This window comes from Anomalospiza imberbis, chromosome 1 (genome assembly GCF_031753505.1).
Source record: "Anomalospiza imberbis isolate Cuckoo-Finch-1a 21T00152 chromosome 1, ASM3175350v1, whole genome shotgun sequence".
Lineage (NCBI taxonomy): Eukaryota > Metazoa > Chordata > Aves > Passeriformes > Viduidae > Anomalospiza > Anomalospiza imberbis.
In genome coordinates this window covers 375,939-664,296 of record NC_089681.1, presented here as the reverse complement: position 1 = coordinate 664,296, position 288,358 = coordinate 375,939, and the positions used below count along the sequence as shown (strand labels likewise).

Here is a 288,358-nt window from a genome sequence, read left to right as displayed (position 1 = left end):
ATCCCTTTTTATAATTACACACGGTGTCGATTTCAAATCCAGTTAAAAATGTGCAAACGGAGTCAATTTTTACGCCGTAATTTTGGGTGATATAAAGTCCAACATCCAGACCCCCCTTCCTTGTGCTCCTTATCCCTGATCCCGACATTAAACTGCTCCACTTAGTCCGGGCACCTGGAGCCAGGCGGGCTGACCTCATTAAAATGGATTAGTGCAGGAGTAAAATCTAAAAGGTAATAAAAATTGCTAATATTTTTTATCAGGACACACATGGATTTTCTTTTTTTTTTCTTCTTTTTTTTTTTTTTTTTTCTCAGTGGATAAAGCTCATCCTCAGGTATCCAAATATCCTGCAAATATCCACATTTTTGGTATTTCCCTATTTCCCTCCAGGCAAGATGTTAGGAGTGAGCTGGAGAAGTGAGGATGCTTTGCTTTTTACTTCTTCTGCTGTTCCAGGAAATTCCTCAGGCAATGGAGTGATGTGAGATGAGCTAAAGCTTATGAAAAGGTGGAATTCCTATGGTCACTCCATTAAAATGTTCCTGGTTTTATTAATTATATCAAGTCCATATAAAAAACTTCTAATTCTCAAAATACCTGGATGAAAGACAGGCAGGAATTTTTAATTTGCCTCATTGTTTTTTTCTTTCTTTCTATCAGAAATGGGTCCTGTGGGGTAATTTCCAGGGATATGTACAAGGAGTTTTGCTTCTTGAATCATAACCACAGGTGATGGAGCAGAAAAGGAACAAGGAAATGTGGGAATTTAAGGCCACATCCAGAGGCACTTGAGCCAGGAGAATCCTGGAAACACCAGTAGGAAGGCGATCAGTGTTCCCACAGGGAAGAAGATGAACAAGCTCCACCTCAACCATTCCAAGCTAATTTAAGCTTGGAATGCCATGCCCACCAAATTCTGTCCAGCAGGATCAGGCTCTTCCAGATTTCTTTTTTGATAAATCCTTCTTGCAGACTTGTGGAGTTAGAAGGGATCTCAAAGCTCATACAGTTCCAAACCCTGCCATCAGCAAATTTCCACAATCTCAGGTTGCTCCAAAACCCATCCACCCTGGCCTTGAGCACTTCCAGGGATGTGAACACTCCTTGGTGAGCTCCTGGACAACCTTAGGAGGTGGGAATGCAGCTGGAATGTGGCTCCAGATTTCCTTAACCACCCCAGAAGCCGAACTGTGGGGTTTGGTTGATGCCAGCAGCCTGGAGGTGGCTTGTAAATCCATGGAGTGGGAAAGAATCCCACCTTAAACCAGAAGTGGGAAGTGGAGGCCAAGTGTGCCAAGGGTTTTTTGGATGGGCTCAGAGAGGATCTCTACGATCCCGGTGGATTTTATCTGCCCTTTCTGGGAAGAAAACACGGATTGACTTACACCAGGCATGTGGGATGTGATTCTGTCCCTGGGAATGGGTAAAGGGAAGGAACAAAAGCCACAATGAGATGGCCTTATCCCAGGGAAAATTCCTGAAGGGATCAGGATTCACATCCCAGCTAGAGTTCACATTGCCATATCACCACAAAATGGGGACAAAACTGGAATTTGCAGACAGAAAAAAAAACAGATTCAGCTGATTTAGCGGAATCAAAACTAGGGCCAGGGAGGGAAGCCTTCATCCTCTTTTCCCAGCTTTCCAAAACAGGAAAATAATGAGGAATATGGGATTTTGAAGTCCCTCAGAAGGAAGGTCTGGCTGTGGGTGACCTGCACCCCCAGGCTTACCCCATTCCCAGCTCCTCCAGAAGGAATTAAAAATCACATCCTCCCTTGCCCCCGGCGCTCTGGGAAGCCCTGGGAATGATTTACTCAGCGCAGGGGAAGGATTTATCAGTTCTTGGAACCGGTGTTTATGAATATTCCTAAAGAGGAAAATCAATCCCTTCTATCATAACATTGCCATTTTTCTAAATGATAGAACAAGCATTTTTATCCACCTCGTGCTGCCTGCTGGAGAATCGATAGGAATTACGAGCTTCTCCCTGGATTTACTCATGTCCTGGCATCGGCCCCTCCTGGCCCTGGAGCCAAGGCAGGGAAGGTGCTCAGGGACCTGGATGCGCTTCTTGTATCTCTCCCCTTTTTCCTCCCTGTTTATCCCACTTTTACCTCCTTGATTCTCCAGCTCAGTCTTCCCAGTCTACTCAAAGTGAGGAGAAAAGGCTCTGGGAAGCATCAGGAGGTTCAAACAGAAAGAATTCCCCTCTCATGCATGCCCAGCTTGGATTAAATACCTGGAGGCACAACATATCTGTGGAAAAAGTTTTCCCTTTTTTTTTTTTCTCTCACCAGTGAATCCAGTTGAAATGAAATCTGGTATCCCTGAAACCAACCAAATCCCTTAAAATTTCCAAGAATATGTCACACTTTTGGTAAACTTTGCATATTTTTTTAAAGTATGTCTCTGGAAGAGATTTTTTTCCCTATACTTTTCTGAACCCAAGCAAAAACAATCCAAGGGGAAAAGCCATAACAGTATCTCCAAAATCCTCTCTCCTCTCAGGTCTGAGCCCTGTGCTGCTGGATATCCATCAATCCATCCCTGAAAAGATTATTCCCCTCTCCTGTGCATGTCTCCATGTTTAGGAAGTTCACCACTCTGTGCCTCTGCTCCTGGAATGACACCCTGTGCCAGGAAGCTCCTTCCTGCTGCTCTGATCCATCCTGCTCTGATTAACTGGATGCTTTTCTTCCTTCCCCATGGAATTATCACCTTATGTATGGAATCATTGAATCCCAGAATGGTTTGGGTTGGGATATAAGGATCATCTTATTCCCACTCCCTGCCATGGGCAGGGACACCTTCCACTGTCCCAGGTTGCTCAAAGCCCTATCCAGCCTGAACTTGGATACGTCCAAGGACGTGATCCCACAATTTTGTGCATCTCTTGCACATTTCACACCAGGATATAAAACAAATCCTTGGATTCAAGCAGGGATCAACCCTGGAAGAAATGCTCCGAATCCTCCCCCATTAATATTCACTTGTTCTGTCCTCACCTCTATATTTTTATAACCTCAGGAGCACCTTTTTCCCATTCCTGAGCATTCCTGGTTCCTACCTCTTCCTGGAGAGCCTGGCTTAGGGATGTTTCACATCTCCCTTAGGATTTCTGTCCCCATAAACCAGATCTACTCCCTCTCAAACCCAGATATTCCCTTTGAATTCACTCGGGGTCACCTCCATGGGGAGAAGAGGAGAGTTCAGAGCCTCCAGCCCTGAGTTGAGCCACTTGGAATTTTTTTTTTTTTTTTCCTTCTTGGCAGCCATGGATCTTCGCAATAAGGGCCGGCAGGGTAGCCATAAATCCCACTAAAGGTAAAAGTGATTGATTTTAGAAGACACTGTTTAAGAATTTGTTTTTCTAATGGATCCTAAAGTCCTGTCATCAATTTTGCCAAGCTCAGCGGTGCCAGGAGGCTGCTGAATCCCGGCCGGAGAGGAGGAGGGGGATGCAGAAAAGAAGGAAAGATGGAGTGGGTAAAACAGGGATGGAGGAGGAGGAGGGGGGCTGCAAGAAAAAAACTGAGTTCATCATCTGTCCCTTTCCAGCTGCAATATCCTAAAATGTGGATTAAACCCAACCATAAATACTAATCCATTAGTTGCTCTTTCACACGCTCCTGGCTGGAATGCTGCTTCCATGAGAATCTATTTGAATATCAATGTGGCTCCATGTAAAACTGCTTCCCTTGGAGTTGCAGATGAAGGGCAGGCGTGGAGGGCCTGCGCTTTAGGGATAGGACACCGTATCCAGGGCGGAATCAGGAGGTAATTATTGAAATCCCTCCTCACTCCCAAACCTTCCTCAGAGCCAACCAAAAAGCTAAAAAAAAAAAAAAAAAATAGGAGCAAATCAGGTAATGTTGCTTCAGTCTTTAATGGGACATTAAAAGAAACCTCTCTGTTATTTTTAATTCCATCCAGGGATTGCATTGATTTGCTTCCTTCCCAATGATGGGAATGGCAAATACAGCCAAGGGATGCATCCCAGGGGCTGCACTGAGGGAAGGGAATTGTTCTAAATAAATAAAACCCACCCCCCCTCCCCTCCCAGCTGTAGAAGAGCCTAGAAGGTTCCCCACAAACCTCCTGCAATCCCGATCCCATCCCTTCCTGCTGTCCCTTACAGGGATTGGTTTTGTTTTGTGGGGTCTGGGAACACAGACAGAGAGAACTGACAAAATCCCAGAATCAGAAGGAAAATTGTCCTTGTTTATCAGGGCACAGAGACCTCGTCTGCCCAAGGCAGCACAAGGATCTGTGAAACCCTTGAAATTATCTATAAAACTGAGATTTCTGGCCAAAGTCTCATTGTGGATGAATTTTATAGAATCCTGGGATGGTTTGAGTTGGAATGGACCTTCAGGATCATCTTGGTCCAACTCATCCCTGCCATGGGCAGGGATGCCCCACATGTTGCTCCAAGCCCTGTCCAACCTGGCCTTGGACTCTTTCAGGGATGGAACAGCCACAGCTTCTCTGGGAAACCCCTGCCAGGGCCTCAGCACCCTCACAGGGAAGAATTTCTTCCCAATTTCCCATCTAACTCTGCCCTCTGGAAGTTTGAAGCCTTTCCCCCTTTACCCATCATTCCATCTCTTTTCCAAAATCCCTCCCCATCTTTCTTGCAGGATCCCTTCAGGCCCTGGAAGGCCACAGTTAGGTGACGCCAAACCTTCTATTTTCCAGGCTGAACAATCACAATTCTCCCAGCTCTTCCTCACAGCAGAGCTGCTCCATCCCTCTCATCACCTTGGTGCCTCCTTTGAGCTCTCTCCAACAGCTCCATGTCCTTCTTGTGAAGGGAATCCCAGAGCTGGATGCAGCATTCCTAGTGAGATCTCACCAGAGAAGGTTGGAGGGGCAGAATCAGCTCATCCTCAACTGCATTAAAGCCAAAATTGGGTGGAAAAAGCTGAAGATTTTGGGTGACTGACAAAAAACAGGGAGTGTAGATCCCTAGAAGTGTTCAAGGTCAGGCTGGATGGGAATTGGAGCATCCTGGTCTAGTGAAAGTTGTCCCTGCCCATGGTTGAAACCAGATGATCTTTAAGATCCATTCCAACCCAAACTATTGCAGGAGTTTATGAACATGGACACAGATAAAAGAGTCTCTTCTTAGCTGGCATTAAGGTGATGGGTGAAATCCTCATGGAATTTTCCAGACAGACCTTTTTTATGCATCCCAAGCCTTTTGTAGAACCATGGAAGGGACCTCAAAGACCATTTCATTCCAAGCCTCCTGCCATGGAGGAGGTCAAGTAGTCTCGGAGCTGTAGCCACGTTCCTTTTCTTCTCCTTCCTGCCTTCCTCCAGTCCCTGCTCCATTCCTGGATTTCTGGGGGATTGCTCCTCATTTTCCAGTTTTAAACTCTTCACCACAGGCCAGTAGCCCATTCCTAGGTCAAGCAGATTTTGGACCTCCAAGGATTTTTGGAGAGCAAGGACTCCAAACAGCTCAAAAATATGTTGGGAGATTGGGGATTAAAGAATGGTAGGAATCAAATGGCAGATGAGCTGAGCTCTGGAAAAGCCTGGATAAGAGGAATATCCACAAAAAGCACAGGAGATTTAAGGACTTTCAGGGATCTGTCTCTTTTGTTTTCCCAGCAGACAGGAGATTCAACAGAGCACTTTTTTTTTTTTTTTTTTCACGGGAGTTTCACAAAATGTATGGGAAAGAAAGGAATTTTAGTGGATAAAGGGTTCTGGGATGCAGCAAAGATGTAGGAAAACCCAGCTCCCTGGCAGCATGGATGCTGCTTCTGGCTCCGAGGATCCTTGCAGCTCAGACCTGACTCTGCAAGGAATCTTTGGGAATGACAAGGACTTGATTCCTGGGCTCTGCTTCTGCACCAGCTGCTCCCATTTCCACGGAGCTGATGGAGGCCGGGAAGGAGAAAGGCCCCCCAGTGCCAAGCACAGAGTTCTCCCCACTGCATCCCTGCATCCCTGCCCTGCTGCCTCCTGCCTCCCTCCTCTCCGAGGCCTGGCAGAGGCTCCTTCCCTCTCCACGCCTCATCCATCAAGCCGGATTTGCTGGTTGCCCACCCCACCTTCCCGGGCCCGTCAGTGTCCGGGGAAAACAATGATAAATAAACTGGCACTGGAGGGATTCTCTCCTGCTGCTTGATTTATCTTTTATTTGTGTTGCAATCTCAGCCCCTTCTCCTCTCCCCCTGCACCCCCATCCTTAACTCTTCCCCCTCTGCCTCAGGCTGTTTTCCTACCTGTAGCTCCCAGAGACAGCATGTGGATTTTTCCAGGTTTTTTTCTTTCATCCTGGCTGGATTAGGCTCCTGAAGAAAATCAGATGTACCCACAAAGCCCTGGTGCAGGGTTAAAGAGGGGACATTGCAGGACCTAGGACCGGTTTTAAGCCCAGCCCTCCTGGCTCCAAAGTGTCTTTCCAAGTGCAGAGCAGTCTCCAAGAAAGTTTTTGGAGAATTTTGGTACGGAAAGAGCAAAAAAATCCATGTGCCACACAGAAATTGCACTGTGCCAGGCAGATCTGAGCCTGCCTGGATCCACATCCAGGGGAGGGTTTCCCTAATTCTCACCTGGACTAATGAATTCTGTCCCTTTGGACCTCTCGCACTTGATGGTGTGAGAAGATTCCAGGGAAATATTCCCTGCTACTTCTTTATTACCTCTTTATAGGATCATGGAATCATAAAAAGGTTGGAATTAGAAGGGACTTTTGACCAGTTGCCTCCACTATCCCAGGTTGCTCCAAGCTCCATCCAACCAGGACTTAGACACTTCCAGGGATGGGGCAGCCACAGCTCCTCTGGGAATTCCATTCCAGGGCGTCACCACCCTCACATGGAATAATTATTTCCCAATATCCCATCTAACCCTGCCCTCTGGAAATAGGATTTTTGAACACTCTCAGGATGGTGATTCCAGCACTTCTAATGTTTGACCACTTTTCCAGTGAGGAAATCTTTCCCAATGTCCAACCTGAACCTCCCCTGGTGCAACTTGAGTCCATTTCCCCTTGACCCACCACTGTTTTCCTGGGAAAAGAGGAATGCCAGGAGCCATGAATTACATAGTTACCTGTGCAGGGCAGTTACAGGTGAGACTTCAGCTCCTCTGCCACCACAGCAAGGATCAGAAACAAGCCAGAAAATTCCTACGGACATTCCAGCCCTACAGACATGTTGGAAGCTGACTCAGACCAGAATTGCCCTGTCCTCTGAATGTGTTTGGAAGCATTGGAATGTGGGACTGCAATGACACCTTTATGGCTCCTCTTTTCCATCATCACCAACTGGTCCAAGGCTGGATCCTTCTCTCTCCAGGTGTGGACACCGAGGACCTGAGGGGATTTTTTAAATTAATTCTTAATTTTTTTTTTTTTTTTTTTTTTTTTTTTTTTTTTTTTTTTTTTTTTTTTTTTGAGATCCATATAGTCATTGAAATTCACCACAGGATTCACCTGTGGCCTGTTGAAGTCAACTGGAGAGTCTCAAGATGGAAAGTTTTATGTTAAGGCATGGAGAAATCCCATCTGTGCTCTCCAAACCCTATCCCTGCCCCTGCCTGGTCTAGGAAAAATCCTATTTTCTGGATTCATCCTAATTTCCAGTTTTGGTGTTCTCCAGATTCACGAAATTATTCTGGACATGCCCAGGAATCCTTCAGCCTTAATTAGTTTGCACTGATGAAGTCCAAGCTTTGCTGTCACGTCTGTCACCATCCCTGAAAGAGTCCAAGGCCAGGTTGGACAGGGCTTGGAGCAACCTGGGATAGTGGAAGGTGTCCCTAGTGGAATGAGATGATCCTCAAGGTCCCTCCCAACCAAAACTATTCCGTGATTCCATGATTTACAGTTTCTCATCAAAGCAGGGCCACTTTACCCCAAATATTCAAAAATTCCTTGGCCAATATTCCATACTTTTTTTGTCCAATATTCAGGAAACCTTGTTCAGGACACTCCACAGGGCATCCAGCTGCCAAATTCTGGGCTGGAGCCACCACTGTTGGGAGCCAGGCTTTGGAATGTTACCTGTAACATGGAATCACATCCTGCTCCAAGCTTCATTTTTCACAGCTTATCTGGGCTAGAGAGGGATTTAAAATATTCCTCATAATCACCCCTTCTTCCCTTGACCACCTTGCTCATGGAAAGCTCCAGGAAAACCTTGGCTGTTATTAAGATGTTTCCTCCTAAGGAAGGCACTTCCATAAAACCCAAAGCGATAAAAATCTATGGAATGTTTAATCAAACATTCCCCTCCTTTATTTGCCTCTCGATTGCTGGTTATTGCATCATCTCTATCCTTCCCTTTTTTTTTTTTTTTTTTGAAGTGCCATAAAATTAAGTCTGGCTATGGCAGTCTAGGAGTTTATGATTAATCAATTACTTAATCAATTACTTAGAGGAGTTATCTATTAAAAATCCAAATGTGACACTCGCTGCACTTCCAATAAAGCCTCATCTAGCCAGAGATTCCTGGGCTAATCCTTTCCTCCTTATTCCCAGTAATTGTGTTCACAGGATCACAGGAGTCATTAAATAAACAGGGTGTGTTAAAAGTGTGCGCAGCTTAACGAGGAAAATTACTTAATTAATGATAGATGGGGCTGGAACAGATTAATTGAGGAGCACTTTCCACCAACTTTCTTCAGCTTGATCTATTTCTTGCTTGGAAAATCAAGGCCAGGTTGGATGGGGCTCGGAGCAGCCTGGAAGGGGGTGGAAAAAGATGATCTTTAATCCTTCCAATCCAGTCCATTCCATGATTCCAGGATGATCTGTGGGTCTGCAGAAGTGAGTTGGACCATGAACAGCAGAGGATGAGGATAGAACATGGCTCTGGGATCTGCACTAGGAGCACAAGAGCTCAGAATCTCGTTTTAGGGAAAGAGTGGGTGGTTATGCTCACCTTGCCAGAAAACAGATCCCTCTTCCACATAATCGTGTCCAGGAGGGGATTCCAACCCTTCCCACAGCCTGTGGAGTCATCACCTCCAGGATCCCAAGGAGAGCTCATGACTGGAGTTGGCTGGATGTCATCACATCCCAGCCCCTGTTGTCAGCAGCACAGCAAGGAGCAGACAGGGCCTGGTGCCTTAATTAGCAAAGACAGCCCCAAATTAACAAGAATGGTTGGAATTCCCCCCCTGCCAGACATTCCCCCTTTTCCCACATTTTGACAGCACAGCAGGTGGGAAGGGCTGGGGCCTCTCCTAGGCTCCACATTCCCACTCCCAGTTCATGCAGCGGAGTTGTCACTTTGCAGAGCTCATTGTCACTTTGCAGAGCTCATAGAGGCACCGAGCAATTAAAGATCCCACAGAATTTCTGTCCCCCTAGGAGCCTGACATCTCGGGAGAGACAGGGACCGCACTGCAGCTCTGTCCCCAGCTCGTCCCTGTCTTGGCCCACGCAGGCAGTGCTCAGTGGGGCTCATTTGTTTGCATTTGCCTGGTGCCTTGACATGATGAAGTAAAAAGTTTTAATATTCCAGCTCCATGAATTTTTAATGCCTGGCTCCTGCTCCCGTGTCATTATTTGCCTGCGCTTCAGCACTTTCCGAGCGCGTTTGTTTGGATAATGTTCCCTTAAAGGGAAAAGGGAATGGGGGGAGCCTGTACCTCTTTCCCCATAGTGACCATTAAATTCCACACCTGGTGTTCCACAGGTGCTGGCGATGCAAATTCCCCTCAGCCACCCTATTTGGAGCAAAAGGAATGGGAGAAATCTGGCCTGGAGGTTGGAAATGAGATTCCAAGGAGATTTGGGGTGGAGAGAACATTTCTGTTTTTCCCAGCTCTTCCTCACCATTCCTCACACTCCTCCTGCCCTATGGCATGGGAAAGAGAGGATGAGAGTGACAAGGAGGAAGAAAGGGAGGGAAAAGAGGGGTGTGTAGGATTTTAGGATGAGTGGAAAATGGAACAGCACTGGCAGATGGCACCGACCTAAGCACTGGTCTGGGGTCTCTTCCTGCAGTCCCACTGACAGAGAAGTGGGAAAAATGGGATAGACAGGATAGATCAGGTGGAGAAATGAACGGATCAGTGCTGCATCAGACAGGAGAGGAATGGGGTGGGTCCAGGAATCATAAAATAGTTTGTGTTGGAAAGGACCTTCAAGATCATGGAATTCCAACTCCCTACCACCATGTGCAGAAACATCTTCCACTATCCCAGGTTGCTCCAAGCCCAGTCCAACCTGGTCTTGGACACTTCCAGGGATGGGGCAGCCACAGCTTCTCTGGAAAACCTGTGCCAGGGCCTCACCTCCCTCACAGGGAAGAATTTCTTCCCAATATCCCACCTAAACTTTGAGATCAACTTTAATGTCCTGTCCAACTCAAACCATTCCATGGTAAGAATTAAGCTTCACCTTTCCCTTAAACATTTGACTCCCACTCCTGAATCTTCCCACCAGCCAGCTGTGGTCACACAAGCCTCCTACTCATTTATCCTTTCAAAATCCCTGAGGGAACTGTTGATGAGGGACTACAGAATCATCAAGGTTGGAAAAGACCATGAGGATCATCAAGTCCAAGGTTCAGGAGATGTCACCTCCACTCCCTAAACTTCTAGCTGGCAGCTCTGAGCCAAGCTGGGGTAAGAATGAAGGATCTGAAGGTGATCTGGACAATGGACTTTTGAGGGAAAAGCAGCTCTCACTTTAATCCCATCTTTAATTCATCTTCCCAGCACAGTGGCTGAGAAAAGAGTCAGGAAGGTCGAGTCCAAAGTGCTGGAAACAGACCTGAGGCTCTTCCACATGGATTTTCAGAGCCTCTCTCTGCATCTGGAGACTCCAGAATCCCTGGGATTCATCGTGGGGCTGTAAAGGGGATCAGTCCCATGGTGTGCTTGGAACAGGGAGCAGGGAACTCACTGAGTGAATTTCCTCTTCATTTCCAGGCTTGGAAAAGGCCAAGTTGCCTTTCCTAATGCTGGATTTCAGCACCAATCAAACATTAAATGTTTTTAATGGATTTTAGCAGGCTGGAGGTGAGCTTTTAGAAGGGCTCCAGGTTTTCTGAAAGCAATTCATGGTTGGACAATGATCTCCACAATTCTTGTGGGAACAGGTGGAATCCAAAGTTCATGGGATAATCACCCCCCTTTACCTCCCAAAAATGGGGTGTCCACAAGATAAATCAGACACTTGAGGACACATCAGAGAATCACAAAATCAGGGAATTATGGAACAGTTTGAGTTGGAAGGAACCTTAAAGGTCATTCAATTCCAACCCCTTTCCATGGGCTGGGATACCTTCCACTATCCCAGGTTGCTCCAAGCCCTGCCCAGCCTGGCCTTGGACACTTGCAGGGATGGGGCAGCCACAGCTTCTCTGGGAATTCCATTAGAGGGCCTCACCACCCTCCCAGGGAGGAATTTCTTCCCAATATCCCATCTAAACTTGACCTCTCTCAGTTTGAAATTATTCCCCCTTGTCCTGTCACTCCATGCTCTCATCCAAAGTCCTTCCCATGTTTCTTGTTGGCACCTTCAATCATTGGAAGGCCACCATTAGGTCACCTCAAAGACTTCCCTTCTACGGGCTGAACAATCCCAATTCTCTCAGCCTTTCCCCTTTTCCTCTCTTTTTCAGAGATCCCAGGTCAACCAGTCCTCTGTATTTCCACACAGCTCTCCCTGCACCAACAACGAATTATCCCAGCAAGGGTGTCCTTTAGGAGAGCTCTGGGCTTGGAAAACAGGTCAAAAACACCAGCTGGCTTCATTTCCCTGCGACCTGAGCCTGAGGGAGCTGTTTTCACTTTGTGGTCCTTTAAAAGCTGGAGACAGCTCCAAATTGGGATGCCCTTGGCTCTTGTGTGTGTCAGCAATTTCCTGCCGCCACCAGCCCTGTCATACCCAGGGTCTGGTCACACTGGCGGCAAACTGGGAATTGCATTTCATCCCTCTCCCTCCTTTATCACAGGGAGATAAGGAAAACACAGGGTCCATTATGGAACATTCTTAAGTTACCCCTGTCTCGGCTCTGGATGTGTAATCCAAGGAAAAGCAGGTGCTGGAGAGGAGCACGTCCAGTTGGCTTCTCTTTCAAGCCCAGGGATGAGCTAAGGATAGAGGAGGAAAAATAAGGAGGGGAGTTTTACCTCTCAGAGGGAATTAGCACCCTCTGAGTGCTGTTAAAGGATCCACAATCCATGGGCATGTCAGGAGCAACCTCAGCTCTGATCCCTTTCCCAGGGACTGGCATCAGCTTCCTTTCCTGCTCTTACCAGCTTCTAATCCTGCAGAGAAACAGGGAGGATGCACTAAAGAGAGGTTTGAGCTGTGTGATCCAGATAAAAGAGAGATTTCCTTTGCTGGAGGAAATCTCTTCTCTTTGGATGCTGTTTGGATTTGCCTTTCTTAATTTTCAGAATACAAGCACCCACCTCCAACTGAGTGGTCTGGATTCCCAGGATAGTCAGTGGAATATGGTCAGGGCTCCTCTGATCCAAGGAGGCACCTTGGGATGAGACCGTCACATCCCAATTCCCACTGAGAACTCAGACCAAAGAGTTTAACTCATGGATTAATCCATTAATCCATGTTAGTGGATCGCTGAGCACCTAAAATTAAGGAAGTTTAACTCCACACCTCAGAAAAAAGGGAAAGCGGTCTTGGATGAGACCCAGCAAGTTCCTAGAGGCAACTTCCTGCTTTACCAAGAATTTGGAATACAAAGCCTGGAATTTATGGATAACTAGGAGAGTGAAGAATTCTACTGCAGGACATTCCACATATTAGGCAGCTTTTTCCAAGTCTGTTTCTTGGCCTGCTTACATCCACAGAACTTCATCCCAGAGCTCCACAAGGAATAAAAAACTGCTGGGAATCTTTCATCTGGGAATTTGATTTCTCCACTCTTCACCTTCACAATTCCCACTTTATTAAATCCATCAACCCCCTCCCCCCCCCCCCCAATAAATACCCTGGGAATGGTACAGTGGCCCTTCTTTAATAGACAGCAAGCAGCCTGAGACATCTCCATGAAGACATTTCCCACAAAGCCGCTGTTTCCACAGCATTTCCGCCCTTCGGATACTTTGGGAGCTGTCACATCATGTCTGGATCTCAGCTGTCCTGATTCAGCTCTTTTCCTCCTGCCCTTGGAAATCAATCCCCGCAGCCTTCAGTCATTTGTTCTGAGATGAACTCGCTGCCGTCTGACAAAATCTGTCCGGGAAGGAAAAGGCCAGGAACAAGCGCAACTTTCCATGTGCATTAACGTTGGAGCTGTGTTGTCCCTCCAGGATTTTGGATCTTTTTGCTGTCCATTGTTTCCAGGAGGCTGTGGGAGGTGGCTCTGCCTTGAAGTGGGAGCTGAGATTGAAAAAAAAAAGAAAAAAAAAAAAAAAAAAAAAAAAAAAAAAAAAAAAAAAAAGGAAACAGGGGCTTTTCCCAGATTTTCAGTCTGTTTTACACAATAATACACAATAAATGTGCCTGGATCGTTCCCTTGTTCCCAAGGGGGAACCAGCACTGAACAACCCCAGCTGCACTTTTGAAATCCCTGCCCAAAATGTCCACGGCATGGGTTTGGAATTCCATGATCTAAAGGTTTCTTCCAACCCAAACCACTCCAAAAAATTCTACATACTCTGTGGTGGTAATAGCTGGTACTTGGTCACATTTCCTCATTCCTAGGAAGCATTTGAGAAAGGGCTGATTATCCTGAGTTTTTAGGATGATGTGTAGGCTATGATGGGTTAGTGTGGATCTGAATTTGGTTTTACCAGGGAGACCCCATCAAAGACCTTACAGAATTCCAGATAAAGGAATAAATATGGGCCATTCCCTTGTTCCTTGTGGTCACTCCACTGGGTTGGTTAATCAACGTTTCCCTTTTTCCGGCCACAAGGAATTTCACCTCCCTCCTGTGACTCTTCCAATATCATGGAACCTGGCCTGACAGCAACATCAGCCAGTTCCTTCAGGATTCTGGGATGCATCCCATCAAGTCCCACAGACTTATGAACATCCAGGTTCCTCAGGGGTTTTGGAACCTACTGTTCTTTTATGGTGGGAAATATTTTGCTCCTCTTGTCCCCACCTCATTGTCCATCCCTGGGAGAGGTATGGGAAGAGAGGTTTCCATAAAAACTGTGGCAAAAAAAGTTGATTATTTCATCCTTCATCCATTGTTATCAGTTTTCCAGTTTTGCTTTTTAGGGGGAAAGAGTTCCTTTGACCTTTTCCTGGCTTCTTATTATTCCCTCCATCTCTTGCCACGTTCAGCTCCAGCTGCACCTCAGCATTCCTGACCACATCCCTACAAAACCAGGCAACTTCCCAATATTTCTTCCATCCCCAGGCTGAATCTGAGTCTCTGGCTGATGTCAGCTGCTGATGTCGACCCTGCTCTGCTGACTCCACATGCAGCAGAAGGGTGTTAACGCCCAAAAAATCTGGGAATTAAGGGCAAAACTCCTATCTCCGTTAGTAAAGCTGCTTTCCCTGGGAGCCATATCCCTCTCTCCTCCCGGAGACGTGGGAAGGGACAATGAATTCATCAATCTGTCATTTAAGATTGTTCGCTTGACAGCTCCAAAATGCATCTTCAAAAAAAGCCCTGAACATTAAGGGCTTGAATAATTTAAGTTCCTCTTAAATACAAATCCTCGGAGTGGTTTAAACATTGGGAAGGAGTTCAACGTGGACAGCGATTTAAAGGGAAGATGGATGAGCTCAATTTGGCTGCGCACTGCAGACCTGGAGGGCTGAGGACCTGACATCACTTTGCACTGAGAATCTCCAGGGATATCTGGATGAAACAGGGATTAAGTGGAGTGGGATGCAAGGATATTGACAGGGATAACTCCAGACTGGGTAAGCAGAGACTAAGAGGTGTCAGGATTAGTTTTGGTTGCTGCTTCACCTAAAATCTGACAAATCTGAGCTTCCTCTGCTGGGAAAAATGACTTTGTGGTTTTCTAAACCCGAGTGGCTTCAGTGGTTCAGGAACACCTCAGAGGTGATTTGTTAAAATCAGAGAGTAATTTAGGTTAGGAAAAACCACTAAGATCGTTGAGTACAATTGTCACCCCAGCACTGCCAAGGCCATCGCTAAAGAATGTCCCCAAGTGCCACATGCACAGGGATATCAAATCCCTTCAGGGATGGGGACTCCACCTGTGTCCCGGGCTGGACAAATCTTTCAGTGAAGGAATTTTTCCTGGTATCCAACTAAACCTCCCCTGGTGCAACTTGAGGCAGTTTTGTCATCCTGTCCCTTGTTCCCTGGAAGCAGAGCCCAACCCTCATCTGGATCCTGTCACAGAGGTGAGGAGAGTGAGGAGGTCCCCCTCCAGGATGAGCCCCTTTCCCAGCTCAGCCCAGCCTGGTGCCCCAGATCCTTCATGTGTGACAAGATATTCCATCAAAATTCCAGTTTTCTCCCCATTAACTCTAAGAGAAATGAGCTCTTGAATTTGTCGTTGTCACCAAATCTTTTCAACACTCAAAAATGTGGTTACACCTGCAATGAAATTCCAAAGGGAAAGAGCAGATTTTTCTATGGCAGGAGCAGATTTTCCAGCACATAGGCAAAGTTTTGGGATCATGAAGTGGTGAAGATGAAGAAATCAAGTCTGTGGTTCTCCCACTACAATTGATATAAAGATAATTTTACAAAATAAGTAAAAATGTGCAAGTCATTTCCATAGAACAAAAAACACTTGGAAATGCTCACATTGAAAATCCATGTTGGAATCAATTAAAACACGGGATGCATTTGTGTGTGTAGGGAATTTGGGATTGGGAATAAAGGATTTCAAGAGTGTTCCTGAGGCCATGAAACCCTGCAGATCCCAGTATCCCCACCCCACATATCCCAAATTATATCAAGAGACCTAGAACACTTCCCTCCCCCACCCCCCCCCACCCCCCCCCCCCCATTCCCTCCTAGATTAAGACTGGAAAAGTGATCAGTTTGGAGTCAAATTGCAAATTAGGATCTTCATCCCAGTTCACGGAAAGTCATCAAGGATCCCCCAAAAGCTTTGTGGAGGTGAAGAGCCCCAACACAGAACTGACATCATGAGCTGCCACCTTCCCTGAATTTTATCCCTGAGGATTACACTTGATCCAGCCCTGCACGTTCCAGAGTCATTCCCAGCTAACAGGAAGCTGCTCCATCACTGACTGGAAATTAAATTATCAACAAATCCAATTCCTTTCCCCCCATTCCCAGCAGTTTCATTACTCTCTGTAATCAGACACCAACTCCCATTCATCCTGATCTCGCCTCCCATATTTCTCCATCAAAATTGCAGGTGAAGCCACGTCCCTGGGAATTAATTTTGGTAAGACAATGTTTGGATGAACCATTCCCTTATTGACTTCTGTTTGCTGGGTCAGTTTGGAAATTTATGCTCCCGTGGGATACTCACATTGACCTCGGTTTCATCCCAGGTCAATATTCCCTTCCCGTGTCAATAAATCTCCAAACTGACTGGAGCAGAAGTCAATAAAATCTGCATATTCGGATATTATCTGAATGTTGGGAATGCACAATTTTGTGTCGGAGAGGTGAGGAAGCACCAGAGACACCCAGAATTATTGGATGAGGGATTAAAATGGAATTCTTGCTCAATATTTCTCCTCACATCCATCTCTGGAGTCCGAGCTGCCAACAGCAGAGAAAATCATTGGTGATGTTATTTATTTGGCTCTAAACATGGGAATATTCCAGCATGGAGAGACACCCTGGGAGCAAAGAGGAAATGCAGGACTGTATGTTCTGGCCCTAAAAAAATTCCAGGTGGGAAAGGTCAAAGCAACAGCATAAAAACATGGAGTATAAAGACCACAAATAATCAGGGAAGTCTCAAAATATCCCATCAAAGGAAAAATTGATGCTGGGATGAAAAGGATATGAAGAGGCCACTTTGGAGGAGCTCCTCTGAGGTTTAATCCAAGTCTGGGAAAGCATCAATCTGTCTGCATGGAAAACTGCTCCGTGAGCAATAACATCCCACTCCTGGGTCCATCGGAGATGGGAACTTCTAGCTGTGATTGAGAGATGGAGACAGACAGAGCTCAGACAGACAAAACCAGGAGCTGATGCAGCAAATGGATCCCAAATAAAGCAGGAAAACTCTGTCCAGAGGCTCCAGGACCAGGATGCCTTTGTGGAAAGAGTCACTTATTGACAGACAGCCCCACAATTTCTGTTTTCTGTGGTGTCTTTCCTTCTGCTGGGGTTTTTGGAAGCCTGGAATATCCTTGTGGCTGTGGGTGTCCCTCTGCTTTCCAACCTCCTCCTCCCCATCCCTTTCTGCCCAGCCTTTGCTCCATGGAGAACTCCAGATTATTTTACCCTGCTTTGTGTCTTCACAAATTTTTCAGAAATTTAATTATTTAGATCCCACTTTTCCTGTCAGACCTGATGAAGTTCAGAGCTGACAGGTGCTGGGAGTGGCCAACAGGGAAATAAGTCCAAATAAACAAGCAGTTCCTGTTCATCTACAAACTCTGCTGGGAATGAAACTCCTCCCTCCTTCTGGGTATGCCAAGAACCCTCCTGAATCTCTACATGAAGATGGTTTTTGTCCCAAAAGACCTGAAGCCCAACTTTAAGGATTGTTCTGCTTCCCAGCCTTTCCTTGAAATCAGTGTTTTGTCTGGAAAAGTGTATCTGGAATGGGATTTCCCTCTGGCATTCCCCAAGCCCTCGTGATGGGCAATATTCACCTGGCCTGTTAAACAGTGATCACAGCTGGGTTTTTCCAGGAAGTTTGTAGGAAAAAGCTCTTATCCAAGGAAATATTGGCAGCACACAGATAAAAGAATAGGAATATTTGACATTAAATAGCAATCCTGAAGGATTTTGAACCTTATTCCAAGTCATCCCTCCAAATTATCCAGAGACGTTATACCTGATGTGCTGGCTGATGCCAGTGTCTTGTGGAAAATATTCCTGGAATGAGGAGACGGAGAACCAGGAGAGTGTGGATACACTGGCAGAGGGATCAGAGGGATCCATGGAGCATGGCAGGATCAGTGTCAGGGTGCTGCCAATCCTGGTTTGGGAATTGTGCCATGCTGGTATCAGCTGTGCCAGTCTGAGGATGGAATTCCCACCAGTGTAGGGAGAGAGGATAAACACCATATCCGCTGAAAAGCTGGGAACAGAATTTGGAAAATTCCTGAACAATCCTCTTTGATAAATTCCCCGTGTCCTGAAAGTGCCTGGAAATTTTATCCAAGCCTCAAAAATCTTCAAGAATTGGAATTCCCTTGAAGCCACACATTTTTCCCCTCCAACCAGGAGATCCAAGCTCTGTTTCCCAGGTGTTTTCCAGGCTGGAGTTTTTTCCTGATCCAGTCCCTGTCTCCCTCATCCCTGATGCTGTTGAGCTTTCATCCCAAGGACTTTTTTGGGATGCAGCTATCCCTGGATAAGGAATACAAGTGGTTTTCAAGCAAGTCCTCTTCCAGTCCTCTGGCTGAGAAAGCCCAGCTGTTTCCTGTTGTCTCTTCCTCCACAGCTCCAGAGCAGGATCTTGGATCCATCCACCAATCTTCCCTGCTCCAGGGCTTTCCTGACAGATCCAATGATCCACCAGCCCCAGTTAATGGAATTGTAATTGCCAATTAAAATCTGTCCTGTTAATTGCAGCAGCTGGAGGGTTTGAGTGGGGGTTGAATTGAGCTTTTTTGAGTGGGGGTAGGTGAGAGCTCCTGACGTCTCTCCTGATGGAATGGATGAGCTCCTTCCAAGGAGGTGAATTTGGGAATTCCAGGTGTCTTGTGATATTTGCTGCCATTGAAATCCTACACAGAATTCCCCTCTGGATTGTACAAGTTAAGGAACCAACTAAAAACAGGAGAGGAGGATGGAAAGGGGAGAACTTGGGGGAAACAAACAGGAGGAGCCATCCAATATTCCATCAGTCCAGAGGGGGATCTTGATGGATACTTGGGAAAAGCCCTGCAGATTTACTAATGCAAATAATGGATTGCCCAGTGAGGTTTGATAATTTATTTGTCCACACTTGTCCTGTCAATCCAAGGCACTTTTCCACTTCGGGGAAAAGAAAACACCTGAACAGAGAAAAGAAATGGAATGTGCTTCCTTGCAAAGGAGAGTGGAAGCCATCCTTTTTTTGTTTCAGGAACAAAGTGGTTTTGAACTCTGCAGAATTCCAGCCAATCTCCACACTTCCCTTGGAATCCCGATTTCCTGTTGCTCTTTGTATTTCTCCCTGTGCCAATAAGGTGTTTGGCTGTCCAATTCCGCAGGGAATTTCCCCTCTCCCACTGTTCCCTGGGTAAAAACCAAACCCTTTCTTCAAATCCAAAATATTCCATGGTGAAGGGTCTGAAGAGTGAGTCCTATGAGGAGCAGCTGAGGGAGCTGGGAATGTTTAGCCTGGAAAAAAGGAGACTCAGGAGGACCTTCTCTCTCTCTCTCTCTCTCTCCATAATTCCCTGAAAAGAGGGTGGTGCCGGGTAGGGGTAAGGCTCTTCTCCCAAGTAACAAGGGACAGGACGAAAATGGCCTCAAGTTGTGCCAGGGGAGGTTCAGGTTGGACATCAGGAAGAATTTCTCCATGGAAGGGGTGGTCAGGCATTGAAAGGAAATGCCCAGAGAAGTGGTGGAGACCCCATCCCTGGAAGAGTCCAAGGAATGCCTGGATGGGGCACTCAGTCATAAGTTTGACTCGAAGATCTTGGAGGTCTTGTCCAACCTCAGTGGTTCCACGACTCTGTGATTTATGGAGGTATGGATAGCTCGAACACACAGATCCTTATGGAATCAGCTCCCACCATTTTGCCTTCCCTGCTTTCCTCCTTCTGTAGGCTGTAATGAATGGGGTCTCCTTGCATGAGTTTGGATGAAGAGTGCAGGCCCATTCCCAGGGGGAAAGGCTTTTCATGTTGACCACTTGGATTCCTTCCAGATCCATCGCTGCTTTCCCATGGGAGCATCCTGAGTGCCTCCCCTCCACCCCAGCCAGCCCAGGACCCTGCTGAGTGCACTTATCCTTCTCCGCTGCCAGGAGCCTCCAGGATCTATAGCAGAAGGAAATGAGCTCTTTGGCTGGGACTGGGAGACATCCATCTGCCGGAATGGCTCCGGACTAGCTGGGTCCGAGGGGCCCATTTATCAGGGGAATAACCCCATTTATCAGGGGAGCTGGAGACATGGAATTCTGTCAGGGGACAGGTCACCAGTGTGGGATTTGTCTTCCTTTGCTCATGGTTTGTGGCTTCTCATCCCATTTTGAGCAGTGTCTACAGCATGGAATTACTGCATCTCTGCTCTGCTTGGAATGCTCTTCCAAGGAATGGATCCTTCTGCCACTTCCCTAGTTTTATCCTGCTTTTCTCACCCCATCCCAGGAGAAGGGTATCCATATCAAGCCACCAAGGAGGACAGAAGTCCTTCCACAAGGTGGAGCTTTTCTTGCCTCAGTATTCCTCTCCAACTTTCTTCTGGTCACCTCTATCTCCAGACATCGAACTGAGCCAGGAAGAGCTTCCCAAAATCCCAGACTAATTTCAGTTGGAAAAGACCTCCAAGGTCATCAAGTCCAGCTTGTGACTGATCCCAAACTTGTCACCCAGACTAGTCCATTGAGTGCCACCTCCAGGCATTCCTTGGACACTTCCAGGGATAGTGACTCCACCACCTCTCCAGGCAGCCACTTCCAATGTCTAATCACCCTTTCCATGAAGGAATTCTTCCTCATGTCCAACCTGAATCTCCCCTGGAGTAGCTTAAGCCAATGTCCCCTCATCCTGTCCCTTGTTCCCTGTGAGCAGATCCCAACCTCCACCTGACTCCACCCTTCTTCCAGAGCTTTTTCATCCAGAGCTTCCCTGGAAAAAATTTGGATATTTCCCTCCTGAATCCACATTTTCTGATACAAATCCAAACGTATCCTAGAATGGTTGGAGTTGGAAGGGACCTTAAAGATACTCTAATTCCAAACAAAGTGCATGAAAATAAATCCATGGAAGTGGGGTCAGTTCCCTTTCTGAGTCCTTTTTCCTTTGCCTGACCACTCGTGGGGCTTTTGTTTTCCTTTTTCCTTTATATAATTGGAATATCCCTTCCTGCAAATTTCAGCTGCAGAGATCCCAAATGCCATCATGGCCATTCCCTGAGTTTTCCACCATAAAACCGGGGAAGGGGGGATGCTTTCACACTTAGGATTCCTGATACAACCTGCCTTTGCTTCCAGCAGTTCTCCCAGTCTCTGCCCTGCCCTGATTACCAGGATCTGAGACACTGGGATATTTTTGGGGATAACACCATCCCAAGCTACCAATCAATCCAACAAAGAGTCCTGACAATCCAACCAATGGCCCCAAATCAATGAATGAGTTGTTCATATCACAAATCTAGCTAAAAAACTAGGACATTTTCCAAAGAAAACAAATACTGGGCTCATTTTTATTTTATTCCCTGACTTTGAGTCTGGACATTCTGTATTTTAATGTGTTTATTCCAAATTAGGTCAATTAAACAATGGGGTTTGGAACACAAAACTTACAAAAATCATCAGAATTTTTAAAATTTTCCAATAAAGACAAAGAAGATCGTGACGCTGTAGGATTGATTCCCAAGGGATGTTGTGGATTCAGTTTTAAGAGGAGGCTGAGCACATCCTTGGAAAAGAGATTTGCTGGATGTTATTTCATAGACAAGCGAGAGCAGGCTCAGGAAGTTCCCTGTGATAAGAGCAGCTGGAGCTTGGGAGATTCTTAGGAGAGGTTTGGCCTCTCCTTAATCTTTCCACTGAAAGAGCTTCAGGACACCATTGGAACTCTCTCCACTCTGGTGAGATTCTACCTGGAATTTTGCATCCAGCTCTGGGATTCCCAGCACAGGAAGGATGTGGAGCTGTTGGAGCAAGTCCAGAGGAGGCACCAAGATGATCAGAGGGATGAAGCAGCTCTGCTGTGAGGAAAGGCTGAGAATTGGGAATGTCCAGCCTGGAAAAGAGAGGCTTTGGGGTGACCTAATTGTGGCCTTCCCTGAAGGGATCCTGCAAGAAAGATGGACAGAAACTTTGGACAAGGGATGGAGTGGCAGGACAAGGGGAAATGGCTTCAAACATCCAGAGGGAAGGGTAAGATGAGATATTGGGAACAAATCCTTCCCTCTGAGATCGGTAAGGCCCTGGCACAGGTTTCCCAGAGAAGATGTGGCTGCCCCATCCCTGCAAGTGTCCAAGGCCAGGTTGGATGAGGCTTGGATAAACCTGGAATAGTGGAAGGTATCCCTGCCCATGGCAGGGGGTTGGAATGAGACGGTCTTGAAAGCCCCTTCCAACCCGAATCATTCATGTTTTTTGGGAATCTCTCTCATAAAGCAGTGATGTTGTAAGGCCATGGATTAGTGTCAGGATTGGCCACGTTGCCTTTGTCCCTCGGACATCATTTCCTCATCCACTTAAAACTGGTTTTAACGAGAGTTAGAGTGCTTTGGATTTGGGAGTTGGGAATCTGAGTCAGCAAAGCAGAACTGCTTTAGTCTTGTTAAATCAAGAAAGCCCCAGCCCAAGGCATTCAAAGGTATTTGTTTCCCTTCTGTGTCAGCTCCAGGCAGGATCTCCTCTGCCTGATTCCCCTTTCCCAAAGTTATTTGGTGGGTGACTGGATCAACAAGGCCATAGAAAGTGTTTGCTTTTTGGTAATTTGAATTGTTTAAACTATTTCTGTCTCCTCTTCTTTGTTCAAATGGATCTTAGAGCTCTAGAGATGCTCCACAAGGAAAATTCCCAGGCTCTGGAATGCCCTGGTGCTGGTGGTGGGCCTCAAGTTTACATCATTCCCATCACCCACAACTCCCTGCCTGCATCCAAAATGGATCCTGGGTTTCCCTCTTTTTCCTCCTTCCATATGACCATCCCACATCCTTGCCAGCCTCTGTCAAGGAAAAATCCCATGGGATGATTGAAACTAGAGGAAAAAATTGTTCCACCTTCCTAGGGATGCTTGGTGACCCTGGTGGGTGGAAAAGGAAAATTCCTACGGACAATATCAATCCTTGAGCCTCTCCTGGGTGCTTGGGAAGGCAAAGGGAGTGAGGAATGCTTGGGAACTGGGTCAGGAACACCACTACAAACAAAAAAAAAGCCTCCTGCAGGGCTCTCCTGGCTCCAGACAGGGCACAGGTGTGTCCATACGGTGCTGTCCCAATCCCATAAACCCCTCTGGATTGAAGCAGCAGCTGCCTTGCCCTGTGATCTCCCGAGAAGATTCCACAGGGATCATCTCAGCCTCAAAAAAAAAAAAAAAAAAAAAAAAAAAAAAAAAAAAAAAAAAATCCTTCTTCCAGGCATTACATCCCCCAGAATCCCAGACATCCCTCCTGCTCATCAGCACTGAACTGGAATACCTGACTCCAAAGTCTTTTTGCCCTCAGCTGATTTTATATCCGAGGGAGAGGGTCAGGCAGGGAGCCAGAACATCCTGCAGTGTCCCGGTTATAGGGGATGCTCCCAGCAGCTTTGGGTGACCTGGATCTGCTGCCTGATTGTCCCTGTCCCCAAAAAAAGGGTCCCCAGGTTTGTAGAGAGGTGTCTGGAGGGCACTGGTCTCGTTAGAACATGATAAAAGCTCGGATACAAGCATCCCTGAGGATTCCAGCGATCCCGACCTGCTCCCTCTCCCCGGCTCAGGTCTGTGTCAGCTTTTTCTTTGTTGTTCCTTTAAGCAGCTTTTCCAACAGATGCTACTGAGGGAAAAAAAAAAAAAAAAAAAAAAAAAAAGAAAAAAAAAGAAAGAAAAAAAAAAAGAACAGGCTAAAAAAATCCCAGGAAAGGTTTGCAAGGCCTGTGGGGACTGTCCCAAAGCAGTCTGGACTCTGCCGTGGGATGAGATCCCAGAGCATCTGCAGAGAATTCGCTGTTTCCATATATCCAGCCCTGCCTTGTGTTCCCAGCCCCAGGCAGGTCTTGTCCCGAGATCTCTCCTTTCCTGGGATCCCACAGACCTGTACAGCCCCAAAGGGACAGATTTGCCATCCTATGGATCCTGGCAGGAGCCTCCACTCCCACACACACAAACACACAGCGTTTCCCGTAAGGAAAACTCACCCCAAATCCTCTCCTAGCGGGAACCAAGCGGGAGAGGATCCCACCCCGCATCCCACCCTCATTCCTCAAAATTCCACCCTCAAAATTCCCTCTCCATTCGTTCTCTTCCCGTGCAGCCGCTAGACGGCAGATGAGGCTCGCGGAAAGGCTCTTCCCAAGCCGGGAAGAGCCCATTCCAGTCGATTGGGATCATTTGTCCCAGCTCCCCCAAGTCGATGGAGCTGACACTTGGCAGTCAAAGGCTCTGATTAAGATGCCACAGTTGAGTTAAAGCGCTCATTAAGATTTGATGAGTAATTGATCAGCACATCAACAGGGAAGCAGGACTGGAAAAGAGGCTGAAAACACCTGGAAAAAGCTCCACGGGCTCCTTCCTTAAATAAAACTTAGGCTGGAGTTGGAATCTTAAAGGGATAATGTGGGGTTTGGAGGAGATAGGAGCACTCCGGAGCTGCTGAGTGCAAAAAACTTGATTTAATAGAAACGGCGGTTTAAAATTCCGGCTCCCTCGGCATTCCAGGGGCACATCCAGAGGGAGCGGGAGCGGGAGAGAGGGGGCTGGGCTGGGGCTGAGCCGGATCCCTCTATAGGGATGGGAAAGTGCTGACATTGATGGATTCGTTCCCGATCTTCCCCCATCGTAGCTGGGTGTCTCTCACCGGTCCAGGAGGGATATTTGGGAATGGGACGCTGATATCCAGCATTTCCCTCTGCCTTTTAAATCATGGAATATTTCGTGGCTGGGGGAAAAAGAAAGGAGAAGTGGCTGGAAATTGGGAATCACTCCCCGATTCCATCAAAGCCACACTCGTAGAAACAGGGATTCACTGCCAGGAAAACACTTCCCTTTAAATTCTGCTGTCATAGGAAGGGAATTTGGGAGACAAACTTTAAAAAAATACGCAATTCCTGCAGAGAAATCCTGATTTTCTTATTCCACACATCCCCACACCCTGGATAACAGACATGCACATGAAAACCTGGGATAAATCTCAAGCATAACAGTTAAAAGGAAAATCTGTCCTAAATCTTTGTCTCTTCCTCATTTTTAATGAAGGTGGGAAAAATCCTGCTCCACACCCTGCACTGAAATAATAAAATTATCCCTGCCTTAGGAATAAGTCCTGGTATTCCCTCCTCCAAAAAAACAAAGTTCTGGGGTCTGACATTCCATCACTGGAACCAGATTTTCCAGAGGACTTTATGATCAGCATTCAAAGAATATCTTTATTTTGGGGCTCATTTAATTGAATCCACAGCATCCTTCTCCCATCTGCATTTGGGGACTTTCTGTGACAATCCTGGGAAGAGCCATCGGATTTGTTCTGCCAAGGAGGGAAATAATGCCAGTGACAATCGATTCTTGGGAATTGAGGCAGGGTCTGGCTCTTATTTTCCATTCCCTCAGCGGGTTTGGCTCCAGAGGACATTGGGATAAGAGCATGGAGAGAGGGACGCATCCTGAAGGTGTTCCCTTCCTTCAGCTCCAGCTCTTTTAGATGCAGAATCCCGGGAGATTTTATTTTCTTATGGAGTTCTGGGCTGGTTTCTGTCTGTGCTTCCCAAATTCTCCTTTAGCACAAGCAGGGATAACCAGCAAACCTCTGGAAAACTGGAATTTAGATAATACTAGGCGAAAGAAAAAAAAAATCCTGACATCCCCTGTGAAGGAATATGAAAGGATTAATTTCTTTTTGCAAGGCAGGATGACTCCAAACCCTCTGGAATGTGAAGTCCTTTTACTTCTACCCAGGAATTTTGGTGGCCAAGATCCCCAGGACAGCAACTATAGGATCCAGCTGAGATTCTCAAGAAGCAGGGATGTGTTTCTACCCAATTAACCCATTCAATGATCATAAATCACATTTCCTTGGGATTATTTTCCTATCCCTAAGTGAACGTGGGGAAAAAAATCCTAAAAAAAGAAATCCTGTTAAAAGAAAAGTGGAAAAACTCTCACATAAACCTGAAATTATTTTTGGAGTTGCTGTCTAAGTGTGAAACCCATCATTTTGCTGAAAAATGACATTTTCCTCTGCCTGAAAATACTGATGTCTGGAAATGGGGTTGGAATTCCAACATCAAAAATACAGGGAAGAATTTGGGATTTGTCCTCTGAACAAAATCCACCTGGAAAATTTTCATCTGATGTTACACTGGTTTAATTCAGTCAAATCAAAATATTCCATCTCCTGAGCAACAAAACACAGCAGGAACCTCAACTTCCTAGTCCAATAAATTGCCAAATCCAAGATTTAACTCTGAACACTGGGAAAATCCAGGCAGAGCAGCAGCAGGAAGTTTACCCCTGGAATTACAAAATATTTTACTGTGGCACATTTGAAACAACTCATTTTTAATCCCAAAAGCAAAACCGCCTAAAAATCCTGCAAGCAGCCTGATCCCAATTTTTTTGTTGTCATTGTTTTGTTTTGTTTTTTGTTTTTTGGACAAGGAAATGTTTTCCTATAGAAAATTTCACTCTCCAGAAAGTGCTGACCAGCGTTTTGTGGGATTATCCCAAAGGCACAGCTTCAAATAACACGGGGCTGGGGCTAATTCCCAACTGCAAGATATTCCCAGGTTTTGCTCCAGGGGAGGAAATGGTACCTGAGAGGGATTTAGGGCATGGAGAGATCAGAGCCAGGCAAAGTCTTGGGATCTGACTGAGGAGCAGCAGCAGCAGAAAAAGCTGCTTAAAATAAAGGAATTTTTAAATCTAAAATTAAGGAGGAAAATGAATTTGTGGGAAGGGGAGGGTGAGAGACTGAGCTGGGACAGATCTCCAGGGATATTCCAGATGAGCCAAAACCATGGATGAGCAAAAACCAAGGATCCCTGCCCGTGCTGTGGGTTCCCAGCTGCAGAGATTCCCGGGATGTTCCCAACCCAGCCTCAGTTTCCCTGTTGCTCTTTATTTTCTGGGTGCAAATGCCAGGGATGCATCTGAATTCGGGGTTGGAAAAGCAAGGGCAGGGAAGGAAACTGTGCTGGGAGAAGGGAATTTTTGGCTCTTTGAAGGGAGGTCAGCAGACAAAATAAATAGGAAAAAGGGAATTGTGCATGGTCTGGCAGTTCTGGCACGGGATCATCCAATCCACCTGGAAAAAAAAAAAAAAAAAAAAGGATATTAGGGTAAAAATTGCAGGAAAGCTCTGCAATCGCAAATGTTCCAATCCCATCTTGCTGACAGTTTTTGCTGCTGGCAGGGAAGCTAACAACAAACAGAGGCAGGAGGTCTGGGAAACACAAGGAAAATACCAATATTCCAGAAGCTGAGTTTGAAGCTGAAAAGCTGATGGAAGGTAAATTTTGATGGCATATTGGGAAAAGTTCTTCCCTGTGAGGGCAGGGAGGCCCTGGAATGGAATTCCCAGAGAAGCTGTGACTTCGCCATCCCTGGAAGTGTCCAAGGTCAACTTGGATCAACCTGGGATAGTGGGAGCTGTCCCTGCTCCTGACAGGAATAAGATGATCTTTAAGCCGCTTCCAACCCAAATCATTCCATGATTTTATGATTCCTCTAGGAAAAAAAAAAATCATAAAATATTAAACACCCTGAGTTCAGCCAAGATTTTTATTCCACTTTTTTTTTTTTTAATCTCATCCCAAGGCAGGATGGATCCAGGAAATTTGGTGGAGCTCCCTGGGGCTGCGGTAGGGAATTCCGCAGCGGAAATTGGAGGTGGAGTGTGCAATTCCGCGCATCCTTTCTTTTCCCATCTTCTTTCAATCCCACTGCTCCCGCTTCTCTTTCCTGCTGAGGGCGGCTGAATTCCGCACGCCGCCTGCCTGGCCTGGATTTCATCCCACACAGGCACAGACAAGGAGCATTCCCACCTCCAGCTGAATGCAGAGGTGGGAAAATAAATAAATTAATGGATGGATAAATAGATAAATAAATTCCAAACCCTTTGTTTTCCAGACATCCCTGTTTATTCCTCAGGAGGAAAACTGAGGAGAGGAAAAAAAAAATAAAAGGAGGAATAGGGGCAAAAAAAGGCTAAAAGCTGACTTATTTCACGTGAATATTCCTGGGGTTTTTCCTTCTTTTGGGATTTTTCCTTCTTCCCAGGTTTTTTCCTTCCTGTTAACTCCAGCCCTGCCTGCTCCAGTGGAAATTCCTGCTGTGGAAAGGTGGATTTGTTTTGTTTTCCTGGATTTTTTTGTGCCTGCACAGGAGTAATTTTAATTCCCTGGAGGCCACTGGATCCTCCCCACACCTGGGATGTCTCCAAGTGCCCTCTCAGTGCCCTTCGATTCTCCTTCTTGTGTCCCAAATCCCTTTTTTTTTTTCCAACTCTGCAGAAAAAATCATTCCCTTCCCTGCAATTCCCACCCCTTTTACCTGGATTTGGTAGAAATCCATCAATGCATTAATTTTGGGATATTTGAATGTCCTGGGGAAGACAGGTTTATAGACAAGGTGGGTCAGGAAAAAATTCCTCTTTCCATGATTTCTCCTGGATTTTTAGGATACTTCATCATCACCTTGGAAGGGTCCAATGCCTTGAGCTCCACATGGGTGTGGGATCATCCCAGATTCCTGCTGTTCTCCTGGAATGGGATTTTCTCACCATTCCAGCTCCATTACCAAGAAGATCAGGCAGAAAGAGCCAAAAAATTTTAAAATAGGGAGAAGGGACCTTTAAAATGATAATTTAAAAAGCCAATCCCATCGAGGAAGTTTTTTAAATTCCATGGATTCTCCATTCTTTAGCAACTCATAATGACTGCAGCAACATCCCCTTCTCCCAAGAACATTCCTTTAGGATGAAGGGGATGGAGGGGGGACAACATGTCTTGGTTTGGTCAGTGCTGGGCATCACATCCCAAATCCAGGTAAGCCCAGACTGAGGTGGATGTGCTTCCCCCCCTTTCCCACAGCAATCCAAGCTAAAGGACAGAGCAAGGGTTGGAGCTTTTCCAGGTTTCTCCTTGCACAGCAAAATGGTGGCTCCAAGCTCTGGCTCCTTTCCAGCATCCTTTGGATTTTTTCCTCTGTTTTGGATTTAAAATGTGACTTTGTCTTTCAAGTTTGAGGGAAGAGAATCCAGAGGTGACATTTGGGTCAATCCAATAAAACATCAGGATTTGCCATTGTTTCTGCTGCTGCTTTTTAAGTGGGAACAAAACCCTTTTTAACACTCAGGGCTGGGGATTCCTGTCTTTCCCAAAGCTCCTCTACAGCAAAACTTCCTGCTCACATTCCCTGCAAGGATTTAGATTGGTGGGACCTCTGGAAATCTCTGCTGCACTGCCCCCTCTCCTCAAAAAGGGGCAGCTTCAAAGAATTTTTTTTGTACTTGGGAAACAACAAAGAAAAAAGGAATTTTCACTTTAAGAAAGAAATTCAGTGGTTTTTTAGTTGTAATTTTCACAGGAAAAACTCTTCCAGTCCTGCTTTAGTTTTTGGTTTTCTGTTGTGGTGGGATTTTTTTGGTTTTTTGTGGGTTTGGTTTTGTTTTTTGGTTTTGTTTTTTTTTTTTTTTTTTGTTTTTTGTTTTTTTGTTTTGTGTGTGTGTTTGTGTGTGGGTTTTATTGTTTGTTGGGGTTTTTTTTATGCATCCCAATATTTTCAAGCATCTGAAAGTTATCCTGGTGAGGATTTCCATGAACGACCATCCTGGATAACTTTGAGGAAGCAGCTGGAGCTGTGTCAGGGGAGGTTTATGTTGGGTATCAGGAAAAAGCTCTTTCTCCAGAGGCTGGGCACTGGAACAGGATCCCCAGGGAATCATCACATCCCCAAGGCTGCTAGAGCTCCAAGAATGTTTGGAAAACACTCTCAGGCACAGGGTGTGATTTTTTGGGATGCCCTGTGCAGGGCTTGGGGTGGGACTCGCTGATCCTTGTTGATCCCTTCCATCCAGGATGTTTTATAATTCCAGGATTCACACACTCATCCGTGTCATTCCCGATCTCCCTCAGACTTTTCTGGGAATCATTTAGAAAACGAATTTACATTTCTCCTCTCACAAATAACATTTTCTAATCCCAAAAGGAGTCCTGAGGATGTGCCTTAAGTGCATCCCTGCTGTGTTTACAAACACATCCTAGCAGCCCTGGGAATGCCGGTGGATGCAAATTGGATAAACTCAGTCAATGAAGCCGGAGGGTTTCCCAGCAGCCCCAGGACCTGCACATTCCAGCGTGTATTTATCCAACTAATCTTCAAGATATTAGGGATAATCTTTGCCGTTTTCCTTTAATGAACGGCCGACACGCTCGCCTGGAAGCTGTTCCTGCAGGGACCACCAGAGAGAAGGAATCCGATATCCCAGCTCCAATCGTTTATCACCATCAGATCAGGGACGGAGCTTTTTCCCAGGTCTCTTCCCTCAATAATTCCCAACATGTTCGGTTGTTAACCTCACTTAGCCTCCAGCAGAGCCTGGGAGACCAAACCGGGAAGGTTCACTTGTTATTCCCCGGCTGCTCCATGTTGGGAATTTCAGGGCAGAGAGAGATAAGGAGGGAGGGCAAAGCAGGACGGGGGAATCCTTAAAAATCTTGGCCACAAACGGGATTTTCCTTGAACTGTGTCGCTCTCCCAGTGACACCAAGCTCTGCTGAGTCGGGATCCAAGGAATTTCACGCTCGTTATCAGCTCCCCCACTAAGGGCTGTGACCTCATTAGCATCCCCAGACTAAGGGAAAAGGGATGCCAGCCAAGGATGCTGCAGAAGTGAGAAGTTTGTGGAGCAAGGATAATGCCATGAGCAAGACAGAATTCCCAGCGAGGGAACTCTGCTCCCTCCAGCAGCCAGGTTTTCCCCACACCCATCCCGTTGCTCACTCAGAGGGTGTCTCCTTTCAGAGCACTCCTATCCAAGCCTGCATCCCACAGGGTTCCTAAAATCCCTGAGTTAGCAGGAGCCGGTGCCATGGAGCTGACCAAATTCTGTGTCCATTAACTACTTAACAAAATTCCCTGTGCCAGCCCCCACCTCCAACACATCCAAGTTAATTCCCTTCCTCATTTTCAGGCCCAAAGCCAAGGCACATATTTGTTTTCCCTCCTATCCTTGGAGGATTTGGGTTGAGAAAGGCTGCAGGATGAGCACTGCAGCATCCTGAGCTTTCTTAACCCCACACCTGCATCACACTCCAGCTAAAAATATCCAGGAATATCCACAACAATATAATTCCATGACCAAAACAAATCCTCTGTGAAAAAATTCCACCTGCTGTGCTGAGCCAACACTTTCTTGCTGCTTTTGGATTGCTCTTCCCCTTCCAGATTCAATCTGAGATCTTCAGTTATTCCTAATCTGTGGGATATGGGAATTCTTGAAGCTCCCAAACCTTGTCACACCCCGTTCCCTGTTTTAGGGTGAATCCTAGCAAACGTTCCACCTGTGCTCTGCACCCTGGATTTACTGTTATCCAGCTGGAAATCCAGTTGCTGGAAACCAGCACATCCCTCAGAAAGGTCAGATTAGCAGACAAATGAGATGGCAATTTTTGGGATACTTCACCTGGACACGTAAAATGAGCATTCCTAGAGGTCCGTTCCTGCTGTCACCATCCCAGAAGCCACCATCTCACTCAAACTGGAACCATAAGGAAACTTCCCAAAACCAGTTGCCCCAGATCCACCCACCCCAAATGTGCCCTCCCTGGAATTTCCAGCCACATCCACTGTATTTTGGGAACACCAAAAACATTAATTTGGGTACTGAAGGGGGTCTTGGAGGAGTTTGGACTGCCAAGATTAGAAACCACCTCAAATCCTATGAGCAGGTGAAGTGACAGCGAAGGGTCTTCAATGGATCTTGACAGCTTGTCCAGTTTGTCACTGACAAGATGTGAGTGACAGCTTTTCGCTCTTTCCCAGGATTGGGTGGATATGGAGATTGAATTCCATGTGTCTGAATTAAACTCCTTGGGATAATCATGTCATTTTTCTGTCATTTTTGTACCAAAAATAGCATGGCCAGGATGACCGGGGAAGGGATCATCCCCCAGTGCTGGCACTACTGAGGGACCGCAAATCCTGGGATCAGTTTTGGACTCCTCATGACAAGAATGGTGTTGAGGGGCTGGAGCAGGTCCAGAGAAGGGAACAGAGATGGAAAAGGGGCTGGAGCACCAGGAGCAGCTGAGGGATCTGAGGGAGCTCAGCCTCGAGAAAAGGAGGCTCAAGGGGGACCTTCTGGATCTCCACAACTCCCTGACAGGAGGGGACAGCCAGGGGGAGGTCAGGCTCTGCTCCCAGGGAACAAGGGATAGGATGAGAGGAAACAATCTCAAGTTGTGCCAGGAGAGGTTCAGGTTGGACATCAGGATGAATTTCTTCATGGAAAAGGTGCTCAAGATTTGGAATAGGCCCAGGGAGGTGTTGGAGTCCCCATCCATGGAGGTGTCCAAGGAAGGACTGGATGTGACACTCAGTGCTCTGGGCTGGTGACAAGGTGGGGGTCAGTCACAGGTTGGACTCGAAGATCTTGGAGGTCTCTCCCAGCCTGAATGATTCCACTCCATTATTGTATTCAATGACCTCCTGGAATCCTGTGGCCTGTTTTGCTTCTTGGGATCAGGAATTCAAATTCCAAAGGCTGGTGGACCTGTGTGTCAGTGACCCTGGGCATGGCATGGCAGGGGTGGCAGAGACACTTTAGTCCTTTGCAGACATCCAGGTGAGCTGGTTTCAAACTTCATAAAGATTCATCCATTCCATTTGCATCCCATTTTGAAGTGGATCCTGGTTGAGGCTCCTGTCTCACCTGAAAAATGGGTTTAAATCCTGCTTTGGATCCAACACTTGCAACACTGGGTTAATTGGAGTCCTTGAATGAAGGCATGCAATGCTTGTTCTGCTCCAAGAAAAGAAGAAATCCTCGGGAATCCATGAAAGAGGAATTTCACAACTTCACAGGATCTTTCTTGGAACAGCTGGAGTCAGTCATTGTGCTCTGGAACCAAATGAGAGACAATCCCTTCACCTTTTAACCTGGAGTGTCTTCTGTTAAAATTAAATTGAATTTTCGTGTTGTTCTCACTCCGTGAATCCCTCTTGGTCCCCTGTCTTTGGTTCTGAGGTGCCCTTCCCTCTGCTTTGCCCCTCTATGGCTGGAATGTTCTGATCCATGGGGATTTCCCTCCCACTTTTTACCATTCTTCCAACTGATTTTACCACATCTCCCTGTCAGACTTTCCTCTGGGAACCTGGCAGGGAGGATCCCAAAGAGTTAACCCTCCTCCGTGGTTATCCAGGTGCTTCTCTGGGTGCAGCTACCTTGGAGCCAGGAATACTGCTGAGGTTTCCCGTGGGGCGACAGAGTCACTTAGTCTGCGCCACTGTCGGGAACAGGGATGGGGCTGAAAGCAGATCCCCGCTTTCAGGTGACACTGAGGAGGCCAGATTGGGTTTCTCCCGGGAGAGGAGGAGGTGAGGAGCAGCCCAAGGAGAAGGTGGATCCAGAGGGCTGGGAGGGACAAGGTGGCATCAGCACGGTCACGCATCCTCTGGCCATTCGTTTGACCCATTTCTGGATGAACCCACCAGCCTGAAAAGTGGCCAAGCAGGACCAGAGCAGTGATGGTCCTGTGCTGGCACTGCTGGGGCTCCTCCAATCCTGGGGTCACTTGTGGGTCCCTCACAACGAGACATTGAGGAGCTGGAGCGTTTCCAGGGAAGGGAATGGAGCTGAGGAAGGGTCTGGAGCACCAGGAGCAGCTGAAGGAACTGGGTGGGGCTTAGGCTGGAGAAAAGGAGGCTCAGGGGGACTCTGTCTCTCCACAATTCCCTGACAGGATGGGGGAGCCAGGTGGGAGTTGGACTCTGCTCCCAAGGAACAAGGGACAGGATGAGAGGGAACGGCCTCAAGTTTCCCTACAGGAAGTTTAGGATGCATATTGGAAAAATTCCTTCACAGGAAGGATGGTTAATCACGGGAACAGTATTGAAGTCACCATTCCCTGCAGATATTTAAAAGCTGTGCGGATGTGACACTTGGGGACAAGGTTTGGTGGTGGCCTTGGCAGTGCTGGGGGAGGGCTGTACCCTATGACCTTGGAGGGTTTTTCCAACCTAAACAATCCCACGATTCCAAAGCATCTCCTGGCAAAGAGCATTGTATTCAGACAAGGACTGATGCCAACCACGTTGATCCCGTAGACACGTCAGTGTCACATGGAGACCTCAAGGACAGGTCCATCTACACCCAAAAACCCCATCCAATGAGTTTTCAGTGGTGAAGAACATCGAGCCAGAGGAAGAGCAATCCAGCAGGCAAAGCGTTAAGAGAAGACACCCCATTCCAGAAGGGAAAGAGGGCGAGGAGATTGAAGTCTGGATTGAAGTCTTGGCTGGACTCTCCTCTATCCCCCCGGATTGATTTTATGGGCTCTGAAATGTTGCCCATCTGCCCTCGGTGGCTGCTGCTCTTTTTTAATTGGAAGGGACAGAGGGTATTGACGACCTATCAAAATTCATATCTCGGCAACATTTCATTCCCAGTGGCCTCAGCACTCTGCCTTTTCCCCCCTCCTTCCCAGATAAAGGAACTGTCACTTCGATAAACGGCCCCTAATGGTGGGCAGGGAAGGTGGAACAAAAAGCTTTCAGATCCTACCAGAAAACTTCATCAGGAAAGCAGAAAAAAAAAAAATCCCTCCACAGGCTTTTTATTTTTTTAAATAACTGGGAGATTTCATTAATTGATTGACTATTAAGGCTAATATAATTTTGATGATGTCGCCTATCTTTTCTATCATTGATTTTAAGTCAGGGTCCCTTTCTCACCTTTCGGTTGTATTTTTGGGAATGGGGCACGTTGTTATTAAAATCCAATTGAATTTTCACTATCTTTGCACCATAAGCTGGAGAAGCCAAAAAAGAAGGAGTGTTATTGGTATTTATTCAATTGAACATTAATTTCTGCTGCTTGGGCTCTTCCTTTTTTTACAGATAGCAAAAAAAAAAAAAAAAAAAAGTGCCCTCGCTGTTTATTCAATTGAATTTTCACTTTCTTTCCCTCCACATTAAGTGACTTCTGTAATGGGAGAATTTCTTAATCCAATGGAAAACAAAGAAAAAGGGAAATCGGATCCATAGGAAAGCTGACAGCAAACACGCAGAGGTCACCAGAAGGCAAAGAGCTCAGGCTTAATTTCCAGTAATTAATTTATTGGTGCCCAGGTGGGGCCTTGGGCATGGGGTCCAGCTGTGCCACCTGAAAAATTGACACAACCCCTTTTTTGCGGTGTCACATCTTCAGGTGCTCAGACACCTGCACTCCTGTCACACCCCCCTCTGTAGCCTCATGCACTTTCTGTCCCCACAGCAGCAAATAAATGAGGCCAGGTAAAGTCTTTGAAGCAGGTGACATGCTCAGGTCATATCCAGGTTGCTCAGTGTTGTTCCTAGCATCCTGTGAGCAGGAAAAGAGTGGAACAGTGGATACCATACCTAGTCTCATGACTGAGGGTGTCAGGGCAAGATGGATTCCCAAAAACACCACAGGTGTATAGGTTCCTCCCTACTCCCAGGCCAGACTGTCTGCGTTGTCCTTGATGGAATTAAAATCCAGGCTTGGTTTGGAGGCACAGGAAGGTCGTCTTCAGCCTGATCATTGGGTGACAATGGGCAGGCAGGAGCTCTCCTTGCCGCCGGGGCTGTCCCTGTGATACATCAGGATGGCGTTTTGCTGCCACTGCAGCTTTAGGACCTTTGTTCCCTGCATCAGCAACTTCCTAGTTCCTGTCAGAGCAATCCAATCATCCCCAGCAGCAGTTCCAGAGAAGATCGTTGGGTCAAGCCACTAAAGGTGAACGGGTCTTGTTGTCACCAACCAACACCTCCAGTGCTGATCCCATTCCCCAGCCCAGCAACTCCATGCTTTGCCCCAGCTGTGCCTTGAACCACATATTTCATGGAATGTCCTGAGCTGGAAGGATATGAGTCCAGCTCCTGGCCCTGCACAGGACACCCAGAAAATCCCAACATGTGCCTGAGATCCAAAGGCTTCCTGAGCTCTGCCAGGCTTGGAGCTGTGACCACTTCCTTGGGGAGCTTGTTCCAGTGCCCAACCACCCTCTGAATGAAAAACCTTACCCTAAAATCCCATCTAACCTAACCCCAAACTTTATCCCATTCTGCAGCATGTCTGTCAGTCCAGAAATATGGATATTGATGCACAACTCAACAGCTACTGAATGTAGAGTTTCTCCTTGACCTCAGATTTCCTTTCTTGGTGTTCAGGTGGTACAGAACATCCAGGAGTTTTGGTTCCACTCATCCCACCTATGCCACAGGGAGACCAGAACTTTCCAGCTCTGCCTGACTGTGCTGGTCCCACCTTTGCCGTGGTGCTGCCCATGGAGACCAGACCCTCCCTCCATCCCATAAACCTAACAGTAGCAGATTTGGGAAAGACCTTCCTGTTTCCAAGTGTTTTCCATATCTCCAGCTGGGATGGGTTGCCCTCCCACATCCTAAACTACATCCCCACTCCAGTTTGGCCTTGGAGCTTTGCCAGGTTTTGGAGCTGCATTCCCCTGGAAGAGGTTGGAAGGCATCAAGAGAGACTCAGGAGAAGTTGGATCTGTGCCATCAGGGCTTCACTGACACCTTGAATTCTGGGATCAGTTTTGTCTCCTCATGACAAGAATGACATTGAGGGGCTGGAATATGTTCAGGGAAGGGAACAGGGTCTGGGAAGGGTCTGGAGAACCAGGAATGGCTGAGGGAGCTGGGGAGCTCAGCTAGAGAAAAGGAGGCTCAGGGGGAACCCTTTTGACTCTTCACAAGTCCCTGACAGGAGGGGTTCAGGCTCTGCTGGGGAACAAGGGACAGGACAAGAGGACAAGGCCTCAAGTTTCACCAGGGGAGTTTTACATTGGATGCCGGGAAAATTTCTTCATGGAAAGAGTTGTCCAGCCTTGACACAGCTGCCCAGAGCAGTACTGAAGTCGCTATCCCTGGAGGGATTTAAAAGATATAAACATGGCACTTGTGGACATGGTTTAGTAGTGGCCTTGGCAGTGGTGGCTTAACAGTTGGACTCAATGATTTTAGAGTGCTTTTCCAACCTAAATGATCCTATAATCCCATGATTCTGTTTTCCCCCATATGACTGCTCTTGCATTAAACGCATCATCATCCTTTTTCAAAGCCTTGGATACCTCCTCAGGAAAATCAGCACTTTTCCTTCTCCAGCTTGGGTTCAGGAATCTGCTCTTCCTACCAAACACCAGGAGAGACATTGCCACCAGCCACGGATTTCCTCCTACCCCCACATGCTTCCAGGAGCTGCCTTAGCAGGAATAAATCCCACAATTAAAGGAGCATTAGGACATTAGCTTTTAAAACCCTCGTCCTAGGAAATAATGTCCCCGTGTTAGCACAGAAAGCACTGGGGATGTAAAACTTTTATTATTAAAATTAACATTTCAAACCCGTACCATGAAGTAATGGGGGAGGTGAGGGTGGATAAATCAGATACTTAAACCAGGAATGTAACATTAGCACTTGGAATTGCGACCAGGAAATAAAGTCAAGGTGAGGAGATGGATAAATCAGACAACTCAACCAGAGTCTCTTTGTGTTAACACTTGGAATCCTTGAGGAAAAAAAGGAAGTCAAGAAATTAAGTGGGGAAAAATGAAATGTGCAGGCCTTGATTCCAAACCAGGAGACACTCAGGAGAGGAATAACATGGGATAAGAGAAGATTACGGATGTTCAGCTGGTTTGGAAGAGGGGTAGAGACAGTTCATGGCAGAGGTCCAGAAAAGCCCTTTTTCCCTTAATAAAGCTTCAAATAAAGGAATTTGGGGAAGGAATGGATGAAGATATTTATTGGAAGTTCCAAACCCTTTTGCAAATCCAGACAAATTCCCCATCCATATTTTTATAATACAAACGGAGACATTGCAGCAACTGAAGTCCCCATCATCCCTCAACCATGGGTGATTTGGGTATGTGGGGATGAGCACACCTCATGCTCATGGTGGAGTTGGCTCAAATCTCTCCTTCAGGTCCATCTCCTGGGGCAAATCCAGTTGTTGGGAATTTCTAAGTGACAGAATGGCTTAGGTTGAAATTTCTGTGGGGTGGTTACATTGGGACTGAACTGACCTGGGTTGATCCCAAAGCTCCCTGGGAAAGATTCCATATGAAAAATGCACTTTGCAGAGAGGAAAAAAAAAAAAAAGGAAGAAAGGAAAATAAGGAGCATAAAACTTGGGTATCTGTGTGTCCCAAAAAATGCAGGAAGGGTTCCACAAGTCATACACAGGAGGACTTTTGTCCTCCTCCCAGGAAAGCTGTTGTTCCCTCCTTGTTGTGTTTCTCACACAATCCTGGCAAAGTATCCAGAAAATATTTAGACATCTAAAGAGGTGTCCAAGACTGTGTTAAAGAGGGCTCCTGATCTAGTGGAAGGTCCCCTGTTCATGGAGAGAGTTGGAATTAGGCAACTCGTAAGGTCCCTTCCAACTCAACCCATTCTATGATTCCATGATCTATTGATTTCTCTGGATCCTTCCAAGATATTTTCCAACCCCTGTCTCCCTTCAGTACTGCCAATACCACCGCAAGGGTGGACTTGGACACCAAAGGTGATGAATTTCACTGTGGAAGAGGGGCCATTGCGGGGATGCTCACAAAAAAAGCCTCAGGTTTTTTTGCACAGATGGCTGAGCTCCAGGACTGAAGAAAAGGAGGACCTGAAGGAAAGGATTCCTTCAATGGTAACAGGTGTCACCCTCACAGTAACAATCTCCACCTCCACAACCACAGCCACGACCTGTATTCCCACCATGAACCAGCAGGAAAAAATTCCAGCACTATTCCACACTGCAGGATCCTTCTTTGCCAATTGTCTGTGAAACTCAGGCTTTTTTCTTATACTCAGAATTTTTCTAGGACTTTTCTCTATTTTTTCCCTATAGCCCTTCCCAAAAGGAGATGACACCAAACTGGTCTCACCAACTCGGTAAAACTATCCTGGAATGACCAAACTCCCCAGGGAAAGGCTGGAGGCAAAAAATTATTCCCAGTGTTTATTCTCCTCCCCTGGGTGGCTGAAGCAGACCAAACCTCTGGCAAACAAGGACTGGGAATTCTACTTCTAGGAAACGTGGTCTTTGGGGGTAACACAACATGGTGCCAAGGTATCCCCAACTCTTTGGATGCAGAGGAATGATGGGAAAGAGGGAAGGGAAAGGCAGGGTGGCAATGAGAAAAGGGTGGGATATGATGTCATCCTCCCGCCCCCAGGGGATCCCTGAATTATTAATGGGAACAGAAAGCCGTCCCTGCAACCCAAGCTGGGCCAGCTCTGATTTCATCTCTCAACAGCTCTGGCGCTCGGCTGCGCCGGCCGGTCCCGCATCCGGAAGGGAATGAGCCTCACGGGGAGGAACGGCGGCACCAGGACGGGAATTCAGAGCTCTGTGGCATCAGCACCAGGATCAGCCGTGACCTCCAACCACACCCTCAGCACCCCTTGGATGCTGGATGGAAAAACATGGATGACTTGCTCCATCCTTGTCACCTACCAAGGTTTCTTGGCATGGATGGAGGTTGATGGATGAATCCCACCGAGTCAGGAGGAGCTGTCAGAGGTGCTGACGATACGGTTAATTAGGGATACACCAGGAATTTCCTTCATCCTAGGGCCATCCAGCTATTTTTTGATTAATTATATGCAATGAGCTGTGTGGGTCTGAGCCCAGAGGCAGAAAATACAGCAGAATTCAGCACATTCTTTTTGCCCAATTTCCTCACCCTGGACCTGTTCTCTCACTGCCATCTTTTCCTTTTCCTCCTTCTCTTTCCATCCATGGATTTCTCAGGCCAGAATCCTCCTGAAGACCTTATCCTTTCCCACTGGGTTTCCTTTTCCCTCTATCCCTTAAAATGACAATTCTGGAATATTTAGTGGCACTTGTGGTTCCCTGGGGCAAAATCCTGCCCTTACCATTGCTTTGAGAATTCCAGAGGCAGGAACGGCATTTCTATCCCTTGGTATCCAGAGGGAAAATAGATGAGGAAGCCCAGAATTGAATTGCAGCATCTCCAAAAACACCTTGCCAGCAATTTGTCTATTTGAGGATATGAACTACTATTATTATTATTCATATAAATTATTAATTTAAATTTATTTCATTTCTAACCAATGAAAGGCTAATGAATATTGGGAGGGAGTGGGAAGCTGGGTTTGGAAATAATTTCTACTTATAGAAGGAAGTGTAATTTCCCCCAGAACTCTGATTTTTCCAGCTTGGAGGGTGTCCAAACCTCGGATATCTCTCTTTGCCCCAGTCCTGCAGACCAAAGTAGGAGTCCCATCCTTACTTTGGAATTAAACCAGGGAAGAGGGACAATGAGGAATTCTGATTTCCCTGCTGAGCTGTTCCTGCAGGTCAGTGGTTGATCCTCTATTCCAAAATTAGGATCCCTGATGAGGAATAAAACTCTTCATCTCTGCCACTACAGCAGTGAAACAGAGCCTTGGGAATTATCCAAGCACATCAGGAAAGTTATTTTCCATTTCAACACTCATATCCAGGATTTTCTTGCAGGGAGCAGGGACTGTGACGAGCCAACAAGCTAGTTTCTCCATAAACACCATTTTCAAGGAAAAATGAGCCATTTGGATAAGTGGGAGTCTGGAGAGAGAAATCCACATTGTTTTCACTCTTCAGGCTACTATTGCCTGATATTTTTTCCATTTTTATCCCTTGGGATTCCACCCATGGAGCATCCAATATTCCTTGCCATGTTTCACATCTCCACAAAAGCTCTGAAGGACATGGAACACTTCCAAAATATATGAGGTCTTCATATCCCACAAAATTTTAATCCAAAACATCTCTTGGCCTTTAAGCACCTGACAAGGTCTTTTTCCCTGTGTTGCATACATGGAAAATGTGGCTGGAAGTGAGGAGGGTTCTCTGGGTTGATCCAAGTGCTTTGTGCTTTGTGTGTAAATCCCAATTTGGCTCCCAAATTCTAGAAGAGTGTGAGTGGAGTTATTCAAACTGCAATCATAGAAACATACCTGAAATTCCCAGGAATGTGTTGGGAGACTGGTACAGAGCATGTGAAACAGTGGACAATTCCAGCAAAAATCAAATAGTTCAGCGTCTGCACCAGGCAATGGCCAAAAGGATATTTTCTTGGAAGTTTCAGTGGGAATTAAGAGATAAAATTGTGGAAGTGGTGGAAAAGGAGCTGATTTTTATATATGGGATTACAGGAACAGAAATGGGGACACAACAAGAAACAAGAGCAACTTAACTGTTATGTCCATGCATATTTGTCATTCCAAAAGGATATTAAAATTATTGGAATCCTCTGGGAAACTGAAAACTGTTTTAAAATTACCAAAAATCCCAATAAAATTCTTGCAATGATCTCCATCTTTCCATGTTTCACTTTAAACAGCCATTTCAGCTTCATTTTACACAGCCTTGGAATGGAGCTTCCTGCCTCCACCTCACCACATTCCTCTGCATTCCTTCTTCATCTTCACTTTCTTATCTCCTGATTCTTGATCTTCATGGAGTCGTAAAATCATAGAATGGTTTTGGTTGGAAGGGTACTTAAAGACCATCCAATCACATTCCCTGCCATGGGCAGGGACACCTTCCACTATCCCAGGTTGCTCCAAGCCCTGTCCAACCTGGACTTCAACACTTCCAGGAATGGGGCAGCCACAGCTTCTCTGGGAAATCTATTCTTGTGCCTCAGCACCCTCCTAGGGAAAAATTTCTTCCCAATATTCCTTTCAAACCCACAGTGTTGCTGTGACCTTGCCATGAGATTTGGAGCAATATCCATCCCTTATTCCCATCTCCTCCTCTCTTTGAGCCACTTCCTTGCAGCTTCTCCCCTCGCACAGTGGGATGCTCATCCATGAATTTGGGGTATCTGGCAGGAAAAAGCTCTTTGAGCATTTTTATTGCCTCCAACTGCATGTTTGGGGCATGAACTCGGAATATGTGGACACACATCGGGACACAGAGGTGGGATCCTGCGGAAGTTTCTGGATAAATGGATACCCATGTGTGTCTCTCCAATAAATTCCCTGTGCATATCTGAACTTTTAATGCTTATTTAATCCAGACCCTGAAGCCCAGCTGGGACCTCTCGCAGTTCCTACCACGGATGGCTACTCTGAAAGGCTGATGGAAGCACTTGGATTCCTGGGAGACCTTTCTCTCTCTGCCTCATAAGCAAAGTGGTTTTCCCGAGGGATTTGAGCATGCAGAAGGGAGCTGCTCGCTCAGCAGCTGAGCTACAGGGAGTGTATCCTAAAGGAGCACTTCCAACAGGACCGATGGATCTGCCTCTGGAGGGGAGAGATTTAGGGAATCTTGCCTGGTTTTAGGGGATCCCAGTGCAGCTTTAGGAATGTTGGGGTTTTTTTGGAGCTGGATTCTTCCAATAAAAAACCTGTCCTGGATGTGATCATGGAAAATCATGGAATCTTAGAATGGTTTGTGTGGAAAGGATCTCAAAGATCAATTCATTCTAACCCTCTGCCATGGGCAGGAACACCTTCCACTATCCCAAATTGCTCCAAGCCTTATCCAACCTGGCCTTGAACACTTCCAGTGATGAGGAGTAAACAGATTCTCTGGGAAGATACTTGGAATATTACCCTACCTATGACGAGCCTCAGATTGAAGGCAGTAAATTCCTTACAAATTGTGCTTCCCAGAAGTAAAAAAAAAAAAAGGAAAAGAGGAAATGGCCTCAGCTTGCACCAGGGGAGGTTTAGGTGGGATATCAGGAAGAATTCCTTCAATGAAAGGATTATCAAGTTCTGGAACAGGGCAGTGGTTGAGTCACCATTCCTGGAGGAATTTAAAAGCCATGTGGATGTGGCACTTGGGGACATGCTTTAGTGGTGGCTTTAGCAGTGCCAGGGAACAGTTGGACTTGAGGGCTTTTCCTACCTAAGCAATTCCATTATTCTAAGAGCCAGAAGGAGAACTGGATGCACCTGAGTTTCCATGTTAAATTCAAACACGTAGAGGCAATATTTAGGAAAACTGAATTCTCCCTAAATGAGAACTTTCCCAAGCCAGCAGGACTCCACAATCTTCTCCCAAGCTCCACGACTGGGGCAGTGAACGGGAGATTTAAAGTTCTTGGATCTGCAGTTTAACCCGCAGATTTTCCAAGTAACATTTGCTCAGTAAAACATTTCCAAGAGTGGGATTTACTGTCATAATTAATAGGTTATGATTAGGTCAATAACTTTCATCAACCTCGCCGGGAGAGAACCTATTAATGAAGCTGTAAAACAACGTAAACTCCATGGAAAAGATGGGAGGGAGGATTTACAACTTCCCAGAAGCCTCAGTAACTAAAGGGACGATTTACAGGAAGGAAAATGATCTGGGTGCCCATAAAACACAATCCAAATGATGCCCATATCCAAACAAGACAAATTAAAAAGGTTTAAGTAGATTTCACAGCCCAAATAAACCAGAGCATCTCAATTGAGAGGACGCGTTTTATGGAGTGCAGGAGGGTAAGATGCATGGGAATGGGAGAGGGGATGGAGCAGGGTGATCAGAAATCAAGGACACGGCCTGGCATTCCTGATTTCCCCATGAGGATCATCCCTGAGGATGTGGTCCAGCAGTCACATCCAATTCTAGAGAAATTCTGGTGTCCCTGCCCATGGCAAGGGGTTGGAACTTGATGATCCTTAAAGTCCCTTCCAATCCAAACTGTTCCATGATTCCAAGAAGGAAGCACAATCCACAGCTGCTTCTCCCCACAGTCAAAATTCAGAGGTCTGAGGTTAAAATTCATGGAATGTGTTCATCCTGCAGCCTGGGGAAAGGAGGCTGTTGCATTTGGGGTGGTTGGGGAGGACATTGCCCAACACCACAGAGGTGACCCCACCATGAGTCACCACCCAAAGTAGACTCCAACAGCTCAGTCATAGAATCATGGAATCATGGAATGGTTTGAATTGGAAGGACCTTAAAAATCATCCGGTTCCACCTCCCTGCCAAGGGCAGGGACACCTTCCACTATCCCCGGTTGCTCCAAGCCACATCTGACCTGGAGTTGAACATTTCCAGGAATGGGGTAGCCGCAGCCTTTCTGGGAAACCTGTGCCAGGGCCTCACCACTCCCACAGGGAAGAATTCCTTCCCAAAATCCCATCTAACTTTTCCATATGGCAGTGGGAAGCCATTCCCCCTTGTCCCACTCTCCATCCCTTGTCCATAGTTCCTCTCCAGCTCTCTAGGAGCCCCTTTAGGCACAGGAAGGTCTCCTTGGAGCCTTTCTGTCTCCAGGCTGGACATTCCCAACTCTCTCAGAAGAGCAGAGGGGCTGCAGTCCTTTGATCAACTGAGTGACCTCCTCTGGACTTGGGACAACAGGGAGAGGAAGGCAACACAAAACCAATTAATCCTAAATTTATTTAGGTGCAAATCTACAATACCAAAACATGTGCCATTTGTCCCTTTTAGTGACAAGACACAGCCATCTTCTGCCTTCATTTTGAGGAGCCACCTTGGAGTTTATGTCTTTATCAGTGTATGGACTTGAGTGCCACAAACCATTAACTTTTCCAAGCTTTTGGATCTCACAGCCTGCATGGATGTTACTTGGATATCGTTGTGCTGTGTGAATGTTGTGGTTAAAGGGTTGGGGTTCCAGGAATGGATACAACTCCCATTGTTCCTCCCACTTCCCAAATGCTGCTTTTTGAACCAAAACTTCTGGATTTCAACATCTCCCCCAGCAACTCAATCCCAGCCCTCTGCAAGTTCATTAATTATCCTCCCTCTTCTAATTGCGTTTATAAAAGCTGCTTAATTTGACAAGACCGATTTCCCATAACCCCCTGCTGATTAGCATCATGTTCCTGTAATTCCTTATTAATCGAGTCCTGGTGAGGTGTTCCCTCATTTTGCCTGGAATCAATGGCAGGCAATAATTAACCAAGTCATTCCCATTCCTGAACAGACTGACATGACATCAGATTTCCTCTTGTCCCTTGGATTTCCCTGCCTTGGGATCTTGAAAACCAACCCTGATTCTTCTTGGCCACATCTTAGAAAACACTTGGATAGAGTTAATCCCTGTTTTTAGCACGTTGAGTGTTTTTTAAGAGGGGATATTTGGAATGTTCCCCACTAAATGCCAGCTTGTAAACCATCCCTTCCCTTTAATCAGGAACAAATCTGCTTTTCCCTCCAAATACAAAACAAATATCCCTGGAAAATGCCTGCTTTGCACATTTCCCTTCCAAGGAGGAATCGATACCGGGGTTATTATAGCTCCTTCTGTTCCCAAAGTATTTCAACTCTTTGCTGGCCTCAGCTCTACTGGCCAGAGCCTCTCCTGGCTTTTTGCTCATCTCACTGATTTTCTCAATTTTTGTGCAAATCCAATGTCCTTTATTCCTTTTTTTCCCCATTTGATGCGTCCCTTGTCACTGTCCCTTTGCCTCTAAGACAGTTTTTCAAACCAGTGTCACTCTTGGTAGGGGGGAATTACCCTTTTGGGGGCACTTTTGTTGTTTTTTTAACCATCCCCGCTCATCATTTTCATTTTACCATTCCCTATTTTTTTTTCTTTTACCAGCTGAATTGTCCTTCAGGAGATTTCAGTTTTCCAAGAACTTTGAAAAATAATCAAGGAGTTGTTCTGAGCTAACTCTAAGGATGGTGAGGCCCTGGAATGGAATTCCCAGAGAAGCTGTGGCTGCCCCATCCTTGGAAGTGTTCCAGAATAGGGCTTGGAGCAACCTGGGGTTGTGGAATGTATCCCTGCCCATGGCAGGGAGTTGGAATGAGATTATTTTTAGAGTGGTTTGCAGGTAAATCATGAGGTTGCTTCTCTGCCCTTTTGTTTGGGAAGTGTTGTCAAGTGCAGACACCACCCACCAGTAGAATTCTCGCCCCCTCTATTGGGACATAGATCCATAACCATTTTGGATCATTTTTCCATAGGATTTCCCAATGGCATGACACTTCCACCAATTTTTTTCCCATTTTCCTAGCTCAAAATACCCCATAACCAGACTCTTGAAAGATTCATGGTCAAAGCTGGTGAAACTGGATCCTTCAAACAAGCTTCCATGGAAGCATTTTTTTTCTTGAAGAAATATAAACTTTGGATGAAAAGAAATTTTTCCACTTCCTCCAGCATCAGGCTTCCACTGAACATTTATGAACTCAAAACCAAATTCTTTTTCAGAACTGGGATTTCTCCAAGGGGAAGTGTTTCAGTTTGTGCTGTTTTGTTACATTTGACCATCTACATTCCTCTTTTCCTTCCCTCCTCTTCTAGATTGTCCAAAGAAAAGGTCCTGTAAACCTCTTTTTTTCCTAGTCTGGGGACTATTATTTTTATTTCCAGTCCCTTCCACCTCTTCTTCCCTGGAATCCGCCAGGTTTGCAGTAATTTGAGATTCCCACTCAAAGTAACTGAGTCACCACTGGCAAAGACTCAGCGTGACCAGGAGAGCCCTGCTTGGAGGTGACCCTCTGGCCTGAGCTGGGGCGTTTAATCCACCAGATTCCAGAATATTGGGAAGCATTTCTTAATTTATTCAGTCCCTTTATTCCTTCAGATCAGCCTGGAATTGGCTATGGGCAGTGAATTTGCCTGTTCACTGCAGCAGAGGGTTTTCCATGGAGATGAAGCCTCAGGGACAACAAGGAGATATTTTCCTTTCTATTCAACTTCCTGGAGATTAATAATCCATCCTGGATAGCGGGCTCTGAAGTGTATCCCGCTTAAATATGGAATTAAATATGCAAGAAAAACTGAGGGAACACAGACCCCTAACCTTGCGCTGTCTAATCAAAAGATTCACCTGAGAAATGGAAGTTCCAACCTCTTCTGATTTGGCCAAGTGAAGAGATTAATGGAAAAAAAAATATGGAAGCAGGTCTGAGGTCTCTGAACAAAATTTTTCCATTGATCCTTCAGCAGCTGGAATTTCTCGTGGCCTTATCTCTTTTTTTCTGAGCCATATGGACCCTTTCAAGTCTTTAAATTGTTCTTGCAATTGCTCAGCTCCACTGATGGAAAATCTCACCACTACAGCTTCAGACTGAAAGATGGGACATTGGGAAGAAATTTTTCCATGTGAAGGTGAGTGAGGCCCTGGAATGGAATTGCCAGAGAAGCTGTGGCTGCCCCATCTCTGGAAGTGTTTGAGGTCATGCTGGGCAGGGCTTGGAGCAACCCGGGATAGTGGAAGGTGTCCCTGCCCATGGATTAGATGACCCTGGAAATCCCTTCTAAGTCAAACCATTCCACGATTCCACGATTCTATAAATGTTTTCTCATCCCTTCCTGCTGGGGCTGATATTCCTCCCTTAGGTTCAGGAAGCTGATCAGAATAGATGATGGGGAAAAACAAGTGATAATCCACGTGATGTGGCACTCACATCCCTTTCCAATGGACCATGGAGCTGCTCCTACTTCCCGCGAGGGTGAACTGGAAAAGAATCAGGTGCAGCACATGGAACCAGCTGGAAAAGCAACAATAATCTTGCACAAAAGTGTTAATGTTAAGCCTGAGTGAAGTTTTACTCCAAAACAAATCCTTCAGGATTGGTGGGAGGGATGTTTAACACCCAGGTTTTTAATTGGTCGGCTTTTATCCATAAAAATGAATGATTCCATGTGTAAAAACATCATTGCACGTGTAAAAGTAAATTATTGTGCATATAAAATCTTTACTGCACATCTAAAAGTAAATTATTGTGCATGTGAAATAGATTCCGGCATTTTTTTCCCCTTGTACCTCCCAGTCATTATTTTGGGAACACTTGCAATCCCTCACTTTGAACATGTGGAAGTTCCACTAAAGATTCCTTTTGAAACAGATTCCCATCTGCGCTCTCCAGAGGAATATCTCAAATATGGGTCAAAATCTGTACAGCTACATGGAAATTCCTGGCAATGACATGTATTAATTATGCTCACAAAAATGCCAAACTGCTGGAATCCAATTCTTTCCCATTCCTGCCACAGCTTGAGCTCCGGGGTTAAGATTGATGGGGAATATCTTTGGCCTCTCTCTCACACTGAGTATAAAAGCTTTGGCCTCAAGGGCAGGCCAAGCTCCTGTCACATTTGGCATTGCTGGACCAGCACAAAACAGCTCCTAGGCACAGCACAGCTCATCCATATCCCGTCCCCGTGGCAGCCAGGTGCAGCAGGAATGTGGGAATGTGGTGGCATGTCCTATGGGATCATTGATCCCACCAGAGATCCAAGAGGTCTCGTTCAGAGCATGGCTTTGTAGCTTTAATCATGCAGATCCAGGGGTTGGGACGGTCCCAGACAATTTCAGCATCAACAAAGAACCACTGAATCCCAGAATCTGTGAGGCTGGAAAACACCTCCAAGATCACTGAGTACAAACTGTGACTGATTCCAAATTTGTCAACCAATTCAGAGCACTGTGTCCCTTGGGGATGGGGATTCCACCACCTCCCTGAGAATCCCCTTCCAATGCTCAGCAACATTTTCAATTAAGAAATTCCTTCTGGTGTCCAACCTGACCCTCCCCTGGCACAATTTGAGGCCATTTCCTCTTGTCCTGTCCCTTGTTCCCTGGGAGTAGAGACCTACCCCCCAGGTCGCTGCACCCTCTTTTTGGGGAATTGTGGAGAGTGAGAAGGTCCCTCCTGAGCCTCCTTTTCTCCAGGCTGAGGCCCTCCAGCTCCCTCAGTTGCTCTTGGAAGGACTTACAGTATCCCACTGGAATTTCTTTACCCCATCCCTGACTTGTGTTGCTGATGTTTCCATCATCCAGCCTTCACAGGAGTAGGTGTTCCTGCAGATTCCACGTCTGTGGTGCTCCAGTGACGCCCCAGACGGCTGTAAAGCTGCATTCCGTGTTTGAACTTCTGGGATCAGAAGGGTCTCAGACTCACTTTCACGAGGAGAAGGATCCACAGAGAAAGTCTCCATCAGAAGTTGGTTCAGTTTCCCATGACTGAACTGGGGAAATGCTGAACTGGACACGGAGTCACTTCACATCCAGCCCCAGTTTTTAGTCCATCCATCCTATTTCAAGGAATGGCAAGCTCTTAGTCATGGAAATTTGGGTTGTGCAGAATGCCATCACTTTACCACAAATTATGGGATATCCAGATACCCCACAAATTATGGGATAGCCAGGTATCCCACCAAAAGTTATTCCAGTCCTATCCCTGACCAAATCCTTCATCCAATCAGGATGCAAACCTCTGCACAGCAAGGCACAGCAAAATAAGGCTGAAACTTGCTGAGATACCCAAGGATATCACCAGCTTGGGACAGAAGCCTTGACATACCCAGCAGGAATGTTGTGAGGCCAAAAGGATTGGAGATATGGAGATATCAGTGTGCTAAGGAAATGTAGTACAGCCTGTCCCTTGAGTGCTTCCCAGTGATCCTATGCAACATTCCAGGGCAATATTGCCCTGAGGATGTTTCTCATTCCCAGGAGTTAATTTGGTGTTTTGTCAGTGCCTGGAACTGCAGTGTCACCAAACTGGATTGAATCATGACCATTTCTGGAAGGTCTCCAGTATTAGATTCCAACGCTGGAGATCTTTGATTCTCTCTGGGAAGGAATTCTTCACTGGGAGGGTGGTGAGGCCCTAGCATAAGCTGCCCAGAGAAACTGTGGCTGCCCCATCCTTGGAAGAGTTCAAGGCCAGGTTGGACAGAACTTGGAGCAACCTGGTCCAGTGGAAGGGTTGAAATGAGATAATCTTTAAGGTCCCTTCCCACCCAAATTATTTCATGATTCCATGATTCTCACCACCCAAATCAGGGAAGAATGTCTCCCAATATCCCATCTAAACCTACTTTCTATCAGTTTGAAGCCATTCCCCCTTTTCCTGTCACTCCATCCCTTGTAAAAAGTCCCTCTCCATCTTTTTTTCAGCTCCTTCTGGTTTTGGAAGGCCACAATTAAGTGCCTCCAAGCCTTTTATTTTCCAAGCTGAACAATCCCAATCCTCTCAGCCTTTCCTCACAGCAGAGCTGCTCCATCCCTCTGATCATCCTGGTGCCTCCTCTGGTCTTGTTCCAACAGCTCCATGTCCTTCCTGTGCTTGGATCCAGGGCTGGATACAACATTCCAGGTGGGATATCACCCAAGCTGGGCAGAAAGGTAGAATTCCCCACTCTCCTGCTGCCAACAGTGTGGGATCAGCCCAGAATACAATTGGATTGGAGAACACATTGCTGGGTCACATCCAGCCTCTCACCCAACAGCACTTCCAAGTCCTTCTCCCTAAGGCTGCTCCATCTGCTCCTTCCCAGCCTGGATTGATCCTGGGACTGACTCTCTCTCCCTCAGTTGCAGCACCAGCACTTGGTTCTGTTAAACCTCATGAGATTCCCATGGCCCCGCTTCTCAAGATTGTCCAGGTCCCTCTGGATGCATCCAAAACTGGGAATTCTCATTGGCTCGTGCATCACCTGCAACCTGACAGTGTCTCCACCCCTGGTGACACGTCCACACTTCAGCAGATGACTCAGGTGACACAAACCACTGCTGCCAATGGAGCATCCCATGGTGGGTCCATCTCCTCTCTTCACCCCCTGCATCCTCTCCGATAAATCCCAGGACAGTTCGATAACCTGTATTCCCAACCTTTATTACCAGAGTGTGTAATCCATAGGGAGCAGGTGATTTGTGTCCTATCCATAAAATCTTTGGCACTCCTGATGAATGACCTGCAATAGTACAAACCAGGACAATGTAATCCCTCGTGTCCTGCTCACTCCCTGCCTGCAGATCCCTCCCTCTCCTCTCCTCCCCCTCCTCCCTTCACCCTTTATTCCTTATCTGACGAAATCATCAAATTTATGGCCAAATTGAAATGAAATGCAATTTAATTCCCGTTCTGCTTTCTGTCCATCACCTCGCCAGCCGCTCCCAGAGGATCTCCTAACCCAATAACCGGATGGCCGTAACTTCATTAGTGCTGCCAGCAATTCCCTGCTTTCTGCTGCGTGTGGCTCCTAGAAATCATGGCTGACACCCCTCCCTGGGAATTACTGGAAGCGAGAGCTGTCTCAAGTTTTTGCTGGGTTATTTCCGACTTCTGCTCCATCAGCGGATTTACTTCTGTGGGGTGATGGGATTACTTTGGCTTGGCTGGATGATTCCTACCAAAAAAACATTTCCAAGGTGGAAAGATGGGAAAGAGGCTGAGATGCAATGCCCAGAAAGCTGTGGACACCCCATCCCTGGAAGTGCCTAAGGCCTTGATTGGAAGACACTTGGAGCCACCTGGGATAGTGGAAGTTGTCCCTGGCCATGACAGGGGGTTGGAATTGGATGATCTTCCAAGTCCCTTCCAACAATAACCATTCCAGGATTCAATGAACACACATCCCAGGTCACCTTGGGATCTGTGGAGCTGGGAAAAGTGATGGCAGGGAAAGGCAGCTCCATGTGGCACCACGTGGCTCATTCCAAGGAATGAGCAGGAGCCTCATGGAGGAGAAACTCCCAAACTGTCAAATCCCCCATCCCACTCTGGAAATCCCAGAATTCATTCCTGTTGCCTTGTGAGCCACCTGAAACACTGGAAAAACATCCAGGAGGATGTTTATCTTCCCTGCCTCCTGTCCTGTGGATGAATCCACTCTCTTTAAGCCCTTCTTGACACATTTGTCCTCCAAACTCCATCCCTGGAGATCCCACCCTTCCCCTCCTCCCAGCAATTAATCCCAGCCCTCCTCTATCCCACAGCTCTAAATCTCCTTTGCTGGTTTTTAAGCTCCTTATTCCCTGTCCTATACACAGGGAAACGTGTCCCTCCCCTTCCTGCAGCAGACTTTTACATAATTGCCGGCTGTTATCCCATCTCCCTTCATTCTTTGGGATAAACAATCTCCTGTTTTTCCCAGTCATTCCTCACAGACTGCATTCAATCCATAGGGATGCCACATTTGGGTTTTTTCCCCCCAGTGGAAAGATCTGGTGCCCCTCAGCTTTACGTGGGACATGAAACAGAAAATAATGCTGAGGACTGACAAAGATCTCCTCATTCCCACTTCCCACCAAGTTCTTCCTGGGATATCCACAGTGTTGAGACCTTTGGAAGCAGTTGAGGGGACTTAGGGGTTTTAAATCTTTACAAAATATCCTGTGCCAATTCCCCACCCAATTCCCTTGGGAGAAGCACAAACACTTTTATGGTTCAAACAAAAAAAACAAACAGGATGAAATAACAAGAGGACATTTAATGAGTCTAATTTGGCATTGGATGCTAATGAAGGGCTTTGGGATAACACGGCTGAGGTCTTATCCTTTAAAAGTTGGATCATCTCCCAGTTAAAAATGTTCAGGGAACCCCAGAGTGGGTTTCTCTGTGTTTTTCCCAATCTGTTTTCCAGGAATTCTTCAGTGTTTAATCAGTATTAAAAGGGTTGTGCCAGGGTGGGAACTGAACCCAGATGTGAAAGTCTCCAGCTAATTCCCTATATCCTTGGCCAAAACACATCCAGAGAATGTTCTTACATATGGACACCCACATATGGAAAAATCCATCCAGAGGAATATATTCCTGCATCTATTTCTGCTTTAGCAAATTCTTCAATATTTAGCTTAAATTCCGATTTTGAGGCAAAATTTACCTAATTTATTTTGTTTCCCACACTTCTTCTAAGAGAAAACCTGGATCTGGGGAGACATCAGGTTGGAGGTGCTGTTAATTCCCGAAGGCAGGAAGCAGAAAGACCCCAAGGAAGTCTCATTAACACAGGAAAATCAGAGCTAGCAGAAACGTCTGGAGAGATCAGAAGGGTTCCTTGGAGTTAAACGTGTTCCTGCCTTTCTCAGGGAGAAGCAAAGAACACAAATAGGAATAAAATGGATTGAGGAAAAAAAAAAAGAAAGGAAGAAGTGAGGGAGACTCAGTAGGTGGTGCTCTTCCCTCTGGATCCGCACAGGGCATGGGAAGAGGGCGATTGAGAATGCCCAGGTGGAACAGCTCCAAACCCAGCTCCTGGTCCCAACTCCTGGCCCCAGGGTGAATGACCCACCTCAGCACTATCCTGAGAGCAGCTAGATTTTGGGATGTGATGAATTTCCAGCACAGTCCAGATTTTGGCTGCTCATAATCCCTAAATCTACTTAAATCTTAAATGAAATAAATGTCAGCAAGTGGCTCCAGTCAGGAGTTGAGGTCCCAAGAGGAATTCAGCCTCCACCTTGTTTGGCTTAGTGGGTGTTTTATCCCATCTCCAGCACATCCGAGGATAAAATCCTGGCAGGAATGGGAAATGTTGATGAATGTGGTGTTTTAAGAGGAGGGAGTCAAGTATGGCCAGCCCTGGATCCCACAACCCCCACGCTAGAAAGGGAAGAGCTGGATTGATCCTGGAACAGGGAGCCATAGATCAGCACAGCCTCTCCCATAATTTTCCCTGATGGATTCCCATCCGATGGACTGATCTGAAAGTGATAAAGGGAAGACTGGAGCGTTTTCAACACCCCACTAACTCCCAAACTGGGCTCAATAATCCTGGAGATTGATGGCTCCTAAGGAATGGGGAGGGAGGGGCAGACTGGGAGGGGAGTTTATTTGATCCAGAACATTTATCGGGATAAATGAGGGAGTAGGACAGGCACCAGTGCCAAGGAAATGTCTCTCCTGGGAAAAAAACAACAATTTGGAGATTTCAGGTGTGGTCCTGGGGCTGGTGAGTTCTGTACCCAGGAATGGAGGACCCAGGATAGGAAACTGGAATTTGCCTGCAGAAATAAGAGCTTTCCCACAATTCCCTTTTTTTTCCCCTTCTTCCTCGGTTTCCATGTCCTGTGGGGAATCTCCTGGTCACCTCAAACACCTTCAGTCCAAACAACAATGCCCTGGGAAGTGCTGGGACCTTGTTTTCTTGTTCTCCTTGAGGAAGGAATTTCCATTCCCACTTGTTCTCAGGTTGAGAGTGGACCAAATATTCCCTGAGAGGTTTCACATAGAACATGTTTTCCATCCAAATCTCAGAATCATGGAATCCTTTAGGTTGGAAAAGACCTTGAAGATCATCGAGTAAAATTAATCCAACACTGCCAATTCCAGTATCCCTGAATCCCACCTCTCTGTGGCTTTGAAATTCCTCATGGGATGGGAACTCTACCACTTCTCCGGGCAGCCTTTTCCAGGGCTTGACAACCTTTTCCATGATATTTTTTTCCAAATATCCAACCTAAATCTGCCCAGGTGTAACCCGAGGTCATTCCCTCTCATTTCTCCCCAGCTGAAAGCCACTCCCTGATCCTTCAACCAGGAAAAGGAGACTTCCCACTCCTCTCCATGGATTTCACAAATCCCTGGAATACACAATGCCAATCCCAGCTGGCATCCTCATCCTCCATTTTTCCACTCCCATCCTCCTCAAGACCTGGAGCCAGCCGGGATTTCGATCTCAGGAGGCAGCTATTGTGCTGTAATTAAACAGCAATTGATTGCAAACAGGGTTCTTTTGTGTTTGGGATTAATGAGAGGCGAGAAGATAAATTTGGTCACCAGTAATTAACCCCAATTACAGAAGCAATAAATTAGGAGCTCAGTGGTATCCACAGCCTTTGGAAGGCTCTGGATCCTTCCCCTTTCCTTGATTCTTTTCCTACAATCCTATGGGGTTTTCAGAAGTGAAATGAATCTCAGTAAGGGCTGTGGGGAGTGGTGGATACACTGGGATGTAATAAAAAGTTGGGATTTTGGCTGTGGAGAGGGCATGAGGATGCTGCCGTGACAAAAACAGGCTGGGAGAACCTTTCTGATCCCTAATTCCCAACAGGGAATCGATGATTTCACTGAATTGAAGCCCTAATCCCTGGGAGTTTTTCCAAGCTTTGATTTTGCAGGCTGGGTGAGCAGGAGCACAGTTTTTGGGTGGGCAAGCTGGGTGAGCTCAGTCCAGGGAGTGTGGAATGCCTACTGCACCCTGGGGGTGAAATCCATGGATAGGAAGTGGGGTTGTCCCCTGGAGCAATGCACAAGGCTGGAATTCCAAAGATTTTCTTCTGTTTGTTTCAACCCTTGGGTAGAAACACCACAGTGTAGTACCCCAATATCCCAATCCCAGCATCATTCCCCAGACAGGCAGGGATCACTCCCTACTGCTTCTCTCTGGCTTGTGTGATTCCAGCTCCATCCTGCCTGGTATCCAAAAACATTTCCAAAGGATTTCTGGCTTTAACCTCAGCTGTTTTCATGGTTCAACAGTTTTGGGGCCAAGCCATTGACCCCTGCACCAACAAAGCATTAAAGCAGATGCTTAAGGGTTTCCCGGGGCATTCCAAGCTTTTCTTTGCTTGTAAGGCTTGGAACTGCAGAAAGGATTCAGACCTAGCCCATAGAGGTGCAAACCCCCCAGTCCTTCACCAGTGCCAAGGACATCACAGTAAATTTGGGATTCAGAGACTTCCAGAAAGTGCCTCAGGTGTGGGGAAAGCAGTAAGAAAAAATCCCTGCAGTGGCCCAGACTTTAGCAGCCTCCAGAGGAAGTCAATTCCTAAACCCTAACTTTTTTGTCAGTACTATCCGTGGAAAACTGTGACAGGCTGAGCCTCACTTGGAGATTTAATCCAGGTTTAATTCGTGAGTGGTGAGACCCCCAGCCCTGTCTCAGCTGGGGATAGGAGGTGATGATGTCCTTGTCCCCTCAGCTTGTCCCCTTGCCTCTCCTATCCTGTATCCCTGGGTGGATCCAAGACCCTGATGTGGGGAGCCAAGTGTGAGACATGGAGTGGGAATTTGGGGATGTAGAAAAATGGGGGCACTGGGGAGATTTGGGGACATGGCAGTTTGGAATGGAATTTGGGGATGAGGGAGAGATTCGGGAAGATGGAGATTTGGGGACATTGGGGGGATTTGGGGACATTTCCTAAAATTCCCTCCGTATTTCCAGATTCCCAGCCCATGCCTGGGATTGCCACGCTCTTTCCCAGTGGAAGGAAGAGCAAAATGTTGAATTCCATCCTCTATCCCACTTTTCCCTCTCGCTGTGCCCTCTCCGGGGGTGCGGCCACATCCCCAGAAGGGTCAGCGGGTGCCAGGGCAGATCTCCATGGCTAATTCCATAATCCTCTCCTCTTTCAGGCAGCAGGAAAGGCCCGGCCAGCAGGATCCCTGTGCAGACAGGGTGTAAAAATCCATGGCAGCTCCAAAGCAAACACTCCCACATCTTCATTCCTTCCACCCTATTGGCCATTGATTCCAGATAAATTTCCGGGAGGCCCTGACAGGGCTCAATTCTCCTAATTATGGCCCTATTGACATGTGATCTTTGGCTTCTCAGCTTGTCAGGAGCCATCCATCAGGCAGACAGATTTCTTTGGCTCCCGAGGAAATGAGATGGGAAGGGGGGGAGAAAGGAGGAGCAGGGAAACGGCTGGAATGGTGCACCAAAAAAATCCTCTGGCCCGAATTTTATTTATTCCCAAATATGTTGTGGAAGATCCAAAACACCAACATTTAGAGAAAGAGTTAAGAGATCCGAATTTGGGAAGAGCCTGTGTGAATCACTCTCGATGATTGTTGGGATAAACAACTTGGATTTTACAGCTCTTTCCTTTTCACAACAGAACTGATTTTTCCAGGTCTCAGCAAAGACCCTCCCTTTTGGTTGTTGGGTTCCACACCCAGGGAATTCCGTGCTCCAGGATGTTAAAATTTTGCATGGATAGCAGGCACATTGTAAGGGAAAAACCCATACTATAATAGATATGGAAAAACACTGGTTCAAGAGTACGAATTGTTGGCAAGAGGGAAAAACTCTGGGAATTCTCTGCTGGTCCATCCTGCCTTGCATTTCTCCTGGTCAGAGACAGGACACAGATACAGGCCCAAAATCCAGCTGTTTTCTTCTCCCAATCCCAGCTTGGACTGGTTACACAGGGCTAGGGCTGATACCCGAACTGCAGTCACTGGGAAGCATGGGAATGTGGCCAGGAGACCTGGATGGGGCATAACTGGGGAACACAAACCTTTTCCAGCTTTCTTTGGATTTTATTGGGCAAAAACCAGTTGGGTCTTTCCAGTTTCTTCTCCTCTTCTATGGATTTCACGGATAAAGCCAGAAGCTCTGTGGACGAGAAAAATTGTTTGAGTCACCCTCAGAGCCCAGAAATCAAGGAGTAAATCCACGTGCCTTTTCCCTGGCTGTTTTCCTCATAGCTTTGGGATGAGCACACTATGTGTCTGCAGTTCCGGATGGGATGCAGGCGAAATCAGGAAGGATGAGTAGGGATGGACTCCCTGGCTGGTCCTTTTCCCCAAAAGAGGTGTCACCCACACCAGGCAGCGTCAGCCAACAGCGCAAAGCGGTGTTGGGCCGGATCAGGAAGAGATCCCTGCGAGCTGACTCATATCCTGGTTGGAATGTCTCTGTATTGTGAGAGGATCCAGACAGCCGGGAATGTCTGGAGATAAAGGCCTTTACTGGGAGCCCTGGGAGCTCAGGCTTCACTTAAAAGCTCGGCTTATTCCAGCTCTCTCCGTATCCGTATTGATCCGCTCCCCCCTGCCCGGCCCGGCTGCAGGATCAGCCCATCCAAGGAAAAGCTGTCTGCTCCCACCCGGCTCGGGTATCCAACACATCCTCACTCCCACAGCACTTTACCAGCTCCAAGGACTGGCTCAGCAGAAGTGCTGAGCTCGGAAAATCCAGCCCTGGCCAAAGAAGCAAAGCCCGAGCAATTCCAGTCTCCCCCGTTGGGGGGAAAGGAAGAACAGCTCCTGCTGCTGGGGAAACTGAGGTACAGAAAGGAGTGAATTCCAAGCGGCACCTCCCGAATTTCATAGCCACAGAGAGCTTTGAGTTGAAGAGATCTCAAAGTCCACCTCATTTCATTCCCTGCCACGACCAGACACAACTTCCACCATTCCCAGGTTGTTCAAGCCCCATCCAACCCAGCCTTGAACACTTCCAGGGATGGGACAGATTCTCTGGATAACCTCATCCAGTCCCTCACAGGGAAGAATTTCTTCCTAGAAAGCAACATCAGAAATCCCTGGAAATATCGCAGCATCCCTGGCTGCGTTATCCATAATTACCCTGCATGCAGCGGGGGCATCAGAGCCTTTCCCTGCCTCCTGATTCACCAGAACCCCCCAGAAATCCTCATCCCTAGGTCCTACAGGTAAGGAACAGGAATGTTTAAGGACAGATTCCCTAATTTTTCAGTGTCCAAGCCCAAGCAATTTTTCACCCCGAGCAGAAAGAAAATGACACACTTCTCCTCAAATCAAGTAGTGTGTAAATTTGAATTTCTTTGACTCCTCAGTTAAGCATAAAATTCAGGAAAAGGAGGAGGCTTTGGCTCAGCCCTGGGAGAGCTGCTGGCAAATCCAGAGCCGCATTGCTGCATCCTTTGAGTCCCCACAGTCTGAACTTTGCTGGGATTCAGGTGATCCGCTCCGGGCTATGGTTCCAGGCGGTGCCTGCCTCTCCAAGGGGTTAATCCCAGCGGGAAAACCTTATTCAAGCCTGGAAATCTGGGCAAAATCATGCTAGCTCCAGGCACAAGCCCAGGCAGGGATAAAACAATTTGAGGGCTCCAGTGGGAGGCAAAGGAGATTCAGAGGAATGGGAATGCGGGGTCACAGCTGGCTCATCCTGCTGTAAGCTGTCCCTCAGCTCCCTGATCTCTCCCTCCATCCTCATTGCGGGAATAAATGAGGATTTTCACCCTGGGAAGTTAAAATCCAATTCAGAGTTGTTACACAGAGGGAATGGCAACTTAAATATAGGGGTGAGGGATTTAAAGTGGGATTTAAGGAGGAGTTCTCTTCTTGTACCAATTTGACACCACTTTAATATCATTAAATCCTAGAACTCTTTGGGATGGACGGGATTTTATGTCATTTCAAACCCCTGCCATGTGCAGGGACATCTCCCACTAGACCAGGATACTCCAAGCCTAATCCAAGTTGACCTTGAAGCCATCCCTGACTCCAGGGTCAATTAGCATGATTTATGCACAATCTGCATGATAAAAGCCAGGCCCAGGCACAAATTCCTGTCACGTCGCTCAGCCTGGATCGGGATCAGCGCCTGGGGGGGAAGGGGGGGTGGGGAGGAGCGGCAAAGGAAGCTCGGCACAGCCCCACAGCGCAAAACGCGATGCTCCAAACGCCGTTCCGCGTCTTTCCAGGCAATGGAGCGGCGGCTGCTGAGTCAGCATCGCCATCCCGCCCTCCCTGAGCCGGTGACATCCATCCCGGGAAAAGGCAAACCCCCTCCCGCGGAGCCGACACGCGTCTGACTGCAGAGAAAAGCGCATCCGCTCCCCTCTGCCCCCGGCAGAAGCACCGGCAGATCCTTCACTTTAATGTTAACTGAGGATTTTAGCCCTGGCCCCGGGCTCTGCCATTCTCTCCAAGGCTCGGGAAAGCGGGAGAGCGGAGTTCATCAATCCGCTCGTGTGTCGCCTGGAATCAGAGCTGGGAATGAAGTGGAGCTGTCAGGGAACGGCGACCTGTGCCAGAGGGCTCCTCACCACCCCGGCGGCTCCCGCGTGGCGTGTCCGAGCTGTCCTGGCCACATGGAGCAGGGTGCGATACCCAGCTCCAGCTGCCCCGCCTGGATGCTCTTTCCAGGGTGGGAATATTGTTTCTTCCTATGCTGGCTCAAGTTCCAAGTGGTTTAAGGACAAACAACAGAGGTGGGAACAGCAAAGCACCTCCAAGGGCAGGTTGGATGAGGCTCGGAGAAAACTGGGATAGTGGGAAGTATCCCTGCCCGTGGCAGGAGGTTGGAAGGAGGTGATCTTTAAGGTCCCTTCCAACCCAAACCATTCCAGAATTCCATGAAAAATGCAGATTTACTGTCTCAGAGAGCTCTGGAATCACCCATTAAACACTCCTACCTTCTCCTGAGACTTCTCAGTGGGAGATTCCAACCTCTCCCACGAGACACTCAGATACCTCCAAACAGCACCCAAATCTGGGAGGGGAAAACAAGGCATAGCAAGGAGGGAAGCAGCACTCCAAGGTCGCTTAGTTAATCCATGGCAGGATCCCAACGGCAGCTTCCTGCGGCTGCAGGCAGAGGGGAATTGATTCCAACCAAATCCCCCAGCAGGCACGAGGAGCTTCGGCAAGGGAAGATTTCCTGTAAGACTGGAAGTTTTCCTCCCTGCTCTCCCTGATCTGCTCCATCTCCGGGAGGCAATCCAAGCACTGCATATCTTTAATTATTAAGGAATCACCCATTGTAGTTACTTATGTGCTGCTGAGGCTCGCCAGGACATTCCTGCCGTCAGTGCAGGAGCGAAAAGAATCCCTGGATGCTTCCCCGGCAGCAGCTGAATCTCCCGGCTCCATTAACTTCCATCCACAACAACCTCACACCAGGAAAATCCCCACCACCACCACCCCCTCCTCTTCATCCCCATCGACCCCCTGGGAGACCCCCGGACATGGCTTCCAATGGCAAAGCAATTCCAGGAAGTCAGACAGAGGTTCAAACTCATCCATCATGGCCATGAGGATGGCGAGCATCCTGAAAATCAGCAAATTGTGGTGGATCTGGGGAAGGGGACAAGGAAAATTTCCTTGTCCCTTCCTCATGTTTGTCAGCTGGATTTGCCTGAATTTCTCTTCTCTTTCCTCACAAAAAAAGGAAATTACTAAACTGGAGTCACCAGTTGTTTTGGGGAAGCTCTGCAATGGTTGCTCATCATGGAATTGTGGAATTGTTTGGGTGGGAAGGACTTTCAAGATCATGTCATTCCACTCCTTGCTGTAGGAAAGGAGAACTTCCACTATCCCAGTCCTGTCCCGCCTGGTCTTGGACACTTCCAGGGATGGGGCAACCACAGCTTCCCTGGGAACTCCATTCCAGCGCCTTACCACCCTCACAGGGAAGAATTTCTTCCCAATATCCCATCTAGCCCTTCTCTCCTTAAATTTGAAGCAATGCCTCTTGTCCTTGCTGCAGGAAAGGACTCCCTAGATTGTCCTGGTGTCACTTTCAGGAAAGATTTATTGGAAGCAGCTCTGAGGTCCAACAGCAGAAGGATGTGGAGTTGCTGGAGTAGATCCAGAGGAGGCCATGGAGATGCTCCAAGGGATGGAGCTCCTCTCCTCTGAAGCCAGGCTGGGAGAGCTGGGAATGCTCACTCGGAGAAGGGAAGGCTCCAGGGAGACCTCAGAGCCCCTTCCAGTGCCTGAAGGGGCTCCAGGAGAGCTGGAGAGGGACTTGGGACAAGGGATGGAGGGACAGGACACAGGGAATGGCTTCCCATTGCCAGAGGGCAGGGTTAGATGGGATTTTGGGAAGGAAGTCTTCCCTGTGAGGGTGGTGAGGGGCTGAGATGGAATTCCCAGAGAAACTGTGGCTGTCCCATCCCTGGAAGTGTTCCAGGGCAGGTTGGATGGGGCTTGGAGCAACCTGGGATAGTGGACAGTGTCCCTGCCCATGGCAGGGGGTGGAATGAGATGATCATTAAGGTCCCTTCCCACCCAAACCATTCCATGATTCCACAATAAGAGGGTCAGTGGTACCCCTTGACCTTTGTCCACCACTGCTGGCACAACGTGGGACCAATTCTAGAGCTCTCCACCTCCTTTCCTCCATCCTCCCTTCCCTCCTCTCCATCCCTTAAATCTCCCCTCCACCGAATTACTGGGAAAGATGCTGTGCTCAGACCATGGGACGGAGACAACCCATGTGCCAAATTCTACTGTCATTCCACAATGTCTATGACCTTTACTGGGCTCCTACCCTGCTGATCTCCCTCTTTTCCAGCATAAGCTGTGGAGCAAAGCAATTTCCAGCAGCCCAGGGCAAGGTGAATCCCTTGCCTTGAACTTCCTGGGAGCTTGTGATTTCCAGAAGAGCTGAGCAAATATTTTTCATGGAGCATCAGGAAAATGCTGTTTGGACAAGCTCTGAATGCTTCCAGGGAACATGGAACAAAGGAGACGTCTTCGGAGCTTTTCAGGTAAACTGGGAAGTTGGGATTTGGGTTATTTATGATCACAGCAGGAATCCCTGACACAAACATGATTCCCGTTTAGCTTGGAGCCAGGAAACCTGCTTGTTCCTGGAGGAATTATGGTCTTCCCATAGCCCCAGACTGTGCAGCTTTCCCAGATTTTGGGAATGTTTTGATCTTTGTTAAACACTATTTAAATATCAGGTTTTTTTCAGAGGGTCTGGATTCTGCTTCTCATGCACTGAGCAGGCAGAGTATGGAAAAACACGGATTCACCCTGCTGTCCTGAGCTGTTTATCCCACTATTCAGGTGCATGGGGTAGTTCAGGAAAAGTTGGAGTATAAGAGTGTTGGGAACAGCAAAGCATTTTTGGATACTCCCAAATATCCAAATATATTTTCCAGGTTGTTTTTCCAATGGATTTGCTGTTTGGTGCAAATCCTTCAGCAATAGTGGGACAAGTTCAGCATTCCCAACCTGGAATTCCTTCATCCCTTTTTGTTCCCCTGGCCAAACGGATTTTCCCCCTTCCACCACTCTTTTTATTATGTAAATCCAGGATTTCTATCAGCACCAAGTTAAATTCCCAGACCTGGGAAAAAAAATTGTTCTTTTGCTGAGCTTTTAATCGATGCCATTGGGCAGCTTAGATGGGCTTGGATTATGCAGAAGGAAAAGTGGCTGCTCCCAAAACACACCATTCCCTGGATTGTGACGACTCCACAGAGCCAAGTAGAGCTCCCACAGCCACTAAATATATGGATATGATCCCTAAACAAGAAAGAAGGAAAAGGTTTTTTTACAACGAAGGTGGAGAAACACTGGACCAGGTTTCCCAGAGAAGCTGTGGGTGCTCCATCCCTGGAAATATTCCAGGCCAGGTTGAACAGGGCTTGGAGCAACCTGGGCTGGTAGAAGGTGTCCCTGTCCATGGATTAGATGGGCTTTAAGATCCTTTCCAACCAAATCCATTCCATGATACAATTTTAAGTCTCTGGATGTGTTTCCACTCAGCTGTGCCTGATATAATCCAGTTTTTAGATGCAACACTGGCACCTCCAGTGGGACAGCCACAGGTCCGGGATGGGGCATCCACAATTTCTCTAGAGAGGGAGTTTGTCATGTCTCATTGACATCCCCTGGCTTTGCCATTTCCTGGCTCTGCCAGCCAATCCTTAAGGAAAATGTATTGTTCCTCCAGGCCATCCAGAGCAGATTCCCACCAGTCTGCAGAGAGGAGCTCACCATCATTAAACAGGTGGGAAAACTGGGATTCAAGGGTGGCTTGACCAAGGACTCAAACAGCAGAACCAGCATATCCCAAATCCTATTCCCTCATCCCTCATTTTTCCTGTCCCTCAGTCTCCCCACCTTTCCCAAAGAGCTGTGTTTGAAGAAATCCCCCCACCCCCAATCCTCAGGAGTCCTCCTACCTCTCCAAAAGCTTGATTAGCTGGACTTGCACTTCCAAGGGTTTTGTTGGACTCCTCCAGCTCAGGAGGGAGCCCAGACCACTCCACAGCCTCAAACAACTTCTTGATGTTCAATTCCCCAATTTCCCAGGGCTGAATCCACCTTGAAATTGGTGTCTAAAACCTCTCTTTGCAAGCAGCCAGGAAGGGGCTTAGGAGGAGGAGGGGAGGTGGAAGGGAAAAGAAATTAGATCCATTTTCCACAAGGAGAAGAATTAAAAGGAAAATTTCAGCCTCCGGAGCAGAATAATGGAGCTGTGGCTGGCAAATGCTCCGTTGTGATGGAGCAGGGAGGAGAGGTAAAACAGGGAGCAGGGATGTGAGATATGCTGGGATTAGGGAAAGGACTCCAGCAGGAAACTTGGCATCTTCCAAGGTCAACCCTGGCCAAAGTCAAAATCCAAAACCCAGGGGGAGAATCTGGTGAGGTTTCCTGGCAGGGAGTGCAGAAATTTGTGAGAAATTTAACCACAGCTGCAAGAAATATTAAAAAGCTGCTTTTTCCACCTTTTCCCACTATGTGGGCATCTGGGGATGGGCTCTTCCATGGAGATGGTCACAACCTCTCCTGGGATGAGGGGTACTCCTATTTCAAGCTCTAAGGATGAGGTTTCCATGAAATGGTGGGGGGGAAGAAACAGGATTTTATGCAAAGTGATTGCTCTCCTCAAGGATAACTCTGTCACTGAAGGAGACAATTTCAGCTCTGTCCAGAGATAAACAAAAGCAACATCCCCTAAAATCAGAGCTGGACTGACAATGAATCACGGAATAGTTTGGATTGGGAGGGGCCTTAAAGATCATCTAATTCCAAGGCCTCTGCTATAGGCGGGATAATAGATCAGGAAGGGGATTCTTTGCTGGTGGGACTTAGGGACATTAATGTCACTGCCAGGCCATGGCTTTCCTCAATTCTCATTGAAAAACCCTGGCAGAAAGGGTGGATTGGCAGCATCTTCAAAGCTGAGAGCTTGTCCTTCATCCAGCCCTGCCGAAGGCAGGGAAAACACCCAATTTCTGCGTTCCCAGAAAGGGCAGATTCCAAATCTTTTGGGATTTATAGACTGATTTGAGGTGATAATTGGAAAGGATCTGAGCTGGATACCAGCACTGCCTGGTTTTCATGGCAATCACCCCATTTCAAAGGAAAAGCTGCTTCTCCCTCCTCTTTTCTCCCCCTTCCTTCCTTCCCCCCCCCCCCCCCAGCTGCTCCAAGCTTGACAGGGACAGGTCAGTCCGTCCATCACCACTAATCTTTGGATACTTTTAGTGTCATTCTGATGACAGCACCTCTGCCAAGCCAAGGAGCCTCGGCAATAAAAGCCTCTTAAGGGCAGCAGCCTCTCTGAGCAAAGTGGTTTGTCCGTTCCTGGGGTTCTTCCTTCCCCCTAGAAATGGCATCTCTCCGATCAGTCCTGCTGCCCGTGACAAGAATCAGATGGGAAACCTTCCACTTTCTGATGCATTAAAGCCCTTCCTGGGAAGCGCAGAGCTTACCCCCGTCATCCTCCCTCCCTCCCTCCCTGCTCCCACCTTTCCTCTCCACTCCACTCGGGAGATACTCTCCAGAGCATCCAGATTTGATTCTTTCCCCACACGTTTCTGTGGGTTTTGGGATGTGTTTCCTCTCCGTTAAGATGTTGGGGATCTGTGGTGCTTCGCACCATGCAAATCCAGCCGTAGCTTCCGTAAATGAGACTCCAGCTCCATCCAGATTGGGAAGTTGGATTGTCTAATTGGGAATTGGACTGTCTAATCGTTTTACCCTGTTTTACAGGGTAAAAGGATTAGACAGTGCAAAATATCCATTTCTTGCCCAATGGCCTTGGGAGAAGGAACTGGGAATGTTTAATGGAGAAATACCTGGAGTGACTGTTAGCCCCAAATACAATCTTCTTGCCACCCATATTCCCAAGGAAAATGGAGTCAGACGGCAACTGTTTTTCCAAACCTCTGTCTCCACTGGGATTTGGCTGTTTCAGTGCTCAGTTTCCCCCTATCAGAAGACATATGTGAGTGAGAGACAGCAGAAAATCATGGAATCATGGAATGGTTTGTATTGGAAAAGACCCTAAAGATGACCCCATTCCAACTCCTGCTGTGGGCAGGGACACCTTCCCATATCCCAGGTTGCTCCAAGCCTTGTCCAGCCTAGCCTGGAACATTTCCAGGCATGAGGAATACACAAAGAATCCTCTTGGACTGGATGTGAAACACACACAAAGATGTTTCTGTGCCTGGGGTGACAGTCCAGGGCTTCCAATGAGTTGTCCCATCCTAATTCGACGCCAAGCCCTCTACTCCTTCCTCAAGGGAGCCAGGATGCCATTCCCACTCTGAAGCTGCACTGCTGCCCTGGGATTGAGTTGATGAATGAAGTGTGCAATGCAATTAATAATTAATGAGCTCGTCTGTGGATTTAGAAGATTCTGTTCTGCTGCAGGCATCATGGCATCCGTCGGGACCTGTTGCATCCAAAGGCAGCATTGCATCCCTAAATCATTCCACCATCTCCACAGCACAGCACAAATCCCAGCTCTCATCATCCTGAGATGCAGGGAGGCAGCACAAGCTCTGGAATAACTCCATGGCAGCACAGCTCTTCTAGCGTTTCCCCTCATTTTCCCTAAATTTGGGGGCGAGGGGAAAAGGTTGAGAGCTCCGTGTGGTGCTGCTCAGCTCAGCAATTCCAAGAATTGCACCCTGGGGAACATGGGATGCGCAATTCCCATGCCCTGGCGCATGTCCCAGGCACTGGAGAGATGAAGTCAGCGGGGGCAGATGGATGTGTTGAGAGCTGGAGGCAGCCGAAATGAACTGGAGCGTGGATGAGCCAGAACCAAGAGGCAGGAAGTCCCCAGGAGTCGGGAAGGGCACAGTGGGAAGCTGGGATTGCATGAGGCAGACCCAGCCGGGCAGGGAATTGCGACGGGATGTGCAACTCATTCATTCGGCTCCATGCAAGGCTTTGGGAAGGTTTCAGGCTCTCCCACTGGAAAATAATTTCACCAAACTTCCTGAGGCACTGGGCTGTGTCAGGATTCAGGCAGTGGCAGGGAATGGGTTCAGGATTTGGGATCTAATCGCTGTTCAGTCATCAGTGCGTCCCTGGGAAGTCACGGAGGAGCCCAGTGAGCTGATTCCCAAATGTTCTTAAGAATAGTTTTGCATAAATCATGGGACAAGAGGGCGTTCTCAATAGTTGTGGAATCATTGAATAATTTCCATTAGAAAAGATCCCGAAGATCCAACTGATCCCCCAGCACTGCCAAGGCCACCACTAAACCATGTCCCCAAGTGCCGCATCAGCACGAGTGTTAAATCCAGCCAGGAACTCCACCACTGCCCTGGGAAGATGTGCCAAGGCTGGACCACCCTTTCCAATGAAGAAAGGGTGAATGAAGAATTTTTTCCTGATATCTAAATTAAACTTCCCTTGGCACAACTTGAGGCCATTTCCTATTGTCCTGTCCCTTGTTCCCTGGGAGCAGACCCCTGCCTGGCTCCACCCTCCTCTCAGGGAGTTGTGCAGAGCCACAAGTTCCCCCTTAGCCTCCTTTTCTCCAGGCTGAGTTCCCCCAGCTCCCTCAGCCTTTCCTGGTTCTCCAGACCCTTTCCCAACTCTGTTGCATTCCCTGGACACGCTCCAGCTCCTCAATGGCTTTCTTGTCCTAAGAAGCCCAAAACTGATCCCAAGACTTGAGGTGTGGCCTCAGCAGTGCCAGCACAGGAGGGACAGTCCTTGGTTCTCTTGTCACCCTGTGGCTGATACAAGACAGGTGCCACTGGCCTTCTTGGTCACTACTTTGGGAGGACTCCAGGAAGGATCTGTCCCAGGAAACTGACACCAAGCAATCCAAGCAATCCAATCTTTGTGGGGTTGAAGGAAACTCAGGAGCCAAAGGGGGAATGAGGAATTCAAGGTGATGCAGGATAAGCAGCAGGTCTGGCTTGGGGATCACCACAAGGACCAGGGGGAGGAAAGTACAGAGCTTTTGTTTCAGCAGTGGATGGAAATTCCCATGTCTCGGAAACTATCCCATCTTCCCCACACACACAAGCTCCCCTCAACACATCCAGGAAACCCCCAGATTTCCTTGGATCCTGCTTTTGTTTCTGACTCTCTCTGCATGGTGTGTCTCCCATGCAGTCAATTAGATCTGTGGATCAATTAAGCATTAATGGGCAACAAAGATAAATGGCTCAGATGGGCAACCCCAGTGTTTGGAAGTGAAAATTCCCTGGTGATGATTCACATGGATTCTCCTCTTTTTCATGCCTGACTGGATGCTCCTTCAGCTCCCAGCCTCACCTAGGTCCAAGGTGCTGAGGAATTTGCAGTGGGGCTGATTTTCCCTGATTTCCCTGATTTTCATTCAGATTCCACAAGGAGACACATTTGATTCCTTCTCTCCTCTTCCACATCCTACCTAACTCATTCCCAGCAATTTTTTTTTTTTTGGATCAGAAAAAGCTTTATGAGGTGAAAAGAAGCTGAACCCATTCCTGCTTTTCTGACCCCAAAAGACAAGGATTTGGAGATGATCTTCCCAATGAAAGCCCAGGCAAGGAAATGTGTGTTTGCATTTCCACATGGATATTTGGGTATTACCAGTCCTTTCCTGGCTGGAATGAGTTTGCACTTTTGGATTCCTTGCTAACTGGGAGAATGAGGGGGGAAGGTCAGGTGGAAGGGAGAAAAGAATTCTCCATCAGGAATTCCACTCCTGGCACAAATCCCTGTGCTTTGCTGCCTTTTCCCACCTCGTGGAATCATCACTGCTCCAAGCCTGTGCAGACACAGATCCCCAGGATTGGGACAGGAAAACCAACTCTTGATTCCTTTTGGGGACAAATTTTGCAGCTCTAGTGACCCCATAGCTCAACTACATCAATTTCAACGAGGTGTCCTGCTCAGGGGCCTTTTTGGGTGTCTGATATCACTCCTGAGTTTTAGCAGTTTCTGACCACCTTTTTTCTGTTGAAGGTCCTAATTTTGGCCCTAAATTTATTCCCAAAATAAGAGGATTTAAAATATCTGTGATTTTTAATAATTTGGTGCTTTATTTATCCACATTTCCCTTGTTTGGGGGCACCTGGACATTTAATTTGCAGCCTGGGCAGGCAAGACAAGACAGTGAAAGGAAAATCCTGTTCTGCTTCATCCCCGTTTTTCCATTCCCTTAAACCCTCATGCAGAAACTCTTCCTTCCCCTCCACATTCCTCCTTCTCCTTCTCCTCCTCCTCCTCCTCCTCTTTCTCCCCCTCCAGCTGCTTGAGAAATTCAAACCTTCTTCCTATTAGGAAGAAAAAAGGGTTTGCTCTCAGGTTGAAAGGAAAAGCAAAGGAACGGGTTAAAGGGGTTTAAATTGGAGTTTTATGGATATTTCTCCCTCTCCCTCCTTTGTGAGAGCATTAAACTTTTCTTTCGTTAAAAACCAAGAGGATGGGAACGGGAAAGGAGAGGGGAGAAGGGAAAGAGAAGGTGGAGGGGGGGAAAAAAGCCCTCAGATATTCATGTGTGACACAGCTCAAGGCGGCGAGACGTGCGGCTGATTTGCTTAATGCTGACAGGTCTTTCTTCTTCTTGGAAAGAAAACACAGCGGGGATCCTAAAATGTGCCGTGTAAAGGTCCATGGCAGGAGCATTTCCAGCATTTCCAGCATTTCCAATCTTCCGCGGTGACGCTGCGGGCCAGGTAATTCACACAGGGAAAATAACACAAAAAGTTCTTCGCTAAGCACCCATTAAGCCGCTGCCTATGGAAATGCGGAGGCCAAAGCTGGTACAAAGCGTCGGGAATGTGTGAGCTGGGCGTGATTCCATCTGAATTCCGAGCCTGCCCGAGCAGGTCAGGAAAAAAAGGAGAAAAGAGGGAGAAATAGGAGTGGCAAAGCCAGGAGGGGTGGAGAGAAAGGAAAGACAAAGAGAGAGGGAGGGAGGCCGAAAGCAGGGAGAGAAAATAAAGGTGAGGGTTGGGATGAAGGGTGATTCCCATAGTCCTGGGCACGGAGAATTGGGAGAATCTGGGAGGTGGGATTCTTTGTGACCCCCATCCTCCGGCCAGCCTGATCGTGCTCCCTGTCCTGAATGGTTATGCCAAGGGATTGCACATCTGCCTTTCCCACTCAGCCAACAGTGGGATGTGTCCTAAGGACATCAACACACAAAGTGACACAGCTGATGGTCCCTGGTGCCGGGGTGGCTGAGATGTTCTCCAGGGAGAGGCTCCAGGGCACCCTCCCAGCTGCAGGTGGGGCAGTGGCGGTGGCTGGAATGTCACCTGTCCTAGGGGAATGTCCTTCCCTCTATTCCCCTCTCCATATCTGTCGGCAGCTCCCAGTTGTAGGGTCAGCACCTGCATCAGGTTCCAGGTGTTCAATCTCTGCTCTGAGAGATAAAAAAGGAGTCAAAAATAGGTCAGATCTCAGGGTGATACAAAAGCAGCACTCGGGGACACTTTAGGGCATTGGATCTGTCCTTCCCAGAGCCACCAAAGAAACAGAAGCATTAAAAATCCTGGTTTTCATGGAATTTGAAAAACCATGTTCAGTGTTCACCATGTGAACATTGCTTCTGAAGCATCTTTACAGGCACCCCAAGTCCCTTTTTTCTTCCTAACAAGCCCAGAAAAAGAAATCTGGGGTCTTAAAGGGAAATGTGTTCAGACAAATCTTCCCTACCTGTCATCAACTGTCCCACTTCTCATACTGTTCCCAATGGAAAAGCGGAGGAGCTTTTCCAGACCCATCTCCAGCAGCTCCTGCACATGGGATCCAGGGCTCACAGGCCTTGGGCTAGGTGACATTCAGATGCCACCAGCAAAGGATCCATGAAGGATCCAAAGAGCAGGTCCTGGAATTAGCAACCAGGTCTCTTTTGGGAGGGTCTGGACCGACCAGGACAAGCAAGAAGTTCTGGAAGATGTCCCACCATGGGGATATTGTGGTGGGTCCTATATTTGACCCCACATTCTCTCATTCCTCAAAGAGACATGAAGCAGAAAATTCCAGAGACCACCATGGCCATTTCCTTCCTGGATGCCACTCTTCATCAGCAATGCCTGATGAAGCCCCTGGTTCTCCAAACACTTTTACTCCCCAAGGGAGGGGACATGGATTTCAGTCCAGGATTAAAAGAGAGGATTCTGCGCCTCTGCCCTGCTCAGGTGAGACCCCACCTGCAGAGCTGCATCCCGCTCTGGGTTCCCCAGCACAGGAAGGACATGGAGCTGCCAGAGTGAGTCCAGAGGAGGCACCAAGGTGATCAGAGGGATGGAGCATCTCTGCTGCGAGGAAAGGCTGAGAGAGATGGGATTGTTCATCCTGGAGAAGAGAAGGCTAGGAGTGATGTAATTGTGGCTTTCTAGTACCCAAAGAAGCCAAGAAAGATGGGAAAAGATGATTTTCAGGAGCATGGATTGACAGGACAGCGGGAATACCTTCAAACTGAAAGAGGAGAAATTTAGGTTCAATTAACTGAAGGAATTCTTCCCTGTGAGGGTGCTGAGGCCCTGGCACAGGTTTGCCAGAGAAGCTGTGGCTGCCCCATCCTTGGCAGTGTCCAAGTCCAGGTTGGATGGGGCTTGGAGCAACCTGGGTTAGTGGAAGGTGTCCCTGCCAATGGTAGGGGAGCTTGAACTGCAGGATCCTTAAGGTCTCTTTCACCCCAAACCATTCCATGATAAACCCCAGGGATCACAAAGCGGAGATGGGGACACAACAGGTCCCTGAAGGAAAGTGAGGAAGTCCCACCCTTGTTCCTCCTCTTCCAATGACTTATTTTTCCATGTCTTCATTCCCAGTTCCTCTAAAATGGGGGTTATGGTGTTGATCTCTTTCATCCAGTGCTTGGAAATGATGGGAAGGTGGATGGTGGCTCCTGCTTGATGCATATGCAGAGGGTTAAATGGTGAAATCTCAGGATTCAGGAATGTGGCCATGTGGCCATTCACAACTGTTTGGTTAATGCTTCCCAAATTTTTTGTGCCACTCATTTAATATTTGGAGGGAGAGAGTAGGGGAGAGAAAGGCAGATTCGTCTTGAAGTGTCACAGTGGGAGGACAAAAGGGACAATCTGGAATATGGGAAGTCATGGCTGATAAGGTGAATTTCTTCCCCATGAGCAGGATCCCAGAGAGGCTGAGGAGTCTCTTCTCCTTGGAGACAACCTGAGTACAACAAGACAAGGTTGGAATTAACTGCTTGGAAAACAGCTCCCTGTGTTTCCCAGGATCTTTTGCCAAGCTCTGGGTTCCTCCTATTTCCCTTCTTGGAAAGCCAAACTTTCTGTTACATATGGGACACTGAAGAGCTTCCAGATTTTTTTTTTCCCCTTGGAATTATCCAAGACTGCAGTATCCTGATCCTATTTTGGCCTGGGTCTGTCCCATCCTTCCCTCACACCATCTTTGACAGACAGAGATGAGGTTAAGGCAGAAACATTCAGGGAAAAAACTCTCCTCCAACGTTATTTTATTTATTAGGTCCACTTAAAGCTCTTCCTGTGGGGAATCTCACCTGGAAAATTTAAGAGCAAGATGAAGGGAGGAACAGAGGGTTTCTACAGAGTATAATTAAATCCTGGAGCAGCCTTGGAGCTGGGGTACACCCTGGGCTGGCCACACCTCATGTCCTTGCAGGGTTTGGATAGAGGAGACACAGCCCAACAGTCCTTGCTGGCATTTTCCCAGTCTTCCCAGTTTCATGGCATGAAGACTGGGAGCAAGAAGGTGGTTTTGCCAAGTGTCCTTATCCCCATTTTTCCTGGGAATCCTGTCAAGCACAGAAGTCCAACCTCCCTTTCCTGGTACCAATAGGCACAGAAGCAGCTTAGAGAAGGACTTGGTCCCTCAGCTCTGCTGCCCTTCCTCCACCTGCCACCTTCCCTGCTCCCAGCTCACTGGTAATCAGGGAAACTTCCCATCACTATGGAATCAGGTCTCTGGCTGCATCCTATGCCGGTGTCCCCCTCCCCAGTCTCTGAGCCCTTCTTTTGAGTAGGAATCCTGGGAGAGGGGAGGGAAATGCCCCTTTTGGCTCAATCCTTCCTCCTCCTCCCGGATAAAGCAGAGTCCCATGTGGAAATGAGCTCTGCTGCTCCCTCCTTTCTTCCCCTTTTCCCTCCTCCCCTCCCCATCACTCCAGTTGTTTCATCCTTTGAGAACTCTCTGCTTCTCCCTATGGGACCCACTTTAAAAAACAAGGAAGGGGGGGATTGGGGGGAGACAGAAAGAAAACTCCATTGTCTTGTCAAAGGGAATAAGTGAAAAGTTGCAAGTGTCTCTCCGCAGGTTTTGGCTCCTGTGTGTTCTCCTTTCAAACCCTGCCAGCCTCAGGGGCTGTCATTCCTCCTTCATCTCCTTACGGATCGCCCCGTGGATTCCCACCGCTTCCCCTCCCCATCCTCACGGAGCAGGAGCTGCCAGGCTTTTCACGGCCACCGCTGGCTTGATCCCATTGACAGGTCCCTTCTCATCGCCTGCCTTTCAAAGCGGGGCTCGGGGTCGCTTCCTTCCACCCTTCCCTTTCCCGTCCTCCCCTCCCTCCTTTGCTTTTCCCGATTTTTTCTTTTCTTTCCCGAGGAGTGCCACTGAGGTGCTTGACAAGGCCACACGCGGCGGAGTCGGGGCCCAATTAAAAAAAAAAACCCTCTTTAAGAGCAGCCTTCATTTAGAAAGTGACATCGGAGCTGTCGGAATATTAACGAGCTCTTGCCACTGGAATCCGGCAGCCGTATCAGGAAGCTCCGTGTGGTGGAGGGCTGCAGGTTTTGGGATGGTGCCTTGGGCAAGCCCTTCCAGGGTTTGTGTGAAGCTGGTGTGCCAAGCAGGGTATGGGTTAAACCAGCTTATCCCAGCCAGGATGGATAGATTTATGTGGGAATGCCAAGGATATGTCACCCCCCTTCCGAACAGGCATCACCCATCCGTAGGGAGGCATCCTGGTTTTGTGTTTACAGGAGGAAAGGGCAGTTATGCCACCAACACTGAGGGTAGGGTTTGTCCTCTGGGTGTCCCAGGGTGTTGCAAAGTCACAATGCCATCACCTTTCCTCATCCCTGCTGCCAGAAGGGGATTTTTTGGGATGACCAACAGCAAAGTTTTTTTTTGTTTTTTTTTTTTTTCCCATGGCTGATGTTCACCTAGCATTGCTATGGGTGATTCCAAGGATTGGCTTCAAAGCCAATTGAGGGTTCGGAGGGGAATGAGACAAGATTTGGGGCCAGAAAGATCATGGGATCCCAGAACGGTTTGGGTTGGAAAGGACCTTAAAGCTCATCTCATTCCAAACCCACTTCCTGGCACACATTCCACTATCCCAGGTTGCTCCAAGCTCCATCCAACCTGACCTTGGACACTTTCAGGGATGGGGCAGCCACAACTTCCCTGGGCAACTTCTGTCACCCCCTGGCCACCTCCAAGGTCCCTTTTATCCTTCCTGTGTCACTGAGCCACCCAAGAAGTGCAGGGGTTGGGGGGATGGAGGGGCCCGCCCAAGTTACTTTACAGGGGAGCTTCCATCCACAGATGATTCCCAATCACTGGAGAGAAGAGGTGGAGTGGGAAGGAGATGGGAAATCCCCACCATGGGAGAGGGAAGGGAAGGGAAGGGAAGGGAAGGGAAGGGAAGGGAAGGGAAGGGAAGGGAAGGGAAGGGAAGGGAAGGGAAGGGAAGGGAAGGGAAGGGAAGGGAAGGGAAGGGAAGGGAAGGGAAGGGAAGGGAAGGGAAGGGAAGGGAAGGGAAGGGAAGGGAAGGGAAGGGAAGGGAAGGGAAGGGAAGGGAAGGGAAGGGAAGGGAAGGGAAGGGAAGGGAAGGGAAGGGAAGGGTCTCTCCCTCCCAAAGTTATTTCTTCTACTCCAGAATTTTGTCAATGTTGAACTCAGGCAGGCTCTTCCACAAACACATCTCAACTCTCTACTGGGAGCATTCACATTCCTTGCCTGACTCAAAGAATCCACTTCATTTTTTCCCATGGATTTCAAGACAAAAAATCTGGGATGAACATCTACCTCAGAGCCATATTTTCCACCCCGAAATCCCCCTGGGCTTCTCAGGAGCCTGGAGCACATTCCAGGATTGCAATGACCTGGAGTGAGGCTCCAGGTCAGGAACCCTGAGGATGTGGTGGGCACAGGCACCAAGCAAGCCCCAAAATCCATGGAAAATCCCCTTCCCTATGCTTCCAGCACTTTCTGAGCTCTGAGCAGAAGCTGAAATCCAGTCTCCAGCTGGGTTAATGTCATCCAGCAGTTGCCTCCCAACATGACAGACTGCAAGGAAGCAGGAAAAGGCACTTATCCATGTGTTGGAGATGGATTCATCCCACCAGTTCCTGCAGGGATTCCAGCCCTCTCCATTCATACTGGGAAACAGGTTTTCTCCCTAAAGAATTCCAAACTTCTTTGTGCATTCAGGCATTCCATGAGTTAATTTTGGGAAAAACAGAGCTGGGATGTGTCTGCTTCCAAAGGCTGAGGTAAGGACAGGGAAGGAAAAGTAAACTGAGGAATGATTAGAGGTTTTGGGATGAGTTACTTGTGCAAAACCTTCCATCCAGGAACCCTGGGAAGGTGCTCCGCTGGATATTTTGGGATGGCAATATCTGGGCCTGAACTACACAGCAACAACATCCCCAGGGATCCATCCCTTGCAGCAGAAAACTGGGAAAGGCTGGAGAAGAAAGGTGTGGTCAGACCCAAGGGAAAGCAATCACAGCATCCACAGGGAGCAGAGAACAGGAATCAGATGATGCTGGAAGAAGGAGCAGCTTCCAAAACCCCACATATTGGTTGTGCAAGGCTCTTAGAGCCAGGTAGTCCTTTGGAGGCTTTTTAATCCCATTTGTATTGTGGTGCTGCTGTTCTCTTTTTCCAGCTACCAAAAGGCCCAGGAACTCTGGGTCAGTAAAATTCCCTCTTGGAAAAAGACTGAGTTAGGAGATCAGTGGAAGTCCAGCCCTTCTCTTCCCTTATTTTTCTGGAGGTAAATCACCAGGATTATGAACTCCAAGGGATCCAACACCTCTGTTTTCCAGTCACAGTGAAATTTACAATGAGCCATTGGTTCTCTTTGAGTATTTTGGGAGATGGGATGACCCAGGACAGGGCAGGCAGGATGAGGGAATCCACACACAAAGATTCAAGGCTGCATCCCTCCCCTTCCCATCCACACATTCCAGAGAAACAGGGAGGAAGAGAGCAAGTTGCAGCCCCAGCCCCACCAGCTCAGCGCTTTTGTGCTTTTCTGTCAGGGGAAAAAAAAAGAAAAAAAAACCCTAAAAAGCCCCTTTTTGTTTTGTTCCCATTTTTTGTTTGTTAATTTATTGTTTTGTCCTGAGCTCGAGCTTCTGAAATCCCTTGTTCTTGGCACTCATTAAAATATTTGGGACTTGCTCTGGTGCTGCTGTGCTCTTCTGGTGTTTATTTTTCCCTCCTCCCCAGACACCCCCCTCTCAACAACCCCGCGGTCAAAACGTCCCTGTGTTTTCCATGTGCTGATTATCCTGAGAATCAAGGCTCCTGAGCAATTTGTGAGTCACTCCAAAGCAATCAATTATGCATCAAATGACTTTTTGATTCTTTACCTTGTGAGCAGAGAGCTGGAAGAAGAGACTGCTTTTTATTCTCTTCCCCTCCTCTATATTATTGTTATTATTATTATTCCCCACTATCTCTCCTTTTTTTTTCCCCTCCCTTCCTGTGCTCCAACAGCTCTGCCTGCTGGCATTGGGATTATGGCATGATCAAATGGTTTGCTCTTAATTGGCAACAGCTCCAAGATGGGAAGAAGGCAGGAAGATTAAAAGGAAAAGGCCACAGGAGCTGAAGCAGATTCTTGGGGATGAGGTGGGAGAACAGGGCTGAGCCACGGAGGTTTTGATGTAAAAATGATTCCCTGTCTCCACCAGCAGGGATGACCAAGGAAATCTGGGGACAGGAAATGGGCTGGAAGGTGCAGAGGTCAAAATCAGTGGAGTTTTCCTGGGGAAAACTCTTGTCCCCCTCCCTCAGTTTAAAAGCTCAGTGACAAGGACATCCAAGTCCTCACCTTCAGGCAGGGCTGCAGTGCAGGGATTCCAGCAGGGAAGAGACATAAATGGGATCTAAAACACCTTGAGGAGTTCCTCCAGCATGGTGCACAGTGCTGGACTGTCCAAGGTCCTGGATTTATCCATGTCCTGCTCTAAAGGAGGGAAAGGTGCCCATATCCAGCCACCAGCCACCAGCAGGTGACAGTTTTTTACCTGCAAATCCAGAGGTTGTCCCTCAGCTGGAGCCACATCCTTGACTCCTTTTCCATTTCAGTATCCCTGGATATGTTTGTCACAATGAGTGACACTGGCCCAGGCAGTGGAGGAGGCAGGAAGAGATTCCCACAACTGGATTAAAATAAATAAACAGTTCAGTGTGTCTAAATGTCCCTCTTGTCTCCACACTTGCAGCTGCAGCTTGACACCTTCTGGATCCAGTTCTTATAATAGAGGTGATTATCCTGGGATTATCCATTTGCCAGGACATAGGAGCTGTTCATACTCGCAATCAAAAATATAATAATTAAAAATTAAAAAAAAAAAGCCAAACACAAACACAAACAAATGAACAAAACCCCCAAAACAAAAATGCCAAAACACAAACAGAAAAGGTAAAACTTGTGTTTTACCTTTGGATTTTTCCATCACATCCCAAAAGGGATTTTCTTCAAGTTAGGAAAGGTGATCTTAACATTCCCTCCTCCTCTGGTCTTGAAGATGAGGCTGACAGAGCATTGCCCAATAACTGAGTTCTTCACAAGCACCAGCTGAACAAAACTTGGGAATGCACCTCCTTTCCTGTCCATAAATAACACTACAGATATGACAACCACCTTCGCCATGATCTCAAAAATCCCTGAGGGCATTCCCCACAGTAAAATCCTCCATTCGCCACCCATTTCCATGGCTCCTCATTCCAGATGTTAACAAGGTGATGCCCCAAGCTGTGAATTCCCCTCGGAGCATACAATAAGGATCCAGCTTGGATCAATTGCCTCCATCAGCTCCACCCCTCTCAGCAACTGCATCCCAGGTTTTATTTGCAAGGGAGGGAGAGGGATTTTTCCCCTGGATGTGATACTTGGGAGGACAAACCTGGAGTAATGAGGTCCAAATTAGTGACAAAATACAGCAAATCTGGTAGGGGACACCAAGATGGGTTTTGGGAGGACACCAAGATGGGTTTTGGGGCGACGCCAAGATGGGTTTGGGAATAAAGTGTATAAAGTGACTGAGCTCAGCTGCAAAGAGGGAAGTAAAGGAACATTCCTTTTTCCACCTTTTTCACAGGAGATGTTGATGGAGAGGATGAAGTCAGGTTTTTCTCTGAGTACCACAGCAAAAGGATGAGTGGGGACAATCACAGAGGGCACCAAGGGAAAATTCCCAACATGAGGGTGGGAAGAGGCTGTGGAATCGCCATCCTCAGCTCAACAAGATCCCAAGGAGCCTAGCCTGGTCTAACTTTGAGGTTGGCCATGCAAGGGGCTGAAATGGAAATACCAGCACTCTTTTCTATCCTAAATTATTCCATGACTTGGATCAACTCCCAGCCACACAGATCCCACCCAGGCTATGATCAAGATTTATCCTGATGTCCCAAAAACAGTCACTCCCAGCTCTGTATTCCTCCCATCCCTCCCACTTCGTTTGGAGAAGAGGGGATTGTACATTTTGGGATGTGAGTTGGGAAAAAGCCTCCATAGGAAATCAGTGGAACAACTGAGAAGATCCAGATGTTTGGAAGACTTCCTCAGCTTATAACGAAAGGGGTTTTTTGGGAAGAGCAAGAGGAGAGAAATTCATCCTGAGGTAGTTCTGTCTGCTCAAAGACTGGTGGCACCATCAAGCTGGATTATCACTAATCTTCAACCATTTTGGCAAAGCCTCCAAGCTGCATTCCCTGCACCACATGAGGAACTCCAGGATAACGCAAGACTCAGGGTAGAGCCAGCAGAGCATCCCTTGGCAGCCTGGAATAGGAAGGAAGCAGGGGGATGAAGGGATCATAAACTACAGCTGCTGTCAGTGACACCTGCAACATCCCAATGGTCTCACCCACGACCTGGAGAGGCAGGAAAAAGGAATGTAGCACTGCTGAAATTTGTGGATGATCAGGGTGGGAATAGGAAAGGTGATGAAGAGGTGAGCTGAAGAGAGCAGAAGCAAAATCCAGCAGGAAAGCCAAGGCTCTTTCCGAGGAAGGACATTGTCCAGTCCAGCTGCTGAGGACACACTAAGGAGAGCATGTCCATGGCTTTTTGGCAGCATCATGGGAGCATTTCAATACCCCTGGAATAGTCTTTGTCTGGGAATGATGTAACAACACACATGGCCCTTACTTCCAAGGTGAAGGAATCAGGTTTGGTTGAAATCAGGCAGCGTGGAAAAGATCCGGTTGCGGATTTCTTGGTTGAGTGGATGAATCCAGCTGAATCCCTCTCCATACACTCTCCACAGAGTCAGAGCAATGATAGAAGCAGTTTTAGGGAATGATTCATCCCAGCCAAAGGATCTTAAACTTCCTGCAGGAATCTCTTTATCTCCAGTGACTACCAAGTATCAGAGAATCATGGAAGGGTTTGGGCTGGAAGATGCCGTAAAGATGACCTTGTTCTACCCCCTGCCATGAACAGGGACACCTTCCACTATCCCAGGTTGCTCCAAGCCCTCTCCAACCTGGCCTTGGACACTTCCAGGGATGGGACATCCACAGCATCTCTGGGAAACCTCCTCCAGGGCCTCACCATCCCTGAGGCACATTTTCCTTGAAGGGACAGGAGTTTCATTCACTGGTGGAGAATGAAGATCCCTTGACTGCATACCATGAAGAAATATTCCCTGGGAATATCACACTGGAAGCAAAAGTTACTTGAAACTGGTATTAAAATTAAAAAAAAAAAAAAAAAAAAAAAAAAAGAATTCTTGATTCCTGCATTTTCCCAGGAATTCTTTGGGCTGCTGGGGTGAAGGGCTCAGCCATGCAGGAAGCAGCTGTCCAAACTCACGTGGTGGGAGGCTCTAACTAAGCATGACCAAAAAATAAGGATTGTGGGAAGAGGTACAGGGTTAGCACATCCTGCTGCCATCCATATCCTTGCCCAGATATCTGACCATCAGCAACGGCTGGTGCGCAGGGAAAAGGATCCAGTACGCTGGAGAATCAAGACATAACACAGGAGAATCAAGCTCCTGCTCCATGGAATCCAGGGAAGGTACGCAGAGGAAATTGATTGTTTAGTGAACTGCAAAATTTACTAGAAAAAGCTCTCCTGGGACTCATATTCCTTTTAATCCAACAAATGTACTTGGAGCTTCCCATTGCTGCCTGAACAAGTGTTTGACAAGTCCCAGGTAGATCCTATCTCAACTTTATAGCTCTGCTTCTGACCATGCTGGGGAAGGGAAAAGAGAAGTTTCAATAAATTGCCAGACTGGGGGATAAATTAAAACCATTTAAATGAAACAGGGCTGGACCCAGGCTGGGAGAGCTGAGTGTGTCCAGCCTGGAGAAGGGAAGGCTCCAGGGAGAAATAAGAACTCCTTCTAGAGCATAAAGGGGCACGAGGAGAACTGGAGAGAGACTTGGGACAAGGGATGGAGTGACAGGATAACAGGGAATGGCCCTAAACTGACAGAGGGGAGATTAAGATTAGATACTGGAAAGAAATTCTTCCCTGTGAGGGTGGTGAGGCCCTGGCACAAGTTTTCCAGAGCAGCTGTGATTATTCCATCCATAGAAGTGTCCAAGGCCATGCTGGACAGGGCTCTGAACAACCTGGGATAGTGGGTGAATCCCAGCTTATGGCAGGGGGTTGGAACTAGACAGTCTTGAAGATCCCTCCCAACCCAGACCTTCCTAGGATTCTATTAAACCTCTGGAAAATGAAGATAAAAAACAGAATAAAGTGATGGATCCTCCAAATATTGGTGGACAAGAGAAGGAACAGATGAGTGGACTCTTAAATCTCTCATAGCTCTCCATCCCACAAAAAAAAGTGTGAAAACCACTGGAATATTTGGCAACACTGCTGCTTGCTGTTCCATACTCCATCTTCTCAGTGCCTCACATTCAAACAGTGACATCAACCCATGCATGCTCCATCTCCAGAGTAAGAGAAATTATATGGATTTCAGGGGATCCTGGAAGTGTTATCTAGGCATGAGACATGGTTACTACACAGGGATTTTAGGTGTGCTCATTTTCCATGGAATCTTGGGAGGCACTTGGGAAAACAGGACTCACCCCGTGCCACTGGCACTTGGAACAAACCTTGTGTGTGAAAGCTCCAGTAAAACTGACCCATGTGGAATATTGGGATGGATGATTTCAAAGTTCTCCCACGGGATTATCTGTTATCCATGACACTGGCATAGTCTGGATTCCGGAGAGCTCCAGAGAAACATAATCTACAAAGATCTACACAACAAAGATGGTTTTTTAACATAGAATCACGGAATGGTTTGGGTCAGAAGGAGCCTTAAAGATCATCTTGTTCCAATCCCTGCCATGGAAAAGGACACTTTCCACTAGACCAGGTTGCTCCAAGACTCATTCAGCCCCATGAGATCATGAACTGAACATGGCCACATTCTGTTGTGCCAGCTCTGCCCAATCCCAATTCATCCCTGGAAAAAGCCTATGGAATAAATAATCCAAAATGAAAACCATGGCCTGCATCTCCTCCAAACCTCTGGAGACCACATCTAGGACCATCCTTCCTCTCCCACAGAGCAAAGCGCTTGGAAACGACATTCCAGCAATTCCCAACTTGTGCCAGTGGGAGAGACAAGCTGTCACCCAGCCTCATCATCCTGATGGACAGCAGCTTATATCCCACACCGCCCCCAGGAGCCACCACTTCCCAGCAGCTAATTCCAAAACAAAGCATGCATTGAGGAGTTAGGTTTCAGTTTTTCCGGCTGGGAGAAGAAGAGGCTGCCAAACCAAATAACACCGACAGCTGCTCCAGGAGCTGAGCACAGCTCGGTGACCTCAGCTCCTTCTCACGGTGACCTCTCAGCAGATCCTGGCCAGCAGTGCCACCGAGCACCAGGACAACCAGTGGTGGCAGCCAGAGCCACAGTTGGAGAGGCAGAACATGCAGCCCACCAGCTGTGAAACACATTCCCTCTTTCAACACAATCTGTATCCTTCTGCCCTCTCCATGATGTTCTCCCAGGAAGCAGCACTTCAGGATTGCTTTGGGAGGCCTTTTTGTCCCAGTGATTTTTTGCTAAACCAAAGGCTGTTATAATTGCCAACAGTTTGAAGGCAGGATGCAGCAAAGGGGCTCTGAAATACTGGGATCATGAGGCTAAAAGGGAATTTGCCTGATGTCAAAAGGGAATTTTCCTAATGCCGCACAGAGACAAAGAAGAATCTCAATGCACTTTTCAAATCCCTCTCTTATCCTCTTCCTCACCTGCTAGGCTATTGAGAGGGGTTGGAAAATCAGCCATTAAATCCTGTCCTGTACCTTGTTCCCGACTCAAAATGATCCGGGATGGATTCATGGCACAGAGGTAGGGACATTTAAAGAGTGTCATCCTGGGGGACCAGTTTTCATCCTATCATCCTGGACTGGGAACAGTTTTGACCACAGTGGATTTGTTCAAATCTACCAAAATCTCTGGTGCTGCTCTGATCCTAGTCCGGAGTGACAAGAGAAGATATTCCCACTGTTCTCATTGGATCTGCTGTGCTTTCATGCCTTTTATTTCCAGCACTTCAACCCATTTATCTGCACAGGTGTCTTTGGAGATATTTCAAGTTATCCTTGTTGACTTGCAAATCCCAAAGGACTCAGGTCTTCAGTGGATCCTTGGGAAATCTCCTGATGACTTGCGTGATCTTGGATACCTCAGATGTCAATAGGAATCATCCTTAACTAGCCAGATCCAGCCCCTGAACTGGATAATTCCAGAGGAAAAAACTTGACATTTGAAGACCTACATTTATTTTCCAGCTGTTTGAAGACCATGACCACCAATGTTTCATGGAATCGTGGAATAATTTGGGTGGGAAGGGAACTTAATCCCATCCCAACCCCCTACCATGGACAGGGAATCTTCCACTAGACCAGGTTGCTCCAAATCCCTTGCAACATGGTCTTGAACAATTCCAGGATCATTTCTTGCTTCCTTTTCCTCCTTTCCACCCTGCAAGTTTCCAGTCACTCCTTGATTCACTTCCAGGCATTGTTTTAACCCACAAAAATGTAAAATTGAGCAACAAGTTGGAGAAACAATCTCTAGATCCCTACGTGCTTATTCCCAGGTGAATTCCCAAAGTTAAAGGTCTCCACCTTGGGATTGATGAGGTTTGGAGACAGGGAATTCTCATGGAGATTGTGGATTCAAGCTTTTTCCATAATTCTTGATTGGAGACAGTTAATGTTTCAGGACTATTGTGTCCCTAAAGAAGTTGGAAGCTTCATGGATGCAGTGATCAGGAATGAACATGGTGATGTCAGATATGTTCCCTATAATCCAGCAGTAGGATTTATCCCTGAGATTTTCTTGGAGCAACAGGTGACTTGAGTAAAGTCCTTCCAGTTTTGTGTGGCGGAGAGAGCTGCCCATGGAGTCGGAATTTTGTCATTTTCCTCCCGTATTTTCTGGCTTCCTTGCACACATGTTTTCCAGCATTCCCAACAATCCACCCATCACAACAGCAAAGTAAACAAGGAATTAGCAGGAGCCTCACCACCAGAATGTCCAGCAGGAGACTTTGCCCACAGACTCCCATCTCTGAGGAAGGACAGGACACACATCCAGAGGGGTCACCTGGAATCTCAGCTCTTGCACATCTGATTACAGCACTTGAATGCCCAAACTCCCTAAGCAAAGAAGTCCTTGGGTCATTCCTTACTCCAGGTATTTAGAGGACATGGAGAGGTCACTTCAGGCTTGGGTGAACTTTAACCTTTGGAAACTTGGATAGGGAAAGCTTCCCTGGTTTTCTGGGCAGAAAAACTCCCATCTCCCACTGTCTCCTTCCTGCTCATCTTCCCGTTCTTTGCAAAGTGGAGACGGGAACAGATGTTGCTCTGCTTTCCCACCCACCTCCCCCAATCCCACCTTGCTGAAGCAGGAAAGCCCCGGAGCACCTCCTTGGCACCTCCGTGACTCTGCGTTTCTTCACCTGTCACACGAGCTGGTGACAAGACAAGCAACACCCCCTAACCCGCCAGCCAGCACCGCGAGGCACCGGGGGAGAGAAAAAGGGGATGGTGGGAACAAGCAGATGTGCCACGGGTTGCTTCCCAAAACTGTGTTTGTGCATGAGGAGGTGTGAAAGGAATCTGCACCTCCCTCTCCCGGCGCAGATACCACAGCAGCTGCCGACAGCTTCGGATCCACCACCTCAACCTTGCTGTTTCTGCAGGATGTCAAGCATGCAGTGCTAAGCAATGATCTCCTGCCATCTGCCAAGGTGCACATGGGCTGGGGGTGTCACATCCAACAACTCAACAGGCTCTCATCCCTCTCTCTTTTTTTTGTTCCTTTTTTTTTTTTTTTTCTGGTTTTTTTCCCTTTTTTTTTCCTTTTGAAGAGACCGAAGGGAGGGAGGAAATGATTCTGCATTAGTTCAGAGACTTCATCCATCACTGCTGCTCTTTATCAGGAAGAAAGGAGGTTCAGGGGGGACCTTATTGCTCCCCACAACTCCTTGACAGGAGGGTGGATCCAGGTGGGGGCCAACCAGCGACAGGACAAGAGGACATGGCCTCAAGCTATGCCAGGGGTGGTTTAGGTTGGACAACTGTAAGAATTTTTTCATGGAAAGGGTGGTGAGGCATTGGAAGAGGCTTCCCAGGGATACAAGATATCCAAGAAAAGACTGGGCATGGCACTCAGTGCTTAAGTCTGGGTGATGAGTTGGTTGGACTTGATAATCTTGGAGGTCCTTTCTAACAAAAATGATTTTGGGATTCTCTGGATATCAGAGCAGGAAGTTCATTTAAAAGTGGATTCTCTTCCATTCCCAACCAGGATGGAAATAGACAGGGTAGCAACTTCTACCCTGACAATGCCACCAAATTTCTTTGGGATTACAATTGCCCTGGAAATGCCCCCAGTCCCAGAGGACATTTCCTCTTGGAAAGAGATGTCTGCTCTTGCCTGTCAAGAAGACTTTCAAAACCATGGACAATGAGAAGAGATTTTGCCCTGAGAGCTCCTACCCCAGCAAGATTTCAACCAGTTTGTACTGAGCTGGCCTTTTTGGGGAATTTTGGCAGGGATTGGGCAGTTTGCCATGGTAGATTTAAGGGCATAGGACCAGTTCTAGCATGGACCCTCCTGCAGGGATACAGCCCTTAAATCCCAGCCTTTGAGGCCTGTCCTTCCAATCTGTCTGGAGGGGACTGGGAGAACTGGGGCTCCTGGATTCCTCATTGGCTTTGGGAAAGGGTGTGTGGAGCTTGTGTGGACTCTTCTCTTTGTCTTTATGTCACAAGTACAAACTGTCACATCCTTGTCTCCTCTCCTCCCCCTCCACCATCATTCCTTGTCTGTAACATTCCCACAGATCCTTTCCAGGTGCTTGATAATTTCCCCACATTGTACCTCTTTTCCCATCCTATCTTCCCTAATTTCCTCTCAGTCTGCTGAGAGCTTCCACAGCCAACATTTCCATGGGGGTGTGGGCTCCCTCCTGAGGGCAGGATTATCACCCTGGGAACATGATCCCAGTCAATAACTATTGACTGATTAACCAGCAATACATTCCAGTGCCAGCCTGTCGATTTCTGGGATTGATTTATCCGCCCCTCTTCCCTGATTTACAGGCGGGGGTGGGAGGCTCAGGATAGTCAGGCTGCTGCTCTCCATCACTCATGGATTCATCTGCTGAGGATCTTTGATTCCAGAGTGGGACAACAAAGGTGTTTGTGGTTGGAGTGAGTCCAGGGAAAGGGATGGGCTCAGAGGCGCAGTTCTTACACCAAGGTCTTCAGTTGCATCTCTGGTAGCTCTAGGTTGGTTTTGTTCTCCTTCTGGCTTGTGGTAAGGGCTGGAATTTCCAAAAACGTTGCATTTCCAGACAGCTACTCACCCATCTCGATGGAGGCCTCGGGTTTACAGCACTTATTGAGCATGGAATCCCTGGAGGATAAAGAATGGCTGCTATTCCTAGTGATGGGAAATGCCCTGCTTTTCTTCCAGTGATGATGGTGAGGAATGAAATCCCAGCCCTCAGGGTCTGACAGGGTGGGAAACCCCAGATCCCTCCCTAAGCCAGGATGAGACAATTCACCACCAGAACGTCAGGACTTTGTGGATAAACTCTCTGTCCCTTGGCATCCCATGGGAAAACTTCCATGGTCTCCAATTCTGTCCCTGAAGATGCCTCACACTCCTCTCCTGCAGGGTCACAAGTGCTGGGAACTTCGGTTATAAATTTTGGTTGTAAATTCCTTTTACAAGAGCCTGTAAAATGAGGGATCGGAGGATGGATGATGCCTCATCCCTGGAGACATTCAAGGTCAGGACATCAGCCAGGAGAGGAATTCCTGAGTTTCGGAACAGAAACACTCACCCACCTCCCCATTCACACAGCAAATGGGCCAGTCAGGCTACGTGACAAGGGAACGCAATCCCATCTTAGGAACTGCTTCAGGATTTTCCATGAGCAGGTGATGCCATAATGTTAAATACCCACAATGCTGGGTAAGTGAATTGCGAGTCTTTCAAAGTTGCATGGGATTAACTTTGAACTAAATCCCTGGGAAACTACATGGCTGCTGACATTTCAGTTGATCCCTGTTTTCCAGGCAGGTTTCTGCTCCAAAATTCTCTACTCAGATCATCATGATTGGGGCTGAAGAGCTGGAGAGATTTCTATTGATCAATGATTTTATCAAGATTGATTTCTCTTATGAGCCTTTCCCACCTTTCCTCCCTTAGAAACTTCTCTTTAAATTGTTACATCCTATAAATATCCCTATTGTCCGTCCTCTCCAAACAGGTATTGTCTGGACTTTTCCTTTGCTTCTGGTCTCATGGAACAGCAGAAGGAACCTTAGGCAGGTACAGATGTTCCTGTTGGAGCAATTCCAGAGGAGGCCACTAATTTGGCCAAAGGGCTGGAGCATCTCTCTGTGGAGATGGGCTGGGAGAGCAGGGGGTGTCCTACCTGGAGAAGAGGAGGCTTCAGGGAGACCTCAGAGCCACTTCCAGTGCCTAAAGAGGCTCCAGAAGAGTTGGAGAGGGACTTTGGGCAAGGGATGGAAGGACACTGCCAGAGGGCGGGGCTGGATGGGATACTGGGAAGTAATTCTTCCCTGCGAGGGTGGTGACACCCTGGCACAGGTTTCCCAGAGAAGCTGTGGCTGCTCCTGGATCCCTGGAAGTGCCCAAGTCCAGGTTGGATGGGGCTTGGAGCAACCTGGGATAGTGGAAGGTGTTCCTGCCCACGGCAGGGGGTTGGAATGAGATGATCCTTAAGGTCCCTTCCCACCCAAACCATTCCAGGATTCCACATGGAGTAACAAGAACATCAGGGGAGGTTGCAAAGGTTTGGGGGAGCATTAGGGAACCGTGAGTTTGCCACAATCCAACAGCACAGGCACATGAGATGCAGCTTCCCAGGTTTCCTGGGCAGCTTCAATCCCTGCCTTTGCCGGGTTCCAGACCAGACCTGCTCCTTCCCAGATTGCAGAGCCTGGACTGCAACCACTGGAGAAGGAAATATTCCTGTGTCTGGTTTCTCTCATCCATTACTTCCCCTGTGTCTGAAAACAGAATAATTCATTTCTCCCTGAGCTTCCCAGTGATACTCTTCATTCCAACATCTTGACAAACACAGATAGTTTCCTCTTCCCAACTTCCCATCAGATAAATCCGTTTTTTCCAGGCAAATCTCAGTCAGGACTTCCTCTCCCACTGTCTTAGCCTTAGAAAAAAGCAGTTCGAGGCTTTCTCACAATGCAGGGCATTGCATTTTCCTGCCTAGCAGTGCACAGGATCAGTTTGGGAAGAAAGGGAAAGGGAGGGGAAAAGGGATGGGAGACAGAGGGGAAACTGGTGCTGATGTTGGGGGAAGAAGAAAAGTGGATTTTCAGGAAACAGGTGAGCTCCTGGAATTGCAGCTGATGCCAAACACAGCTTATCCCTTCCAAAGGGATCTGATGTCACCAAAGTCAACACTTTGCAGGATTTTTCCCCCCCTCCCATTTGTCCGCTTTGAAAATCCTTCAAGAAACAGGGATAGACACACAACCCCACCCCACCACTAATTACAGGATTCTCTCCCTCCCTCAGCTCCTGTCTTGCTCCCACCCCATTCCTGCTTCAATCATTCCCTAAACCAGCTCTTCAGGAAGCCAAGCTGATCACAGTTGGTCACTGCCCTGTCTCCTTTTAATTGGAGCCTTAATCTCCCCTATCATTGTGATGATGGGGTGGATTTCTCCAGGCACTTTGGGAATGTTTAACTGCCCGTGCCCTCCGTAGCTCATTAGACACAAAATCTGCCAACTGCTCAAATTAGTTGGGAAGAAGTTTAGCACAAGGAATTACTGCAGACATGGGAACAGGAGGACAACATTCCTGGGTTTTTCCCCTACTTTCCCAGAGGGAAGAAAAATCTGGAGGTTCCCTTTGCAGATCCTGGGAAAAGGAGCCAATAAAGAAAATGGGCATTGGAAGCAGGTTGAGTGGTTTGGGATTCCTGGGACCTACTCTCTGTTCTTAGGGGATTTGGGATTTAGGAATTATTTCTGGGAGTAAATGTCCAGGCAACTGTCAGGTGTGGATGAAAGGGTGAGATGTGGGAGCAGCATCCCAGGTTTCCACCATAAATCCATCAGTGAAGATCTTTCTCCAAATAACCTCTCAAGGGGTTTCCTCCTGACCCTTTCAGTGGTGGTCCCAAAAGGAATCATGGAATGATTTAGATTGGAGAAGACATTTAAGATCATTGAGTCCAACCATTAACTCAGTACTGCCAAGGCCACCACTAAGGCAGGTGCCCAACTGTCACATCCAATGGCCTTTAAATCCCTTCTGGAATGGTGACTCCCTGGGCAGCCTTTGGTTGACCACCTTTCCATGAAGACTTTTTCTCCTAATATCCAACCTAAACCTCTCCTGGCACAGCTTGTGGCCATTTCCTCTCATCCTGTCCCACTGTTGCTGGGAGCAGAGCCCAAACTTCACCTGGCTCGCCCATCCTGTCAGGGAGATATGGAGAGCCAGAAGGTCCCCCCTGAACCTCCTTTTCTCCAGTTCCAGTTCCTTCAGCTGCTCCTGGTTCTCCAGACCCTTCCCAGCCCCATTTCTTTCTCTGGAACAAGCATTCCCAATTTTCCAATAGGAACATTTTAACTCCATTCCCTGTCACTCCTTGGGTACAGCCAGTTTTTTTTTCTTCCAGGAAACAGTGCATCCATCTAAGCTGTGAACAGCCAGTTTTTCCAGGAGAACAATGTTGGAAACAGCATCAAAGACTTTACTAAAGTCTAGGCACACACATCCACAGTCTTTTCCTCATCCACTAAAAAGTTTGGGAAATAATGAGATTCAGACAGTGGAAGAATTTCCAGGTACATTCATGGGAATGATCCCTTGAGCAGCAACATCTCCAAGGTCGCTTTGCTGTTCTTTATCAAATCCAAGGGTGGAGATGAAGTTGGATTTTCTTCTGCTTTTCCAGCATGAAGCTATGAGGGTGCTCCAAGAATCTCAGAATCATTAATGTTGAAAAACACCTCCAAGATCATCGAGTCCAACTTTGGCCATCACCAGCCAGAGCATTAAATGCCATGTCCAGGCTTTCCTTGAACACTTCCAAGGATGGAGGCTCTGGTTCAATTTATCTTGGGCAGATTGGGAGGTAAAACTTCCTAAAAAACCTCTAAATCCACTTTAAAAATGGGGATTGTCCCCCTAATGTTGGGAATCTCAGCGCAGCCTTACTTAAAACCCTCACAATGGAACAGCTTCCCACAGGAGCATTTTAGGAAGCCGAGCCCTGATCCTGGCAGCAGATCTGACAGCCCTTGGTTTTAATGAGGGAATAATCCAGATGAAAGGATCCCTCCTCACATGCAAAACACTGGAAAAGGGGGGGAAAAAAAAACTGTGCTGGCTGTAAACGTCTCCAATGGATATCCTATTTTCCCAGGCTCAAAGCTTATTGATTTAAGTCTTTCCCTGGAAGGCTCATCCCATGCCATGTTTTGATGTCCTGGAACAACAGCTTCTATTATCCAGTATTACTCTGCAGCTTCTGGGAGAAAAAGAATCCCATTTCTTCATGTGAATTTGAGAAATTAGAGAAAAAAACATAGAATTTTGCTACTGTGTTGAAAATATATTTTAAAGTGGTTCTGGAGTATTTTTGCTGGGATAAGAGCAGAGTCAGAAATTTCAGCTTAAAAGGTGAAAAGTATTAGGGAATTACAAGCAGGGCTGGTCAAGAGTAGGTTTTGGAGTTTTTTGATTTATTTTGGCTTTTTCTGGTTGGGGTTTTGTTGGTTTTCTTTTTAATGATTTTTTTTTTTTTTTTTTGCCAGAAAATTTCAGTTAATGAAGGCAAACCTCACAGTTGATCTCCTACTGTGTAGAACCTTCCCTCCTGCTCCCGTAAATCCTTGATCAGATCGAGGTTAGCAATGCCTGTAGGATCAGCATCAGTAATAAATTCCCACAGGGCAGTGACAGGGAACAACCAAACTGGTTCACTATTTTGCAAATATCCTTTATTCACTTCCAAAGAAATGTATCCAGAACCATGAGGTGTTCAGCCCATGGATTATGCTGCTTCTTCTCCCTTTCCCTCCTACCTGGGATGTGTTTGAGCTCGAGTCTGACACTTGTTCCAGGTGATTTATATTCCCACTGTAGAGCACGGGAATGACAAGGCAGGAAAATGCCACAACAGCCTCTTAAACAACTCAGTAGAGAGGCCAACGTTTTTGGTTTATTGTTGTCTATAAAATTTTATGGATTGGAACTCACTGGGCTTGTTCCATGGAATTAAAGGAAGTGGTTTCTTTATTTTCCTGTTATTTTTCAAATCTGCACTAATGGAAAAGCTCCTAAAGGCGTGAACCCGATTCCCCTCCTCTGCAGGGAACTGGGCACTAGGGCTGGAAAAGAAGGAAGGGAAAGGAATGAAGGAATCCTCTTCCCTTGGAATTCTTCAAGTGAGCTATGGCAAAGTCCCAAAAATGTGGGACCAAATTTGATTTCGTGGCTCAAGAAGAGGCTACAACTTCTGGAGTTACCCAGGGAAAGATGCCAGAGATGGGGTGGATACCCATGCCCAGCTGGTCCCCACAGCAGAAATTGGGATGGGTTCCAGCCCCACTGACTCATTCCAAAGCCAGATTCCATTGTCACCATCCTCAAGGGAGAAAATCCAAGCTGAAACAGAAGAGGATCCAGCTTGACACAAAGAAAAGTAATTGGATGATGAAGGTGGTCATGAGTTGAAACAGATTGCCCAGAGGCCTCTTGCTCTTTTCCAGCCTCACTTATCTGAGGATTTTGGAGAGGAAAGCTGAGCTGAGCTCAAGGATTGGATCCAGAAATGCTTTCCCTGGATTACAGTGGCTGCCTGTCCCCAGCATAGGCCACTCTTGGAACTGGGAGGACCAGTAAAAACACACTTGGGTGGTACATAATCCCGAGGCAGGGATTAGAATTCCCATCAGAGCTCAATGCACAATTCCCATTGGGTTCATATCCATGGTGACACATCCTTTTGCCTCCATTCCTTCTCCATTCCCCTTCTCCAGAAGGGATGAACAGATGGAATAAAACTTTCAGCTGTGGGCTCTGCTAGGCCATGGTTTGGTCTTAAGTCATCTGAAAGAGCAACTCCCTGATCCCAGGAAATTCCCCTGGAGCCAGTGAAGACATTCACCTCTGGCACCATGAAAGGTCACCCCAAAGGCAGCAGGAAAAGGACTAAAATCCTGAATATCCCAGGCAAGAACAACCTCCAGCTTCTAAATTCCAAAATAGAGACATTTCCCATCACCCATCTTCCATCAGACAGAGCTGCTGGAAAACAGAGCTGGAACAAAGCAAAGAAATTAAACCCAAATTGACTTTGTGGCAACACAAGCCATAAATTGTGGTTATTGTGGCCAGGGCTTGGCATTATCCCACTGCCAATCCATCTTTTCCTTTGATTAAACATCCTGCACTAATTCCATTTCCAAAGACTGAGTTTATTTCCACAGAATCAAATCCCCTCCCTCTCTAATCCATTCCCATCTCCTGGCTGAAAAATGCAGCCTCGATATCTGAGATGTTCCTGGCAAGAATGTGGCATCGCAGGGAAAATCCTGTGGACGGGGGAGAATGGAATAAATGGCATCATTCCCTGCATCCTGACTCACTCAGGGATGGGTTTTTCCTGCTGGATTATCTGAGTGTTGCCCCCTCACATTCCCACCACCTCCGCGGAGCTTCTTGCCCTGATTCAAGGGCATCCATACACATTGGAATATCATCCCAGATTTGTACACCTGTCCATCCTCACAGGTTTTCCCATGATCTCAGAATTCCTGGTGTCTCTTGGCCAGCCTGGTGCAGCAGCAAAGGATCCTTCTCCAGGGAAAGCAGATCCCTGTGGCATTCCTAAACCACTGCTCATGGTTGTTCCTTTTTTATATCCCAGTTTTAACCTGTGCCCCTCCTCCTGAGTATTTTTTTTTTTGTGAATCTGAAGGCAATTAACACAAAGATAATTTCAAGGCTGGTTGTGGACACAGGGATATTTCTTTACTTTTGGAAAATTAGGTAATGGAGGATGTGTGGTGCCGCCAGAGCTCAAAACTTTCCCTGTATTAAGTGGGTGGCCAGAAGGGAATGAATTTTTCCAGGGAAGGGTTGAGCACAGCTGCCACCTTCACCCTCAAGGTCCCACCATGCCACCACCTCCATCATGAAGCAGGAGCTCTCCCATTCCTGCCTCAAAATCACCCTTCGCAAACCAGCCGGGAGTGCATGGCTGCAAATTTTCCCGCTGCAATCCACGCCTGGCTTCTCCATTAATCCTCCCACTCTCCTCGATACCTGGGCTCGTCCGAGTGCCTGAGAGGATTTGGAAAAGGCAGGGGAAATATAATTAGACGAGATGTTGCCCTCGGAGTCAGAGCCAGGGCCAGCTCATTGAAGGGCAGCGGTCAGCAGAAGGAGCAGAGAGGAGTCAATTTCTCACGGATAACGGAGCCGTTCCGGCTGATTAGGGATTTGATGAGGGAAGGGGTTTGATTTTGGTGGAGTGACAGAAGCCTTACGGTCAGTTGAGATCTTGTTTAAGGAGGGCAAGCGGATCTGGACTGGGGATGACAGATAGGGAGACAGGGATGAGCGAGACAAATTGGCCTGGTTTCCTCCTGTTTTCCTTCTTGTTGTCCCTGACCTCATCGAGCCAGGGCACCAGCAGGGAAAGGCAGCCAAGAATGCTGCCAGGAGCTCAAGGAAAGCAGAGAGGGAAAACAGCAGTGATTAAGCACTGGAGGAGGCAGGAAAGACAGGTAGAGTTTGTGGGATCTTCCCTGCGAATGTCTCTCGGCCTCAGTCATTCCCAAGTTCTGGTTACATCACCTCCACCTTCATACCAAACTCTCCATGCACCAAGGAGGAGAGCAGAAGTGGAAAAAGAGGCCAGCGTCACAGGAGGCTTTTCCAAGCTTCCCCTTCCTGGTTAATGCTCTGGGAATTGCCTTCTAGGAATGGGAATGGAAAGGCTGTTGCTTGTACATCCTGCTCCTGTCTCCTCTTGGACCAAAACACAACAGAATCAAAGAATCCTGGAAGGTTTGGGATCTCAAAGATCATCCACTTCTAACTTCCTGCCATGGGCAGGGACACCTTCCACTATCCCAGGTTGCTCCAAGCCCCATCCAACCTGGCCTGGAACACTTCTAGGGATGGGGCATCCACAGCTTCTCTGGGAATCCATCCCAGGGCCTCACCACCCTCACAGCCAAGAATTACTTCCCAGTATCCCATCCATCCCTATCCTCCATTCCCTGTGTACTGTCACTCCATCTTTTGTCCCAAGTCCCTCTCCAGCTCTCCTGGAGCCCTTTTAGGCATTGGAAAGGGTTCTAAGTTCTTCCTGGAGGCTTCTCTTCTCTTCTCCAGGCTGGACATTTCCAGGTCTCCCAGACTATATCCAGCCAAATATTCACCTGGAGGTGTCAAACCTCCCTATTAGTTGTGATTCCACCCTCAAACATCCCATATTCATTCACCTCTGGAGGCTGACCTGGAGCAAGGGAGAGGAGATTTAATGGGATACCAGGTCTTCGTTCTGATGGAAATATTTAGACACCACCTGGAATTTTATGTGAGCCTCGAGATCACATGTCATGAACAAGGTCACACCTTCGGTGCAGGTAATTAATCCAAACTGTTAATTGCATTTGTTGTAAAGAGAGAAGATTCTTGCCCTCACTCGGTTGCACAGGTAAGAGACAAAATCAGGCACCTAGGAAACTCCAACCAGGCAGAGCAGCTGGAAATTCAGCCCCAACTCCCTTTTCCATTGTCACAAGGGGGTTAGGTGACTTTTCCAGGTGCTCCAGGTGTAACATCCAACATCCTAAGTCCCCATTGATTCCATAATCATGGGATAAGCTCTCATCCTTTAGCGGGAAACCCAGCAGCACCTGGAAAGTGAAATTAAAACATGAAAAATCAGGAAATGGGGTTGACTTTGCCTTGCCAGAGAGGGAATCCTGTCCTGGATGTAATTTCAATTTTACCAAGTGTTTAGGAATTTTGCCTGGGAAGAGGGTCTGGACCTGTAGCATTCCATAAATCACTCCCATAAGGATGCTCAGGGATGGAGGCCACATCACCAGCAGGAAAAGCAGAGCCTCCAACGACCCAAAAAAACCAAAATCCTCACAGTTCCGGTGCTCTAATCCTCACTCTCCTGCATCCAAGGGTGCTGAAACGAGGCTGGAAAAGAGGTTCAGCCTGGAAGTCAGCAGGAGTTCAGCACTCAGAAAGAAAGGAATTGCAATCTCCAGTCAGAATCCAAAGAAGGGAAGCGATCCATGTTAATAAACAAAATAAAAGGGGAAGTTAAACTCATCTTTCTCCCTCTTGTCCTGGTGATGGGTTTGGTTTTCAGTTCTCCTTGACAATCCCTAAAAATTAACCCTGAGAGTTGTACAATTGTCAGATGTGAGTGGGGCAATCAAAGCCTTTCAAATCCATGTTTTGTCAACAAAAATACAGGAACATATTTCCATGAAAATTCCCCCAAAATATTTGCCCTTTTTCCCCTGCAAAGCTCAGAATCTCATTCTATATCAGCTGTGAAGTTCTTTTTTATCTGTCATCATATCTTAAAATGATAAGAATTAATCTCAGTAGGGAGTTATTTCTTTGCTTCTCTTGCAGCTCAAAATAGAAAACACTTCCCCCCCCCCCAACCCTTAATCTGAAATAAGTTTAATTTTATCAGGGAAAATTCATCACTGGAATAGAGTGATCAAATCTTGCCTCAGAATAAAGCAGGGAGCTCTCACCTGGTACCTGCTGCCCACCTGCTTCCAAAGGCAGCTCCAATATAATTAAATAACAATAATCCCAGAGATACAAAGCCTGAAATTCTGCTTAAAGCTGTGCTACCTCCATTCCAGGCACCTGACTGTGACTGCAGGTGATTTATTTATTATATATTTGATTAATTAGCTCAGGAAGGATTCTAGCAACCTTTCCCTGCTTTTTCCAGAGGCTCCATCAAAAGCCTGCTTAAGCCAGTGTAATAAAATCCTTTGCCTTCAGATAAATCCATGGGCATGTGCCAAGGGTTAATTTCTGTTTCACTTCCTGCTGGGTTTGCTCTTCTGCCATCCCTGGTGACTTCCCCGGTGTTATTCCAGATTATCCAAAATGAGTCAGCCCCAGAAACACTCACCTGGATGAGGAGGAGGTATTGTTAGTCACCTTCCCTCAGACTCAGTCTCTTTTCTGAAGTAACCTTCTCTTGCTTCCCACTCTTTTCAGGGTGGGAAAACTCTGAAAATTAATTATTTTTGGGGGGGCGGGGGGTGGAAATGAGGAAGGAGGGGAGTTCTAAGGAACAGAATTCCCTTAAAAGTGTCACAGTGGAGCAGAGTGGTTCAGCTGGCACAAAATGCCCAATCCCAATCCTGAGGGGGCCGGCATCCCTCCAGAGCCATGATCTCATTCCCACCACCTTCCCAGAACTACCCTGTCTGATTCCCAAATCTGCCTCCTGAGTGAGTCTGTGCAGGCATCTCCCTCTTTCCTGAAATGAAAAGCTTTGGGATGGTCACACCATCTTGGAGTGGCACATGTTGCTCATCCCTCCTTGATGCATCTCCGTATCCCCACTCCATCACCTTTCCCCTTTTCCTGCAGCTGGAAAAGGAGGATAACAAATATTGATCCCTCTTGGGTGGTGATTTTGGGATGGAGAAGAGGGATTTGATCTAGTTTTTATTGGCAGAGAAGGAAGAGAAACCCCCTCATCCCTCACACACCACAGAACAGGGATGGGAGCTGTGTTCCAAGCCCAGGAAGGAAATTGCCTCCCCTGCTCCAACCCCTGGAAAACCTTTAATAAACATCTCTACCAGCTTTGAGGCCTTGTCCAATCTTGACAAATTGGAGTGGAACAAATCCTGTTTGGTTGTAACGCAGCGATTCCAGGGAAGATGGATCTGAGGCAGGTGGGAGGTCCAGCAGAGCCGGTTTAACATCTTTTGGCTGAGGGTGACAGCAATGAGGAAGCTCCACCGGAAAAATGTCCCCCTCGCTCTGGAGGAAAAGGATGGGATCCCACTGGGATGCTGGAGGGGGCTTAGGAATATTCCTCCCCAGAATGCCAACTATATTCCCAAAAATATGCCCCCCATGAGGGCAGCTCTCACCTCACCAGGGAAGTGTGAGGTGCTGGAAATTCCTTCCTCAATCCATCTCTTGAGGATTTTATTCCACCCTCTCTCCATCCTGGGATCCTCTGGCCATGCTGGGATTTATTTTTAAACCCAGCCACCCCAAGGAGATTCCTGGAGGGGGGGAGAGGTGTTGTCTTCAGCTGTTTTTCCAGGGAATAAAGCATCCATCAGGTGGGAAAATTATCCCTCAAAATGGATCAGGGATTTGGTACCAGGATCTCATCCCATGAGCTGGGAACTGAGGGATATCAGGAATCCGCTGCTAGAGCCAGTTTTACTTCTTATCCCAAAAATCATGAATTTGGGAAGAAGGGGATGAAATTTTTTTCATTCCCAGATACACAATAATATTTCAATAAAACTGGAATTTGATTTTGGGCAAATAAAACAAAAAAGTATTTCAGGAATGGGATCATTTCACTTTAAAAGACTCCCAGAATTCACTTCCAACAGCCTCCCACATCCAGGTATAACCTATTTGTTGGGAGCTGAATTGCAGAGCAAAGAAAAGAAAATCCCAAAATGTACCACCTCAGGAATTTGACCAGGAATAAGCTGGTTTAGTAAATCTCGGACTGAAAATACATCAAGAAAGGGATACTTTGGAATTAGGCTGGGTCACACTTTCAAATTCCCTCTCCTGCTTCATCCCAAGTCAAGATATTTATATTTATTTTTATAAAAAGGACATGGAGAAATAGAAATGCATTTGTAATTATATTTTTAGGTGTGTATATATAGAAATACATGGAATTTTTATGAATTTTTTTTCATTCCCAAAAATGTCCCTCAAGCCATCCCTGTTTTGATGTTTCTGTCCATTAAAGCATCCTGGAAATCAAAAAGAACCTTCTTGACTCATCAAAAAGCCATAAAAATACAGGGATGTATCCTGGCAAAAGCTGTGTTTTCCCTGATTTCTACCAAGCTGCCCTATCCTAATGGAAATCTCCCACTGGAATATGCTCTGCAAACTCTGTTCAATTAATGTAAGTTATATTTATTTTTCGTTATTTATATAATGGGTTTTTTTAATCTGTTTAATATTGGTTTTCCACAAGAAAAAAGTGGAACAAGACACATCCAGGTGGATTTTAAGGCAAATCCTTAAATCTGGATATTCTGGCCAAATTTTGGCATTATTAGACCCAAATAGATATAAAAAAACCTATAAATATTTATAAATAAATATAAATAGTATCTCTAAGACCAGAATTTAATCCTCATTTTGCGTATTCCATTAGGAAGAAGGAAAATTATCAGGAAAACCTCTTAACTCCTAATTTACACAATATATTTTTCCCCTAAATTTTAGGATATGGAGAATACACAAGTCTTATGTCTCAACCCCAAAAATTTTGGGTTTGGATATTTTGGGAGAGAATAGATGGAACAGAGGAAGTGCAGAGCAATCCTTGTCTGGACACATCATTCTAACTCCAGTCAGTGAGTGGATTAGAGATCATCAGATCCCTTTGATCCCTTCAGTTGTCAGGGTCATGGAGCCAAATTCCTGCTGTTCTATTAAAAAGTGAGGATTTTTAATATGAGGAACTTGTTTATTCATTTTTTCAAGGAATGTTTGGCAAGTTAGGGATAATCATGGAATTGGAACACTTCCAGGGATGGGGCATCCACAACTTCTCTGGGAAATCTGTGCCAGGGCTTCAGCACCCTCACAGGGAAGAATTCCTTCCCAATATCCCATCTATCCCTGCCCTCTGGCAGTGGGAACCCACTCCCTGTGTCCTGTCCCACCATCCCTTGTCCCAAGTGCCTCTCCAGCTCTCCTGGAGCCCCTTTAGGCATTGGAAAGGGCTCCAGGGTCTCCCTGGAGCCTTCTCTTCTCCAGGGTGGACATTCCCAGCTCTCCCGGCCTGGCTCCAGAGCAGAGGGGCATCTCCATGGCCTCCTCTGGACTTTTTCCAGCAGTTCCACATTCTCCTTCTGTTCTTATTCCTTGAAAGTCTTGGCTTTGCACACCCATAACCACCACAAATTTCTCAAAATAAGCCAGGCATGGGAAGTTTCCTTCCAGAGGTTTCATCCCTGCCTGCTCACCCTGTGGAACAGCCAAACTCCAGTGCCAAAGCCACCAAAATAAATACTGGAGATCAGGAGTTATGGACTTTTACGGATGCTGCCCCCAAAATCAGGGCAGGAGGAATGAATCCTTCCTGGGCACAGAATTATTCCAGCCAAAATAGGGCCAAAATCTCATCACTTGGAGTAAAAATGGGATGTAAAACAATTTTTTGATGGGCCAAATTCCATGTTTTTAAGCATATAAAGGATGCAAGATGGGTCAAGGAATGAGAGGCTTTTGACTCTCTATTCCTTGAGCCCAGAAATGTAGGGAATTCTGTAAAAAGCTCTCCTAGGGGAATGCCAAAGTCCACCTCTATCATGTGGGAGGCTGTAATCCTGAAGAATTCTTGCATCCTCAACTGCAGGATTACTCCCAGGTGCACTTGCAACACTTTTTTTTGGCCTCCACAGATCCCACTTCTCTAGGTTTAAACATTCCCAAAGAAAAGGAAAGGTAGAATAAAAACTCCTCACTCCCTACACAGGTACTGAGCTTGGCCTGGTTCTCCTTGGATGCCTCCAAGGGGAATTCTCACTTCAATCCCTCTGGGAATGCTCCAATTCTCATGCTGCAAAAAAGAGAATGGCAAATCCATATTAAATATTTCTTCACTTCCTAAGTGCACTCCCTCTCTTCCCAGTCCTGCCACTCATGCAAACCAACTTGAGACATCCTGAAGGATTTCTTGGGCTTTGGTTCGTGGAGGAACTGGGATACAATGCTCAAATTCCCTAAGGATTATTCCCTAAAATAATCCAGAGACCCAGGGAGAGAGCCAGAATTTCATTCCAGGTCCCAGATGAAGATCCCAATTTTTTTCTTAAAAAAAAAGAGAGGATGGAAACCAGATAGGGCAGGAAAAGAATTTCCACTCAGGGAATTTCCTATGCAATAAGCCACCAGGTGTCCCAAATTTCTATTTGAAGTCCTGCTTTGTCTGAGCAGGGAATGCAGGAATCAGCATTGGATAAGGAATTAGGAGACACCTGAGTCAGGGCTGTAGTGATGGATGAGCTCCAGGAATGTGTGGAAAATGGGAGCAAAGGCTGGGAAACCTTGGCCACGCTGAAACAAAGCCCAGCACAACCCTGCTCATCCCCATCTCCCAATCCATAAATCTCCAGAGCCATGGATTTGTCTGGAGAGGGAAGGGAGCTGCACATTATTCCTAGTCCCAATGCTTTTGATGAGCTGCGGTATTGCCCTTCATACTCCTCCAGTCTCAATAAACCTGGCTAATTAGCATCCTGACCACTCAATTAATTAAGAAGGACACTTAATTATGACAAACTCCATTATCTGCTGGAGCCCGGAGTCCGATGGACATCAGCGTTGGGATATGTTCGGTAACAATTTGATTCGAGAGGGAGTTTATTGACCAGAAAAGATGGATGAGGAGATAAAAATCATCAGGAAAAGCAGCTCCGAGCTCTGGGCTCGGGTTATAAAGACATCCAGTATCCCAAATGAGTCGCTCCATCCTCATTAAGAGCCACAGCTGGAATGGGAAGATTTTGGGAAGAGAGAGGCAGTCAAGCTTTGAGAGGGTCCCAAACAAGGTGTGACATGGAGGGTTTGGGTTTTCTCTCAGTCAGGATCCTGCCCTTACCAAAAGAAAAGCCCAGAGTGGAAAAAGGCTTCACCATGTCCAAGCATCCCTTGGGAAGGCAACTCCTTTCCCCCCACAAAAAATCAGTCTCAAATAGCAGCGTCCCAAAAAGGGTCACATGCGATCTTTCCTTTCTGACAAAGTGACATTTAATGGATGAGGGAAAAGCTGTGGAATCTACTGGGATTTTAGGAAAGCCTTTGATGCATTTCCACAATATTCCAAATGGAGAAACACGCTGGAGCATATTCCAAAAAGGGAATCAAGGTGGGAAAGAGTCTGAGGCTCAGTCTGAGGCTGAAGGGGCTCAGCCTGAAGAAAAGGAGGCTCGGAGGGAACCTCCTGGCTCTCCACAACTCCCTGAGAGGAGGGTGGAGCCAGGTGGGATCAGGATCTGCTCCCAGGGAACAAGGGACAGGATGAGAGGAGATGGCCTCAAGCTGCACCAGGGGAGCTTTAGGTTGGATATTAGGAAAAAATTCTTCATGGAAAGGGTGATTCTGCTCAGGGTAGAGGTGGAGTCACCATTCCTGAAGGGATTTAACATCCATGTGGATGTGACACTTGAGGACACGGGTTAGTGGTGGCCTTGACTGTGCTGAGGAATGGTTGGACTCAATGATCTTAGACGGCTTTTCCATCCTAAATTATTTCATTATTCTATTATAATTTTCCTCAGAACCAAGAAATGGATGGAATTCAAGGCTTCTTCCTTTGAATTCACAGGATGGATTTGCTACCCCAGGATTAGTCCAGAGTCAGTTTCCTGATTTTCCATTCGTCTGTGGAAAGAAATCAATGAAATGGCCAAAGCTGGGAGAGCTGGAACCTAAATTGTGTGACATTCCATAGTCAGCATATCCAGGGATAACACCCATGGGAAAAAACCCAAAACCAACCCAAACAGTACAACAAAAAACCCAAAAGAACGAATAAAAGGTACCCCCCAAACAAAATACCCAATACACACAAAAACAAACAAAAACATGGAAAACAGCAGTTCCTCTGTGTGGGGAAAGGAAAAAAAAAGGATCCACTGGGAAATCTGGCATTTCCAGGTTCATTTTCCCAGTTTCCAGGTTCATTTTCCCATTTTGTCCTGGCTGTGGTGGCCAAAAAGGTGTAAGGATCCTACATTTTTGGATCTCTTAAATCTACCTCAAAACTCCGCAGATTAAAGTTTCCACTTTAATCAAATGGGGCCCAGATGGGCCTTCCAGGCTGAAGAAGATACCCCAAAATTCCACTTTCCTGGGAGATTGGATGGGATCATCCTGCTCTGGGATTTAGCCAACAGATATGGATTTCTCTCAGGACCCAGTTCTGTTCATTCACCATTAGGGATTTATCCCAAACCATATCCAAGTATCTGACCACATTCCAGCCTGTTCCCAGCCACTCCTAATCCTTTCCCACCTATTCCCACTTCTTTCCCAGGAGATGTTTGCCATCCAGATGTCTCAGCCTAGGATGTGCAAGGTGGAAGATTTCCACAGGACAGCGAATCAGATTTATCCAAGGAGAGTTTCCCAAAAAACCTGCTGCAGTTTCCTCCAGCTCATCTTTTCTCCCAAATTATGGAAAATTTTAATATATCCTATTTGATTTTTTTTTTTTATTTTTAAGCTTCTTGGGAATTTTTTTTGCCATTATTTGCCAAAAAAAAAAAAAGAGAAACATTTAGGTTCCTCATCAGGAACCTAAAAATAAGACAAGAAAATTAACTTAATTATCTTTAAAAGGATTTTCCAAGTAAAAAAGTAGAGAGGGAGAATATTCCTATTCATCCTGCAAAAGCAAACATAGATTGTATCCCAATTTCCAATTATTTGAAATGTGATTGGAACTCTGGAGGGGCTGGCCAAGGGCTCTTTGGATCCTGGGAAATACCACCTTAAAATATTGGATTTCTTTAAAGTTTCACATTAACTCTGTGTGTGTGGGTTTATTGCCTTTGGCTCTGGGATAACTGTACCATCCCCATAATTTATTTTCCCATAATTACTGATATCCACTGCCAAGTTCCACAGGGTTTTAGGACTGATGCCAAAATCCCATGGGGGAAGGTGATGATCCCTTTTGTTGTGAATGGCTTGGTCTCATTTGGAAAAATAAAGGGCATCCATAATTTTTTTTTTTTTCAAAATTACTCTGGACTAAAGGCAGGGCTGGCTTTAGTCCTGTCAGAAACAACAAAGGAGCCTTGGAAAAGGCTGTATCCTTCAGCCTTCCCTGAAGGAGAATCTTCCAGTTATAAAGAGTAATGGAGAAGAGGAGGAATAACAAGTAATCCTAAAGAAATCCTATTCCAACACAACACATGCCCAGTTTTGAATGGAATTTCAGCCATTCACAGGGTCCAGATCCACCTTTCCCCATCAACATCACCAAGGGCAAAGATGAAAATAATTGGCATCCAACACCAGACTAGATTCCTATTAATTTCCTATTAAATTCCTGGGCTAATGAACAGTTTTCCTATTAATTCTTGGAAATATTGCTGGTTCCCACAGAACAAGCACTGAGATTTGGGAGCGACTGATCATATCCTATGCATGGGATGGGAAAGCCAGATGTGCTTCCAAAGCAAACATCGCTGCTGCCTCTCCCATGAGGAGTGGATGCACTGGGGATGGTCCACCCCTGGAAGTGCTCAAGGCCAAGTTGGATGGGGTTTGGAGCAACCTGACCTTGAACACTTTCCACTGTCCCAGGTTGCTCCAAACTCCATCCAACCTTTCTGTGAACACTTCCAGGGATGAAAAGCTGCGTCTAGCCACCTCAAGCCACTCATGCTTGGCAGGTGTTTGTCCCAGGTGGAGAGGACACTTGTCAGGTCTAATCCATGCCCAGTTTTGCAGGAACACTCTGAACCATGAAGACCCCACTCCAAGTCCCATAACTCCTTGTTTCAGGATTTGTTCCCTAAAAAACATAGGCAAAACTCAACCACTGTCTCCAAGAGCATCACATTTCATTTCCCCATTATTTATTTCCCATGGATAAGGAAAGCTGGACAAAACAGCTGCTTTAGCTCTGTGAAATGGAGAGAGATAGATGGGCAGAGAGCTGGATCCACACACAGGAGAAAATCCAAGAGTTTCATTCCTCTTAACAGCTAATTTCCAGAAATGAAACCTGGGAGAAAATGCTGAACTCAGAGGCAATTCCTCAGTGAGAATGAGGTAGAGATCAAGAGATGGGAGGAGGGTTGCTCTTCTCCTAGATTTCTCCACAAAGACATCCATTGGTCTTTCATAACTACAAAATTTATCACTCCAAATTTCCCAGAGAGCAGAGCGCTTGGGGAGAAGTTTTCTCTTGAAAAATCTCTTAGAGAGAAAAAAAAAAAAAAAAAAAAAAAAAAAAAAAGAGGAGTTTTAACAATATTGAAGCATTTCTCAGCCACCTTTCAATTCCATTGAATTTTCAGTGCTTAAATTGCCTTCCTGATTCCAAGAAATTAAAAATAGAAGGAAATGCATTGAAAGAGACATTTTCATTTTGCAGCTGAGAACAACTCTTGAAATTCATCTTCAATTAAAAAAACAAAAGACCAAACTCTGAGTGCTTCCGACTGAAACAAAATATTCCAACCAATTGTTAGGAGCCAATACCTCAATTGGCCTCCATCATTTTTTTCCAAGGAGTCAATCTCCTGGAATGCATAGAGAAATGCTCATTTCCATCCCTGTCCAGTTCCAAGAATACTGATGAACGGTGTTTATTGTCTGTTGTGCTTTAAAGAGGTACACGGATTCTCTCACTGTCCAAATTTCCCTGTTCTCCCTGTAGCCCCACCTCCCACTGGATGATCCCATGGGTTTGGGCTGGTTGCATCACTACCAAGACCATTCAGGTTCATCCCTCCACAACTTCATCCCATCTCCAACTTCAGGTGATCAAGGTGTCCCTGTCAATAGAGGGCTGGAACTGGATGAGTTTTAGGGTCCCTTCCAATACAAACCATTCTGGAATTCTAGGGTTATTATAATTATTTTCCCTCCCTTTTCTGTCCCATTGAACAGTTTTTATCTCAATTATCCAAATTTACTTTTTTTTTTCCTAATTCTCTCCCTATCCCACTGAATTGAAGGGGATTGAGGAAGTGTTTGCACAACATTGACGGGTTAAACCAGGACACTTCCAAAGAGACAGACCAACAGCTTCAAATCCAGGATGGAATGTTTCCCAATTCCCTTCTCCCAGTCAAGGATGCTTTCTATTCACAGATAATCAGATCATTCCATGCCTTATTTTTCCCTGGAGCACAGCTCCTTGCTCTGGCCACAGCCAGAGCTTTCCCATGGAATCCAGGGCTGGACCACAGCAGGAAAACGTGTTTTTCCACCAAGGTGCCTTCCAGTGGCTTATTCCTCTTGCCTGCAGAGAAGGACCCAGAGGAAAGGACCTTCATGATGAGATAATGGTGCAGGGAGTCTGTGTATGGGCCTATCCCAGGGATATTTGATTTTTTAAAGGAAGACAAAGGTCTGGAGCACAAATCTGAGGAGGAGCATCTGTGGGACTTGGGAGAAAAAGCATGGAGAAAAGGAGCCTCAGGAAGGACCTTCTCATTCTGCAATTCCCTGAAAATAGGGTGGAGCCTGGGGGAGGTTGGGATCTACTCCCAGGGAACAAAGGACAGGACAAGAGGAAACGGCCTCAAGTTGTGCCATTGCAGGTTTAGGCTGGATATTAGGGAAAAATTCCTCACTGAAAGGCTCTCCAGCCCTGGCACAGGCTGGAACGCCATCTCTGGAGGGATTTAAAAGCCACGTGGATGGGGCACTTGGGGACACGGTTTAGTGGTGGCCTTGGTTGTGCTGAGGAACGGTTGGACTCAATGATCTTGGAGGACTTTTCCGACCTAAATAATTCTGTTATTCCATGGCACATCCCAGAGAAGAATGTGCTGGTAAGCGATGGGGAAAAGCACTTAACAGACAACGCAGAAGAAATCATTCTGGATCTTGAAAACTGGGAATATTTCAGACAACAGGACAGAGAATGCAAATTTGGGAACTGGTAGAAAAGGGAAGAAAAGGGAAAGGCACAAATTGATGCACTGAAGCAAATCCTACAGAGTCAAAAGAAGCAATAATTTGCTCTGCTGACCATTTGGGAGGGGAGAGGGGCCTGTGGGATTGGCCCCTCCCCCCTGTCTCCCTCCTCTCTCTCCCTTTCTCCCAGACAATGGAGTGAATTAAGTTTGCCGAGTTCCATAGGAGGCATCGGGCGTCAACTCCAATTACTCACCCTCTGCATCATAATTACTGCAAATGGTCCATTAAAGGAAAATTATCATCAATATGATTTTATCAGACAGCGGGGGAAATGAATAAAGGAAAGTGCTTATTCTCCCATTGTCCTGTTAATAGAGACGTCTTTGAAATGGAGGATGTGAAGGATTCCACCTCTCCCAGGAATGTGGGATGCAGAGGGGAACTGCGGGTGATCACACACAAACAGGCTCCATCTTTTGGGATGGAAGTGGAAATTCGGATCCTTGCCTTGTCTGATTATCCAAGCAGTGGATGAAGAGCTGGGATTCTTGTGCAAGGTGTCATCTCTGCTCAGGACACTCTCACAGCACCATCCCTTCTTCCCAAGGGATCCAGTGTCACCTTCAGCTTTAAACTCAGCACCAAAATAATTTTAAGGGAGTTGAAATCCATTTGATGTAGTGGTGTTTGGTAAAAGGTTGGATTTGATGATCTTGGCGAGCTTTTCCAGGCTCAGTGATTCCATGATTCTATGAATCTAACCCAAAATGCATACCCAGTTTGGGGCCAGATCACCCTCATCATCCTCACTTTGCTGTGAGGAGGCTTTTCAATGGCTGCTTCTGGGATCAGCCACACCTGGAGTAGGTAGAATCAGAGCTCCTCATCATAGAAGCATTTTGGTGCTCATCGTGCTGAAATTAGGCAACAACTTCAGAAAAACATCAACTAATTCCAGCTCTGGGTAAAAAAGGGTGATGGGTTTGTGCACTCTTGGATTCTGGGATGCTCAACCTCCACCTTCACAGGTGGAAATTGCTGTTTTGGAGGCTAGAAAGCTCAACTCCCACTTCCCAGGTGGGAATTGAGGTTTTGGAGGTTGAGAAGCTCAACTTTCCTTTCACAGGTCACATTTGCTGGTTTGGAGGTTAAGAAGCTCAAGTGTCCCCCATAGAAGGAGAATGAGTCACCAAAAGATGTCCTGGATGTTCAGATCACCTGAATTAATTCTCTCTGCACAATTATCTTTTTGGGAAATGCCAGGATTTAAGCAGGGATGGGGATGGAACTCACTATTGTGGTTGACCTTCTAAACAGTGATCAACATGCACAAAGCCATGAAGGGAAAGGCAGTGGAGTTCTTCCAGAGTTGAAAATATGGAACACAAAAACCTTCAGATTTTGAAGTTATTGCAGCACAGGAATAATTCAAGAAATGTCAAGTGTCTAATTTAGCAGGAGTAAGGATGAAGCTCCATGAGATTCTTTTTGCGCTCTCTTGAACCTTCCTCTAGAAGAACAATTTCCAGCTGAACTAGTTCTGGATCCACACAAACAGATTTTTTGAGGAAAACCACACCAAACTTCATCCATCTTCCAAATCTTTGTGATTCCTGTGCAAACAGATGGATCCAATCCTACAGCAAGTTTGTTTTCCTACCCATGTTATGGACATGTGGATAAAAGATGTTTTGATGGGATTAAACGGTGGGTGTGTGTGGAGATACCACTTTCCCATGGCTGCACAACAAGCTGATCCAGTTAGCAGAGCTGAGGAAATTTTTCCACTCTTCCTAAGGCAGAAAACTCCATCCAAGTGGACAATTTATTCCCTCAGCTTTGTGGATGGCACAGATTTAAACTCCTGGATGTGCAGGAGCATAAAAGCACCATTCCAATGGTTACGCCTGCGTGACAACTCCCAAAAGAGAAGGGATGAATTCCAGCCTTTAAGTGACTGGGACAAGGACACGTCTGAGCTCCCCAGCTCCAGGTAAGGGATATCCAGCTGTTGTGACCCTTGGCTCACTGATAAGAAGTAGATAACCCAATTCAGGAGTAGGCCAACAGACCCAAAGCTGGTTGCAACCCTTTCTTCCAAGTTCTATCACCTCCAAATCATTGAGGTTGGAAAAGACCACCACGATCCTTTTTAAACATTGTTAAGATTATTTTTAAAGACCTCTCAGCTTTTTACCTGGCTATTTACAGTCTCCTTCTCTCATCACCCTCTACAAACTTCACCTTGCATGAGAGGAAATAGGACTTGTGATCCCAAGTTATCCCAACACTGCAACATCCTTGTGTGAAAAAGGGGTCGGAACCACACTGGGACCCACTTGAAAGATGAAGTTGCACTGGTGGGATCACCTCCACCACCAGGAGACGTTGTCCATGTCCCTGGAGCTGTGACCAGACCCAGACTGGGACATTCATGAACAAGCAAGAGGTGCCACCACAGGATAAAGTGTCACCAGTGAAGTGGATGTTGGGTGGGCACAGCCCCAGCTGCAGGACAAAAGAGCATCCTCCACTTAGTTGCCTGATAGATTCCCATGGAAAAGCAGGAGAAAATCCCACCCGTTCCATGCTGCTGAGGTGACCTGCTAGAACAGGGATGAGATTTCCCTCTTCCAGCACATCCGTGGCAACACGCCACGGTGACACAAAATCTTGTAAGGCTTGGCAAGGTGGTCAAGCCCCTTCCAGGGCAACCAACCCCACTCTCCAATTTTCCAAGAGTCTCCCATCCCAAGAAGTCCTGGGATAGGGCCCGGCACAGCAAAGGGAGCATCCAGCCGGGGCAGGAATCTGCCTGTGGGGCCAGGCTTGGTAAAGCTGTGCGGAGCTGCCTCGGTCTCAAGGGTAGGAAATAGTCAGGGAAAGGAGTAAAGCCGATCTGCTGCTCTTCATTTCACAGCTGTAGTGGGATTAGCGGAACGAGGGCGCTGGGGTAAAGCTGCCCCTTTTATCTCATTCAAACATGTTGCTAATTCAGCACAGCACCGCAGCCAGGAGCAGCTCCCGGCCTAATCCACTGTAGCGTTCTCACCCAGCGTGAAGAAACGAGAATTTTAATCCGCTCCCCACCCCCTCCCCGCCCCATCAGATGCTCCAGAGGGCTCTGCCCGGCCTAACCAGGCATTCCACACCTGGAATTGCTTTTCCTGGACCCTTTGACAAGTTTTCTGGGACCTGGGAGAAGATGCGAGCTGCAGCTCCCACCTTCTGCTCCATGAGCTGTGGGTGGTCCCGTGGTGGCCAGAGGAACAAAATACCAAGAGCATCAAGGGGAAATTAATCTTGAGGGAGTTCAGCTGATTGCTTTGGGTTGGTCTAAGGATGTTCTCCCAAATTAAGATACCAGTGGAGAGGTGGTTTTACTGTAGCAAACAGCAAAGCACCACGCAAGGTGCCACACTGGCCCAGCCAGGCCTCCAAACCTGGGAGTTTAGGAAGAGGACAACCAGCAGGTGAGAGGAAATGGACTGGTTGGTTCTCAACACCCTGTGGGCTCCCTCTGAAGGACAACTCTAATTCTGCAGGGGGTCAGCGCTCCCCCTTCCAGGCTGCTCCTTCTTCTCATGCAACAAATCGTGAAATGTTCCTCCCTCTGGAAACAGCCCCTGAACCAGCTTCCACCACAGGAAATGTTACTTGAGATGCCTCCTTGATGAAAGCCAGACCTCCTGTACGCCCAAAACCTTTCAGCCATGCCTTCTTTTCAAGGAAATACACATCCACATCCACATCCCCGTCCCATGTTTTCACCTGTGAATCTCAAACTGAGGCAGCGTGGCCTGATGTGACAAATGACAAAAATGAGGTGGACGAGGAGGTTCTGACTCATGCAATTGTCAGAGTCCACCAGTGTGGACCAACAACACATTCCTCAGGTCTCACCAGACCCAGACTTAAGTATAGCTTCGTAAGACTCAGCTAGGCTTGTGTAAAACCAGTTAGAGACAGGAGGGTACCATGGCACCAATGGACCCTTCTTTGCAACCAACATCATCCCCAGACAAGGCAGTGACAGCAAAGCCTCCAACATTTATGGACCTCAAAGTCACCTTCAACCTACTTCACTTCTGTTGGGAATTTTTCCATATTGATGAAATCTAGATTGCTCTTCTTGCTTCTCCAGCCAGAAGTTTGGATGTGCCACAAGGTTCACACCAAGGGACATATCTGCTTCATTTATCTTCTAGAGGAAGTAGCAGAAGTGATTTCTGGTGGAATAAAGAAAAAAAAGAGAGAGATAAAATAGACAAGCGGGAAAAGTCAGCATCAACTGAAAGACCAGTTCAGGAAAAGTCACCCAATTTGGTGTTCAGAAAAACTGGGTTTACCCAGAGGACCTAAAGCAGAGTTGTCCCCCTGTGTGACAGGACACAGCAAGGATCCACAAGGTGCCATGAAAGAAACAGGAGTTCTCATGCTGAGCTGGGCATTCCTGACTATGCAAGGTGAATTCACTCTTTTCTCAGAGAATTCTCACAGATTCTTGGAAAACATCTCCAAGATCTTCCAGTCCAACCTGTGACCAATCTCCTGCCATGTCCAGTCATTCCTTGAACACACCCAGGGATGCTGACTCCACCACCTCCCTTGGCAGCCCAATCCAATGCCTGACAACCCTTCCCATGAAGAAATTCTTCCTGATGTCCATCCTGAAGCTCCCCTGGCAGAACGTGAGCCTGTTTCCTCTTTTCCTGGCACTAACTGTCTGGGAAAACCTTTGCATCCCATGGGTATTGATCCAAAGATGCGGCCCTCCTTTGGGATGATGCGGCAGGGAAACCCCAACTGACTGACCACGGGGCATTCCCCCATCCCTCTGAGGACTTTTGGGATCAAATTTTAAAATCCCAGACTCCTCCACCCTCATCCAAATTCCCCTGCCTAGTCCAAGGCTTCTCCCCCTTCACAAATTCCCTGAACCTCTTCCAACTGCTCGGCAATAAAAAGAGCATTATTAACACCCCTCTGTCTCCGCTGCCTCGCTCTCTCCGACGGGCAATGAAACCTCCCTGAATTATCCTCGGCGTGCCTGCGATTTAATTACATTTAAAGTCAATCAAGAGCCTCTGGAGCTGAGTGGCAGTTAAAAGGTTGGAGGGGAGGGGTGGGAGGAGAGGATGGGGCAAAGCCCCCCAGAGTTTACGTGCTCCAGAGGCACCTCCCGCAAAATCATCGGCATCCATCTCTTTTCTGTCCCTCCTCCCATTCCCCTTCCCTCCTCCCCACCTTCCTGAGCTTCCTGTGGAGCGGCCCCACAGCAAAGTCCCATAGGGAAGTAGGGAGGGATGTCCGGAAAAGGGGCGGGGTGGGGGGGGGAGGAAATAAGGCAGAGCAGCGCTTTCCCGCTTCCCCGCCTTCCCTGCGCCCTGCCACCTCCACCTCCTTGTCATTGAGGGATGGCACACGCCTCGGTTTTAATTAGATGGAGGTAATTGCCTCGGTGCAGAATAACATTGTTCCCGCTGGTGGGAAGCGAGAGGGGCTTCAGGCTTGGCTACCCCCAGGAACTGGGGGAGGGAGGCTTTCCTTGGATGCTGCTCTGGGGGTGGAGGACCTGGACTGAGTGATGAGATAAATTCATTGCTCCTAAAGGACAAGGGCTTAACCCTTACACCCCCGCATCTCAAATGAGCCTGGATGTGTCCAAAAACAGGAGGGGAGAGGCTCCAGTTTTGGGACATGGGCAAGGCTGGCATCTGCCCAGGGTCCCCTGGGGCTCTGCTGTGGATCCTCACTGTGTGTCCCTTGAGGGGGGGCTCAGAGCACCCTAGGGAGGGAAACAGGGAGCAGAAACCAAAGCAGTATTCCCACAAAGTGTCACCATATGGGAATGCAAGGATCATCCCAGGTCCTTCAGCCTGGGTGTTACAAAACACAGCAAGGTCACCTGGGACAGGACAGAGCATCGCCATGGAGCCCAGAGTGTTCCCATGCCTCGCCAAAAGATCCTCTAACACAGGAAAAACAGGATCTTTGGAGTCCCAGCCTCATTCCTGCTCCCTGGCCTCCCAGTCCTGCGGGCAATCCCCATCCTGATCCATGGAGACACACAAATGGAGCCCTGGGGGGTGACATTTGGTGGCATGGTGGCATCATCCACTGCTGGGGAGATCACCCCGGCCTCTGCCAGCCCCTGTGTCCTCAAGCCACCAGGGTCTGGAGCAGCCAGGTAGAAAAGGGTGTCAAACCCTATGCTGACAATTAGGGACAGTGACTGAATATTCCATGCCGTGATCCTGCTTAGTATTCAAATCCAGAGGATCCACTGCACCCCAACACGTTCCCAGGTGCATTTCCTCCTGGAAGCTCCCCTGGCAGCAGATTGGAGCTGACTCAGGAGCTGCCCTGTGCCCTGGGCACAGGGGGGCTCTCTGAAACAAGTGCTTGGAAAACTCCCACAAAGGCTGGATGTGGTCAAACACCTCCTCCACTGCTCCGGCAGCTGGGATAAATATTTATGAGGGATGTCAGGGTTGTGTTTCAGGCCACAAGCCAAACACAAACCACTTGAGGTTAGCAAGAAACTGCCCCCTTTGGCAAATTATTGGATAAGTGTCCATTACAAGGGCTGACTCCTTCCTCCCAGGCAGCTGGGAGGGGATGCTCTCAGAGACAGGATATTGGATGAGCTCGTGGCATCCCCACGTTCCTTGATGATTGCTCATAAAATCAGTCATCCCTTAAAAACAGCCCTCCCTTGTCAATATTTAACTGCAGGCTCCGTGGGGGAGAGGCCGTGCCCAGCTTCTGGCTGCTTCCAGTGCCTGCAGAGCAGGTTGTGTGTTTGGGTTTTGCTGTCCCAGCCTGGTCAGGATCTCCCCCACCAGCTCCAAATCTGCCCGTGGTGTGGCCATGGTTACTGCTGGCTCATGCCAGATGTTGGAGTGATGTCCAATCACAGAATCATGGAATGGGTCAGGCTGGAAGGGACCACAGTGGAATCATCTGGTGACACCTCCCTTCTCAAGCAGGGTCATCCCAGAGCACCTGACACAGGATTGTGTCCAGAGGGTTCTGGAATATCTTCAGTGAGGGAGACTCCACGCTCTCTCTGATCTCTGTTCAGGGCTTGGTCACTGCCCAGGGAAGAAGTTCTGCCTCATGTCCGGGTGGAATTTCCTGGGATCAGTTCCTGCCTGTTCCTCTTGTGCCATTGCTGGGCCCCCCAGAGCAGAGCCTGGGCCCTGCTCTGAGCCCTCCCTGCAGACAGGGACAAACAGGGATGAGCTCCCCTCTCAGCTGTGTCTCCTCTTGAGGCTGAACAGCCCCAGGTCCCTCAGCCTTTCCTTGGCAGAGATGCTCCAGTCCCTTCATCCTCCTCGTTGTCCTCCTCTGGACCTGCTTCAGGAGCTCCGTGTCCCTCCCATCCTGAGGAGCCCAGAACTGGACAGAGCATTCAGATGTGCCTCATCAGGGCTGAGGAGATGCTAAGGGAGCACAGCTGAATGGTGTGAGCTGTTCAATGCCACTGTGGTTTGGGGACATCAGGTGAGAGGACAGTTGTATGGGAAGGATGCCCTGGGACATCTCCCACTCCAGAGCCTGGTTTGGACCCTGGACACAGCCTGGGTCTCCTCAGGACAACCAGAATCCATCAGGATTGGGGCCAGGGCTTGGATGTCCATTAGCTGAGCTCCAGCAAGGAGGAAGAGAAGGGAAGGTGATGAAGTTTAGTCTTTTCTGTTCATCAAGAAAAAGCCAAATTCTCTCAGGTAAGGATGAGATGGAATACTGAGTTCATTGGCACTAGGGATGAGGGAATCAGGACCAAATGTGGAACGAGCAGGAGAAACTCACCCTGTGCTTAGGAGATGGATTCAGACTCAGAAAGCCCCATCCAGGTGGAAAGGGGGGTGTAGGGAGACAGGTGGAGGAACTGATCCCACCTCAACCTTCCAATACAGCAGGAGAGGGAGAAGTGGGGAGGGAGATTTCACTGGCAAAATATCCCATGGGCAAAATATCCCATGGGCATGAATCCATGGCTGACACTAGCCTCGGTCAGAGGAGGTACAAAATGTCCTAAAAGGACCTTGTGGGGACAAAGAGGGAGAGGAGGCACATTCCCAGTTGTGATCCAAGCATATTAACGAAGCTAAACCTCTGGCACAAGGAATCTGCGTGGAAATTCCTCCAAAGTCGCTGCATGGTGGTGTTGGAAGGAAACAGAACTGGTGGAATTCCAGGCTTGAAGATCTGCTCTGTTCAGACTTCTGCTGTCTGATAAAACCATGGCCCTGGAGATCTTTCTTATGGATTTAAATGTCTTTCCTTAGTAGAGAGCAGTGGGTCACAAAGTCAGATGTAAATATCCATCCATAAAATTCATTTGCAACAGTTACAGAAGTGATGACCTGGCACTTTCCCATCTCCGCCTGTCAAAACTTCCCGTGCAGCACTGAGAGGATGAATTAGAGATGGTTTGATGGATATATGGATGGGTGAATGGAAAAACTCTTCAGAAATGGACGGAGATGGGATCAATGGGTTCCCAATCCCACCCTGACACCTGTCAGTGGATTTCAGTTCTCAGACAGATCTGAAACATTTAGGCTCTCTAAAGCTTTCCTGCTCAGAAAGGGTGGAAAAAATACTGGAACAATTCCAGAGGGGTGGATACCCCATCCCTGGAAAAATTCAGAGTCAGGTTGGATGGGGCTCCAAGAAACCTGATCTGGTTGAAGGTCTTCTCATTTCTTGTAGGATGGTTGAACCAGATGGCCTTTAAAGTTCTTCTGTAATGCAAATTAATCCAGGATTTTAGAACTCTATCCCCATTCTGATATGTGGAGCAACAGGATAAGAGCAGACAAAGCTCAGGAACAGATCTCTTTTGGAATGGAGAAGAATTTCCATTTCCAAAGGATGGTCCTATAAAATGTCTCTTGTGCAAAACCTAATTCTAGCCCAAAGAGACTCAATATACCTGGAAATGATCTCTGATTCTCCAGTTCCTCCACTCCCAGTGCAGGGACACAAAACCACCACCATGGAAAACCAAGAAGAGAAAGATACCCAGGGATGGGTGACAGTCCCATCCATGACTAATTGCTCATTCCTTAGATTCCTACACTGAGCTGATGATGCTGCATATCACCAAGCCAAACATCAATTTTCATTTCCCAAGTTAAGCTGGACCAGGCTATGGAGGGATAAAACTGGATTCATCTTCAGGATAGTCTGGAGAGCACATCCATGAATGTGGTGGGGAAAGGGATATGAGCTCTTCCTCTCTGTGCAAAAGAGGAATCTCTTGGAAATCTCCCTCAGTGATGTCCTGAGCCCAACTCCACTGGAATAACTACAGAGGGGACAGAGATGAGAAAAGGAGAAGGAGGCAAAAGACACAGGTGACAAGGCTCTGGGACCGCTTGGACAAATCCCACACATCTTTAACAACCCCCAGATCACCCATGGTGTACCAAGGAAGTGTCATGTGAGAGGAAAGGGACACTTGTCCCCTGAAGGCACTTCTATCTCGTCCCCACTTCCAGTTCTTCAAGCCACCAATTACCCAAATTAAGTTTGGTTCCATCCCAGGAGAATTTTTCGCCAGCTTAGATTATTCCCAGAGCTTTTCTGTTGGCATTTATCCAACACCTTGTCCCAAAAGGTTTTGCAGGGATTGGATCTAGGTGTCTATCTCTGGAAATTCCAGCTTTTCCAGCAGCCCACAGCAACAGAGCAGACCCAAACAGGCAATAAAACCCAGAAAACATTAAAAAAAAACTTCTCAAAGAGAAGTTTTGGGGCAGAACAGTGTTATATCTATGTGAATCCATGCTTTCCTTGCTTTATCCATCAGCTTGGGATAAAGCCACTGATTCCCAGGTGTTCTTGCAGCTGGTGTTTGTAAAACAGGGATGTTCCTTGGGAAAGATGGGATGAGGGAAGGGCTGTGCAGGGTAGGGATGTTCTCCCTATTCCCAGAGAAGCTGGGCATGAATCCTTCCAGCACTTCCAAAGCTCTGCCAAGCCTCTGGCACGGAGCTCCATCCACCTGCAGCAGTAATACAGTAAGTGCTCTTCCATGTAGTGTTCCTTTGGTTTTCCAGGATCCGAGGGGACTCTGACACACAGCATTTCTCCCCAGCAGTTATTGATCCCCAGCTCTATAAAAATGATTACACTTGACCCAAGGCTGCACTCGCCTCATCTGGAGAGCAAGAAGAGCCAGGCACAAGCTGTGGAGGGAGGAAAGGAAATTCCACAGGGTGTTGGAAGGTTTGTTCAGAGATGAAAGGCGGAGGTTTCTTCCCTTTGGACACGATGGAAATGGGAAAACATTCACCTGATGGAGCCACTCAGTTGTTGTGGGACCACAGGGATTTGAGCCGAGGTTTTAAAGCACTTTTGGCCAAAGGTAACACTTTCTAGGCAGTTCAGAAACTTCCATCAATTTAGATTACAATGGAGTTGGACATGGTGGGATTGTTTGGGTTGCCCTGTGCAAGGCCAGGAGTTGGACTCAATGATTCTTCTGAGACCCTCCCGGTTCAGGAGGTTCCATGATTTTGTGCTATGAATTCAGGATGTGAATGGGGGAGGATGGAGATGTGGCTGGTGGTGGCCCTGGAGAAGCTTTGGGATTGTAACAATTGCTTCCCACCAGCACTAAAAACCTGGGAAGAATGAGGGAGAAGAAACAGGAATCATCATGGAAATCACAGAATCCTTTTAGGCTGGAAAAGACCTCTAAGATCACCAAGTCCAACCATGAATCCATAAGTGGCAAGGCCAGACAGCCCAACCCAAATGTCCCTCCTTGGGAGGACTCCTTGGGATTGGGAATGCTTGAGATCATTGGGACAATGTGGAAGGGCAGAGGAGCTGGGACATAGCAGGAAAGCACTGTGGAATCCATGAAATTCCACTGTGGAATACATGGAATTGTTGTGAGAGGGGCTGTTTCTCTCTCTCTCTTACTCCTTTCAAGCTCGGCCTCGGGATGATGATCCCAGTTTCCACCAAACCCTTCTGCAGGACTTTCCTTTGGAGAACGGTCCATGCACTAAACATCAGAGCCCCGGACCTTTTCACAGCCAATTTATATCCACAGGCCTATCCTTGGAATTGCAATCCTTTATTCTAAACTAGCACAAGGTCTGGATGTAAGGCTTCGAGCCAGGAGTTTCCACCAGAAGCCAACAATGAGGAAAAACAAACCATGGATCAACTTATGGATTCACTACTGGATTTAATCTTGTGGATGGAGATCCGTGGAGATCCAACACGAGACCATGTGCGGTGCCCAAGAACATGGATCTCTCTCTGCTGGAAAAAGTGAGAAGCCTGGCTTGCAAAGCATGGAAGGTGATCAGGCAGCTGGGATTTTGGATAAAATCTCTGGCACCACTGATGGATGGGGCTGTTCCCAAAAGGGATTTTGGAGCTGTCCCAAGAGACCACGTGGATGGAGCCACTGGGATTTGGGATGTGAGGCAGTTTAGCAGCACCGAAATGGGCTGGACCGTGCGCTTGGCACCAGGATCTGGGAGCTGTTGATAGGGGCTGGGAATAAAAAAGCAGCAGTGGGGATGGATTCATCCCATCCAGGGAAAAATGAAGGTGAGAGGATGTGGAGGGATCTGGAAGTCAGCTAGAATAGGGTGAGGTACAGATATGTTGAGTCCCCACTTTTCTTCTCACCTGCTCCAAAACAACCCTCAGAGAAGAGTAGAGACGACATCTTGGGTCCAACACCCTGATCCCACTCATCCATCCCAGGCTGCCAGTTTGACTGGGAAAAGGGAGCAGAAATGGACTCTGTGAGGCTCTCTCCCTCAGCTGGCTTCTCCTGCCTGGATACTACCCTGGAGCAGGAAAAAAAAAAAACCCTTCAAACAGAAACTAATCCTTTTGCAAAGGGCCCTGAATTAGGACCTGAAGAAAGAACCTGGCTCAGAAGTCTGTCCCTTGCCTGGAGCTCCTGAGAAAAAGAGGGAAACAGAGGGATATCACGGAAGCTGATGTTCTGCACTTCTTGGTGCGCTGAGCTGGGGAGGGCTTTGCTTCCAGCACAGGCAGGTTATCAAGGGATTTGCTGCTGTTGCAAAACTTCTGCATGGATTGGGAGGGGGAGGGAAAGGTTTTCCAGCAGTCAGCAGAGCACAATTTAGCATCTGCAGAGGCGAAAATGACCCTTGCGATTCCACTTCCTTCAGGAGACCTGGATTTAGATTTCCCTGCTGGAGAGAGATACTGCTCGGGTGGAGGGTGATGTGGGAACACAAAGGACCAGTGAGGGGACAGGGAAAAGTCATTATTCCAGAGGGAATTGCAGCTATAATTAACAGCCTCCAGAGAATTCCAGCCTGAGAATGGGATGACGGGGACACTCCTGCAGAAGGAGCCAGGAGTGATTCATTTGGTGCTTGGTTTAACACTGCTGAAATCTTGAATGGGATTGTCTGGATGGTCATAAAACAAGAAAATGGGAAGATTTTGGGATGACCTAATTGCAGCTTTCCAGTACCTGAAGGGATCTACAGAAAGAGAGAAAAGAACAATTTACAAGGGCCTGGAGTGACAGGAAAAGAGAGAATGGCTTCATACTGTCAGAAAGTAAGTTTAGATTGGACATCAGGAAAAAAATCCTGCATGTGAGGGTGGTGAGGCATGGGCACAGATTGCCCAGAGAAGCTGTGGCTGCCCCTGGATCCCTGGAAGTGTTCAAGGCCAGGTTGGACAGGGCTTGGAGCAACCTGGGATAGTGGCAGGTGTCCCTGCAGGGGGGCATGCCAGAGGGATGGAACAAGATGATCTTGAAGATCCCTTCCAACCCAAATCATTCCGTGATTTCTTGAACAATTTAATTGAAGCCAAGAGGGTTTGGGGTTTGGAATTACATGAACTTTAAAGGTCCCTTCCAACCCAAGTGATTCCATTATTATGATTCTACAGAAACTTTGGACTTATCTCATGGAGGAGGGACTGCTTCAGGAATACAGACAAGGAGAAAAACAGGAAATGGAATGAGGATAAAAACCTATGGAGTGACAAGAAAGGCCATGGCAGAGAAACATCAGCACTTCAGATGGACCCTGTTGAACACAGGCAAGTCAGGGATGGTGGGAGAAGAAAACAGCAGAAGGAGGAACATTCAGGTCTTATTTTCAGGGAATTGTAAAGAACAGGATAGAATCCCAGACAGGCTTTGTGGGGAAATTTGTGGGATTTTGCAGGGAAACCCAGGCTCCAAATCTAATGTGTGCCTGACCTCAGGGGGAAAGCTGCTCCAAACCATCCTCCAGACCCCTGCACATTGATCCAAGCCATACAAAAACCCTCTTGGTCCTTTCCTAGTGCTGGAGAGGGGAGGTGTCCATCCTTCCTGACCTGCTTGGCAGCTGCATCTCGGCCAGGGCCCCCTCGGGTGCAGGGAGATGGTTCTCAAATGTCCCCTGCCTGTCCCCCAGCTGTTCCTCCCCTCCTGAAGACACCTCACACGGGGACTGCTTGGCTCCCTTGCCCAGAGGGTAGCGCCAGGTCCCTGAGGTGCTGTTAGAAGACACCTTGGCTGGCACCCAGGGCTGACACCTGATGCATCCCCACCTCCTGCTAAGACCTCAGCCCCCACCCACGGGCTTCCCCCAGCATTACCAGTGGTCCTGCAGTGGGAGGTCCACCAGAGCACGGAGTTATCCCAAAGGAAGCACCCCAACCATGAGGCACTCGCATTATTCCCACCATTCCTGCACCTCCATAATTAGGTTTTACATCCCCAGGGTGGAGAAGGGTGAAGGTTTCAAGGTACAGTTTTACAGCAGGAAACGTGATGGTCTTAAAGTTTTCCAGCTTAAATGATTCCATGATCCGTGCTGGGACGCGGAGCTATTTGGCTCAGGAAGGGCTTACGTCATGGAGAGAAGATGCCATGTCTCACCCAGGGGCCTCCCTGCTGGAAGGAGCATCTCCAAATTCCTGGAGGTACAAATTAACCGGCACAGACTGTGCTGGGAAACATAACAAGCCATGAGCTGTAGGGATCCGCTTACACCTCCGGGACCTGGCACAGGGAAGCGCAAGGCTCCGGCAGCAGATCCCTGCTCAGGCAGAGGGGCAAAATCTATCAGGCTCCAAAGGAGCACAGCCAGAGGGCCCAACACCTAGCTGAGGAGGGACAGGTGGGGCTGGGATCAGTGGCATTCCACCTGACTGGACCATTCAGCACCAGAAGGCTGTGGGATCAAGACAATTGCTCATTTGGAAGGGATGGTTGAGTGACACTGAGGGTCACTGCAACGCTGAGAGACAGCAAATCAGACCTTACCACATCCCTCCTTTTCCCTGCTTTCCATATAATCATTATGGAATTATTTGGGTTGGAAGGGACCTTCAAAATCACCGAATTCCACCCTCCTGCCATGGGCAGGGATACCTTCCACTAGACCAGGTTGCTCCAAACCCCATCCAGCCCGGCCTTGGACACTTCCAGGGATGTGGCAGTGGGGCTTTAAATGCTGCCTGTCCCTTTTCCAGGCTGTTGGATCTCCCATCTCACCATTCCTACACATGCATGGCTACACCATCCCAAATCCCACATCAAGAATGCATGGACAGCCCTTGGATATCCCTCCTGTCAGAGCCTTCACACTCCAGCACTGTTGTGCCATGCCTGGAGTTCTGCCAGGAGCTGCTGTCTCACTTTTGGGGCCTGAGACAGCCCAAACTGTCCTCGGCAAACTGGTACCAGCACCACTTTTCTTGGCCTTTTCCTGTTCCACAGTCACTACTCCTCTGGGAGCAAGTAGGGACCCTGAGTCAGCCTCTGGCTGCTGCTGGAAGTGTCTGGCTCTGACACTTTGTAGAGTCCAATTGTCTATTTCTCATTATTGAACAATTCCCTTTATTTGGGCTTTTGGGCTGTCCAGGGAACCCAATCAATAGGATCCCAAGGCAAAAGCTGGCTTTACATCCTCTTCTTTTCCTGCCATCCCTCTGTGCCTTGCAACCCCACTGACATCACTGGAGCCAGAAGTTTGGGAGCTGGAGGGGATCTCTTGCTGTTTTGAGTGTTGTGCCCCTGGGAATGTTTCATTCCCAGGATGGGAGCTGCTTCTCCAAGGGTGATAACCACTCCCTGAGGGTTATGGAGGTTTTTCCCACTAATCATCATTTTCTCCACTAATCATTCCTCAAAACCTCCTGTTTCTTTCTTTCTTTCTGATTCAGGGGGAAAGGATGTGCAGGGATAGGGAATGCTCTGGAGACAGGCTGGGAAGACTGGGGGTGCTCATCTAGAAAAGAAAAGATATGGAGCCTCTTTCAATGCCTAAAGAGACTCCGGATGAGCTGGAGAAGGACTTCAGACAAGGGCCTGGAGTGACAGCACAAGGGGGAATGGCTTCCCACTGCCAGGGGGCAGGGATAGATGAGATATTGGGAAGAAATTCTTCCTTGTGAGCATGGTGAGGTTCTGGAATAGAATTCCCAGAGAAGCTGTGGCTACTGCACCTCTGGAAGTGTCCAAGGCCATGCTGGATGGGGCTTGGAACAACTTGGTCCCCCCGCAAATCAGGGATATCTTCAACCAGATAAGGCTGTTCAGAGCAGAACCCCTATCCCAAATTCCTGGAGATAGAATGTTCTGGCCTGGGCCCAATGGAAAAGAGCAGGTGATCAAATTCCACTGCCCAGGAGTGTTGTCTCCCGCTGTTGGAATCGTCACTCTGGCTGTAGCCAATGGCAGCCACAGAGGGGATAAAGCAGGCAAATCCCTGCCCTCATGTCATGCTGGGAAAGGTGCATGATCCCTGCTGTTATTCCCATTCCCAGCCAGTTCATCCCTCTTTACTAAGCCCACCTCAAATTGGACAGCATGGAGATGGAATTTGGGATGTCCTTAGAGCAGCACTGTGAGGTTTTTCATCCCAAAATTACGCCAGCATTAAATGCCATGGATTGTTCACCCTTCACCTTCTGGAGCCGAGGAGGATGCAGCTTCCATCTTCCTCCTTCCTCAGGAGAAGAGAAGGGAAGGATTGTGCCCAGGTAAAGACACAGGAAACTGGGAATACTCAGCACAAAACACGCTGGGACACCAGGACTCCTGATGCCACTGCTGGCTCTTCCAGGACATTTCCACCTCATGAGGCTGCAGGGAAATGATGGAAATCTTGCTAGGAGTGACCCCTAAAGGCTGTGAGGCTGAAGAAGCCTAAGGAGAGGGATTTTCCTAGGAAAACGAGTGTGCTTGAGCAGAGGGAGGAGAGAGAGACACCTCCTGGATTTTTGTATGTGGCTGTGGACCTACAGGGATTCATGTGTGCGTGGAATTCAAAGGGATGCAGGACAAGGATGAAGTTTTCTGGGGCAGGGCTGGCTCTGATGTGTTTTTAGAGGATGCTGCTGCTTCTCTTGTGTCAGAGCGCTTTCCTTACCCTGAATGGGACATTCAGAGCCATCAGCAGTGGCAAACAGGGCAGAATTCCATCAGATGTGACCTTTAAGTTTCCTCCAAGGCTGCTCCTGTGCAAAAACTGATTCTCAGGGATCTGGGATCTCCCCGTGTTGCCATCACAGCTGCAGAATGAAGGAGTAGGATCCACCCTCAGAGAGGTTGCACCTCAATCTTAAATGGGAAAATCAAAATGTCCCAACCCAGGGATGTTTTTAAACCTCCTCACGGCTCAGGGTAACCCGAGAGGCAGCAAAATTAAAATCACTCATCAAGGACGCTGGCAGGGGGAGATTAATGAACTTCAACCATGACATGTGCTCCCAAAACTGTGAAGTGAGTAACTCATCGCCTGGAGGCCCCAGCCGTGAGAGTCCCAGGAATAAACAAAGCCAAGGAGTCCAGCCAGCCCCAGGGTGCTTCCCATTCCTGCCCTGGAGATGAATTGCTCTCCATTTTGTCCTCTCATCATTCCTCAAAACTTCCTGTTTCTTTCTGGGCAGGACTTTTTATCCAGAGTTGATTTTGGCTCTGTTCCACAAAGTCCCTGTTTCCCCCCATCCCTCCCTGACTCATTTGGTGCACAGGGAATTATTTTGGAATAATGGAAGGAACAAGATTTGTTGCAAAATCTGAGTTTGCCAGGACATGGAGCCCCAAAACTCCCTGTAATGTGCACTGGTGCAGGGCGCTACAAGGATTTTGGGGGGAAGAGGAGCAAAAAGGGAAGAGAAAATTCCATGTGGAGAGGTCACTGTCCTGCAGATAGAAAAATCAGGTGCTCTGTGGGGCAGAAAACCACAAGGACGGGCACATTTAAACCCCGGATGCAGACTCCACACTGCCCTCCACACAAATTTATGAGGATTAATCTTCTCGATTAGAAAAATCCTATTTAAAAAAATTGGCCTGAGCTCAGTTCTTCCTGAGGGATTGTTCTCCCAGGCTCTGCATCTGCCAGGGACCACGGCTGGGGGTGCCATGGGCTTGTCACAAGGTCCCAGGACCTTGGCACATCAGGAGAGCCCCTGGGGATGACGAAGCAGCCAGGCAGGAGGGAAAATCCTGTGGATGTTCAGGCTTTCCCAGCGAGGCACAGAACCAGACCCGGAGCTATTCTGGGTGTCTCATTTTCTCTCCCGTACTCCGTTGATCAGTTTTCCTTTGGCTCCTTCCCAAAAAACACAGCCCTCCTCTTGACAGGCTTGAGTTGTTCTTTCCCTCCCAAGGTCATCCAATCTCCAAACCACCCCTTCCATGGGTCCCAGGAAGCTCTGAGCACCCACCACTCACGTCAGCATTCCCTGGAGCCAGAGGTGCCTCCATCCCTGAGCACTGGGAAGGAAAAAGTGGCCACCAAAATAAGAAGGAATCTTGGAAAGATGAAAGGTTCTGCCCTCTAGGAGCAGTTCAGGAACGCCCAAACGTTGCCAGATTTGTGAAATATCCTTCATTCTCCTCATGTCCTTCCTCCCCTTCCAAGAGGAATTGGAGACCAAAATTTGTGGTTAGATTGGATTTGCTTACGGCAGTTGGATAAACAAGGTGAGCACCCACAAATCCCTCAGGATGCTGCTTTTCAGGGATGTATTCTCCGCTTTGGAGCCATCAGGCTCATCCTTCCATTTGTCAAACTTCCATTCTCCCCAATATCCCATCTAACCCTACTTCCTGTCAATGGGAAGCCATTTCCCCTTGTCCCATCACTCCAAATCCTTGGAAACAGTCCCTCTCCATCTTTTTGTCACCTCCTTCACGTCCTGAAAGGCCACTATTAGGACACCCCGAAACTTGTCTTTTCCACGCTGAGCATTCCCAACTCTCCCAGCTTTTCCAGAGTTTCTCCATCCCTCTAATCATCTTGGTGCCTCCCCGGACTCAATCCCACAGCTCCACATCCCTCCACTGCTGGGACACCAGAGCTGGATGCAACATTCCAGGTGGGATCCCACCAGAGGAGAGCAGAGGGGTGGAATCCCTATCCACCTTCTCAAATTCTCAGGGATCAGGTCACCATGACCTTCCTGCCTGGGCAGGGAGTGGGCAAAGACAAAATTCCTGCTTTGGATGGGATGATCTTCCAGGTTTTTCACTTCTCCCTGCCATCCAGACAAGATTCTTTGCACCTGAAGGACCAGTGGAAGGCTTGGAGCATCCTGGAGGACAGTCAGCTTCTTTTGAGAGTCCGACAAAACTGCTCCGGGAGACAAATCCAGACCAGTTCAAGGCCAGGCTGGATGGAGCTTGGAGCGGCCTGGGATAGTGGGAGCTGTCCCTGCCCATGGCAGGAGGTTGGATGATCTTCAGGGTCCTTTCCAACTCAAACCATTCCAGGATTTTAGGTGTTCCAGACCTCGGAACACCCAGCTAACCAGCCAGGAGTCCACAATCCACTGGAAATGGGCAGAAATTGCAGTTTCTTCCCCGAAACAGGGATGGGAGCTCCTGGCTCCAGGTAAATGGGATCAAGAGGATCCATCCCGACAGGCTGGGTGGATAATGACCTCTTCTCATAGCATCCACGAGAAAGGACCTGGCCAAAAACATCCAGAGGGAGCCCAGCAGCCCCATCCCACCACCCCTGCATTTATTTCCCCCTCCATGGCAGCCATGGTGCCTCTTTTTTTGTGTGGCCAAGAAATCCTGCTCAGGGTTGATGGACAATTTGTGTCGGAGCCAGAGCCTGGCAGGAGGGAGGCCCAGGCAATTTGAGGATTAAACTTGGATTTATTGTTGGGAAGCAGAGCCAGAGTTGGTGCTTCCATGGAGGATTTACCTCCTGCAGCATCTCTGCTATGTACCCAGGATAAACCTGGCTGTATGAAGTCTCTTCCAGGTGGGATTATCCCAGTTTTCCTGGTCTTGCAGCAGGACCTGGCTGCAAGGTCCTGGCCACTGGGTTCCCCTCTGGTAGGGAATATTGGAATCCAAGTACTTCAGGCTTTGGAGAAACTGAGGAATAGGAAATCACCCCCTGGAAGAGCAGGGAGAGGTGTTAGGGAGTGCGAGGAAAAGCGTAAGAAAGAAAGGAATAAAGAAAACCATTCCCATTGAGGCACAAGCTTCAGACCAGACCTTGTTGTTAAACTGAGCCCTGGGCTTGACCAGCAGTTTAAGCCTAAAGGTTTAACAGCATTTAAATTGAATTGACAGCTTAAGTTAAAGAATTTAATAATAAAAGATTCCTATAAAATTTACAACAGTGACTCACAAATCCAAAGTATTTAAGGATCTAAGAGAGGAACATTCAGAGTACCTTCAGCCTCAGGATGACAGGAAGGGAGATTGGGGGGAGATGTTGCACAGGTGATAATCATTAAAAAAGTGTGGTTTTGTCACCGTAAATGTGAAGTCACGATTTTTAGGGAGTGGGATCACACTTGGAAAAATGCAAATTGTCCCCAGAGCAGCAATGCACGAGCAGTGCTGGGCTAAGGATGCAGAAACATCAGGGAGTGGAAATGTCTTTTATGAAAACATCACCAAAAAATCCCCAAAAATCAGGTGCACCAACTCTTCCCTCATTCCTACCTGGATGAAAAGCCCTTGCAGTGAATGATTAATTTAATAGAACCAAAACTCTGGATCTTCCCCAGAAAAGCGTTCCAGCTGGATGAACCTGGTCCAGGGCTCTTCTTCACTTCCAGTCACGTGGAGCTGGGAAGTTGCTCCTTGACTTTCTCCTCTGGCCTTGAGCTGGTCTGGGTGGCATTCCAAGGTTTGGCAGGGAAGCAGAGGAATGTTTCAGGGAAACAACCTATTGGACATGATTGTGACCGGTGACAGAGTTTGGGAGAGCCCAGCTTGGCATCGATGTGACATTGAAACAGGGCTTGGCTCCATCACCTCAGGAACTACCTGCTTTTGACTGGTTAAAATCCCACTCATCCCTTTCTTCAGAGAGGCTGGAATTGCACTGCCACCACTGGATATATCCAAACAACAGCTTTTCACATCCAACAGCTTTCCAACAACCAATTATCCAACAGGACCTAAAAATGGGAGGAAAGAGAGTTTGATAACCATCCCAACATGGGATCATGGCATCATGGGAGAAATTTGGGAAAGGGTAAAGGGATAAACTCAGCAAACAGACAAATAAGGATCGACCAGAGACACCCCACAGCCAGATGATGGATAACCAGTTGGCAAATGGACACAATCCTGGAATACTGCACAGCAAAAGGAACATGTCAGGGAGATGAACAAACAAATGGAAGCTTCCTGGTGGAGGTGGATGGATCCATGACATTGGATGGATACCAGAGAGAGGAGGAGGGATGTGTTTAATCCCTTTCCCGCTCTCTGAGTCACTTCCCTTCAATCCCCCTGGATCCCCTTTAAAAATCATTTTCAGAACTCACTCCATAAACATGCCGGGGGGGGGGTTCAGGAGGCGAGGAGTTTGTTACCAACAAGAAAATGCTCCTTAAACAAACCAGGCTCGGGTTAGGGGGGCTTCAAACACTCTCACACGAAACCTCCAAAACTAAACTGAAACCTGGGGAACAAAATCAAAAATAAAAAGAAGAATAAAAAAAAAAAAAAAAGGAAAAAAAAAGCCCCATATTTTCGAGTCAGCTGAGAAGTGACAAAGTAATTTGCTCCTGGCAGTCTATCCCGGCAGCCTAATTCCCAGTGACACCATTCAGCTGCTGACTACACGAACTGTCAGACTCAATTAGCCAGGAGCCAGCGGCGCAAAGTGTTTACGGGTGCGAAAATTCCCTCCACACGCTGCGCGGAAGTGGGAGAAAAATCACTTTGAGGGAAAGGGGGGAAATTCAAGTGGCTGCTTCCACGGGAATGGCCACCTCTGGAGCCCTCTGACACAGCTGTAAGGACAGGAGGATGGCAAGAGGTGAAGAGGGAAGAATTCAGGAAGCTCGGGGGTGTCATTGATGCCTGGAACTCCCCAGAGCTCTGGATATCCCCTTCTCTGTAAAAGTGGTTTGGAAAACCAAGGAATGGGCACACAGAGCTCTGTGTATGGCATGAATTCACCTCGGGATGATGAGGAGAGGGATAATCCATTTTTCTGCCAACATGGCCATGGAGATGCACAGATGCCATTCCCAGGACACCCTAAATTCTCTTCATGTGTCGTGAGAGGAACAAAGAGAATAAATCTGGGCAGAGCAACGAGAACAGTGCAATTCCCAAAAATCAGAGTCCCTTCAGTAGCAGTGAGAAATAGGAAAAGTGATCCCAGGGTATGTCTGGATGAGGAAAGTGTTGTTGTGACTGTGTGGAAATGAGGAACTCAGCCCAAAAAGCAGAAGATGAGCAAGAAACCTCCAGTATCAGGAGGATGTGGAGTTGCTAGAGCAATTCCAGAGGAGGCCAAGGAGCTGCTCCAAGGGATGGAGCCCCTCTGCTCTGGAGCCAAGCTGAGAGAGCTGGAAATGTCCAGCCTGGAGAAAAGAAGGCTCCAGAGAGACCTCAGAGTCCCTTCCAGTGCCTAAAGGGGCTCCAGGAGAGCTGGAGAGGGACTTTGGATATGGTCATGGAGTGCCAGGACAAGGGGGAATGCCTTCCCACTGCCAGAGGGCAGGGACAGATTGGATATTGAGAAGGAATTCCTGGCTTTGAGAGTGATGAGGCCCTGGCACAGAATTCCCAGAGAAGCCGTGGCTGCCCCATGCCGAGGCCAGGTTGGACAGGGCTTGGAGGAAACTGGGATAGTGGAAGGACAGTACAGGACAGGACAGGACATTGTAACCTGTCCCCCATGGCAGGAGGTTGAAATAAGATGGTCTTCAAAGTCCTTTCCAACCGAAACCATTCCATGATTTAAAGGTTCGCCCTTTTTCTACATTGTCCACTGACAAGGATCTCCCCATCCCTGCCTGAAATCAATTCCATGTGGAGAGGAATCTCATAGTCTGAGGCCATCAGACTTTCCTGAATCCTTTAAACCCTGGAAATTTTTGCCATCATTTCTGCTGGCTGGGGAGGTGGGATAAGCACTTCCAGAGGGGTTTTTGCAGCGGCATTCATCCATGTAGAAGCAGGAAGATCCTGGCCAGATGTTTCCAATATCCCGGAGTGCCCATGGAATTGAGCTCTGGGATGAGGCTGGATGAGAACCAGGGAGGCAGGGAGAAAACTTTTCATCCTTCTAGCAAGAGTAGGTGGTTGAGGGAAAAGGATTTTGGTCTGGATTCAACCCATATCCCTGACCTTTAAATTTGTCCCTTTCCAGGGATGCCTGGCCCCTCTCCATGGAGGGGAATTCTCCTTCTGTGCAGAACAGGGTGATTTCAAAGAGCAACTCCATGCTGGTGTTCAGTGAGATTGCCACCAGCTCCTGATGGGATGTACCAGCCCTTAAGGGATGGGGAAAATCTTCCCTTGCTCCGTGTAGAGAAACTGAGGCAGGAGATAATTTTCCACTTTCCACATGCACGTTTTCCTGCCAGGTGAAACTTCAGGCGGCAAAATCCCCCTTGGAAGAGGTTGTGTCCCAATAGAGCAGGAGGAGGGGGATGTCATTCCCAGGATGGCTCTTGGGGAGAGATCTTGGAATTGCAGAGGGCACGAAACACCAGGTCCCACTCTGTGGATGTGACCTCAATCTTCTGGCTCCAAATCTCAAAATGCAACCTAATAGGAGCTATTTCTGCCCCTAAGCAACAGTAACTTAAAACTGGACCCTGCTGGCTCAGGCTCTGCTCCCTGCCAGGTTTTCCCAGCCTTCCACAGATCCTGCTCAATGAGTGCTCCCAGGAAAAGGGTTTAAGTTCCATCTTTGATGGTTCCAGAATCATGGAATGGTTTGGATTGGAAAGGATCTTCAAGATCATCCAGTCCAACGCTCTGCCATAGGCAAGGACACCTTCCACTAGACCAGGTCACTCCAAGCCCCATCCAACCTGGCCTGGAACACTTCCAGGGGTGAGGCAGCCACAGCTTCTCTGGAAATTCTATTCCAGCCCCTCAGCACCCTCACAGGGAAGAATTCCTTCCCGATATCCCATCTAACCCTGCCCTCTGGCAATGGGAAGCCAATCCCCCTTGTGTCACTCCATGTCCATATCCAAAGTCCCTGTCCAGCTCTCTTGGAGCCCCTTTAGGCCCTGGAAGGGTTCTAAGTTCTCCTTGGAGCCTTCTCTTCTCCAGGTGAACACCTCAAGCTCTCCCAGCCTGGCTCCAGAGCAGAGGGGCTCCAGCATTTGAAGCATCTCCATGGATTCCTGTGGATCTGCTCCAGCAACTCTGATGTTGGATCCCAGGGCTGGAGGCTGCTCTGCAGGTGGGGTCTCACCTGGGCAGGGCAGAGGGACAGAATCCTTGCCTGTCACTGGACAACAATTTCAGCTGGACATTAATCCAAAACAGACACATCCTGGAGCAGGACTCCTCCCTCTACCATACCAGAACTGCAGCTTGGTAGGAAACTCCCCATCCCTGGAATTGTCCACGGCCAGGTTGGATGGGGCATGGAACAAATTGGGGTAGTGGAAGGTGTTCCTGCCCATGGCAGGGGGTTGGAACGAGGGAGTTGGAGCATGATTCCATGATTCCGTGAAGCAGAGCAGTGCAGAGAGGGGTCTGGGACTCATCTGACCTGGAGAGATCCCTGGAACATCCCTCTGTGGGCTCCAGCCCATTCCAACAGCCTGACTCCATTACCAAACAGCCTTGGAATTAAAGGATGCAGTTGGCCCTGGAAGACAAGAAGAAAAAGATCCCTGAAAAGCACCAGCTGTGTTGGAAGCAGCCCCTAATCCAAATTTCAGGAAGAATTGCCATTGGAATGGGCTGCCCAGGGAGGTAGTGGAGTCCCCATCTCTGAAGGAATTCAAAATCCATGTGGATGTGGCTCTGGGGGACATGGTCAGAGGTGGCCTTGGCAGTGCTGGGGGAATGGCTGGAATAATTCTTTTGCAACCTAAATAATTCCATGTTTCCCTGACTTCTGACCATATGGACCTGAATTCCAGATCCATAAATCCTGGTGGAGACTCAGGAATAAAAAGCTCTTCACTGCTGCATTTTTGAGATGAAAAATGGAGAGCAGAACAACAGAAAAGTCTCTGTGTCACTCAAAATTCTTTTATTCTGCATCAAAGCAAAGCAGGGGATTTTCGGAAATTGCACTGTCAACACAAAAAATTATGGGGAGCATTTTTCTTCCTTTTATAATTATTTTCCTCTCTTTGCCCCTCCCTTGCTGATGGAGAGAAGAGGGAAAGTTGTTTTTCCTTGTTCTGGGGGACAAGAATTATAAAAAGAAAACAAAGGACAGGTACAGAGACAGTCCCTGGCAGTGTTCAAAAGACAAAGTTGCTTTTTTGTTCATGATTTTGCACAGAAATTCTTCCCTTTCACCAGCAGAACTCAAATCTGGGAGCATCCCTGGCTGCTGCTGGGATTGACTCCAAAGGCAGGTGCTGCCTGACGTGCTCTGGACTGCACTGAACCTTTATTTTTTATGAAATCATGGAATGGTTTGGGTTGGAAAGGACTTTGAAGATCACCCAGTCCAACCCCCTGCCATGGGCAGGGACACCTTCCACTATCCCAGGTTGCTCCATGCCCCATCCAACATGGCCTTGGACACTTCCAGGGATGGGGCAGCCACAGCTTCTCTGGGAATTCCACTCCAGGGCCTCAGCATCCTCCCAGGGAAGTATTTTTTTCCAGTATCCCATCTAACCCCGTCCTCTGGCAGTGGGAAGCCATTCCCCCTTGTGCTGTCATTCCATCCCTTGTAAAAAACGTCTTTCCATCTTTTTTTGTCACCTCCTTTGGGTCCTGGAAGGCCAGAATTACATCACCCCAAAGCTTCTCTTGTCCATGCTGAACAAACCCAACTCTCCCAGTTTTCCCTCGCAGTAGAGCTGCTCCATCCCTCTGATCATCTTGGTTTCTCCTCTGGACTCACTCCAACAGCTCCATGTCCTTCCCATACTGGGGAATCCAGAGCCGGAGGCAGCATTCCAGGTGGGATCTCACCAGAGAGGAGCAGAGGGTCAGAATTCCCTCCCTCTTTTTGCACAAGGATGTGTTGGGAATTCCCCTCTGAGGAGCCATTCCAAGGACTTAGGAGAGGCTCCCCTGGAGGTCTCATGGAGAGAGGAGAGATGTGGCAGGATGAGCACAAAAAGACAACATTTTCTAATTACAGGCAACAAACTCTCTGCTCCTCACTGGGGTAGCCGTGATGAACAAATTCCACCCTTTTATTTTGTTAAAATGTGTAACCTCATCCCGAGAAATTCAAAGCCAGAACTCGGATCCCTGTGAAACTGCACCTGAGTCATCCTGGAGCTGTGGGAATCTGGCTCTGTGCTGACATCTGGGTTTGATAAAACTTCTCTCAGAGTAGAACTGAGTCTCCAAAATCCAAATGCAAATATTGACCAGTGGATGCTGAAGATGCAAGTCATTAACGAAGGGGGTAATTAACGGTGGCAAGAAGGAGGCAGCACTTTCATTTCTGTCCCTTCAGCTTTTGAGGGACAGGGGATGGTCCCGAGGAGCCAGGAATGGGTTCAAGGGAAAGCTCATGGTGAAGGAAAATAACAAAAACAAATGAGTTCATGGAATCATGGAACATCCTGAGCTGGAAGTGACTCACAGTGATCACCCAGACCAATTCCTGGCCTCCAGGACATCCCAAAAACTCCCAGACTGTGCCTGAGGTCATTGTCCAAGCACTCCTTGAACTCCATCAGGCTTAGGATTGTGATCACTTCCTTGAGGAACCTATTCCAGTGTCCAACCACAGTCTGGGCAAAGAAATTTTCCTAATACCAAGCCTAAACCTCCCCTGACCCAGCTTAGACTCAGAGCAGCTTAGTGAGGTGTTTGTCACTCTGTGGAGTTCCACTAAACACAAATCAGCATCATTAATGCAAAATTTTGGGTGACTTGAGGTGTCCTGCAAACCTGGGGTGAAAACTTTGGTACCAAGTCTCTCTCAAAGTAAAGCATGTGAGAATTTAGCACCTAAAGCTGAGCAAAAATCCAATTCTGTGTCCAAACTCCAGGCTCATGGCTAAGCCTCTCCATGCAGGGACACTCCAGCACATCCAGATGATCATCCAAAGCCACTTTTTTGGCCCTGGAATTGTGGACTGAGACTCATTAAAGAGAAAATCTCCCACTCTTTGCAGATGGAATGGAGCCATATTCATTCCATAAATTCATTTTAAAAGCCTGGAAAGCCAGGAAAAGGAGGAGATTCACTTCCCACTGCCAGAGGGCAGGGAGACATGGGATATTGGGAAGGAATTCTTCCCTGTGAGGGTGGGGAGGTCCTGGAATGGAATTCCCAGAGAAGCTATGGCTGTCCCCATCCCTGGAAGCGTCCAAGGCCACACTGGACAGGGTTTGGAACATGTCAGGGGGTTGGAACTGGATGGTCTTGAAGGTCTCTTCCAACCCAAACCATTCCATGATTCTGTGGATGGATGATGGATGGACGGATGGACAGGAGGATGAACAGTCACATGGAAAGATGAGTGGATTTTATTCTTTGCCAAGTATAAAATACCAGGAATAATTCCCCTTTAGGCTCAAAGATCCCACCAGACAAACTCCATTAAAAAGGGTCATGTCCCGCATCATTGGTGCATTTGAAGGGACAACCAGGCCACCTGGCAGGTCCAGACTGCTCCCACAATTTATCCAGGAGCTCCCATTCCCACCCAGCAGCCCTAGAAAGCTCTGCCACCATCCCTAATCCCTGAGTTCAGGTTATGCCTGGGATGCCACACACCTGAGTGGGGAGGGCTCACATCACCTTTCCAAGGATATCTGTGGAGCAGGAGAACACCCTGGGGAGTCACCCCAGCTTCTCTTGGAGTCATCTGGGAGAAGCAGGAATTTTCAAGTGTGATTCATCTGCTTTCCTGCAGACATCAAAGTTCACAGGAGATGAATTGACCCTCCAGCAGGGACTGCTTTTCTCTTTGGAAGCAGAAGCAGCCATGATGAGCAGAGAAATCAGCTTTTGGAGGGATGATTCCCCCCTGGAATCTCCTTTTTTTAAAAAAAATCAGTCACTGAAAATACCCATCACTTTCAAAATCCCCCAGTAGAAGTCATTAAATTTCATTGTAACCTCTGTTTGCACACAATTTTCCTCCAGCCTCTGGAAAAGTCAGCTCCAGAGGAGATCCTGCCTAGGAGAGGGGTTTTGTCACTTCCCCCTCTCCCACCAGGTATTCATGTGGGGAAGAAAAGTGTCCCAGCCCCATGGCAGAGGGATTTAATCCCAAATTTTTGCTGACATATGAAATTTATTGAAGCCTCTACTTCCCTTCCTGGATCTGGATCAAAACCCAGCAGCACCTGAACTCCCATCTCCTGCATCCCAAGCTGACAGCATTACCAAAATCCCACCTCTCTCCTCCCTGGAGTGATTCTCGCCCCAACAGGAGACAGGAGATAATCCTCCCCAAATTATTCACGATGGCAGGAGCTGGGAAAAACAGGCGGGAGGAAGCGAGGGAAGGAAAGGGAAAAACACAGACGACAAGCTTGTCACTTGACTTCTTAAGCAAAAGCCACCAAACCGTGCAGTCAGGCACCGAGTCGGGTTTCTCCCAATTAAATTTAACAAGTGACGCCCCTGAATCTTTCATGAGCATTCAGAAATTTTAGCCCATCTGTCTTCACGCTCCCACACGACTCTCGCTCGTGCTCCCGCTTTTAAACGCCCCGAGCCTCCAGCGATCAAGCCCTGCCTGTTTGTCCCGCACCGACGGCACCCGAGGGACTTCAAACCCCGCTCGGGAGGTGGAGGTGGCCGCGTAGCCGGGCTGGAAGTGGCCAAAAAAGGAGCCACCGGCCCGGCACGACTCGCCCGATGCTGCCGCGCCATCCTCGGGGGTGGCATCGCTGCATTCCCCGCGTGCGCGATTGTCACTTTAATTATCTGTCGCCCCGCGTCGCGCCTGCAGGGTCCCCATCCTGAGTCAGGCTTCAGAGAGGCTCCCGGGTCTCGGCGTGTTTTGTGTGCAGCGGCGGCTGCTTTCAATTAAAGCTCCGAGGTACCTGAAAGAGGCTCGTGGCTGTCGGCGGGGAAAGGAAAGGAGGGAAGGGAAGGAGGGAGGAGGATGCTCCCGGGTTAACCCAGGGGGCTGCAAGGCTGGAAATGCTGCCGTGGGATGGTGGAAGCCGTGGGGACCTCACCCCATGGGACAGGGAGAAACATCAGCGTGTTTGATCCCAGGATGTTTTTTCGGGGTGGAAGATCAGTGCTGTCGCTTCCACGGGCTGCCCCATCCTGCTGCTTCGGCAGCAGCGTGATGCCACCCAGCACAAGGCTGGCAGATGCGGCCCCAGAGCTTCTTGATCCCGAGATCAAGGGATTGGGAGCCGTGGGGAGTCCTCTGGGATTGCAACTGTGGCGTCCTGGCCTCACCTCACCCCTTGTGGGTCTGTGAAGTGATCCCAGAATTGTAGAGTGGATTGGGTTGGAAGGGACCTTAAAGATAATCCAGTTCCAATTCCCCTGCTGTGGGATATGGGAAGGGATAAATGTGGTGCCAGCAGGTGATGGAGCAGGATCCAAACCAGGCAGGTTTGGAAGGTGGAAGGTGGAAGTGGCTCCAGGGATTTGGGACACGGCCAGTTGTTACCTGCAAGTTCCTATTGCCCCATGTTGGATTCACATTCTCAGGGACATAAACAGCCTCTGGACCACTCAGAGCTACCACTCCAATGTTTTCACAAGCGTTTGGTCAGTTATTGCTGTCCTTGTCACACGTGGAGTGACAGCACCTGGCCATCCCCTGGAATGCTCCGTGCAGCACTGTGGGCAGGGCAGGGCAGGTCCTTGTCACCAGCAGGAAGCCTCCTAAACATTTTACAATTTAAATTGGATTCACAGCACACGTTCACAGTCTAAATCCACCTTGGTTATTTCTGGATTGTGTTTTTATTGTCAGACTCCAAAACTGGAGCTTTCACTCCTGGTTTTATTCAGCACAGGAGCTGCTGGACCAGGGGATGGTTTCTATGCCTGAGCAAAGCAATGCTCCTAGGAATGTGGGTCATTTCCCAGGTGGAAGGAGGTGTGATGGGAGCAGCTTTTTCATCAGAGGAGAGACCCCTGCCAGCTCTGCCAGCTCTGGGTTTGATTAGAAAAAAAATCCCTCCCAGACTGGGCTGGCTACTGGATTATATCCAGTCATAGTGAGCCCATATCCAGAGGTGTTGCACCAACATCCCTTTCCCTGTTCCTCCAGCTCTGCACAGCTTTCCAAACCCACTGGCAAACCCATTGCAGACCCATCACATCTCACCTGAGGCCTCACCGTTTCTTTCCCTCCTCTCTTACAGAGAATCCATATTTTCTGCTTGTCCAGAAGAGTCACAAACCTTCTCATCCCAAATTTCCCCCACTCTGGGGTTGAACCATCCAGTCTCCATTCCCAGCCCTCCACTTTGACACAGGCTCTGCATCCTGATCCCTTTAGTGGCAGGAGCTGCCTATTGGGAAGCAAATACATAAACAGCTCTGCTGTCCCACAGGGAATGAGACAATCCTGGCTTCCAGCTCCTGCACAGCTTGGGAAGGGTGGTGCCAGGCCTCGGGAGGACTCAGCCTCACAGGCGTCGAGACATGAAACTGCCTGATGTGTTCCAGGGGAATTCCTCAGCCGGGACAATCCTCCTTGGACACCTTTTCCCTTTGTTTGCATCCTGCCCAATCATTCAACTGCTGTTCCTGACTCTTGTCCTGCCCTGGGGGCTGCCAGGACCTAAAGGCTCGGAAAAATCCCTTCCAGGTAATCACCGACCTGCAGGGACCTGGGTAGGCAGACAGATGGGAAGGCAGATGGAAAAAAGGTCTCGTGTACCTGGAGGGCAGAAATCCCCGTGGGAGAAGGGGGATGATTAGACTGCACTAACGAGAAGCAAAAGGTAGAGATTTCAGAGAGTTTCCTCCACTGGCAGGGAGCTGTTCCCAGAGGATCTCCATGAAAACTCCACAACAGCAGCATTTCCATGCCAGCCACCTCGGGGGGACAATACCGCCAACCCTATCGGGGATGGAGCAGATGATTTAATGGCTCTTTTAGCATTTCCCAGCTCTCAGTTTCTCCTCCTCAAAGCTGAGCTCACCTTCAGAGACCAGGCTCTGGCGCCAAGTCCCATCCCAAGCCAGCAGCACTCGGGGCTCCTTTCTCCAGAGTGATGGAGAAGGCAAAATCCAGCCTTTGAGTGAGGAGAGGAATTAGGAAATTTCCCCAAACTCAGCTTGTTCTGTGACGCCCCATGGAGTTTCTTTGCGCTGCCTCTTGCCACCAGCAGTTGCTGCACTGAATATTCCCAAATATTTTGTGGACACAGATGTCTCTGAGGATACAGCCTGATTCCATCCTCATTCTTGGAGTCCCTTGTGGGAATAAGCGAGGTCCTGGAGCCCCTTTTGCTCAGCTGGGATTAGAAACCAGCTCTGGCTGCAGTGGATCTTAAGGCTTTGCCCCACAGTTTTGAATTCCTGACCTTCTCATTCCCAGTCCTCCTTCCCTCTCAGTCCAGGATAAGGACATGGGCACTTCAAGTCCAGACAACTCTTTAATCCAAGAGTTATCTTGCTATTCCTGATGGAAAGAAATCCATGTTCCCCAACCCACATCCCCTCCAGCCCTCTGAAAGAGTCTATGGGAAGTCTCATCAGGGAGCAGAACCCTTAAAATTCCCAATAGGAAATTAAAAAAAAGGGATTTTTCAGTCAGAGAACCCTTTGGAGCAGCATGACCTCTTCTGAGAAGAACTGGAAACCTTGGACAACGACCACCAAGGAGTAAAAAAAAACCTTCCCATGCTCCTGGTGGTCACTCACACTGGCACCCCTTGGATCCACAGCCAACAATTTCCTATATCTTGTAGGAGTTTTTATCCACCAGGAATTTGCATTCCCTTAAACCAGTCCTTCAGGCCATCTCTGGTGACCTCATGGAAGCAGTGAGCCACAAAGATGCTCCGAGGGCTCAGGTCTGGTGGGTCAGCCATAAATTCAGAGTTCTCCTGATGGTCCAGAGAGAGCTCCACAGGTTTGGTGTTTCTCCCAGTGATGGGTGGGATCTGTCTGGGGTGAGATCTCCAGGTGGTGGGTCCTGTGGATAGAGATGCCGTGGGAATGCTGTGATCTTCTGAAGGAGATTTGCGGGGCCATCAGAGCTTGGGAATGTCTCCTGGAGGATGTCACCAGAGAAGTCACACCCTTGAGGTCTGTGCTGGAGAAGATTTGGGCTGAGGGAGTTTAAACAGCAGGGAAATACCAGAATTCCTTGGAGGAGACGAAGAGGAAGAAAAAATGTTGGTAGGGAAGGGAGAAGAGCAGCATGATGAGGAAAATGAAGGAACGAAATCTTTGAAATACATTTTTTCCAGACCCATTTTGGGATCAGTGCCCAGGGCTGAGGCTGCTGCTCTGGCTGCATCTCCATTCTGATTATTTCATAAGGCAAAAGCACCTGGAATGCCCTGGAACAGTGGCTGAAGGGGCTCTGAAGCATTAACTGATGAAAGCATTAATTAATTCTTAATTATTTTCTCACAGGCCAGCAGTGGGTTTGGAACGCCAGCCAAGAGGGAGCTGAGGTCATTCCAGTGCCATGGAGAATGACATGCCGGACAAATCCCTGGAACCACGGTGATGTTCATATGAAGGAAACATCTCCAGCAGTTGGGGAATTGTTTCCTTCCTCCTCCTCCTCCCTCCACTTCTCTGCTGAGGCTGCCAGGAGCGGTTGTTCCTTCCCAATATCCCGTCCAACCCTGCCCTGTGGCAGTGGGAAGCCATTCCCTCCTTTCCTTATACTCCAAGCCTCATCTCCAGCTTTCTTGGTGCTCCTTTAGGCACTGGAAAGGGCTCTGAAGTCTCCCTGGAGCCTTCTGTCCTCCAGGTGATCACCCCCAGTTCTCCCAGCCTGCCTCCAGAGCAAAGGGACTCCAGCCCTTGAAGCATCTCCGTGTTGTCCTCAAAAATTCCTTTTTGTGGAAGTTTTAGGTGCCCTTAGGAGCTACATGGCTCCTTTTTGGGGTGAAGATGGTTTTAACACCTGTGCTGCCTCTCTCTGGCACATTGGAGCAGAACTGGACACTGACCCTATTCCTTGTTTCCCACCCCACCAGCAAAGATCACCCAAACTGGACCTAAACAAAACCAGGAAAAAGAGCAGGAGAGGAGCTGCTGAATGCTCACTGCGATGTAAAATCGGCCGCGGCTGCGTAGGCAAAACTCATCCCACAGAGAAGATGCACATCAGGAAAGCAGAGCTGCCCCTGGACACTGCCCATGTTCTGGGGGGAGGATTCACATCAAGTCCTTTCTAGAGGAAACTGCCAGCCTTGACAGATGACAGCTTTGACCTCCCTTGACAAGTGCCCCAATTTGCTCAGCTCTTTGCTTTATGGATTCTGGCCAGGTTTGCTTTTCTTTTTTTTTTTCTTTTTCTTTCTTTTTTTCTTTTTCTTAAATATTTTCATGGCTATTTTTATTTCCATTCTTTTTTCCCAAGCAAATTTATCTCCATTAGAGTGACAACCCTGGTGACTTTTTAGCCACACACCACTTGTGTCACCAAGAGGTGCAGAGAAGCCTTCAGTATAAAAAGTGGCTGATTTTAAAAGCACCAGCAAATATTCCAGTCCCTCCACTTCTGTTTTCCTCACAATCCAGGCTAGGGAACCCTAAAAATTTGATATTTCAGCTGTGGTGGCTAAAGAGGCCTTGGGGGTTTATCTCACATCATTTTATTTGCTTATCAGGAGATCTTCCTTGTTCTTCACTTCCATGGAATTTTTATTTTAAATTTCCTAGAAACTCTGATGATGAAAAAAAAAGATATAAAATAATATAAAATTTGTTTAAACTGCAACTTTCTTGATGCAGCGCTTAAGAGTTGATCCACTTTTCTGCATCTTCTTATGAATTTTTTGGGAGCAGATCAAAAAGGTTCAGATTGAGTGCTCCTGATAGCCTTGGGTGCCAAACAAGTTGGGAGAGAAACGCACACCTCCCAAATCCTGGAAAAACATCCTGGCTGGCTTTGAAAGTGATGGATTTTTTTTCCTGCTTCTCCATATCCTCATGGATTTATTCCTTCTCGTTTTGGGAAGTGGTGACAAAATTGTAGGGGATGGGCTTTTCTCCATGGGCTGGAGGAGCTGCAAAGACTGAGGGACAAGAGGAGCTTGGTGGGGACATGTGGTGGCCAACAGCTCACTGTCGTCCATCCATCATGGAATCATGGAAGGATTTAGGTTGGAGAAGCCCTCCAAGAGCAGCTCTCCCCCAGCACTGCCAAGGCCACCACTGACCATGCCCCAAGTGCCACATCCACGTGGATGTTAAATCCCTCCAGGGATGGTGACACCACTGCCCTGGGCAGCTCTGCCAAGGCTGGACAATGCTTTCCATGAAGAAATTTTCCCTGATATCCAACCTAGACCTGCCCTGACACCACTTGAGGCCATTTCTTGTTGTCCTGTACTTTGTTCCCTGGGAGTAGAGCCCGACCCACACTTGGCTCCACCCTCCTTTCCAGGAATTGCAGAGAGGGAGAAGGTCCCTCTTGAGCCTCCTTTTCTCCAGCTCCAGCTCCCTCAGCCACTCCTGGTGCTCCAGACCCTCCCCAGCTCCTTCTCTGGACATGCTCCAACCCCTTGATGCCTCCCTGATGCCCAGATCCTCACATCTCCATCCCTGGAAAGACTTCTGCCTGAAATCCTGCTCCAATATTCTCCACTCTGTTGGTGCCCTCAAGTCTGTCCTCAACATCCCAGGAGGATTTGCTGCTGGCAGCACCAATTTCCCCATTATCCCCATTTTTAAGTGCTTAAAACTCTTCCCAAAGCCCCAAAATTTCCTGTTGCTCTGGCTTTGCCCATAGGGCTGTTCTGCCTGCAAACCTATCCAAGCATCTTCCAATGTCCCATCCCCATCCCAGCCACAACTGGTATTCCAAATTCCCAAAGGTGCGATAATTCCCAATGCCATCTCCCAGCAGAGCACCCAGCATTCCAACAGCCACAAAGTCTTTTTTTTTTCAGCCCAAATTCACCCAAACCCATCCCATCTGGCCCTTCTGCCTGCAGGATCTCAGGCTTGCCAGGGATTTTTTCCATGGGGATCTGTGTGGGGAAAAGGGGGGTGTGTGGAGTATTCCTCTTTTGGCTTGGGAAGGGTTAAGGGCTTGGAAGTTGGAAGATGCCACCGAAGGAGACCAGTGACCCACTAACAGCCCTTTGCATCCTGAATAATTCCCAGTCTCAGGTTTCTGGTGAATCATAGGGGAAGGGGGAGCCAGGGAGAGATTGGGGGGAAATGCTGACACTGAGGAAAAATGAAAAGTAACAACAAAAAGGACCAAAAAAAAAATAATCAAAGAGAATAAATCATAGCTGATTACACCGGGAACACAAAGGGATCGCAAGAGAGAGAGAATTCCCCCCCTTCCCTGCACCTTTCCTGTTTCTAACCCCTGTGGAGAACCCATGTCCATAGGGAAGGGAGCACAGCACAAAAACAAAACAAGTGGGGCCAACAAGGGTTGAGCAAAATCCCTCCCCAGCTCCTGCATCACGTTCTCCCATCTGTCCCTAACCACCCTAACTGCTGTTAGGATGTCAGGGAAAGGGGGTTGGAGATCCAGGTGTTGGAAAATAGGGATGAAAGAACAGGCACATGACAGTCCCTGCCTCAAAAGTCCCTTGGAAAACGTAATATGACCCTCAGGGTGGGCCATGTCACTGATCCACCCCACACATCCCTATTTGCATCCAGGGAAACTGAGGCACTGGGACAATTTATTCTCCAATAATGGGATTAGAGGTTCTTAGTGGGAGAAGATTCTCCTCCAGCCTTCCGACTGAGGCTAAACCCCGCCTTGGGGCAATTCATTATCCTAATTATCCACCTGACAGGCCTCATCCAGCTTCTGGATGAGGAATGTGTGATATCAGGAATGGCACATGGAAGGGAGGTTCCCATCCTAACGGGTTTCCCATATTCCATAACACCTTATTCCCCCCTCCGAGCATCATGGGGAGGGTTTGGCACTGGGATGATGCTGCTTGGTCCAGGATGTTCTCCTCGATAGAAACAACATCCAAAGGTGTTCCAAGAGCACCAAGGAGAAGGGATAGGGATGTAGCTGCATGGAAAGGGGTGCCAAGACAGCACCTCTAGGATTAGGGAATTAACAGCACCTCCCCTCTTCCCAGCTCATCCATGGGAGGGAACACATCTGTCCCCACAGCCCCCAAAGCTCCTGGGGACGAGGTGCATTCCCAGCTGGCAGCACGGGAGTCACCAGAGCTGATTTCCCAGGGCGCAGGCACAGCTGTGAGCACCGGGAAGCTGCCAAAGTCCAAGAGAAAAAAAATCCTGATTAATATCATCCTCCAGTGGATCCCGCGCTGCAGATGTGCAGCCTGCTGACTCGGCAGCTCCCAGCAAGGAGACTTGGAGCCGGGAAAACTGATGGGAGTGAGTGTGTGTGCACAGATCCGAGTGTCACAATACTCCTGGGGGACAACAAAGCACAGGGGAAAAGGCAAGGATGCTGCCCTCCCATCTCATAAATTCCCATAAGGCAAAGAGCTGTTCCATCCTCTACTATTTGGTGGCACTCACCGTTTCAGGAACAGCATCCCGACCCCAGTTCCCTGTGGAAAGGCCTGGGATAAGCTGCCTGTGGGTTCAGACAGGTGGCAATGAAGATGCTTAATCAGCTCCTGAGCTGGACACTGTCCTGGTAAGCACAAAGGCTTTCATTCCAAGTACTTCCTTTTTGAATTTTATTTTAGGAAAGGCTGAAACTCCTGGCACTCATCCACAATAACACTGGACAGCTGCGGGATAATCCACACTCATATTACCCATTCCTAATTAAACCGGAGAGCCTCCTTCCCTGCTGAGGTGACCCATTGGAAATTAATCAGCGGGGACCAATACCGGAGCAAAAATCAGGGAGAAAGACGTTGCCTTCCCTGATTAGACAGGGAGGAAAAGTCTCCTGGAAAACAGGAATCGACTGCCGTGCGCTGGCCCGGCACGTCATTGATCCGTGTGGTCGCTTTTAGGAATTCTAATGAGCTTCCACGGAGGCAAAAGGAAATAATTTGTGTAAGAAAATGGGGTGTTATTTCTATGAAGTGGTGGTTTAACACCAGCTCAGGAATTTCATCTCTAGGGTGGTCAGGGGCTGCCAGGAGACGTGATGACCAGGAAGGAAGGTGATGGTCTGAATTTCCAGCTGGAGATGAGATTTGGGAAGGCTGCCTGGTGCAGAGCCTGTGGGATGCTCTGACAGGACATGGAGGGGCCAAACAGAACACACAACTTTCCCAAAAAGGAAAATGCAGGGAAAAACCTCCATCTGAGGCTCCATCCTTCCCATCCAGCCACCTCCATCCCATTACCCATTCCTCCCACAGTCCACCTGCCTCCCATTGCTCATCCCTCCAACCCAAACTCCTAAATTCTACTGACTTTTCCTACACCACAACCACTTCCTTCCTTCCATCCATCCATCCATCCATCCATCCATCCATCACAGAATGACCAACCCCAGCCCTTTGCCCATTCTCCAACTCAACCACATTCATCCCTCCTATTGCCCATCCCTTCTGGTAAATCTTCCATCCCACATCCCATCCCTACCATCCAACCATCTTCATCCCAAAGCCCTTCCCTCCCATCCAATCACCTCCCTTCCAAAGCCCATCCCTCCCATCCAACCACCTCCATCCCATCTCTCCCATCCAACCACCTCCATCCCATCTCTCCCATCCAACCACCTCCATCCCATCCCTCCCATCCAACCACCTCCATCCCAAAACCCATTTCTCCTTGTGATTCCCGAAGGGCCCAGCCCACACAGTGGCCACCAAGTGTCCCCTCCTAATCCCATCACCCACCTTCTACAGAGCACAGGAGAGGAGCACCAGCAGATGTGGTCCAGATGTGTCCAGCTGTTGCACAACTGGGCTCATACATCTTTAACCACTGCCCCAAACTCTGCCAGCTGAGCATTGATGACGAGAGAGAAGGAAACCAGAGTGGGGATTCCGTAGCCTCCCCAGGACCTCCACACCTGTCTTCCAGCACGGATGGCTCCATTAATATTTCATCCCTGACCTTGTGGCTTTGGCAGCTTTTGTTTGGTTTTCATTGCAGTTTTTTTCCCTCCTCCTCTGCTGTCTGTCCGATGCCTCCTCATCCTGCACTAACGACCCATCCCAAGAGACCCCTGGGACCCCCACGCTGCTCCCTGAAATATTTATGGAGCAGGAACCTCTGACCAGGGAAGCAACTTTATGGTGCCAGCATGAGCACGGCCCCCACACATGGAGTGGTGGAGGATCCTTCACTCCTCTCCTTCCTCAGCCTATCCCAGACAAGGGAACATGAGGAGCCATCTCCAGCAAGAATATTTTTAGGGATAACATTAAATGAGCTCCTAAATGCAATTAAAAATGAGCTCCTGAGCACCTCCTCTGTGCCCTTGGAGTGAGACAAGAGGAGAGAAGGGGAGAAATAAGCAGCAGAGCATTTATTTTAGAGATTATGGATAATCAGAAAGGAAAAGTATTTTAATTTTGGTTAATTCCCGCTTTTTCCCAGTGGCAATGCTGTCCCTCTGCTGAGGCAGAACCTCAGTGGTCACCACACTCTCCAGGGATGGAAGACCTTGTTCAGGTCACCTGGGGCCTTTTTCCTCTCTGTGGTCATGGCTTGTGTCTCCTTTCCCAAATTCCACAATTTCTTGTGTGCTCTGGAGCTGCTCTGGATCATCACCTTCCCAAATATGAGCTGAGCCCTGTCTGGGTCCTTCTCTTCCCATTATTCCAGGATTTCTTGAAGGGATCCCAACCAGGAGCAGGGAAGGAGCAAAACTCTCCCCATTCCTTTTCCAGAGCAAGCAGAGGGAGCAAATCCCAACTCCATGGCTTCCCACCCCTCTGGGCAGCTGGAGAACATTGACCCACCTGGGCAACACGGCCCTTCCTTAAAACTTAATCAGCAGCCGATGAATTTTTCACGAGGACAAACAGGCCAGGTAGACGGGGTCCATCTTTTATTCATGAACAGCAGGGGAGGGAAGGCTGTGGGCAGGGAGATGCAGGCTCAATGAGGTCGTGGATATCTCCCGGAGAAGTTCTTATGGCCAAGAACTCCATGGTGCCGGCTCCAGGGATGAGGCAGCAGGAAAACACCAGGGAAGCAGCATGGAGTGAGATGATCCCAGGGCTGGGGTGCACTGGAAAAACTCCTTCCAACTCAGGAAGAAACCCAACCCAAAGCTTCAAGTTTGGGCTAAAGCTGAGCCTAAAATTTGCCTGAATTTTCATGGGGATAGGTTTTGGACCATTTTTGGAGTTGCTGGGGAATGTGGTCACAGATGCTCCCAGCACTTTCCCCACTCCACTAATCATGTGCACATCAGGAAGCCCATGGTGTGTTCCACTTTCTTGGAAGAACATCCCTTAAATCCAAACCCTGCTCTGAGTCAAGCAAGATGGACCAACACCAACCAGGACCATATCCTAACCTTCCTTCCAAGCAAATCTCCTCTGTCCAGCCCTGGAACAGCCCCCATATCCCATTGTCCAACCCATCCCCAAACCCATTTTGCATCCAAAGCCCAGGCAGGGCAGGAATCACGTGCTGCTCCTACCTGGCTCCGTTCACACATAACAGCCATGAATCCCTCTGTAATAACAAGTTTAATTAAACACAGCCCGGCCACAAAGCCTGGCCTGACATTTAACTGGCACCTGAGAAGAGGCTAACGAGAAAGACGTTAATTATCCAGCTTATTAGATGTCCGCATTATTAACATAACCCTGACGGAATTAACTTGATACAAACTATCCCACAAATATTAATTGCCTCAAACTTCCTCGTAACTCGGACGTATTAATAAGGCAGTAATTATGTATGGATTGGAGAGCTGGAAGTTAATGACATGGCAATTTGATTTGTCTCAGAGAAACGCGATAAACCCAAGGAAGTGTTCTCCGAACAATCAATGGATATTTAATTAACGGACAGGACCTGTCGACGTAAATCGGAATTAAACGCCCGTGACATCTCATTCCAAGTGTTATGACAAAGGTTCCCAAGATGTGGCAGCATGGAAGGGGTTTCTCCCATGCTGATGCTGCTGGCGACAGCATCTCCAGTCTTCACTCCCTCCAATGCATGAGGTCATGGATGTGTTCCTCATAAAATTGTTGGAATGGCTTGGGTTGGAATGGACCTTAAAGATCATCTTGTTCCAACCATTTTGCTATGGGCAGGGACACCTTCCACTAGATCAGGTTTGTCCAACCTCATCCAATTTGGCTTTGGACACTTCCAGGAATGGGGAATCCACAACCTCTCTGGGAAGCCTCTTCTTCTTCTTCTTCTTCCTCCCTGGTCCAAGAAATCCTTGGGCTGCACAGAGTTGATGAGAAAGGAGCACTCCCATCCCCCTCTGCTGTTTATCCTCACTCCCACTTCCATCCAAAGCCCAGATCCACAAACACATCCCCACCAGGATGCCCTTCAGCAATGGTCACTTGGGAAAAGGGTTAAAGTCTCAAAGATCTGAGGTTTCCCACTGTCAGAGAGCAGGATTAGATGGGATATGGGGAAGAAATTCTTCCCTGGGAGGGTGGGGAGGCCCTGGCACAGGTTTCCCAGAAAAGCTGTGGTTGGTCCATCCCTGGAAGTGTCCAAGGCCAGGTTGGACAGGGCTTGGAGCAACCTGGAATAGTGGAAGGTGTCCCTGCCTGTGGCAGGAGGTTGGAACTGGATTATCTTTAAGTTCCCTCCCAACCCAAACCATTCCATGATTCTATGCCCAGGCCCTTCTTTTGGATCCACACCCCATGGCTAAAGTGAAAACTCCAAATAAATCTCCATCCATCCCTCAAATCTGTCCTGACACCAGCAGGTTTTTCCTCCCATCCAGCTGATGGAAGTGGTTGTCCTCTCTCTCCTGCTGTGTTGCACCTTCATCGGGATGGGCTTCACACCTCTAGAAGTGGGCCCTGACTCTGTGGTGAGGAAGATGATGGTCCAGTACCATCATTTCCATAAATTTCAACTCCTCCAGCAACCAGACAGGCAGGATGAGCCCCACGGGAGCAGGGAATGAGCCGGTACTTTGGCACAGCCCTCCCAGAAGTGGTTGGCAGCACATTCCCTTTGCATTCCCGGCCTTCTTCCCTTTCTCTTCCAACCTCTCTTCCCTTCCCTTTATGTAAATGGAAAATAACAATTAGTTTATTTTTGCTTGTGCAAATTACAGCTCCCAGGGAGCTGCCAGCTGCCAGGGCTGTGCCGGAGCCGTGCTCCAGCCTCGGCCTTTTCCATTAATAAATAACCTGGTGGGAAGGTTATTAGGTGGGAGGTAGGAAGATGCTCCCTCTGCTTTCCCTCCACTCTCATCCATGGCAAGGAAGGAGTGGAGTGGGGTTAAAACCCAGGGAACCTTTGGGTTTCATGGTGTGGGTAATTAAACACTGAGCTGATAATTTAATTGGGAGCTTGGCAAGGAGGGATACGGAGTTGTGGGGATGGAGAGGGGAACAAGGGCATTCCCAGGCATTGGGGATGGTGACTCCAAGAAAAGCTGCACTTCCCAGACAGCTGAGATAGCAAAGAGCATTGGCTGGCAGGATCTGATCATGTCTGGATCTGAGGACTGACACTGTCCTGGAACTTGGCAGTGAGCTGTTCTCCCTGCACACACGTGGATGTGCATCCTGCGTCCTACAGCTTGCATCCCCTATCCCACCTGCTTTATCCCACCACCTGCACGCACACAGGCAGTGATGGGTTTGAGCTGGATTTCCTGGGATTTGCTGGTGTTGCATCCTCAATGGAATTTATCTGGTCAGGGAAGGGTGGGCTGGGCAGTGCCAGGCTCCTCCTTGATCCTCACAATCCAGAGCTTCCCTTTCCTCCTGGATCAAGGGGCAGTTACCTCCAGCACACAGCCTTGCTGCAGGGAGCATCCCATATGCCACATTCCATATCCCATCTCCTGTGCCCCATATCCTACATCCCAGTTCTCATATCCTATTTGTCATGTCCTTTATCCCACATCCTGCATCCCACATCCAATATTCTCCATCCTTGCATCCTGTACCCTATATCCCACTATCTGCATCTCACACCCAATGATAAATCCTGTACCCTTGCATCCTGCATCCCATATCCTTCATCCCAATAGCTACATCCCACATCTCACCTCCTGCATCCCACTACCTCCATCCCACACCCAATGTCCTGTAACCTCACACCCAACATCCCACATCCTAAATCCTGCATCCTACTTCCTCCATCCCACCTCCTGCATCCCATAACCTGAATCCTACTACCTCCATCCCACATCTGCTGTCCTGCATCCCACCTCCTCTATCCCATATCCCTCCTCCTGCATCCCACACCCATATTCTGAGTCCAAGTACCTGCATCCCAATTCCCACCGCAGCAGCGGCACCCCTGGGTGACACAAAGCCACCCAGACCCAAGGAATTCGGGATAAAATCCCAGCTGTGGTGCTGTACATGTTATGCAGGGGCATTTTCCATGTTGTGGATTTTGGGAAGGACCTCACTTCCTGCTGAGTTTAGGGATGACATCAGTGGAACTGGGATGCGCTGGCTGGAGGAAGGCAGAGAGCTGGAAAAAATACCGGCCTTCAGGATGAGCCGTGCAGTGATAAAGCCATGATCCCATGGCAGAGCTCTGTTCTACCAAGGTGATAAATGGAGATAAATTTATTTTATATAAATATATTTTTATATAATATTGGCAGGACAGTGTTTGTATCCCAGGGATGTGGGAATATTGAGGAGGCAGGCAGACCCGGAGCATGGAAAGGAGGGAATGTGCAAAAATCCAACTCTGGCCGAGCCAGAATACAAAGATCCGCTCAAGCCAAAAAATTCCAGCTCCAAACCGAGCCCAGACTCTGCTCACAGTGGCTCAGCCCTGAGCTCGGAGCCAAGATTTTTTTTTTTTTTTTTTTTTTTTTTTGGTCTAGGATTAATTTGGCTGAGATTCGAATTAATTCCTGCTTTTTAAGTGAACATTACCCCATATTCCTCCATGCCCAGCTGCCCAACCTGCTTCCACCTCAGGGCTGGAGTTCTCACCTTTTGGAGATGTCAGGATTTGTGGAGATGTCCGGATTTGTGTGAACACCGGAGCAGTTTTGGGACAAACCTGTGGGGTGGGAGCATCAATAACTGAGGAGGAAGGAGCGAGGGGCACTTTGGAGATGCTTCATTGATCATCTTCTTGTGTTTTTCCGCCCGATTCCAGCGATCCCGGTAATTCCTGCTTGGAGGTGGCATGGAGCACCCTGCACCGCTTCAAGGGGACTTTGCCAGGGGCTGTGCCCAATCCCAAGCACCCATGGATAAGGTGCTCCGGGGTACTGCTGTGTTTGGGGGTGAGCACCCCCCAAAATCACCCCTCTGCCCCGTGGAAAACCCACGGGCTGGGAAGCTGGAGGAATTCCAGCCATTTCCCAGCTCAGCAATGCCCATGGGGTCTTCAACAGGCAAGTAAAGCTTGGAAATGGGGTTAAGGAACTCTGCAGGAGGGGGACATGAAGAGGACCCCCAGGGCTTGTCCCCATGTCCGCATCCCAAGTACCAGGCAGCCCTTGGAGCATCCTTTTGGATTGGGCTGCTGTTTCCACCCCTGGAAAAGGCTGAGGATGGAGCTGAGGATGCAGGAGATGCCCAGGATGAAGGAGGGACTGCAGATCCTTACAGGAGGGATAGCGTGGTGTCCTGAGGTCCTGCTGCAACCCCATGCAGACCCAAAAAAGCAGCAAGAAGATGGAGAAGGGAGGCTCCAGTCCCCCTCAGGGATCAGGAAAAATGCGGGAAAAGCTTTGAAACCAGGTCAGAGCGACCCCAAATGCCACACGTCCTCCTGCAGCAGACATGGTGGCACCTGCAGATGTCCGCAGTCCTGCGGCACACGGGTAACACATGACCCTGTCCCGCCACATCCCCATCCCAAAACATGTGCCAACACGCTTGGAATGCACACACATGATCCTGCAAATATTGCAGCCATCCCCAAAAAAGCTGCAGACCCAAGCAGGGACCACCGAGACACCCCCAAGAGCCCGGGGTGCAGGGGAGGGTCAGCCCCAAAAACGAGACAAGTCATAAAACAGCCAAATTTAGGCTTAAACCACTTTAGTTTTTATTATTTATTCAGCAAAGCCAAATCCCAGAAAGCTGGGAGCTTCAGGAGCAAGGAGAAAGTCAGGATGATGGGGCAGAAGGGTGCAATTCCACCCTCAAATCACCCAAAAATAACCTGTGGGATGTGGTCCCTCATGGAGGACCAACATTAATGGGTGGCAGTAACACCCTGAGTCCTGCTCCAGCTATTAGGGGATTTCAAAGATGGTTTGGGGAAAAAAAAAAAATCAGTGGAGAACTAAAAGAATAAATCACAGTGGTGCATGGAATTGGAGAGCCCTTTGGGATAAAGAGGAAGGGATAAAACCTGGAATGCCAAACTAATCTGGGCTCTTTCCCAGGTTGTTGCACCCCAAAATAAAACTAAAAGCAGAGGGCAAAGGGGAAAATTTGGAATCCTAAATTGCTGCCTTTGCTCTGCCATGGAAGTGGGGAAAGGATTCCAGAGCAGGAGACGATCGCGGTCACCTCACGGGCACTGCGCTGTGTCCTGGGGTGACACCCCATGGGACAGCGCTCCCACAAAACCCCAAAGTCAGCTCTGCTTTCCCAATCAGCCCCAGAGCAGCTGGGAGAAGGGGCAATGACCCCCAGGATGTGCCCACAGGGAATGGGGATCACGGAAAGATCCAGTAGTGAGGATTTAGACAGGGGGGACTGAGATCCCCAGGCTGGTTTAGGGAAGGTACCAGCCCCAAATACCTTTTCCTCCCCAGATTCTTATTTGGTCATGACCAGGCAGCTGGATGTGTTCTCCCGCCACCAAAAAAGAAATATGCCAAGAGAAAGGGATATTGGGAGGAAAATTAGGGAATAACCCACCAGGAAGCTGTGATTCACTTCAAAAAATTCAAGGACGCGATGTCCCACGAGCGGCTGCACGGGATAATTTTATTTAGAGCCAGGTTTGCAAAGTTTCCCCAGATCTAAATAAATACAAGAATAAGGGGTGAATCCCCCACCTTCCAAACCCCCCTTTTTGTCCAGCCCTGGGACAAATGTCCCTCTTTGCATCCCACCTCCCATCCCAAAATCCAAGTCCGATACTGAGCCGAGCTCAGGCTGCTCAAAAACCCTCTGGTCACACAATAAGACACCAAAAAGCCAGAAAAAGATGAAGAAAAAGGGGAGTGAGGTTTGGGGGTGCAAAAAAGGCAAGACCAGAGGGTTGTGGAGTTACAGGCACCCCACAAATCCAAGGAAAAGCCAGGAGGTTACATGAGCACAGCAGAGATTTATGGAAGCGGCAGGAGGGAACACGCCACAGCTTGGGGACCTGCCACAGCTGAGCCTGGGCAAAAATACAGGACAGAAAATACACCTAAATATTAAAAAAGCACATAAAATGACCACAAAATATGTTGCACCAAGGGTTGTGTTGGAATTTGTCCTGCTGAGTCCGGGAAAAGCTGCAGCTGCACTTGGGGTTTGCAGCAAAGGGAGAAATATCCTTAAAAACAGTCACCAAAACCCCCAAAATCTCAGTAAAACACCAGCCCAAAAGCTTGGATTAGGGAAGGCATGGGCTTGGTTTGTTAAGGGGTCCTTTTTTAATTAAAAATTCAAGAAGGAAGAAGCCAAAAGAGGAAAGAAAAATAATTTATTACCATTTGAAAATCAAGGTAGCGGCTCATCAGGATGGTGTCGGACAAGCTGGAACCAAACTGGATCCGGTGAATTTCCAGCAGCTGTAGGGATGAAGGTCTCCAGGACCCTCCAGCCGGGAAAGAAAACCAAAAACACCAAGAACACGGCTGAAGAAAAAAAAAAACAAACAAAAAAAAAACAAAAACAAAACAAAAAAAGGCAGGAAAAGTGAAAAGCCAGAGGCGACGCTCAACACCGGACTTATCTCAGCGGGAGCTTGGGGAAGGTTTTGCATCAGCACCGGGAATCAAAGGGAAGAATAAACAACCCCCAAACAAAACCCCGATGCCGCAGGACACCCCAAAAGTTGAGAGAAAACCCGACCCAGGCTCTAGTTGAATATAAGTTTTTATCTTGATGCAACATCATTAAAACCGTCACAAATCGAAACAACAGGTCGTTAAAAACGCTTCGCACGATCAGTCCCTAAAATGCACCAGGCTCCCAAGCTCGCTTTGTCCGCAGGACCCTTTTGTTTCCCCCCAAAATTTGTTTTTTAAATTTTTTTCTCCTTTTTTAAATAAGCAACCCGTTTAAAAAAGAAAAAACAAACAAACCCGCCCCGCTCCTCCGCGCAGGATCGGTCCCGCTTTCGCTCCAACGATTGCACGAATTCTTAATCCTTTTTTTTTTCTTCTTGTTTCCACAACAAATAATGTGCATTTTCTTGTCGTCTGGGTTTTTTTTTTTTCTCCAAACATCGAGGTTAAAATAAGATTTTCCGTTTCCCGAGGGTTAATAAATAAATCTGGTGCATAGTGAGATAGCAGCCAACCGTTTGCAGTCCATATATTACTATATTGCCTTTCAGGTCACCCTAAAATTGTTACCTCTTCCCCTCCCACCCCTCCCCACTATTTTTAAGAGCATAGATAATTTTAAATCTCTATAAAACAGTATTATTTCACCCAATCGATTCCTGTATATAGTGCATTCGGCTTCTTCCCAACATCATTAAATTAACTCGGATATTATTTGCATGCTATTACATACAAACTTTTAAGACTCGTGTAATTTTTTTTCTCTTTTCTAAAGGATTTTTGGGTTTTTTTGTTGGTTTTTCTTTTTTTTTGTTTTTGTTCGTTTTCTTTTTCTCGTAAATCACCAAGCAAAATATAGGCTCAAGGAAAAAAAAAAAAAGAAAAGAAAAAAAAAGGCAAAAACGAACTAATTTTCTACATATTTACAAGGGTGAATAAGTTAAATGTGGCTCAGGTTTGCCGGCCGGGAATGGGGGGTGGGCGGAGGGGCCGGGCAGGGCGCAGCGCTGCCGGGGACCCCCCAGCCGATTCGTGGGGATCCCTCGAAGAATAAAAATCCCAATGGAGGGGAAAACCCGCAGGAAAAGGTGGGGAGAAGCCACCTGGATGGCGTTGATGCTCCCGGTAAGGGGGGCGGGTGGCCGTACACGTCCCGCATGCAGGGCTGCCCCCCACTCCCCCACCCCGGGACCCCCCACCCTGAGTCCCGATGGGTGGGTGCGTGGTGGGAGGGAAGGAGTTCAACTTCCTCTCCCCAAAATTTCAGTGGGGACTTCATAATATTTTTTTCTTTTTTTTCTTTTTAAATATAAGCGGCGGGTTTGCTCTCCCCGCATGAGGAAAAAAACCAAAAAGGGGATCCCACCCCATCCCACCAGCCCGGCTCACATGAAGAAGTCAGCGGTGGCTTTCGGGGCGGCGGATGGGGAGGGCTCCCGCGGGAAGCCCCGGCCGGCCAACTTCTCATATTTTTCTTTGTACAGATCCCTTTCCTTGGCCAAGCGGGTCACCTCTTGCTTGAGCTGCTCCACCTGGCTCTGCAGTTGGCATTTCTCGTTCTCCAAGATGTGCCGTTGCTGGACCCGCTTGTAGCGGCAGGATTGAGCGTAGCCCCGGTTCTTCAAGGTCCTCCTCTTCTGCTTGAGGCGGATCACCTCCTCCTTGCTGAAGCCCCGCAGCTGCCGGTTCAGCTCCCGCACGGACATACTCACCAGCTGATCGTCGGAGAACCGGTCCTCCAGGCGTAGGTGGTGGTGATGATGATGGTGATGGCCGGGATGGTGATGGGCGGCCGGCGGCAGCTCCTCACCCCCGAAGGGTTGAGGTCGGAAGGGCTCGTACCCTTGGTGGTGATGATGATGATGGTGAGGGGCACCGATCAACGCCTCCACCGCGTCCTCCGGCGTCAGGTTGAGAGCTTCGGGGTTGAGGTGATGCTGGTAACCCGACATCCAGTACAGCTCCTCCAGCTGCTGTTTGGAGCCCAGGGAAGCGGCGGTGGTAGCCGGGGGGCCGGGGGCCGGTTGCCCACCGGGGCTGGGAGCGCAGAAGCTGGGCGAGGAAGGCACGGAGGAGCAGGGCGTGCTGAGCGGGGTGGACGACAGGGACCCGGCGGGCAGACGGTGGCACAGCCGCTCCGCCTCCGCCGGCTCCTTCTTCACCTCGAATTTCATCAGGTCGAAATCGTTCACGTACTCGATGGCGAGGGGGCTCGTGGGCAGCTCCGCGCTCATGGCCAGCTCCGAGGCCATCTCAGTCCATGGAGGGACCGGGGGGGGAGCCCCCGGGCACTGCCGCTCACCGAGGGTCCCGCGGGCTCCGGGAGCCTCCTCCGAGCGGGCTCCGGCGCAAGCGGCTGCCCAGACCGGGCTTCGGGACCCTCCGGTGGGGCTTTGCCGTAGGGTTCAGCCGGGCTCCGGGACCCTCGGACGGGGATCTGCTGCCGAGCTCCGGAACCCTCCGGCGGGGCTCCGCTGCGGGGCTCAGCCGGGCTCCGGGAACTCCCGACGGGACTTTGCACTGGGATTCAGCCGGGCTGCGGGACCTTCTGACGGAGCTCTGCGGTGGCGTTCAGAGGGGCTCCGGGACGCTCCAACCGGGATCCGCTGCGGGGCTCAGCCGGGCTCCGGGACGCCCCGAGGGGACTTTGGGGGGAGGTTCTGCGGCGTCCGAGATGAGGCTCTGCTGCGGGGCTCAGCCGGGCTCCGGGACCCTCTGCCGGGGCTCTGCTGCGGGGCTTAGCCGGGCTCCGGGACCCTCTGCCGGGGCTCTGCTGCGGGGCTCAGCCGGGCTCCGGGACCCTCTGCCGGGGCTCTGCTGCGGGGCTCAGCCGGGCTCTGGTGCTCGCCTCCGACGGGACTTTGCGGTGCGGTTCAGCCGGGCTCCTGCACGGGGCTCCGAGACCCCCAGTCGGGGCTCCGCTGCGGGCTGGGGGGCAGCCACCTCTCTCCGTCGGGGCTTGGCTCCGCTCCGCAGCCGGGCTCCGCTGCTGGGCTCCGGGACCCTTCTCCGACCGCCACGGCTCTGCGCTCGGGCCGGGCGGGCTCCGCCGCTGCCTGCGGCCGGTTCCCAATGGCGAGGAGCGGGCAGCGCCCTGCCCGCCCCTTCCTGCCTCCCTTGGCACCTGCCCCGGCCCCACCTCCCCGGGCTCCGAGCCTTCGCCTGCCGCCTCCTCCTCCTCCTCCTCCTCCTCCTCCCACCGGGACACGGCGCCCTGGGGGCGGGGGCCGCTCCCCTGCCCGCCCCTACCCGCGACCGGCGCCGCCGCCACCGGGAGCTCAGTGAAACTCGCCGCCTTTTATATGGGGAAAAACGAGGCACGGCCCCTCCTACTGAGGCGAGGCTAAGCTCTTCCAGCCTATCAGCAGCCCGAGAGCCCGCTTGGATTTTCATATCCCCATGGCAACGCCCCCGGGGCAGCTGTCAATCTCCGGAGGGGGTGAATGCTCCGGTACCCCCCTGGATCCTCTCGGCCCCCGCATCCCAACGTGGGGCTTCATCTCCCACCCTCCGCCCCGAACTGAGCGTGGAGTGGGGAGAAGCATCCTAGAAACCCTGATTTCCTACTCCCCAAAAAGGGGAAATATCCGAAAAGGAGTTACTGAGCCTAAATCGGGTTTGGTGCCACCTCGCTGAGGGACCACAGCATCGGAATGCAGCCCCTTCCCCACCTCAGGAACAGCCCAGGATCCTTCCCAGTGCACTTCTATCCTTGCAGAAAGTCAAACAAATATATTTTTGAGGATTTTTCAGGATTTTCCATAGGCTGTTGGTGGTTAGGGTGCAGCCACGTGCACCTGTGTACTCCAGTGCTGCCTCTGTTTTCGGAGGTGGCATCACACCTAGCACAGGTGACATCCACACCTGACACATGAACGGGAGTGTCACCAGATGGAGGACCAGGATTGCCAGCCCAGCACCTGGAAAAGGTGTCACTGGCACCCAGAGGCAGCAGGTCAGGGGGTTTTAGAGGTGCTCATGCCGCTCCTGGATGAGGCCTTGCTGCTCCATCTGCAACCTCATGGCTGCTGCAGCCTGGGAGGAACAGGTCTGGGAAACTGAGGCACGAGGCAGTCATCATGGAGTGGTCCTACCTAATCCCAAGGGATGAACAGCTTCATCCCACAGAGGCTGGCAACACCCACTCACTCATCCCCTGGGGATCCAGGATTATCTCTGTCACCCGCAGGATGCATCCTGGGTTCCACTGTATCCCAACCCAGCTGCATCCCACCCTACTGCATCCCACAGGCAGCTTCTCGGGATGTGGGGTGTGACATTCCCCTCATCCAGCCAATGGCTGCTTGGGGACTTGGGGACTGAGGACACTGCTGTCCATGGCTTCTAACTGACCCTTTAGATAATAGGGTCAAATGAATGCAAAAAAGGTGGTTTTTGAGGATGAAAACATTTATCCCGCTGCAACTCCAGCAATTAAAATCCCACACTTGTCTCACACTTTGAACATCAGTTTATGCTGGATCTGGCCTCTGGGGAGGTTCCACCTTTCTGCTGCTAATTGGAGTCAGGGCAGGGGGGGAATTTATTCCCCTTGGGAAGGGTCATGGATGCAGGTAAAGCCCTAAACATGACCCCATTCCCTGGTGAACCTGGATGTTATTCCATATTGGACACAATATGCTTTGGAGTCCCCAAACTTGGGCATGACTTAAGGGAGGGGGCAAAAAAGTGAACAACAAAAAAACCTTTTTTTGTGGGGTGGTTTTAACCCTTTTTACTTCATTGTGTCACCCTAAATCCATCATCATCCCACCTGTGTAGCGGGATACCAGGATCCTGCACTGGGAAAAGATGGGGTGCCACCTCCTTTCCTCTGGCACCGCGTTCCTCCCCAGAGCTGCTCCACCCTGGGGGCACCTGGCCCCCACCAGCAGCTGCCACGCGCGCTGGGACAGGAGCCACCAAGGGATTAGGACCGGGCTGGGCTCCAATGGGGCTGTGGCTCCCCAGCGACACCCCCGGGATATTTTTAGGAAATGCCCATGGCATGTCCCCAACCCTCCCCACCGTGCCGGGCCCGTCAGCTAAGTTTACTCACAGGCGGTCAAGTGACATAACCAGGTTGGTGGCCTCGGGATGGTGGCAGGATGGCGTCACCTTTCACTTTTAGAGCTCGTGTGCCCCATCACCTCTTGGAGCAGGGCCGGGTGCCCACCTGGGGCTGCCTCAGTTTCCCTGGATAGCACATGGCTCCCACTTGGGGTATTGTTGGCTTGGGGACAGTGACCTCACCCCATGGGAGGGTGGTGTCCACCACAATACACCCCATGGAGAGAGGGTGGGACCATCTTGGTGATGCTCCACCAGCACCTGCCCCACAAGCCAGTGTGACTGCAAGGTCAGGAATTTTGATGGAGGGGGGGAAATCACCTGGAGAGGCTGGGAGGAGGATGAGGATGAGGCTGAGGAGGAGAAGGTGGAGAAGGAGGAGGGCAGGGAACAGCCACCCCGATGACAGGCAGAAAACTGATCCCGGCGGGTGACGTTCACCCGGCACCTGCTTCCCCGGCAGGGGACCAAGAGCAGTGCCAGCAGCACCCGCCGCAGGAAGGATTTTCCGGGAAATGTTTATGGAGCCCTCCAGAAACTCCACCCTGTGCAAACCTCCCAGTCGTGGCAGCCCCAGGGAATGTCCTTGCCAGGTCCCCGAGCCCAACAGCGCACCCCCAGCTTCACAGCGAGGATGAATAAATCCCATTGGAACCCATTGCTGAGGAATTGAGGATGTTGGAGACAGAGGGAGAACCCACCGGAGTTCAGTGACACCTCTCCAGGGGCAGCGTTTATCCCTGCTTGGAAATTAATCACCCCCAAGCAGAACTTTAATGACAGCCGGCTGGAAATTCCAATCCTCCCCGGGAAGGGAGCAGCGGTGCCGGTGAGCGGCCATGGAGTGGAGCTGCTCATTGCCTCGTTTAATTAGTGCAGCACAAGGATTATCCTCATTAGGGATCCAGGGAAAACCAAAGCTCCCGGCCACCACTGGCCATCTCTGAGGATTCACAACAGCACCGTCTCCTCTAGGGTGGTTTTTAGGGAATTTAGTTGGGTTTTTTTAGGATACCACCACGTGAAGTATCATCGTTTCTGGGTGAAAAGTTTTAAGAATTAAAAAAACCAAGGATTTAGGGATCAGAGTGACTCCTCCACTGGATTTGAATGGATATTTGATGGGATGTTCATGCACTGCTGAAAAAAGAGGAAAGATACAGGGAGGCTTCTCCATCCCAGGGGAGGAAACTCTTTTATTTACATATCAAAACACAGGAGTTAACAAAAGACATTTGCATATCAACAAAAACCACGATGTTTTTATTAAAAATCAACTCACTGGACACAACCTGGGGCACAAGTAACATCCCAGGGTGAGGATCTGCTGGTCCTCCAGCGCCTGGGGGATGTTGTGGATTTGGGATGGTGACAAAACCCCTCCATGGAGGTCACTTAGTGAAGGGAACCCCCCCCCATGGGGACCTGTTTCGGGGGTGAAGCCACCGCCCGTGGGCATTTCCTACTCCATCTCTGATCACACCTGGATACTGCATCCCCAGGGAGCCCCAGTCCTTCCAAAATCCCTCTGATGCCTTTTCCCCACAGGATTTTGCCTGAGGGGCCATGGATGAGCAAATCCCACAAATCGCACCTGTGTGGGGGAACAGCACCTGCCACCCCAAAATTCCTTGGAAATAGTACCTATGGATGCAAAACCCCATTGTTCCAGTGTTCCTTCACTCTGTTCCTGCTTGGATTTGGAGAGTCCCAAAAACCCCCAAACCCCTGGAGAATTGGCTTGACTTTCCCAATGGAGCCCAAATCCCTGCTGGGATAAGGAGAGGAGGGGGTCGGGTTAAACTGGGCCATGGGAGACCCCAAAATGCAGACTGTGATCTCAGCACCGCTCCTAACACATTTCCATGAGGGATGCTCTCAGCTCCGGGAAATCTCCTCCCAAAAGCAAGGGGATGGAGGGGGATGAGCTCTTAGAATGGTGGGATCAGGGCTCTGGGGGCTTTACACCCATTACATCCCAGCACGGTGATCTGTCCCCAGTACATCCCGACCTGGATGTGGGAATGTCACCTGATGGAATTAAACCACCTCAGGTCCACCTATCACCTTATGGCTGGGACCGGAGGATGGGGATGGGAAGCTCTTCCCAGCCCCACAAGCATCCAAGGAGGTGGCAGGACTTGCCTTCAACAAACCAACTGAAAAGGTCATTTATTGGTCAATTCAAAGATTCCAAACAAAGCTGCTTCCCTGCAGGAACGAGCGGTGCATTCCCACGCTGCCACACGACTCCGTGTCCAAACGACATCCCAGAAAAGCAAGAGGAGGAGGGGGGTGCCATGTCTGGACATGGCATCCTGAGGTAGGTGCCAGGTCATTCCCTGGCTCTCCAGTTCCTGAGCTGGTTGGCTGCCACAGGATTGGGATGGACTCACAGCCGGGGCTTGATCTGCAGCCGTTTCCCTGGAGGAAGGGAAGGGAATGGTGATGGTGGGAAGAGGGGGAACACAGCTGGATATTCCCAAGCTTCTCCTTGCCTGATCATGGGAGGGGGTTAAAGCACTGGGAAATTGGGAATGTGGGTGGGTCTCTGCCCTGGCAGCACCCACCGGACTCACCTCTGCCACCCACAAGGGAGTTCTCGGAATCCTGCAGGGATGCCCTTGGGAACAGTCTCCTCCTTTTGGTGTTGCCTGGGAAAGAAAGAAAGAAAAGGAGGAGAAAGTCATTGAGGTTGGCTCGGGTCACCTTGGGAATCCCTTGGAATGCAGGTGTAGGAGTGTCCTAAGTTCCTCTTCTGCTTCACATCCCCCTTGGCATGTCAAGGATGGAAGTGGCTCATTCCCCAAATCCCTGAGCATCCTCAGCTCCCTACACGTGGCACTCAGAAGTCGTTTCCCACCACAGAGCAGCTGCAAAATTCCCAAGTTATGGGTGAAAAAGAGAATTAAAAGGGATCCAAACTTTCCCACTGGTGGACATCAGGATCTGCTTTGGTGCTGGGATGGAGCCAGAAAGAGCTGAGCACCAGCATTCCCAGCATCCATTTAGGATGCTCCAGTGATGTCTTCTTGCTGAAACATGGTGCTTCCTCCAAAGAGGGCTCTGGATGCTCATGCAGAGCCAAAACACCAGGAAGTGCCTCTGGGAGGTGACCTCCTTCTAGGATAAGTCCAGCATTGTCCCATGGACCAAGGTGGACAGAGTGAAATCCTTCTCCATTTCAACCACAGTGTTGGGAATACCTTTCTGCAAGTTCTCCTATTTTCCCTCTCCAAAGGGGTTCCACATACCAGAGTGATGGGTGGGAAGGAAGGTGGTGGCCACTTGGCCACCAAGATGAATGAGGATGGAAAAAAGTGGAGGTTCCCCAGGAAAAAAAAAGGACCCACAGGTTTAGTGGTTAAAGTTCCCCTTCACTTGGGACTAATGGAGGTGGAGAAGGTCATGGAGAAGATGGAGGGAATCCAGCCCAAACCCCCTCCAGATGTTCTGTTGCCCGTGTTCTCACAAAATTCTGCATGGCAGTTCCCAAAAGATGAACCCAACGTGGAGGTGGGACCAAGGACACCCTTGAGCAGCCTTGAGAGCCCAAAGGAGAAAGTTTTTGGGGCATGGGAGGCAGGACAGGTGAGGACCCAACAACAGGGAGTCTCCAAGAGTTTTCTTTTGCTTTCCAAGTTGGATAAACAAACTTGCTGGGAGTCGAAGGCGCGCTGGCAGTGATTCATCGCTCCAGAGTTAATTTATGGAAAATAAAGAGGGCTCATTTAGCACCTTTCCACCCTTAATATAACTCCCATACATCAGCGGGATGCACGGCAGACACGGCGGATCTGGATATTCCTCACCGGCAACACAGCCGAATCCAGCTTTTGGGTATGGTGACACGGAGCGAAACACCCTTGGGTCCCCACCCTCCCAATTGTTCCCTTTGGCATCCAGCCAGGTGGTTTTTCCAGCTTGGGATCTGCGAATTCCAGCCTGGTTGCTGGAATGAGGGTCTGGAGCTACTGGTTGTCACCTCAAGGGGTCAAAATCAGCAACTGCACATTCCTGCCCCATGGTGTGAGTTCAATAGGAATGGTGGGAAGGGCTCAATTCCCTTTTGGATGAGCCAGGGGAAACTTCCTTAGCTGATATCCATGAGGCAACTCAAAGCAGGCGTGATTACAGAAGTAGAAACATGGATTTGTTTTTTTGGGAGAAGAAGAAAAAAGGTGATTTTTAAATCAACTGTAATTAACTTCCTGACTTTGGTACAGAGCGCACGGGGCCAAGATACTTCAAGCATCCATGCTTGATTTCCAACAGATTCCTCAAAAAAATCAAGGCGGGAATGAGAAAATAAACCAAATATAGGTTGTGAGAGGGCTAAACTGGTGTAGTTTCTCTCCTTGGATGGAAGGAGATGGAGGAAGAATGGGGCAGCCAAGGGGTAAACACCACATCCCAAAAAACCCCCAGGAGGGAAAACCTGGACCAAACGGGGGTGTCACTACACCCAACCCTGGCAAAGGAAAAGATATTTTTCCAGTTTTGTGCTTGGGAGATCCTGCAAATGGCGTGATCAATCTTGGGTCGCATCTCCAGCTCCTTCACTCTCCCCCCTCCTCCGCCGCCTTTCCCGGCATTCCAGGAGCAGCACAATCCATCTTCCAAGGAACCAGGTATATAATTTCTAGTTAGCGAAAGCAACCCCTTTTTCATTCCAAAGATTGAACAGCTTCCGAAGGAGAAGAACCGAGGCTGGATCATGAGTTTTCCATCGAAACCCAGGCGGTTTTCGCTGAGCTTGTCAGGCTCGTCGGAGAATTAGGATTTCCAGCGCTCTTCCTCCTGATGGAAATCAACATTTATTTTGCCTAAGCCTAAGAAGGTGTCAGGCAGATGGAGAAACTTGCCACTCTTCTCCAGGAAAAAAGAGGGGAAAGAAGGAAATCTAATAGAAATATATTATCAAGTCTGAGGAGTGGACAGTGCAGTAAATCACACTTCAGGTGGCACCATTAGATTTTTCAATAAAACCTGGTTTTCCCCCAGCCAGAGCCAAGCGGCTCCAGCTGCATCCAACAGGGAAGTTAAAACCAAATTTGTTTCATCCAGATGCTGATCCGAGAGGGATTGAAAGGGATTTCAAGGTGGGGAATCCTCTCGGATGAAGGGTGAAAGGTAGTAGGTCTGGGCCTGGGGCCCAAATCCTCTGCCTGCTCATCATTCCTGATCCCTGATGGATTAAAAAATTGGGTTTCTCTGCAAGGTGGGGAGATGAAAGGCAGCTGGAGGTGCCCCACAGCAGGGGTGAAGATTCCCAAGCCCCAAAGCATCGAGATGAAGGGAAAGATAACTCCCTTACAGCTTTCCAAACTCTACCATCCAGCAGAAGAAAAGCTGGAATTTTGTTGGTTTCCTTTCCTCAACAACCTCTGGCCTGGTGGAATGTTTGATCTCCATCATTCTCCTGATGCCACCAAAGGGTTTCATCCTGTCCTGCATCTTCCTCCAGGAAGGTTCAGAGCAGCGAGATGCATCCCAGAATTTCCCTGCTGGATGCTCAAGGTTTAACACCATGAGGAGAAATTCCCTTCAAACAAACTTTCCCTACTTACTCCCAAAAGAAAAATATCCCTTAACCCTTTCCAGGACACCTTAGGGGAGTCCAGAGGCTGAATCTGACTTGGAAAAGTCTTTTCCTTTCATTGCCAAAGTGCTTCTGGAGAAACTTGAGCTGGGAGATGCCATTATTATTATTATTATTATTATTATTATTATTATTATTATTATTATATGAAACTCGATAACAAAAGATGGGGTAGAAAGCCCAGCAGCAAGGGCTACATCCCAAAATTTTCCACAAATGTTTTTTCATATGGAAAAAGCATATGGGGAGGGTTGAATCTCCTTGGCTCCATCCTATACTAAATCCATGTGGTGACAACCTGCGCTAGAAACTCATACTGCTGCTCTTCCACCCAAACCTTCTGCCACAGGTGGATAATACCCTAAAAACTGAGTTTAAATGCACCCATCCCTCAAGCAGGACAACATAGATCCATCAAATTTCTTCATGGAAAAGGTTGTCAGGCATTGGAAGGGGGTGCCCATGGAGGTTTGGAGTCCTCATTCCTGGAGGTGTCCAAGGAATGACTGGATGTGACACTCAGGGCTCTGGTCTGGTGACAAGGTGGGGATTGGTCACAGGTTGGACTTGATGATCTCAGAGGTGTTTTCCAACCTTAACAATTCTGTGATCCCTCCATCTCCATCCCCTACATCCACCAGACACCTTTGGGCTTGGAATACCTTCAGCCTTTGGGGTGTCACAGATGACCCAGGTGCTGCTGGAGGCTGGGGTTGGATCTCCTCATGTCCTGGTGGCTCTGAGAAGCTCCAAAAGTCAGAAACGTCGCTGTGATTTAATTTCCTCATTGCAAAGTGTCCAATTTAGGACCTGCTAAGTCTCACTCCTTTGCCAAGACTGAAATATTTTTCTTCCATATTGATTTTTTGCCCATTTTTTCATGGAATCCTAAAATGGTTTGTGTTGGAAGGGACCTTAAGGACCAATTGCCATGGGCAGGGACATCTTCCACTAGTCCGGGTTGCTCCAAGCCTCATCCAAACTGGCCTTGAGCACTTCCAGGGATGAGGCATCCACAGCTTCTCTGGAAAACCTGTGCCAAGGCCTCACCACCCTGGAGGTGTTTGCGACCACACAGTGAAGTCAATTCCCTGTATTTTATCCCCATTTCTTCCTCCCGAGAGGAACAAACTGCACCAAGTCCTGCTGGGGTCAAAGCTGACAGTGATGCCAGCTCCTGTTATCCCAAGACAACTCCCTTGTGTCCAAGCCCTCCATTCCCAACCAAGCAGATGCTTTGTGGAAAGTTCCAGGGCATCTTCTGCCGCCGACTCAACTATCAAATGCTTGGTTGCCTCACCTGGCTACCAAAAAAAGTCCTAGAGCAAAGATCTGCTGGCAGAAAAAGCACTGAAGGAGATGATGAAGGCGATGAAGATCCCATGGGACCCCAGGGGAACTGGCCACATCCACATGGAGGGCGGTAGCAGTGGATATCTCCTAAATTAAACTGGGGTTGTCCTGTGCAAGACCAGGAGTTGGACTTGAGAGTCCCTTCTAAATTGGGATTCTCTAATTCTCGGACTCCTGGAGCTGGGAATGGTTGGATCAAGACCCACCACCAAGGGGGTGGCGACAGTGGCAGTTCCATGCCCCGCTGGGGTCATCTCAACCACGGCGAGAAAAGAGGCGAAAATCCACATTCCCAAACTTATCCCTCCAGAAGTAGAAGCCGTAAACAAACCCAGAAGCCGCTGCCGCACCTCCCCGAATTCCTCGGAAGCCGAGGCGGTTGAGCGTGCTCAGCGGAGCCGTTAAAAAAGACTGGAGCGAGCATCTTCCATTAACGTTACGACCGTGAAATATGACAATAAAATGACGGCCGTATGGTCCCAAATTTGCAGCCCGCCGAGCTGCTCGGGGTTTATCGTCACTCAAACGTGCAGAGAGCTGTAAAATGTTTACAGAAAGGGTCGTTTGCAGCTATAAAATCCTCTTTTCTCTCCTAAACAAGGCTGAGCGGAGCCATTTACAAAGCCCGGAATGTTCATCGGGGGAGAGGGGAACATCTGTTCTCTCCAGGAGTTTGCAGTGATCTTCTCGAACAAATTAACTAAAATGGGTGCTTTCTAATTAAATTAGCACTCGATTGGAATGGTTTGCATTGGTGCAATTAGCGCGGGGAGGCCAGTTAGGCTCCAGTACAGGCGATTTAACTGGAAGGTGAAATATGGAAAAGCCCATTACCTGGAAAACAGGAGTCAGAGGGGTAGGGAAGCCTGTTCTCCCACCAGCTCCATGATCCTGGGTGGATAACGCAAGGTGAAGGATGGGATACCACCAAACCAGTCTTCCCATTTGGGATGCTCAACTGGGAGCCATTGGCTGCCCCTGTGCTGCATGGATTGGCTTTTTGGAGGACGCTTGGAAAGAAAGCACCAGGGCCCTCAAATTACAGAATCCCGGAATCATTTAGGTTGGAAAAGACCTCCGAGATCAACCTTTACCCAATCACTACCTTGTCAACAAATCACTCTTCCAGCTCCAATTTCCAGGCAGCTCTGGAGGGTTGGGAACATGACAGCGGTGCTGCTCCATGTATTCAGAACTCATCCCTCCTTTCCAGTCCCCTTTCCCTATATCCCAAGCCCAGACCCCCACTGAGACCCTGCAAGCTCGTGCTGTTGCCCATGCTGGTCCTTAAAGGTCATCTCTAAACTCCCTCCCTGCCCCTCCCGTGTTTTTCCTCATTTCTCTTGCATTTCCCAGGATTAAAAGGGCATTTTCTCCAGTTGTGACAGTTTAACCAAGGAATTAATCTAATTCCTTAATAACAACCTGTCCTCCTCCTTATTTGTGTGCCATGCCAATAATTTGTGTGTCAACTTCAGGCTTCACAAGCACAAACCCAACGTTATGGCTGGCACAGCTCCCCAGATCCCACCCCCAAATCCCAAAATCCCACCACGGACTCTGGCTACTTCCTAGAGCTACACATGGACTCATCCTGACCACCCGCTCAGCTCCAAACTCAATCTCATGATCACTAAATATTCCAAAGGAATACAGGAATATTGGAAGGGATCCACAAGGGTCAGGGAGTCCAGTCCAAGTGGTGTGGCCACCACTAAGCATTTGGTCCTTTAGAAGCAACAATCCCATGTTCTCTAGGGATGGTGTCCAGGAGTCCTCTTATCCCATTGGATTTGGGGGTTCCCGGGTGCTGGGATTAAGATGAGACCCAAGGATGGGCAAACCCATGGGTCAACATTCCCATGTCCAGACTCTGCACGCCATAGCTTTGGCAGGGAAATTGCTTCATCATCAGATGATTTTACAGCCATCTGCAATTCCTGCCCGGTTTTCCTTTCCTATGGATCCTCCAGCATCTCCTTTCCCAATGCCGTGAGCCTCCCTGGGCAAAGGAACACAGAGGGATGAGTGCCCTGACCTCATACCTGCCAGCTTCACCCAGCCTTCCTGCCAACATTCCCAAATTAACCAGCTCGTCCTCATCCACCCACCCAAAACTCCTAGAAATCATCCCCCCTTGGATGCACACACTAGAATTAAGAGGAAAAGGATGCCCTTGCTCCCAAGTTATTCCTGGCTGCCAAGTGTATTCCAAGGCATTTCAAGTCTTGTCCATGAATTAATTGTTCCAACTTCATGGAGACAAAAATCCCAATTAAGTCACTGCTTTGGGAACACTTCCCAAGATCAAAAGGGAGTTGAACCAGGGCCAAGGAAAAGGAAGAAGTGAAGAAGAAATCCTTGGAAAGGGAAGCTGAGTGTTTCACTCCGTGTTGTGGAGAGGAGCATTCCCAGCCAGAATGGTCCCCTCGCAGTGTCCACCACACCGTGGTTCAACAGCACCCATGCTTGTCTGTGACTTCGGGAATGAGTTGCTAATCCTGGGAAGTCTCTTTCCGACAGCATTAAGGTATCTCAGCCCTCCCTGGCTTGAAACAGCTGAGCCAGGCACAGCCTCGCAGATCCTTATGGATGATCCTGTAAATGCTTCAGCCTGGCTTTTGCAACAGAATTCATCCCTTATTCCAGTGGGATTCTGCTCTGGCTGCATGGAAAGCAGGGATCAAAGATGGGAAGGGCTCACACTGAGCCAAATCTTGTGCCAGCAGAGCTGGCAACGGGAATTTCATCATTACACCCACAAAATATTGTGATTTCTGAGCCCATTACTGGATGGTGCTCTGGAGATGAGGCTGCACATCCCTCTGGGGAAGGATGGAAGAGGAAAAGGGAAATGTGGAGCATCATCCAGTCAAGAACCTCCCACTCTGGGGAGACAGGGAACTGGGAAGAACCAGGCACAATCCCAGCCTCACCATCTCCATCACCTCTGCTCCTGGGAGTACATCCCTGGAGCACCCAAAAATCCCATCCCTTTAGGTTTTTTTCCATGGAGGAGCTGAAAAAGGAGAGGAGGAACCAAGGAGAACACTGGAGAAGCAGAAGCCGCTTGCTCTCACGTGTCAGAATTCCTAAAAAGTTCTGCTCATCCTAAACCATATTTCCCAAAAATTTTACTGACTTCCAAAGTAGATAATCCCAGACTAACAGCTCTTCCTTCAAACTTCTAACCTACAAACAACTCCACCCCACCTCCCACTGGAATGTTTTTATTGGAAAGCTTCCAAACTATTTCCTGCTGGGACACAGGTGTGATGGATGGTCCAGAGGTCCTCCAGAGGCAGAGCATCCATGCATCCCACTAAACACCTTCTCTATAGGGCAGTGATGTGATTCCATCATGGAAATGAGAGTGGATTCATTATTGGATAATTTACAGGATAAGGAAGGAGTTGATAAAATAACGGGACAAAGTCCTGACACACAATTTTGGGAACAGACACAAAGATTTGTGCCCAGATGGGAATCCCAACTGCCATCCCAGTTTGGACTCCCAGTCTTAACTGCTTTGGTGACTCACAAGGAACATGGATCCCACCAAAAGCCATGGAGAACAGCAGAGAGAAATATTTTTTCCTTGGAAAACCACAGCAGCTCCTAGTAGAGGATGTGATTCCTACCTGGTTCATCCTCTGGCTCGTCCTCATCCCTCTCTTCTTTGCAGGCCTGGGAACCAGGAGATTCTGGGGATCGGAGGGAGATGAAAGAGGGCAGCTTTTGCAGGCAACTGCTTGGCTTGGGGTCCTCCTCTTTCCAAAACTTCACCTCTTGCTCTGCACTAGAGGGTCCGGGAATTTCCCCATCATCCTGGAGCTGAGTTGGATCATTCCTGCAGGAATGGGAAAAATAGTAAGGAAAAGTATAACAAACCCACTTGGCAACGCTGGACAGGGTATCATATGCAATGGAACAGGCTTGGAGCTCCCAGGTCTCCATCCGAGGCCATACTGTATCACTGATTTCCCTGGAGCCAGCACAGGTTCAGCTGGAGTTTCTCCCTCCCCAGCTGGATTCCCTGTCCTGCACTTCCCTGAAAGGTTCCCAGCTCCTCAGATTCTTGTGGAGGTGCTGGGCTCCTGTTTGTGATTGAGCAGAAGGAAGGGGAGATTGGAAGGCGTGGGGAGTTGGGATGGCTTGGAGGTGTCCTGCTGGGCTTGGCTCATTCCCAGCCCTGCCACTCTCTTCCAAGCTAACTTGACACTCCAGCTCCTTTGACATCTCCCATGACGGTGCCAATAAAGGGAAAAAAAAACCCTCTGGAGCAGCTTCCAAGCTGGGGTGCGCTCCCTTCCCAGCGGAGGATGCCAGGAGTCTCCCAACCAGCCAGGCCTGCACTCATTCCTCCTTCCCTAAAAAGAGCAAGGAGCTATTTTACACCTCGTTCACACCGGGAACGTGAGCTGGGTGTCATTCCAAGGCTCTTCTGTCACCCCGGATAAGTTCGGAGAACCCGCGGAGCTGCTCGTCCCCCTCTGCTACCTTACAAGGCAGGGCCAGGATGAGGCCCAAGCCCAGACCATGGAGGATTCCAGGGGCATGGACCAACCTGGCAAAGTTCCCAGGTCCCTCCCTTTCCGTCCCACCTTCACTCCCACCTCCCACTGCAAAAAGCCATGGAGAAGCCATGCTCCCAAATTGATCCTTCCTCCTCCCACTGAGCAGGACTTGGAGATTTTGGCTTTTAAAGCCAAATTTCCATTTGGCTTTAGTTTTAATTCCATTGGGATGTTGTTGTCCTGCATGCATGACTTGAGAGTGAGGGCCAAGCTCAGGAAAATCCATCTTCCTGTGAGGATGAGGATGGAAAGATCCATCATCAGCCTGTGGCTCCATCCTGGCACCCAAAAACATCAGGGAGAGCTCAGAGAGTTTCCAAGGATTACCAAGGGCCCAGCCTGGCACCAAACTTTTCCAAAGCCTCTTCTCTCCATGTCCATCCCCATTTCCGATTCTCCAGCCCCTCCATGCCATGGAGAGGGCTCAGCTCTGCTCTCCAACATGGACGCAAGGATGAGGGATGATGTTTTCCAGTTTCCCACATAATTATGGATAACGTGGATCCACTTTCAGCAGTGGAATCTCTATCAGGACTCCTCCATCTCCAAGAGGAAGGTCTACAAAAGCCTCAAAAGTACCTGGAGGTGCTAAAGCCCTGGATGGCACATTCCTAAGGGTGAATCCACTCTTTGCTCTCCATCAGCTCTTTCTCACGCATGGACACTGTTCATTCCAGAGGTGTCTCCATCAGGAAACACCATAGTGACCCACACCAACACATCTTAAAATAAACCAGGATACAGATGGAACACGCCTGGAAGAGGAAAACTCTGGAGGAGATTGGGAAGAAAACTGTTAAATGAAGCAAAACAAGCTCTTTCCTACCTGCCTGATGCCTCCTGGATCCATCTCGACTTGGAAGGGGGGTTGTTGTGGTCTCCATCACCTCCAGCCTGCTGTGGGTGACGCCTCTTCTGGGGGTGCAGGAGTTTGCACCGGGCACCCTTGGGGCAGACGCCTTTCTTGGCAAAGTCAGGACAAACCAGTGTGTGCTTCTTCTTGCACTGCCAGGGAAAGAGGAAGTAGAGTTGGAAAAGGCAGGGAAAACCCTGTGGGAGCACAGGAATCCACAGCTGAGCTCCTTCAGGTGGCACCAGCACCTTGCTGAAGGGAGAGAGGGATGTGTGGGCATTTCCTTCTCCGCATGAAAACAATATTCCAAGAAAAAATACTACTAAAAATAATATTTTTAGTCTGGTACATTCCACACCTGCCCACGATTTTCCAAGTGCTTGATTTTATGGATTCAAACCACCAAAGCCTTAACAGCAGTGCTTTATCCCTGGAGAAGTCCCAAGGAGGTTATTTGGGCTGGAGAAGCTGGCTTTGGAGACAACACAGGGTTTTGTTGTCCCAGACATGCTTGGGACTTGGGAGAGAGCAAGGAAGAGCCGGAACAAAATCCTTTTAGGATTTATTTTTGGATTGCTGCCTGGATCAGCCTTCTGAGGAAGATGGATGAGGGCTGGAGCTCAACCTGCTCTTCCCAACCTGCTCTTGTGGTTGATGCTCTCCCATCTAGGGAAGCTCAGTGTGGCCATGGAACGGGGCTGTTAAACAACAACATTGAGATGTTCATCCCTAAAAATGCTCCCGCACTCCCAGCTCTGGATTTTGGCAGCTCCCGGCAGTAACCAGTGGTTCTGGTGGGAACGAAGTGTCATCAGTGTCCCAGAGCTTCCCCACAAGGCTTTCTGCCAGGAAATGGCACTTTTTGGCAGTGGGAAAGGCAGGAAGAGACACAGGCAGGGAAGGATGTCTTCAGCTGGGATTTCTATCTGGGTTCCTGGGAATGAAAGTGGAAGGAAGGAAAAAGAATCTCTCTAATCTCTGTTCCCAGCAATCCAGAGAGCTCATCCCAGCATATCCCAAGGGATGAAGGGTGGGAGCAAGTCCTGGACCCCTCTTAGTCCCATGTGGAACCACTCCCACCCAGGATATTCCATCCCAACCAGTTTGGCTTTTGCATCACACTGTGACATCCATGGAGAGGCAACTTAACACACGTGGCACAACCAAAAATTCCCAACTCCAACATCCATTCCCTTGTTGACCTCCTCCAGGAGAAATGTGGGTCCTTCCACACTCAGATGCCCACACATCCCATTCCTCCATGCTACACACGCTCAAATTTTGGGGAAAACTAGATAAATCCATGGGGAAGAAACACAGGGAGGGTTTCAGCACCACCATACTGGCCTGTTTATTAAAATCCATCTCGCTGACAATGCGGGATGGAGGTCAGTTCCTGCCCTTTTAATGCAACTTTACTTTGGGGACACGGGAGCAGCTCCCCATGCTGACCTTTGGGATTAAGCGGGATCCCTGCCGAGCTCTCTCCTTGAAAAGCAGAAGGATTCGACAGCTCCGTTGCCCGGGGCTGAGCACTGAAGTCGGTGGCAGAGCAAGGAGCTCGTGTGCTGGAGGCTGGGGATGGTGCTGAGCAGCAGGAGGGCTGGGATCCACATGGACACATGGATATGGGCTCGATGGGGGGGATTGCTCGGTGTTAGTGCTGCTTTTCCATTAAAAAAAAAATTAAAACTCCCATTCCTATGATTTTCCACCTCTTACTTCAAGGAGCTGGAATGGGAAGTAACTCTACAACCGACAGGCAACCTGGAAGTAGAGTCAGGTCTGAACAGGGTCTGGCTTTGCCATCACTCCCAAATCCTGTGTTTTATAGGAACATGGAATCATGGAATGCTTTGGGTTGTAAGGGACTTAGATATCTCGTTCCAACCTCCTGCCATGGGCAGGGACACCTTACACTGTTTCAGGCTGATCCAAGCCCTGTCCATCTTGGCCTTAGACACTTCCAGGGATGGGGCAACCACAGCTTCTCTGGGCAACCTGTGCCAGGGCCTCACCACCCTCACAGGAAAGGATTTTTTCCCAATACCCCATCTATCCCTGCTCTCTGGCAGTGGAAAACCATTTCCCCTTTTCCTGCTACTCCATCCCTTGTCCAAAGTCCCTCTCCAGCCCTCTTGGAGCCCCTTTAGACACTGGGAGAACCTCTAAGGTTTCCCTGGAACATTCTTGTCTCTAGACTGGACATTCTCAGCTCTCCCAGCCTGGCTCCACCAGATATTTTCTTCATTGTCTCACTTTACCTGCAGACAGGATACATCCTGGACCAAAGACAAACACTTGGAAAAGGCAGCGACCAGACAGGAATTCAAACATAGGAATTTCTCCCAAAATATTAGCAAGCAGAAAAGCAAATTCCTCAGCCTGATGCCTTATTTAAAAATAAATGGGACAAAATTAGGGAAGAGAAAAAAATAAAGGAACAGCCCATTACGGATTGAAGACTGGGATGAATGCACGGGCAGACCTTCCAAGCCCACCTGGAAGGGACAATCCCAGTGGAGCACAAGATTGTGGGGATAGGTCTTGGTGCCAGGTCCTGGTCTGACCATCCCCAGTTCCTGGAATCACAGAATACCCAGAGTTGAAAGGGACTCCCAGGGACCATCAAGTCCAAATTCTGTCTCTGCTCTGGATGACCCCTGAAAAGGATGTGAAATCCTCTTCTGTAAAGGGGTTTCCAGCACAAAACCGACTTGGAAAGGAGAAGAGCAGGAAAAAAAGAGCCCTGACCTCAAAAAGCCACATGGATGCATCACTGCTACATCGAGGAATTATGCTATTTTGGGAAAAGGCCAAGAAACGTGGCTGTTCCTTCCCAGCGGGGCACCGATTACGGGGTGGGACAGTGCCATGATCCCGACTGGGCACCGGGATCGGGATGTGCCACCTGCCCAGTGCTCCACCCAGCCCCAGCCTCCAAGTGAATCCTTGGAGCAGCCCATGTTTATTGGCTCCATGGTAAAAAGATACTTAATAAAGAAAACAAACCATGTGCGACTAATCCCGGGGCCGCGTCCCCAGCTCAGGTTTCTAATGGCTTTTCCACACCGTTCCCAGCATTCTGGCCCTTCTTCCGCAACTCCCTGTCCATCCCTGTTGTCCCACAGCTGGGATGGTGAGGCTGGAATTGCCTTCGGAGGCTGGAAAAGCCCCTTCTGTTTATTTACAGTAGCTCTCCTGCTCCTGCCAGATCCAGCACGCTGGGGCTGGGTTTCCATAGGGAATTTTGCCATCAGCCACGCGTCAGCTGGGGTGAAGCCGAGCGGGGCTGTGGGGTGGTGCTGGGGGCCATCTGATCCCTGCCACCTGTCGGGGTGGCTAATTATACCCCCCGGGACCCCCGCCAGACCACAGGTTGGGCCATAAAAAGGGAAAAAAGTATGGTCTCTTCCATCAGAGAGATGAGAAAACCCCAGAGAATCCCTAAAAAGCCACAAGGAGGAATCTCACCCCACTCCGTCTCCACGCCAACATCCCCATGGATATGTCCCAATCCAAGTTTCCCCACTGTGGGGTTCCCCCCACAGCCTGTCCAGCAATGGTGCCCAGGGTTGGGATGGTGTCCAGCTGGCAGATCCCGTGTCCAGGACTCCTCCTTGGCTGCCAGGGCAGCTTTGGGTGAAATTCCAGGTGCTGTCAAGGATCCACAAGGCCTTAAATGGTCCAACAGGGCCCAACGTGCTCCAGGAGTGAGACAGGGATGAGGAGGTTTGCAGGGCCCAGCCTTCTTTAGCATGAAGCTGGCAAAGGAGGAGGCAGCAACTGGTGGAAAGTCCTGGCTCAGTCTTGGGAATGATGTTAATGAACATTTTCCATGAACAAGCTTGGCAGGAGGGGATGGAGGGTGGGAGAAAGGTGAAGCTGGGTCACTGGGCCAACCAACAACCAACCCACTGACTGTATGGGGTGGGGTGGAGAGATCCCACCCAGCCTCACATTCCTGACTCCTGGGCAGCAGTTTGGCCAGGTTGAACTTCTCAAGTATCTCCAGGCTTAATCTCACCCCCTGCTCCTCTCCCAGTGCTGTGGGACAGCAGGTGACAAGGGCTGGACTTTGATGATCTTTGTGAGTCCCTTCCAACTCAGAATATTCTGTGAAGAGATGACAAAGTGATGGAGCACCTTCCCATCTCATTGGAATCCATGTCTATCCCTCTATCCATCATGATGGACACAAATGCCACCAACCAGACCTTCAGGGGAAGGGGAGCATTAAAACCCCCAATACTCAACTTCCTTAACTCCAGTGTTTCCTACTTTTTAAAGCCCTCTTGAGCATCCATGCAGCTTTTGCCAAAGCTATTCCAGGTATCCCCATGGCCAAGCAGCAGGATTAATGGACGGGATGGATGTCAGGCTGTTTTAATGTCCTTCTAAGTGGCTGTTGGGAAGTGATGGCTGGAGGTGCTGGAGCTGTTTTGAAGTGACAGCCAGTAAATGGCTTTTTTCCGATTGCTTTTTTATAATTGGGTGCAGATGGAAACAGCCTTAAAAAAAAAAAATCCCAGCTCCCTGTCATTAAAACCTGGAGGCCAATACATCCGAACATCATCCAGACTGGAATAATGATGGAGAAATTTAACCGATGTGGTTATCCAAAGGAATTTGCTCCAAAACAAGTTATTGCCCTCAAAAGTTTGCCCAGCAAAATGCCTGCAGTGAAGGGATGACTCCTGATGGTCATCTCCAAATGATCAGAGGAATTTGGGATCTAAAAGCTCTCCAGGATCCTGCAAATCCATAAATTCTCTTTGGTATTTCCAGGAAATAAAACAACATTTGAGCTAAAATACCTCAGGAGCTGGAGCAAGACCAGGATGGTGTTTTGAAAATCATTGGGAAAATCTTATTTAAGAGGCAGCAAAGGAGATGGAAGGGAATCCATACTCATGGCAGGGGGGGTGGAACTGGATGGTCCTTCCAACCCAAACCAGTCTGCAATCCCAGGATTCTGTGGAACAATGGCACCACCCACTTGGTGTCATCTGCAAACTTGCCAAGGGGGCACCCAATCCCATTATGTCATTAATGAAGACATTAATTAGCATTGGTCCCAGTACAGACCCTTGAGGGACACCACCTGTCACTGGTTTTCACTGGAAATTGAGTCATTGACTGTAATTTTTTGGACATCCAGAAGGTGAATCCTGAACCTGGCATTCATCCTTTTGTGGTAATGCCTATGGAATTCAACCCTCCCCTGCACTGCCTTGAGGAACCCCATTTCTATCGGGGACCTCCACGATCCCATCCATCCCACTCGAAAGCCATGACAGAGCCACTTTCACATGGTCTACGCATGGTCTATCCATCAAATCATCACCACTGGGTGTGGAGTGAGGCAGACACCCACTGGATATTCCCAACAGTGTCATCCCCATCAGGAATCAAGGGGCTCCACCACATGCCTGGTTCCAGGTGGCTCAGGGAACCACCAGTGGGATCCTGGGGTGCATTAGGAAGAGCAAGGTGAGGGAGGTGATGCTGCCCCTCTCCTCAGCACAGATGGGGCACATCTGGAGTGGTCTGTCCAGTGCTGGAGACATAGAACTCCTGGAGCAGGTCCAGAGGAGGACAATGAGGATGATGAAGGGACTGGAGCGTCTCTGCCAAGGAAAGGCTGAGGGAGCTGGGGCTGTTCAGCCTGTCTGCAGGGAGGGCTCAGAGCTGAGACCAGGCTCTGCTCTGGGGGGCCCAGCAATGGCACAAGAGGAACAGGCAGGGACTGATATCCAGGAAGTTCCACCTGGAGATGAGGCAGAACTTCTTCCCTGGGCAGTGACCAAGCCCTTGAGCACAGATCAGAGAAGGTGTGGAGTCTCCCTCACTGGAGATATTCCAGAACCCTCTGGACACAATCCATGTGCTCTGGGATGACCCTGCTGGAACAGGGAGCTTGGACCAGATGCCCCATTGTGGTCCCTTCCAACCTGAGCCATTCTCTGATCTTGGGAATCACCCACTGCTCACGGGATGTGGGGATTTTCCAACAGAGAACAGATCAGATCAAAGGGAGATTCCAGACAAGAAGCAAAACCCCAATCTGCTGGGTTTCATGCTCATCTCTACAGAAGTTAAGGTTGAAATCAGGAAGTCTCTGCCTCATCACTACATCTCCACTTTAGAGCTGTGATTCCATGGCTGCTCTTCTCCCAAACTTCCCAATTTTCACATTTTGTGCCCCAACTCCTTCTAGAAAGATATTAAAGTGTAAGAAAGAGGAAATCTCAGCCTGGGATTTATCTTGGTGTTGTTATCAACAATCCCAGGCTATTAAGCAGTTCCAGTGCATCCTGATAAGCCCCATCTTTAACACAAGGATCAGAATTCCATTGGAGATGCTACAGTTAAATTAAAGGAGCAATAAGAACCCTCATTATCCCATTACAAACCATGAGATACAACTGGAAACCCACAAGATTTCCATAGAGATACAAAAATAGGATTGGCTATGAAAGAATCCTGATCAGTTTTAAACCTCTTCTGAAGGTTAAAAAGTGCTTCCAATGGGAAGATCCCATTGCCATGACTGGGATTTATCGTTTATTGTCAGCAGCATTCGTTGCCCAGAGGATGTGGACAAGGACTCAACATCCCCAGCAAACCAACAGGCTGAATCTGGAGAGATTTCAGCCAGCTCAAATCCATCCTGGACACTACTGATGACCTTAAAAACAGCCTCATTGCTAATCCTACACATACTTTATTTTAAATAAAAATTCCACTTGCTCATCAGTTTGGTGACTGAAGATTTCTGCTATACATTATGGGGGAAAACATCTGTCAGCCAGAGCCAAAATTAAGGATAAATGAAATTAAGTTGCTTTTCTAGTTGATTTTCATACAGCTGCAGTGGACTATAAAAGAGCTATCAAAGGCAGAGCTCTCCATCAGCTATTTCCAAATAATTATAGAATCGCGGAATTGTTTAGGTTGAAAAATCCCATTTCCCCAGCACTGCCAAGGCCACCACTAAGTCATGTCCACAAGTGCCACTTCCACAGGGCTGTTAAATCCCTCCAGGAATGAGTATTCCACAACTTGCCAGGTCAGCCTGTGCCAGGGCTGGACAACCTTTTGTTCAAGAGTTCCTCAAGGAAAAGACAAGCTGGTTGGGAGTCAACCTGGGATCAAAGGAGGGGAAAAAAAGATCCAGAAACACCAAGATCTGATGTCTGTGAGGAAAGAAAAATGCTGGTTGAACCAGAAAAGTCAGCTGAGATCAGAAAGCAGGAACAGTGTTGAACTTCACCTTTCCATGATAAAAGATTACGGAAAACAAGGATCCCAGGCTGCTGCTCTCCATCACTGGATAATTAAGAGAAAACCCCATAGACATTTAAAATTTACTGTTTTAACACAGCTCATGTGTCTTTTTTCTAAAGAAATGTGTTAAACTGAATGTATCAGACACACAAAAACATTACGTTTCTGGTGGGAAATTGTTGAACTTCCACCAGAAAAGGAAAAAATAACCAACCAAACACACAAAAAACCACACAAGAATGAGGTTTCAGCTGAGAAAAAATCCCCACATTTGGATTTTCTACAGCAAAATCCAGCAGCTGCCACTGCAAAAACCACCAAGCTCCACCTGGGGGAGGAAAGTTATTCTTCCCAAGGAAGCAGCACTTCCTCAGGCAGTGCTGCCCCTGTCCCATATTCTTTACATAGATAAGGTAGAAATTAGAGCTTCAGTGAAAGCTGTTGGTCCAATAAAAAGATGGATTTTAGGAATAAGATGAGTTGGGATGAGCAGTCCCAGCACAGCTCAACCCTCCTGCCATTGCAGGTCCCCATGTCAAGCCTCACCATCACAAGGCTGGTTGTGCCAGTCAGGATTCCAGAGGGATGGGAACAGATTCTCCTCTTATCCATGATTTATTCCAGTACATCTCCCCGTGCCTTTCCAGGGAAGCTTCGTTGTTTAATCTCACTGTGTCTCACTGTTTAACAGCTCCCATGAGGGAACAATTTACCCACAGGCTCCAAGGCAGCCGACGGAAACAATCCGGAGAGAGGGATTTAACGCGGCTCTGGCGCTAATGGGCATTGAGAGGGGAAGATTATTTAATGCAAAACAATTTTCAAGATGCAGCAATGGAATCATTGAGTGGTTTGAGTTGGAAGGGACCTTAATGATCTCATTCCAAACCCCTGCTGTGGGCAGGGACACCTTCCACTATCCCAGGTTGCTCCAAGCCCTGTCCAACCTGGCCATGGACACTTCCAGGGATAGAGCAGCCACAGCTTCTTGGGGCAACCTCTGCCAGGGTGTCACCACTCTCACAGGAAGGAATTCTTCCCAATATCCCATTTAAATCTTTCTTCCTTCGTCTTTTGTGCCTAGAAAGCAAATCCCAAGGCAGGTGCTCCTTAGGGTCATCTGTGGATGAGCTCCCAGCTCCAGGCTCTCAGCCACACAGAGATCCCAGCCCATGGTCTGCCATCAAATTTGGTTTGGGTTGGAAAGGTCCTTACAGCCCATCCTGTTCCAAAGCCCTGGCATAGGCAGGGACACTTTCCATTATCCCTGGTTGCTCCAAGCCCCGTCCAACCTGGCCTTGGACACTTCAGGCATGGGCCATCCACAGTGTCTCCATCCAATGTCTCCTCTTGCTTGTCCCTTGCTCTGGGGTCATATCACCACAGACACTTCAGTCACTGGTGCTGCCTCATCCCTCACACCCACCAGCCTCATCCCATCCTCTCCTAGAGAATTCCTCCTCCAAGCCTCATCCCATCCTCTCCTAGAGAATTCCTCCTCCAAGCCCCTCCACAAGGCCCCATTATGGGAGGCAGGATGTGGAACCACAGAGGATCTCTGACCATAGAGCAGCTCATGAAAACATCTCCGGAAAAGCCTGGGAAGAACCTGTAAGAGGCCCCATTTCTCCCCCTCTTCCCACTTCCCTCTTGGGGCTTCCTCCAGCACAGGTGGCCAGCCCAGAGGGACCTTCCAGCATGACCAGGTCAGGGTGCCAGGGAAGGGCAGGGAGCTCCAGGAAAACTAGGACAGAGATCTCCGAGGTGGGAATCACTCCATGGCTTTAAAGAACACACATGATGTTGTGTTTAGGGACAATCCCTTTAGGAAGCACAAATGGTGGAGGAACTTCCTAGCCCATGATCAAGGAACCTGTAGGAATGCTGGAAACCAAGGTCCTAGCTCTGTCACCAGCTCCCTTCTGGAAACAGAATCCCAGAACCATTTAGGTTGGAAAAACTCTCAAAATCATCCGATCCAACTTTAGACCTATTAATTATATTGGGGGTAACATTCCCTTTACGAAGGATGTGGTCATGGTCTTGTACTGGAGCTGGCCCCTTCCCCAGTGGTGGATTTAGACCCTTTACAATCCACACTCCGGACAAAAGGACTTAGGAATGCAAAATTAAAGCTTTCTCACTTAATTCTAAATTCCTGGTGAAGCCAGAGCAGGTCAGTCCTGGCATCATTTGTAAAAAGATCAGCTGGAATTACAGTCCATGGAATGGGTCAAAGGTGGATCAGCTTGTCCTGAGAATGCTGCAACACATCCTAGGAAGTCCTTAAGAGACAACACTGCCAATGACACATCATAAATTATGGATAATAATAAACATTTTTGATGGAGGTCTGCTAAAAATCAGGAATTGTGTTTGTATGGGAGGGCACAAAAAGGAAAACACAACTGGGAGAAGAGCCCAGCGTGCCAAAAATCAGCATAAAACAGCCTAAATTCATAATTATGGACCATCCTCTTCGGAGTTTATCCACCCAGGATACTCCACCGGAGTCGCACACCTTTGCATTCCATGCTCTTTGTGCTTCAAACCAACATTGCTCGGACAGGGAAAGGCAGAACGAGGAAAGATTTACTCCCATCCTAAATAATTCACAAGAAAAGGGACTGCGCATCTTTAACAAGCCATCGTTTTATGAAGCAAGGTTAACATTTTTCCTTGATTCAGTAGAATATTATAAACTCTCCGGGGTCCATTTGAGGACTTTCTACTTGGAGCAAAGGCACGGACTCAGCACTTTTTATATTATTTAGAGAATAAAATTAACCCTTAATGGCCCAAGCTGGAATTTCTCCTCCCCAGTTAAATATGGCCCGCTCAGCAATTTCTCCCCATATATAATTACAGGCTGCTATCCATCATCTGGAGGAGAATGCTTTCCCGACATTCCAAAAGTGACGCCGTAAGCACTTTTCCTAATAGAATAAATATTCTAAATATCTCTTTTATATTTTCATTTAAATTGGAATATTTTAAAAATAATTGTCGGGACCCTGCCTGCGTGGTTGGCGCTGCGCTGGAGGGAGGTGGCAGGATGCCTGTGTTTTCCTTCTGAGGGAATGTTTATCCTGCATCAAGTCCCCCTCCACGCACTGCCACAAAAAGTAATTAGGCTCAGATTAATTTATTAGAGCTTCTCTCCGCTGCTGCTGGTGTCCTGCTTTCCTTAAAACTCTCACTTTTGGCTTTTTTCCCTGGTTTTTGCTCTTTGGTGGTTTCTCCTCGGGAAAGGATGGAGAAAACACCAGATGGGGTTTAGTGGGACTTGACAGTGCTGGGTTCAAAGCTGGGCTCAATGATCTTAGAGGTCTTTTCCAGCCTAAATGATGCTAGGATTCTATCCAACGTTGTGTTTGGATTCTGGGACAGGCTGGTGGCCACACTGGTGGGATCTGAGCACCTACCGCTTCTCCTGATGGGTTATACCTCTGTAAATGAGTGCTACCAGGATGGAGAAAAGGAGGAGAAGAGCCCTCTGGGGCACCCACAACTCCTCTCTGTAGCCTCCTCTGGACTCACTCCAGCAGCTCCACATCTTCCTTCTTCTGTTGGATCCTGAGCTGGAGGCAGCTCTGCAAGTGGGATCTCACCTGAGTGGGGCAGAGGGGCAGAATTCCCTCCCTTCCTGCTGGTCACAATTGTCCAAGGATGAGCAGAAATCCCATGCCATAACCCATAACCCATTCGGAAAACATCAAAGGGGAGTCAGGACAGTCTCTTGGATTCCCAAGGGAACACCAGCATGGCCAACCCTCTCCCTTAGCCACGACACAGAAAGGTGAGACCCTGTGTCTTCCAAATTCCTTTGGAACAGCAAATGGCAGCTGCCTCCAAGCCCTGCTCCAGGAAAGCTGCTCCCACAATTTCCATGTTACATCGGGTACCAAAAGCTCATGATGAGGTTGCAACTCTCCCCAAGGTGCACATGAAATCCATGCAGGACTCCACTGCACAGATCCAAACCATCCCCAGGACCTGGAGGTGGCTCCATGAATCCCCCAGGCACAGCCAGATGCTGAGCTGGCTGAGCAAGGCTGGTCTTGCTCCTAAAACTAAGCCACAGGATTTAAGGCTCAAGTTTTAACCTGTCACAGAGCCAGAGTAGAAAATAAGCATTAATGCCTATGGATTTTCTAGTTAAAACAGGGAATCCTAAGTATTTTCCTACATTTTTCATCTGTTTCAGTGAGGGGTTTTCAGGGCAGGTGCCTCCAGCTCAGACACTGATAACACAAACACCGTGTGGAGGCTCTTACCAGGGAAATACCAGCATGTTGATGAGCTGAAGCCTTTGATATCTCTCCCTTTTTTCCCAACCAAAATCACTTTGCCAAAACCCTTTGGAAAAGCACAGGACTGTTGCTTATCACATCCAGGTGCTGAGCAGCTTCCAGCTCTTCCCTGTGGTGACGTAGCTGGTGCAGGACGCTGCTCATGGCTTTGGCTTTAGCCCACAACAGCTGTGATAAATCCCCTTTTACCTTTTCTCCCATGGGACAATATCCTTTGAGGAAATCTTGGCACACTTCTGCCTTCCTGGACACGTAGACGTGGCTGTAGGGGCAATTGCTGTTGCTGCAGATCCCCTTCAAGTAGTAGGAACACACCGGCATCTGCAAGAGGAGGAGAAATCTGTCAGCAATTCCCTAAACCCGTGACTCAGAATCATTGCAACCCCCAGACCTGAAATAAAAGCGTGACAAGAGTAGAATAAATAGAAATCTTTTGCCAGCCACCAATCCCAGAGGTGTTTGTAGCTCTTCCATTGGTCTCCTGCAAGGCAGCTCCCTGGTATTACGTGTTCCCGGTGTTTGGATACGCAGGGAGCGAAGGTGCTTCTCTCAGCATCCTTCAGGATGCTGGAGAGAGGGTGAAAAGCTGGAAACTGCCACCAGGAAGAAAATTCCCTCTGGAAAGTGTAGGGAAGGGAGAGGGAAATGTCATAAATTCAGGGAACATCTTTTGCAAGGAATGATGCACTGATGGAGATGGGAAAAGTGGCGCAGGGATCACACCCAGCCTGGCTGCAACATCTCACAGGGAATTCTCAGAGAGAATCCCAACATCCTAGAGGAAATTTTGGCCATCACAAAGGCCAAAACAGCACCCTGGGAGCGCTTCCCATTTGGCTCTTCTGTGGATACGGAGATGGCTGGAAAGGGATTTGATAAAGTCTCCAAAAGACGGTTCCTAGAAAGGGGGGAAAAAGCACCTCTGCAAGGATTTGTGGGGGCCGCATCATTCCAAGGCATTATCCTGGAATTCCCCAGCATTATGATGCCTGTCCCTGCACAATGGGGCGAGCAGGGATGCTCCAGGAGGGAGTAAAATGAGGAGGAGAGCCCAGTCTCCTGCCCTGAGCATTGGATAAAGAGAGCAGTGGCATACACAGAGCAGATCCCCGATCCCGCGTTCCCGAGTTTCTGCAGCACGACAGCCGACGGGGAAAACCGACGGAGCAAGGATTCTCCTCATCGTCCTCAAAGCACAAACTTCACCTTCTGCCAGCTGTTATCATTAAAAACAAATTACCAGCCTGCTGCCATATTTCAGCATCCTTAACTCACCGGCAACTGCCGGCAGCTTCCCGCTTCCCACCCCAACCAGGCAGCTGCTGCCTGGAATGTGCACTTCCCGAAGGTCCAGCTCCTCCTGCTCCTATATCCCGAATTTCCTCACTGCTCGGCGTGGTATTGATCTCTTCATTTACCAGTAGCATCCTGGTCCCACCAGTTCAGGCATTCCCAAGTAATATTTACAATCCTGCAATAATAACAGCCGGGGCTATTCAGAAAAATCCCTTATCCCTGAAGGGCACATTAAGGGTTGAACTAAATTGCCTCGCTGGAGGCCTAGAGGAAAGAAAACAAAGGGTGCTTTAAAAGAGGAGAGTTTATTTTTAATTGTCTTTTAACTGCAGACATTAACATAAAGGACAGGGCTCTGGGGCGATCTTTCGCAGTGCTGGTGGTGTGACCGTAAACGATTCCCTTAATGTAGTTTTTGATATAGAGCCCAAATTAGCTCTAATAAAAAGGGATAATAAAGGCAGCTCTCTGACAAAAATAAACTCCTCCTCGCTGTCAAGCCCGAGCCATTATCAAGAGGAAGCAGCGCTCTCATTTCAATTAACCTTGTTTGCACCCCAGCACGTCCACACAAATAACAATAACATTAATTCAAGGCACTGGGGCGCTGCGGCCGTCTTCGACAGCTTTGACTCTCTACAAGCTCTGGAGGCAGCAGCTAAATGAACCCGAAACTCCACGTGAGCCTCCAAATTGCTCACAACTGAGTTTTGAAGCTCTATTAGGGAGAAAAATGCTGATTCTTTCTGAGTTCCTCAAGGGGAAAAGCTGTTGGAACAGCAGCGGGCGGCTTCTCGAGTCCCGGCCTCTCGCAACCTTTGCTTCCTTCAGATTTCCTGGTTTTTCCCCATTGCTGGGATGTATCAGTGCCTCTGATCCATTGTGGAAAAATTCCCTGTGCGTCGCTTCAGCGGGTGCTTCTCACCAAAGGCTCTGCTTGAGCCTCTTGTGGAGCAAAATTCTTTAAACTGTGAGGCCCTGGCACAAGTTGCCCAGAGAAGCTGTGGCTGCCCCATCCCTGGAGGTGTCCAAGGCCAGGTTGGACAGGGTTTGGAGTAACGTGGGATAGGGAAAGGTCTTCCTGCCCATGGCAGAACATGAAGAGCTTTCCCTCTTCTCCAGGCTCTTTCTTCCATCACCAGAGGGTGATGAAAACGACTGGAGTTTGGATCTGCAAAGCTTCGTGACGATCTGGAGCCATCCTCCATCCTGGAGACCATTCCCTGCTTGGAGCAAGGGGTTTGCTGCTCTAGGATAGGGAAAAGCTCCCTGGCGCTGTGACAGCTGAATCCATGCAGTTTTCCATAGAAAACAGTGATTTTTCCCACAGAAAATAGTGATTATTCCCATTTCTCAGTGGGGACATCGAGGCATAGGAATGCACAAAGGCCGAGGAACAGTTTTGTCCTGACACAAAGAGCCAAGCCCCACCAGCCTTTTTTGATCCTTCACCTCCTGGACTGGATATCCCATCCCAGTGAAATCCCACTGAGGTGAGATACACAACAACCTGAACTTTCTCTGATGAGGAGGTTTTGGTGTGTCCCTCTCCAGTAATCATACAGTGAAATCCACTAGACCAATGAAATCAGGAATCCCCAAACCACCACATCATCCCACATGGAAAAAAAACATGGATCGCATTAAAACCCCAACTCAAACAGCCAAAAACCTACCCTGCACAATCCTTCACCTGAGGAAAAGGTGGGGATTTACTCCAAAAACTCCACGAGCAGGAGGAAAACTGCTTCCTTCCTCTGCTGAGTGCCTCCACTTGCTTTTCCCAGCCCTGATAAATGGGGGAAAAGCCACCTTTGCCAAGAATCACCCGGCTTAACGGGGAGCTCCAGGACTTCGAAAGTGAAGTTGCTTCCCGCTTTAGGAAGTATCATTCCCATGGCAATAAATCACCCTGGAACAAGTTTGAACTCTGTGGAGGAGGTTGTTTCTCTTCCAGCCCTTGCTGATGACAAGGTGGAAAACAGGGAGACCTTTGAACCACCCTCAGGTTGGTTAATCCTGTGAAAAATAATTCCCCTTCCCAATGGAGCATGGCGGGAAAAACGAGCTCCGAAAGCTTTTCAGAGCTGGTGCTGCCTGCTTTGATTTTGGTTTGTTAATTAATGATTCATCTTGAGTTTAGGTGATGCTTCATTAGCTCAGGATAAATGTGAGATGGGCTGAGGTCACTGCATCCCATGGGATCCCATCCCAGGGATTCTGTCCCCAAAATGCTATTGGCAAACAGCTCTTTGACATGGTCACTCCTTTTTAATTCAGTTTTATTACCAGAATATCACTGCTATTCTTCTCAAACCGGTGAGGTGCTGCTAAAGGTTGTTTTCCATCATTCTCCATTTATTCACCCAAACCAGAGCCCAGAAGTCAAATCTGGAGGTCCTCCTTGAGGGACCAAGTGTTCCTGGAGGGGAAACTGAGGCCACATCTCCATCAGGAATTTAAACATGCCGAGGAATATTCCTGGGTAGAGAGACCACAAATTCATCCACATCCAACCATCACATTCTTTGGTGGATAAACCACCAACTGCATCAGCTCCTTGGGCGTGTCCAATTCCCAAGTTTCATCTAGGATTTCTGCCCTGGGACCAGAAAAAGACTTCACCACCTTCTGAAATTCCATTTAATTTTGAATTCATGGTTGTGTGGATGAATTTCAATCCTTCGCCTCAGAGGTGCAGGCAGAGGGTTGCACTTTGTTTACTTGGATGACAAGAAGTAGTTGGCCTCACTAATTACAAGAATTTTGGATAAACCAACAGCCAATCCCACTGCAAAGCTTCCTTCATTCTTGGCTTCCTTATTTCTGAAAGTCTGACGCTGTTACGGGATGAAAGAAAAAAAACCCCCAACTTTTTTTCCATCTATCAATCCTCATCCCCATTCCTGCTCTGACACGCCATGAGTCAGGGAATGCAGCTGTCCTCGTCCCTGTTTTATGTACTCGTGATTAAGTGACTCTGAAGAGAAATCCATGTAAAAAAAAATCTGGTGCTCCGTGTCTCATTTGGAGCGACTTCCCAGATAACTTATGAGCTCCCCATGGACATGGAAGTCAGCCTCGGGCACTTCAGCTTCCATGCTGGAGTCTCCAAAGCTACATCCAAGTGGAGATCTCAGCCACTAAATACAGGCTGAAGTGCTAAATCATCACTGATAAACCCAAAATAAAAACTCTGGATTATTTTTCCACCTTGTGCCATAAAACCACAGAGCTCCAAATGCAACAAGAAGGTGGAAAACAATGACCTCCAAAGTTATTTTGCCATGGTTTCAACCTGATTTTGCTGCTTGGCATTTTAGAATCGATTTTTATTCATTTATACCTCCAAGTTATGTTTGTTAAAACATCCTCCGACCCCAGCACAGAGAGATTTCCAGGAAAATGTGATCTTATGGAAGTAGGGAAGGATTAGATGCAACTAAATGGACTTGATGATCTTGGAGGTCTTTTTTAGACTTTTAAGTCCTTGTAGGTATTTTCTAGACCTCAACCATAGGGTGGTGAGACCCTGGCACAGGTAGCCCAAAGAAGCTGTGGATGCCCCATCCCTGGAAAAATTCAAGGCCAGGCTGGATGGGGCTTGGAGCAACCTGGGATAGTGGAAGGTGCCCCTGACCACAGCAGAGGGGCAGGAATGAGAAGATCCTGAAGGACTTATCCATCCCAAACCATTCCATGGCTCTGTCACAATTCAGGAGCCTGAACAGCTCAGCAAGGAAACTCCAAACTCAGTTGGAAGCACTCAGTGAGGAAGAACCTTCCTACAACCACCCCTTTGCACACAGAACCATATTCTCTTTGGGAAGTCACACAGACCTTGTCCTTGGACACCTTGTGGGAAAACGGACAGGTCCCATCCGTCTTCTTGCACGTGCCACGGAGAAACCTGGAGATAAAGCAGATGGAGCATGTTGGACACAAGGTGGGCCACAAAAACCACACAATTGCTGCTGAGCTCATCCATAAACCCTTTTCACACTCTACATTAGTACAGATCCCCCTTGTTATAAGAGCAGCTGGTGATTCCTAATAGATTTTATTCTTTCATCACATTTGGCTGCTCATTAGTAGGTAGAGCAAGGTTTGTACCCCAAAATTCAGACATGATGCTCCCAGAAGAAGAAAAGTCCTTCCTAGAGCCCTGATTATTCCAAGTTGCAAGAAAAGCAGTGGATTTCCCATCCCTGGAAGTGTTCCAAGGCCAGGTTGGACAAGGCTTGGATCAACCTGGGATAGTGGAAGGTGTCCCTGCCAATGGCAAGGCAGTGGATTGGATAATCTTGAAGGTCTTTTCCAATCCAAATCATTCCAGGATTCTATGATCCCATTCTATGAGATGCTGGATGAAGCTCCAGGTAGGAGTGGCCAATGACCAGAAGGAGCAAAGACAGGCCCAGAACAGGAACCAAGATCCCAAAGCACATGAGGATGTCAAGAGTTGCAAATGAGACAGGATGGAGACCCAAAAGACTTCAAGGAGCACAGTTCCTAAAGTAGGCAAGGAGTTATGGGATTTGTTATGGGAGAATGAGTGAGAAGGAGTAAAATGAGTTAAAAAACCAATAAATCACCTTCCCCTCCTCTATCGTCTCCCATCGAGCTTTGAGCAACTTCCAAGTGATTCCAGCACAGAAGCAATTTTATGGAGAAATTACCCCAGGAGTTCATCAGTGGAGTTGGCTCTTCGGCACTTTTTAAATGACTCATAATAGAGTTTAATCAACTCTTGGGCAGGTCTAATGAACTGCCAACATGGATCAGTTCTCCTGGAATAAATCACCGAGTCTCAGAGCTGCATGACGTCACAGGCTGAGGGATTCAAACCTGCTGGACTAATCCAAATGGATCTGAGGAATGCTCCTGAAGGAGTTACCTGGAGTGTGGTCAGGGCAGGGGCTCAAGTCGCCCAGCCCAGAAAAGAAGGCTCCAAAGGAACCTTAGAGCCCCTTCCAGTGCCTAAACAGGCTCCAAGAGATCCAAAGAGGGACCTGGACAAGGGATGGAGTGACAGGACAAGGAGAATGGATTCCCACTGCCAGAGGGATAGATAGGATATCAGGAAGATACTTTTCCCTGTGAGGCTGGTGAGGCCCTGGAATGGAATCCCCAGAGAAGTTGTGGCAGCCCCATCCTTGAAAGTGGTCCAGGCCAGGCTGGACAGGGCTTGGAGCAACGTGGGATAGTGGAATGTGTCCCTGCCCATGTCAGGGGTTTGGAATTCAATGATCGTTGATTCTCCTTCCAACCAAAACAATTCCATGATTCTCTGGCCTCTTCTTGTCCTCCTCCTTCCAACCCAACAGTGCAGAACCTACACCTGACCCAGAACTCCAATCCCTGTTGTCCTACATCTCTGTTATCAGTTTGTTTCCCTTAGGAATATCCCACAAGGAACCACCAAAGCCACCCAATGTCCCAGTTCACCACAATTCCGTGTCCATCCCTACCTGGTGCAGACAGCCACTTTCTCTGGATCATGGATGTAGGGGCAGCTCTCGCCCCGATTGCACTTCCCAAAGCGGTTGTAGTACATACAATATTCCTTCTTTTTCTTCTTCTGCTTGGCTTGACGGATGATGGCCAAGCTCCTCTGCACAGCACGGCTGAGGGAGAAAGAGGGACAAGGTCAGGGAAAACCTCCAGCTCCAACACCACAAGGACATGGAGAAGACACCTCAACAATACCCGAAACCACAGAGAAGCCCATCTTTGGAGAGTGAAATATTTAGGAAGTTCATGTTCATGAGCCCTTATGTATTTTCAATTTTTGGTTGATTTTACCCCAGATCATTAAAAATCTGCAAGGTAGCAGCAAAGTCACCACTGAGATCCCTTCCCACCCCCATAACTCTGATTCTCTCCTCAGATTTTATGAGCGTGGAGAGGGTTTCCCACACTTCTGGGGAATATGGTGAGGAAGGAAACATCCTCTCCTTGTGCAGCACAGGATGCCAAGGCTGAATGAGTTGGAGGGCTCTTCAGCACATGTCCCACCAGCTGGGCCTGATGCTATTCATGGTCTTCAAGCGGTCACCTGTTCATGAACCTCAAAGAACGAGCAGCTACGTGATGACCACAGGAACAAAAAGTACTACCAAAGAGCAGAAAAGCTCCTTTTTAATTGCCTGGTCCCCACTAGAAGCTACTTAAGGAGCTCAGAAGTTGCTCAGCACATGTTTTCCATGAGCTTCCAGCTGGAGAGGGAATTATCCAGCAGCTCTTGGGATGTGTGGGACCAGGTGGAAGAGGGGAAGTCTTGAGATCTGGGTGAACACAAACCATGCGGGGCACATCAGATCTCTCCAAGCAGATAATTCAGTGGTGATCCGGTTTGATGAGGATGCAGTGCATTATCCATGAAAAACACAGGTTCAAGGAACTTCTTTTCAGAGGAAATGCACATTTTTACCTCTGTAATTGTTGGTTGTCTGCAGCTCCTGGATTAAAAGGAGGTGCAAGGCCAAGTGTAAAGTCCTGGATGTGTAGTGGGTAATCCCAAGTACAAATCTAGCTGGGCGGGGAACGGATTGAGAGCAGTCCTGAGGAGAAGGACTCAAGGGGGTTGTGGATGAGAAGCTCCATATGATCCAGCCACAGGAGCCCAGAATGTCCCAGGCTCATTCCACAGCATGGGCATCAGAAGAGGGGGAATTTCTGCCCCTCAGCCCTACTCAGGTGAGATCTCACCTGCGGAGCTGCCTCCAGCTCTGGGGTCCAACGGCAGAAGGACGTGGAGCTGCTGGAGCAGATCCAGAGGAGGACACGGAGATGCTCCAAGGGCTCCTCCAGAGCGCCTCTGCTCTGGAGCCAGGCTGGGAGAGCTGGGAATGTCCAGCCTGGCTGTCCAGGCAGACCTTGGTGCCCCTTCTAGTGCCTAAAAGGGCTCCAGGAGAGCTGGAGAGGGACTTTGGACAAGGGCTGGAATGGCAGGAGAAGGGGGAATGGTTTGCCACTGCCAGAGGGCAGGGATAGACAGGATATTGGGAAGAAATTCTTCCCTGGGAGGGTGGGGAAACTTTGGCTGAGCTTAAAACCACCTCAAAGTAGAAGCTGTGGAAAAGCAGCAGCCAGAGCTTCACCAAATCATCCTCCAGTTCAACAGCTGCTCCTGAAGCTCCTGATTCCCTCCTAAGCATAATTCCAAAGATGGAGCATGCCATTCCTGCTTCCCATGAGTACAGACCTGGCGATGTATCGGCATGTTGAGGATCTGCTCAGGCTGGGTGAAAAGACCCCAGGACTGGGTGTAGAGTGCAATCTCAGCGCTGGAGAGAGAGAAAAACATGGATCATTGCTTGGAATCAAGAAATTTTGCAGGAATTCACACAGCCTCAGTACCTTAGGTCCACAAAAATGATCAGAGGGATGGAGACACCTTGTTATGAGGAAAAGATGGGAGATCTGTTCAGCCTGGGGAAAAAAAGGCTCTAGGGAGAATTTGGAGCCCCCTCCATTGCCTAAAGGGGTTCCAGGAGAGCTGGAGAGGAACTATGGACAAGAATCTGGAGTAGCAAAACAGATGGAATGGTTTCCCACTGCCAGAGGGCAGGGTTAGATGGGATATGGGGAAGAAATTCTTCCCTGGGAGGGTGGGGAGGCCCTGGCACAAACTGCCCAGAGAAACTATGGATGCCCCATCCCTGGAAGCGTCCAAGACCAGGTTGGACAGGGCTTGGAGCAACCTGGGATAATGGAAGGTGTCCCTGCCCCTGGCAGAGTGCTGGAATTGAATGATCTTCAAGCTCCCTCCCAACCCAAACCATTCCATGATTCCATGAACTTATTTAACCCAAAGCACAGAGCTCCCAGATAACCAAGGGACAAAGATGCCCTTCAGGGACTTCCCACCTCTGGAGCAGCCCCAGCAGAAGTGCTCCTTGACAGCCCCAAACACAGCAGGAATTTTTCCCCTCAGCACCCAAACATGCCAGAACACTTCTCTAAGCAAATCCCACGCTTCCACCATCAATCCAACAAATTTCCATGCTTGGCTTGGTCGCTCCTCGCAGCCGGACAGAGAAGCTCAGCGCCCACTCTCATCTATGCATGCATGGAATTAAATCATCCTTGACCAGTGCAGGGAAGAATGAATGGGAAAGAAAGGCTGGGTTTCAGTTTTCCAGGTAGGATGAGAGCAGCTCAGTCATTCACCTGCCAGCCCGGGCGTGTTGGGAAGTTGAGTGAGTGGAATTTGATTGCGCGGCACCATGAGCTGTCACTCGGCTGCCGGCGTCGGCAAAGCCCCATCTGTTCCCTCTGCACATCAAATTCCATCAACAGGGCATTTGAGCCACCACTGAGATGTTTTTTTTTCCTGTTTTTTTAAATTCCTTCTTGGCCCAAGCTGTAGGAGCATCTTTTTTAGTGCCTCAATAAACACTTGTCAGCTTTGAGATGCTCCGAAGATGCCATTGAAGGTACTCCATTAAGAGCAAGGTTGACTTCCCAAACTATGTGAGGAGAAAGCCCCAAATTAAAATCCATTAGGATAGGGCTGGAGCATCCTCAGCCCTCGGGAATTCTGTTTAATATTCCTTAAAGCTACACCAGGAATCAGCTCCTGAGGGCAGCACACAATCCCTCTAAATGCTTAATATTTGGGGATAAAAGCAGATACACAGGGATGAACAAGTTTGGAATCACAGAATCATGGAATGGTTAGGGCTGGAAGGGTCCTTACAGGTCATCTTGGCCAGAAAGGAGGAATCACTAAAGAGATAAATAGAGGATAAATAAAGGGGTCAACAGCCTCTTGCCAGTGGGCTGGAATTTTTATGTAGCAAAAATACATCAACAAAAATTTTTTTGGGGCTAGTTTTCCCCAGTTTTCATCTTCTAGTAAGAAGCCATGCAATAACATGATGTGCATGTCCCATTCCAGGAATTAACTTGCATCCCAAAGGCAGTTTAACTACCAAGAGCTGGTCCCATCCGTGACAAAATCCATATGAGATCCATCCAGGTCTGGCAAAGCACCTGGAAGCTGGCAAAGAAAACCTCCATCCACATTTTCCCACTCCCTAATTATTCATCCCATGTGAAAATCCTCCCCAAACTATTAGAAAAATCACCCAAATATTTATCCAGGAGGAGACAAGCCAAGAAAGCTCCGTAATTAAACATCCATTGGGATTTACGGAGAACACTCGGGCTCTGTCATGAGGGTACTTTTGGAAGCTCTTGCATTGTGGAAAAAATGTTTAAATAAAAGTAAAAAATATGTGTACATCCAAGTATCAAGAAGGGGGTGCAGGAGAGGGGATTGGATGTTCTCGACTTTTCAGGAGGTCCAAGGAGTCTAAATTTGGATTTTTAGGGTGGTTGTCAATTTGGAATTCCCAACTGGTCACTACAAGAGATTTGTACTAATAAATACATTAATAAATAAATATTCCTGGCATTGGAGGGTGTATTATTGAAATTGGTACATCAAAAGACAGTGGAAAATGGGCTAAGGGTTAAATTCCAACATCAGGAGCTGAAATTTGCTGCAGTCTGGCCTAAATTAAACAAAAAGCTGAAACTGTGCCCCCAGGGCTTGACTTTGGAAGTCTTGTTTGGTCCAGACAAAACACTGGGCACTTCCCAATCCCAGATCTGTCCCGTTTTTCTCCTCAGTTGCTCCCCAGCTGGGGAGAACATCAGGACACAGCGGTGCTGTCGGATCAGGAGAGCAACTCCCTCATCCTTAGCATTGCCAAAGTCCCTTACTATGGAAATTTAAAGTGGTGCCATGGTAAATTCCTCCCATGTGCACACTCCAAGGCAGTGGGAACAGAATGGAGAAGGGGGGGAAAAAAGCAGGAAAGTAAGAAAAGCTGCTGCAGAGAGCATCAAGAACTGCACATTGAGGGCTTTTGAAGTGATTACACCCAGCACAGCAGTGTCAGCTGGGATATTTTCCACCCTGTGGAAAGGACAGGTGGATTTCTCTCCCCCTTTCCTGATGATTCAGTCGCTTGGGAGAGCATCATCCGTAAGGAAACCCACAGCCCGTGCAAACAGGGTTGTTTCTCTTAATGCATCATCCCAGCCTGACGCTGGCAGCTCCGGCGGCTCCGGTGGCTCGCGGTGAGAAGTGATTGTTGTTCCCAATCCAGCCGGGAGACTCCGCGCGTCTCTCCGGAGGGAGCGGGAGCTGTCATGTTCATTAAATGCATGATTACAGCTATGATTAATAGCGGGGGCTACAGCCTAACTCCTTTTTTTTCCCCGCTCCTAGGAAGGAATCCACAGCCAAGCAGTCCCGCAGTGTTTTCCGCAGCTTTGGGCTCGATGTTTGGAATTCCAGCTTTTGATGGAAAAAGGGGAAAAGGCACAATTTATCCTTGTCAAACAATAAAATGCTTAAAACAAGCGGGTCGGATGCCGCACCCCTGCACCAACATCCATAAATTAATTAGGACCTTTTCATATCCTTAATCCTAAAACTCAGCTCAAGCAGATCCAGGTCCATCTCTAGCACCCTGGGTTTTTTTTCCATAACCCCAAAACACAGCTCAAGGCTCAAGGTCCTTCTCCTCCAGGGAAAGGTTGGAAGAGATTTCCTTTGGTAGCCCAGGAACTGCACTCAGGAGCAGCACTTGCTGCTTTCCAGCATTCCCACATGGATATCAGAATGCTCCCATCCAATCCAACACTCCTGCTCAGCTCCACATCACCCAGGGGCTTGGGATGCAACAAACACACCCCAAAAACAACATTCCAACTATTCCTTTGAGTTAAAAGTTGGCTGCAAATATCACAGTTAATTATCACCTGCTTAATTATTTAGGAAGGATTTTATTGCTCCAAGGCACAGCTCAAGGATCAGGAACTCATCTTATGGAAAGGTCTGTTGGAGCATCTTATCCAATTATTTACTCTTTTTAAATGGTGAAAAAGCTGTAAAAAAAAGAGAGAAATCCAGAAAAGGGAGAAATCCAGCGCTGGGGTGAGCCAGGACCAAGGGATGATAGGCAAGAGAGTGAGAACACTGTTAGAATGATGAGTATTGAGTATCAAGCCCATTGCTTCCCATCTACTTCCACAATCCCAAATCAAAGATAATTTGTGGAAAACTTCCTCATGGAGGGAAACAATCAGTAGAAAACTGAAACAGGCAGAAAAAAATGAAGATATTCAGAGTTGGGGTGTGGTAGGGCCAAGAGATGGGCAAGAGGGTGAGAACATTGTTAGAATGATAAGTGTTGAGTATCAAGCCCATTGCTTCCTCTACTTCCACTATACCAGGTCAAGGATAACTCATGGAAATCTTACACACAGAGGGAACCAACCAGGGGTTTGCCCAAGCAATGGCAGGCAGGTGATCAGCTCCACTGCCCAGTGCTCCAAATTGGGGACCAGCACAACGGGGTCATTCCATTTTTTGCTCACCAATCCCATGGTTTTGGAATTGTTCAGTCCCTTATCCCTTTTGAACTCAGTCCTTTGGCTCGCTGACTACAATTCCTTGGGTTTGGGATTCCTCAGCCCCTGACCCCTTTTGAGCTCAATTCCATGTCCCCTTGAATCTCAGTGCCTTTTCTCTGGGATTACTCAATTCCTTATATCCTTTGAGATCAATCCCTTGGCCCCTTTAGAGCTCAATCCCTTAGTTTTGAGATTCCTCAATCCCTTGGCTCCTTCCCCCTCAATTCCATGATTTTAGGATTGCTCAATCCTTTTATCCCTCAGGTGTCAGCATCACCACACAACCTCTTCTCAGCCTGTTCCCACACGACCTGGAAAAGGCTTCCTTAAACCACACTGGCTCCTTTAATATTTTCCATTATCATCCCACCTCGTCCACTGCAGCCTCCTTCGGAAAGAGCCTAGCGATTCATTTTCTGAGTCTCTCCTTGGCTTTATTGCTGAACCGAAAGTTTTGAGGCTGCACTTGGGGAAATTTATTTCTTTAATTATTATTCATTTAAGTGGGTTCCACGGATTTCGAGGATCAGCACTCGCAGCTGCTGGGGGTCATTTATTTCTCTCACTGGACAGCACAAGTCCTCATTCCAGAGAAGACAACAGAAAAAGAAGGGATGCACTGCTGCTAAATAAGCAGAGATTTTCCTGTTTTCCTGCCTGACTGTCCCTGCATCCCATGAATGTCCCTGAATCAGGTGGTCACAAGTGTTTTATTAACAAAGCAACTTCAATTAATGAATCAGCTTCAATTTATGAAGCAGCTCCAGGTTGGATGTTGTATGAGAAGATGCAGGCCAGGAGCAGGATCTGATCCCTGCAACTCCAGAGCAGAGGAATTGAGCTCATAGAGTGAAAGGGATTGAGCAATCCCAAAGCCAAGGCATTGAGAGTGAAGGGGCCAAAGGATCGAGCTCCAGAGGGATAAAAGGATTGAACAATCAAAAAATCAAGGGATAGAGTTCAAAAGGGGCCAAAGGATTGAGCTCCAGAGGGATAAAAGGATTGAACAATCTGAAAATCAAGGGATTGAGAGTGAAGAGGTCAAGGGGATTGAACAATCCCAAAACCTAGGGACAGAGCTCAAAAGGGGCCAAGGGATTGAGTTCAAAGGGGCTGAAGAATTGAACAATCCCAAAATCAAGGGATTGAGATCAAAGGGGCCAAGAGATCCCACAATCCCAAAGACAAGGCAGTGAGACTGAGGGGGCCAATGAGCTGATATGAAAAAGTGTAAGGGATTGAGGAATCCCAAAAACAAGGGATTGAGATTGAAGGGGCCAAGGGATCCCTCAATCCCAAAGAAAAGGAAGGCATTGAGAATGAAGGTCCAAAGAATTGAGCTCAAAAGGAGTAAGGGATTAAAGAATCCCAAAACCATGGGATTGAGATTGAATGGATTGAGATTGAAAGGATTCCCCAGTCCCAAAGAAATAGCCTTGAGATTGAAGGGGCTATGAAACTGAGCTCAAAAGGGGTCAAGGGATTGAGCAACCCCAAAGAGAAAGAACTAATCTGAAAAGAGGAAAGAACTGAGGAATCCCAAAGACAAAGGATTGAGTAAAAAAGGGGCCATGGGATTGAGAGCTAAAACCAACCAAGAGCTAAAACCTCAGTGTGAAGAAATAATGCAGGTGAGGATTTGCCCATGGAAAAATAGCCTGGACTTGGAAAAACCTGCTGGAGCCAGCCCCAGCTCATGGAGTGCAATTCCTCTCTCAGCAGCAGCAGTAGCGGCTTGTGCAGAGATTGGGGTCAGGGCTGGTTTCCGGACAATGTCAAACCTTAATTTGCTTTCTAATGCTTTCAATCTTGTATTTCCCCTTCTGTATTTCTTTGTGAAACTCTACATTGCCCAGGACCTTTTGCTTCTCTCCCTGATTTCATGGAAATTCCTCAAGAGTCTGAAAAATGCCTTAGCAGCTGGAGAAAGAAATGAAGGAAAGGTTCCTTGTGAGCGGAGAAACGCAATTATTCTCCTTGTTTAATTAATTGCCACATCGCAAATATTTTCCACACCATCCCACTGCTGATTTTCCAAGACTTCTGCAAAGTGAAAAAATACATGGGTGCTGAAATACCAGTTATCTCAAAAGGAAAGAGCCTTTCCATGTGTGATTCCACAACTTTGTCTTGCACAAGGATGAGCAGAGAGTGTTTAAGCTCTGGATTTTCTTCTTTATCCTTGCCCAAGTAATGAATTATGCCACATGCAAGATCCCTATCCAGCTGGGAAGCCAAAAAAAAAAAAGTATTTTTATTTCTGTATTTAATTTGCAGTTTTACAGAAACAAGTGTGAAAGGCACAGAAATCCTTTGGGAGCAGAGCCACACATGAGATGAGAGCAAAGTTCTCAGCAGCTGCACAGGTCGTGATGATGCTGTGATTGCTCCAGGGAGTTTTTGTATGTTCAAACTACCTCCAAAAATCTTTCCTGGGATTGCAGTGACACATTCCTTGTCCCCAAGCCATGTGCCCTCCTCATGTCTCCAGCATCAACAAAGCCAATTCCAGAAGAGCCGTAGAAAACTGCTCTTCCCATTGCTCCTGGTAGCCTCAAGATTGATCTCAATACAGCACAAGGATGCAGGAAGTGCATCCCCAGGATCAAATCTTCACTCACCGCCAGCATCCATCAATAAATCACTTGGGAAGGCTACGATGGTATGGATGGATCAGCCCCAGCACCTGGCATCAGATTTTGTACTGTAGAGATAAAACCCCAACCCTATAAATCCAGGGAAAGAGCAGAATTATAACTCACTGGAAGTAAACTCCAAGCTATTAAACTGTCAGGAGCATTTCCCATCTCTCCACTATTCCAAACACATGGTGACCGGCACTGAATGGGAAAGGAAAAGCCGTTTTTTTCCATCTTTTAAATAAACTTTGTCAAGTGTTGAAAACACAGAGCGTTGAGCAAACGTTCGCAGCTGATGAGAACACACAAATCTTCCGCCCTGCCAGGCCCAGTTATCCTAAGGCAAGAGGAATTTGTGGAATCCATCCTTAGGAAGGAGGATGAATTATGGGGGAGAGATGAAAGGTGACATGAAAATACTGATTCACAGCAGTTCCTCGGGTTTTGTGGTTACAAAGCCCACGTGCTATCTGGCAAGGGGAAAGAGGCAACAGGAAAATAAGGAACACCTTCAAGATAATAATTAGATGGGATTGTATTTTATAGGGAATAACCCTGGAAGGGATCTTCCCTCCCAAAGTGGGACTAATTAAACCCAGTTCTCTGAATGAGACCTCACTAGAAGATGTGGTTTCAGTGAGAAAGGAAAAATGGGGGCATCACATCTCTTCCATGCCCTGTCACCCCAAATCCCCTCAGGAACCCCCCAAAAGCAACTCCAAGGCCAGTATCTGCAGAAATCCTCCCATGATACCTTTGTCTTCATCCCTCTTCCAGAAATTTGCCTCTAAGTTGGTGTTTCTCTGTTTGGTCCAAATCCAGTGATGGATATTCATGGACAGGCTAAATCCATCTGCCTTGGCTGAGTTGCCCAAATGAGACTTTGCTCATTTGTCTATTTTCAGACAAATTTAGAGACTTCCTTGCACTTAGATAAATAAAAAAAATCACCTTCTTGCTGGGAGGCAGGACCTTTTCCACCTATGTCCTCCCCAAAAAGAAGTTCATTAAACCTGTTCTTTAAAAAAAATCTTTAAAGTAATGGAGATTTTAGAGCCAAATGAGTCCAGCATTTCATCATCCTTGTCCTTGGAAAGCTCTCCCACCAGTTTAAGCGCCTTGGCTCTTGGCTGCTCCACCTGGCCATGGAGAGACATCCTTCCTTAGCTTGGCAGCTCCAGATCTTCCACTTTTCCAGTCCTTCCAGCCATCCTTTCTCCCCAGGACTCTTCCTAGTGGTCCCACTCTGTCCTGAAATCCATCCCCTGCTCCATCCAACCAGGTCCCTGTCCATGTCCTGGGGTTTCACCCCTTTTCTTCCATTCCTTCAGGATATTTTCTGCCTTTGGTGACATCTTCAATGCCCAGAAATGGTGATTAAGGCAGAACCACCCTCGATTATCCTGATCCAGGCACTGGAAAATCCCAGTACCAGTAGCAAAGCTCTTGGAAAAAGTCAGATTTTTTTTTTTTCTACAAACCCCTGAGCTGTTTTATGGCTGCTTTTTTCTGATCCTTGCCCCTCCTCCTCAGAGGCAGCACCAAAGGCAAGGATTTACCAAAAAGGATCCCAGATTCCAAAAGAATCCGTTATAGACATGTGCTCCCGAGCGTGCTCATCGCTATTTGAGGAGTCAGCAGCAAGGAGAAGGCAGCAGGAGAGTCAGACATCAAAAATCTGCCCTGAGAAGGGATGAGTTGTGAAAATACCCACAAACCATTCCCAAACTCCTACTGAGCCTCCCTTTGTTACGCTTGGAAGGGAAATTACCTGGAAGCGACATTCCATCGGCTCCACATCCCTCGGCCACCGCTTCATCCTCATCTGTGCCATCATCTACAGGCAGCTCCATTTCCCATCCCATCCTTCCTCCTGGTCTTTGTGGCTTTAAAATCACCAAGGATGCCCCAGAATTCCCACAGGAATTGTGGTGCAGGTGGTTTCGAAGGCTGCATCTCTTCTCTTCATCTGCTTTCCCATTATATTTTGGCATTCAAGGCCAGTCTGGACAGGGCTGGGAGCAACATGGTCTGGTGGACGGCATCCCAGGGGGATGGAACTGGATGACCTTGAAGATGCCTTCCAAATCCAAGCCACCCGTCATTGCATGATTTCCAGCATCATCCATAAAAATCTCTGCTCCGTTCATCCTTCCAGCCAGGAAGATCAGCACAAAGCCACTGGTTTTGCCTTCCCCAGTTTAACTATCCCCAAAAATTCTCAATAAACCATCTAGGGAGCAAAAATATTTGAGACTAAGAAGAAATTTAAAAAATACTTTAAACACAGTTAAAATTTGCTCTTTTTTAAGAGCCACACTTGAGGTGTCAAACACAGGAGGAGCTGAAACACAAATTTAATCAAAGTTGCGACGTAAAGCCAGGAATTCATCAAAATAGGGGCATCATTCCACAATTATCTGCAGAATGATCTTCCCAACTTTTTAGGTCAATATTGAACATAATTTGATGCGCATCTCAAGCACATTCAACCTTGTGGTGCTGTTTGAATTCATCCAAGACTTTTCCTGTTAAACCAAGTTTAACGGCGTGTTTCTATGAGCTTGAATTAAGTCTGATTTAAGAAAAACTCAATTCTCCTAAACCTTTAATTTCCCCAACATTATTTCCCCTTCGGAGCAACTATAAAGCAAGAAGAGCACTTGGCACCATGGGATGTCCACTGCCTTCACATCTGGAATTCTATGAGGCCAAAGGATGAGTTGCAACCCATAGGCTGGGAATAAACAACCAAAACTGAACTCAATGGATTTTGGACAAGAACTAGGACAAATTCCTGCTCACCTGCTCTGATGGGAGTTTTGGTGCTCAGGTCCCTGGCCCGGACAGGGCTGCTAGAAGTTTTGGAGAGTTTGTTGGCCGACACCCGGTACATGACCCCACCGATGCAGCGGAAGCCTTTGTTCCTCCAGCGCTGTTGGACGAGCTGGGATTTGCCACCTTGGAGTGAGAGTCGGGTTTGGTTTAACAATGGGGATCTGCAGGAAAAACAAAGTCAAGGTCAGACCAAATTTGGGAAAATGTCACAAGGAGGTGCCACTTCATGAGCAAACCATGAGATCGGAGACTCATGGAATGGTTTGGGATCAAAGGGACTTTCAAGATCATCTCATTCCAATCCCATCGCCAAGGGCAGGGACAGCTCCCATTAGAATGGAGGAGAGGTATGGAAGAAGCAGGAATGTTCTTGCTGTTGACAGATGAAAAGCTCTGATTCCTCATGACTGACACCAAAAAAATTACCTTCAGGTACTCTCCCCCAACTTCTCCCACCCTTGCTTTCACCTCTAGCCCCAGCAGAAACAAAGAAATGTGGATGCAAACCCATGAGAGAATCAGCCAGGTGGGACCTTCACTGAGCTTAGCCAAGTTTTATGGAGTTCTACAAGCTTTGACATCCCTGGAAGTACATCAAAGCCAGGTGGGATGGGACTCTGACCAACCTGATCCAGTGGGTGGCATCCCTGTCCATAGCAAGAGTTTGGAACTAGATGGTCTTTAAGGTCCATTACAACCCAAAACATTCCATGACTCTGTATTTTTGGAATCATTATTCCTATTATGAATCAGATACCACAACTTTAATATTTTTATTCTGCCCCCAAATCTGGCTCTTGGAAGGATTTTCCTCAATCCCTGCATGGGACAAATCACCCAGGAGCATTTCTGTCCCCAACCTGTCACTTGGAACTGGTGTGGAACAGGGTCCAGTGGGCAGGGCTGGGGACCTGTTCCCATCTCCTCAACTCTCCCTAAATTCACAAACACCATATTGAGGCAGTGGGATGGAGATGGATCGGAAATCGCAATCCAATTACTGTTGCCCTTAACATTATTCTGAAGGACCAGTAAGTTCTGAAGTGACACCTGAGGGATAAATATCACAGAATCCCAAAATCTTTTAGGTCTGAAAGGACCTCCAAGGCCACGAAGTCCAACCTGTGACCAACCATCGCTTTGTCAATTAGACCAGAGCTCTGAGTGCCATGTCCAGGCATTCCTTGAGCACCTCAAGGGATGAAGACTCCATTCCACCTCACTGGACAGTTCATCCCAATGTTTAACAACCCTTTCCATGAAGAAACTCCTTCTGATGTCCAAACTGAACCTCCCCTGGCGCAGCTTGAGGCCATTTCCTCTCATCCTGTTGCTGGTTGACAGGGAAAAGAGGCCAACCCACACCCTGCCACATGTCCCAGAGAGGCTCCTCTGTCACCCAAAATCTTGTCCAGTCCATGACCTGATACCTCCTGCACCATCCCACCTCCCTCCCGACCCAGAACACAGCCTCCCAAGCTCATTCCTATCCATCCCCCATTATCCAAACAGAGCCACTGCAGCCAAATCAAATCTCCTCCAATATCAGTCGCCTTCCTCATTTAGCACTAATCCAAACAGTAATTTGTTTATGCAAATTAGAGCTCTAATTTTGTATTAGCCCAAACTATGCTCATAATGCTATTAGCAGAACGTATATAAACCGCGCATTACCGGAGAATATCCGTAAATTAAGATCCCGCTATCCTATCAGCGGAATGCAAACCCCGATGAGCATTTCCTTCAAATGAACATGTGCTCCAAAGAAAAAGAGAGCTGGAAAATGGAATAGTTACATTTCCTAATGCCGAGCGTGACAGCCTATTCATTCCGGAGGGCTGTTGCCAGTGGCTACCGAGCTCAGAAAATTTGCTGCCTGTTTTTTGTGGAAGGGGATGGGAATTCAATAAATTCGTTTCAGTTCCCTCAGGGTTTCCTCCTCATGGAACTGCTCAGGAGAGGAGCATCAAGTCTTAGTGACTTGCAAAGGAGTCTGCAGGATCTGAAGAAAGGTGGTGTGGCCACATCAGGGGCAATAAAAATAATATCAAATATCCAACCACCAGGAGAGTGACGGAGATGATTCTTATCCTCTACTCTGCTTTTCTGAGATCCCATCTGGAGTTTTGTGTCCAGCTCTGGGGTCCCAGCAGTAGAAGGATGTGGCTCTGTTGGAGCAAGTCCAGAGGAGGCCACGGAGATGCTCCGAGGGCTGGAGTAACTCTGCTCTGGAGCCAGGCTGGGAGAGCTAGGGGTGTTCAACCTGAAGAAGGAAGGATCCAGGGAGACCTTTCCGTGCCTAAAGGGACTCCAGGAGAACTGGAGAGAGACTGTGGAAAAGGGATGGAGTGCCAGGACACAGGGAATGGCTTCCCACTGCCAGAGGGCAGAGTTAGGTAAGATACTGGGAAGGAATTCTTCCCTGGAATAGTGGTGAGGTGCTGGAACGGAGTTCCCAGAAAAGCTGCAGCTGCCCCATCCCTGGAAGTGTCCAAGGCCAAGTTGGACAGGGCTCAGAGCAACCTGGGATAGTGGAATGTGTCCCTCCCCATGGCTTCCGTGGAACTCGATGATCTTTAACCTTCCAACCCAACCCATTCCAGGATTCTAATGAAGGTATTGCAAAACACCACCATGGTTGTGACAAGACCCAAAACCAGCTCCATCCATCTCCTCTTCCTTCCAGAGACACATCCCTGGGAAGACCCCAGGATGCTCCATTCCTCCATTCACAGGGGCTGTAGTGCCTGGATTTGGGGCTCCTTTTTTCCAGCTGAATCAGTCCCTTCAAGGACTTCTGTAATTCCATATATATTCCCTATATGTTATCTCTGGGTAATATGCAGAGATAGCCACACACCTATTTCCATACAGATACACACATAATTGAATATATATACCCTGAGTATATGTATTGAAATACAAGACCTATATATTGTAGAGAATAACAAATATTGATACCTTCATACATAAATCTATATATTATCACCTATATTCTCTGGGCCTCCTATATCCATCAGTTATCTCTAGATATTATTGAATACATGTACTGAATGCAAATATTGAATTAAATATGTTCAATAACATCTAGATACGTTCAATATATGTGTTTAATAATACCTAGACATAATTTATATGAGGCCCAGATACTATTTTTATTCTTATCACTTTATATTATTGATATATTATTGAATATATAGAATATATATTGAAAAACATATATTCACTAATATAGGTAATACATGTAATATATACATATATTGTTTTATATATATTATACATTTCATATTTTCCTTAACTCTAGTAGAGGGGAGGGAAGAAGTCAGGGGTTCATCCAACATTCCCCACTCTGGTTTGTAGGGAAAGGCTGGGATGTGGCGCAGCTTTGTGGAAGCACTCAGGGCATGGATATACAGATAAACAGATTTATAGATCTATAAATATATAGATACACTATAAATAGAGATATATATATAAAGTATATGTAGACATATATTATATATAGGATAAACATATTTAAATAGATATTTAATGTATTTAAATAGACACTGTATCTATATAATTATATGTATATAGTATATGTAGATACATTGATATATATTCAAAATATTCTATATCTATAGAGATACATTCAATATCTGTTGAATATAAATGTACATATGTGCCCTAATACATTACATTATCACAGAGACACACATATATGAGATAATATGTTAAATTAAACCTTTTTTGGCTGTAATGTCAATAAACCCCAACCCACCCCAAACCCTGCAAAGCCCCACGGGCTGCTCGCACCACCTGAGACCAATTCACTGGTTTAAGCACCAGTTTAAGATCCAATTGGTTGAATCCCCCAAATCCTCGGGATATTTATTTGCCTGCCTTGCTTCTCTCAGCTCACCAAAGTGGTCACACACCACTGTCTTCTTTAGAGTTCCTTAGGAATGGCCAAGCTCCAAACTGAGGGAGCCTCCAAATGCAGATGCTGTATCAGAACATCCCCACTGAGGCAGGGAGTTGGAACAGGATGATTTTTAAGGTTCCTTCCAATCCATTCCACAAATCTATGATTTTTTAAATTATTTTGACAAACAACATCAAAACTCATCTCATTCCCCAAAGGGAGTGGGGCTGAACCTCCTCTAATTTAGAGTTATTGTATTTTTGAGGGAGACGAGTGACCTCTGGGTGGTCTCCAAGCAAAGCTTCTGCAGAACATCTGCTCAGGCTGCCAAACCCCCAGGGACCACCAGACTGAAGCCATGGAATCATCACAGAATGATTTGGGTTGAAAGGCATCTTCAAAATCACCAAGTTCCAATTCCCCTCCATGGGCAGGGCCACCTTCCAGTAGAACAGGTCACTCCAAGCCCCATTCAACCTGGTCTTGAATACTTCCAGGGATGGGGAGTACCAACCAGGAGCTCAGTTTGAGCTCACTGGAGGCTTGGCTACCTCCAATTCCACCTTCTGGTGGTGAAAATGTTCAAGCAGTGATGTCCCCTTTGATGTAATCCTTTTATATGTATAAAGTACTACTTACTAGAATATTTACTGTATTTGCCATTTATTATATTAGGCAGGATATTCATTATATTATAGGAGCCTAAAGAGACTTAAAATTTAAGGAAAATTATGTTTTATATGGAAAAACCGTGCCCACACAGAAGAGCAGGGAGGGAACTCAACTTCCCAAACTTCACTTACAGGAACCTTTTATTTCCCTCTGAGTCCAAGTTGTTGCTCCCAAGTGCTTGTGTGGGCCCAACATAGCCACCAGTGTGTGTGTCCCCCTCCCTCTTAGTGACATCCAAGATGGTGGTGGCAGGGAAAAGCCACCGTCGAGGGCATGGAGCCGAACGCCCATCGTTTTTCATCGGTGGCGGGATCCCAGCTCTCCGTGGAATTGTTACCCTAATGGAAAGGACAGCCTTTGGAAATGAACTGTATTGACAAAAGAGGTTAAAATTAACGAGATAATAGCCGGGCCAAGGACCTGAAGAATACACTGGGCCCCTCGACACAAGGGCCTTGTAATTCCCTTTCTGCCACGCATCCCGCGGATCTAAAGAGTCCTCCCGTCCATCCACAAGGCCCCGCTCTGGCAGGAAATTTCATTAACGCTGGAAAATAGGAAAGGTATTAAGCGTCGATAATGAAGGCTAGAGTGTGAACAGTGCCTTAAGATAGTCTTCTTTCTAGCCTTTGTAATGGGAGGCATGAACTTTCCCTTCAAATCCATTTCTAATCCATTTGAAATACTACAGCAAATTATCTCCCCTTCAGCCCAAGAGCGGCCGGCCAATTTACTCCGAATAGAAGTGACAACGCTCCGGAATTTATCGCCATAACCTTGACTACACAAGGTTGAGGGTTGTCTTTCCCCCACCCCCAGGGTGGACAGCGGAAGAAAAATTTTTAATGAAGAGGGGGTGGAGGAATGGCATAAAAATGTTTTAAAATGGCAGCGTAGCTGGCGCAGGTTCAACATCAACTACGGGGAAATCAAAATGTTACAAAGGGAGGTCCCAGGCTGATAAAACACTTAATGCCAGGTTGAATGGGGCTTGGAGCAACCTGGGCTAGTGGAAGTTGTTCCTGTCCATGGCAGGGGTTTGGACAAGATGATCTCTAAGGTCCCTTCCAACCCAAAACATTCCATGACTCTGTAGGATGAGGTTTGGGATTTTCCAGTGCATCTCTCGAAGCAGCAGCAACTTTGCCTCACTCAGAACATTTCATGCTGCTGCTTAGTAGGTGTTCATGTTGACCAAGTCTGATTTCCCAGGATTGAACATCACCCTGCTGTGTCCTTCAGAGAATTCCAGATGCGCTTAGGTGGGAAAAGTTCTCCAAGATCATTGAGTCAAACCATTCCTCCAGCACTGCCAAGGCCACCACTAAGCCATTCCAAAGTGCCACATCCACACACATTAAATTCCTACCACTGCCTTGGGCAGCCTGCCCAACCTTTCCATGTAAAATGCTTCCCAATATCCAAACTAAACCCCTCCTGGAACAACCTGAGGCTGCTTCCTCTTTTCACGTCTCTTGTTCCCTGGAAACAGATCCTGAACCCCACCTGGATCCAACATCCTGTCAGGGAGTTGTGGAGAGCCAGAAGGTCCCCCCTGAGCCTCCTTTTCTCCAGGCTGAGCCTCTCCAGCTCCCTCAGCAGATCCTGGTGCTCCAGACCTGTTCCTAGCTCCACTCCCTTCTCAGAATGGAGCTTCAAACCTTCTCAGAATGGAGTAAACCCACCAAAATTTCAGCCAGGAGCTAGCAAGTAATGCTGGGAAAATACATTCCCTCTTCAAATAACCTATATTTAAGATTATTATTTTATATAGTAATTAAATAAAAAGTAAAAAAAAAAAAAAAAAAAAAAAAAAAAAAAAAAAACACGGGAAATTTCCAAGCAAACATGGAAAACGAAGGTCAAAAACAAGGATGAGTCGCTCCAGTGTGCTCCCATTTAACACTCCCATCCCCTCATCAACACAAGACCATGTGATCCAACAACCCCACCCAAACCCCAACAAAAATTCCCCTATATTTGAAATGTAACATTTTTAGAGTATTTGATGCCTCTAAGTTAAACACAATCCCCCAAGCAGAGCAGGAACATCCCAGCAGCATTTCCAGCCGGCTGAAATGGAGAGGATTTCCCGGTACTGGCGGCGATACAAGTGGCTCTTAAAGAATGGTTTTCTTTTACTACTGGATTTCTTCTTTGGGCTTAGCTTTTTTTTTTTTTTTTTTTTTTTTAAGTAATCCTTACATAGTCAGAAATCACATTTGCATGCTGGCATTTGAATCCCGAGGAAAGAGCGGATCATCGCGGGGGCAACTGTTATGGAAAGCAACAGGGAGAGAGGTGAGGAAGGAGGGAGCTTGTCTGCCAACGAGCCTGGAAGGTGGCGATGGAAAATCTTCATTCATGAGGAAAAAAAACCCAAAAAAATCACATTTTCCTCAGTCATTCATCATTCCTTAGCAAACAACATAGGATTTAGGGCTAGAAGTGTTCCTGAAACACACCAGAAATGCTCCAAGATGCCCCTTGGAAGCTTCACCATCTCTATCCTCACCCACCAGATCCCTGAAGACCCCAAATCTACAGCTAAAAGCAAGTAATTTCACTAAAGTGTTTGATTTATGGGATTTTTATCAGCCATTGATGCTTTCTCCTTAAAATAATAAAGGTCAAACCTCAAATAAACACTTTTTACATTAAGATTTAATTTATTTAAAAAACCTGATTGGGATGATTCAAATAATTCAGTCCACTGTTGATGATATTTGAGGTTGGAAAAGTGATTGGAAATTAAAAATAGAAAGGGATGTGTCTTTTCCCCGCATACATCCATAAATACAGAGGATACGTTTGTTTTAAATACACTGTGACGGGCAAAACCGCATTAATTTACCCATAAACAATTCCCTTCTTTCAATAATTACTTCTAATTATGAAACAAACACTTAGGAAAAAACCCCTATTTTAATTTGGTTCAATTGAATCTGAATTTCCATTCAAATGTAGCTTAATGTTAATCTCAAGGAAAAAAAATAATAATCCAGCCCAGATCTCATTTAGCATTTTCAAAACCTGGGAAAAATTATGAATTTCAATGAGCACCTATTAAGCTCCTTAATTACCTAAATAAAGACATACCTTCCCAATAAATCCCCCTGACCTGGAAAAGAAAATAGTGGCAAATAAATTTAATGGTTATCAACCAATGAGAACAGAGATTCCTCCAAAAGAAAACCCCCAAAAAAACAGAAACATGGGATTACACCTGCAAGTAGGATTGTGGAGGGGTTTTTCATGGTTTTCCCCAGTTTCCACATCCCACAGAAGGAAGCCTCCTGCCAATCCTTACGTAGACTGGATAACTTTTCAAATAATTCCACTTGGAAAGACCAAGGTATGAACAAAATATCCTGATCTCCTTGCACTGGCTTCCTAAATGGCTGCAAAATTTACAGGCAGCTTTGGGCTAAACTGAGGGGGAACATTCCACAGAATCATGGGATGGTATGGGTGGGAAGGGACCTTCAAGATCTCCCAGTCCCACCCCCTGCTATGGGCAGGGACACCTTCCACTATCTCAGGTTGTTTCAAGCCCTGTCCAACCTGGCCTTGGACACTTCCAGGGATGGGACAGACACAGCTTCTCTGGGAATCCCACTCTAGTTCCTCCCTACCCTCACAGGGAAGAATTTTTTCCAATAACCCATCTAACCCTGACCTCTGGCAGTGGGAAGCCATTCCCTGTATCCTGTCCCTCCATCCCTTGTCCCAAGTCCCTCTCCAGCTCTCCTGGAGCCCCCTTCAGGCACCGCAAGGGGCTCTGAGCTCTCCCTGGATCCTTCTCTTCTCCAGTCTGGACATTCCCAGCTCTCCCAGCCTGGCTGCAGAGCAGAGGGGCTCCAACACTTGGAGCATCTCTGTGGCCTCCTCTGGATATGCTCCAGCAGCTCCACATCCCTCTGCTGTTAGAGTCCAGAGCTGGAGGCAGCTCTGCAGGTGGGGTCTCTGAGTGGAGGGGCAGAAATTCGTCCTCTCCTGCTGCCCACACTGTGGGATGAGCCCAGGACACAGGGAATTTCTGGGTTCCAACATACATGAATGAGGCACATTCAGTTTTTCATCCACTAACACCCCCAAATCCTTCTCGGGGCTGCTTTCAATCCATTCCCCATCCAGCCTGGGTCTTTCCTTGGGACTGTCCTGTCCACTTGCAGGACCTTGGCTGTGGGCTTCCCGAGGTTTGCACTGGCCCAGCCTGTAACAGTCCCTCTGGATGCCCTCTCTTCCCTGAGGTATCACTATTCCCTCCCACGGGATTTTTTGCCATTTCCCTCTGAAAGCCATTCAGCCCCACGCTGCCATTCCCTTTCATCTCTCCACTGTGTCCATGAAAAGCCAGAGCTCCACATGGCACTTGGCAGCTCCTGCAGGGCTCATGATCCCACTTGAAGCCAGAGAAAGCCCTGAAATCCTGCCAAAACCTTCCAAAAACACATGAGATCCAGTAACACCTCGAAGAGCTCAGAGCAGTGGGAGAGGAGAGCTCTCTTCCCTGGCCCTGTTTCCTAAATCCCTACTATTGTTTGTAACCCAATTCATTCCTGCAGGAGATGGAGAGCCTGGATACAGACCCAGCTCCATGTGCCAAGCACAAAAAACAGGGAAATAATTTGCCTTGTTATCAGCTGTGCTGAAGGACTGGTGTGGCCAGGTAAGGAGGGCAGGGATGGAACTGTCCTGGGAGAGCTGGGGGGGTCCAGCCTGGAGAAGAGAAGGATCCAGGGAGACCTCAGAGCCTTTTCCAGTGCCTAAAGGGGCTCCAGGAGAGCTGGAGAGGAACTTGGGACAAAGGATGGAGTGACAGGGAATGGCTTCCCACTGCCAGAGGGCAAGGAAAGATGGGATACTGGGAAGGAATTCTTGGCTGTGAGGGTGGGGAGGCCCTAGCACAGGTTGTCCAGAGGAGCTGTGGCTGTCTCATCCCTGGAAGTGTCCAAGGCCAGGTTGGACAGGGCTTGGAGCAACCTGGGACAGTGAAAGGTGTTTCTGCCCATGGCAGGAGGTTGGGATCTTCAAGATTCCTTCCAACCCAAACAATTCTTTAAGCCTGTGCCAGTGCCTCACCACACTTACAGGGATGAACTTTTCCCCAGGATCCCATCTAATCCTGCCTTCCTTCCTCCACCACTGCCCTGTTCCAGTGCTTGACAACCCCTTTCATTAAGAAATTCTCCCTGATATCCAATCTAAACCTCCCTTGGCTCAACTTCAGGTCATTTCCTCTTGTCCTCCCCACCCCCTGACAGCCCAACTCCAAACCATCTCCTTGATTTCCCTCCAGCCCTGGGCCTGATCCCACCCACAGCAAGCCACGGGAGGATCCTCGGGAACAATTCCAACTTCTCCAGCAAAGTTTGCGCTACAAAAACACCTCCCTGGAGATGAGACAAAAGACCCTCTGGAGAAGACAATTTCCCAATGTAAAGCTGTTTTCAAGGTAGGTCAAGTATCAGCCCAAACCCCCCTGCCAAGGTCCCGTTAAACCGCTTAGGCTGAGCCTGAGAATGGAAATGCTGACAGTCCCTAATACTCGGCTTTCCATCCCGCTGCTCTAATGCCGGCGGCGGATCAGTGATTACACCGGGAAGACCGGGAACTATTGTTCCGTTAATTAGATTCCTTTTACCCCCATTAGCTCAGGCGATTGGACAAAGTTCATTAGAGTTTAACTCTGATTAGCTGAAATGGATCTCACGGAGCTCCACGCAGGTGTTGCCGGATTCAGTGGCTCCATTTGGGAAGCTCCAGGACCTGTGCCCATGTGGATTAATCCTTAATTCCCTCCCAGACAGTGTCCTACCACCCTCAGTGATGGGCTAAAACCAGAGGGAAAGTGAGAGCAGCTCCTAGACCTTCCCCTGTCCTGGCACAGAAGCGATATTCCTCCCTCTGCTCATCCCTGTAAATCCCATTTCAGAGGTCTGGATGTGCTCCAAGCACTGGAATATCCCAGGAAGGCTAATTGCCGAGGATCATTCCAATGCTGTGTCCGTATCCCAACCCAAATGGTTCCAACTCTGAATATTTATCACAATAATCACTCAGACACAGAGCCAAATCCCACTGAAGGCTTTCCCTCCTGCCTGTTTTCCAAAAATACCTGGGATAATTGCTTTTTCCAAAGATATTTTCCCTTTAAATGCTCTTTTTCTCATGCAGGAAACAGCAATAATACTATGAAGAGCCAGAACAGCTGACACATTTTAATTAAAGTAAGTATCTCGGACAAGGAGCAGGATTCTATGGAAAAGCAGGAACTCAGCATGGAAGAGGTTAAAGAAATTCACTGGCGCTGCGCTAAAGGGAATTATCCCTGGGAAAACACCAGCTACTGGCTGCCTCTGGAAAACCCCATGCCCACAGGTTGGACTAGGGATGGATACACATCCACAGGTGAGGCATTTTGAAAACTAAATTTAGATCTGATTAATTAATTAAAATTTAAATTAAATTTAGCTACAAAGGCAGAGAAAACAGTGCATAAATGATTGTTTCCCCTCTAAAGAATTGTTTTTCCTGACATAATATTAAACTTAAGGAATAAATAAGAAATTCAGATGTTGACTCCAAGCTTATTTCTCCAAATTTTAAGCAGGTGGTTGCATATCTGTCTGGTGGTCTCCTTACCATTTATAAGCTGACCCACAAAACAACTGGAGTGGTGTTGTCAGCTCTGACTCCTTGGCATGAATTATCGGCCTCCCTGCAATTCCATGATCCAGCAAATATTTAATTTCAACGCTGTCTACACCTGGATAAGTGTATACATATCATATATAGAATCATGGAATCATTTAGGTCGGAAAAATCACGAAGATCACGAACTCCAATATCATGAAGTCCAACCTGTGATCCCAAACTTGTCACCCAGACCAGAGCACTGAGTGCCACATCCAGGCATTCCTTGAACACCTCCAGGGATGGGGACTCCACCACCTCCCTGGGCAGCACATTCCAGCCCTTTCCATGAAGAAATTTCTCTTGATGTCCATCCTGAAGCTCTCCTGGTGTAGTTTGAGGCCATTTCATCTTTTCCTGTCCCTTGTTCCCTGGGAGCAGATTCTGACCCCTGCCTGGATCTGCATCCTCGCAGGGAGTTGTGCAGAGCCAGAAGGTCCCTCCTAAGCCTCCTTTTCTCCAGGCTGAGCCCTCCCAGCTCCCTCAGCCACTCCTGGTGCCCCAGATTTTTCCCAGCTCCATTCCCTTTCCTGTACACATTCCAGCCCTTCCATGTCTGTCTTGTGAGGGACCCAAAATTCCCGCCAGGAGTGGAGGTGTCCTAGCACTACCAGAACAGGGTGATGGACACTGCCCTGGGCCTGTGGACACAACATGGCTGCTACAAGCCAGGTGCCAGTGGCCTCCTTGCCCACCTGAACTCACATTTAGCCACTGCCACCAGCACCTCCAAGTCCATTTCCATCTCTCCAGCCCTTTATCCACAAGACTGGAGCATTCCATGAGGTTGGTGCAATCCAAGTGCTGAATCCAACACTTGGCTTTGTTGACCTTCACACCGCTGGACTCGGCCCATCCACCCAATTTCTATTTACATATACAATACATATTATATATATTTTATAAATGTAGACATGCATAATTAATAAATATGGATCTATAAAAATTTGGATTTGCTTCCAAGAGAAAGAGAAGAAAAAAAAAAGGTCCAACACTTCTGAGAGCGTCAGTCCATCAGATACTCACCAGGAAGACACTTAAAGGAACTCAGCTCCGACTCGGAATATGTGGAATGGATAAAAATGATTCAAAGGCCCCCATCAAGGGGCAGGGGGTTGGTTCCTTGTCGTAATTGCATCGCCTACATTCCAAAGGATATCGCTCCATTATTAAAGGGTCGGGACCATTTTATGTGCTCACATCTCTTCAATTGGAATTTGGATCAATGGATGCATTACAAGCTTTGCCTTTAAGAGCCTAATAAACAACAAGATGGAGAGGAATATTCGCTGGAAGATGAAGCTTTTAAAAATCCATTTCCAGGGGAGAAAACGGGACGTGGTGAAGGGGGGGGCAAGTGAACCAAAAATCTAGAAATAAAGTTGAAAAGGTCAGGATAAACCTGAGAAAAAAGGGAATTCTGCCCCTCTGCCCCACTCAGGTGAGACCCCACCCAGAATTCTGCATCCGGCCCTGATGCTAACTAACATCAGAGGGATGTGGAGCTGCTGGAGCATATCCAGAGGAGCCACGGAGATGCTCCAAGGGTTGGAGCACCTCTGCTCTGCAGCCAGGCTGGGAGAGCTGGGAATGACCAGACTGGAGAAGGGAAGGATCCAGGGAGACCTCAGAGCCCTTCCCAGTGCCTGAAGGGGCTCCAGGAGAGCTGGAGAGGGATTTGGGACAAGGGATGGAGGGACAGGACACAGGGAATGGCTTCCCACTGCCAGAGGTCAGGGTTAGATGGGTTATTGGGAAGAAATCCTTTCCTGTGAGGGTGGTGAGACAGTGGCACAGGATTCCCAGAGAAGCTGTGGCTGCCCCATCCCTGGAGGTGTTCAGGGGGAGGGGGGGGGGGGTTGGATGTGGCTTGGAGCAACCTGGGATAGTGGAAGGTGTCCCTGCCCATGGCTGGGCTTTGGAATGGAATGATATTCCCTTCCTACCCAAACCATTACATGATTTTATAATCTGGATGTTTTGTTGAGATAGATAACAAGCTACATTTATAAAATAAACAAAAATAAATAAAATAATTTATCAGTAAAGAAAATAAATTTATCCATAAATAAAATTATAATTAAAATAATAAATAAAATAAAAGCCCTGGCAGCATTTGCACTTCCAAACAGCCCAGAGATGCTTTTAGACAGGGATTGTGGGGGAAAAATTGGACAAGTTTTGGGTTTTATAGGATTTTGATGGCGCCATCAAAACTTGGCACATTGTGTTCAACATGTGCCCAAAGACAAAACAAATTAATTCTTGCTCTCTCATTAAGTCCAAATTAGCCCTTTCCACACCAGACTTGTACGGAGCTGTCTCCCTCTACTGATACCAGACCTAGAGCAATTCCCAAACTCCCAAAAACCTCACAAAAGTCTCCAGGACAACCAAAAAACTGGGGAAAACTTCCTAAATGAACCCAAAACTTACCTCCAGCTCGCAGTACTGACCCGACCCTCCTCATGATGGGATGTAACTTCCAAGGCAACTTCCCTGACATCATCATCCCCCTCTTCCCATTTTTCCATGGAGAAGTGGATGGAAAAGGATTTGTATGATGCTCTAGGGCATCATTACCTGCTCTGGAACCCCTCTCACCAGCAGAGAGGTACCACCAGCACCTCAGTTCCCACTGAGGGTTAGGTCCTCATGAAGTTGCTCAGCCTCCACCCCCACCCCAGGACTCCCAAATATCCCCATGTAGAGCATCTCCACTCCAATATGTCCACAGAAAATCCTAAAATGTCACCTTCTGAACCAAAGTTGGATCTAACACCTGATTGAAGGGGAAAAAGAACAACCAACCAGATGTGCTTCTGAATTTATAAACAGTCAACACCAGCACAAATGGATGAAGCAACAGCTGGAAGAGCTGGGAAGGTTTTTGGCATCCTGTGGCACACAAAAGCTGGAGGAACACTTTTCCTGGGACTCCTGACGAGCAGGAAAAGTTGTGAAGTTCACCATTATCCAGAGCATCGGGAAAAACATGCCCTCGCAGCGCTTATCCTGAGTTGATTTCCCTGGTTTTCACAGATGGGAAATAAAGGCAAAGCTTCCCCTGGGAAGAACAGCATGGACACCCACAAGCGGGGGATCTGCTGGGTGTTCTTCAGGAGCTGGGAGTTGGCCACCTCACCACATGTCATACAAAGATTTCCATCCACATCATTAGGAAATGCCATTTCTCCCCTTATCCAACCCCAAATAATCATCCCAGAAATCCCTCTGACCAGAGGAGCATAAAAGACCCCATACCCCAGGTCAGGACTCCAGAGGGAAGAAATCAAACCCATGAATTCAACATTCTGGATCCCTGTAATCAACTAAGCCACTAAAACTGATTAGACCCACTCTGGTGCTGTCCCAGAGATGGACCATGAACTGGGAATGGTGTGTACTGTGGGAATTGCTCTTCTCCCTGTCTCCAACAGAGCTGACTGCAACCCAACTGGACCCAAGACCGGTACCAATCCCATCCCACCAGCAGGGAGAGGACGGAAAGCAGAGCCTGGAGAAGAAGACAGCGAGATGGCCGTAATTTATACTCTCCTGCCTCTACTTTATGGCTTTCTTAATTCGGCTCCTGCTACTATTAATGTAGTTAATGTTGAGATTATATCTATTTTCTGGCGTCAGGCAGTGATTTATCCAAGCCATTTTTCCGGAGCCGGCTCCCACGCTGTTAAATCAAGCGACTGCCAATTAAGTGCTGACTGAGGAAGTGGATGCAATCTTAACAGAGATCTAACCACAAATTAATCCAGGCGTTCAAGTTCGCAAGGCCGAAGCGCTGAACCGTGCCGAGCTGGGAAAGCAGGAAACAAAAACAACCCCCAAAACAATGGGGGAAAAAATAAAATCCACCACTGACCTGGAGAAGGAAAGAAGGAAGTCGCCTTTCCCAGTGGGATGGTGCTCACCAGTCAAGCTTTGGGGGGGTCACTACTTTTGGGGCCATCACCCAGCAATGAAAACCAGGCAGCAGGAGGAGCATGGATTGTGAATTCAAGAGTGGGTTTGGAAATATCTATCTGGCAGACTGAAAGTGGGAATGGGAGCTCTTTGATCCACCAGCAACTCCAGGTATCCCAGAGTTCATGCAAGACCAAGTTGTCTCCAGGTTTGCAGGAGAGTCCAATCACCTGCCTAGGGTTAATTTTTGATGTGAAATCATAAAGTCCTGAAATGGTTTGGGTTGGAAGAGACCTTAAAGATCATCTCATTCCAGCCCCTCTGCCATGGGTAGGGATACCTTCCACTAGACCAGGTTGCTCTGAGCCTCATCCAACCTGACCCTGGATACTTACAGGGATGGGACAGCCACAGATTTCTCTGGACAAATCTCAAATTCCTCTGGATGTCCCAATGCCCCGAGACAGGATGTGCCATGATCAACAACAGCAATGCCCAGAGGCTTTCAGGAGAGATCACAAAATGTTTGAGGCTGGAAGGAATCCTTGGAAGTCTGGCCCAATGCCCTGCTCAAGCAGGGATATCCAGAACCAGTTGCCAACCACCAGGTCTAGATGATCGCTTTAAATTGGCAGAGGGAAGGATTAGATGGGATATTGGGAAGGAATTGTTCCCGGAGATGGTAGGGAGGCCCTGAAATGGGATTCCCAGAGAAGCTGTGGCTGCCCCATCCTTGGAAGTGTCCAAGGGCAGGTTGGACAGAGATTGGAGCAACCTGGGATAATGGGAAGTGTCCCTGCCCATGGCAGGGAGTGGAACTCAATGATCTTGAAAGTCCCTTCCCACCCAAACCCTTCTATAGTTTTCAAATACCTTAAGGGGGAAGATTTCACACCAAAGATGGAGGGGTTCTGGGGTTCCCCAGTATCTTGGTGGGACTGGGACTGGTGGGAGTTGGTGCATCCCACTTGGTGGGACCTTGGATGCATCTAGATACCAGCTCACATTTGCATATCCCTATGCCAGGTAGGGACCAAAATGCCCATGGAGCATCTCCATGGATGTCACCATCTGCAGGAGGACACAACATGACCAGGTTCAGGAGGTTCCCCTTCGGCAGATGGCCACCAGGAACAACAGAAATTACTCCCAACTTTTTGTCCTGCTTTCAGAAAGAAGCGAAACAGCTCTTCTCCTCCCCAGCCTGCGACTCAACCATTAGAAATCCTTCCCTGCATCCATAATTTGCCTTGGGAGCCATAAGGAAGAGCAATACATGACACTGAGAGTGATTATTAATAATGGTGAGGAGTCGTTGAGATAACAGCTCATGATAAGTGGGGAACGTTTTTATGGTCCTTGAATATTGAGCAGGATTTAAAAAATAATTAAAAATAAAAGAGTAGGAGAAATCCAACCCATACATAGAGGGCAGAAAGGAAATTCTGAAGATCATGGTGTTACAGACACCCCAGTGGCCAGGGATTAAATAAGAATAAACTGAATAAAAAGGCTGCAGCGTGTCCTGACAGGTGAAAAGGGACCTTTGGGGAGGAGAGGAGCAATTCCTGCCAGCTGCAGAAATCCAATCTGAGGGAAACACCGTCCAGAGCTCCCATCGTAAATACTCAATCAACAAGGACAAACGACTCTGCGTCTCCATCACAATAAAAAGAACTTGTCCCTGAAGAAGAAAAGGTTCCAGGAAGACCTCAGAGCCCTTCCAGTGCCTAAAGGGGCCCCAGGAGAGCTGAAGAAGGACTTTGGGCAAGGGATGGAGGGACAGGACACATGGAATGGCTTCCCACTGCCAGAGGGCAGGGATAGATGAGGTATTGAGAATAAATTCTTCGCTGTGAGGGTGCCGAGGCCCTGGCACAGGTTGCCCAGAGAAGCTGTGGCTGCCCCTGGATCTCTGGAAGTGTCCAAGGCCAGGTTGGGTGGGGCTTGGAGAAACCTGGGATAGTGGAAGGGAATCTCTGCTCATGGCAGGGGCTTGGAACAAGATGATCTTAAAAAGTCCTTTCCAACCCATATCATCTGATGATTCTATGATTTTTCAAAGCAATTAAAAATCCCAAAGTGGTTGAAGTGTACACAGGGACTCCAAGGGGATCAGGGAAGCCTTTACCCAATTTGTGCCAGTCTCCCATAGAAGCTCTGCCCTGCTCCAAAACTCCCAGTGCTTTCCATGAGCTGCAATGCCACACAATTATCCCAGCTTTACACTCAAATTAAGTCCTCAAATACCATCAGGGAATACTTTAAGCAGGACTTCAGAAAGTCCTTATTAATCTTAGCATTAAAATAATACACATTCATCTCCAGCAATAGGTGAGCCAGCAACCTGATGAATACATTACCCTAAGGTTTTGCATTAAAAAGGATAATTTCCTTGAATTTAGCTGACAAAAACCCACTCACACAAAGGGATTCCAGGTCACCTTCACCACGACATCCTACTGCAACCAATTGGTGAGATTAGCTCAGAACCACTGGGGGAGAAGGGGCTGATGAATTTGAATTATGCAGGCAGACCAAAAACTATTGATTATTGTAAAGTCAGTTTACTACCACCCTTAAACGTGGCCTAAAAGCGGTATTTAAACCAGTGTTTAATTATGTAAGTTGGCTCCACAGGACTGGAGTTTTCAGGTCTTCCTTTTCCAATTTGAAGCCTCATCCAGGTTCTTTCTGGTCACATAATTAGTTATTTTTGGGGGAATCCACCACGGGTTAAGTGCTGCACAATGCATAACGTGAAGAACATCTTGGCCCCGAGATCCAGCATTGTAACTCACCCGTGGAACCAGGTCCTCGGCCAAATCCCCTGCTCCACTGACAATGTGCTTTAAATCACATTTTTACATTGATCCAATTAACGCAGCTCTTGCTAAACCAGACAATTTCTGAGTCTTCTCCTGAGCACTGTGTGTTCTTGGTTGGGTTTAAAAGTGGTCAAGAAGTTGAGGACAATCCCAACTTTTCTTCTCTCTTTTCATCTTGATGGCACCTGAAACCACTTGAAGGTGGTTCCTTCCCCAGTAATTAACCTCCAAAAGTGACAATTCCCAACTGTAGGGATGCTCCCCTAAGCATGATTTGTTTTATCTCTTTCAAATCCCATCAGAATATCCTGGATCTGCTCATGTCCCACTCTCCGTGTCCCCAGGACAAACGGGTTGGAGAAGGAGCTTCTCCTGATTTTCATGATCCTGACCTCATGTCATTCTAGTGAGGAGTTGCCAGGAGGAGCATGGCAAGGAGCTCACACTCAAAAGGGCTCAACAGGAGACGGTGAGGACGGAAAGGTCCAACAATGGGAAGGGAAAACTCCTGAAATGGGCTTATGTATGGATGGGCAACATCCCAAGTCCACAGTCCAACCACCCTGAGCTCTGGTGGCACCAACGGCATTTTCCCAAAGCTTATTTAACCCCATCCCTACACGGATGGGCTCCAACACCTCCTCACAATGTTGAAGTCACACTCTGTGAGTTGTCCAAGCTGGTTCAACGGGAAGTTTTGCCATGGGGATGCCCATCACAGATGACCCCAAGTAACCACAGCTAACAAGACCTTTCCACTGTTGGGATTTCACCCATCTCTCTCTTCCCGCACCTCTGATCCTGCTTCTCACGACTCATGTAAACAGATCCTTGGAGCTCAAGCAACATCTAACCACCCACCAGTAGGAGAAGCTGCTTTGAGCAGGATGAACCAGCTCCATTTATCCGAGCTGTCATTCCATCTCTGAAAAAATCAGAGGAAGAGACCTCAATGTCTCAAAATGAAAAAAAATCCTCACGTACAAAATCCTTTGAAAGCGGCTCCAAATTAAGAGCTCCATCGAGGCTGTCAAGCCCCGGCGAGCTGAGTCTCCAGCACCTTCCCTGGGAAGGGGGAGCTCAGCCCATTTATTTGGATGATGAAAGCAAAGGGATCTAAAAATTGCACTCCTTCGCTAATGAGCAGACGAAGGGATCTGTAAGCATAATTCCAGAGGCTGGTAATATTTTATATAATCGGCAAGTGGTTTAAATTGAAAAGCCCCAACTGAATCAATATTTACTGCATTGAAACAAAATGAATAGTAATAAGTCACTAAGCTCCCTGTCCTGTTTCATAAAATAAAAAATTATAAAAATGAGCACAGGCGCGGAGCGACCATCACATCAACTTTTACGGCACTCGGGGAGTTGTAACCGACTGTTCTCATCAAATCCAAATTGTAAAAAACCTGCCTTAGGAAGCCTCACTTCAGCAGCGCTGACGGGAAAAAAAAAAGAGGGGAAAAATAGGAGGTGAGAGTTTCACCAACGCAGGCAAAAAGACTCCCAAAGCTGTGCTCCCTGGGCAGGCAGAGCATTCTTGGATGCTCCACAAAGTGCTTTCTACTGGATTGCACGCAGGGGATTTGCCAAGATGCCCTCTCAGATGGATCCCAGCCCCCAGAGGATTTTGCCACAGCTCCGGATGTGGCCAATACAGCCCCTCCCTCATGTTTGCAAGTTGGTTGGTGTCACCTGTGCACAGCTGGAAATGATGCAGATCCATGAGGAGCTGCCCACTCTGGGACCAAAAAGCAGGACCAGGGTAAAATTCATCCTACCTAATTCCCTGTCCATCCACAAACCCATGGATGACACAGGATTAATGTCAGGGATTACAGACGGGCAGCGCATCCAGTCAATCCTGTTGGACTGAAACAGATTGCCCGGAGAGGGTGCGGACTTCCCCATCCCTGCAAGTGTCCAAGGCCAGGTTGCACAGGGCTTTGAGCAACCTGGGATAGTAGAAGGTGTCCCTGCCCTCAGCAGGAGGTGAAACTGGTCTTAAATCTCCCTTCCAATCCAAATCATTCCATGATTCCACGATTCTAATCCCACATCTTCACATGTTTTACAAGGAAGTCCTTTTTTCTTCCTCCTTATTCATCAGCTTTTTATTTTTAAAAATCCAGGAGTTCAGAAAAAAACAGACATTGACGGGCTGGAGCATGTCCAGAGATGGGAATGGAGCTGGGGAAGGGTCTAGAGCACCAGGAAATGCTGAGGGAGCTGGGGAGGCTCAGCCTGGAGAGAAGGAGGCTCAGGGGAGACCTTCTGGCTCTCCACAACTCCCTGACAGGAGGGTGCAGCCAAGTGGGGCTTGGGATCCGTTCCCAGGGAACAAGGGACAGGACAAAAGGAAATGGCCTCAAAGCTGTGCCAGGAGAGGTTCAGGATGGACATCAGGATGAATTTTTTCATGGAAAGGGTTATCAAGCCGTGGCACAGCTGCTCCCAGCAGGAGTGGAATCACCATTCCTGGAGGGATTTAAAAGCTGTGCGGATGTGGCACTTGAGGACATAGTTTAGTGATGACGTTGGCAGTGCTGAAGGAATGGTTTGACTCAATGAGGGCTTACCCAGCCTCATTGATTCCATGATTCCACACCCTGATTTGAGTTGAAACAGTGTTATTTTAGATGCAGAAGAGACTAGGAATTTGTTTGAGGGAGGGAACAGAAAAACATTCCCTCTGTCTCCCACAACTCCCACGAAGTTCCTTCCCGTGACACAAATAATGTTTCCCCTTTGCCCCGTTTTATCCCTGCGCTTAAAAAGGAATTTAAAGCAGCAGAGACATCACCTTCAACACTCCCTGCTCCTCCTTATTGAGCCATAAATCCTTTTCCGATATAAAATATCCGTAACTGGAATAGCTTTGGGGTTTCCCTGGAGATTCACCCCTCATTGCCTACGTTTACATCCTCCTTTCCACACCAGAGGCTGGCAAGAACACAGACCTGGATTCACTACCAACAATTCCAGAAGTAATTATTAAATCTCCACTAATTTTTTTTTTTTTGGGGGGGGAGGGGAATTAAAGGAAATTATCTGCAATCAAAACGTTACTTCAGCTCAGAAAACCATTCCTGCTCACAGACAGGTGGCCGCGGGGATCCATGCCAACTTTGGGAATCCCTCTGCTCTTTTTTTCCCACTTTCCCAGCTTTAACAGCTGTGACCTCTCAGACCTCCCCGTATCCTCCTGCAAATCCTCCTTCCAGGCGAGCCCGGAGGGCAGCAGGAGCTGCAGATGCTGCGGAGCCCGACTGGCACCTGGGGATGGATGGATGGATGGACCAGGAACAGGGAAGCTGCCGGATGCAGATGGTCGGCTTTGCCGGTGCCAAGGGCGGTGGCGAATCCGGCCTCATGCTGAAATCCACACAGAGGTGCCAGGATCCAGCCCGGGAAGAGCCAAGGAAAGGCTGGATGGTCCTGCATCATCCACACATTCCCTAATGGAATAAAACCAAGGTTTGGAAGGGAATACAATGGCTTCATCCCAAAGGAAGCTCCATCAGACAGAGAATTTGGATGTAGAAAGAGGAAATCTCAATGCTCGGCTGGGGAAGAGACCAGACCTGGTAGGAGGGATATTAGTCGGTATTAACGAGCTAATTCCAATTATTTCCAAGGCAGCAGAAGGAAATAAACACCCTGGGACTGAGAAAGCTGATTACACAATCCCAGAATAATTTGAGTTGGAAGAGACCTTAAAGATCATGTCATTCCAACCCCCTGCCATGGGCAGGGAACCTTCCAGTAGATCTTCCAAACATTATGTAGGTTATGGACATGAATATATAATTATTTAGGATTTTTTCTCCATGTTTAGTACAACAGACACTTAAACTCAATTTCATTACTTCAGCCGAAGGGTGAAATTTAACCCATGGGAGAGATGTACAAATTCCTTCCTTCCTTTTCTTCCCTCTATTGCATGAAGCCCTTTCCAGCTCCTGGAAAACGGATCCTGCTGCCCAGTGAGGCTCTCAGAGACCTTATTTAGGACCCCTCCTCGTTTACCAATCCAGGAGTTTTCTCCAGCTTTTTTAGAGTACTTTATACCTTTTTGTTGGTGGGGGATATGTTCCCATGCAGGGCCAGGAGTTGGATTTGATGATCTGTCCAGCTCAGGATGCTCCCTGATTCCCCCCCGCACGATGAAACAGATGGATCCATCCTTCAGCCTGAAAGAAGCCTAAATGTTTACTTAGCCTGGACAGAATTAATCAGTGGAAAACGATGCTCCAGCACTTGCCAAGTGACCTTTTTTGCCCCCAAAAACCGGATTGCTCATTCCTGAGCTCCGAGACCTGCCCGGGCACAGCCCGGAGCTCAGCCCAGATGCTGGCACCAGTTGGACTCAGCTCAGCGCAGCAGCTCACAGAAAAGTTTAAAGGACTTTATCCCAATTTTATTGGGATAAGAAGTAATTCAGGGAATTTGTGCCCTGTGGAGCTGCCATTCAGCCATGTTCTGTTTCCCTCTTCCTCCTTTTTTGGGTGCTTTTTCTTTTAAATCCCAACTTTTACACTGGAACTGGCACAGGAGAACGTCAGGGTTCGATCTGCTAAAAGCTTGGAGAAGTTACAACCCTTTGTAGGAAAAGCCATCTGGGAAAAGGGTGGAAAAAAAGCAGCTCTGCCATTACTAATCTCTTATTAGAGTAGATATTTAGGAATTAAATACATTCCTCACTCCCACAGCTGTCACTGTCAGGTGAAAAAACAGGGAGTGTGTAAATATCCAGCACTGGAAAATATATTCTGTTAGGAGGGATAGTTAGCCTTAGAAAAAACACTTCCAAAGGGTCCAAACCACTTCAAAATGAGTTTTAAATACAGCATGTTGCAAATTTGGAAAACTTTATCCACAGGGAGATTTCATCTGTTGAAGCCTGGGTTAGAAAAGGTGAATAATATCCCACAAAATTTATCTTATTTAAAATTACAGCTGGAGTTTAGGGAATTTGGATGGAGAAAAGGAAGAGCTGAACATGAATCTCTCGTGGTCCCATGAGAGATTTTATCCTGGAGCACCTGGGCAGGAATAAATGGATGCCCTGGAACAGAGGGAGAAGCACCAAGAGGGTTACAGGGTTTTAGAGACTGGCTCCAAATCCTGACAGAACCACGCTGAGCTCCTGGAGGACTTTGAACAAGATGAATCTCAAGACTGGAAGAGGAAGGATCAATCCTCTGCTGCCTTCCCAGGGCATCTGCCCTGGCTGCCCGGAGCCCATACCAGAGCCTGCACACTAATTCACAAAAAAACAGCATTACAGCTGTAATTAACATTTTTTATGGAAACGTGAAATGGTTTGGATGGGAAGGGACCTTAAAGACCATCTAGTTCCACCTCTTGCCATGGGCAGGGACACCTTCCACTATCCCAGATTGCTCCAAACCCCACCCAACCTGGCCTTGGACACTTCCAGAGATCCAGGGGCAGCCACAGCTTCTCTGGAAAACCTGTGCTAGGGGCCTCACTACCCTCCCAGGGAAGAATTTATTCCCAATATCCCATCTATCCCTGCCCTCTGGCTGTGGGAAGCCATTCCCTGTGTCCTGTCCCTCCACCCCTTGTCCAAATTCCCTCTCCAGCTCTCCTGGAGCCCCTTTAGGCACTGGAAGAGACTGTGAGGTCTCCCTGGAGCCTTCTTTTCCCCAGGCTGGACACACCCAGCTCTCCCAGCTTGGCTCCAGAGCACTCAGAGAATTTTTGACTTTTTCCACCATAGGATGGGCAGGACCATCTCCAATTTGATGTCCCAGCACCTGGAGATGGCACCTAACATTGGAGAAAAGCTCTTGAGTTACCTGAGCCTATATTTTCACCTCTCCCACCTGAGTTCCTGCACCAGATGATCCATCCCCAACCCAAAACTGCTGACCCACAGCTGCAAACTCCCAACTTTTAATCCCTCTAAAGCTCCTTGCTAAGGATGTTCCGCTTTTCTCTGACAGCTGCTGGACTTGGAAAACACGGAAAGGCCTCACAAAAGCAGAGGAAAAGAAATCCTGGCTAATAAAAACCGCTCCTGAGCAAATCCTCCTCGAGCCACCCCTGCAGGTGCTCTCAGCCTACTAGAAACACTAAGGAAAACATATTAACCCAAAATTCTATGGGATGGAATGGTGGGAGCAGCCAGGCAGGAAGACGTTGCCCAGGAGCTTATTGAGGAGTGGCAGCACTGCGAGTGGCACCTCTGCCCTGTGGCACAACAGAGGTGATGACCTTCAGCCTGGTTTTAGTCCCTATGGGATCTTTCCACTTGGTTTGTCCAGCCCTGCGGGCTGGGAACGCTTGTGGAGCACCCTGATGGAATTGGGACATGGTTCCTCATCCCAAAACATTCATGAGCCCCCTGCACCTCTCCAAGCAAGCATTTCCTGGAATGCAGAGTCTCCTTTTTTAAATCTGACTTATCATCTCAGTTCATCTTATTCCATAGGATCCTTTGGTTGCAAACTCTATCAGGGCTCCCGAATCTCCTTGTCCCTGACCCACAGCATCCCAAAAGTAGTGGCGACCCTTCAGAGTAGATCTAGAGAGCCAACCTGGTGCTGAGGATGTGAAATTCACACTGTAAATCAAACCCATTCCAACAAAACCACATCCCTTGCTTTGCTCTCACCTGGCCTTGACAATCCAAAGTCCACCAGAAGCTGCTGAATAACCTCGGGAAAGGTTTTATCTACCAGGGGTCAAGTTTGAACCTCCAAGACTGATCTGTGAAGCCCAACAACTGAAGATGTCTCACTCAGGAGACCAATTTTGAAACTCTGTCCTGACCCAGGTGAAAATCCCACTGAGAATGCTGCCGATTCCAGTTGGAAACAGTGGCACTGTGCTCTCCGACAGTGATTTTGCACCATCAAATTTGGTTTGGGATGGGGGGAAATGGGACAGAAAGAAGACACTCCAATTATGTTATCCAAGCTATGGATGACTTCCAGACGACTTGCATCCAACTTGGGAATCTTAAAAGGAATTTTTTCACAAAAAAATGACAAACTGGAATGGGCTGCTAGAGACATAGTGGAATCAAGGAACAGCTGGACGTGTCACTCAGTGCCCTGGTCTGGGTGACAAGGTGGACATGAGTTGCAGGTTGGACTTGATGATCTTGGAGGTCTTTTCCAACCTAAGCAATCCTGGGATTTTGTGATCTCATGCCAAAGGGTGCAGCAAATCCAACATCTTACGTGGCAGGAAGCCGGTGCCATGTTGGGGGTTCTCAATGGATTGAGCTGGAAAAGCCTTTTCAGGTCATCAAATCCAACACAGCTCCAGCATGGGATGAAGCTGCAAGATTTCCCAGGAAGAAAAGATCTGGTTTACAGAATGCTGGGCTCCCCAACAAGGATGGTCCAGGCTCCAGGGAAGAGCTGATCCAAGATTCACACAACACCCTGCCGAGTAAATAACCCCTCACTGTCCCTGGGATCGGATGTGGCAGTTTTCTTTTTAATGGAATCCATTCGAAATGCAACGACTCCATTAACCAAAATTAAAAAAGGAAAATCCCATTATTCCTAAGGATGTTCATGTGCATTTAGAGCTGGTCATTAACCCCTAAGTCCTGCTTTTATTTTGGTTTCATTACTTCCTCCGAAGTGGAGCTCGATTACTGCGGCTGACCCAGGAGGAGGGAACGGGAGTGCTTCCCCCCAGCACCAGCAGCCTGGAATTCATGGAAAAGCAGGAAAAATCCAACCTCCCAGCATAAGGTCGCCCAGGAACTGGACAGGACTGGGCAGACTGAGAGGACTGGGGGATCAGGGCAGGGAGTAGGCGTGGTGGAGTCCCTGAATCCCGCTGGAAGCTGCACAACTTGGATTTGCTGCTGAATTTGCCGGGTAGGAAAGCAACTGGCTGGGAGAGATGTTTGGGAGAAAGAAAATGGGAAAAAAGAGGGGGAAAATGAAAAGTGGAGCAAGAAGAAAAAAAGAAAAGAAGAAAAAAAGAAATTAAGGAAAATATGAAAAAATATTTAAAGGGGAGTGGGGAAATTAGAGAAAAAAGGAAAAGCGAAAATGGGAAAAGGAGAAAATGAGAAAAGGGGAAAATGGGAAAAGGAGAAAGAGAAAGGGGAAAAAAGGAGCAAAGGGTAAAAGGAAAAAAGGGGGGAGGAAAAAAAGGAAAAAGGAAAGAGGAAAAAGAAAAAGGGAGAAAAAGGAAATGAAAAAGAAAATCAAGAAGGAAAGGTGAAAAAGGAGGGAAGGAGATAAAATAGGAAAAGTGAAAAAAGGAAAAGGAAAAAGTTAAAAGAGGGAAATAAAGGAAAAAAGGCAATAAAAAACAGGGAGAAGGCAATAGAATAATGAAAAAGAAAAAAGAAACAAAAAGAAGAAAGAGGAAAAAGAAAAATAAGAAAAAAAAAGAAAATAGGTAAAAAAGGATGGAATAAAAAAAAAGAAAAAAGGAAAGAGGAAATAGGGAAAAGAAAAAAGAAATAAAGCAAAGGAGAAAAAAATAAAGGAAAAAGGAAATAAGGGAAAGGAGGGCAGGAGATAAAAGGAGTAAAGAAAAAAGGGAAAAGGGGAAAAAACGAAAAAGGAGAAAAGGAAAGGGGGAAAAGGAAAAGAGAAAAAAGGCAAAAATGTGAAAAAGGAAGAAGACAAAAAAAGGAAAAAGAAAAAAGATTAAAAGTAAAAGGGGGAAAAATCTAGTAAAACGGAAAAGAAAAAAGATAGCAAAGGCAAAACAAATTAAAAAGGAAAACAAGAAACGGGAAAGGGGAAGAGGAAGAAGAAAAAGAAAATAACAAGAAAAAGAGGAAAAAGATTAAAGAATAATGGGGAAGAAGAAACAGAAGTAAGAAGCAAGAAGTAAGAAATAAGAAATAAAAAGCAAAGGAAGACAGAAGAGAAAAGTGACTTTTCCCCAGTCACTTCTCTCTTGGGAAGGAGGGGAGCACCAGGAACAGGGAGGATTAATCCCCAGCTTTGCCCCAAAGAAGTGCCATTGTTTTTTAAAGCCTCTAAACCAGACCAGAACAGAAACTAGATTATGCTGGGCCAGATGTCAGGGCTGCTCCGAAGCAATCCGGGTTGTGCATCTCATCCCAGCCTCATTAAAGGGATTAAAAGTACTTCCTATAGAAACAAAAAATATGGATTTCCAAATGGGAGTTACTGTTCCCTCCTGCCTATAACAGCTCCAATCCCAGCAGATGAATTTCACTTTAATGAGATGTCATTTTGGAGAATGGTTTAACATCCCTTCAAAAAAAATCCGAGGCCTAAAACCTCGTCAAACCACGTCGGGATTATTAAAAGAAAATTTACCACACAGACAAAATAAAATCAAACAAAATAGGAGCCGCCAATTCGCAGAATCCATGACACGGCCGTTTTTAAATGTGATGGAAAAGGCTTTCCAAGTTATCTGCTTAACCACAGGCTTTCTGTTTACTTCTCACTTTCATGTCAAATGAATTTGGGAAGAAAAAAACTGACAGGAACTTTAAGGCCATTCGTCACATTCCGACTCCATTCGCAGATTAACGTGGCAAAAGCCGGGAAGGCGGAGGGGGGATTTTATCATCTTGATAAAAGGAAATTAACTCCCCGTGTCCCAACCTCTGCCCTCTGCTCACGATTCCCTCGCCTCCATTCAGGAATATCCCAGAGGAATCGGCATGAGGAGGCAAAATCCCACTGGAGCATCATCCTAATTAAATAAACAACATAAAAGTCTGTGCTTGAAATCCCCTAAAAGTGGGAGACTGAACCACTTGTACTACTTAAAGCAGCATCCTGCTCAAAACATCAGTCCAGTTTGTACTCCAAACTGGTTTTGGGAGGTTGGGATCCCACCTCTTGGACCCTAGAAGGTACAGACTGGCAGAAAAAATAAATGGATCAAGGAAAAAAGACAGCATTTGCTGAGATCTTTAAAATGCCCATCCCCGTCTGCTCACAATATATGGGAACGTCGATTAAAGCCTCTCCCGTCGGAGCACTCGGCAATTTTCTGCCGCGGAAGCCGACGTTAACAGTTTTCCCTGTTTTCTCTGCAACTTTTGAGATGACACCCCAGAAAATGTGGATTTGCTCCATCCACTGTGAATTACAGCCCCACACTCTGCTCTCTGTTCTCAGCTCCAACTGCTGACCTTCCAGGATCGTGAACAAAGAATCCCGTAACAGTTTGGGTTGAAACGGGCATTAAAAACCATCGAGTTCCAGCCACGGACAGGGACCTCTTCCACTGTCCCAGGTTGCTCCAAGTCCCATCCAACCCGGCCTGGAATACTTCCAGGGATGGGGTAGTTGCAGCTTTCCTGGGCAATCCGTGCCAGGGTCTCACCACCATCCCAACCCAACACTGGGTTGTACAATGAGCAACCAATATATTCCAAGTGCTTCCCAACAGTTCCCAGAAGTGTTGGGTGACCCCATCCCGTTTCCTGAATGGATGTACTTCTTAGGGACCCTCAGAGTGCAACCAAAAAGCTCAGAAGTGATGGAATTAGTCTGGTTTAACCCATTACTTTCCACCAGTGGGATTATGGTGGACGACTCAGTGCAGACCCTGATTGCCCCAGACTCCAACACAACAAGAGGAAGATGGAAAGGATGAGAAAGCTTCCCCGGAATTCCCAAGGATATGTTCTCCTCCCCAAAAGAGAGGGGATATATTGAATTTTAGCATTCACTTCATCCACAGCAAGTCAACCACCATTCTGTGGGAATGAGTCACAGGAATTGGAATGCATCCAATGGGAAACACGGAACTCTATTTCGTAACCAAGATTCCTGTTCTCGCCAGATTCACATGGATTTAGAGAGAAAGGGTTAATTACACACTAACAGCACACCAGGACTGACACCTGTGGCTCCACCCACTACAGAATAACATGGAAAATAATCTACCACAGCAGGAAAGCCAAGTGCACTTCCCCACCACACAATCCCTTTGTCCCAAGGCGGTGAAATCATTTCTGCAGGGAAACTTGTAACAGCACTCAAGGAATGCCAGAAAAATGGAAAGGAAAATCAGGAAGGCTTCCCTGGGAATGGATGACAGGGGCTGCATGAAATGGTCCCATCCCATGGAAGCGTTCAAGGCCAGGCTGGATAGGGATTGGAAAAACCTGGTCTAGTGGAAGGCATCCCTGCCCATGGCAGGATGGTTAGACCAGATGCCCTTCCAAGGTCCCTTCTAAGCCAAACCATTCCATGATTCTCTGAACTGGATCATGAGCTGGGTCAGCCCGTTGGCAATTGGTGTCTAAAAGATGTTGTTAAGGGAGCAAAAGAAAATCGGAAACCCAAAACCACCCACTGTGCAGGAAAGGAAGGGATGGGACAAGGAGGTTGGTGTGTCCAAATGACCTGGAACACAATATCCCAACCTCCTGGAGAGGATGACTGGAAGGGATGGTGGTTTGTCCTCCTCTTGGATGCTCAGTTGTATCTCCCCTTTCCCAGGGAAGTGGCCCTTGCACCCACCAATGTGGCTGAGCCCCACTTCAAAACCTGCATCACCCACTTTATTCTTCAGCTCGAATCCCTAAAGGCTTCAGATCTTTGAAACCTGGGGGAGAAATCCTTATAATCACCGTATCACAGAATCATTTAGGCTGGAAAAGACCATCAAGTCCAAACTTTGACCAATCACCACCTTGTCAACCAGATCAGAGCACTGAGTGCCACATCCAGTCATTTCTTGAAAACCCTCAGGGATGGTGAGAACTGTTTGCATCTTAATCTGTTCAACATGCTCCAGGCCATGGAACAGAACAAAAGAGAAGAAAATAAAAGGAAAAAAGAAAACTAAACTGAACTACATGAGCAAATCCTCCACTGACAAGTTCCTTTCTCCTGAGCTGGCATTTCTCTGACAAATGTTGGATTATCTTGTTCTTTACTTATTTATAGTGCTGGAGGGGTAGGATTCTCCCTCAAGAGGTGCCGCAAAGTTTTCAGGAAGAAATATCAGAGTTTCCCCAGCAGTGCCAGACACAACTCATTATTTGCAGACAGGTGACTTTTGTTTTTCACACTTGCAGCAGGATTTGAGAAGAAAACTCTTCAAAGTGGGTCAGTGTTTCATTCCCCCACTGGGGGTCTATAAGCTCAACTATAACTCAACTCTCTTCCCAGAAATGTTTCTTAGAAGTGGTTCTGTCTCTCCAGAGAGAGACTGGAGTCTTCTGAAGGAGTTTATAGAATCCTAGAATATTCTGAGTTGGAAGGGACAGACAAGGATCATCTCGTCCAACTCCTGGTCCTGCACAGGACACCTCAAAAATCCCACTCCATGCCTGAGAGTGTTGTCCAAATGCTCCTTGAGCTCTGAGAGTTCTGGGACCATGACCACTTTCCTGGGGATCCAGATTCTCTGGGAAACCTGTGCAAGGGCTTCACCAGCCTCACAGGGAAGAACTTCTTCCTGATAGCCAATCTAACACTTAATGGGTTAAACTTATTTTTAGTGGGAAGCCATTCCCCCTTGTCCTGTCACTCCTTGCAAAAATTCCCTCTCCATCTTTCCTGTCAGCCCCTTCAGGCACTGGAAGGCTGCACTGAGCTCACCCTGAAGCTTCTCTTCTCCAGGCTGAACAATCCCAATTTTCTCAGCATTTCCTTGTAGGAAAGGTGCTCCATCCCTCTGATCATCAACACAAGAAGTCTTCTGCTGCCTCTGTGCAAGGTCTATGACATGTGGACATCCCATTTTTTTGGTGGCCACATCCACATGGACCATGGAAAGAGGTTGGAAGCAGGAGAAGCATCACTGCCAAATCTCATTATGATGCTTCATCCATCCCAACTCCTCCATGGCAAATCCCTCATCCCTTTCCCAGCAGAGGGAGGCTGTGAGGAGAGAGGACATCTCCCTCCAGGATTTTTAATGGATGACCAACCTCAATGTCACCAGGAGCAACCAAAATTTAAGGCCAGCAAATCACAGCCCTTGTGAGCTGCGCTCCCAGCAAAGCTGCGGGAGATAAGGGGGAGGAGTGAAAAGGAGAATCAATAAATCTTAACCTCATTCACAATGATCTGGAGCTCTTATTAAGTAAATTAATTTAAGTTAATTTAACTCGATCATGACTCCCGATCACAGTGATTTAGTGAGGGGGAAATTGCATTAGGAAAGGCCACACTCACCAGATAGAAGAACGGAAGAAAATTAGATCCACTTAGCAATGTGAATTAATATGGAAATAGCAGGTGTAAATTTCACCTTATCAAGAGAGTGAAAATTATCTTCATAAATTTGGAGAAATAGGCCCCGAGTTGCTTATAAATCTATTTATAACAAAAATATTACAAAAAGTGGAGTAAAATTAATTTAAAATATACTCCCACCTATCACCTCGAAGAAAAGTCAGCAGCAGGGCCCAGTTTTATCCAACCCAGCACGAAGGGAAGGATGGAATTCATTCCCAAGGGACTGACATCATGTACCTCCAGCAACTCTCCCTGTCACTCATTTCCCAAAGCCACATCCCTCTTCATCTTAGTCTGGTGATTTGAGGATTTATTGGCAAAAAGGGCGATATCCTGGATGTCCCAGCAAAATAAAACCCTGGCATATTACTTCCAGATACCCAAAAACCTGGACTTTATGGAAGAAATTGCTCCTTAGTGCCAGTTAGGAACCAGTTTGGGAGTAGCACTGGAGGGTAGCACCACCAGTTGACATCCCACTGCTGGCTTAATGGGAAGAGGATATTAAAAATATCAAATTATTATAAAAACATGATAATTATTAACATGAAAAATATAAATATTAAAAATAATTAACTACTCAGTATGAAAAATAAAACTGAGGTGACTAAAGGGGTGTCCCACCATCACCAGAGCTTCTGCTTGCTTTGGAAAGAGCAAAGAAAATCAGGAAAAAAGCAGATCCTGGTGTGTTGCTTGTGACAGATCCGAGATGATGATAGGAACGATGGAGCAAAAAATCCCGTAAAAATTCCAGGAGAAGCATTTGCCATGTGCTTCCTCCAGACAGGCCGGATGATTGATCACCCCCAACGAAGGTAATTGGGAGATGGAGATTTATGGCTTCTTTAAAACATAATTGTTTTAATTTGCTGATGGCATTTTATCAAGATTTGTCTGAAGCAGCTGTAAGATCTAAACTACACCAATTTAATGAAGTCAGAGATTAATACAGAGAAGATGATCTTACAAGTGGGAGCTCTCAGCCAATCGTGGCAGAACGCGGTCGTTCCTTGGAAAATCACCACTGGGTTGAGCAAGAGCCACCACACAGATTCCAGATGTTCCTGCTCTGAATTCCACGCCCGAAGCTTATCCCTGCCTTGGTTCTCAGCATGGATCCTCCATCCATCAACCATCCAGATCTGGAGTAACAAGGTGTGAGGGAAGAAGCTGAGCCCAACAGCTGGAGGATAAGTTGTTTTCTATTAATTAAGGCTCAAAGTCACAGAATCATTTCAGTTGGGAGGGACCTTCAAGATCATCTTGTTTCAACCTTCTGCCATGGGCAGGGACACTTTCCACTATCCCAGGTTGCTCCAAGTCCCATCCAACCTGGTCCTGGACACTTCCAGGGTGGTAAGCCCCTGGCACAGGTTTCCCAGAGAAGCTGTGGCTGCCTCATCCCTAGAAGTGTCCAAGGCCAGGTTGGAGCAACCTGGGGTAGTGGAAGGTGTCCCTGCCCATGGCAGGGGGTTGGAACTCAAGGATCTTAAAGGTCCCTTCCTACCCAAACATCCTGTGATTCCATGAAATTGCAGAACGATGGAGCAGGCAAAAAATTACATGGTTTGTTTCTGGAAAAGGAAATGCAGGAATTTGGTCCCAAGGATGTGCAAATGGAGATGGCAAAACAGAACAAAAGGAGATCTATGGATCTTAGGGATGATGCCCAGGTGGGAAAATATCACAGGCAAAAGTAGAATGTGAAGACAAAGGAGGAGGTGGTGTAGGTAAGGTTGACCATGAGCCCAAAAGGATCCATCTTCCATACTGGAAAAAGCACTTTGAGACCAGTAGAGTACAGGAGATGAGGAGTTTCTCAACCAAGAGCTTGGAAAATAGACAAAATAATTGACCCAACCTTTTTTACCAATCTCTCTGTTTATCCCATACTTTGCTTCATCACCCTGAACTCTTCCAAAACCTTCAGATACCGATTTGGGAATCCCAAACATCACTTTTAAAGGAAAATATCAGGCAAAGTCAGGCTTTAAAAACAGTCACCACGATTTTTGTCCCTCCACAGCTCTACCATAAAAGCCACACATCCTCAGGGCATTGATGGGGAATGACTTTTGGAGGAAACCACCTGGAGCAGGGAGAACAAAGCTGGAGAAGAGCAGCACAGGCTCTCTTTGCCCAAAATACTGCCAGTGACTCCTGGCATTTTAGTGGGAGGACAAGCTATTCCTGACCTAAAAATAGCCAAAATCTGTATTTTCACCAAACCCATTGCTTCTAATCGCACTTTTTTCTAAAGAATCAATTATTTTAATGATCTTCCTGCTTTACACAAGCTCCGGGTCTTGTCTTGGCCTCTGAGACGCTCCCTGGAAACATATCCACCTCCATTGATTTAGGAATGTTCCAACACAAGGTTACAGCACCTTCAGTGCTTCCCTTCTCTCGGCAGTGACAAAATATTTCCGGATGTTTCACCCATCCAGACAATTGGGAATAAACGAGTTTGGGATAGCACCTACATCCTAGTGGAAGTTTGGAGCATTTAACACGCTCCCCTTCATCACCAACATCCACACGTTTATTCATCCTCTTTTCAGCTTATTTAATTGCTCCATGGAAACAATTAATTCCAAGAGGGAATACATAAGAAGCCAAAGGTGTAAGCCGTTGGCACCAGCTCAGGATAACACAATTCCAAATAAGATTTTACACTTTAAGTCAATAAACTCAGAGTAGACCAAACAAAGGGAGAAATTAAACAGTGAAGATGCAACAGAAAAACACGGAGCCAACGTGGTAGTTCCCGTGGCTCCTACATCCCAACCAGCTGAATTCCAGGGATGGAAGAATTACCTGGATGTCACGGGGCGCCTGGTCTTCCAGGTGGGAATGGGGCTGGTGAAGGATGATAAGGCTGGAGATACCACGCTCTTCTTCACAATCCTGTAGCGTGTCTTTATCACCTTGTTGGCTGGGGGGCTCTTTACGAAGTGGAAGTTGGATCCTAGGAGAAAAAACATGGAAAAACAGGCCTGAAATTCAGGTGTGGATGGGCACAGGAGGGATCTCACCAACATTCTCACAGAATCATGGAATTTTTAAGGCTGGAAAAGACCTTTAAGATCATCAAGTTCAATGATCATTGGTCCCACACCCAACTTAAGTCCTACATCCAACATTTTAGCACCTAAAAAAAGAGGTGAAGTTTCAGGAATGGAACCAGTACAGCTGATGGTAACAGAAAGGTCTTGATGTGCTTGGGACTGATTTCACCAGCCCATCAGCAAAACCCTACCACGGGAATCACGGATTCACCAACAACACCTTGATCCCAACATCCACACTGGAAATAAATGTATGCCTTTAATCCTTGGCATTTTCATCATATCTTTCATCCCCCAAAGTGTTGAAGTCCAGATTGGACAAGACTTGGAGTAACCTGGGAAAATGGAAGGTCCCTTCCATGGACAGGGAATTGGATGAGCTTTAAGCTCCGTTCCAACCCTACCCATTCCCAGATTCTCTATGTTGCAGGATCATCTACATCTCGTGTTATTCTGCAGAATGTTTCATGCAATTAACAGTTCTACATTTGACTGTGGTTTTCCTCCATGAGCTTTTTTTTCCCAAGCTTTCAGGAATGCACCTAATTGGCCGACTTTTATAACATACAGCTGTAACTGCCCAGATAATTAAAGCTGACACTCCATGCTGAGCCTCAGTCTCTGGGTTTTATAACTGATTTAAAGGCCCGGCTATTTTTCTTGGAGAACCTCTCATTAAAATTATGGAGAGGTTGGGAGGGGAGAAGTGGGAGCATTATTTCCACTGAAAACGTTCGACCCATCCCCAAGTTTATCTCTGTGAGAGGAGGGAGAATAAGGTGGATTCCCAGGTAAACTAGGAAAAATAAGGAAATACATTGTAGAGCTGACACCATTCCCTAGAAAGGAGGGAACAGCTCCCCCACTGCCCTGCAAAAGTGGCAACATCAATTCACAGCTTTACAGTTTCATACAGGGAATATTTTCCTTCTTGAGCATTCCCAGCAAGTTGATGACTTGTGTTGGCTTTGGGAGGGATAAGGCAACAAAAATTTCCATTCAGAAATTCAGAAAAAAAGTTATAACCCCTGGTGATGGAAAAAGGCAAAATCCAGGCTCTGCCATAATGGAAAAATCATTGGAATTTTTTGCGGTAAAGATGACGCTCACAAAGTTCCATAATCGGAACCCATGGGATAAATCATGGAACTAAGGGATCTTCCATGTTCTCTTCCAGTAGAAACCATCTGATGATTCAATGACTGGAGGAATTGCAGCCACTTAAGAGGTGAGGCATTTCAGAGGTCACTTTAGAGGTGAGGCAAGAAGGGAGAGAGGAAAGAACATAGAAAGCAAATGGGATCTCACTGCTCTTTCCCTATCTCAGGATTTTTTTTTTTTTTGTAGCAGACCAAATTCTTCAGTGCAGTGACCAAACCTCTGCATGGGCTTTTAAAGCTTTTGCAAGGCTGGAGCTCTAATTACAATTAAAATTGCTCCCAAGTACCAGCAAACTTGGAGCTTTTTCCTTCAGGGAACTGTATTTAGGACAGGAAAATGGGGGCAACAAAAGAACAGAGGTGCTAACCCCTGCAGGGACCAACACCACACACACAATGAAATCCCAGCTATGGTGATGGCGGGACTGTCCTGAAATCATGGACTCATGGAATGGTTTAGGTTGGAAAGGACCTTGAAGACCACCCAGTTCAACCCCCTGCCATGGGCAAGGACATCTTCCACCATCCCAGACTGCTCCAAACCCTGTCCAACCTGGCCTTGGACACATCCAGGGATGGAGCAGCCACAGCTTCTCTGGGCAACGTCTGCCAGGGCCTCACCACACTTTCAGGGAAGAATTGCTCCCTAGTACCCCACCTAAATCTGCCTTCTGTCAGTTTTATCATCCAGAACATGTGGACACACCCAACCTCTCAGGGATACAGCACCAACCATATACCCAAAGCACTTCCATCCCCAGGGAAGGGATGAGAGCCACAATCCCACATCCTCCCCAGCCAGCAACAGCACAAGTTGCCCCTTTCCCTCCTCCACTCCAACCTCACAGAATAACTAAGCTGGGAATTTGCTGAATACATAATTAACATTTTTTTGCCCCCACACAAGCTTGAGCTGCCACCAATCAACCCAGAATTGCATCAAACTCCTGCCTGACAAGAAAGAGAGATCCCAAATTATTGCAGGCATCCCCCTCCTCCTCCTCCTTCCCCAAAACAAGTTGGCACCTGGTAAACTCTATTCCCAGAGGTAATTGGATGGTGCATTCATTCCGAAACTGCTCCTTGGAAAGTGCCTGATGCGCGACTCCAGCATTAACCACCTCCTCAAAGAGCCTCTCCGAAGAGCTCCGTTTTCTATTATTACTTGCTAGCTGAGGGGTTTTGTGTAGATAATCATGTTATTTAGACAGGATGTTGGTTTAATTCCCTTCATTACAGGCTCCCAGGGTTGTAATTTTTTCCTCTCCGCGTGATGTATTCCCCGTGGCACATTTCACTCAAATCAAACACTTCACGCTTTTATTACAAACAATACCCCAGCGTCCCCCGTTATCAGCCCGGCACACACATCCCCACTCCTCGCCGCGATCCAGAGGTCACTTCTAATGACTAATCGATCTCATTAGCTTTCCTAATTAAAAACTTTACTACCGCCATGGAAGACAAACTACAAAAAAACTGCTTGCATCATATTCGAATGGGATATGAGCATCATTTATCAGCCAGGGCCGCACGCTGCTGAGCTCGGGGCTTTCTGCGGAGCCGCGAATCCCGCGGGCGCTGCTTGCGCCTCCTGTTCCCAGGGAAAAAAAATCCTGTTGTAAACTCTAAATGTAGAATTGTTAAGGTTGGAAAAGACCTCTAAGGTCATCAGCCCAGGGCTGCCAAGTTCACCACTAAACCATGTCCCCAAGTGCCACATCCATACAGCTTTTAAATCCTTCAAGGAATGATGATTCCACCACTTCCCTGGGCAGCCCAAGCATCCCTTCAGTGAAGAAAACTTTCCTAATATCCAAACAAAACTTCCTCTGGTACAACTTAAAACTGTTTCCTCTTGTCCAATGATGACTGTGAGATGGGGAATTTATTGCCAAAATCTCTTACCAGGGTGCTTCAAGCAGGTAGGATCCAGGAGCCACCAGCACACGCATCCCTTAGGAAAGGGGTTGGATGCAAGGGTCCTTAGTTCTTCTCTTATTTTCCTGAGAGAAGTACCAGGAATTGACTCCCTGGGGAAGTTGAAGCAGGGAGGGCATAAAAAAAGTTTGCACCTGGAGTATTTCACCTGGAGAAGCGTCTGGAGAAACCTTCTTTTAAAGGAGGCTTAAAAGAAAGATGGGAAATTACTTTGGACAAGGTCCTGGAGTGACAGGACGAGGGGGAATGGCTTCCCACTGCCAGAGGGCAGGGTTAGATGGAATATTGGGAAGGAATTCTTCCATGTGAGGGTGGAGAGGCCCTGGCACAGGTTGCCCAGAGAAGCTGTGCCTGACTCATCCATGGATTGGATGGGGCTTGGAGCAACCTGTTCTAGTGAAACGTGTCCCAAAAAGCCATGCTGATGTGGCACTTGGGGACAGAGTTTAGTGGTGGCCTTGGAAGTGTTGAGTTAACATTTGGACTTGATGACCTCAGAGCTCTTTTCCAACCTTGATGATTATTCCATGATTCTCTGATTCTAAATCCGTGAGGCAAGAGGAAGATGATGCTGCTCAGGATGGATTAGGGAAGCCACAATAATGGTGGAGTAAATCCTGTCCAGACACTGATGGGAAAAAGGAAGTTAAATAAGCAAGAGGAACTTCAGGAGGGCAGATTCCCAAATCCAAGAGATTACTGCTGCTTTAGGAACAGGATATGGGGTAGAAAAGCTTCCTGTAGGGGCACAGGAATGGGGAAAAGAACTAAATTAAGCCATGAGCTGGGTGCCACAAGGTTGCCCATTATCAATCCTTGGCCACCACGACCCTTCCCGTGCATCTCTATCTCAGTGCCGAGCTGTGCCATTAATCCTGATCGGAGGCGAGACAGGAAGCAGTGAGTGACAGGTACATAGATCTTCCAGCACTTGGAAGCGAGATGGGAGCAGGGACGAATGCAAATTGGGGAGCAGAAGCTTAACCTTGGATACGCTGCCAGGATTGTCCCCAGCGCTGGGGAAAACCTCAGAGATTAAAAAGATTCAGCAGAAGTACCCCAAGGAAAAAAGCAAAGCAGAGAACAAAAACCCCTGATAAAGCCAAATTGCTCTTTCCAAACAGGCAAGAGCAAAGAAAATAAAAGGGTTAAGGACAATTAGGACACATGTGAAAGAGCCACCAGCACGTCCCAGCTGTTGACAGGGGGTAAAAAACTCCCACTTGGAACCCAAAGCAGCTCCAAAAAGAACTGAAAATCTCTGCCAAAGGGTTTTCTGGAAGCAAACCCTTCCCAACAGGAAGATGAATCCCTCACCATGGGATTTGCTCCAGGTCAGGAAGGGAAAATTCAGCAAAATCCACTGTTACCCTCAAATCCCAGAAGGAAGAAGACACTCAACCAAAGACATCCCAGGCTGCAGCAGGACCATCACACACATGCCGTGATGATCTGGGATGGTATGGGATCAAACCTACCTCTTTTCCATGGGAAAAGGCATCCCTGACTCAAAACAATTTGCTGCTGGCTTCCATTATGTGGATTTTGGGATGACCAATGTCAAAGCATGGAATGAGGCCCCCACATACTCTCCTTGTAAAATCCCTGCATGACAATTTCCTAATGGATCTGATCCTCCCACACTGTCTCCCACCTTGTGGATGAAGGCAAGGTGGTGCAGGAGCTATTCAGGATTTCAGGAAGAAGTTCCAAGGGCAAATTTGGGGGCAGCAGAGGAGTTTGCAGCCAGGAGCAAAATAGACAGCAGAAGCACCACGGGAAGCTCTGATGGCCAGGATGGATCAGCCTCACTCCTGCTACAACAGCAGATTACAGGGATTGGGAATCCCAATCACTGTCCTTCACATCAACCAAGAACCAGGTTGCTTCAAGCCCCATCCAACCTGGCCTTGGACACTTCCAGGGATGGAGTAGCCATAGCTTCTCTGAGAATTCCATTCCAGCCCCTCACCACCCTTACAGGGAAGAATTATTTCCCAATATCCCATCTGTCCCTGCCCTCTGGCAGTGGGAAGCAATTCCTACTTGTCCTGTCACCCCATTCGCTTGTCCAAAGTCCCTCTCTGGCTCTCTTGGAGCCCCTTCAGGCACTGGAAGGGATCTTGAATCCTTTTCTTCTCCAGTCTCAGATTTCAGCTCATCATCGGGTGCAGAGGTGGAAATACACCCAAACCTTCTGGGGATTATCCCCAACACCGCTTGCTTCCCTGGATGAGAAAAACTGTGGATGGGAAGGGAAGAGCAATGGAGGGAAAAACTGAGAAAAAAGGAGAGAAGTTGGGCTAAAACAAGAATCATGGAATGGTTTGGGTTGGAAGGGATCTTTAACGCCATCGAGTTTCAGCCCTCTGCTAAGGGCAGGGACACCTTCCACTTGCCCAGGTTGCTCCAAGCATATGGAAATGACCTTCAACAGGCATAAATCCATGGGAAACCTGAAGAAATTCCACTACAGCTCCTCCACCCAAAAGCAAATGGTTCTGGTGTTTCTTGTCCCACCACACCTGTATAGCATCACCCCTGAGCCACGCAGCTCCAACACCTTTTGTCCTGGCTGCCAACTTGGCAAAGTCCCTGGAGTTAACAAAAGCTTTGGGATTACTGTAATGCTGTTAGGAATTCAGTGTGAAAGCAGACACCAGTATTAGGGATGATTATCCCAGAGCAGGTTCAATATGTTTCCACAGAATGGCACAGCAAGAGGTTAATTATGTTGCGACTGGAATCAGCTTCCAAAAGGACCATCCTTGGGTTTAAGAGGGGAATTTAATTTTCACACTCATTCAGTTCCGAGCTTTTTCAAGAGCGACGGGCCTTTATGCCAGCGTGTAAACGATGCTTTATGATCATGAACTGCTGCTTAATAGGAAATAAATCCAATTGATCCAAACTGCTTTACCTGGGACCCGGAGCACGACAGCTGCTCCTGTTGTCACATTTTGAGAGGACGGGAGAAGGGCGGGATTTGGAGGTGAAACATTTTAGAGAGCTCCAAACCCATTGGAAAATTTGCTTAGCATGGCAGCTGCTTTCAGCTGGGAATATTTGGGAAATTAATATGAAATCTGCTTGGCTAATTCTGTTATGTCAATCGGACCACAGGAAAAGAGGAAGTCCATGGAATCCACCAGGAGCGAGGCTGTGTTGGGCACTGGCACTTGGAGATGAACTGTAAGGAAACAGTCGTTTTATCAGGCAAAATATTAAATTCATGGAATTGTTTGGCTTGGAAGAGGCCTTTAAGATCCCCTTATTCCAAAACCCTCGTAATGGGCAGGGGCACCTTCCACTAGAACAGGTTGCTCTAAGCCCTGTCCAACCTGGCCTTGGACACTTCCAGGGATAAGGATTCACAACCTCTCTGGGCAAATCCATATATCCTGCTCAAATAAATTCCATGGGTCTGGGTCTGCATCCAAAATTCCTGGGTTTAGGTGAAAAATACAGAACTTTTGTTTCCAGGAAATAGAGTGGGAAAACATCACCCAACTTGAAGAGAAAAATTCCAGCAGCAAGAAAGGGAGGGATTCTGCCCCTCTGCTCTGCTCAGGTGAGACCCTGCCTGGATTCTACATACAGCTCTGGGGTCCAACAGCAGAAGGATGTGGAGCTGCTAGAGAAGGTCCAGAGGAGATGCTCCAAGGGCTGAAGCCTCTCTGCTCTGGAGACAGCTGGGACAGCTGGGAATGTCCAGCCTGGAGAAGGGAAGGCTCCAGGCAGACCTTATTAGAGCCTTTCAAAAATCCAAATGTTTAGGAAAGCAACATGATGCATGGAGATGTCATGGGGGAACAAAGTGATGCCTGAGCTGTTGAGAAGAAGGGGAGCGAGGAGAAGAGCATCTGGAAAAGCTGGGGATGGCACAGCCAGGAGAAATCCAACAGCGAGGAAACACTGGCAGTGAGCGTGACAGGAGAGAAGCAGAAAGAAAAGCAGCAGACATGAAAATCACAGATTTTCAAGAAATTCCCTGGAAAAACGCTGCTTCAAGAGACACTCAGGATCAGCCCTCAAAAGGCTGAGGATCTGTACTCCCTTTCCAGCCCACTGGTGCAATCCCAATTTTCATCTGTAGCTGGGATGCTGCACTAGACAAATTTTAGTGGATCTGGTTTAGTGGATGTGGTGTCTTTGTGGCATCCCAGGATGCCACAACATCCAGCATGGAATCATGGAATGGTTTAGTTTGGAAAAGAGCACCAAGATCATTGAGTCTGTTTCCTCAGCAGTGCCAAGGCCACTGCTAAACCATGTCCCCGAGTGCCACATCCATGCATTTTTTGAACTCTTCTAGGGATGGTAACTCCATCACTGCTAAAGGAGCCTATTCCAATGCCTGACCACCTTTCCATGAAGAATTTTTTTTTTCTCCAATATCCAATCTAAACCTCCCCTGGCACAACTTGAGGTCATTTAATCTTGCCCTTTCCCTTGAGCCCGACCCCCATCTGGCTGCACCCTCCTGTCAGGGAGTTGTGCAGAGCCAGAAGGTCCCCCCGAGCCTCCTTTTCTCCAGGCTGAACCCCTCCAGCACCCTCAGCCGCTCCAGGTGCTCCAGACCCTTCCCATTCTTTGTGGAATGCCATCCCTGGAAGTGTTCAAGAATGTGTGGATGTGGCATTTGGGGACGTGGATCAGTGGTAGCCTTGGCAGTGGTGGGGGAACGGTTGGGACTCAGTGATCTCAGAGGTCTTTCCCAACCAAAGCCATCCTACATTTATTCACACAAGAACAATCCATATCATTTTCCAAAGAAGTTTGGGTCACTTCAGTCCCGCCAGCCCCTGGAGTCAGGTGATTTGGGAAGCCTTGGAAAATAACGGGAAGAACCGTGCCTTTGACTCAGTCCTACAATTCCAACACCAATATTCAAACTACAACAGAAACGCCGGCAAGTATCTTGGTTTATGCCCTCCAATCCCAAAATATGGAGAGAGGTAGAAACAGAGGGGTCCAACAAGGTCTTGGTGGGGACAGGAGAACACATCACCGACCTCCCAGTAAACCCAGTAACCCCACCAGCTCTGTCATATCCCCATCCCTGCTGCCAAAAAGCCCCAGGATGGCCCTTCTGAACATCACAGGAGCAGAAGAGCCTTCCAAGGGTGAGGAGACCCCACGTTATTCACCAGGACTGGCAAGAGGAGGTCACACTAAAGGCTCTGAACACCGTTTTCCCAGCTCCAGCCCGTGTTAAAGAGCCTGAATGGGTCTCTGGAGCACCGGCCCTTGTTCAAACACAACCCTTATTATTATAACAAAAGAGGGTGGTGGGTTTTCCTTCCCCCCTTCTCTCGGTGAATGATTATTAATGTGTTTCCAGGAGCTGGATCCATTCCTCTAAATGAGAGCGAGATGGCAGGAGGAAAGCTGATAAATGCCCTCCTCCCCCCCGGCCTCTCGGCAGGAGCTGCCAGGGGTGCTCGTTCTAACAAGCTGCAGATGGAAGACAACTGGAATAACAAAGTATGAATTTTTATGAGTCTAATAAATCACTCCACTTTTCCTGCTCTTGATCGTTTCCAGCACTTCAGACACCAGAAAAACCCCGGCTATAATCAAATGGGTTCAGGGATCTCGTGTTCACGCCTCACCGTGGCACGGGGAGAGGTGGCTCTGCCTCGGGAAACGACGGGAGCGCTCGGCGGGCTGGAATTCCATTTGCATTCGTGCTTTAGGATTGACTTCACTTTTTTATTTTATTTTATTTAAATTTAACAAGGAAAAATTTGAATCTCTTAGTTATTCCCCACCCTCAAACCCACTTATCCAACAGAAGGACAGCTTTTAGCTTTCTAAGCATCGACTTAAAAAGAACTTGACCTGACTCTGGCATTCAGCAGAGGAACTTGGATAAACTCAGGGAGATGGGAGGAAAACTTTGCAGGCAGAAGGTTCATTAAGATCCTTTTAGTTCTCCTTTCTAAACTTTGATATAAAGCAGGCGATGGACAGGCTCAAAATCCATCCCTACGAGAAACAAAGGGATTCAACTACATGTTGTAACCACTGAGTAGGCACACAAGGGTTTGCCAAGGAAACTATTTGCCAAAAAGCCAGAAAAGCATCACATCCATGGAAAGAAAGAACCAGAACGTTGTCTTCCTTAGCAAAAAACCACTCTTGAAACCTCCCAGACAGAAGAGAACAGAGCTGAAGTCAGACACACCACAATGGTTCCCTGACCATGGAAGGTGGGGTTGGAATGAGATGATCTTTAAGGTCTCTTCCAACTCAAACCATTCCATGATTCTATGTGCTTAAGCAAAGGAGAACCATTGTTCCACATCAGTCTACAGTCCCTCAAGACCAAGCACAGCTCCAGGATCTTTGAAATCTGGGAAAAAAACTACTCCTTATAATCACAAAATCATTCAGGTTGGGAAAGACCTCCAAGATCATAGAGTCCAATTTGTGATCAATCCTCACCTTGTCACCCAGACCAGAGCCCTGAGTGCCACATCCAGTTATTCCTCGAACACCTCTAGGGATGGGGACTCCACCACCTCCCTGGACAGCCCCTTCCAATGCTTAACAACCCTTTCCATGAAGAAATTTCTCCTGAAATGGAGTTAATGTTGCAGCACTCCCAGTCCCCCAGCACCCGTGTTGACAGTCAGTCCCCATCTCAGTATCCCAAACCTCAACACTTCACCTCCCTGAAGGAAGGATGCCAAGTTAACAGGGAAGCCTGTTGTTTCCATCACCCTTATCCTGCCCTAGTCTTTAATCCATCCAATATGTTCTTTTCCCCTGCTTTTCATTTGCTTTTCCAGCACTGCACTGCATCAGGGAGGGAATTCATCTTTGACAAACATTTACCGATTATCAAATCACAACTGCAGGCGCTGACAGGGGCAATAAGTCACTTTAAGCAGCCGCCCGTATTCCAGGCTCAGGAGTTTGGGCAGCTCCTCGATGACAAATCACTCCTGTCAAAGCCGCGTGTTCCCGGCCGCTCCGGAGCCGTGTTCCCTGTTGTTCCACGCTACCTGGTGTTTAATGACACCACTGTCAGACTAAGACGAAGCCGCTGCGCCACCGACTGCCAAAGCCCCATTAGAGGGAAGATTGAGACCCTACTCTTCCCAAACTCACTCAAGCAACACAACCCACGAGTTTTTATAATTACGGCGCGAGAGCCATCGATCCCGTGCTGACATCCAACCTATCCCTATGAAATGGGAGTAGTTTGCTGGCTGACAGTTGCTATAGATTATTGTGGGTGGGTTGGTTGTTTTTTTTTCCCCCTTTTTATCCATCGCTCGACAAAGCTCGGGATGGATGGGAAGGAAGAAGAGGAAAACGTGTGCGGTCTTTTCAGTGCTGTTTCTATCCCAGCTCTTTCCCTTCAAAGCAACTTCAGAGAATCCCAGAATGGTTTGGGTAGGAAGAGGCCTTGAAGATTACCCAGTTCTGAAGCCCTATCATGGGCAGGGACACCTTCCACTATCCCAGGTTGCTCCAATCCCATCCAACCTGGCCTTGGACACTTCCAGGGATCCACAGTTTCTCTGGGCAATCTGTGCCAGGGCCTCCCCACCCTCCCAGGGAAGAATTCCTTCCTTATTTCTGCTCTAAATCTTCCCTCTTTCAGTTAAAACTTTCCCCCTCGAGGAGAAGAACGTTGCTGTTGCTTTAAAGAAATGTGTTCATCTGCTTGAAGCCGTTACAGGATCCGTTAAGTTCCTATAAATAAGGAATTTCACAGCCTAAGCTGTGCATGAGCATCAGGGCATGTGGTTGATTTCCTTGGATTGCCCATTTGGGTGATCCAGCTGGATGGGTTTGGCACTCATCCACTTCTCCCACCTCCCCAAAGACCATGGCTTCAGCTGTGCTGGAGGAGAAAGAATCCAACAGCATTCCATGCTCAGCATAGGGTTGGAGGCACCAAGAGGCACCCAAACCCTACCCACCATCCTATTCCACGGGCAGAACTTAAGGAATTGACCACTAAGGATTAAATGGGACCAGATGACCCAAAACCACCATTCGTGCACCAGAGATGGAATTTTCTCATAGGTCTGATCCTAAAAAACGTCCTCTTCAGGATGGGATGCAGTGAGAGGGAACTTAAATCATGGAAACACAATCCCAAGACTTTCTCTTGGATCAAATCCACATGGGGAACAGGGACACTGAAATTTATGATGTGGAAAAGAGGATTACAAGAAGGAAATTCCCACTGGCTACCTGGATGGCTCAGGAGAGCCAATCCTCCTCAGAAAATCCCAAGTAAGCACCACACCACAAGATTGGAATAATTTTGATTAAAGGTCCTCTCAGGCACATGGTGCAATTCATGGGGTGTCCTGTGCAGGGCCAGGAGCTGGACTGGATGACCTGTGTGGGTACGTTCCAACTCAGGATATTCCATGATTCCTTTCAGCCATGGTTTTGAAGCATAAAGGCATAAAGATGAGCCCGCATCACTTTTTTAGGAAAGGGAAAAGAAGAAAGCTTTGGCATTGGTGGCTCCTCAGCTCCCAAGGTCAATAATATCTTAATAAGGAAAGATCAAACCTCCAAGTCACCTGATTCCAATCAACTTTGCTAAATCCAAGCCTACTAACGAAGAAGGAAACAAAACCAAGAAAAATTTCTATTTTTGGTGGAAAGCAAAAGCTCTTTTACCCAAAATGTCCATAATCCCATCTCAACCCTCTGATCCAGCGCTTTACATTCAGGTTTCTAGCCCTGAATCCCTGAGCATCATCCTGAAGCATGTGCCATCCCATGTTGGATCATGTGCCTCTCCAACACCATAGCTTGAAGGAAACGGCATCTGGCCAAGGCCAGGTTGGACTGGGCTTGGAGCAACCTGAACTCATGGAAGGAACCCTGCCCACGGAAGACAGCTGGAATAAGATGACCTTGAGGTCTCTTTCAACCCAAATCACTTTCCTTCAATCTTTTCCTGTGACTCTAAACTTCCGGGAGCACTTGGATTCTATTCCAACAAAAAATTAATTTTCCAAAGGCTGAGTGATAGGTGAGCAGAGCATTCCCTTTGTCACATCCTCAGGATCGCCCAGGGGTGTCAGTGTGAGAGAGGGAAAGAACAACAAATCTCCCTTTTCCAGCCTCCACATCTGAAGAGCTGCTCCAGACCTGGGGGAGTGGGGGGGGAAATATTTGATTAATTTTCATTTTCTTTCTGAAGCTATCAGGGAATCTTTTTATTGACAGCACTCCGGGGTTATTCTGTGGTGTCAGGGGAAAGGGCACGTGCTCTTGCTTGTTATTAAACCAAATACATATTTTGTAGGGAGAAACAGCTACAATCCACCTCCTCTTACAAATAAATCCTCCAAGTATGAGTCCTGCAGAATTCCATACATATCACAAGCCATGTGGGAGTCCGGTTCGTGTCTCCTGACACGGAGGAATGATAGCGGAAAGATAAACCCAGAATCATGGAACTGTTGTGACTGGAAAATACATCCAAGTCCAACTGTTAACTCAGCATTGCCACGTTCACCACTAAACTACGTCCCCAAGTGCCAGATCCACACGTTTCTTCAACACTTCCAGGGATGGTAATTCCATCACCATGCTCCAAGGGTTGGAGTCCTTCTGCTCTGGAACCAGGCTGGGAGAGCTGGAAAAGTCCAGCCTGGAGAAGGATCCAGGGAGACCTTGCAGCACCTTCCAGTGCCTAAAGGGGCTCCAAGAGAGCTCAAGAGAGACTTAGGACAAGGGATGGAGGGACCGGACAAGGGGGAGTGGCTTCCCACTGTCAGAGGGCAGGGTTAGATGAGATATTGGGAAGGAATTCTCTGTGAGCGTGGTGAGGCACAGGTTTTCCAGAGAAGCTGTGGCTGCCTCATTCCTGGAAGTGTCCAAGGCCAGGCTGGATTGGGCTTGAAGCACACTGGGATTGTGTAAGGTGCCCCTGCCCATGGCAGGGGATGGAATAAGATGGTCTTGAAAGATCCCTTCCCACCCAAACCATTCCCAGATTCCATGAAGACACAAGGCAAGGGCACCAAGACCCTGCCTCAGCACAGCTTCAGCCCCTGGCAACAATAAGCAACCAACAAACAACATCCTAAACCAGGAAACAGCTGGATTTTAAAAAGGACCATGGGCTAAATCACTTTGGATTTCCTGCTGGTTCACAGCTTGATGGCTTCTTGTCCAAAGGTCAGAAATTCCCTCTCCGAAATCCCCCCAGAATAGATTCTCTATAAAAAGAACCAGGAGCTCACAGCAAATCCCACGTGTGAACCATAAAGCCGTAATCCCTGGAGCTCCAGGGATTCTGCACATGCCACTGGGAGTGTGAACAGCCAGACTCCCAGCCTGAATCTTAACTGCAGTAATGCCTCCCAAAGTTTTCCCGTTGGCTCCCAGAAGACCCATGAACTGGTTGTTTCAATTCCTCAGGATTTAATCCAGTACAGCAAATCCTTCAGGAGGGTTTATGACCAAGGAATCAAAGATTTCCAGGATGGCTCAGGAGTTCCACAAAACCAGCTACAAGGTTTTACAAAGTGTCCGTATATTTTCTTTTACAATAACCCAAAGTGATCCACGGTCTTGGAGAATTTATGTCCCATGTGCAGGAAAACTTGATCTTATGTAAATGAAGATACATAAATTAAATGACCAAACAAAACCACTGGAAAATTCAAAAGGAGGAATAAAGGAAATCTTGTATCATACAATTTTAGCATGATGGGGTAGAGGGTTTCCACTGCCAGAGGGCAGGGTTAGATGGGATATTGGGAAAGAATTCTTCCCTGGGAGTGTGGGGAGGGGCTGGGATGGAACTCCCAGAGAAGCTGCGGCTGCCCCATCCCTGGAAGTGTTGAAGTCCAGGTTGGACATGGGGCTTGGTGCAGGATGTTGTATAGAGCCAGAAGGTCCCTCCTGAGCCTCCCTTTATCCAGGCTGAGCCCCCTCAGCTGCTCCTGGTGCTCCAGACCCTTCTCAGCTCCACTCCCTTCTCTGGACAACAACAAACCCAAGGTCTTTCCTGTGAGCTCTCTGGAGCCACCAACGTGACAGAGGAAAGCAGCAACCCCCCCAGCTGCCCCAGTTCCCACAGGAGCACATGGAAAAGGCAGCAGGATTTTAGGGAAAGGCAGCAGGGACACCCTATTAACCTTTCTATCCCACAGTTCCTGAAGTGTCCACACCGAAGCCGGGCTGTCACCACTCACATCCCGTTGTTTGTCCAAACTCAAATTGTCTCCAAGAAAACAATTTGGAAAACTCTGTCCCCACAACCCCCCCTTCCCTTAACTCCTCGGAGCGCAGAGGCACAAAACGCCTTTCCTAATGTTTCACACTCCGAGAGCTCCTCCAGCCCGCGCTCGCCGTGTAATCCCCACAAAGTGCTTCCCAAAACAGCTGCAGCTCTCCTTAATTAGTCTCCGCGGGCAACAGGCATTAACAATTCAGTCGGATGAGTGACTATTTCTGTGTAAACCCCAAACGCTCCCCCTGGAAGCCTCTCCGCGCATCCATCAGGAATGGCTCCATTGAGCAGTTGAGCGCTGACCTTTTGGCCAAACCCTTCTGGAAAAGCCACATTAGGAGCAGGTGACCAGCAGTGGCTCTGAGGTGTTGTCTCCATGAGGAAAGCACTGACCAGCTCCAAGGTCAGTGGGAATTCAAACCCACCTGCAGGTATTGGGAGAGACATGGTCAAGTCAAGGAAGCAACTTTCAGCCCCCCGAATTTGGGTCCATGGTTCATGGATTTAGGATAAACTCTTAAATTACAGCAAGAGCTTGCAGTGTTTGCTCCAGGGCTCCTTTAACAGGAGCTGCATTCCAAGAAACTCAACGTCTTTACTCAGGCAAATGAGGCTCCAGGGTCTGAACAGAAGGGAGCAGGGAAGATGTTTATCCCATCAAAGCATTATCTTGACTCAGCAATTCCAGAGAAGCCTTCAGCAAAAATAACTCCTTGAGCAGGAGCAGGTTCTGCAATAAAATCCAGCCACCGTGTCCACCTAGTGCCTAATCAGGGGCCAGGTTTTAAAAGTAATTATAATAATTAACAGGAGGGGAAAAAAAGCTGAGAACTTGGGAATCAGATGCTCATAGAAAAGATGGGCTTGAGGAGAAAATAGCTGAGCAGGTGGTGATTTTACCACGGGTTTTAAGGTGTTCAAGGAAGAAAACAACTGAATCTCCTGTTAAAATATTCCCTGGATAGTGATGCCTGATGGGGAATAGACTAAAGGATCAAAGGGATTTTTCCACCAGCCAAAACACCCTCTGGATTCATAGGATACCCTGAGTTGGAAGGGAATCACAAGGATTAACGAGTCCAACACCTGGCCCTGCACAGGATATCCCCAAAACCCCACCCTGTGCCAGAGAGCCCTTTCCAATGGCTCTGGGAGCCTTGGGGCCATGACCATTCCCTGGGGATCCTGTCCCAGCACCCAACCACCCTCTGGAGGAAGAACTTTTTCCTGATATCAAACACAAACCTTCCCTAACACATTTCCAGCCGTTCCCTCAGGTCCTGGCCGTGGTCACAGAGAGCAGACATTGGAGCTGCCACTCCTGAGGAAACTCAAGATCCCAATGATTCTTCCTACAGTCTCCTCTTCTCCAGGTTTTTCCCCTCCAGGCTCTTCATCATGTCCCTTTGGGACAGCTTTAGATCCTTATTTCTGGGATTACACATTCCAGCTGTTTTTTTCCAGGAACTCAACACCTGCTGTCCCCAGTGTCTGCCCAACTCCTCCTCCCAGCAGCTCCAGCCCAAGGAATAAGTCTTCCAGAGGGGGCTAAATATCCTCGAGGATAAAAGCCAAGCAGCTAAGCAAAATCTTCCTCCAAGCTCAGCACAAACCTCAGGCAGAGGCTTCTCCAGGCTGATTTTCTCCTCTTGATGTACCTGTGCGAGTCCCAGAAGTAGCAGGAAAGTCCCCAGACATCCCTCGGCTCTTAGGGGAAGAAAAGTGCTTCCTTCAGGGTGGTGGCTCCCAGGAATCTATGGAGCTGATGCCATGTCTCCAAGCAATTTGAGGCTGGGGAGAGCCAGAGGAGCAGCACATGGCACACCTCCTTTGTCTCCATTTTTTTCCCTTCCTGCTGGGCACAGACATCACACAGGAGGTGCCTGCGGGATCTGCTTCCCGCCCCCAGGAACACGGGAAGAGACACCCCAGGAGCAGCAGCTTCCATCAGAGCTTAATTTGGAGCCAAAGATTTTCCAGCCCCTCCAGGAGCTCCTCTGGATCCAAGGGCGACACAAACACCAAGCGGCGCCGCAGGCTCCCAGAAAGTTCCCAAAGTGGCTCTCAGGTGGGAAAAAATATCCATGTCCTGCTCAAAACTCCAGAACTTCTCTGTTAACTTGCCACTTCCCAGAATCCCTCTGGATTCCCTCATGGATAACACCATCCGATACCTCAAATGTCATCAAAACTTCTCTTGGAATAAATCCCAAACCTCCCCCTTGATTAACACAAGTGGACATAAAACAACCCAATCCAACTCGAGGCTGTTTCAAATCATAAACCACCTTTGATTTTTTTTCTATCCATAAAACCTGGGACAATATGGAAGCCAGGGAGGATGTTTATCCATAAAGCTGGAGTGGAATATCAATATTTATCTGATGGAAATTTATAACAAGCTGGGAAGTGATTATTGATACAGGGATCAGGAATTTGCAGCAAACTGAATGCAAAGCAATGACAGCACCACTGCCAAAATACACCATGGGTGTGTTTATTCCATAAATATTCTATTCCCTGCTCCCACAAAAGGGAACCCCAGAAACCTGGTCTAATGGAATCTGTCCCTGTCCATGGAAAAGGTTGGAATGAGGTGGTCTTTAAGGTCCCTTCCAAAACCATTCCAAACCATTCTGGGATTCAGGGTATTTACAGGATTTGCAGGAAGAAAAAAGAATGAGGGTGGACCTGCAGGGATAATTTCTGTGGAAAACCTCTGGAATACAAATGGGAGCTGGCGGGGGTGGGGTGCTCAGCCTGGAGAAAAGGAGGCTCAGGAGGGACCTTCTCACTCTGCAACTCCCTGACAGGAGGGTGGAGCCAGGTGGGATCAGGATATGCTTCCGAACAAGTAACAGGATGAGAGGAAACGGCCTCAAGCTGCACTAGAGATTTAAGTCAGATATCGGGAAAATTTCTTCATGGAAAAGGTAGTCAGGCACTGGCACAGCTGCCCAGGGTAGTGGTGGAGTCCCCATCCCTGGAAGAATTTAAAATCCATGTGGATGTGGCACGTGGGGACCTGGTCAGTGGTGGCCTTGGAAATGCTGAGAGAACACCTGGACTCGGTGGGCTCTGAGGTTTTTTTCCAACCTAAACGATTCCATGATTTTATCTCATGGACTTTGCATTTTGCCACCTGATATTTGCACCCATCTCCACACTGATTTGTCTCTGAGGCCTCCAGCCACCACTTTTCATGGAGGGAAGGAGAAATTCCTTTCTCCATGCAGCTTCCTGGGAATAACCAAGTGGGAGGATTAGGAAGGAGGGAATCAGATGGGGAAACTGAGGCAGCATCCAGGATACTTTGCTGGAAAAGGAAGGAGACATCAGCGCTGCCCTGACTTCCCAGGATTTCCCTCCACTCAATTAACACCTGATCCTTTCTCCAGGAATTCAGGAGAGAGGATAAAAGCGGGATACAAACAAACGAGCTGCACTTTTCCAGCACGGGTGCTGGAAATGGTTGGAGTCTCCAAGATAATTGTGTCCATGTGCAGGGTGGGAAAGTGGCTGGAGTCAGGTTTCGGTCCAGCCGTGAATTCCCAAATTGTGGGGCTATTAATACATCCTGGGATGCTGGGACAGGGCCATGGCATGCCAGCTGTGCCTCTGGATTGGGAACAACTGCGTGCTGGAAGTCTGGACCAAGGACTGTGTGGCCCTTTCCATAAAACCAGTCCCAGCCCCAGCACTGATCCCACTGATCATCACTGATCCAGGGATAACTTTGCCCTCCAATTCCCAAAATTCATCCTTAAGAAGTGGTTAATAATCTGGATCATTACATGGGATTTCACTAAATCCATGCAGAGAAACCTCAAGCTGAAGTCTAAAAGAGCTTTAGCCCTGGCCAGATTCCAAGCGTCAGAATCTAGGGACAGGTCTCAGGATCCGGGGACTGCTCTGCTCTCCACTTCCCAAAATTTCATGCTTTATAAATGATTCATCTGGATCCTTACATTGAATTTGGGGTTAATTCTGCTGCAAATCCTCGCAGGCAAACCTCAAGATGAGGTTTAAAGGAGCTTTATCCTCTGTCACATCTCAGGTCTCAGATTCCAGGGATCATTCTGCCCCTCACTTCCAGAGATTCATCCTTAAAAATCTGGATCATTTTGGGACAAATTTTTACACAAAATTTGGGATTAATTCCCCTGCGAATCCCTGTAGAAAAATCTCAAATTCAGTTTTAAAGGGGTTTTAGACCCTGTCAAATCCCAGGTCTTAGATTTCAGGAATCATTCTCTCTCCATTTAAAAAGTGGTTTGTCTGGATCATTACATAGAATTTGGGATTAATTCTAATGCAAATCCAGGCAGGAATGAGCACAATGGGGAATACTCTGGTCTTCCCTTAGGATATCTCAGAGGATTTTTTTAACACAGCCCTCAACATCCCACTTTTCCTCATTTAAAAGCAAGAAAACTAGGAAACAAGGAGACAAGAAGGACAAACAGACTCTTCCTAGAGCAGACAGAAGGATCAAAAGCAAAAGCAAGGACAAAACTAAAAAAAAAAAATTCCCCAAATCACCTTTTTTTCCTTCCAAAGCTGCTTTAACACTTCCTTGACTGCCCTAAATCCTAAGGAATCTCCTTCCCATTCTCCATTCTGGCCCTGCTTTAAAAAAAAAAAAATCCGGAAAAAACCAATTTTTAATAAACCAAATATCAAGGAATTCCTTGATTCATCCAAGTGCTTAAGCCCACTTAAAACTCCTCTGCCACCAAATTAACCCACTCAGGAATCCCGGGAAAAAGCTCCCAAGATTCCTTTGCATCCCCCCCACAACGCTTTCCTGAAAGGAGAGAGAGAGTGGCCGATAAAACTGCAAAGGTGGGAGCTCTTTTCCAAGTCTCCTAACGAATTTCCCGGCTTGCCGGGATGACAGATCACCGAAGCTCCAGATGGATTGCTTGGAAAAGTGAGATGGTCGTGTTTGGGCCCCAACGTCAGCACATCCCATCAATCTCCGGGGAGTTCATCCCCCCCCTTTCCTGTTTCCAGAGTTCATTCCCACTTCATTACTGGATGGAGTGAGCCGGGAGTGTCTGATTTACTGGATACTACCTGAGCTCCGGGGAAGGCACGGGGAAAATGGGAGCTTTGTATTCCCAAAGCAGGACCTGTCCCGCTGATATTCCTTAAAAAGGGGCACAGGGCAGGAGGGAGGAAGGGATTCATCCTATGGAATGATGTGGTTTTCCACTTCCCTCTTTTTCTGTGGTAAAATCCTGGGAGAAATGCGCTCCCTGGAAGGACAGCACATCCCAAAGCGTCTGCCCTGCTCCTCTGGGAATCTCCTGTAGATCCCGCTCTCCTACACCAAATGCCTGAATCCAAGGACAGCTCGGTTTTCCTGGCTGGACAATGCATCCCAAAGGCTCTGCCTGCTTTTCCAGGAATCTCCTAGAAATACAATTCCCCTGAATCAAACACCAGGAGCTTCAAAACATGGGAAAACCCGGTTTTCCTGGCAAGATGATACATCTTAAAGGGTCTGCCCTGCTTTTATGGGAATCTCCTGGAGATCCCACCCTCCTACACCAAACACCAAATGCCTGAATCCACAGGATAGTCTAGTTTTCCTGACTGGACAATAAATCCCAAAGGTTCTGCCCTGCTCCACCAGGACTTTCCTGGAGATCCCACTCTCCCACACAAAATTCCAGGAGACTCAAGTTGCAGGAGCAGCTGATTTTCCCTGTGGAAATTTTGCAGGACATCACCAAACACCATCTTAAATCACCACCAGAGCAGATTTACATAAAAAACAAACAAACAAAAAAAAAAACCCTCTTTTTTTCCCCCAAAAAACCCTTTTCCTGATTCCCAGAAAAGAGCTGGAGAGCTTTTCCCACTCTTTTCCATAAATCCGTGCCCTCCCTGGACAAGCCAAGCCGTGATGAAAATGGATTTTTGGCACTCTGTGACATAAAGGTGCCGCTGCTCCCCGCTACCAGGTAATTTCCTGGTCAGCATCCCTTTATCCCACCATCTGCTGGAATGATTACGAACCGGAAAAATCCTGACCCAGCAGGAAAAGTGGAGAAGGATGAGGCAGAGGGAAGCAGATGCAGCAGGATCGGGCTGGAGCGGAGTTCCAGCACGGAGCTTGTGCCTCAACATTCCCCTCTCTGGAACAAAATCCTCCTGGATATGTATAAAATAGGGAAAAAAGGGGAAAAAAATTCCCAGCACGAGGATATATCATGGAAAAATCAGGGTTTGGAGGTTGCCATAAAATGCATATGTCATAAAATGGGAATGTTCCCATTTACTTAAATTATAATTGAAGGTGGTTTGGGATTTTTTAAAACCCCGAATTTTTGTCTGTGAAAAGTCAGGGATGCACATCCCATTTTTACCCGTAACAGGGATCCCCTCGCTCCTCAATTTGGTCACTCTAGCACGAAGCTCTTTGCCAGAAAATCCAAGACAATCCAGGCTGGCAGGGACCGATTGGAAAAGATGGATTTGATTTTCCGACGGAGCCTTTTGCGCTCTTGTTCTTTTCTAGAGGGTCCAGAGGTGATGCCACCTCATTCCCTCTCATGTGGAGCATTTAAAGCAGCGATTAATTAATTAATCGTGGCTAAGGACAGGGCAAAAGTTTGGGGAAGGCAGGGAAATAAAATAATCTGATCCAATAAAAAATTCCCGGATCCAATAAAAAACTCACCGTTCTTGGGAATCAATTAACGAGACAGGAATTGGCTCTGTGTGGGAAACATCCCAGAGGCAGCAAAAAAGCAACCCCAGCTCTGTCCCTAAGGCAGTAATCCCACACCGAGTGGGAAAAGGTAATTACAGGAGCACTGGAAAACAGGATTTATTCCCAAAGGGGTTTTTTACAGAGCATAATTTTCTCAGCGTCTTATTCCACTCTCACTCCCTATCGTTCAGGAACACCAGGAATGAAGGAGTTAAAAAAACCAACACAGTGTTTAAATTCAATTCTTGCACCTCACAGATTATCCAGGATATCCCAAATTATCCAGGATGCATTGAGACCCCAGAGGGTTTAACTAAAGAGAAGCCAGGACACACCTCACTTTATTTGGGACTGAAGGGCAAAATTAGGGATTAAATCCAAATTTACCCTGAAAGTTCCACAAAAATGAAGGCAGGGCACGACTGCCAGGGAAATTCCAAGCAGCTCCGGCCCGGCTGCAATTCCTGCTGAACACACGGATATTTTGCTGCCTCTTGTAACTCTCAGTTAGTCTTTCCCTATGGGAAAAAAAAAAACCTTTCTCCAGAAAAACGGCAGAGGCATCGTGCCCCCTAGAGGGTACCACGGCAGGTCCTGGTGTCAGATCCTGCTTCTCCGTATCCCAGCGGGAAAAAAATGGAAGAAAAAATCAATTTCTTCCCATAGATTTCCACACCTGTGCCTGAATATGCTTTGTAAGGAATTGGGAAAGAAAGGGAGAAATGCATCCGGGAATTTTAAACTTTGCAGTACAGGCTCCAAATTTTATCCCCCCGAAAATGTTACTTTCCAACTGGATAATTGGCATAATTAAACCCCAAACCAAGGAATCCAGGGGGAAAAAATCTATCCCAAACCAAGGAATACAGGGAAGAGATCCCTTCTTGTTTTGCTGGAGTGACACACGTGGAATTAAGGTCTTCAGGGAAGCTGGGCTGAGTCCAGTTATCCCTAAAAATCATCCCAAAAGGATCCCTTTGGGATGTGGTCTTGCTTAAAGCCTCAGGGGGGGTTTATTCACCAACTCATCTCCCATTCCCAAATCTCTTCCTGCATTTCAGTTCTGGGAAAATGCTGAGTCCAACAACATAGCTACGATTAAATGGGAAAGTGGAAGGGGAAAAACAGGGAAAAGCCAAAAGGAATAGGTTTGAAGCCAGAGAGTGGGAACAGATGGGAGTCAATGAGGCACAGAAATACAAGGAAAATGCTGCTCCTGCCTCAGGGAGCTGCCAAGGTGAAGGATCCATCCCGGGAAAGGGATGGAAAGGGAATAAATATCCTGACACAGGACAGAGCTCGAGGAGCATACACAGATGAGGAGGGGGATGTTTGCTCCTCTTTAAATGTACTGTCTGGAAGCAGGGGGGTTGTGAGGGGAGTGTTTTCCTGGTGGAATTTAAGGAGCCAAAAATCCCAGACTTTGCACAGGCAGCAGCCCTGGTTTATCCCAAATCCCAAACCATGCTTTCCATGGGGCACAGGAATGTCCTGCTCTGCTGTCAGCAACAACTCTACTGCTTCCCCAAGCTCTTCCAGCTGGTTATTCCAAGAAAACCATGGAACTGGGAAGATCAGGACATGGCAATCTGAAAGGACTGGGTAGCCTGGAGCTGACATTCCCACAGGGAACCAGCTGAGCCTTCCCTTCAGGCTTCCTTCAGCTGACTCCCTCAGGCTCGTTCCAAGAGCCCTGGCTCTTAATTAAGCGTGGCTAATCAGACACCTGGAATTATCCAGCCCTGTGACATTCCCGGCGGGAAAAGGGGAGGGAAAAATAAACCCCACCCCACTTGTTTCACCACCAGCCTGAGCTGAGGGACAGCTGCAGATTCTGACTGGGAGCTTCCCATTTGTTTAGGAGCTTTGGGAAAGCTCCAAGGGAAAAAAAAAAAAAAAGGGAAAGGGGATTTGCAGCTGTTGGTGTCTATTGGAATAACACCTTTGGGAAGTGGCACCTGGGAAGTTCTTGGCACTGCAGGGAGCAAGGTGGTACCAGAGCCAGACTGGAACATCCAGGCTTCAAATTACAGGATTATGGAATGGTTTGGGTTGGAGAGAACCTTCAAGATCATGGAATTCCAACCCCTGCCATGGGCAGGGACACCTTCCACTATCCCAGGCTGCTCCAAGCCAAATCCAACTTTGCCTTAGATACTTCCAGGGATGGGGCAGCTTCTCTGGGAATTCCATTCCAGCCACTCACCAGCCTCCCAGGAAGGAATTCTTTCCCAATTTCCCATCCAACCCCTGCCTTCTGGCAGTGGGAAGCCATTCCCTCTGTCCTGGCACTGCATTCATGGGGAAGAAACAAAAAAGGAGCTCTGGGATTGGATGCAATGGCGACACAACTTCCAGTGATTTTCCCCACCACCAGCTCTGCTTTTTGAGGGAGATGCACAGGAACCTGGAGAAGTTGAGGAGTCTCCATCCCTGGAATTTTCCAGGCCAGGCTGGATGGGGCTTGGAACACCTGGAATAGTGGAATGTGTCCCAGCCCAAGGCAGGGGGTGAAACTGGATGAGCATTAAGGTGCTTTCCAACCCAAACTATTCCAGGATTTTAGGAAGGTGAGGGTCACCGAGCTGACAGCGAGCAGGGATTTTATCCTGGGAAAAGGGGAAGGGAGCACAGCAATAACACCCACCTCCCGACACTGCCTCAACTCCTTCCCAGCCCTCATGGAATGACAAACGAAGGAAGGGGGGGTCAATCCACAAGGAATCAGATGAGCCAAGTGGCAAAGCAACAACAGAATCAGGATGAGATCACCCATAAAAATTACCCTGGAGGTGTCGGGAATCGAATCCCACACTATTCCCTGCTGGCCTCAAGAGCCCCTGATCTCCCACCCTCTCCAGCTTGGGATGCTTTTTTAATTTATGGGAATCACATCTTGCCCGGAGCTTTCCATGACGAATCTCATCAATTCGATGCATCCAAACCGAATCTTAAAATTGGAAAGGCACCTGTGAAAGGAGCGAGGAGCTTCCCGAGGCTGCGGAGTGGAGGCCAAGCCAGGGCTGACGTTCCTGGCGTGAGTTGGATGCCAAGCTGGATGTTTCCGCAGGGACTCGACAAATCCAAGTGCTGTCCCAAGCCAAGGAGGGTAAAGATAGATCCAGCACACCAGGACAAACCCGCAGTTGGAGCTCCTCTTGTTCCCAGTTTTCCACTTTTTCCTTGTGTGCCATCTCTCTGTTCTCCCTCACAAGTGATTCCCCCGCTTGGGAGTATTGGGAGGAAAGTTGGGAATGGGATAAGGTTACTCTATCCCTAGGGAGGAAGAAGTGGCTTGCTCACAGCTGGCATCGCCTCGTTTTCTCACAGGCAGCTAATTGGGAATTTTCATCACTCCCGCTGTTATATATGGACACAAGAGATGGAAAAGGGAAAAGATGATGACTCGGAACAGGTGTTTTCATTAAGGATTTCAGCGGGAATATTTCCGCAGCCTGACGAAACCAACTTCCAGGAGTCAAACCCAAGGTACAGCCCTGGAAAGGAGCAGTTCAGGACATTCCTGGTTCCTTTTCCATGGGCTGATTCTGGAGCTGAGGGATGAGACAATCTCTGGAGATGTACAAATGTCACTCAAAGGAATAAGAACCACACGTGTCACCTCAAAAATCCGTGGGATGCTCTTGGAATGTTCTTTTCTGTTCGTGAATACAGAAAAATTCCATTGATTTTCCTCCATTGGAGAATAATAAAAATATATGGAATAGCACAGTGTGGAAATAAGTATTAGCAGGAATTTCAATTCCTCTAAGTAATCCTAGAGAAAAGAGAAAGATCTTTCCTCTCCTACACTTTCCTGTTGACATGATCCGCTTGTTGCGGGGTGTTGTGATGGTTCTTTTCACCGATCCCAAAAGTGCAAAAAGGCAAACAACAAGGGACTATCAGCATTGTGTGATTTGTTAACATATTCTTCTGTTAAGGCAGCTCGCAATGCATAAGTCACATTTCTTGCTTCATATAACTGTTTTTGTAAAATTTCTACTAAATTTTGAAGGGAGTCTATTATTATTTCTTGCTCACTTCTTCGTTGTGAGCGAGTTTCTACGGCTGCCGTAAGACAAGCTCCCAAAACTGAGCATAAGATGGTTTTATTTTTGCCCAGTTTGAACTTTGTATCATGTTGTAAAGAACACACTCTATCAACCACATTATCCAAATTAAACCAATTATTTTGTGCCCATTCCTCTCCTCCCGGAGAAGGTTTGGCATTGTGTTTAGCTAGTAGAGCATAAAGCCCAACTTTAGCTTTATCATTAAGGTTATCACTCATTTTGTGAAGGGACCAAAACCACAACAGGGAGGTACACACTTAAGTTACACAAAACTACACAGCCCTCGCTGTTTCACCCTTCGCTTCCCTGGGGGGGTGAAAGGACAATAATCTGCCTGGAAGGCTCTGCTTAGTTTCTTCAGGTTGTCCCTTCCCTCCCAGACCAGATACACACAACAACAACAAAACAACAGTGTCCCACCTTTTGCACTAAGGGATCCTTTATGAATTTCCAAAGACAGTGTGGGTGCCTTTTCAGCTGCAGCCCTTCTGTCTAGACAGAAATCCTGTCCGTGATGCCAATTTTAATGTCACGATCCGCTTGTTGCGGAGTGTCGTGATGGTTCTTTTCACCGATCCCAAAAGTGCAAAAAGGCAAACAACAAGGGACTATCAGTGAATCACAACAAATGCACCTTTATTAGGGGCCAAAACAGTAAATGCGATAGTGGGGATCAGAAAGGAGACAAAAGGATAGAGAGAGAGAGAGAGAGAGAGAGAAGAATGGGATGGGAATAGCTACCAACACAGGCGAGATCCTCAGTGGTCCGGACGATGGGGATCCGTCTATCGTGTCGGGGAAGTCTTCGAAGTTCTGGTCGACTCGGGGGTCCAGTTATAGTCCACAGAGGAAAGAGGGGGGAACAAGTGTAACAATGAAAGTCCATTGTAATCACCACGAGGGAACAGGTGAGTCCACAGAAACCACCAAAGCAAGATGAATACAATGAAGAATAAGTTCATTGAAATTACTGAAGGGAAACAGGTCATGTCATTAGTGGTCAGACCACCAATTTCCCCTCCTCCCTATAGTAGGAGTCTCAGTCTCAGTCCTTGGGAGGAGGGTTCTCATTCTTTGTTTGTCACAGTGGTAACGAGGCAGATGAGGGGTCTTCAATGAAGGACCACGGGAGTCACCCCAAAAGTTCATTCGGCTTAAGAACGGAGATTAGAAGCAGGCCGTGCATCAGGCTGTCCCATGCTGGGTCCACGTCAGGTCTTTGCCAAGTCCTTGCCAACTCCTTGCCAAGTTCTTGCCAGGCCTTGTTCGGAACAGCTAGCATGATGGTTCAGTGGTTCCACCTGCACTGTGTCCTGTTCTAAGCTGGAACTGCAGCGGGGGAAGGGATTCTTTCTCGTGGCAATCGGAAGGCAGAATGGAGGACAAGGGGCTTCAGACGGGCTCTTACACCTGTACCTGTACTTGGCACTTCACACCTGCAAATATTCCTGTTACATGGAAAAATTGGATGGAAGAACATCCTGGAGCATCACAGCCATGGAGGTGGATCATTCCAGCTTTTTTCAGACCAACTGAGCCCAAGAACCTGCCAGGACCATGGGATGCAGGGTCATAACCTTGGTTCTAATTCCAGCTCCATCCCAACCCGTGGGTATCCTGGAGCGAGTCCAGAGGAGGCCACGGAGATGCTCCAAGGGCTGGAGCCAGGCTGGGAGAGCTGGGAGTGTCCAGCCTGGAAAAGGGAAACCTCCAGAGAGACCTTGGAGCCCCTTCCAGTGTCTAAAGGGGCTCCAGAAGAGCTGGAGAGGGACTTGGGACAAGGGATGAAGTGACAGGACACAGGGAATGGCTTCCCACTGCCAGAGGGTGGGGATAGATGGGATATTGGGAAGGAATTCTTTCCTGTGAGGGTGGTGAGGGGCTGGAATGGAATTCCCAGAGAAACTGTGGCTGCCCCTGGATCCCTGGAAGTGTCCAAGACCAGGCTGGGTGGGGCTTGGAGCAACCTGGGATAGTGGAAGGTGTCCCTGCCCATGGCAGGGGTTGGAAGTGGATGACTTTCAAAATTCCTAAACCATCCTCTGTCCATCCCGTGGATGAGGAAGGGCTTTAATTTCCTGGATTGCCAAACTGCCACTTGGAAATAAATCCTAAATTTTACTAAATCAGGACAATTATTCACAGGAGGTTTGTTCACAGAACCAAATCCAGACACAAATGTTCCCACAAATGCTGAACATTCCCAATGTCATAGCTTGGCTGCAACGCAATCAGCAGCATTCCAAGGAATCACAGGAATCACTACTTCAACCTCTGCTCCTCCACTGCACAAAAATTCCCTGAAATCCCAAAAAAAACCCCAGGGAAGCAGCACTTATCATTTTCCATTACAAGTGTAAAATACTTGGAGTATTCCCAACAATTCCCAAGAGCTGAACAACATAAGGATTCATCTGTCCCTGGGAAGTATCAGGGAGGGAAGGGAGCAGTGACCCAGAATCTGAGAGCAAATAAAGATAATAAAGTGCATTTTAGAGGGGTGAATTTCCTGCTCCTGAAATTTCCTGCACTGAAATCCAGTAGGGAATACTGCAAGGAAGAGCAGAAGGAAAAGCAGGTTTATAGGAGGGAAAATGAGGAAGAGTTATGGGACTAAAAGGAAATGCTCCATTAATATTTCTCCTTAAATAACAACAGCCATAACTCAGCCTATTCCAAGGGGTGACAACGTGACACTGGAACTGGAGATGCTCTTGGGAACAACAAAACGACTTCCCGGGATAGTCTTTGGAGCCAGAATTGAATCGAGGATGAAATCTCCGTATTTTAATGGGATCACTCCACTGGCAGCTACTCAGCATCCCATAGTCATTGTCCAGGATCCCATCCCAGGAGGTGTCAAACAAATCCAAAACAAAGAGCTTGAATGAGTTGATTTTTCCTAACAATGCCCTAATTGTTGGGATAACTAATTAATGCCGGCTGCAGCCGGGAGCAGAGCCCCGTCTGCGCTAATTATGGAATTTTTAATACATTCCCTCTCGTTTCACCCGTGGAAGGAGCTCCTGGAGATAGCAAGGAGGGAGAATTGTGGAGATGCTGCTGCTTCCCAACTCTTGTTTTCCAGGCCAGCTCCAAGTGATGCTCCGTGACCAGGACACCAGGAACATCCCACAGGTGGGTATCTCATTTTTCTCTCTTCCTTGACTTCCACTTTAAGCTTTTTACTTCCCACATGCAATTCCCATTCTCTCAGGACTCAACATTCAAGAATTTTAGGGATAAACTTCCAAACCACCACCTCATTTTGTCCCTTTCTCTGGAGCTGTGGAAGAAGCAACGACGAATCCCACATGAGTGGGATGATGAAGGATTGAGCACAGATTCTCATGGAATTCAAACGTGTATTTGCTTCCAGACATGGAAATTCAGAGAAAATCCCAGGAAAGAGACTGACTGGCAGCAGGGACAGCTGGGAAAAGCAACATTTTGGCCACATCAATCCAACAGTTCCCTAATTCCCAGTTAAAAAGGGAAACACCAGCGTTTCTTCTTCCAGTCCTTTTTTCCCACTCCCACGCCAACAGCTCTTCTCATCAAGTGCTGCAAGATCCCTTGCTAACATCCCTAATTATTTAATTTTTACCCCAGATTTTCAAAAGGAAAGCTGGGCAGAAAGAGGAGATGCCCACCCATGGACCACATCCACCTCCCAAAAAGTTTGAGGGATTTTAGGACGTGTCAGCTTGAGAGATGGGCCCTGGAATGCGCTGAATCCGTGGAGCACATCCACATGGTCCCAGATCTCCTCCGTAAATGTTTTCTAACACTTGTGACCCAGCTGTAATCCAAGCTGAGACCACCTCAAGCTCCTTTTCCTTCTCATTTATCCCAATTCTCCCTTTCCCAAGATGGGATCCTTTGGATAGCAGATGGGATACACGTAACATCACGCTCTGGATCGGGATTCTCCCATTGCACAGAGCCGATTAAGGGCATATTCCTGAGGAATTCTGGAGGACAACACTATAATTCAGACAAACAGGGGAAGCCATTCCAAGATGCTGAATGATTTAAAACAGAATTCCCTGCCCCGTGATTCCCGGGTGCCACCTGTCGGAGTTTGGAGCCTGAGAAAATGCCCAGGAATGAGCAGAATCCCAAGGCACAGCTCCGCTCCACCAACTGCCGTAAGGAAGAAGCTGCTAATGGCTCCTCACTTGCTCCAGGGATTATGTCATAGCTCAAATTGTATTCCCAAGGAATGGGGTTACCACATTCCAGAGGAACGTGCTGGATACACACAGCAGCTTCCCAGGGCTGGAAACAACACGAGCAGCACAAGAGCACAGGAAAGAAATATTCCGGTGGACACACAGGGAAGTTTGCTCCAAGGATATCCCTCCAGCCAAGCCTCTCAATTTTCAGATTTCTGAGAGAAGGGACACACTTCCCTTGGAGAAGAGACACACTACCTTTGGAGACTCCAGGATGAAAATGTTCCACAGAAAACAAAAAATAAATTCACAGAATCATGGAATTGTTTTGGGTTGGAAGGCAGCCCCAAGATCATCATATTCCAACTCTTGTGCCATGGGCAGGGACACGTTCTACTATCCCAAGTTGTTCCAGGTCCTGTCCAACCTGGCCTGGAAAAGGCCAGAAAGATAAATAATAGAGCATAGACTCCTTTAACACCCTTTTCCAAAAGATTCCCACATTTCCAGGTGCAGATTTGCTGTCACAGACACAGCTCTGGCTCACTGTGGTCCTCCGGTACTTCCCACCTGTTTCTAGGGCCACCCCACATTCCAAACACATTCCAGTCCCTAAATCCACACCTTCTCCTTGTGCTGGGATAGTGAGATCCCACCAATCCTCAGATCCGACTTCCCAGATTAAAACCTTTCCCTAAATTCTATGATTTTAGACAAATCAATCTGAACAAAAAAACTTCCAAAGATCCCAAACCACGACCAGTCCACACAAAATATTCATGTGAAATCCAGAAGAAAACAGGACTTAGGACAAGATTGAGGCCAATCCATAAACCTGGTTTATTTGGAGAGCACTTCTCAAATCCACCCGATTGCACCGTGGGGACTTGGAGCTGCCAGGGAATGTCACCTGTCAAGGCCACTTAGAGGGAGAGTGGCTCATCCTTGATGTTCCCATCCCGTAAATATTTCAAACAAAAACCAATTAACACTACTCCAGGCTGGAAAAAAGCTGCTCCGCTCTTCTCCCTCGGAAATAAACTTTCCAAACTCTGAGAAAACTGGAGGGGAGGAAAAACAAGCCAGGCTTTGATGCTTTTCCTTTCCGCCTGGATCTCTCCATCACTCCTGAGGGAGAAGGGTGGCAACTCCAGGTTTCCTCTCATTCCATAAAATCCTGGCCACAAAATATCTTCAGCATCTTTCTCACTGATCCAGCTCTTCCCAACACTGATCCTGAGTCCTTCCTTTTCAAGGAATCGATAAGGCTGGAAAAGCCCTCTAAGGTTACTGAGTCCAAGAGAAGGGAATGGAGCTGGGAAGGGTCTGGAGCACCAGGAGCAGCTGAGGGAGCTGGGAAAGGGGCTCAGCCTGGAGAAAAGGAGGCTCTGGAAGGATCTTTTCACTCTGCAATTCCCTGACAGGAGGGTGGAGCCAGGTGGGAATTGGGATCTGCTCCCAGGGAACAAGGATGGGAGGGAAAGGCCTCAAGCTGCACCAGGGGAGGTCCAGCTTGGATATCAGGGAAAAAATTTTTCCATGGAAAGAACTGACAAGCCCTGGCATGGCATTCCCAGGGCAGTGGTGGAATCACAATCCCTGGAAGGGTTAAAAAAACGTGTGGATGTGGAACTTGGAACATGGGCTGGTGCTGGGTTAATGCCTAGACTCAATGATCTTAGAGGCCTTTTCCAACCTCAGTGATTTCATGACTTCTTTGGCCCTCCTCCACTTCCATCTGCCATCTCCAAACCCTTTTGATCTTCTCCCCATTTTCTTTTTCTTGATCTCCCCAACACCACTCTGGTCCTACAGGAATGGGGGCCTAAAGGATCATCAGCCACACCCAGGAGGGAGTGAGCGCACAGCGAACAGAATCTTGGAATGCTTTGGAAGGGACCTTAAGGCTCACCCTGTTCCACCCCCCTGACATGGTCAGGGACACCTTCCACTATCCTGGATGTCTCCAAGACCCATCCAACCTGTCCTGGAACGCTTCCAGAAATGGGACAACCACAGCATCTCTGCAAAATCTGAGCCAGGGCCTCCCCACCCTCACAGGAAAGAATTCCTGCCCAAAAGGGGAGATTTTTGCCCAGATCCCACAGCAGTGGGATCTGCCTGAGGTTTTTTTCCCCAGATCTCACCAATCTCTTTTTCCCAGATCTGCTCCCATCTTCCAGGCAGGAAAACCCAGGAACAACAGTAAAATCATTTATCCCAAGGTTACAGATGTCTAGCAACAGTAAAGACTCTTTGGTTTTAATCAGCTCCAATTGGATTTGAAGTACATTCCCCAGGTATTCCAAGGATTGCTGGTATTCCAATTTAAGAGTATCTCCAAATGGTAAACCCCTTTCTAGGCCACCAGAAATTCCAGAACTGGGAAAAGAAATTCCTCCTGTCTCCCACTGTCTTGGCTGAATCCCCATTTGATCCCAGTTGATTTGAACATAAAAGGTTTTATTGGTGGTTTTGCGGGAATTCATTTTGTTTCCCTTTATTTTTTCCATAAATAAAAATAAAACGAATCACCCCTAACTTCATCCATCCGCACGGACTGGAAGGAAAAATCCCATCCAGCCTTTTTCACTCAGCTGCCACATCCAATTATTTTCTCCAGGCCATGCGTCAGGAACCATCTCCTAAACATATGGAATATTGAAGCAGCAGGAGAGTCAGACTTCCAGCCCTCATCCCACCAGTGACCTGAATGAACTGGGAGCTGACTGGTTGGCAAAGCTGGAAGGAAAAAAACATTCCCTGAAAAATCTCTGGCATTCCTTAATTTTACTCTTCAGTAATCCACGGGATATCCAAGAGCGTCTGGAGCTGCAAATCCTGACTCAAGCCCAAATTCCAGGCTGGATGGGGCTCAGAGCAACCTGGGATAGAGGAAGGTGTCCTTGCCCATGGCAGGGGTTGGAATTCCATGATCTTGAAGGTCCCTTCCAATCCAAATTATTCCACCACTCTGTGATTCTATATTCCTTCTGAGTACTTCTTATCCAGGTTTTACAGGAAAAGCCAACCACTAAAAATCCCTCAGGAATGTCAGTGATGCTTTTCATAAGATAAAACAGCCTTGTCTAGTGAGAAACTGGAAGTTTATGGAATTTCTCCTTCTCCCAACGCAGCACATCCACAACCATCAACTCCAGAAATCATTTAAACTTTAAAATTGGGAAAATTCCTCAATCCTACAGGATTCAAAGTTTGGGAAAAGTTTTTAAAGCATACTGACAACAAGCACACTCCTGCTTTGAATTCCAAAGATAATGCTGTTCCATTAAATAACCCAGCCACTCTGCTCCCATGAATATTTAAAGGAGAAAAAGCAAAGCATTAGGGAATGAGGCAGCCTGGAATGTGCACTAAGATCCCTGGGAAGAGAAGACAGGAGACAAAGGAAGTGTCAGCACAGCCGAAGTGGCCACTGTGATGTCCAGGATTGGGTTTTAAGAAGATGGAATGGGAAAGGAAAAGTCTTTTCCGACACCACTTAGTGTGGAATGAGCCCTTCGGAACAGGCAGTGACTGACACGCAATGGGAAGTGAATCCATGGTGAGAACACATTAATGGAAATGCAACAAAGAGGAAAATGTCCTTTCAGTTGAAAGGAAAAACTGGCCGGGAATTGCGAGGATGGAATAACACAGTAAAAAAAATATTGGAATTGATGTCTCCTACCATGTGTTACTAGAAATATCTGGGAATGTGTTAAGGAATGAATTAATAAAAAATACAGGAATAAATCTGAATTATTCCTTCCAGTGCCTAAAGGGCTCCAAGAAAGCTGGAGAGGGACTTTGGATAAAGACTGGAGGGACAGGACACAGGGAATGGCTTCCCACTGTCAGAGGGCAGGGATAGATGGGATATTGGGAAGGAATTCTTCCTTGTGAGGGTGGTGAGGGGCTGGGATGGAATTCCCAGAGAAGCTGTTTCTGCCCCTGAATCCCTGGAAGTGTCCAAGGCCAGGCTGGATGGGGCTTGGAGCAATCTGGCATAGTGGAAGATGTTGCTGCCCATGGCAGAGGGTGGGATTGGATGGTCTTGAAGGTCCCTCCCAGTTCACACCATTCTGTGATTCTGGGATACTCCAAAAAAAGAAATCAAATTCCATGTCCAAATTCCCAACCATTGCTGTCAGGCACAGGGTCAAGGCAGAGTGTGAGAGCAAGAGGAATAACACAGAGCAAAGTCTGGAATCATGGAATTGAAAGCTGGAAAAGAGCTCCAACATCATTGAGTCCAAACCTCAGCCCAGCACCATCACCAAGTCCACCACTAATCCCTGTCCTCAAGTGCCACATCCACACATTTTTTGGACACTTGCAGGGATGTGACTCCCCCACTCCCCCAAGAAGCCCATTCCAATGCTTTACAACCCTTTTCATGAAAAACATTTTCCCAATATCCCAACTAAAGCTTCCCTGGCACAATTTGAGGCTGTTTCCTGAGGTCCTGTCCCTTACCCCCTGGAAGCAGAGCCTGATCCCACCTGATTCCATCCTCAGGAAGTTGTGGAGTGCGAAAAGGTCCCCTCTGAGACTCCTTTTCTCCAGGCTGAGCTCCCTCAGCTCCCTCAACTGCTCCTGGTTGCTTCAGACCCTTCCCCAGCTCCATTCCCTTCTCTGGACATGCTCCAAACCCTCAATGTCTTTCTTGTTATGAGGGGCCAGAACCGATCCCAGAATTCCAGAACGGATCCCAGCCTCACTTCAGAGCCCATGACATGAGACAACATAAAACAAGCTCCTGCTTCCATTAAAAAGCCCAGGGAAACTCCAGGCTGGAGATTTCCAACCTGGCAGCAGCAGAGGTTTCCCATCTCAATTTCACTCTGGAATTCTTCACTACATTTTACTTCTGGGCTTGATGCTGCTCCCGCAGCATCTGTGTGGGAATTAAGGACGTTCCATTCAGGAATGTCTCTAAGTCGAGACACTAAACAGCCCTGGAACGGGGCACAGTGTTCCCTCAGGGAATGAGAGCAATGCTGGAAGCACCCAGGAGAGGAGCTGGGGATTCCCTGTGCTAAGCCAAGGCACGTGAGAGCTGGGCCAGAGCAGAGAGAAGGAGCAGGGATCCCACTAAGCAGGGAGAGAGTGGAAAAATGGAAATAAAGGAAAATATTCCAGGCATGGGATCCTGAGGTTTAAGTTATCGATGAGTCCAAGGGGCTGAAATGTCTTGGATGTGTCCAGAAAGTGAGGGAAGCAAATAAAGCCAAGGAGCTGCTCCAGGGGCTGGAGATGGGCTGGGAGAAAAGGAAAGACTCTGTGGAGACCTCAGAGCCCCTTCCAGTGCCTAAAGGAGCTCCAAGAGAGCTGGAGAGGGACTTTGGATAATGGATAGAATGCCAGGACAAAGGGAATGGCTTCCCACTGCCAGAGGGCAGCGTTAGATGGGATATTGGGAAGAAATCCTTCCCTGTGAGGGTGGTGAGGCCTTGGCACAGGATTCCCAGAGAAGCTGTGGCTACTCCATCCCTGGAAGCGTCCAAGGGCAGGTTGGAGCAACTCCAGGTCCTGGGGCTGTGTCCATTCCCAGCCCATTTGCCACAGGGATGCTCCAGCCCTGAAGGGAGGCAGGAATAACTCCCCACGTAAACACAACCTCCTTTTGGAATTATTCCGGCAGCGGGGCGGCTGTTGGGAATCGCAAGCACTGGCACCTGTTTATCTCGAGGGGCCAGGCAGGGCCTGGGAAGAGATAAACAAGGATATCAAGTTTAGGACGCTTTTCCACAAAGCTGCTTTCCCCACGTTGTGTCCAGGCCATGGAATGTCTGTCACCCACGCCCTGCCCGGCCCCACAAGGAGAGTGGTGACAGTGGGAGAGTCGCTGGGCTGGGCATCCCCCTGCTCCGGGGGCTGGAATTGCTCAGGAGCAGGGATCGCTTTACCGGCATTGTATGTCCTAAACATTGTTTTCCTAAACCCCTTTGGCTCAACAAGTGTTTGTTCACTTCATGCCCTGTCCTCACCTGTCCTTTGCAGGCCCCATCGCCCCCAAAGATCCCAAAAAACTGGATGTGCCACAAAATCCAATCAAGCAGATTATTCCCAAGCTCTGGAAAGAAACTGCAAGGTCCAGTCTGCCAGGGTGGATTTTATCACTGATTCCTCCACGTCCAAAGGCAGCAGGAAGGCACAGGATACCTGCGGGGTCATGATCATGAAATCATGGAATTGTTTGGGTTGGAAGGGATCTTAAAGATCATCAAAATCCAACTCCCTGACACGGGCAGGGACGCCTTCCACTATCCCTATTGCTCAAATTCCCATCCAACCTGGCCTTGGACATTTCCAGGGATCCAGGGGCAGCCACAGCTTCTCTGGAAATTCCATTCCAGCTCCTCACCACCCTCACAAGGAAGAATTCCTTCCCAATATCCCATCTATCCCCACCCTCTGGCAGTGGGAAGCCATTCCTTGTGTCCTGTCACTCCATCCCTTGTCACATTCCCAAGGTAATCCCAAAATCCACTGGGATCATCTCTTTGTGTCCTTCTTGAACTGGGATGGCCCAAAGCAGCCACTGGTTACCACCATGGCCCCACCAGTACCACAAAGAGGGTTAATGCCAGCTGGAATTCTGTGATTCCTAAGCCCCATTTCGGCTCTGGGTTTACTGGGATCTGAAATGTCTGGGATCTGAAACATTTGGAAACAATGAATACAAACTCTCCAGAAAGAGATGAAGAAATTGATGAGAAGGTCTTTCCAATCCTAGAGATCTGAGGAAGGCCATCTTTTCCTGTCAAAGGGAATCATGGAATGGTTTGGGCTGGAAAGGACCTTCAAGACCATCCAGTTCTACCCCCGTGCCATGGGCAGGGACACCTTCCACTATCCCAGCTCCAAGCCCTGTCCAGCCTGGCCTTGAACACTTCCAGGTATGGGGCAGCCACAGCTTCTCTGGGAATTCCATTCCAGTTCCTCACCAACCTCCCAGGAAAGGATTCCTTCCCAATATTCCATCTAACCCTGCTCTTCTTCAGCTTATTTACATTTATCCATTTCTTTAGGGCATTTCATCCTTCAAATATTCCCAATGGGGACTCAGCTTTCCCTGGATGTCAGGAAGGTCTCCAAAACCACCACTGACTTACACCCACAATCTGTGGAGTGATATTTCCTTGATTAATTATTATTTAGACTTCTTCATATTTGGGAAAGTGACTTCATTAACCCCATGGAAAGGAGGGTTAAAATTAAGAAAGAAATAAAAATCCAGCTGCCATATTGAAAGTCCATTAAGCCAGGAAAAGACCCAACTTTGGTGCTTCTAAACATCAATTATTCTGGAATAATTAATTAGCAAAGCTCTAACAATACATAAAATCACTCGCCTCTGACTCTTCTGATAATTTATGCAAGATTAAAGTATCGCTGTGGTTGCCTTTTCTGGTGCCTAATTCAGCATTTTCTTTTTCCTTATGGAAGCAAGACTCCAGATTTAACTGCTCTAATGCCCTTTTACAGTGTTTGCTGTAGTAAAATCTAACAGCCACTCCGGCAGGCGAGCTGGGAAATGATGGATCACGGAAGCTCACGGAAAGGGGAGCACCGTAAAATGCCCCAGTTAATGTGGAGAGAGCAGAGTAAATCTTGTTTTAAAAACAGAGCGGGATCTCTGATGGACTCGTTTCACCCCATCAAATTCCCTTTTGATTTGCTTCCTGATAAGGGAGGGCTCCACTCCTTGATTCCTGATAACAGGGAAAGCATTTGGAAGTCATCACTGCTAAATTAAGGTCACCAATCACTGCAAACACCTCAACCCAGCCAGGAACCAACATTATTTGGGTGGCAGGTTGGGCTCTTCTTCAAAAGGAAAGGATTCCTTGCTTCTTTTAATCCCAAAAGGAGCATTTGGCACTGATCCACCTGAGACTTGGGATTCAAGCACATTTTCCCACCTCATAGCTGGATAAAGAATGGATTGGGAGCAGCTCCAAGGAGAAGGACTTGGGGGTTTTGGTGGATGGAAAATAAGACGTGCCCCATCCATGTGTGCTCACATCCCAGAAATCCCCCATATCTTGGGCTCACCCCACATCGTGGGCAGCAGGAGGGGGGGAATTCTGCCCCTCTGCCCTGCTCAGGTGAGACTCCACCTGGAATTCTGCATCCAGCTCTGGGATCCAACATCAGGAGGATGTGGAGATGCTGGAACAGAGCCAGAGGAGGCCATTGAGATTCTTCAGGATCTGGAGCCCCTCTGCTCTGGAACCAGGCTGGGAGAGCTGGGAATGTCCAGCCTGGAGAAGAGAAGGATCCAGGGAGACCTCAGAGCCCTTCCAGTGCCTAAAGCAGCTCCAGGAGAGCTGGAGAGGGACTTGGGACAAGAGATGGAGGGACAGGACACAGGGAATGGCTTCCCACTGCCAGAGGGCAGGGATAGATGGGATATTGGGAAGGAATCCTTCCCTGGGAGAGTGGGCAGGCCCTGGAATGGAATTCCCAGAGAAGCTGTGGCTGCCCTATCCTTGGAAGTGTCCAAGCCGAGGTTGGACGGGGCTTGGAGCAACTTAGGATAGTGGAAGATGTCCCTGCCTATGGCATGGCATTGGAACTAGATGATATTCAAGATCCTTCCCAAACCATTCTGTGATTCCAAGGGAAAAAAAAAAAGTTTGATGGCACATCCCACCCACTCATGCTTCCCTGGGTTCTCTCTGCCCCATACAAGGACAAGATGTCCAAGGACATTTGCCAGTGCCGTGAGGGACAACAAGGAGTTCCCCATCGCAACCAACACTGGAGTTTACAGCCCACACTAAATCTCCAAGAATTCCCATGCCCTTTTCCAACGGAGACCCCCCTGAGGGCAGCTTAAGGGCTGATAACACGTAGGATCAGCTTTGGAGCCGATCCCGTCCACACCTCCACACAAAATCCCCACTTGACACCACTCCAAACAATCCAAAATAGAAACAGCCCCCCGAAAACTGCACGCGTGGGGATTATCCAGAGGCACAGGGGAGGAGGAAACGTTCCTTGAACTCAGATTTCCTGAGGGATGACAGCAAAATTCCCATTGACAAGCGAAGTCAAGGCATTTCCCCAGCCCTCAAGCTGAAGCAGAAATTCCGGCAAAGCTGCTGGAACAGCAGAGTTTTGTAGGACTCGGGAGATGCTACCGAGTCCACAAATCCCTTATTCCAGGTGCACTCTGGCATCTGTTCCATATTCCAAGGGGTTTTGCTTGTTTCCGGGGCTTTGTAGAGCACACGGAGCGATCCAGCAAGTCCTGGAATGAACGGCTTAACTCGGCTCAGCAGCCAGGGAGAGGAATTTCCCTCTGATGCTTCCGAGTCGTTACAAGGAAAATCAAATGGGAAGATTTCCACGAGAAAATTTAAAAACTAAGGGTGTAAACCGGGATTTGGGAAAGAACTGGAAGCAGAAAGCAGAACAGAGAAACCTACACAGGTTTTACGGGGAATTGAGCATCTGCCAGGGCGGGATTTTGGGAATCCTGACAGAGCAGTGGAGGATACTCTGATCATCCACGCTGGCAGCAGTAATTCCAACTGTGACAGTGCTGGGAATGCCATCAGACAGTTTATTAAGTGGGAGAAAATAGCAAAAGGAAGGAGGAAAAAAACAGGGAAAAGGGACTCATTGTCACTTTTCAGATTATGGGTTTTTATAAGAACATTGACCCACTTTTGTTTTCCTTATTTTTATTTAGGAGCCCAAGGAAAGACAAGCAGAGGGATAAGAGGGATCAGCACTGAAATTCCACTCAATTCCAAGCAGCAGGTCCAAACTGGTTTAAAAGCTTCATTTTTGGTTGGATTAGGAGACTCCTAGAGGTCCCTTCCAGGCCAAAGCATTCCATGGACAAATAAATATCTATTTCCAAGCTAAAGACCTGTTTCCAAGAGCACAGAGTGACAGGATAAGGGGGATTTGCTTCAAACTGAGCATAAGTTCAGATGGGATATTGGGTAGAAATTCTTCCCTGTGAGGTTGGTGAGGTCCTGGTTGCCCAGAGAATTTGTGGATGCTCCATCCCTGGAAATATTTAAGGCCAGCCAAGCCCTAGGAGGCCAAACAAGGAGTTAAGGACCTAGTGCTCTGTTTCCCATTTTTTTCCCTCTGTTTTTTTTTTTTCCCCTGTCTATTTTAGTTCCACACCGTGCCATCCCTGAAACGTTTGGAGTCTTACACAAAGCCCCCCACAGACCTGGAAATATCAAGGGTCAGAGCAAATGGAAGGATCTCATCCATCCCCAAAGCCAAATATTTTTCCTATTAGTGTATAAATAGACTATTCCCCAAAGAGCTGCTGGCTACCAATGGAATTTCCCAATCCAACAGAGCTGGAGCTGCACAGGAGAGGGTCTAAAATAGGGACTGAGATAAAAATATTGAGGTAAAACTACCTAAAACAGGGATTGAGAGGGGACTTTCATTAAAAAATGGAATGGTTTGGGTGGGAAGGGACCTTCAAGGTCATCTCCTTCCATGGGACACATTCCACTGGACCAGGCTGCTCCAAGTCCCATCCAACCTGGCCTGGAATACTTCCAGGGATGTGGCTTCCACAACAAATTGAGTGTGCAGGTCAAATTCCACAGGGAAAGGGACACCCAGGAATTGTCACCTTCAGGATCCCCATTTCCCTCTAGATGTTCCCTCTGTCGCAGTCACCAATTTCCCCGATCCCAAATCCAACGTCTACACGGGAACAATTCCTTGAGCAAGGCCCATCCCCTCGCTCCCAGCAGGCTGTTATTTTTAAAAGAGGGCTCTGCAAAGAGAATTCCCAATCCTGGCTCCACGCCTGCAGCTCCTCTTGCAGCTCGGGACAAGTCACCTGGAAATGCCAAGTCAAGGCGGAAACTCAAAACCGTTACTTACGACCACTGACGTAACCAGGCCCGGCAAAGAGCCAAGAATGTGAACTTTTCCCAATTCCTGAAGGAGTGAGGAGCCACCTCGCCAGCCACGCTCCACCCCTGTCTCCCAAGGACAAGCCAAAGGGAAGAGAGAGCTGGCAATGGAATGATTTCCAAGCAAGGTCAAACTTAGGTGGGACAGAGGAACGACAGAGAGTGGCAACCTTGGAAGGGTTTGGATCAGCTGGAAGGAACTTGGGAAAATGGGAGTTTTGGATCAGCTGGAAGGAATTTGGGAAATGATGGAGCAAAGAAAAAGATGTGATAAACTCCGAGGAGTTCTGTGTGTGATCCAAGGGCTTCCCTGAGGGACGGGATCAAGAGCTTAACTCAGCCGTAACGCGATCGGAGGCGTCGCCTCAAAGAGCAGCAAAGCCTCACACAACTCGGAAAAAAAATAAAATAAATATAAAATAAAACACCAAACAAGGGAAAAAACCTCCAAAATTCCCTCAATTGCTGTCCCAATGGGAATCAATCCGCTGCAAACGTCAAGGAAAAAAAAATAGAAGAGGGTATAAAATCCAGGGCTGAAATTTTCAGAGCTGCCAGAGGGATCCAAACACCCGGTGTCAATAAAATTATCAGCAGCTGAGCATTCGGATGCCACCCATAACTTGCTCCTCACCATTTACACCCCCTTTACTCGCTGGAGTAATGCAAAGCAGCTCCTGCCACTTTTGCCTCCAGCGTTTTTCCAAGCAAACACTCCTTGCCCATCCCAACCCCTTCATGGCACATCCTGTGGAGCAAGGAGGAGAGAAATGAGGGTTTTGGGGAATTATTTGGAGGGTGATTCTGGTAGTAAAGCGTTGGAGAAGCTTCTGCAGATGCAGAATGAAACGAGATTTCAGAATCGTCTGGAATTTCTCTTTAGGAAGATGGGAAAGCAAACAGGATTCCTTCTGTTTGGCAGTTTCAACAGTGGGGTGGCAGCACAGGAAAAGCAGGAAGCTGATAACACAAACCACTGGCTTATCTCAGTTTGGAGCAGGAGAAAGGGGATGATAAGCAGGGAAGGAATATTTTCAAGGGAAGCAACAAAAATACAGGTTGCATGTAGTGGATCCGACAAGGATGTGCTCCCAAATTTCTCCTCCTCTGGCCATGGAGTTGCACAGCCACAGATGGGGAATTGCAAAAATTGCAACAATTCCCCATCAACTTAAGCTGAAGGAGGGAAGGTTTACTGGGAAATTGGGAAGGAATTCTTCCCTGGGGGGGTGCTGAGGTCCTGGAATGGAATTCCCAGAGAAGCTGTGGCTGCCCCTGGATCCCTGGAAGTGTCCAAGGCCAGGCTGGACAGGGCTTGGAGCAACCTGGGATAGTGGAAGGTGCCCCTGCCCATGGCAGGAGGGTAGAATTGGATGATTTTCAAGGTCTCTTCCAACCCAAACCAATATGGGATCTAAATTCCACGATGAACCACCTACCCCTCCCAGGAAAAAATCCCAAAGCTCTTTAGAAGTTCCTTTAATACCCAGACCTGGAATTCACAGCAGGAAAAGGGAGCCAGGCTTTGAACTCAGGACACAGCAAAATAAGTTGATCCTTGAGGTCCCCCCCCAGCCCAAACCATTCCATGATTCCAAGTTCACCTCAAGTAGGACACGACCAGTCTCACACGGAACCACCCAACCCAGCAAGCACCGAATTATTTAAGGAACAAACACAACATAAATAAAGAAAAGTCCCTGGAGAATCTCCCTCCTGCTTTCTCCATCTCCTGCTTCCAGCCAGCTGTGACCGTGCCGAAGCAATCCCGGAGCAGTCCTGCCTGGAAGGGGACATTACAGAGGTGGAAAAGACACAGAGGAGCCTCTTTGTAATATTCCATGATCCCCCCGGGCGAGGCGCAGAGCCGGTGCTGCTGAACGCTGCACTTTTGGATTCAATTAAAGTGATTATCTGTTGTGCCAAATAAATTGTGTCCAGCATCTATCCTGCAGGATTTTACACCTCCAGCCTCATTATTCCCTAACTGTTTCCTCCTGTTTATGCTCTCTCCAATTAAATTGCTGATAATATGAGCCAAAATAAAAAACGAGCGCACCTTGTCCGGAGAAAATTGATTCCCTTTTTTTCCTGCACCGGGCGATTGCCAGGTTTTATATACTCTGTTCCTGGCGATCATTAGTAATTCAATTTTCTTTTTATTAGCCCCCTTATCTGCTGAGCAATATAGTGGCAGAGCTGACCTCTTTCGCACGGGTAAATGTTTAAAATCTTTTCCCTGATTAATTTTGCCAGTTAAGGAAAAGAGGAGAAATGATCCGGCTCTTTGCCATCACAATGAATAAAGCTTAATGTTGATTGTGATGGAATTTCTAATGCCAAGGAAATTGATTGAACGCAGCAATTACCCCGCAATAGGAACTCCAGGGAAATGGGATGGTTTTCTCCCCGGCCGTAGCCTTTTGGTTATTTAAAACAATCCAATTTGCAAGGATAATTATATATTAGTGTTTTATCTGCCACCGGGAATGAACATGGGAATTTTGATACTGGCCCGGCATTAGCAGGTTATTGCTGCAAATTACTCCAGATCTGCTTTCTTTCACATAAAGACGAAATTAGGCCATCAATAACCAGAAAAAGGTGGACTGAGGAGATGGGAGAGGCACGAGTGCCCTCTGCAGGGCTGTGTACGCTTCCCAAAATCCCCAATTCTCCTGGAAAAGCCCTCGATTCTCCTGCAAAAATCCCAATTTTCCCACATGTACCACGCAGTCGTCACTCTCATTCTCCTTGTCCATACATTTGCCACATCTCTGATGTTAAAATGAATTAGAGAAAAGTCAAGAAATCTTCCTTGGAAGCACTTATTCCTAGTTTTTTCCAAGGAAAAAATCCTGGGAATAAGAAATGACAGCTTGGATGCCCAAACAGGATGAGCCAAGGAATGGTGAGGAGAAGTTCCCAACTACCAGAACTCATTTGTTTGTCATCAAAAAATAGGTTGGGAATAAGCCTCATCGTGCAAGAAATCACCGATAAGGACAGGAAAAAGCTGTTGGGAAAGCGTGGGACTCCCATATCCTCTGGCACGGGACTTTTAGGATGGGAAAAGCAGGAATATCCCACTGTTATCATACCTGGATCACTCAAACCTCACTTAGAAGTTGGCGTTTTCCCTCAAAACTGGTGAGAAAAAGATGCCATTCCTGAACTTTTGGGAATATTCCATCTTCAGTTTGGAGAAAGCAGATAAAGGATTCCCAAAGTGATGGGACAGGACGTGGACAAAAAGCTCATTTGGCATTTAGACTGGCTGGGAGAGCTGGGAATGTCCAGAAGAAGGGAAGGATCCAGGGAGACCTCAGAGCCCCTTACAGTGCCTGAAGGGGCTCCAGGAGAGCTGGAGAGGGAATTTGGACAAGGACCTCAAGCGCCAGAGCACAGGCTTTCTACTGCCAGAGGGCAGGGATAGATGGGATTTGGGAAGGAATTTCTCCCTGTGAGATTGGGAATGTGCTGGAACAGAAGTCCCAGAGAAGCTGTGGCTGCCCCTGGATCCCTGGAAGTGTCCAAGGCCAGCTTGGATGGAGCTTGGAGCAACCTGGGACAGTGGCAAGTATCCCTGCCCTTGGCAGGGGATTGGAATTCCATGATGTCCAAGGTCCCTTCCCATCCAAACCATTCCATTATTTTATCCAACACAGTGGCACCCGAGGCCTTGATGATCCTTGTTGGTCCTCCAGCTTTTCCCTGGATAAGTAGAGAAACAACCACCATCTTTTATCCCTCTCCCATCTCATCCCTGAGGATCCCAGAGGTGAGGGAGGCAGCCGGACCTGGAACTTTCTCCCTGCTCCACCATCCCATTGGAAAAACTTCCATTTGGGACACACTCCAATATCTAAGCTGTTATTAAACATCCCACTTCATCAAGTATTTCGGGATTAATCTATAAGAGCTGCAGGTGGATCTCTCATGGAACAGCCCAAGTAATTTGAAGAAAATTCCTACCAATCTGCCACTTTCCAGTGGCTCTCTGATCCCTAAATAAAAGCAATTCCCACAGAGGGAAGTGGACAGAGCATTGGAAAACACCAATCCCATTTCAAGACTCAGCAATTTCTGGAAGAGCTTCCCTACCGATGAGACCAAACAGATCCATTTGGGTCCAAGAAGGGAATTGGAAAGTCAGGAGACAGACCAGCACTTGAGAAAAGCAGGAGCAATGTCTTTATACAGGCCACAGAGCTGTGTCACAGATCCCAAAATCCCGTGGAACAGGACAAACAGGACACCAGCCAGGCTGTGTCACCACAGGTCCCACATCAGTGGGGATGGGAGGGACTGATCCAGCTTTTCCAGCCACGCTGCCGTGCAGGAAGTTGGGAGCATTCCTCCCCTCTGTCTTTCCCTCCAGAAATGGATCCATCCCCCCTGCTCCGTTCCTGCCCCACTCTGCTCCCAGTGTATCCCAGTAACCCCATTTACTTCCCTCACACCTGTCCAAGGAGAAATGGAAAAGACTGGAAATTCCACCACTTTGTGGTGATTAATACCCACAAATTTTTGCTGGGATTAACATCCACACTTTGCCCCAAAAGAAACCAAAGCATCCTTCCCAAAACCTCTTGGATAACCTGGAAGCCAGGAATTGAATCCACAAGATTTCACTTATTCCCAGCTCCCTGTGGAACCAGAAGACACTGGCACCACATCCATAATTAAACACTTACAGGGAATATGGGAGTTGTCCCAGTCCCTGTGAGCATCCAGGACCTCCCAGACTTGGGAATATCCCTGCTCCATCCACCACCCAATAATTTTTTCCTACTAAACCTGGGGGGAAAAAGCCCCACGGGAGTCCTGGAGCACACAGAGGAACAGCCCTGGAATAATTCCACTGCTTTCCAAACCCAGAGTTTAAGAATATTCCAACACATAAAGCTGCAAATCCTCTGCCTGGGATTGAAGCTCTCCAAGAAAAATCTTGAAGTACAAAAGGATTCAAATCCAGAAAGTCAATTTTAATCAAAGGGAGCAAATCCAAAATTCACTGAGGGAATTTCAAGGCAATCCAGGCCCTTCCTGAACTTCTCTGCAAAGGAAAAGGTGCCACACAGAGAAGCATCTGCCAGGAAAGGCTGGATAATTGGATCCACTTTTGGAGGGGGGAATGAACTCCCTGCTCTCCCAAGGTCACTTTCAGACCTATTCCCTTTTTTTTTTTTCTTCCATTCTCCAACTTTCTTTATTTGCCAACTTCCCAAAGCCTGGAGCAAAACCGCATTCCTGCTTTATTTTCTCATTCTTATCCAGTTAAAATCAAGATAAGATTTTTCAGTGTGTGAACATTCCCTTCGATCAAGGAACTGGGATTCCAAACAAGCTGATATCCCTGGAAGCATCACTGCATCAATTCCCTCCGAGGTTAAAATGCTGTGGCAATCCCAAATTGCTCCATGTCTCCAGAGCTTTCTGTCTTTTCATGGAATCATCGAATGATTTGGGTTGGAAGAACTCAAAGATCATGGAATTCCACATCCCTGCTATGAACAGGGACACCTTCCACTACCCCAGGCTGCTCCAAGCCCCATCCCAGCTGGCCATGGTCATTTCCAGGGATCCAAGGACAGCTACAGCTTCTCTGGGAATTCCATTCAGGGCCTTACCACCCTCCCATGGAAGAATTCCTAACCGTGCCCATTGGAATGGCAGTGGGAAGCCATTCCCTGTGTCCTGGCACTCCATCCCTTGTCCAAAACCCCTCCTCCAGGAAAATTCAACATCATCTCAACAAAGCTGTTTGAACACCAAATAATCCCAACATTTAACAGGAGACAAATCCCAGCTACTTCTGATCCAAACCCCTCTCCCAGCTCCTGCAATTCCCACAGGGAATTTCATGGGGCCACAGGGAAAATGTGCCTCATATCCACCTGAAACAACTGAATCCCAGGCAGGGGAAGCCTTTTATCCATAAAAATATCCCTAGGGAACAGAAGAACCAGACTTGAAGCCAGCAACATTCCAGACACTGAGCTCTGAGTTCTGCTCCAAGGCAGCAGGGCATGGATGCAAATTCCCTGTTCCCAAACACGATGGATTCAGTATTCCACTATTACTGGTGTTTTAAGCAAATTAGATCCAAAACTGGACACCATACTGGGATACAGGTAAGAGATTTGTGTATTCCCCAGGAAAACCAGGAAACAGGGTTTTTTTTGTGGAGACGCCAAAAGGACAACACGGATATGAAGTCAAACCTCTCCTCAGTGTTTGCTCCAGGACCAACAACACCTCCAGGACAACTCAGCAACACAGTCCCAAAGCCAAGAACCCTTGGAATCACTCCACCGAGCCCAGTAAGCCCTTGGAATGCCTGTTCCTACCTTCCTTGGTGGCCACCTGTGTCCTAGTCGCCGGCATCCGGCAGAGCCGGTGCTTGGAAATCTGCACCAGGCCCCGCGGCGAGGAGCGTTTTGCCGTCACCGAAGGTTTTCCCCGCATGGAATTTCTCCTCCGGAGGTGGAAGCGGCTCTTCAGAGCTGTGGTGGGGGAGATGCTCTTCTTGTCCGTGGGGGAACTGGGAAAGGAAACGTCACACGGTTAGGAGGGGGCAGGGAAGTGGCCAAAACCCTCCTGGTGTTCTTCTCCAGGGCTCCAAGAGGAGTCAAATCCCACCAGGATTCTCCTCTTGCTGAGGGGGAAGGAGAATCTCTGAAGAAAAAATTCCAAGGAAACAGGCAAATGTGAAGAATTCCTGGCAAGGAACAGATGGAGAATGAGGTGTTTGAAGCCAAACTTACTCACTGCCTTCTGCTCAGCAGATGTGAGGGACTGAATCATGGGATCATGGAATGGTTTAGTTTGGAAAGGATCTCTGAGATCGTCAAGTCCAAGCATTTCCCAGCAATGAAATTTCCCAGCAAGGCCACCACCATATCCCCAAGTTCCACATCCACAGAGATCTTAAATCCCTCCAGGGATGGGGATTCCCAATGCCCGATCACCCTTTATACAAAGGAATGTTCCCAATATCCAAACTAAACCTCCCCCGGAGCAGTTTGAGGCTGTTTGCTCACACCCTGTCCCTTGTTCCCTGGGAGATCCTGATCCTTCCTGACTTCACCCACCTGTCAGGGAATTTAGGGAGCCAGAGGGTCCCCCCTCAGCCTCTTTTTCTCCAGGCTGAGCTCTCCCAGCTCCTTCAGCTGCTCCTGGTGCTCCAGACCTTTCCCCAGCTCCATTCCCAAGTCTGGACATGCTCCAGATCCTCAATATCCTCCTGCCAGGATCTGAGGAGCCTCAGCAGTGCCCAGCACAGGGGGATGATCCCTTCCCTGGTTCTGCTGGAATTTACCAAGGTGTGGGAGGTCTCCTTGAACTGCCAAAAAATCACAAACATTCCCAACTTCTCCAGGCTGCTCCAGAGTGATTTTCCCAGCACAATCCACCCACTGATGGTTTTCCAGGCAAAGCAGGAGGGCAAGGCAAGGATGGAAACCTGCTGGGAAGCACTGAAGGGATGTGGGAAACAGAAGCAGGAATCAACACAACAATTACGAGAATTTGAAATTAAATCAAGGAAAATGCAGCTTCCTTTGCTGAGTGAGAAAATGTCAGTGACCACAGGGATTCACAGGATCCAGCTCTGGATCACCCAACATCAAGAGGACATAGAACTGCTGGAGCAAATCCAGAGGAGGCCCTGGAGATGATCCAAGGGATGGAGCCCCTCTGCTCTGGAGCCAGGCTGGGAGAGCTGGGGGTGTTCAACCTGAAGAAAAGAAGGATCCAGGGAGACCTCAGAGCCCCTTTCAAGGCCTAAAGGGGCTCCAGAAATGCTGGAGAGGGACCTGGGACAAGAGATGGAGGGACAGGAGACAGGGAACACCTTCCCACTGACAGAGGGCAGGGATAGATGGGATATTGATAAGGAATTTTTCCCTGGGAGGGTGGTGAGGGGCTGGGATGGAATTCCCAGAGAAGCTGTGGCTGCCCCATCCCTGAAGTGTCCAAGCCCAGGTTGGACAGAGCTCGGAGCAGCCTGGAATAGTGGAACGTGTCCCTGTTCATAGCAAGAGTGTGAAATTCCATGATTTTTAAGGTCTTCCAACCCAAACCATCCCATGATTCCATAAATCGTCCAGCACACAACAACCCTCATTGGAATTTCCCCCACAGCCACAACCTGACATGAAACCCACAGACACAAAATCCAGATGAAAAACTTACCCCACATTCCCTTTCCTCTTGATGATTTTTGTCCGACTCTTCACTTTGTAACTGGACAGGGCAGCCTCTCCTTTCATCCCACCGGGAACAACGGATGCCACACCCGGAGCCGGTGGGACAGAGACGATTCGAGAGATATTTGGGGCTGGAGCCTTCTTCTGGTCCTCGGATCTCCACTGGAATGCTGACTTGGAAGTGGAAGGCAAAGTCTGCAAGCTGGAGGCTTTCCACTTATATTTACTGGGAGAAACCCCCAGCTTGGATTGCAATCCCAGTTTCTTTATCTTCGTTCCCAAATCCGCCTTGGGGGAGATTTTAGCACCTTTGTCCACTCCCCCTGTGCCTTTCTTGGAATTTTCGGCTCGAGGGCTCGCCCACCTCTTCACAGTCCGAGAGCTTTTCCCAGGGTTTGCTACCCAGGTGTAATTGCTTTTCCTGAATTTCTGAGATTTGCTGGAGATGGGTGCTGAGGCAGCTTTTTGGAGAGCGGGAGCTTTGGGAATTACGGGAAATCTGCTCTTCACCAGAGTCTCCCCAGCCTGAGCAGGTCGAGAGAGCATCTCGGTGTTCCCAAAGAGTTTGGGATGTAGGGAAGCATCCCGGACTTCCTCACTACTCGGCTGCCCTGGAGAAAGTGGTTCTGCCTTGATCCGTACCGAGTGCTGGACTGGCTCCTGACCTGGAAATTCCAAAGGTTTTTGTGGCTCCGACTTCAGCGTCACGGCACTTTCACTGGTGCTTCCAGAGGCGGAAAAGGAGCTCCCAGCTCCGCTGCCAGGCAGGCACACAGTCCTCGACGTGGAACTGAAGGAAATGGATAGGGAAGGTCTTCTCTCTTCTTCCCGGAGAAGAGATTTCTGGATATTTCCATCCACCGAAGGAGCCACCGCTACTTCCCGCCCAGAAAACTCGCCATAAGGACCCACATTTTCCTGGCCAGCCTTTAGTGGCACCTGGATATCCACAACGATGTTCCCATCCGTGGTGAAGTCCACGTGTCTCTCCGGGGACGATTCCGGTGCTTCAGGAGTCTGGCTGTCCCCAAGGCTCCCAAAACCCTGGGAAGTGCTGGAAGCACTTCCCACGTCATACCCTGATCCCGGCAGCCGGTTGTCCAGGGAGTATTTTTTCCTCCAGGAGTGAGTCTGGCATGGGTGGAAATTCCTGGGAGCCTGCTGGGGGTACCTGGTGGAAAAGGCTCCTCTCCTGGTGTAGCCGGGCTGGCGGGGGTTGTTCCACCTCGGAGGAGCCGATGCCGCCGGACGTGGGACATTCCCGTGCATGTTCCTGTGGCTGTTTATGAGACCTGAGGGAGAGAAGACAGAGCATTAATTCCCTGATCCCGTGGGAATCTGAGAGCAACACAGAGCTGCTCTTCCTTGCACTGGAATTCCACCATCACTCGGGTTTCGGATGAGCCAGGGTGGAAGGAGAAGTCATGGAATCACAGCGTGCAGGAATGGTTTAGTTTGGAAAGGATCTTCAAGAACACCTGGTTCCACTTCCATGCTAAATCCCTGGATTCCACAGGTTGCTCCAAGCCCTATCCAGTTTGGCCTCAGACACTTCCAGGGATCCAGGAGCAGCCACAGCTTCTCTGGGAATTCCATCCCAGCCCCTCACCCCCCTCACAGGGAAGAATTCCTTCCTAATATCCCATCTACCGCTGCCCTCTGGCTGTGGGAAGCCATTCCCTGTGTCCTGGCAGATCCTGATCCCACCTGAACTCCACCCTCCTGTCAGGGAATTTTAGGGAGCCAGAAGATTCCCCCTGACCCTCCTTTTCTCCAGGATGAGTCCCCCATCTCCCTCAGCTGCTCCTGGTGCTCCAGACTCTTCCCAAGTTCCCTTCAAAGCAGAAACAAGGACACGCCAAGGCTTTGTCCCTCTGGAAGCCAACATCCCTGTTAATTTGGGAATTTCTGCCCTTGTCCAGCCTCGGTGTTTAGAAAACCTTTCCCATGAGTGATTCCCTAAGGAATTTGGAGCCCAGTGTTTCAGGCAGAGTTTTTCCTTCACCAGGGTCACGGTGCTGCCAGGAGAGCTGAGTCAGCACATTCCTCATGGAAAAGCAAGGATTGTTTTCCTCCCTCTCATCATTTCCCCACGTAGGAGCTCCTGGAGAGGCAAATCCCAAGTCCTGAGCGGAGGCTGTGGCCTCACTAATGAGGAAAATTTACTTTGAAGGACAAAAATAAAGGGATTTGGTGCTAAAATAAGCTCTGGTGCTTTCCAGAGCTTGGGAAAAGCACATGGATACACATCCCACCTCTGTGCTCCCAGCCCGGGGCTGTGGGACAGGGAAAAGCCCCCTCCCAAAGCCAGGAGAATTCCAGATCCTGCCAAGAGCAGGACTGTGGGAATTCCCTGGTGTGGGGACCCCAAAATCCCCCAGCACTCCATGGGCTCTGTTCCCTCCCTGCCTTGGCCCACTGGGCATTCCTGGGTCTCCTCCCTTTCCACCTTTTCCCAGCACTCCCTGGATTGCTTCCCTCCTCCCCCAAAACTCCTGAATCCTCTCTTCTCCCCTTTTCCTTGCTTCTGCCAGCACTCTGGGATCTTCCCAATCCCCATCCCACTCACACTCCCCCCAATCCCAACCCTAAAATCCAACGTCCCACCCCCACCAAAGACTCCCCAGATCCCATCACAACCTGTCCCAGGGCAGATTCCGAAAATTCCCTTAAAACACCGCGCCGCCCCCCAAAATTCTCCAGATTTCCCCTGATCCTTACTCCAAGTCCTCTCACATTGCTCCCAGCCGCTCCCTGATTCCCAATCCCAGCTTTTTTTCCTCATCCCTCCCTCCCTTTTTTCCCCTCAGTGTCCCCTCGTTTCCCGGTGTCTCCCGATCCCTTCACACCCTGGAGCACTCGGATCTCCCGGCACAGCCTCTCCCATTCCCGATTTTCCCGATTCCCCCCCAATTCCTGCACCCTGGAGCACTCGGATCTCCCGGCACAGCCTCTCCCATTCCCGATTTTCCCGATTCCCCCTCAATTCCTGCACCCTGGAGCACTCGGATCTCCCGGCACAGCCGCTCCCATTCCCGATTCCCCCCCAGTTCCCGCACCCTGGAGCACTCGGATCTCCCGGCACAGCCGCTCCCATTCCCGATTTCCCCCAATTCCCGCACCCTGGAGCACTCGGATCTCCCGGCACAGCCGCTCCCATTCCCGATTTCCCCCAATTCCCGCACCCTGGAGCACTCGGATCTCCCGGCACAGCCGCTCCCGTTCCTCCATTCCCGCAGCGCTCCCGCACGGCCCCGTGGCGCTTTACGTCATCAACCGGCGCCGCCAACGGACCCACGTGAGCGTTCCTGTATGGTCACGTGACGCCCGCGACCGTTGCCAGGCAACGGGGACGGGACAGCGCGGCCTAAACTGAGCCCGGGGCTGGGCCTGGGCCTGGGCCTAACCCAGCCCGGCCTGGCTGGCCCCGGCCTCTGTCCCAGGCCTGGGATAGTAGCCAGGTTGTCCCCTGTCCCCATTCCAGCCTGGCCCAGTTGTCCCCATTTCTCCTGTCCCCATCCCAGCCTGGTCCAGCTGTCCCCATGTCTCCTGTCCCCATCCCAGCCTTGTCCAGCTGTCCCCATTTCTCCTGTCCCCATCCCAGCCTGGTCCAGCTCTCCCCCTGTCTCCTGTCCCATCCCAGCGTGGCCCAGTTGTCCCCATTTCTCCTGTCCCCATCCCTGGCTGTTTGGTCCAGCTGTCCTCATCTCCCAGTGATCGTATGGCTGCCGCATTTTTCCCATGACTGTTGTCCCAAAAATGGTTCTTCCACACAGTGTGCCTGATCCACAAACTGAGCCAAAATACTGGAATTATTTACAGTTCTGGACAGGAAAGGGGGAGCCTGTTTCTCCTCCTCCTGGCCTTGGTTGTTTCTTCACCTCTCCCTGGTCCATTGGTTCCATGTTCAGTGGGTTGGGGTTTGGGTGATATTTTATCCCAAGTTTCTTCTTCCCTCCTTTCTCCACATCTGCAGCTCCTGAGGCTTCACTAAGGCTGCAATTACCGAGACGTGTGAAACACAATTTATCTACTTGGAAACGGGAAATCTTGGAGCCAGGCTTGGAGAGCTGGGAATGTCCAGACTGGAGAAGAGAAGGATCCAGGGAGACCTCAGAGCCCCTTCCAGTGCCTGAAGGGGCTCCAGGGGAGCTGGAGAGGGACTTGGGACAAGGGATGGAGGGACAGGAGACAGGGAATTGTCTCCAAACTGACACAAGACAGAATTAATGGGATATCGGAAAAATTTCTTCCCTGTGAGGGTGGTGAGGAGCTGGAATGGAATTCCCAGAGAAGCTGTGGCTGCCCCTGGATCCCTGGAAGTGTCCAAGGCCAGGCTGGATGGGGCTTGGAGCAACCTGGGGCAGTGGAAGGTGTCCCTGCCCATGGCAAGGATTGGAACGGGATGATCTTCAAGGTTTCTTCCAACACAAACCATTCCAGGATTTTCCTGTATCGAGGTAAACCTGGTCCAGCTGTCCCCAGGCCCTGTCCCCAGCCTTGGCTGTCCCCATTCCCTGTCTCCTGTTCCCTGTCCTCTTTCCAGCCTTATCCAACTCTCCCAGCTGTCCCCATCCCCTGTCCCCTCTCCCATCACCAGTGTCCTCCCACAGCCAGGCATGAGGGGGAGATTTTCCTGCTGATCCAAAGGAAAATCTTCAGCAAGGAAACGTTAATTCCACCCATCACCCTCGTGATTCTTTATTTCCCACATTTGGCTGTCATTTTTAAAATGTTTCGCAGGAAAACCGGTCCCAAAATTTCAAATTTACTGTGGAAGTGAAGAAAATCCTTGAGGAGCTGGTTTTCCAAATAATTTCGTTCTTCCCCAAGGGAATAAACTCCATAAACAAAGAGCAGCAGAGCCTCAAGTGTGCAAAGGAGAAAAAACTCCAGCCTAAAATTATTCAGGAAACAAAAAGCTGAGCCAAGGAGCTGGAGCAACACGACACCAGGATGGAACCTTTGGAAAAGCAACCCATTATCAACCTCAAATCCTTTAAAACAGACGCTGTCCCTTGGGATATCTGACTTCCCAGTGCAGCCAGGGATTTCTGCCTGTCCCAGCTCAGATCAAATCACATTTCTGGGATGAGCCCACGATTTCCCTGCTTGCAAAGGGAGACTTAGTACATTTTTTTTTTTGGTGTTTTGTGGCATTTTTAAGTTGAATATGGGAAGAACCAGCTTGTTGGGATAAAATATTTTGGGAGAAAAGGCTTCAAAATACAAAAAATTTAGGGAGTCTGACCCTAAAGCTGCTAAAAAATACCCCCAAATCCTCTTTTTTTTCCAAGTCTTGCACACATGGGAACAGGCTGGGAACCAGGCAGGCAGGAATGACAGATCTCCTCCCTTTGGGCGGCCTCAGATCAGCTTCATTTGATCCCAAATCCCACCCAGAGTTTCATAATGGCTTTAAACTGACAGGAATTGGCACTTGTGCCAAAAAAAATCCTCCTCCACTCCCAGCTGCTCCTTCCCTCCCTTGTGCTGGCACAGGGAGTCTAGTGCTTTGCATAAATGAGCTCAGAACGAGCTGCTCTGAATTGAAATTAATTCAGCACACGTGGAGGAAAAGCTCATTTTTAACCCAGGGAAGCCGTGGATCCACCACTCCCACAAAATCCAACCTTGGGAAAAGGCGAACTTAAAGCTGTTTTACCAATTTACATCAAAATTTCTAAGGAGAAAATACAAAGTTTGGAGGATCTTGGACCACTTGGGGTCATCCTCGGATGTTTTCCATCAGAAGAGCTTTGGGATGGGGGTATCCAGAGATGGAGAAGCAGCATTTTAAGCATGAACTGGATCTTCTCCAGGGAATAGAGAGGAGCATCCTGCCTCGGGACAAGCAGCTGGCAGAAATCTCCCCTGGGATTTGTACAGCGGGCAAAGGACAGACAAGGATGCTAAAATATTAAAATAAACCTTTCTTTTTCTTCTGGCTTTCCAGCCCATTCCTGTCACAAGCAACATATCCAAAAAGAATTCATGGCACTTTTAATTCACAGCACTAAGTTTCTATGACACTTTGGAAGTCTAATTAAAATTTTTTAAAAGAGGGAAGAAAAAAAAAGGCAAATGCAAGGTTTTGAGTGTGAGTAAACATCCCAGGGAAGGGAACACATGGATGAGTAATTAAATTGTCACGTTCAGCCCAAAAATAAATCCTATCAATATCCTAAAACATCATCCCAGTGCAGATCCAGTGACAAGAAGGCCAGAGGATCCCTGGATCCTGAAACATCCAGTACTGCCAGGGATCCATTTGCAGGAGCAGCACGTGTGGGACATCACAGAATCATGGAATGGTTTGCATTGGAAGGGACCTTCAAAGTCATGGAATTCCACTCCCCACCTGGGCAGGGACACTTTCCACTATCCCAGGTTGCTCCAAGCCCTGTCCAACCTGGCCTGGAACAATTCCAGGGATGGGGCAGCCACAGCTTCTCTGGAATGTCTTCCAGCACTTGTGAGTCTCTGGGGTCGTTGTGTCAAGATTTCAGGGAGATACCTTACTTAAAGTGTTAAAAAAAATGGGAGAGAATCCAGGAGGAAGTGGAAAATCAAGAGAGTGAAGGTTTAAAACCTATGTAGTCCCAAGGTCAGTGGTTGTTCCCTGCATCCTTTTCCTGAAGGATTGGGAAGAGTCTGGAGGTGAGTGAGCCATTCCCTCCTGTGCCAGCACCATCCATGGCATGGACTCATGGGATGTGAGTCCTGGCTGCAGGACTTTTTCCTTTTCCTTTTCCTTCTCCTTTTCCTTCTCCTTCTCCTTCTCCTCCTTCTCCTCCTTCTCTTCCTCCTGTCCTTCTCCTTATTTTTGTTTCTCCTTCCATTTTTCTCTCCTTCTCTCCCTCCCCACCCTCCTTTTCCTACTTTTTTTTTTTTTTTTTTTTTTGTCTCTTTCTCCTTCCCCTTCTCCCCTTTCTTCTTCTCAACATTTCCAGGGATGGGGCATCCACAACTTCCTTGAGCAGCCTGATCCAGCATCTCACCATCCTCATAGTGAAAAATTTCTTCTTTATCTCCAATCTAAACTTCTCTCCTTTCTGTTTAAATCCATCACCCCTTATCCTGTCACTCCAGGCCCTACTAAAAACCCTTCCTCCCATTCCTACAGAAATCCATGGACACAGCCCCAGCTCCAAGAGGAACTCAGCAATTATTTACCACTGAAGAAATTTGCTTCTTCACGAAAATGTTTCTCCTATTTTAACTCCAGTGGGAAAAAAAAAAAAGTGCTTCCCAAGGGCAAACAAACTCTCAACTCACATTTTTTGCTGATAACAGCAAGACTCCAGAGTAGGGCTCAAGGGAAGGAGATGTCTCCTGGGTTAGATGAAAAACAGAAAGGAAAATGTCAGGAACAGGAGAAAAACGGCCGCAGGATCCTAAAGGAAAAGCTGCTGTCATTTATCAAGTGGGTGCTGGTTTTTGGGGATGTTTCTTGTCTCTGGTAGCACTGCCAGGGCAGGAGCTGCACACAGACCTGAATCCACGTGTTTGTGAAAGGGAGAAACCAGAGGGATGATCTCTGTGCCTCCATGTCATTGTCATTCCCAGCTGGAATTATTTTCCAAGGTATTTCAAGTGGGAACAGAGAGCAAATCCTCTTCTTTCTCTTCTGCGTTCACCCATTGAATTCAGGATGGCTCATTTGGCAATTCCATGGAGGCAGAAGGCCCAACCATGGATAAAAAAACTCAGCTACGAATCAATTAA

At 48.0% G+C, this 288,358-nt stretch overlaps 2 protein-coding genes across 2 annotated transcripts; both read right to left on the bottom strand.

Moving 5' to 3' along the window:
• Positions 1-148,698: 148,698 nt before the first annotated feature.
• MAFA (MAF bZIP transcription factor A) lies at positions 148,699-153,549 on the bottom strand. The gene is made up of 2 exons (XM_068174109.1): positions 150,929-153,549; positions 148,699-150,478 (listed from the first exon to the last, which is right to left on the bottom strand). The coding sequence occupies exon 1, from the start codon at positions 152,881-152,883 to the stop codon at positions 152,017-152,019; it is 867 nt and encodes a 288-aa protein (XP_068030210.1). The 5' UTR covers positions 152,884-153,549; the 3' UTR covers positions 148,699-150,478; positions 150,929-152,016.
• Positions 153,550-156,865: 3,316 nt separating this feature from the next.
• ZC3H3 (zinc finger CCCH-type containing 3) lies at positions 156,866-283,935 on the bottom strand. Its single transcript, XM_068172118.1, has 13 exons — positions 283,816-283,935; positions 280,617-281,922; positions 278,771-278,964; positions 231,942-232,092; positions 197,866-198,059; positions 188,193-188,274; positions 186,457-186,612; positions 184,826-184,895; positions 179,879-180,010; positions 168,060-168,238; positions 166,298-166,506; positions 158,281-158,355; positions 156,866-158,125 (listed from the first exon to the last, which is right to left on the bottom strand). The coding sequence occupies exons 1-13, from the start codon at positions 283,859-283,861 to the stop codon at positions 158,094-158,096; spliced, it is 2,826 nt and encodes a 941-aa protein (XP_068028219.1). The 5' UTR covers positions 283,862-283,935; the 3' UTR covers positions 156,866-158,093.
• Positions 283,936-288,358: the final 4,423 nt, after the last annotated feature.

Coding starts and splice junctions, on each gene's coding strand:
- MAFA (XM_068174109.1), bottom strand. CDS start 152,883: ATGGCCTCGGAGCTGGCCATGAGCGCGGAGCTGCCCACGAGCCCCCTC.
- ZC3H3 (XM_068172118.1), bottom strand. CDS start 283,861: ATGGAGGAACGGGAGCGGCTGTGCCGGGAGATCCGAGTGCTCCAGG. Junction 281,923..283,815: donor GGAGATCCGAGTGCTCCAGG/GTGCGGGAATTG, acceptor TCTCTCCCTCAG/GTCTCATAAACAGCCACAGG. Junction 180,011..184,825: donor ACAAGGTGTCCAAGGACAAG/GTCTGTGTGACT, acceptor CTCCTCTTGCAG/ATGCCGGTGTGTTCCTACTA.